We start from the raw sequence: 288358 nt of genomic DNA, 5'->3' as shown, positions 1-288358 counted from the left end.
TGCCTCCACCTCAACCTCAACCAAAGATCCCTCACCATACCCCACCTAAGAAACCTCAAATGAACCTCAACAATAAGAAGGCACAACGGGTTTATTGTGGGGAGACATGCTATCTTGCTTATGTGGTGGAAATCCAAGAGATCAACATTCAGTCTGGGAAGGTGCTCCCAGATAATCACCCACCTTCTCCACCTAGAAAACTTTAAGAAGAGAAGGAAGAGAGTGTCCCTCAAGCTAATTCATCTCCTTACTTGAAAGGTTGATCCACCCTAAACAACACACCCCATAAGAAGTTGAACTTCTGGGAGAAATGAAGAACTTTTGTGTCAAAATACCCCTCCTCCAGCCATCAAAGATTTCCCAATTTACAACAATATTATCAAGGAAGAGTGTTTCAAAAGTCCTGAGAGAAGAAGAAGAGATACCCCCACTATCAATGTCGTTGGACTACTGCCTAACCTAATGATTGGGAGGGTAATCTCCCCAAAATACTTGGATCCTGGTAGCCCAGTAGTGGATGTGCACATTGATGGCATTATGGTCCCTAATACCTTGATTGACCTTGGAGTTGCAATCAATGTGATGACTAAGGAAACCATGCTCAATCTCAACCTCCAAGGGGCCTTGAGGAAGACCACTACAGTACTACATCTTGCAGATAGATCCACAGTAGCTCCTGAGGGAGTTATTGAGGATGTAATGGTCTCCATTGACTCTTAGGAGTACCCCATTGATTTCCTTGTCCTCCAACCCAAAACCAAGTTTAATGGTTATCCTCTCATCCTAGGAAAACCTTGGTTGACCACTATTGGTGCCTACATTAGTTGTAAGGATGGGAAAATGACCATCAATAATGGGCATCTATGAAAACAACTTGTGTTGTATCCTCCTGCTCAACCTTTTGTTGAGAATGACTTGCCCTTGTGGTTAGAGGATGAGGAAGAGGAAGAATTTTGTCAAACATCCCTCTACCTAGTCTACACACTGGACATTGTTCTAAGTGGGGGAAAGCTTGATGAATATGACCTTATCAACCATATCTTACAGAATCAACCTCCCACTGTCGTACCAGTTAAGGACCCGATAAAGGAACCTGAGAATAGTCCTCTGACTTGTTTTTGCTCTGTTGAATATGGCCTAGGACATGCCAAGTTTGTGGAGTTTAGCCCATTCAAAACTCTAACGATCAACCCCTCTCTCTCAGTCGAGAAGGAAGAACGATTATGTAGTGTACTGAGGCAACACTTGAATGCTTTTTCTTGGGACTATAAGGAGATGAAGGGTGTGCATCCCTCGATCTATGCTCATCATATCTACATCAAAGAGGGATGAAATCCTATGCACCAACCCTAGAGAAGGATGAACCCAACTCTTAAGGACATTATAAAATAGGAATTAAAGAAGCTACTATATGTAGGGTTCATATACCCCATTTCAGATGGTGAGTGGGTGTCCTCTCTCGTTTTAGTCTCTAAGAAAAATGAGAAGTGGAGGATCTTTGTTGACTAGCGAGAGCTTAATAAGGCTACAAAGAAGGACCACTTCCCTTTGCCCCTCATTGACCAAGTCCTAAATAGCCTTGCAAGGAAGAGATTCTTCTCCTTCCTAGATGTATTTGGTGGGCACGACCAAATATATATCAACCCTAAAGAACAAGATAATACCACATTCACATGTCCTTGGGGTACATTTCCTATAGGGTCCTTCCATTCAGTCTGTGCAATGCCCCTGCTACCTTCCAGAGGGGTAGTTCTAAGTATCTTTGCTGACCTTGTTCATGACACTGTTGAGATATACATGGATGACTTCACTCCTTATGGATGTGACTTCTAGGAAGCTCTTTCTAATCTGTGCAAAGTCTTAAAGAAATGCATTGAAATGAATCTTTCATTGAGTCCTGATAAATGTGATTTTTTTATGAATGCAGGCACTGTCCTTGGCATCCAAGGAAGGGATACAAGTCGACCCAAAAAAATTTCCATCATTAAAAGGGTTCCTATCCCTCAAAAGCAAAGAGATGTCAGGAGCTTCCTTAAATTTGTTGGGTATTATAGAAGGTTCATTAAAGACTTTAGTAAATTGGCTTCACCCTTGTTTGGACTACTGGCTAAAGATTCAGAATTTTGTTGGACAAACAACTATCAAGAGTCCTTCAAAGTTCTAAAAGAAAATTTGACCACTAAACCCTTTCTTAGAGGTCCCAACTAGACATTACCTTTCCATATACACACATATGCATTAGATAAAGTTATAGGGGCATCCTTAGGACAAGTGGAAGAAAAATTGCCTTATGTTATCTATTTCATCAGTAAGAACCTTTCTAAAGTTGAGTTAAATTATACAGTCACTGAAAAGGAACTCCTAGTTGTGGTACACTCTTTGAATAAGTTTAGGAATTAGATCACTGGTTATCAAACTTTTGTCCACACTGATCATGTAGCCATTATGTATTTAATGAATAAACTTGATGTCAATGCTAGGATAATTAGATAGTTGTTGTTATTGTAACAATTTGATTTGACGATTAGTAACAGACCATGAAAATATAATGTGGTTGCAGATTTCTTGTCAAGACTAACCTTGCTTGCAAAGAAGGAGGAAATGGTAGATGATCAGCTCCCAGATGAACACCTCTTTTCCATCTAGGTACTCTCTCCTTGGTTTGTTGATATAGTCAACTACTCGGTTGTTGGGAGGTTCCCTCCTAATTTATCCTCCAAGGACAAAAGCGAGATTGTTAGAAAAAGCGCTCCATTCACTTGGATTGGGGCAAATCTTTTCAAGTTGGGGCCAAATCAGATATTGAGGAGGTGTGTGAGGGAAGAGGACCTCTTTGACATCCTCTTAGCATGTCATGATGGACCTTATGGAGGCCATTATGGTGCTACAAGAATAACCTTCAAGGTTCCACAAGCAGGTTACTACTGGCCCACTCTACATCAAGATGCAAGAAAGTACACCATCAGGTGTGATCAGTGCCAAAGGGTGGGTAAGCCCAAACCTAAGGATGAAATTCCCTTACAACCTCGAGTGACTCTATAGCCATTTGATAAATGAGGCATGGAATTTATTGGGCCCATTGATCCCCCATTAGGACAGAATAAGTATATCATTATGTGCATTGATTAGCTGACTAAATGGGCTGAAACAAAGATATTTAAGGTAAAAACTGAGCAAAAGGTGGCTGAGATTCTAAGGGATAACATCTTCTGCAAGTTTGGTTTTCCAAGAGAGTTGGTAACTGATCAAGGGACACAATTCACCTCAAATTTGATCTAAGACCTCATGAAGCAACACCACATCAAGCATATTACATCCACTGCCTATCACCCTAAGGAAAATGGGCAAGTGGAGGTCATAAACAAGGCACTAGAGAACATTTTGACCAAGGTTGTTAGCAGTAGTAGTAAGTATTGGGCAGACAGACTTGTAGAAGCCACTTGGGCCTACAACACCACTTGGAATAACACCACTGGATTTCCTCAATTTGAGTTAGTCTTTAGGAAGGCCCTGTTGTCCATTGAATTTGAATACGATACCTTAAAAATGGAAGCTCAGCTATTCTTGGACCTCACTACAACACAACAAGAGAGGTTGCTCCAACTTAACGGTTTAGATGAATTCAGTTTGCAGCTTCCCCACACACTGAGGTAATTCAATTATAGAGGAAGATTTGGCATGACAAATAGAGTAGGGAGAGGCCTTTTTAAGAAGGTGATTGGGCCATGCTATATGATTCCATATTCAAGAATTTTAAAGGAAAATTAATGACAAGATGGTTGGGCCCTTATTTGGTGGAAAGATGTCATGAGAATGGGTCTGTCCAAATCAGAACAATTGATAAGGAAGGTATTCCCTTGCTTGTTAATGGTTATAAGTTGAAGTTGTAAAAAATACCTCTTTCCAGAGAAGAGTTTATTAGTTCAATTAGTAAGGAGTTGAATGTGATTGGGAGGCTCACATCACTCAGTCCACCAAGCTTCTAAAAAAATGGGGGGGCTAGATGAAAACCTCCATGAGGCATGTGAGGCCAACTCTTGGGTTGAAAACTTCTACGAGGAGACCTGTTGGGAAAATTATATGTGTTATAATTCCAACATTAAATTATCAATCTGGGGCTCGTAAGATTCGAGGCACAAGCGCAGGTAACGCAAGATCAAAGCATCTAACCTAAATTGGAGTACGAAATCAATTTATTATTTTGCTGCTATAAAAGAACACCAATTACTGCTATAAAAGAAATTCTTAAAAGAACACACCATACACTTGCTCGAAAAGAACACGTATGATAGCAATTATAACTTGAAAGATCCTATTGAAAGAAACTCATTGCAACTTAATATATTAAAAACCTTCAATTCAAGACTCCTAATCTAAATGAAATAAATCATTCGAAAGAAAGATCACTCTTCATAATCAGGAAACTCATAATTGAAACTAAAAAGTAAATGAAAGCCAAATCAATCTGCATTAAACTGATATCTCTAATTGCGCAATTGAATTCACACTCGGACTTGATCTTACAACGAAATGATTATTCTATGAAAAACAAGAAGGCTTCTAATTGAATAAATTCTAGAATTTTTAATTTCAAATCTACAAGACAGAGTTTTAAGCACAGAATGATGCTAGATTTCACACAACAAATTTCTCGATGAAATTCACACTTTGAATGTAAATCCTATGATCTAAATAAGCTAAACTAACTCAATAAAAATGAAATTCAAAACACAGTCATAATACTTACAAAGAATTTAGAGATGAAGCAAAATTTGATTAAGATTCAATCATTATTACAAAAGAGCTTCAATCCATCCTTTATTCCTTCCCTGTTTCTCTTCCTTTCAAAACCATCCCAAATCTTACAATACAAACCATGGTAGAGCCATTTATAATATTTACAAGGCAAATTAGTCATTTTCCTCACTTATGGAAAATTGAACAATTTTAACAAACTGACCCCAAAGATAATGGCATATCTTCCTAACCATGGCTTGTTTGGAGGTAACCTAAATTGTTATATTTTCAACAAAAACCTCTCTTGTATTTGTCTCATTCAAATCCAGATCGTCGGAAATCGTGCTCAAAGTTGGTTGTCTTGCTCTTTTTGCAAGATTCTAATCTTTAGAAAAACAATCATTTTTAAAAGAAATCATCCCATACACACTTATATCTTTTTGAAAAATCTTGAATCTGGAGAAACAATTTTGGATATCGATAATTGGTTATATGGTTAACAAACCAATTTTCTCATATTTTTCAATATTCACCTCCAGCTGCACGGAAATCGAGGTTAAACTTGGCAGTTTGGAAACTGTGCACATTTTGAGCAGATTTGTTAATTAGCTCCTAGGGACCCACATGTACGACCTGGTTGCTATCCAACACATGGAAAGGTATTAAAACATTATTCTGGACAATAACCTCCCTCGTTTTCCCTGGAAGGGTGTCGAAATGTCAAAACCCCAAATTGGATATTCCCGTACTCTACTTGTACCAACTAGTTCAACTGACTTGTGAAGAATTTTAGCAATGGAACCATGTGAAAAATGAAATTAGAAAAATTGCCATTAGTAAAGTATGGAAAATCATCTTTAATCATAGAAAATATAGGAAAACTAATGATAATCAACTAGGAAGCGTAAGACGTGAATTGGTGACAAGTGATGAAATTATGGTGTGAAATGAGTGTAATAGTACATGAATATAGGTTATGAATGGTGGTATTGAATGATGAAAACATGGGAATATTTGAGGCCCAACATCCCCCCATGCCTGAGGATTTGCATGTCCTCATGCAAACAAGGACTTTTCTCATATATATATTTTATGGCATCGTGGCTTTGGGCAGGGTTGGTTTTTGTGGAGCAACACTGCGTGAATATTTGAGGGTGTTGGTTCTTGTGGAGCAACACCATTCTTATTTGACTGCCATATATTTTATTTTGAGAGCAATACAAATTGAGGATAAACAATAGATGTGGTAGGAGGAAATGATAAATGAGATGATAGGTGGCAATGGAAATGGTGGATGAGATGAGGTGGTGATGGAGATGGTAAAATAGGTGCTTGCATACTCGATTTTTGTGAGGCCAATGCTTATGGATGGTTCCTTTATGAAAGGCATCAATGACTTCATCCTCTATTGGATACATTTAACTAACAATATATGTGAATGTAGGAGGGGAAGGTACTATAGTTACTGCTTTGTTTACATGAACCAATATACTTTTCTTTTCATGATTATGATCTTATTAGAGTAGCATGCATTCTATTATGAATGAGGAGTTTGCAAATGGAGGGCATATGGAAAACAAAATATATGGAATATGTGGTGGTTAATCATCAAAGATTTCTTAAATCTCTAATGAATTAAAGAGTCTTAAGCCAAATTTACCTCAAGTTTTACCTTTACCATGATGATAGTTGCATGTCGAAGTAGAGGATGGAATGGTTGGAGCTGATGTGGTTGTTGATCTGACCTACTGAAGAAGGCAGAAGGTTGAACTAAAGAGCGGAAGGATGAACTGAAGGTCCCCTTCTCCCCCATGCCTAAGGAGTTGTATGTACCCAAACACTGAGGAAAGGTGATTGCTACTGCAAATGACAATGGAAATGTTGATACAAAGAACCAAATTGTTGCAAATCTGTGTTGAGATCACAAAACCGTATAGTCTTCAACCGCTACACACCCGTGTGCAATCTTGCATATGTGAATAAATGGTGTCGATGTTAAACATAAGAAAGAATCATTGGATTATCGACCATTGAGGAAGTTGTTAACCAATGCGAGATATCCCACCTTTGATGTCAATGGGAATCAAGGCACTAGGTACATTCTACTAGCCATGAATAGATTTGTTGAAGTTGAATGGATTGCAGAATTCATCCACTAAGAAACATTGATGTATTTCCTTAGTAGATGACAAGGATACCTACCATTAAGGCATGCAGGCTCCCAGGTACCTTATCTAACCCTAACCCTAATCCCAGATAATGTGTTGATGTCAATGGGATAAGGCTTGTCAGCAAGGAGGCCTTAAGGAATCCCACATCAACCAACTCGAGTACAAACATAATGACTTGAAAGATACATGATTTGAAGAACTCATACAAATTTACAAACTTTATTGGGAACTTTGCCCGCCAGTTACCTGGTTTTCAAGCAAAGTCCCTGTCCAGTTGCGCTAGACAAGCTGGTTTTCACAAAAGGACTTATTTTTCTCTTTACTATTTTCATTTATTTATTACAATACTAACTTTCCTACTATACTAAAGAAAAGATGTCCTCCTTCAAGTGAAAGAGAAATTCCAATGAAGCCATGTATGAATTAGGTACAAGGATATATTCATGCTTAGATTTAACATATAAAATTTAGAATATACATGAGCATGAAAAATCAGCAGCTTTGAAAGATGTGATACAAAGAGTACTTGAAGATAAGAGTGGTACTTTGATTGGATTGTGATCTAGAACCAATGCTCAATGTAATCCTGGTGGTATTGTCCCATTTCTTCATTTAGACCACTCTAAAATTCCTCCTCAGTCATGCCAGGCAAACTTGGATAATTGGTCTCTGGAATGCATACAAGGCTTGTTGTTGGGCATGGTGAAAGTTCTTCGATCTCAGGTTCAGCTGGATGCTCCCCATCAGATTTGGTACATGATTTCTCAATCTCCTTGGTAGATAGGCAAGAGGAATCAAGGGAGATTTCCAAATCCTCTTCTGGCTGTGGAGAGACAGATAATTTCTTGAATGTGGTGAAGATGAACTCTTCCTGAGAGGCAGATATCCCAGCTACTGCTAGGATTTGAGAAAGTACTTCGAGGGACATTCTTCAAGCTCTCGATCATTCTTTGAATTTCTCCTACTGTTTTATGATCCCTATCTCGCAACATGGATTAGTACAAAGGGGTTCTTACAACACCCCAAAAATGTTTTATCTTTAAAGATCTTTGAAATTTTAACCTAAATGAATTAAAAATGCTAATTGCAATAAAACTCGCCAAACTTGCTTATTTGGACAACCAAACTTTGGGGCAACCCCGCAATCATGGATGCGTGACTCTTACTCACGTCTTACCCTACACTCTCCGCCCTTTGATTTCCCTACAAAATCCTCACCACACAGAAAACTTGTGAAATAAACTACGCTCTAATCCCTTTAGCACCTCCTCGGCAACGACACCAAAAATGTTGGGTAAATTATATGTGTTATAATTCCAACATTAAATTATCAATCCGGGGATCATAAGCTTTGAGGCACAAGCGCAGGTAACGCAAGATCAGAGCATCTAACCTAAATTAGAGTACGAAATCAATTTATTATTTTACTGATATAAAAGAACACCAATTACTATTATAAAAGAAATTCTTAAAAGAACACACCATACACTTGCTCGAAAAGAACACATATGATAGCAATTATAACTTGAAAGATCCTATTGAAAGAAACTCATTGCAACTTAAGCAATGAAAAACCTTCAATTCAAGACTCCTAATCTAAATGAAATAAATCATTCGAAAGAAAGCTCACTCTTCATAATCAGGAAACTCATAATTGAAACTGAAAAGTAAATGAAAGCCAAATAAATATGCATTAAATTGATATTTCTACTTGCACAATTGAATTCACACTCGGACTTGTTCTTACAAAGAAATGATTATGCTATGAAAAAGCAAGAAGACTTCTAATTGAATGAATTCTAGAATTTTTAATTTCAAATCTACAAGACAAAGTTTTAGGCACAGAATGATGCTAGATTTCACACAACAAATTTCTCGATGAAATTCACATTATGAATGTAAATCCTATTATCTAAATAAGCTAAAGGACTTATTTCCAATTGTGGTGGGCCCTTGCCACTCCTGGAGCAAGCCTAAACTAAATCAATAAAAATGAAATTCAAAACACAGTGATAATACTTACAAAGAATTTAGAGATGAAGCAAAATTCGATTAAGATTCAATTATTATTACAAAAGAGCTTCAATCCATTATTTATTCCCTCCCTGCTTCTCTTCCTTTCAAAAACCTCCCAATTCTTACAATACAAACCATGGCTGAGCCATTTATAATATTTACAAGGCGAATTAGTCATTTTCCTCAATTATGGAAAATTGAAAATTTTTAACAAACTTACCCCAAAGAAATTGGCATATCTTCCTAACCATGGAAAATTTTGGAAAATTGTTTGGAGGTAACCTAGCTTGTTATATTTTCAACAAAAACCTCTCTTAGATTTGTCTCGTTCAAATCCATTTCCTCAAAAATCATTCCCAAAGTTGGTTGTTTGGCTCTTTTTGCAAGATTTCTAGATCTTTGGAAAAACAAACATTTTTTTATAAAAATTCCTCCAAGACACACTTATATCTTTTAGATAAATTCGAATATGGAGAAACAATTTTGGATATAGATAATTGGTTATATGTTTAACAAACCAATTTTCTCAGATTTTCCAGATTCACCTCTAGTTGCAAGGAAATCGAGATCAAACTTGGCAGTTTAGAAACTGTGCACATTTTGAGCAGATTTTTTAATTAGCTCCTATGGACCGACATATGCGACCTGGTTATAATCCAACACATGGAAAGGTATTAAAACATTATTTTGGACAATAACCTCCCTCATTTTTCCCCGGAAGCGTGCCGAAATGTCGAAACCCCAAATTGGATATTCCCGTACTCTACTTGTACCAACTAGTTCAACTGACTTGTGAAGAATTTCGGCGATGGAACCCTGTGAAAAATGAACTTAGAAAAACCGTCATTAGTAAATCATGGAAAATCATCTTTAATCATAGAAAATATAAGAAAACTAATGATAATCAACCATGAGGCATAAGACGTGAATTGGCAACAAGTGATGGAATTATGGTGTGAAATGAGTGTAATAGTACATGAATATAGGTTATGAATGGTGGTATTGAATGATGAAAACATGGGAATATTTGAGGCCCAACAAGACCCAAGAGCATAAAAAAAAAAAAGAGAAAAAATACATAAAATAAAAAGAACCTTGGGTAAAAATCTCCTCTGAGGCACCTAGGGCAGGCATGCAGGTTGAAAACCTCTCCAGAGGCAATTTGCATGTCTCAAAAAAAAGAGAAAAAGAAAAGATAAAATAAGACACGAGGAGGCCTTACATCCATTTTGCTAACATTTCTTTCTGCAAGACTCCAGACAGTCAAAGGGACAATGGTTACAAAACAAAGTACAGAACCCATTTCTCCATTTTTCCCAGCCATCCATTGCATTCTCGGCCTCATTCATCCACCTCCCTATATCTCTCCATCATCTAGCAAGTGACTAAACAATATTTTGCGTCATTCTTGCAGTGCTACAGGACTGCCCTGAATTGCTACAGTAATGACTTGAAATGCTACCAGAAGGAGATCAACTTGGAAAAGGGGCCAAAAGGTCATGTTTTTCCTTGGGAAATGTTGAGAGAGGTCCACCCACATTCCTTCACCCCTCACCCACTTCATTTATCCAAATTCATCCTCAAGAATCCACTTCTGCACATATATAAAAAACACATAAAAAGGGAATCTACCTTCACCTTTTTCTTTTTCACCATTTTCACCACCTTCTAAATATTTTGTTCTTGTCCCTAGACCCACTATGATTTGTCCTAATCCCTAAATGCAATATGAGGTCTTGAGGAGGAACTGAGTGACTACTACAAGAAGGAGATCAATCCTGTAGCAGCTTGCACAAAGACAACAAGACCATAGACCAAAAATTCTTGCAGCTCCAAAATGAATATTTGGCCACCCTGAGGCATCAAGAGGCCATTCCTGAGGTCTAGAGAAATCACACCATCCCTGAGGAGCAGTTGTAAGGTCATCGATCCACTAACAACAGATCGAACACTGGAAAGAGTATTGCATGGAAGACAAATTTCATCAGTTGACTACATCATTATATTGTGAAGACCTGTGCATAAGCAAATAAAGAAAGTCAACACCTTCAAGGGTTAGTTGATCGATCATCAACAATGACATCTTGCATGCACATCCAACAATTCAACATCACATGTAGGCTCATGTATGACACCCCTCGCATCTTCCCTATGCACATCTTGGTAAAAAAATGTGTTTAATGACAGAGAATGGAGTTTTTATGGGTTGGAGATGGCTAGTAAACTTAACTGCCTTTGATTAGTAAACTATAGTTCACTCAGCCACTCATGCAACGTGGAAAGGTCAAATTGAGAGGGGGTGATAATTACGAGGAGTGGGGATAGTGACTAAAAGATGAATTTCGTGCAAGAGAAAAGTCACCAAAGTGATCTGACCCATTACCACAAAAGGGAATAAAAGTACGAATCTTGATTCCTTTTGCACAACTGCTCATTCTAAGAAAACAATTGGAGAGACCCGCCAAGGTACTAAAGGTTGAGTTAGATGCTACCAGAGTTTTCCTAGGGTGCCACTGAATTGCTACAGGTTGAGTTTGCAGGTGCTACAGGATTGGATACCACTACTACAAGAGGACCTAAAGTGCTACAGGAGCACAAAAGAGAAGCTACAGGGACGAATTAAGAGGAGAAAAGGAGCCAAATCACCATAAAACTTTCCTCAAACCCTCATGCACATAAGAGAGTCATCCTAAAAATGGTAAGTGGCCTCCTCCCTCTCCAATTTTCATACAATTACATGAAAAAATATTCTTAATACGAGTATCCTGTAGCAAACCCTAGTGCAAGTGATTCCCCTTGAAGATTTATCACATAAGAAGGCAAGACATGAGCATTAATCAGATAAATATAGATGTATTACAATTGCTTGCCCGCACTCAGCACAACTTGCAAGTGAATAACCTATCTCTCTACTTAGTGAGAAGCTCTTACCTAGACTTAGTCAATTTATACCTCTGCTTGAGTCCCTATTTCCTTGCGCAATTCCTAGAGAATTAGCCCCTATTTTTAAGGAATTTCCCTCCAATTGATTGCGCAATTCCCAAGGTTTGATCATCTGACTGCATGCAACACCTATACACTTAAACTAATTTACAATTGCTTGATACATTTCCTTGGAATCTCCACCACAGTTGGGAACTCAAATTCTCTTCATGCACTAGCTATTTGAGGTTGATAGATCAATTAACTGGATGATCACTAAGTTAGACTATTGTCCCACTGCACAACTGACCTTCCACTAGTTCCTTCAAATATTAGAACTAGTTTAACTGAACACAACTAGATATAACTGAACTGGATTACTAAAATTTAACAATCACACATGCTTAATTAAACTCCAAGCCCTCTAACTCGAATTTACTGAGCTAACTGAGTGACAAGAGCCATGTCACACAAGTTAACTGCATCCAAGTTGTTTGTTGATGCGAAAATTTGAATTTTCTCAATTTGACCAAGGCAAAGTAAACTTGAGACTTTCTTGTTGCACTTATCAACACTCCCTCTAACAAGAAAGGGATTATCTACCACCCCTATCATGCACATGTAGAACTCAAACTTCCCTCTTGACAAGGCCTTTGTCAAGATGTTGTCATCTTGTTCCTCTGTTGGAATGTATTGTAGCAACTTTATTTGCCTTTGCACACAACCCCGTAAATGATGATACCAGGTATCTATATGCTTGGATCGATTGTGAAATACCATATTATTAGAGAGCTTAATGCAACTATGATTATCACAGTAGATCACAATTGGATCCATCATCTGACCAAACAGTCCCACAAGTATCTTTATCATCCAGGCCATCTCACATGTTGCTTGACTTGTGATCTGAAATGGAGCAGATTAGTAATGTTGTGCTAATTCCCCATTCAGAATATAAAAAATGTGCTTGAGGTTTGTACTCCAAAATAGCAAGTAAAAACATGAATTTTATGTTTGTTTACTTAAGTTAGTTTCATGAAGAAAACTTAAAATATGAAACCAAAACATTGAATGGAAGCAAGTATCAATCAATAATACACCAGCCATTGATAAAGGAGTTCACCCCTCCTGGGATACATCTCCTTGGATCAGCTCTAAAGGCATGACCCTTCTCATTATGCTCAAAATTCTTCAGTAATAAAGAGTACATAAGTGTGCTGACAAAAAGAGTGGCTAGTTTCCCCTTCAAGGAAACATTCTTCTACAAAGAACCCTCACTCTAAACACATGATAACCTACAATTAGTCATGAAACAATCAACAAGCTAAGGGCTTTCAAATCTAGACCCCATACTCCAACTTCCAAGAGCATAAATAGTACTACAATCCACTAGAAGTACTTAAACAAGTGTCTTTCTCCAAATACATATAGAGAAAAGAAGAAATAAAGCTACAACACTGATGTAATGGCCAGTGTAGAAAACACATGGAGGTTGGAAGACCCCTGCAAGGTCATCTCCATCTTAATACTCCTCCTTAACCTAAATCAACGCTCTGGTTTACCAGAACACCCATAGGCTTCACTTTACAAAACACATATCTAGAAGTTATCCTTTGATCCTGAAACCTATTCTAATCAGTTTCGAATGTCAAAAAATGGCTATCTAGCCTCTTTTTGCATCCCATTTGGTCGAAAATTGCCTTAGTTATGTCTTTTGTCAGTGTTTCCACAAATTTCTCCTCCAAATCTGGCTTACTGCCAGTTAAATTCATTATCTGCAGTTAAAACTGGCAGTTCCACCAAAATCGATGGTCCCGCCATCTTTCCTGCCTATCTCGTGGTTAAGGCCGAGTGTTCACATGCAAAGTGGTGATCCGGCAGAAGAGGCTATGATTCCGTAGCTCTGTCGGATATCGTAATCGCAATCAGTGTTACCGAGGGTGATTCTTATACACAGGACTTAACGCATTGCAACATGCGATCTGGCGATGCAACGGACCTGACGAGTTATAAACTACAAGTCTAAAAACATATTGCGTCCGGGACTTATCGCTCATCGCAATCAACGGGTTATCCTTCGTAATATATATATATATATATGAATAAGATTTTTTTAATTATTTTTTCCTCTTTAAATTCTGTATCTTAAAAAAAACCATAGAAAAAAATAAAAATAAAAAAGTAATGAAACTAATAAAATATTGGAAAAAGTTTTATTAATTATTTTAACATTGTAAAATATGGTAATTCATGATAATGGAAATAATAGAAAAGGGAAAAAAAAAAATCAAAAGGTTAAAAAAAAGGAAATAAAACTAAAAACAAAAAATTAGTGACTAATAAAAACGAAAGTTATTAAACAGTCCATAATAAGACCTCAACCAATCACCTTACAAATAAATCAATATATCTATATATATATATATATATATATATATATATATATATATATATTGATTTATTTGTAAGGTGATTGGTTGATCATATATATATATATATATATATCAGCGGGTTAACGGTGCTATATGCGATTGAAATTATTGCAAATCGCAACCCGACTATGCGATTACGATATGCGATATCGCATCGCAACCCTGATTGCTCCGGGGGTCGATTACCATAACATTAAGCGATGTGCGATTGCGATCACATTGCAATCATGTCTGCTCTGGGGGCCGATTCTGTAATACCTCTGATATGCGATATGTGATATCACAAATCGTAAATCGGCGCTGCTGGGGGCCAATTCTTTAACGCTGACATGCCTTTTGCTCTGATATACGATATACGAGGGCCGATGGCAACCTACTACTTGGAACTTCCCCATTTGTTGGGACCTTTGCCATGTCATCCAATCCTGCCACGTGTCCAAGTAAAACTTGAACTTTGACTTGCTCTAACTTCTGCATACGAGCTCAGATTTGAGTGTCATTCACACCATTGGATTTAGAATGACAAGCTATTCAATCTGAAGCTAAGCTTATCAAGATTCTGACATTGATTTTTTGGCAAAATTTGAGCTCTTGATCAACTTGCAACTATGTATTCTACTTCTGTTGAGCTAAGCGCCACAAATATTTGCTTCCTGTTGTACTAGGAAACACTTGTGGACCCAACACTGAAAATTCCATCGGATGTACTCTTTTGGTCGGATGAACTCCTTGCCCAATCTGCATCTATGAAGCCACACAACTTCACTCCCTCTGTCCATCTATAACATAATTTGTACTAGGTAGTGCCTCTGAGGTATCGTAAGACATGCTTAGTTGCCTTCCAATACAACTTGGTCAACATAATCATAACTTGGCTCAATTGGTTGATTGAATAGCACATATCCGGTCGTGTGTTCACAAGATACATCAATGAACCCACTAACTGCTAATAAATGGTAGCATCGACCTCTTCACTTAAAGGGGTAGTCTCCTTCCTCCAGTTGGTCGCTAGAGGTGTCTCTATGGGCTTACAAATTTCCATGCAGAATCTCTATAGTATCTCAGTGGCATACTTGCCTTGAGACACAAACAATTCCCCATCACCTTGCCATACTTCCAACCCGAGGAAGTAGTGCAAGAGATTCATGTCCTTCATCTCAAATTCCCTTGCAAGGTCGTCCTTGCAAGAGATGATAAGTTGTTCATAACCTGTTAATATTAAATCATCAACATATAAAACAATGATACACAATTTACCTTCTACCAAAATATGATAGAAGTTTGCATCTGCTTCACTTTTGGTGAAGCCTGGACTAGTGAGATAATTGTCGATCATGGTGTACCAAGCTTGGGGTTCCTGTTTGAGATTGTATAATGTTTGCCTGAGTCTGCACACATGAGAATCCTGATCAAATGTCTCAAAACCTTCTCGTTGCTCGATGTGCACCTCCTCCTCAAAAACACCATTGAGAAATGTTGTTCTTACATCCATCTGGTGGATCTTCCACCCCATTTGCGCAGCGAGTGCAAGAATTGATTTAATGGATGAATACCTTGCTACGGGAGAAAAGGTTTCCTCATAGTCAATTCCCTCAACTTGAGAGAATCCTTTGGCCACAAATCTGGCCTTATACTTCTCTATTCTTTCGTCTACTACATGCTTAACTTTGAAGATCCATCTCGAACCCACAACTGATTTATCTACCAGTCTTGGGACCACTTCCCAAACATTGTTCTTCATGATGGATTTGTATTCTTCCACCATTGCATCAACCCAAATAGGTTGCTCTATTGCTTCCTCAAAAGAGGATGGCTCAGTCTCTACAAGATTAGTCAAGTGCACCTCTTAGGTGACCTCCTTTTCCTGCACAATTTGAAGGAGCTCCCACATTCTCCCTCACATCCTGCACAAGTCTATCAACTTCCCTGGTTCATTTTTTGCCTTCTCTAGATGGTTCTACTTGAGTGGATGTCTCCACTCTCTGCTCCTCTATTTGTGGTTGCTCCACAAATTCATGAGGCTCCTCCTTTGGAGCTAAAAGCTCCTCTTCTGGTGGGATCTAAAGCTCCCTCTCAAGAGAGCACCGCATCACTTTCTCCTCAACAAACTTTACATCCCTTCACACAAATGTCATTATGAGGGAAGGTAAGTATACATGGTAATTGTGTGAAGTTTCGGTGTAACCCATAAAAATCCCAACTCTATTGTCGACTCAAGCTTCTTCCTTGAATCTTTCGAGACATGACAGTAAATAGAGGCTCAAAAATCTTGAAGTGAGACACATACAACTTTCTCCTCAAGAAATCCTCCTCCCATGTAATCATACCAAGAATCTGATGAGGACTCTGGTTCTGCAAGTAAATAGTTGTGTTACATGCCTCTTCCCACAAATATAGTGGCATGCCTTGGTCATGTATCATATCTCTCCCAACTCCAATAACGCTTTGGTTCTTTCTCTCAGCTACCCCATTTTGTTGTGGGTTGTGGGGTGTTGTCAACTCTCTTCGAATGCCTTCTTTCACACAAAACTCCTTGAAGTCCTTAGAAACATAGTCACCTTCATTGTCGCACCAAAGAGCCTTCACATTCTTGTTGGTCTCTTTCTCAACTAGTGCCTTGAATTCTACAAACTTTGATAATGTCTCATCCTTCTTCCGCATGAAGAAGATCCAACACTTTTTTGAGAAATCATCAATAAATATAACAAAATATTTTTGTCTGGTAGTGGAGGCTTTTGAGAAGGGTCCACAAACATTAGAGTGGACTCTTTCCAAGATTGCATGTGCTTTGTTGTCTTGTTCATGGAATGCGGATTTCATATACTTCCCCAAGGTACAACCTTTGCAGACATCCTGCTGCTCAAGTGCTCCTTTGGTGAGTTCAATGGTTATTTGCTGCATAATTTTCAGGGTGCCATGATACAAATGGCCCAATCTCTTGTGCCAAAGTTCACCGACATCATGGCTCTACACTTTCTCTACTTTACTACTTAATGCAATGCAATCTTCCACATCCAACTTGTACAGGTTCTTCACCCGAACCTCGATCTTCTTCACCTGTCCAATGGGTACGTGTCTTAGGAATGCTTTCCATTTGTTGAAGATCACATCATAACCACAGTCTTCGAAAATTGCTATAGAGATAAGATTCTTCTTTAGGCCTGGAAAAAACATGACATCTTTGAGGTGAAGAGGAAATCCCAAATTCCTCTTAAAGGTTACTGTACCAATCCCAGTAGCACTGTACCTTTTGTCATCCCCAAGATAAATATGCATCTAGAGATCTTTCTCCTCGAGGTCACTAAAAAACTCTCTACACCCTATCATGTGGAACGAGGCACCTAAATCCAAGTACCACACACTCCCCATCATCATGTTGGCCATGTATGAGATAAAGGTGAAGTTTAGCTCAAACATTGAAGCCAATGCCTCACATGTTGCTCCCCCGAAGTTATTCTTGCCATACTTTTTCAATGGACATTGTGTAGCATAGTGCTTGAATTCATGACAATTGAAGCATTTTATTTTGGATAAGTCTTTCTTCTTGCCCCCTTGGATGGATTCTGGTTTGGTTTGAGACTTCTTCCCTTTGCCCTTGTCACACGGAATGAGTCGATCTTGCGGACAAGATAGACCTTCCTAGAATCTAACGATATCTAGTGACAAGCAAGCCAATCAAAAACTATCTTTCTCTAAATATGCAATTCTAAACAAAGGCAAACAAGTTTTTAGGCCTACCTTGGGTCCAATGCAAGTTTGTCGAAGCCTCGCTCCTTTGATCCAAATGAGCTCCCTTGTAGCGAATCTGCAAACACAAACAAGCAAACAAATTAAATAGCACCTGAAAAGCCAATATCATAGAGCATACTTAACATGATGATCAAGGAATTCATGAAACAAATGACATAAGACAATTTGTTGAGAAAAATGAATCTGATTGTATTAATTCAAATCAAAGAAGAACTTTACAACCTGTGCCTTAATGCTATACAAGCTCCTCCCAGGGTCCAACAAGAAGTCTCCTCTACTTTGACAAGTTTCACTCTCTTCCCAATGAAGCCAAAAAAGGTATGTGATCTCTCCTCTCAAGCTTAACTAGGAAGTCTCAATTCCACCAGCATTTACCCTAAAAAATGTTCAGCTTCTAACCTCCCTAGCAACCAACCCAATGCCTTAATTTATAGTGCCTGGATGGAAGTTACTAGGTCCTCCTTCAAAGGGATAGCTCCTCTCATCAAGGGATTAGCTCCTTCTCTTTTGGGATGCATGAACCACCTAAGAGCGACCAATCCACGTCAAAATTCCTTCTAGAATCATCTATCATTAACCCAAAGTGAGTTTTTTAGAATAAACTTGCGCCTTTTTTACTTTCGCAGGGGTCCTCACCCACTCCTTTAGGGACAAAGCGAGCAAGTCCGCAGGTATTGTGAACAGGGGGTGCGGGACCGCAGGCAATAGTGAGAGAAAGTGCGGAACCAGAGCTTTATTGATTTTCAATGTCTTTCTCTCATTTTCAAAGCTTGACTTGAAGAGCTGAGGTCTGAGACTTGCTTAGGAGGACAGTACAAGTGATGATAGACCCATACTGACTGCGAATAGTCATGGTCACGATATTTTTGTGTAAAAGATTGCCCCCTAAAGTGCGAAGTCTGTAGTAGGTGAGGATTTCATTTATCATTTAGGAAGAGTGAAGTACTTTATCATTTCGAGGATCATCTTGTGGAGAGCCCGGTCGAAACCTGTAAAAAACATTCAATGAAAAATATATATATGAGATCATATCATCGCTGAGGTAGGCATTCCCATACTCAGATCAAAACTGACTAGAAAACTAACTACTAGTCTGATATAGGAATGATCTTGTAATACATCACAAGTATAGACACATGTAGACACAGTATGGACGCAGCCATCTGTTTATGAATAGTCCACAATATAATGAATACAAAATTCCTCGCAGCCTGGATTGCGGAAACTAGATCCAGGGTCTTCATTTCTACTTCCCGAAACAGTACGGTTCTATCCATGCGAAATGAATGTGTTGAAGTCGAACATGGTAGAAACCACTTGATTACCAGTCAATGATGTAAACTGTTAACAAGTGTGAGAGAAACCACCAGTAATGTCAATGGCTCTCAAAGTACTTAGTACAATCCATGAGATGTGAATAGATGTGTTGATGTTGAACATGTCATGGAATCCTTGATCAAAGGTCAATGATGCAACCTGTCGTCGAAGGCGAGAAACCTGCCATTGAGGCATGCAGATCCCAAGGTACTGACGATTTCTAGATAATGAGCTGAAGTCGATAGAAAGCGATCCGTCGTAGGGAAGCCCACAACACAAAATCATAGATCAAGTTGAAGAAATTTAGTTGCAAGGACTGACTCAAGGATGGTCAAGATGGATGACAGATATTTTGCAGATGAATGGCTTATTGGCACTGACCTCTTGAACACATAACGACACAGCAGATGGTTTGGTGACAATTGACCCAATGTTAATACCCAGAAACCGGCTGAAGAATTTCAATGTGTTTGATCAACTTTTAGGCAAAGGATTTCCCAACCCAGGTGAAAAAGTGTCGTGTTCAAGAGTGGTTACAAAGTATGACAAACAGGCTCATTTTTCTCTCTTTTCCCCCACCATTTCTAGCAAGTACCTCTTTATTTTTGACAAGCTTGAGGAGGATAACATTTGCTTGATTATAAGCTCATCCTTCGAATGAGTCCAACTTAGTTTAAATTCGAACCCTAAGAAGGAGTGGTCCGTTCCTGTTTGTAATTGAACAGGTCCTTTACTGTTAAATTTTAACGAGTCCAGTATAGGAGAAACTCGGCGTTTTTCAATTTTAGAGAGTCTGAAAAAACTTAAGAAGACTCCAGGGTTGACCTTTTTCGTAAATTTGTGTCTCCCAAGCCCGAAAAAGTATAAAATAATACTTGAGAGAATCGCTTGATCTTTACGACCAAGGAGTACTTTTCGTAATTAGTGCCTCTGATCCGAAAAAGTAAAAAAGCGATCAATGACACGTCGTTTTATAACCAATATCGAATTTGAAACAACAAAAATCCAGCAATCTTTTCATGTTTTTACGGTCAGAAAAAGAGTTGTAAGTGGACCGTCTTTTTAGTTCCATTTTAACAAGTTTAAAAAGAAAAACTCAGCGATCTTTTCATGTTTCAGGAGTCAGAAAAGAGCTTAAAGGTGACTCTAAATGTTTTTTTCGTCGAAAATGACCGATTTCGCTTGAAAAATCCGTTATCCTGAACAAAAATGCAAACATTACTCATACCTGTTTGAGATGGATAAAAATGCTGCAAAATTTACCTTTCTAAAGTGAAACATAAACAAATTAACAATTCATTTATTCAAAAAACTTATAAAAAGGGCTTTCGTCAATTCATTTTTACCGTTTGAGATTTGGGTGAGAAAATAGTGCTTTTGGTCAAAAACTTCCCGTGAATATTACGGAAAATCCATCCGTTGGAATCGAGCGTCGTCTCCTCCAGGTAATCCACATCATCCTACTCTTAAATTTCATCCGTTTCAATTTGTTTTTTAGGGTTTTATTTCATTTTTTAGACGGTTTTTAGGCTAAAACCCTGCGCGGGGGCCCGCAGGCATAACACTGGCAGCCCGCGGACCCCGACTTTTTCTCAATGGGGAAAAAGTCAGGGGTCCGCACCTTCCGTGAAGGCAAGGTGCAGACCCACGCACTGTCTCTAATAGAGAGGGTGCGGTCCCCACAGCAAGGGTTTTTAACCCTAAATTTCTCAAAATTGACCCAAATAATTCAATTTTTTGCATTCTAATTTGCCTTTTTGTTGGATGTAGAGTATACATCATGCTTGATTGGCGAGAACGGGAGCATGAGGACGTAGATCTTGTCGCGTTAAATCACCAACCTTCGATCGATGCATTGAAGGCATGCGGCTTGTACAAATTCTGGGCCATACCTGGCATGAGGGCCCAGGTGGACTTCTTGCAGTGGCTGGTAGACAGGTGGAGCATATAGGACCAGTGCTTCTTCATTGGTGGCCACCAGCTCAAAATTGAGCAGGCAGACATATACTTTTTGACTAGTTTGCCTAAGAGAGGCGAAGACTTGACTCTATTCGGGACTAGGCCAGGTGGCCAGTCTATCGATAACCTCCGACTAGAGTTCTGCAACAACCAGGCTAGAGACAAAGGGATAGACATTAAAACCATATCCCATCCTGAACTCATGGTGATCGCGTTTACTGTTACCAAGCTTTGTGGGAGTGTTGCACTACATATAGCCACCGGATCCCAGATGCGAATGGCAGTTGACTGCTTTCGAGGCACCATCTTCAACTGGTGCGATGTTGTGTTGGCTAATGTAAAAGGCCAACTGACCAAAGCCAAGAACGGACAACTGAAGACCTTTGGATATGGTGCTTTGGTTGTGAGCTTTGGTCTGGAGAGGGTCCCAATGTTGGTCCCGCAGCACCTCACTGTTGGAGTTGGACTTCCTCGAGAGCCCAAACTGATGCGATGGGTTGCAGTTATGGCCCGTCATCCTGACGAGGGGACAGAGGTCGTTCGATTCAAACCTGAGTATTTCCATTGGTTGGAAAACCAGGTTTTTGCTATTCAGGACTTCCCTTACGCTGGGGTAGATTTTCGCAGTGACCCAGACATGGCTCTTCCACCAGGAGAGCAATGGGATGACTCAGGTAAAATCATTTTCAACATTTTCCTATTTTAATTTTTTTTTTTTGTTTTTATCTCGTCCCAAAACTGATAGTAAAAGTTTCAAATGCAGATGTGGGTCCACAGCGACCAGCCACTCTCCAGCCTTACGAGAGGAAACAACCAGCTGTAGCGGCACTAGCCTCACAAGACGAATCAGCAGAGACCTTGGCCGAGTTGGAGAGTCATCTAGAGCGTTTGACAAGGGACATATCAGAGACCAACATAGATGACATTCCTCGTTGACTACAGTGCTATGTGATTGGGGTCCCAGGACCTTTTAGGAGGTTCCTTTGTAAGGTGGCCCGTACAGTGGTTTCTTATTGAGATCATCACCAATGATAGGATGATCGCCTATTGTAGACATATATGACATTTTTGCTTTTTGTACTTATCATTTTTGCCGATCATAAGGTGTTTTTCAACCTATGATCGAGGACGATGTATATTTTGACACACTCCTATATTATACTATATCACTATTACCGGCTTATCTTGTAAAACATGTTATGGAATGCTTTTAAATTTACATGTATGATTATTGCAAATGTCTACTTAACATTCGAGAAGCAATTGCATCTGCTAATGTATTTAAAGATCTTGGAATATGCTGATATTCAATATAATCAAATTCACATTCCAAGAGATGCACTCTCAAAAATAATCTCAATAAAACTGGATTTCTAATGGCATATACTCTGTTAAGTTGTAATACAACGAGTTCAGAATCTAACCTCACTATCAAACTCCGAATCCCAAATGAAATAGATTCATATAATAACTCAATCATTGCACTATACTCTGCAATGTTGTTCGTTGTTTGACTGAGGCTTACCCCATGCAGAGATACCAACTCGTCAGAGGGCGAATAGATAACCTAAGCTGCGGAAGAAATGTTTCGTGTATTACGACAAGCACCATTAGCAAAACCAATGTATGTTTGGAGAGGCATCGACATCTGCAATATCAAGAGTAAAACCAAGATAAGCAGGAATAATGACGAAAAACACTCTCTAAGCTAAGCAAACTTTTTAAACTAAAACACACCAGCTAGAAAGAAAACTATCCTAACAAAAAATCTCCACACCCTAGAAAGAAAACTATCCTAACAAAAAATCTCCACACCCATTCTTTAAGCATAATACCTCTTCAGGTAAAGACCATTTCTGGGTTTACCTAAAGAGTCCCCGTCAAAGTCTACCAATTCATAGGCCCCTTTTGCTAGCTTTCGCTTGACAACATAGGGACCATGCCACATAGGAACGAATTTTCCAGCGCCTAATTTATCATTAGCTTGATAATACAATAAGACTAGGTCTCCTTCCAAAAAATTTCGAGGGGTCACACTTCGATCATACTGAGCTTTAATACGTTTTGCATGAGATTCGATCGCCAATGCAGCATCACGTCGATTCTCATCTAATTGAGCCAAGTATAACAAACATTTTTCCTCTTCGGAAGTGGTTGGAAGTAACTCGACGGCCATTTTCAATGACGGGATTTCGCATTCAATGGGTAACACAGTTTCCAGACCATAAACTAGTTGGAAAGGAGTGAACCCTGTTGACGTTTTTACTGAGGTTCGATATGCCCAAAGTGCTGAAAATAGCATGTTATGCCAATTCGACCGATGAATCCCAATGATTCGTCGGATCATGATGACTAAAACTTTGTTGATGGATTCAACCAGACCATTAGCTTGTGTATAATAAGGAGTTGAACTATCATGATGCAAGCCAAGTTGGCCTGTAAGTTCAGTCATCATAACATTTCGAAAATGACGCCCATGATCAGTGATAATCGCTTGTGGAACACCAAACCTAGCAATTATATGATTGAACACGAAAATTGCAGATGTTTTGCTGTCTACCTCAAATGTAGGCATTGCCTCGGCCCACTTGGTAAAATAATCTACCGTAACGATGATATACGCATGCCCCCCGGCCGAGTGAGGGTTACATGTAATAAAATCGATACCCCATTTGACAAAAGGACCAACGGCAATTATAGGGTGGAGAGGAGCAGGTGGAGCACGCATCTTTCGATCAAAAATTTGGTAGTTGTGGCATTTTCGAACCGTGTTAATACAATCTTTAAACAAGGACGGCCAGAAGTAGCCAACGCGCAATATCTTTTGGGTTGTGGCATACCCAGACATATGACCGCCACACGCTCCAGAGTGACAGTCATTTAGAACCCTTTCAGCTTCCTCGTGAGTTAAACAACGTCGAAAAACAGAGTCCGCCCCACGGCGATAAAGAGTATCTCCAATAATTCTGAATTGTTGGGACTGGAATCGTATTTTTCGATGTTCTGACCTTGAAATTTCTGGCCGAAAGGATTGGGTCTAGAGATAAATGATGATATCCCCATACCACGGATCTAAAGTGTTGATTAGAAACAAGGATTCGTCCGCGATGGGCTCCTCCGCCATAGTTTCCGTGTCAGCACGCGGGAAGTCACACATTAACTCTGCAAAAACTAAAGATTTCTTAGACTTAGACTTTTCAAATTCCAAGTCGAACTCCTGCAGGATCACAATCCATTTGGAGTACTTGCCCCCTAGAAATTGCTTGGTCAAAATGTAGATCATAGGGTTGCAATCAGAAATTACTGTAGTTTTACGTAGTAAAATGTAGTGACGAAAACGTTAGACAGCTTGAACAGCTGCTAATGCCAATTTATCCACTTGTGAGTATTTTAGCTCAGTTGGATTTAAAGTTCGACTAAGGTAATATATCACATGTTCAGTACCGAATTCATCTTCCTGAACTAACACCATTCCAATGGTGGAATGGGAGGCGGCGAGATACAAGAAGTAATCCTGGTTGTAGTTGGGAGGATGAAATAACGGTGCATGGGTCAACGCGTGTTTTAGTGCATCAAAAGATTTCTGAGCTATCTCATCCCAATAGAATGGAGTATTCTGTTTCAACAACCGGGTAAAACCCTTTGTAACCTCGGCGTAGTTAGGAATGAATCGTCATAAAAAGTTTGCTTTCCCTTGCAAACTTTGGAGTTGGCGAAGACTCGAAGGAGGAGGCAATTTGACAATAGCTTCAACCTTCGAGGGATCGACGCGAATGCCGGCTTTCAAAACAACAAACCCCAGCAACCGACCCGTTTCTATACAAAAAACACACTTGTGTGGATTCAACCTAATCTGATAATGCCTACACCTCATAAAGATTGCTCGTAAATGGATGAGATGATCAGCTCGATGTAATGAATGAGCAGGCAAATCATCGAGATAGGGTTGCACAATGTGCTTGATGTCATGAAATGCATAAGACATGGCCCTTTGAAAAGTTGCCCCGGCATTCTTGAGCCCAAAAGGTAATTTGCAATAAGAAAATGTCCCCCATGGACAAATGAAAGTCGTTTTTTGTTGATCGGCAGGTAGAATATTGATTTGATTGTATCCTGAAAAACCATCCATGAAGGAGAATATTTTGTTGCCAGCACAATCATCAATGATTTGATCGATATAGCGAGTTGGGTAATTGTCCTTTGGACAAGCTCGATTAATGTCCCTATAATCGATACATATTCTTATTGTCCCTTGCTTTTTATTAACAGGAACAATATTCGATACCCAATCCGTTAACGGAATTGGATAAATGAAACCTGCTTTGAGTAATTTTTCAACTTCTGCTTTAATAGCAGCAGCTTTTCTCGGGTGAATCTAACGCAAATGTTGCCGGACGGGTTTAGCATCCGAGTAAGTCTTGATTTCATGAACAACAATTGCGGGGTCAATTCCTAGCATTTCCTCATACGACCAGGCAAACACGTCGAGAAATTCTTGAAATAGGGCCTTATATATTTGAATTTCATCTTCGTACACGAGGCACCTATATGAATGTTTTCAACAATTACAGGCTTAACCAAAATATCAATAGGAATAGTTCGAGAAATGTTTCCCAAATTTAACTCGGAATCAGGATTTTTCATTGGACTTTGAGGTTCCTTGACATATTCAGACGTAAAAATTGATGAGAAATCATTTTCAAAACGATCATTCTTGGGTAAAAACGAAGATCTGTGATGAAGATCTTCCCATGGTAAATCATCGACACATAGGATTTCACGAATTTGCTCATCAGTGTGAACAAGTTCAGAAAACGTTATTGAATCTGAGTTTGATGTGAAAATTGATTCCTCATGGACCACATTCATTAAGTCAGTTTTGGTTGAAGATGGGTCGGAAAACGATTGCACGGCCTGATACGCAATTTCATATGGACTCAAAGGCATAACATCACCAAATGAGTCTATCTCAGATTCAGAAGGTATGATCCAAGGATCATCATAAACAATGGTGTCTGACGAAATCATATGAATGGTTGCAAAAGAGGACGATGCGTTGATCAGAGGAAAAGGAGAAGTTCCCAGTAAACCGGCATCTTTAACTAGTCCTAATCCAACATCCTTATACGGGATAGTCGTTTTGCCGACATGCTGAATGCTTTCAGAAGAGGCTGGGTCGAATGAAAAGTAAGCTAGCTGGTCTATTGTTACAATCTTCCCATTATGAGGAAACTTTATAACCCGAAAGACCAATGAAACGACAACTGTCATAGCGTGAGACCAACTACGACCCAAGAGAAGGTTGTAATCTAGAGGGGCATCAACCACCTCCACATCTAGATTAACAGTTTTGCCTTCAACCCCTATAGGTAAATCATATAGAATGCCAAAAGGATGAAACCCACGGCCATCAAAGGCCTTTAGAATCATCGGGGATTGATTTAGCGAAGGAGAACCAAGCGATCTCCAACACTATATCGACATAATACACGTTGAGGCACCCTCATCAATCACAGTCCTATGAATAGGTCTGTTTTTTACTATCACCAGGATCTGGAAAGCCATTTGATGAAGTAAGCGTGGTGTACTATTTTCTAGATTGAAAATTATTAGGTTATAGTCCTGAACGTCAACAGCTCCTATAGCCGACAAAAGTAATTTACGTTGTGCTGGACATGATTGCAGCACTTCCAAAGCCGACATCGCTGAAGGTGAAACAGCGAAATCTTCAACAATGTTATAGTTCTGAGCCGCTCTCGCATGTGGATTGAAAGCTGACTTTTGAAGTATACCCTTGGCGGGCGGTTTGATTACTAAGTCTGGATTAGGTTTCTCGATCTGTAGCGGATCGGAACCGGGAGCTGAGGTTGATGGATTAGAATGAGAAGATTCTGCTTCTTTACCATCAACAGGACTTTTCCTACCATAATCATGCGATCGAGTCGCAATCCTCACATGGGACATCATCAGTATGGGTTCTTCATTGGCATTTGAGGAAGAACCTATCATCTTACTGTCTTGACTTGGAAAAGGATCCTTAAAAATAGCAGGCATTTGGGAACCTTTGACAATCTTTGCAACCTCTGCACGATGAGGACAGTCTCTTGTAAAATGTTCTTCGTCACAAATGAGACAAGGATAACGAGGTTTGCGTTTCTCATCAGTTGATTCTGCTTTTTCTGGTTTCTCTTTCGAATTTTTATCTGTTTTATTTTTCTTCTTCCCTTTCTTCTTACCACCCGATTTTGATTTGGCTGTAGATGACTCTACAACATGAATATCGACAGAAATCTTCGTGGAAAGAATCTCCTGTCGGGGAACCTGGAAAGGTTATGATAGGAGAAGAATTCTTGGAAGACTTCTTCTTACTTTTGGTATTAACCGTACCAATCATACCCTCAGCGGCATGAGACCCTGAAGGAGCTGCAGCGATTTTATTTTGCTTAGGAAGATCGGGGATTTTCTCATGTAACGTACCCGACTGAGTATAAACTAAGTCAAGGTATTGTGCTTGAGCAATTACTTGCTCCTCAGTAACGACTCCGGCCTTAGCTACATCCTCAGTGATCTTTGGCAATAAAGATTTTACAAACCGTTCAGCTAAGATCTGATCCGAAATAAAAACCTTCACTAAACGCTGTCGACGTCTCCATTCATGAATGTGATCCGAAATGTAAGTGGACGTCGACTGCTTTAATGAAGTTAGTAATTCCGTGCCATTGTCATATCTGACTGGCAACTAAAAATGAGTTAAAAACGAAGTAGCTAACTGACTAAAGTTATAAAAAGTGGCTCGCGGTAACTCAATGTACCACTTGGTTGCAAGACCAATTAGAGTGTGCTGGAAAAGCCTTAAACGGATTGAATCATCTGAAATGGAATTAGACGCACACCAGAGGTGATAAGTCATCACATGGTTCGACGGGTCCTCTCCTGATTTGCCTTCAAACTTAAAAATATCACTAGGCAACTTATTCGGCATTGGCGGCCAAAACGGAAGATAGTTAATGGGATCGTTCGTTAGGCGCGACAAGTCAGGCAAGTCCAAAGTTGCGATAAACGATAACTGATGATTAGGGTCCCTAAAACTCTGGGTCATGAGACCAGCCCAAGGAGGAGGATATCCAGGATAACTAGGAATTGCAATTGCATTTGGGATATTGTATCCTCCCGGAAAACCAGGATTAACCGGACCGTACTGGGGTTGTTGAGGTTGTTGATATGTATACCCAGGGTACGGTTGATACTGATAGACTGGCTGCTGCATAGCAGAACCGAATTGGTACTGTCCCTGGTACGGTTGATAAGTAAATTGTGGTTGACTTGTGACAACCGTACTTGAACCAGGTTGTCCTACAGGCATCTGAACCGAAGTTTGAATTGTGGATCCAGACTGAGGTAAAGATGTCCGAGGAGTTGATATAGGAACAGTAGAAACCGGAGCTGTCGATACTCCAGAAGTAGGTGGGGTTGATTGAACAGATTGTTGGAAATAATACTGAGAGGGGGGGTGAATCAGTATTATCAAGTTCTTTTTAATAAATCTTCCTTATACTTTGAATTATTCTTGTATGTCAGTACCATAAAACAATGAGCATGAACAAGAAAAACAGATAGTCACACCAAAGAACACCAGATATAAGGTGGAAACCCAATGTGGGTGAAAACCACCTGCTGCAATATGTCTCTATCTTCTTTCAATTAGAAACTCCTTTTACAATGATTTTGTACTGGTGCAGTCCTTTACCAGTACGCAGGCTGCAACCTGCAGAGAGCTACAACTCTCTCTCATTTTCCAGTCTCTCCTGGAAGGGAGCTACAACCCCCTACTTCTTTTCTTTCAAGGACCACTTTTCATAAATTTTCAAACTGGATCCAAGAAGATCAAATAATCATCAAGTACATGCAAATTACCCAAACTTCAAGAATTACCCAACTTCTCAGAATGCTGTAAACAGAAAGATAGTACCAGAAATATAAACCCAGAACTCTGCAGCAATAAATAGAAGATGATCAACAAATGTTTTAGGACAGATACGCAATTTTTCTTTATCTGGACTACGTGGCTTCGCACTTCACCTTCTGCGTCTCTGCGTATCCCCGCAGAGAGCCTTCCACTGCACCGCGTACCCACGCACTGTTTCTTCAATCACGCCGCGTACTACTACTGTGGCCACGCACCCTCAGATGCTATCGCGCCGCGTATCTACGCACCTGCGGCTTCTGTAGCACCACGTACTTTCACTGTGCCTCCACACCTGAACCTCTGCCACGCCGCGTACCTTTACTGTTCTTCCGCACCTGAACCTCTATCGCGCTGCGTACCCACGCACTGCGCCTTCTTCTGCTGTGCGTACCCACGCACTGCGCCTTCTTCTGCTGTGCGTACCCCCGCACTTGCACCGTTAATCACCTGCGAACCTCTGATTAGGGCCGAATTGGCAGTCCACTAGTGTGCCACAGATAGTCAGATGCCCAGATCTGATCATGCGCCCGAGAGATCACACTTCATAGATTCACTTTCAACTTTACTTTTATATAGATCAAGCTTTTAAACCGATAACCCAATATTTCAGATCTTAAGATATACAATTTGCAAAAGATACCTTAGCCAAGTGATCTCCTTCCCTATTTATAGTCAAGCCCTTATTCACACCATGGGACAAAACCATCAATAACCAATACAAGGGATCCAAACCGGGGCTAAATTAGATCCTATACCACGGGCCAAAACCATAGAATCAAGAACGGCGGGCTAAATACCACAGGCCAAACATAAGAAACCCCACGTGAGCGCGCTTCTCTGCCTTGAAGTGAGTGAACTGGGGGTTTGCACCTCATGAATGGGTAACCTGCGGGTATGAACGCACTTCGTGGCCGGTGTACCTGCAGGTCCGCACCTTTTGAACCATTCACCTGCGTACCTCTTAATTTCCAACATTTTGAGAGCCTGAACAGAGCATTGCCACTAGAGAGTGTTGCCATCAAGTACAACATCTGTAACATAGAGCCATACCAGAATCATAATGCCAACAATCTATCAAGTACAACATCTGTAACATAGAGCCATACCAGAATCATAATGCCAACAATCTCCCCCTTTGGACTTGATGGCAACCTCAAGATCCTCAACGTCATTCTCCCCCTTTGACATCAAGGGCAAAGGGTTATTCTCCCCCTAAGAACATGCTCCCCCTGACTATAAACCAGATCTGCAAAGAAGAACCATAATCCACCAAACACCATAAATGACCATGAAAGAGATAGAGACATATTGCAGCAATATTCAGACCAGCATCCATGATCTCCTTCTGTACATCCTCCATAATGCCAACAATGCATTATATGCTCCCCCTGAACCTGTGCCATCCGATCTTCGACCAATCCACAACTCAGCAAATGTACGCATATACCCCAGTTGAACCTTGCGTACAACCAACCATCAGAAGAGATTCAACAACAAGATGATGCATCAACAACCCCCAGCTTTTGCCTGAGGTATTCAAAGGTCTCCCTGGGCAATGGTTTGGTGAGTATATCAGCAACTTGTTCCTTAGAAGGAACATACTCCAACTTGACCTTTTGTTCAAGTACTTGTTCCCGAAGAAAATGATACTTGATCGGTATGTGCTTGGTCTTTGAATGCATGACTGGGTTCTTTGAAATGTTGATTGCACTTGTATTGTCACATAAGATGTAGATGGGTGGTATACAAGTGATTTGAAAATCCTGCAAGGTCTGCATCATCCAAAGGAGTTGAGTGCAGCAAGATGCAGCAGCAACATATTCCGCTTCAGCTGTAGACAAGGCAATCGAACTCTGTTTCTTGCTGAACCAAGATACTAATCTGGAACCCATAAAGAATGCACCACCACTTGTGCTCTTCCTGTCATCCACGCTTCCGGCCCAATCTGCATCTGTATAAGCATGAAGTGTGAGTTCTGTATCTCTAGGATACCATAAGCCATAATTTTGAGTCCCTTGAAGATATTTGAAAATTCTCTTCACTGCCTGAAGATGAGTTTCCTTTGGATTTGCCTGAAATCTTCCAACTATTCCTACTGCATGCATGATGTCTGGTCGGGTACCTGTCAAATAAAGTAGACTTCCAATCATAGATCTGTAGGTTGGTTGATGCACTGCTGCTGATTCATCATTTGCACTGAGGCTACATCCTGTGACTATGGGTGTACATACTGGTTTTGCATCTTCCATGCCATATTTCTTCAAAATCTGCTTGAGATACTTGGTTTGAGACAGAAAGATCCCTCCTTCTTTTTGTTGGATTTGCAAACCAAGAAAATATGTCAGTTCTCCCAGCAAGGACATTTCAAATTCTTTCTGCATTACCAAGGCAAAGCTTTGACTCATAGCTTCTTCATTGCTGCCAAAGATAATGTCATCTACATACACAACAAGTATTAGCAATTTGTCGTTTTCAACTTTTATATAAAGATTGCTATCTGCTGATCCTTTTGAAAAACCTTGTTGATGAAGATATTTGTCCAAACGATAGTACCAAGCCCTTGGAGCTTGTTTGAGACCATAGAGAGCCTTTTTCAATCTGCATACAAGATTTGGATCATTTCCAAGAATGAAACCATCTGCTTGCTCAATGTATACTTCTTCTTCCAAGTCTCCATTCAGAAAGGCTGATTTCACGTCCATTTGAAATACTTTGAAGTTTTGAAAACTTGAGAGAGCAAAGAACATTCGGATGGCCTCAAGTCTTGCAACAGGAGCAAAAGTTTCTTCAAAATCTATTCCTTCTTGCTGCGCATACCCTTTACAAACAAGTCTGGCCTTGTTTCTAATTACTTCTCCATTTTCATTCAATTTATTTTTGAAGACCCATTTTGTCCCTATAACATTCTTATTCTTTGGTCTAGGAACCAACTCCCAAGTGTTGTTCTTTTCGATCTACTCAAGTTCTTCATCCATTGCTTTGACCCAAAATTCATCTTTGCATGCCTCTTTCACATTTTGTGGTTCAGTGGAAGAGAGTAATGCCAAATAGCTTGAAGCTTCTGCAATTGTTCTTCTTTTTTGTACACCTGCTTCTTTCTGCCCCAAAATCTGAGATTCTGGATGATTCTTCTGAACATATCTGGATGGAGTCTTCTCTTCTATCCTTATCTGCTCCTCTGGTTCTTCTTGAGGTTCTTCTTCTTCATCATTCTGTCTTTGAGGGTAGTCTTCATCTTCTTCGATATCTTCATGATTTACTTGCCTAGGAATGTATCCCTTCTCATCAACCACTACATCAATGCTGTCAATAATTCTTCCAAGTCTTTTATTGTAGCACTTGTATGCTTTGCTATGTGGAGAATAACCAAGAAGAATGCCTTCATCTGCTCTAGGTTCAAGTTTGCCAAGTTGCTCATCAGTATTCTTAATATAGCATTTGCTTCCAAAGATTTTGAAGTGCTTTACCGAAGGAGTCTCACCATACCAGAGCTCATGAGGGGTTTGAGTGCTGTTCACCCGGACATTTGTTTTGTTGAGAATAAAAACCGCAGCATATCTAGCTTCACCCCAGAAAGTTGCGGGAGTTCCAGACTCATCAAGCATAGCACGAGCCATTTGTTGGACTATTCTGTTCATTCTTTCCACCACTCAATTTTGCTAAGGAGTTCTAGTTGTAGAGAATTCTCTTCTTATCCCATGTTCTTCACAGAAATCGAAAAATTCATTTGAGGTAAACTCCCCACCTCTGTCGGATCTGAGGCACTTAATTTTGTATCCTGATTCATTTTCAACCAAGGCTTTAAAGGATTTGAATTTTTCGAATGCTTCATCTTTGTGTTTCATAAGTCCTAACCAGACAAACCTGGAGAAATCGTCAATGAATAATATCAAGTATTCTTCTCCTCGAGGTGTCCTTTTCCTGAATGGACCACATACATCTGTATGTACTAGCTCAAGAGGCATGCTAGCTGATCCTTCCTTCTCCGGAAAGTTAGTTCTGGTTTGCTTTCCAAACTGACATGATTTGCATATGGTGTTGTCTGGAATTTTGATATCTGGAAGACCGCGAACTGCCTGATATTTGCATGCTTTCCTTATTTGTGAAAAGCTTAGATGCCCCAACCTCCGGTGCCATAACCAGTGTTCATCATCCTTGCTTAGATAGCATTGTTGTTGTTGTCCTTCTTCAAATATGTATAGATTATTTGGAGTTCTTTCACCTTTGATCACTGTTTTATCTGTATCAAGATCACGAACAAGACATCCATTTGATCTAAATATCACCTCGGTTCCTTGATCACACATCTGGCTGACACTCAGAAGATTATGCTTCAATCCATCAACATACAAAACATTTCCAGCTTTGACTTTTTCTTTTAACTGAGCAGTGCCTTTTCCTTTTATAGCTGCAGGAGTATCATTTCCAAAAGAAACTTTCTTTCCCTTTTCTAAAGCAGAATATGATTCAAGTTTTTCTTTATCACCTGTCATATGCTTCGAACATCCACTGTCAATGTACCATAGATTTTCCTGTCCCTCTGCATAAAATGCTATCCCACATCTTTCTGTTTGTGGTTCCTTTATTCTCCATGTTTTGGTGCTTGAGGCTTGTTCCTTTGTCTGCTGAAACCTGCTCCTGCATTCAGAATCTTCATGACCAAAGTTATTGCAAATAGAACATTCAACTTCATTTTCAAGAGCTAAAAAGTTGTTATAGGTCCTTTTTGTAATCCCGATCATATTTCTTTGTTTTTGAGCTTCTCTAGTCATGATTGTTTTATATGCAACACATTGAGCTGCTTTGTGACCAAAGTTATGGCAAGAGAAGCATTGTCCATTGAAGAAACTTCTGCGGTTATCAAATCTTCGGCCAAATGATTGTAATTTCTATTGTCATCCATTCTTGAAGCAAATTGAGAGGATTTTACCTGTGGCTGGTTGTAGCTTTTGTTCATCCTTAAGACGGATTGCCCCTGGTTTACCTGATAGTCTTTGTTTGTTCTTGATGTAATTCGTCCCTGCTTTACCTGGTGATCTCCATTGTGCTTTTGCTCATTCCTTCTTGCTGCATCAAGATAACTCTTTGAGGTGGATGCTTGAGAAGTTTCTCCATTATACCCCAGACCTGTCTTGTTTAGTGGAGAACGTTGTACATTAATGATCTCATCCAGAGTTTCAGATCCTTTGACAAACTTAAGATTAATAGCCTTTGTTTTCTCAATCTCTTTTCTAAGACCAACGATTTCACCTTCTAATTTTTCAAGATATTTTTCCTTTTCATCAATTTGAAATTGTAGAGTATCAATGATCATATTGTTTTCTTCTATACATCTCTTGAGTCTAGAAATTTCTTCATAAAGGCTATCCACATCTATAGCATCCATGTAATCATCATCTTCAAATGCCATTAAGAGTTTATAGTCATTACCTCGTTCATCTTCATCACTATTTGATAGACCATCACTATCTTCATGAGTGTAGTAGCTTTTTGCATTCTGTTTCTTGTTCCATCTAGCAGGTTCCTTTCCTTTGTCAATCTTATCCTTATGAGGACATTTCGCAGCATAATGACCTACTCTTCCACAAGCAAAACATTTAAAAGGTAACTTACCTCTGAACCTTCCAGTACCCCGTTGAAGATTTCTGACAAAATTTGATTCTTCTTCTTCTTCTGGCGCGTGACTTGCTTCATAGTAGTCTCCTTTGCCTGAAGCCTTGAAAGCAGCTTCTCTCCTATCTGATGGACCTCCTTTTCTCATTTCATAAGCAGTTAGAATTCCGTGTAGCTGAGACATAGTAAGAGTTCGTAGATTTTCCTTTTCTTCTATTGCAGACACTTTAGATTCAAACTTGGGGGACAATGATCTTAAAACCTTTTCAACCACAATAGCCTCTTTTATTTCTTCACCCAAGTTTTTCATGCAATTAACAATCTCATCTACCCGAAGGAAATAGTTAGCCACACTTTCATCATTATACATTCTGAGATTCTCATACTGAATCCTGAGGGTTTGAAGTTTAGCACGCTTTACCTATTCATCTCCTTCATAGCTCAAGACAATCTTGTCCCATATTTCCTTTGCGGATTTATATTGCATAACCTTCACGAATTATGTTTGAGATAAGCATCCCAGCAGAGTATTGACTGCTTTAGCATTTGTTTCATATTTCTTCTTCTCGGCCAGATCTGTAGGAGTAGCTGAAGGAAAAGTGTAGCCTGTATCTATGATATCCCAAACTTCTGTACCAAGAGATTGAAGATAGGCAGTAACTCTTACCTTCCAATAATTGAAGTTTGTCCCATCAAAAATTGGTGGCCTGATTGATGCTTCCCTCTCGTAGTTGCTCATGATGAATGATCTTCCTTCAAGTAATCAAGCTTCTCTGAAGGACCTGCTCTGATACCAATTGTTGGAAATAATACTGAGAGGGGGGGTGAATCAGTATTATCAAGTTCTTTTTAATAAATCTTCCTTATTTATACTTTGAATTATTCTTGTATGTCAGTACCATAAAACAATGAGCATGAACAAGAAAAACAGATAGTCACACCAAAGAACACCAGATATAAGGTGGAAACCCAATGTGGGTGAAAACCACCTGCTGCAATATGTCTCTATCTTCTTTCAATTAGAAACTCCTTTTACAATGATTTTGTACTAGTGCATTCCTTTACCAGTACGCAGGCTGCAACCTGCAGAGAGCTACAACTCTCTCTCGTTTTCCAGTCTCTCCTGGAAGGGAGCTACAACCCCCTACTTCTTTTCTTTCAAGGACCACTTTTCATAAATTTTCAAATTGGATCCAAGAAGATCAAATAATCATCAAGTACATGCAAATTACCCAAACTTCAAGAATTACCCAACTTCTCAGAATGCTGTAAACAGAAAGATAGTACCAGAAATATAAACCCAGAACTTTGCAGCAATAAATAGAAGATGATCAATAAATGTTTTAGGACAGATACGCAATTTTTCTTTATCTGGACTGCGTGGCTTCGCACTTCACCTTCTGCGTCTCTGCGTATCCCCGCAGAGAGCCTTCCACTGCACCGCGTACCCACGCACTGTTTCTTCAATCACGCCGCGTACTACTACTGTGCCCACGCACCCTCAGATGCTATCGCACTGCGTATCTACGCACCTACGGCTTCTGTAGCGCCGCGTACTTTCACTGTGCCTCCGCACTTGAACCTCTGCCACGCCGCGTACCTTTACTGTTCTTCCGCACCTGAACCTCTATCGCGCTGCGTACCCACGCACTGTGCCTTCTTCTGCTGTGCGTACCCACGCACTGCGCCTTCTTCTGCTGTGCGTACCCCCGCACTTGCACCGTTAATCACCTGCGAACCTCTGATTAGGGCCGAATTGGCAGTCCACCATTGTGCCACAGATAGTCAGATGCCCAGATCTGATCATGCGCCCGAGAGATCACACTTCATAGATTCACTTTCAACTTTACTTTTATATAGATCAAGCTTTTAAACCGATAACCCAATATTTCAGATCTTAAGATATACAATTTGCAAAAGATACCTTAGCCAAGTGATCTCCTTCCCTATTTATGGTCAAGCCCTTATTCACACCATGGGACAAAACCATCAATAACCAATACAAGGGATCCAAACCGGGGCTAAATTAGATCCTATACCACGGGCCAAAACCATAGAATCAAGAACGGCGGGCTAAATACCATGGGCCAAACATAAGAAACCCCACGTGAGCGCGCTTCTCTGCCTTGAAGTGAGTGAACTGGGGGTCCGCACCTCATGAACGGGTAACCTGCGGGTATGAACGCACTTCATGGCCGGCGTACCTGCGGGTCCGCACCTTTTGAACCATTCACCTGTGTACCTCTTAATTTCCAACATTTTGAGAGCCTGAACAGAGCATTGCCACTTGAGAGTGTTGCCATCAAGTACAACATCTGTAACATAGAGCCATACCAGAATCATAATGCCAACAATCTATCAAGTATAACATCTGTAACATAGAGCCATACCAGAATCATAATGCCAACACAGATGTTGCAGCAGTTGCAGCAGCCGTTTGAGGTGGAGTACGAGGTGTACTAGGCCCAGGCTGAGAAACTACCGAAGGTACAGAAGTTTGAATAGTAGATTGGACAGGTTGTTGGGGTGAACCAGAAACTAAGGGTTGTCCAGTTTGAGATGACAACTGTACATTCGATTGCAAGACCTGTTGAGTTTGCGATGGATCCCACACTAAGTTCATTCCGAGGTATGGACCCATAACAGGTTGAGAATATTGAGGACCATAACCGGGTTGAGGGTAGGGTTGATAATTTAGAGGTACATTTCCAGTTCCTTGAACATATGATTGACCGGAGGGTGGTTGGAAACCCTGGTTCAAGTACTGACCTTGGGGTTGATAACCCTGAGGCATGTACTGATACTGGGGTTGACCTTGAGGTACATATTGATACTGGGGTTGACCTTGAGGTACATATTGAGTCTGGGGTTGACCTTGAGGAACGTACTGTCCTGTAGGTATGTATTGTCCTTGAGGTTGCCCCCCAGGCGCAAATTGGGTACCTGGAGGTTGCCCCCCAGGCGATACTTGAGGATTTTGAGGTTTCCCCCCAGGCGGTAACTGGCCACCTTGAGGTTGAGGATTAGGAATAGTACCTGACATCATGAGAATATCTTCTACACTCAACGGCTTAGTACCATTATTTCCAATTAATAACCCTTGTTCAATGGGTTGAGGAGATGCTCCCGCAAAAGTACGAGAAAGTGATTGATACCCAGAGGGAACAGAAGGACCGTCGTACAAAAAGGATTCTGGCGATTGAGAAAACATGGACGACTGGCTTGACATATTTAACGGAGGATAGTAACCTCTAGGTGTTGGGTGATAAGGAATACGAGGTGGTGAAAAACTTAGTCCCGGGTTTTCCAAAAAATTTGTCAATGAGAGATACCAAGCACTGCTCCTAGGTGGACTATAAAAAATTGATTCATGCTCCCTAAGTTCAATAACAGGTTGATTTTCAGGGATAGGGATGCCTACTTCTTCTTCCGGAGTAGCAAGTTCTTCAATAGCTATAAGTCCAGAAGGAAGATTTTGGGTAATTATTCTTTCTACCCTGGGTGAACCAGGACCACTAGAAGTTGGAGATGTAAATCCCGATGTTGGAGTAGCAGCAAATTCACTTTCAGTTTCGGATATTTCAAGTTCCTCACCTATATCACTAGTAGATGAAAAGCTACTAGTAATTTTGGAAACAGACACCGATTGTGGATTATAATCTGCTACTAAAGCTTGAAAATCAGGATGTACCACTAAAGAAGACTCTCCTTCTTCAGGTGACCTAACTCTACTGTCTCTAGGAGTTACGAGGGCTCTTAACCGTTCAGGCTAGCTCGGTGAAAACTCAGGAGGTTGGCCCCGAAGTCTACGGGACTTCCTCGGTAATTCAGCCACGATTAAAAAATTTAACTACTTCACACGAAAACAAAGTAAAATCTCAATGAAAACCACCTAAAGCTTCTAAAGAACCAAACAAATTTGAATCACACGCATAAAGAATCTAGGAGATCAAACCACACACAAACAGTAACTTTATGTACTGAAAACACTAGTTGGTGATGAAACCCAACGTCGCAGAGTTCAATACAAAAATGGCGGTTGGAACAGTTACCCCGACAACCTGCTTAATGAATAGACTGGCACAAGTTCCTCCATTAAACCGTCTCGAGTGAAGAGAACCCCCCAGAAAATCCAAGTGAGTCTAGCCGACGTCTGCTCCAGGTACAGTGGGATCTTCCCACCACTGTCACCTTAGGAAGAATCCTATAGAATATGGTCACTAAGATTACCAACGAAAACAAATATACCTGGGGGAACAGTCTACGATCTGATACGCATGCAAGGGCAGAGTAACAAGCTCAATCCCCTTGAAGGCTCCTTGACATAATCCAAGGTTTACCAACAAGTGACCCCAGGCTCCTCGACAATGGTTAATCCGAGGTTCACCGTTTTTAATACGTCAATATCTAGTGTCGTTCCCAATGAGGAAGGATTGATTCCCACACAGGTTCGGACATGATCTCATGCTTCTCCTTTAAGAGGAGCTTTCCCAGAGTATAGATGCAACAATTGGATTTCTCTCTTACCGCAAGATACAGCTACTTGTTTGTTTTACTATCTTGGAGAGTTAATTACTCCCTACTCCAAGACACTAGCCTAAGCTATGTTGGTGTATCAAATCCCTAGAAACAAAAAGATTACTAGATAGATTTTAATTTAAGCATTATTTTTATTGGTTTTTGTTTAAGTCAAGAGGTGCGGAGATGAAACTCGTGGTGTGAAGACTCAACTCAAAATCACTACAAAATGCACTTAAGATGATTAAGCAATCTTTTCCCTTCAATGAACTTCTAGCTAGGAAAGAGTTTGAGAATGCAAATACTTGTAAACACAAATCTTTCTTAACCAACAAATTAAAAGAAGAGTTTTTTGTCTTTTCCAATGCACTCAAAATGAGACAACTAGTTATTTTCACAAAAATTTCCCTTTTCTTTCAAAACACTCAAATACTACAAAAACAAACTTTTTCCAAAAGAGATTTTTTATTTTTTATAAAACACTCAAAACTATGGAACTAACTAATCTTGAGATCTATAAACTATAAAAAACTATTTGAAGTCAAAGCTTACAAGATGTCTTTTTCAAGGATGTTTTACTTAGCTATAAGCAAACTAAGGACTAATTTGTCCAGAATCATAAATCAGTCAAAAAACAACCAATTTTTGTTTTCTTTTCTAAAAATGAAATCCAAACTTTTAACACAAGCCTTTTTGAAGTTTCGTAAAGAGAAAACACAAGGTGGATTCCTCAACAAAGGTAGATTTTGCAAATGGTCAGACTCATAAGAAGGCTAGTAAAAACCAAGGTGATCTTAGGCTTCTACAGCTTCTAAGCTCATAGCTACTACAAGGCCAAAATGAAAACCAACCCAACAATCAAAACTTCTAGGAATTTCACCTAAAACCCTAACACCAATGGAATTAACCTAAGAAAAGCTTCTGATAGGTTATATGCAGGTCTCGGCAGAGGATAATAACATCTAAACAAAAACTAAGTTGACTAACAGAGAAAATCTTAGGTTTTCCAAAATTTTGACAGGGTCCGCAGGCCCACAGTTCACACAGGTGCGATACCGCTTTGTGCTAAAAGAAAAAATGCGGATAGGTCCGCACTGTGTCTCAAGCCGAGGGTACGGTCCTCTCCCAAAGTTATGAAAAACAAAAAATAATCCTAGATCTACTAAATCTACCCAATTCCACACACAACAAGCCAAAAACAGAAACAAAAACACAGTTTCTCAGGTCAAAGTAAAAACAAGGAAAAAATCAAGTCCCCAGCGGAGTCGCCATTTTGTCACACGGAATGAGTCGATCTTGCAGACAAGATAGACCTTCCTAGAATCTAACGATATCTAGTGACAAGCAAGCCAATCAAAAACTATCTTTCTCTAAATATGCAATTATAAACAAAGGCAAACAAGTGTTTAGGCCTACCTTGGGTCCAATGCAAGTTTGTCGAAGTCTCGCTCCTTTGATCCAAATGAGCTCCCTTGTAGCGAATCTGCAAACACAAACAAGCAAACAAATTAAATAGCACCTGAAAAACCAATATCATAGAGCATACTTAACATGATGATCAAGGAATTCATGAAACAAATGACATAAGACAATTTGTTGAGAAAAATGAATCTGATTGTATTAATTCAAATCAAAGAAGAACTTTACAACCTGTGCCTTGATGTTGTACAAGCTCCTCCCAGGGTCCAACAAGAAGTCTCCTCTACTTTGACAAGTTTCACTCTCTTCCCAATGAAGCCAAAAAAGGTATGTGATCTCTCCTCTCAAGCTTAACTAGGAAGTCTCAATTCCACCAGCATTTACCCTAAAAAATGTTCAGCTTCTAACCTCCCTAGCAACCAGCCCAATGCCTTAATTTATAGTGCAATGGATGGAAGTTACTAGGTCCTCCTTCAAAGGGATAAAGCCCTCCTTCAAAGGGATAGCTCCTCTCATCAAGGGATTAGCTCCTTCTCTTTTGGGATGCATGAACCACCTAAGAGCGACCAATCCACGTCAAAATTCCTTCTAGAATCATCTATAATTAACCCAAAGTGAGTTTTTTAGAATAAACTTGCGCCTTTTTTACTTTCGCAGGGGTCCTCACCCACTCCTTTAGGGATAGAGCGAGCAAGTCCGCAGGTATTGTGAACAGGGGGTGCGGGACCACAGGCAATAGTGAGAGAAAGTGCGGAACCAGAGCTTTATTGATTTTCAATGTCTTTCTCTCATTTTCAAAGCTTGACTTGAAGAGATGAGGTCTGAGACTTGCTTAGGAGGACAGTACAAGTGATGATAGACCCATACTGATTGCGAATAGTCATGGTGACAATATTTTTGTGTAACAACCCTTATTTCCCTTTCCAACCAATGCAAAATTTTCTTCACCCTCTCCCTTGGACGAGGTTCCATCTCTAGAATTCCGCATGATCTCTTCTTGTACCAAATCAGACCACAAGCGTTCCCAATTTGGTAATTTCTCCCTCCCATTCACTGAGTCCTGGTATCTATGCCAACTTTTGGGAAGGCCTAGAAGAGTTAGGCTCACCAGGTCATCTTCTGCAACATTCACACCAACCCCTCCAATCTCATCACAGACTTGTGTAAATTTTTGTTTGAGACTATCTTTCGAATTAATCACATAGAATATTTTTTGGTCGATGTTTCAAACCTACTAATGAGGTTCATCTTCAGGACCAAGGTGAAAAAATGAGATCAATCAATGGGATTAAATAGCGACAAGATGCATCAATTTCCAGAATTAGCCGTTAAGACTATAATATTATTTAATAAAAACTTACCATAACGGCTAGTTTTAGTTAAGAAATTGTAACTAATAAAGTCAATGGTAAGAAGTTTTTTTCCACTGGAAAAATCGTAATCTTTCATTATGATTGAAAAATTACATGTTGTAGATGCTTTTCAGCATATGTTGTGTTGGCCCTTTTCCATCTCTGTGGTCATATTCAAAAATGTTGTTCAATTTATCAAAAATAAGATGTATGTATCATCCATCACCAAGCAGGGTGCTCAGTCACTGTCTGATATAAGAACTATAAATATGTCTGCTATCTACAATATTCCACACACACCACACAGGGTGATGTATTTTCTGAAGGTCTGTATATATAAACAAGAATTAAAAACTGTTTAAAAATATATACAACATATAAAGCCGTGCATATCCATCAGGTGAGATCCAAAAAGACCCAAAATTTTGGGGACTATCTTCCCTGTGGTATATCTGATTATTGTAAGGCCTGTGATAGTAGAGGTACTCGTTTGAGCCTCTGTGTTCCTAAATCATCCACTCTCCTCAGGGAAGTACCGTGACCTCCTTGGAAAGCTCGTCAGCATTGCAGTTATGTTCCCTGTAAATGTGTTGACATGAAATAGAATTAAATTGTGCTTTGAACAAGTTCACTTCATCCAGAATATTACTGAGAGTGTGTGAGTGACAAACAGTAATATTATTGAACCAATTTACTATGATTTTTGAGTCACCATATATGTTTAGATCCATGCAATTATGACTCAATGAAAAATGCAGCAAATGTCGAAGTGTAATAAGTTCTGCAAAGTTATTCGTTCCCTCGTCGAACCCAGTCTTGACCTTGTAGAAATGTTGTTCATTTAGATATAAAATGAATCCACTGCCACATCCATGGTGTTGTGCAACACCATCAAAAAAAGCCCAGGGAGAGTTTTTATTGATAGGAGCAGGGTCATGCGGTTTGTGAGGCCGAGGTTTGTGTGGCTCAAGCAGCTGGTGATAAACTGATATGATCTGGATTGATATATGTGGCCAACTAGCAACTCTATCCTCAAATATAATACGATTTCGGGCCAGCCATAGGTGCCAGCAAATAAGCAAGGGAAGACATAGTTGTTTTGTTCCTTGATGCAGATTGCAACAGTTTTCCCAAGCACGACATATATTATCACCCTCCCACTTCCCAGATAAATGAATCGAGGAAGAGATAGTCTGCCAGATATTGTTAAGAGTATCACATTGAAGGAATAGTTGCATTCTCGATTTAGTAGAATTTTTGCATAAGATGCACCAGTGAGGGCTATGGAAAGAGCGATGAGATAGTGATTCTCTCGTGGGAACTTTGTTTATGAGGATACACCAAAAGAACAGTCTTCTTCTCAGGGGCGAAACAAGCTTCCAGATGCTCTTCCACCATACTTATGTCTGCTCCGACTGTTTGTGTGAAATCAGGTTGAGGTATCCGGCCTTTGGGGTGTAAATGCCATTCTCAGCAAGGCTCCAAACAAGTTTATCTGGCCCTTCCTTAATTCTGATGTGGGATTCACTCAGTGCATTTATGTAGTCTCACCATTCCCGGTGCCACTGTGGGGGAATATCAAGTTGATGGGCAGATTTCCATCCCTGAGAGAAAATGTTAGTGTTCATTTGATCCGCTGTGTGAGCCAATACCTTTATCTCATGTGCATTGAGGTGTTGGATGAGCTCTCTTGATAGTTGGAATCTTCCTCCTCCCCCAGTCCAGGGATCCAGTCCAATACGTGCCTTTGATCCATCGTTTATTCTCCAAACAAGATTGTTCTTGATGTTAGGCAGGGAATGTAGAAGAGCCTTCCAAACAGAAGATATTCCCGATCTAGGCCAACTAGGCATACGAACCCAATCCATGATTTGGTGAGGCCAAATGTACTTGTAATAGGAGACTATAGTCCATAGGTTCTGCCTGGTCAATAAAATCTACCCTATTTTTGCAGCCAAGGCTTGTGCAAATAGCGTAGGTCTTTTAGTCCCCATCCTCCCCATTTTTTGGGCAAAGCGATCTTATTCTAGCTGACCCATGCAAATATCTTTTTGTCTTGTTGGCCATTGTAGAGATATCTACTACAAATCTATTGCAGACGGGCCAGAATGTTCCTGGGAATCCAGGCTAAAGCCATCTAGAAAACAGGGGTGGCATCGAGAACAAATTTGATGAGCACCAATCTGCCTGCTCTGGATAGGTATCGATGACTCCAATTAGAAAGTTTTTTTCCAACTTGGTGACAAGCCAGACCCAATCTGCTAATTTCTGACAGAGGGGCTTTATGCAAAATCCCAGATATTTGAAACCTCTGTTAAGGGGGATGATACAATAAGGGAAGTAGTGCTGAGCCCGTTGCAACTCTTGGATGGAAGTGAGGGCTAAAGTGATGGTAGATTTCCCTTGATTAGCCTGCATACCAGTAGCCTTCAAGAATAGGGAGAGGATTTTAGAGAAGGTAAGAGAGTCTCGAATGCTCCCATCAAGGAAGATGAGAACATCATCCACAAATAGGAGATGAGTGAGATAGCAGGAGTCATTGATCTTGACGCCACTAAGGCAGCCATCTCTTTTCGCTTTGGCTAGTAGCCTGCTAAGCCCATCCATGACCATCAGAAAGAGTAAGGAGGAGAGGAGGCATCCTTGTCTGAGGCCACACTCAGCATGAAAGAAGCGGGAGGCAGATCCATTGATAAGAACACTGAAGGTAGGAGTGGTATTGCAAGCCATAATCCAAGTAACGAAGTCATGAGGAAAGCCAAGGTGAATGAGGAGCATCTTGATGTAAATCCAACTGACTCGGTCAAAAGCTTTTGCTAGGTCAATCTTTAAGATGATTCCTTTTATGTGTTTAGTCTAGATCATGTGAATGGCCTCTTGGGCCGTGCCAATGGCTTCGTGGATTTGTCGATGCTCGAGGAAGGCGAACTGTTGAGGGGCGATATGGCGAGAGAAAATGGGCTGAATGTGATTCGCAATGATTTTGGAAATAATCTTATACAAACAGTTGCATAATGAGATGGCCCTAAAGTCATTGAATGAGGAGGGGGAATCAGATTTCAGAATAAGAGCAATGAAAGTTGTATTGACAACATTGTATATGGATCCAAATAATCTACATTCTTCCACTACTTTTAACAGATCATTTCCCAGGAGCTCATAGAAAACAAGATAAAATTCTATCGTCCACCCATCCGGTCTAGGAATTTTGTCCTTTTTAAACCATTTCAACGTTCCTTCTAGTTCGCCAGTAGTAACAGGAGAGTTTAGCTCTTCCGCCTCATCGGCATTTACAAAACGAGGGAAATGACCAGCCACATTGATGATATCAGCAAGGTTAGACCCAGGAGGGTATTTAAAGAGATGCTTGAAATGAGAGGTGCCAAGATGGGAGAGCTTGTTGAAGGTGTCTGCAACTCCCCCATCAGGTAGGGGTATGTTCCAAATTGTGTTAGAAACTTTTCTACCTTTTGCATAATTCTAGAAAAATCTTGTGTTGTCATCTCCCGCTTGTAACCATATAGCTCTACTCCTGAGTCGCCAAGATTCCTCTCTCTCCTTCAGAATCCTTACCTTTTGGTTTTCTAGCTTGATCAAGTGAGCCTTATCATCAGCTGAAGTAAACCCCCCCGGTTGCGATCATCGAGCAGAGTACACAATTCAACCTTGATTTGGGATAAAGATTGATCCTCCCTCTGATTTTTCTCGTTGGCCCAATTGATGGAAAGATGCTTGAGCTGGGACAGGTTGTGGCAGAAACCCTTAGTTAAGGATTCATGTCTACCAATAGGGTTGGATTTCCAAAAATTCGAGACCAGGTTAATGAAACCAGGGTCCTGTAGCCAAACATGATTAAATTTGAAAGGAGCTTTGGGTTTGGGATGGGGACCAAAGACTTCAAGATAAATAGGAGAGTGATCCGAGATACCCCCGAAACCCACCCATTGTTTGAAGTGGTGTAGTTGATTCATTAGGGGAACCTTTATCAAAAAACGATCTAACCTTCTAGCTAGAGCAGCATCTCCCACCCTTCTATTTCGCCATGTAGGGAGTGGCTTATTCATGGGAATATCCACAAAGTTATGTTGATCTAGTAGGTTTGTCATGAAGCCAGCAATAGAGTCCACTTGAGCTTGAGATACCCATGATTCCCCAAATCCCATGGAGAAATTGAGATCTCCCCCAAGAATGATGTGATCAGAAGAAAAGATCGAGAGATTTAGGAGATGTTGCTAGAAGATTTCTCTCTGATGACAAGGACCATATATATTAATGACCCTCAAGTTTAGGTCGAGCTTCGCCAAGAAAATATCTAAACCTATAAATGCAGGTCCTCCCGAAGCATCTATGGCGAAAAATTGCCATCCAGGAAGTAAGGAGGCTAATGTGCTGGAGATGATTTCGGCCTCGCCTAGGGTTTCTTGTAGCATGACGATATCAAAAGGCTCAACTTCGAATAGTCGACACAGGGCTAGTTTCTTGGAGGCACTAGCCATGCCTCTGCAATTAAATAAGAGACACTTCATGGGGGAACCCTGCCCGAGGTATTCAATGCTCTAAGAACCCCTTCCAAAGTGAATTGTCTTCCTGAGGCGACCTCTGCCACAACCCTTTGAATGGCTTTTGAGAGATTAGATTTTCTCCCTCGAGATGATAGAATGACCGATTCAGGTTAGGAAAGTCCCAAACCTGAGAGATGAGTCGGGTGACCATCAATGTGTGAACGAGAGTGAAGGTTGTAGTTGTGGGATGAAAACTGCCCGTCAGATGATGGGGAGGTGGAAGTGGATGAAAAAGAATGCAAGGATGGTGCGATGGTGGCGATGGTGGGTAAAGAAGGAGCCAATGAGCAATGAGCCACAGTTGTATTAATGGCAGATGATTCAAGTGATGAGCTGTAAGCAAAAGAGGAAGGGCAAGAGGTCAGCGAAATACCCGAAATTTTTGTGGCCTCGGCTACTGCACGAGCTCTTGTTAGAGGAGGCAATGGCGTTCAGTACGCTCCTGCAGCCATCTTCGTGGTGTTGATGCTAACCGGTAGTTGTGGACCCAAACAAGGAGAGCGATTCTACGCAGGTGCATCTGGCCCCAAGTGGTGGGCCCCAGTATTGCAGCAATAATGCTGCAACTCCTGGAACACCCTTCTTTAATTTTATCAACCCGGTAGTTCGTAACAAACTTGGAAGCGACGGTGTTGTATGCACAAGTACTAGCTCTTGTCGCAGCTGTCACTTGGTCAACTGGCACAAGTCCGCTAGGAGCTTAAGCCAACTTCTATGAGCTCTTAGAAGAAGCTTTTTAACTGATGAATGAAAGCTAACTCAAAGGAAGCTGATCTACTTGCGAAAAGAAACTGAAAGCCAAAAAGTAACACAAACCCTAGCAAACCCTAATTCTACCAGCTAGTCCTACTGATGCAAAGGAGAGAATGCAAACTATTAAGAGAGATGCCATTACTTCTATGAAGGTGAAATGCATGTGTCTAGACTACCTTTATCTGAAGAAAACATCTTTTTGTATTTTTGAGTAAGTTATTAGAATTATCTTGCATGTGCTTTTAACTGGCTTTTTACTGTGCAGGGGTGGATCAAGGAGGAGAAATGCTTGGAAAAGGTTGGGAATGTTCAGAGAGGGTCTAAGGAGTCCCTAACACTCTTCCAGAGAGTTTCACAAAGTTTGGCTATCAAGCAACCTCATTTGTGAGCTTCTACAGGAAGTCTGCAGGGGTTCTACAGGATGTTTCAGGGATTTCTACAGGATGTTCAGAAATTTCTACAGGATGTTTTAAAATTGGATTTTGGAGGATGGGTGAGTGAGGGAAGATGCATGAATGGATAGGGAGGTAGGGTAGGGGCCTGAAATGACCCAGGGACTGATGGATGGAGTGATGAGAGGGTGTGGAAAGCTGACTTGGCTTAAAGAAGGCTAAGACAATGGAGGAGCAAGAAGGTAGGGTTACGTGGGCAGAAGAACAGTTGTGAGACGAGGAACCTAACTAGGAGATGGAGCAGCTGGCCTGGACGAAGCTTAGGTGGATGAGAGAGTGGTGGAGATGCCCTGCACGGTGTACACTTAACCGAATCAACCAAGTCCTGCACACAATCGAAATCTTAGCTAATCTATCCTAACTGTCAATGAAACAAATGAACAACAGCTTTATTTATAAAGAGAACCATGTACAACACTTAAGCAAAGAAACATTTCAAAGGTCTGAATGCATGACTAACTTCTACAAATGAAAACATTACACCAAGGATTGCATGGTCAAGCAAACTAGTGTTTTTGTTGGGCAGCACTGTTTCTGCAATTCCAGCCCCTGATCCAATAAGGGAGAGGTGAAACTGAGAGTGTTGTCAACCCTTTTTCTTGGAGCTTTATCTGTTATTATCCTACCAATCTATTCTACACATCTGAAGCAATTCTATTTATCAACAGTGACCTATTTAACCAACACAACTAAATCTTGCTCAACAGAAACACGTTTCAAATGCATAAAAGGAAAATCACAATGCATAAAGAAAGGATAACAATACAAAGAAGGAGGCCCTAGGCTCTCAGGTTGGGCCCAACCCCGAGAGCTATGGCTCCTATAGAAAACTCAGAGCTGATATCAAATCGGACTGCTTCTCATTATCAAAAAATAATCATAAGTCAAGAGTTATGCCAAGAATGGCTACAAGAGAACGAAATGAAGCTAGCAGCACTGTAGTTCAAAGTATGCAAGAGTTTCCAAAAGTCCCTCACGAAGGCTGAGGCCTTAACATTTATAAACCACGAGGCCCTAGCTGGCCTCCTAAATCTATGGGACTTGGCTGCCCAAACTGTGAGTGAACAGCTCCTTCCAAAATCTGTTTGGTTGCCTTCTAGATCTGGTTTTGGTGGCCTTTGGAGCTCGGAGTTGGGGGTGAAGATCCCGAGGGAGGCTATTTAATGCCATAGACAACCCCCCTACGAATCCTCAACCCAAGCTTGGCTGTCTCCTAGCCCATGACTGCTCGGTTTTGCTCCAACATATGTCAAAAAACCTGAAATGAGCACGTGTTAGCCACCTAGGAAGAGTGACTACCCTTATTCGTACAAATGACATAAACATACTAAAAAATAATGCATAAGTTATGAAAAATGAAGGATTGAACAAGGATAATTAGGCCAAATGAGCCCAAAATGTTACCAAATTTGGGGCTCATCATCACCCCCCTGCTAAAATGATTGCTCATCCCTAAGCAACTAGTCCAGCTCCTCGTCTTTCATTGCTTTAATCGCCACTCTCACATCCTAGGCTTCTGAAGTAGTATCCTCCTCACTGTCATAGAACCCGGCCTTCCTTTCCACCTCTTCCCACTGCTTATGCTCTTCTTTTTCTGTGCTTCCTTCTACCAATCCCAAAAGCAAAGGTGGGCTTAGCTCGAGGCCAATACAGCTAGCCTGGAGGTTCTACATGGACTTCTTGTAGAGAGGCACCCATGCCAGGGCCTCCCTCATTCTCGTTGGAGTGTGATATTCCCTGATTTTGAGGCTGTGGGACAATGTGTTCCACCTACGGGTGCAAGCATGAACACAATTGTCCCCTAATAATCGCTCCATATCCTCTAAGTGTGCTATAGCCTGAGCTTGTTGATCCATGTATTTTAATAAAGCCTGAGAGTTGGTTGCTAGGTGCTGGTGGGATGATATCAATGCGGTGGGGTCCCCTGGCTCTGCTCTAATCAATAGTGGTTCATGTAACTCTTAGTTCATAACATCTTTGACCTCTGCCGCTCTCTTTTCTTCGTGGTTTAACCATGAGGTTAGTGCCATCAGCTGCATATCTCCCACGACTATGTTGGGGTCCCATGAAGTTACATTTGGAAGGGCCAAATTATGGAGGTAGAACTCTGATAGCTTGGCCTTGTCCTCGGTTGAGCTGTTGTTACATAAATCTGTGAACTACTGGGGGTTTTGGATTTGGGAGATACCCCTCTGTGCCAATGCATTAATTTCGAATTGTAGCCACTGGTCCCGTAGGTATAGGCCATAAGATTTGGCCGGCTGCCTACATTGCAGAGCGTCCATAGCCCAACTGGCCATGCAGGCCAGTTGTGCTGTCTTAGAGCTTGTATCTCTATGTTTGCCTGCAATTCTCTTTCCTGTAGTTGTTGGTTTAGTTCCTCAAGATCAGCTTGCATTCCTTCTTTGCCTTGAGGTTCTGCTGTGGTGTCCTCTGATGTTGTGCCCCTTTCTTTCCTCTGTCCTTGTAGCTGTAGTTTGAGCTTCTCATTCTCTTCTTGTAGAAATACTCGCTGGCAGTTTCCCACATGTTTTGCCATAGCCAATTCTCTTCTTGCCTCCTTGAGTTGTTCCTCCAAGGGGCCTATATCTGCTACTCCTTTAGACTTAGCTATTCTCATCCATGTGTGGGTCCTCACTCTTTCTTCCTCTAGTGCAAGGAAAAGCAGCACTGTGAATTTCTGTGGAATGATTTTCCCGGCCTCCAAAAAGTTATAATAAGAGCCCAAGCTGGGCTGGGGGCTAGGTTCCATAATGTGCTCTACCTCTTCTTCCCTTTGTGGTGATTTGGCTGCCTCCCCCTCCATTCTTTCGGTCTCCTTGAGCCTGGCCAATGTTTCTTGTAGAACGGCTTCAGCATCCTGTAGAGGGGTTTTTGAAGCTAATCTTTCCATTCTCTCCCTCCAGGTAGATGTCTTCGGGCTCCCCCGCTCATAAGTGACTGATACTTTGGAGGGGGACTTCTCCTTTGGCGAGGTAGGGGTGTCTTCAATGGTAATTGGGTCTTTGGATGGAGGTTGGGGCCTGCCGGTTTTAATTCTTACACTCCTTCTTGCTTTGAAATACAGAGGAGTCTCCCTCTTTCGTTTTTCCTTTGGCTTGGGAGAGGTACTTAGGGTGGCCAGCACAGCTGCTGCCTCCCTAGCAAGAATTTCGGTCGTTTTCTCCTTCTGTTTTCCTTTCTCAGGACTTCCTGTAGAAATCCCTGTAGTGGTTGATTTCTGGCTTCCTGTAGAAGCCGTTTTTAAACTTCCTGTAGAAACAGACGGCACCGTTTTAGCTTGCTTGGCTGAGGGTGCTTTTTCTTTTAACTTGGCTGAGGCTGCCTTAGAGGTACCCTCACTGACGTGGACTTTTTCAGTCCTTTCCACCCTGCTCTGTAGTCTTTTCTCCCTGGGTGTTGGTGTGGTTTTATCACCCCCTGTTTTGGCAGCTTGGTTTTTCTCTTGTGTTCCCTTCTATTCTTTCTTTGGTGTTTTGCCCGGGGTTTCTTGGCCTTTACCTTTCTTCTCTGCTTGAGTGTGTTCCTTCTCCTCGCTGCTGGAGGAGGTGAGCTCCTCGGCCAAAATTCGGATGTCATCATCCTTAGTTAGATTTCGAAAAGTTTCCCAGGAGAGAGGGACGGTGTACGTGTGGAGTGCATCTTCCACGAGGAGCTTGATGAGCCCATGATGGGCTATCTGGTCTGGCGTTCCCTCTCTCAATTTGGTGGCACACTCAGTCATGGAACACTCAGTCATGGATTGCAGGAGGAAGTAAGGAATGCTCAACTTTTGCTCTGAGGGTAGGTCCATTTGGTGCCTGAGTTCTGTGAGCAACCAGAAATGATAGCCATACACGATGCTAAATCACCCCTCACACGTAATATACTTCATAATCTGGAGGCTGACCTCACTCCAGAACGGCTGTAGGCTGGTTCTTCGAACTCCATTCTTGTCCTCTGAGAATTGTTCCTCTGGCAAGAAGAACTCCTTCTTAGCTTTCTGACCCAGTTTTCTCTCCTCCTTATCCCAGGGTACCCCCATCGGTAGATCAGTTACTCTGCTAATGAACTGTGGGGTGAGTCTGAGGGTCAATCCTCTGAAGTTGACAACAACCAATGTCTTTGACTTTGGCTTCAAGGACCATAGGAATTCTTCTGCAACCTCGTCATCGTGACCTTGAAGCTTGTCACAGAATGACATCCATTGTGCACGGGAAAACAAGTCCACCACCTCAGGGGTTTCCCGTAACTTCTTTGAGTCTGTAGGCTCTTTTCTAATGAACCCTCCCAGCATGGTAAAAACTTGCTTTGTTGTCCTGAGCTTGCCTGCTCGTATACAGAAGTAGATCTTCGAGACTTTCTTAGACAGAGCACAGAGCTATGTCTCTGTTATACACACAGTTTTATAAAATTCACAACTTTCCACGAGTGAGCCTTGACAGTGGCTCAATTATAAATCAAACCCTGGAGAAAATCCCGCATACATACTACGACGACAATTCTCATGCAGCGATAAGAAAACGGCTTGTAAATTCATGAACAGACTTTAATTCACGGTTTCCTACCCCTTCAACACGTCGACTTCACCACCTTTTGAATCAATTGCATGGGAGAACTATGTTCAGGCTTACCTTATTCCAGAATTGCCACCTTCGACGTGAACAGTCCAAATTCCTCTGTAATGCTGGGCTTCCTGTAGCGCAGCTTCCTGTAGGAGTCGTGCACGGATTCTGGGGAACGCTTCAGTGGTTCTGGACCTTCTGTGCAGCAACAGGACGTTGGAACAGGCCGAGAACTCGGGTTAACAGCCTTTAGAGAATTTAGGATGCATACTCGGCTGCAAAACGGTTGTGAATAAATGACTGCAGTGCGCCATAAGTGATTCAGCCGACTGATTTGAATTTCTGCGGAATTCGTGGCACGGGGGTGAGCTGTCCCCATCGGCCCGTTGGCCGACGTCACCGCTATCATTCCGCTGCATGTATTCCTAACTGTCGAATCCTTCCCTATGTATCTACCACCGCCATTCCTGTTAGATCGCCGCTTCTCTCCGACTGGACGCTTCCCACGTGTCCATTTCCTGTCTTTTCGACATAACCAAAGCCTTTCGGATCTGACGAGGCCGTCGGACTGGTTGTGGTGGCCAGTTGAATGGCTACCCGACTTGTTCAATCCATTCATTTCCATAGTTACGCACATTTTAGAGTATAGCTTATGTAATTTGACGAAACAGGGTGAGGCACTTACCTGTGCGGCCGTGGACGTGATTTTTCTCAGGCTTCAGGACGAGGGATGATGGATCCGCTTGTTGCTGCTTCGTGCACAGGCACGGGAGCTCCTCTTCATTGACTACTGCTGGTTACGAGACCGGTTTCCTGGCTGTGAATGTTGCATGCGCCGGCTTCATGAGCTGCGGGTGCCTCCATGGTATGTGCTCTAGCCGGATCAACTGCTACAGGATTCCTGTAGGACATCCTGTAGCCGTTTCTCCTCCTGGGGTGCATGCCGAAATAATTGAGTCATGTTCACAGGTGCAGGGTCCTTAGATTGCCTTGATAGGTAAAGCGTTGAGCCTCTGCATGCTTTATTTCCCACTTAAAAATATTTTTTCTGAGAAACCAACGTTCTGGTATGACTGTGCAGGTATTTCAATCATATGGCAGCAATGGTGGTGAAAGGAGGTGACAACAGTGGGGGATGGAGAAGAAAAAGTGGTTGCATGCCTCCTCATCGGACTTCAAGCTTCAAATTCTCCTTCATAGTCGGTCCTGGCCCGTCCAAAGGCTCTACAGGATGTTTCCTGTAGAAATACAGAACTTCCTGTAGAAAGTCCTGTAGCTTCCTGTAGAAGGCTAAACTATGACCAGATTGCGCCCAAACCTTGGAAGAGATGAGTGTTTATGGAGGGAGTGTTTGTGAGGTTGCCTAGTAGCATGGTAGGGACCCTTGTCCTTGAGTTGAGAGGCCTCCGTTTTGCATGGAATACCTGCAACCTGCAACAATTTCCAAAGATTAAGCCTGTTTTTCTGTTTCTGCCTCCTTCTCTTTTTCTTTTCCTTTTTTTCTCCTTCTTTTTTTTTTTGTTTTTGTTTTTTAAGAGACAGTAGGGGTGCCTCAATGAGGTTTTCACCCAAGGGTCTTTTTATTCCAATTCTTTTTCAGAGAGACAGCAGGGGCGCCTCAATGAGGTTTTCACCCTTACCATCTGCCTTGGGTGCCTCAGAAAGGTTTTCACCCAAGGATCTTTTTTTTTTTATGATGCTCAGGGTATGCCCAAAACAGAGGCAGAACCCTTCTCTATGACCAGCACTGATTTTTCCACAGTTTTGATGAACTCTTGCCTCGAAAGAGGTTTCCTGTAGATCTTTAGCCGATGCCCATTGACGAGCATGAGGATGGCTTCCTCATCAATGGTCCGAATAAGGACAGAACCATTGTCATTACAATTCTCCACTGCATATGGTCCTAGCCATCTTGTCCTCAGCTTCCCCTTGAAATCCTTATGTCTGGAATCGTACAGCAGCGACCAATCTCCCGGCTGGAATTGTTTATCATTGAGGTGCCGGTCATGCCATATCTTCCTCTAAAGTTGAACCACTTCTGAGTGGAGAAGGGCCTGCATTCGGTGTTCATCTAGCCCATTCAGCTGCAATAACCTTTCTTGTTGGGCATGGCTGAGATCTAGGTCCAACTGAGCTGCCATCCTCAATGTGTTGTACTCGAACTCAATTGACATCAAAGCTCTCTTCCCATAGACCAGCTCATAAGGTGTGAAGCTGGTTGTGGTCTTCCAAGTGGTGTTGTAAGCCCAAGTGGCCTCAACCAGGCGATCTGCCCAATCCTTTCTGTTGCTGCTCACCACCTTAGTCAAAATCCCTTGTAATTCTCTATTGGTGACTTCCACCTGCCTATTTGCTTGAGGATGATAGGGGGTGGAAGTCCTATGCTTGATCTTGTGATGAGCAAGCAAGTCTTCAATTAAGTTGGAGATGAACTGGCTTCCCCGACCGGTGACTAACTCCCTTGGGTAGCCAAATTTGTAGAAGATGTGTTCTCTTAAAAACTCAGCCACCTTTTCTTCTGTCGCTGCTTTGATTGCCTTGGTTTCCGCCCACTTTATCAGATAGTCTATGCACACAATGATGTAAGACCTTTGCCTTGAAGGAGGATTGATAGGACCCATGAAATCCATACCCCACTTCTCAAATGGTTCAAGAGTCAGCTGAGGTTGGAGAGGCATTTCGTCCCTTGGAGTCGGCTTCCCCATCCATTGGCATCGGTCACATTGGCTGATATATCTTTTGACATCTTGATGAAGCGTGGGCCAATAGTAGCTTGCCTGTAGAATTTTCAAGGCAGTCCTCTTGGCTGCAAAATGTCCTCCACAAGGCCCATCATGACAGGTTAGGAGGATGTCAAAGACTTCCTCCTCCCTTACACAACGCCTTAAGATCTGATCGGGGCCAAGTTTGAACAGGTTGCCCCCGATCCAAGTGAATGAGGCACTTTTCCTCACAATTCTGCTCTTCTCTTTTGAGGATAGATGCGGAGGGAACTGTGCTGAGACCAGGTAGTTTGCTATATCAGCAAACCATGGAGAGAGTACTGAGATAGCAAACAGATGTTCATCTGGCATCTAGTCATCCACTGTTCCATCTTCACCTGCAAGTAAATCCAATTTAGACAAGAAATCAGCAACAACAATTTCTTTACCTGGTTTGTCAACGATAGTCAAATCAAACTGCTGCAGCAAAAGTAACCATCTAATAATACAAGCATTCACATTCGGTTTATTCATTAAATATCTAATTGCAGCATGATCAATATGTACAAATGTTTGATAGCCAGTGATGTAGTGTTAGAACTTGTTCAGGGCATGGACCACAGCCAAGAACTCTTTCTCAGTTACAGTATAATTCATTTCTGCCTTGGATAAGTTTTTGTTGACAAAGTATATGGCATATGGGAGTTTTTGTTCAACCTGTCCTAAGGCTGCCCCTATGGCTTTGTTCGAGGCATCAGTGTGGATGTGGAAAGGTAGGGCCCAGTTTGGACCTCTCAAGATCGGGGCGGACACCAACTTATCCTTTAATTCATTCAGAGCCCTTTGACAGTCGTCCGTCCATTTGAACTCAACATCTTTTGCTAAGAGGCCAAACAGTGGCGAGGCTAGCTTACTGAAGTCTTTAATGAATCTTCTATAATATCCTGCTAAGCCTAAGAAACTCCGAACATCTCTTACCTTCTGAGGAGGTGGAACCTTTTTTATGAGGGCAATTTTATTAGGATCCACCTGCAATCCTTGGCGAGAAATGGTATGTCCTAGCATGGTCCCTTCAGTCATCAAGAATTCACATTTTTCAGGACTAAGGGACAAGTTCATCTCAATGCACTTGGTTAGAACTTTTCCCAAATTGGACAATGCTTCCTGGAAGTTGGACCCATAAGGAGTGAAGTCATCCATATAGATTTTCCACCGAATCATTGACCAGCTCAGAAAATATGCTCAATACTGCTCTTTGAAAAGTGGCAGGAGCATTGCATAGCCCAAAGGGAAGGACTCGGTAAGCAAAGGTACCCCAAGGACAAGTGAAGGTGGTCTTATCTTGGTCTTCCGGGCTGATTTGGATCTGATTATACCCACTAAACCCATCTAGGAAAGAGAAAAACTTCTTTCCCGCCAGTCCATCCAACACTTGATCTATGAAAGGCAGAGGGAAGTGGTCTTTCTTGGTGGCTTTGTTTAGTTCTCGGTAGTCACACAGATTCTCCACTTTCCACTTTTCTTGGGTACCAACACCAGAGGGGACACCCACTCGCTATCCAAGATGGGGTAGATGAATCCTGCATCCAACAATTTTTGCAATTCTTCTTTGACAATGTCCTTAAGCGCTGGATTCATTCTCCTCTGAGGTTGCCTGACCGGTTTACAATCTTCTTTAATGTAGATGTGATGGGTACAGACTGAAGGATGGACTCCTTTCATCTCCTTATAGCTCCAAGCAAAAGCATCTAGATGACTGGCCAGCAGACTATACAGCTCCTTTTCCTGGGAAGGAGATAGGGAGGAGCTGATCTTTAACGTTCTCTCGGGGCCAAACTCCACATTTTTAACTCTAGGAGAGGTTGGATCAGTCACACAAAGGTCCACTAAGGTGCTGGCTTGAGTATCCTCCACCAATTTCTCTAAGGACAATGCACTGGGAGGCGGATTCTGAATCAAGGTCTCAATCAAATCATCCTCGGTTTGAGGACCTCCCCTGGTGGTTTCTAAGGTGCACAAGGGTGCAGAGTACACCTCATCCTCTTCTCCTTCTTCCAACCAAAGTGGTAAGTCATGCTCTAATAGAGGTTGGGCAGGAGGGTATAGGACTAGCTGCTTGGACATAGGACCATTTTTTATGGTCATGTTTCCTGCTTGGCAGCTTATGTAAGCATCCACAGTGGCTAACCAAGGCCTTCCCAAAATAAGTGGGTATCCAGTAAGCTTTGCCTTTGGTTGAAGAACCAAGAAGTCCGCAGGATACTCCCAAGAGTCAACAAAGACCAAGACATCCTCCACAATCCCTTCGGGGGTCACGGTGGAGCAATCTGCCAACTGCAGGACTATCGAGGTCTTGCTTAAGGAACCCTGAAGGTTGAGTTTGAGCATGGTATCCCTGGTCATCACATTAATGGAAGCCCCTAAATCAATCAAGGTGTGGGGAATGATGGTGCCATTGATGTGGACATCAACTACAGGACTCCCAGGATCCAAATACTTTGGACAGATTACTTGCCCCAACATAAGATCAGATAGTTGTCCTATGACATTGATAGTTGAGGCATCTCTTTTTCGCCTGCCTGGGTGCCTGAAACACTTTTCCTTAACCAATTTGTTGTATATCGGTACATCTTTGATGGCTTGGAGAAGTGGTATTTTCACACACAACTGCTTGAGTTCTCCCAGAAGCTCATTCTCTTCTGGGTCGGGTTGTGTGGTTACTGTTAGTCTCTCAGGAAAGGGTGGAATGGCCTTGGGTTCACTTTCCTGTTTATCTTCCTCGTCCTCTGGGGGAGGAGGTTGGCGATCCGGAAGAGTCTTCCCAGATCGCAGGTTGATCTCCTGGATTTCCACAGCATAGGTAGGGCATGTTGTTTCCCCAGTATATACCTGTTGGGCCTGTCGGTTGTTGGGGTTCGGGTTCGGTTGAGCAGGCATTTGGGGTTGTCTTGGAGGAGCAGGAGGTAATGGTTGTGGTTGAGCCGGTGGTGGAGGCAAAATGGTGAGAGGAGTGTTGTACTGGGGCCTCCACCCCGGTTGAGGTGCATTCCACTGAGGCTGTGGCTGGACATGTGAGTGAAACGAATGAGTAGTGGGCTGAGTATGGTATTGAGGTGGGTAAGACCATGGAGGAGGCACAGACCAGGACAGATGAGCAGGGGGACCCCAAGAAGGCATAGGAGCAGATTGGTTGGGGCTATAATAAGCTTGGGAGGTCCCTTGCATCCCCTGCTGGTAAGGTCTAGGTCCATGCGGCCTCCTTTGGTTGAGGAAGTAGAGAGGTTCAGTGGGTGCCTCAGTTCCTTGGTATATGGCCTTAAATCTAGGTAAGGTTGGGCATTGGTTTGTGGGGTGATCCTCCTCACAAACGAAACATACCTCTACCGAGTGTAATGGACACTCGTTCTTAGGGTGCTTCCTTGTACACCTAGGACAGAAGATGGCCAAAGCCCTCTCAGCTTCCTCTTTCTTTTGCTAGATTCGGAATGTATCAAGTTGCATGGAAATGGTATGTCTCACCTCACTTTTGAGGTCCTCCAGCTGATTAACAAACTCATGCTTGGAGAAAGTAGTACTAGCTGAAAGTGGGTTTCCCCTGCCTCTTTTCCGGGCTGCCCTAGAGTGGTTTCTAAACACAGTCTTTATATCCTCATAAGGTAGTTGGTAAATATCTCCTCCAGCTAGCATGTGAAGCGTATCTAGAAGGTCTTCAGGGACTCCTCGGAGCAGGACCAACTTGAGAGATTCAGGGTCAAGTGTGCACCTGGCAACTAACTCATTAAGAATTGGCAACTAACTCATTGATTAGCATTAAAGCGCACAACCAGGTGTCGGTTTATGGAAAATACTTTTTAGAACCACAAGCCTGAAAGATCTGCGATGAAGAGATTTTGCAATTTGCTTCGCAATATCGCAGATTGCAACATCACCGAATCACAACATCGCAAAGTTGATAGCTCGCTATATCGCATTATCGCATTGCCGCTCTATTGCGAAATCGCAATATCGCAGAAACGTCATATATGACAATCTTCGTTAATACGTTTTCTACCGAAATACGATTTGCGATATGCGTCATCGCATATCGGCAATTTAAGGTGTTTCAACGTAAGTTGTCTTTGATGTATGCGATGCGATGCGATATTTGTTTATTATCGCGTATCGCGATCTCGCAATGTTTAGAATTTGGCTTGTAAGGAGGTATCCTATTATCCTTTTGCGATGCGATATTTCCTAAGGAAAGATTTTGTCTTACCTTATCATAGAACTTAGATTTTTAGATTTTTCAAGGGGGTCTTCCTAAGTTTATGATGGTAAGTTTTATTGAAAAAGGAAATATAAGCGCTAATTGATTTTTTAAAATTTTAACTAAGGGTCCCCACTTATTTAGTATTAGGAATAACACTAAATAAGAAGGGGGGTTGTTGCTGGCCACAACAATTGGCGATTCACTTGGAAGAACCAGTTATCTCTGCTGCTCTTTTGAATTTTCAAAACTTCCAAAACAGAAAATTTTCTAGAAAATTAAACTTTACTATAGAAAGACTAAGTACATTATGCTTTTACCTATCAATGATATTTCGTTTCTTCTTTTTTCAACTTTGATTATTTACTCCCTCAAGCTAGTCCTTGTATCTACATCAGTCATTACTTGGTTTATAAAGATAAAAACAAAGTCTTCTCTGTAAATCAGTTTTAAATATGCTCATTTGTCGTAGGTAGAGCCTCTGCTGCCAGCAAGCGTTTATAGCTTCGACAAGGTTACCTGTTATCCAGCGATGATCCTGTATCCTACTTAGAGAAATTTACAATTTTCAAAAGAAAAAAATCCATTTCCACACTTTTCGCTTTCATTTTCTTTTTATCCTTAAAGAACAATGTCTTGGTTTGGTAGCCAATTCATGACACAGTCATTCACTGATTTATTAACTTTGCTAAACAAGCTAGCTTGTGATGAGACCCCTTGTCTTATGATTGCAACAATCTTGAGTCATTGCCCTGTTGTGGTATGCAATATTGGCAAAGTCAGCAAGCTATAATATCTATGATCATGATAAGTCGGCTCATGATGAGACCTCTTACTCTTTAAGTTAAAGTGTATCTTTGGATCATTCTCTGAATATTGTAGTTTCTTAGGCGGGGAGGAAGTCATTGTTTCCTTAAGACAGCTCTGGGCGACAATGATAGAGTTTTTGGAAAGAGTTTTTCTACAGAGAATTTTTATTTTTGATATTGATACCTTTCATTGGACTGAAATAAAACCATTTCTAACTAAAGGTATTTTTTGTCAAAGTTTATACAGTTGAAACTAGTATCATTTCTAGGTCTAGAGTTTTTAACTGTATCTTTCAATAGTAATGATCAATTTTTTAGAAAGAATTCTATTTATACAAGTGAAAAAACAAAAACAAAAAAAACAAAATCTAAAAGAGAATTTGTGTCTTTTTCGTGAATCTCAAATGTAGCCATTTGCAACTGGTTTTATTATGGAAAGAAAAACAACTAATTTACAAAAATAGAAGAATGATCTTCTATGGAAAATATTTTTTGAGGATCTGACCATTAACAGGTAAAGAATCTTTTTCCCTGTTAAATCCTGTAACATAAAAGTAGACGGACCTATGACTTCTATGATTTGAAAAGGACCAAGCCACATTCTTTGAAATTTTGTATGTTTCCCTTTTTCCTCATGAGCCTTGTCCCATTTTAAAACTAGATCTCCCATTTGAAAATCTTTTCTGGATATCATATTTGAATCAAAAGAAGCCTTCACTAATGCTTGGTGATGAGCGTGAGTTATCTTAGCCCGTTCTCGTTGTTCTTCTAACTTAATTAATTCCAGTTGCCTTAGTTGTAAGGAAGAAGTTGGTGCTTCATCAATATATTGAACCAAGGCTAAAGAGGGAATTGCCAAATGAGTTGGAAGAACCACTTCTTTCCCATAAACTAAATTAAAGGGAGAAGTGCCGATAGAGGATTTCTGCGTTATTCGATCTGCCCATAAAGCATATATTAAAGACTTATGCCAATTTTTATGATTTTGGTCAATGGTTCGCTTAATGATTCTGATTAAATTCTTATTTGTAGATTCAGCTAACCCATTCCCTTGTGGGTAATAATTGGTAGAGTATTTAAGCTTGAAACCCTTTTTGAGTGCAAATTCAATCATTGCATTACCAGAAAAATATGATGCATTATCAAACATTAAAGCGGAAGGCAACCCAAACCTGGTGATTATGAACTGATCTATGAACTCGATGATATTTTCAGCATTAGCCGTCTTGAGTGGAACTGCTTCTACCCATTTAGTAAAGTAATTTATTGTCGTAAGGATATATCTATGATGTTTAGAAGAGTGAGGAACGATCTCACCTATTACATCCAATCCCCACTGATCAAAAGGATGTTCAATGTTAACTGGTTGCAGTGGCAAGGATGGTTTCTTTTGTCTCCTAGCAGCGATTTGACAGACTTGACATTTCCTTACGTAGTTATGCGCGTCTTTGAATAATGTGGGCCAGTAATAGCCTGCACGTAAGATTTTATGAGCAGTAGCGTCTCCAGCGTAGTGTCCGCCTGCTGGCCCATCGTGGAGTTCCTGCAAGACTTTTTCAACTTCAGATTTCTCAGGACATCTAAGGAGAACAAAATCATAATTTATTCTAAAAAGAACATCATTCACGAGCTGATATTGTTTGGATTTTAACCTTAGAGCTCTTTTCTTGGTATGATCGAGGTTTGAAGGAGCATATCCATTCTTTAGATACTAAATAATATCAGCGTATAATTACTCAACATCGTTTAGGCTTACCTCGTACACTTGTACCTCTGCAGATGGATTTTCGGACATTAGCGATGCTCCGACCAGCATTTTGCAAAAGCCTTGACCTTTTACAATACTTGCTGGTTTGATTTCTATGTCATATTCCCATAAGGCAGTAACCCAATTGGCCCTTTTCTCACCCACATCCTTTTGTACTTGAAGATTTCTTAAAACTGGAAATGGTACTATGATTTTGGTATGTGTTTTGAGTAAAAAAGGTCTGAAATATTTAATTGCTCTGAAAACAGCATAAGCTTGTTTCTCCACATCTGAATAATTCAAATCAGCTCCTTGTAAATTGGAACTGAAAAAAGAAATTGGGGCTTCCGCATTTTCTTGATTTGCTTGAGTGAGTATCGCAGCATATGATCTATCCGAGGCAAATGTATACAAAATAAAAGGATCGAAAAAAATTGGAGTTGCTAAAGATGGAGCATTATTAATTGCTTGTTTGATTAGATTGAATGCCTCATGTTCATCTTGGCCCCATTTAAAGTTTGCGTTCTTTTTAATCATTTCTTGTAAAGGAGATACGATTCTAGAAAAGTCTGGAACAAATCTCTTTACAAAGTTAATCTAGCCAAGGAAAGATTGCATGGATTTCTTGTTGTGAGGTAGGGGTACTGCGGAAATTTCCTTGATTCTGTCAGGATCAATGTGAATTCCAGATTTTGACACTATAAATCAGAGAAGTTTTCCTTCACTTAATGCGAAAAAGGATTTTTTCAGGTTAAGTGAAATCCCATACGTTAAACAACGTTGGAAGATTTGTTTTAAATCTCTGAGATGGTTGTTTCGTTTCTTGGAATACACGGTTATATCATCCAAATAGATTACCACTGATTTATTAACTAACCCCTTGAATGCGATGTCCATGGCTCTCTGAAATGTGGCACCCGCGTTAATCAATCCAAATGGCATCTTTTGATATGCGTATGTGCCCCATTTAGTTCTGAATGTAGTTTTTAATTGATCATCGGGATGTACCAACACTTGATTGTATCCTGAGAATCCATCCAAGAATGATATTAATTCTGAGCCCGCAACTGCCTGCAGTAGTTGTTCCATGGGGGGCATCTAGGTTTATGAATAGTGAGAGCCCTAAGCTCCAAAGATTTATTGCTTAGTAAATAATCCAAATCGCTGCCTATTGAATTTGAAGGCGAAGATGTTGGAGAGTTTGCGAGGGTGGCTGATATCATTATCTCTTTTCCTTTACCGAGGGGAGAACTGATCTTCTTTGGGGAAGACGAGGAGGAATGAATGATGTGGACTTCCTCATTGAAATTTTTGTAGGGATGCGGGATCGGAGGAGGATTTGGAACCTCATGATCCGAGGTTGGCTCCAAAAGGGGCATAGCAGGAGATATATCAGGATAAGGAGCCTCGTAGTCAGATGCCGGCTCCAAGGGTGGCATTGAAGGAGATATAGGCTCCGTGGGAGCTGGGGATTTACGCTGCAGAGAAGGTTGCTGGTGGGTATCAGAGTAAAACTTTGTCGAAACCCCTGACCCTGAAGGAGACTGATTCTCTGAGGACGGAGACTTCACCTGTTCTGGGAAAGAAGATTCTATTTTGAAAGACTTTGCCACAGACAGATGGGGACCATGAAGCTTTCGGAGATTAAGACGCCAAGAGCAATTTTTTATTAGATGCCCAGTACGATGGCAAGCTGAGCATCTAAAGGGTACCCCCCAGAAATCCAGTCTTTGCCTAATTTTTAGATCCCTCCAAAATATGTCGATATGATCCGGAAATCCTCCCCTGAAGGCTTTATCTATTAAAATCCACGCAACTCGTTTATCTTTCTCTCCTAAACACCAAGGATCAACATAGACACATCTTCCAATGGCATTGCCAATATCCTCTAAAGTTTCTTTTGACCATAATTCTAATGGCAGACCGGGAAGCTTGACCCAAATTAAGTTGTTAGATGGGATATTCTTTAAAGGGTTATAGCCCAGATACCATCTGTGCAAAGCCAGAAAGCTTCTTTTGTACACCCACTGATGCTTCAGAATGATTTCCAGGTCACTAGAATTTAGGAAATGAAAACAATACCATTCCTTTAGCAATCTGGCAATAATAGGAACATATCCTATTAATGGTTTCCATTGTTGCTCAAGCCAAGCCCTCATCTTCGAGTCTTCCAATTCTGGAAAATGCCACCAACCGACCAGGGCGTTACCCTAGAGACTTACAATGCACTCTGCTAGATGGGAACTATCAATTTTAATGGCAGCAGGAGGGGGGGCTATCTTTACAAGTTTCTGTGTTTTCAGAGAATATCCTTCCTCCCGGGCCTTTTCTATGATATCTTTATCATTTTGGTCGATAGGGCGAAAAGGTTTTTCCTTTGACCGGGCAAAACCATCCAAAACTTCTTGTGGGGCCACGGGATGAATCAACATTTCCTCCAAACTGGGCTGCCATTCACTTGACAGTTTGGCGCTTCCATGAGTCGATTCAGCTTGGATGGCCGCTTGTATCATAGCCTCCATGGCGGATGTGTTAAATTGAAGATCCATGCTTTAAGCTGCCACCTAACTTTTAGCTCCCAAGTACCATACAATCCACATAAAGATCTATGACGGACACTATGGTCAATGGTAGCAGAAGATTTCTGAACAAGATTCCTAGAGAGAAGGGATTTGAATTTTAAAATCTGACAGTAGTACTGACTGCTTCTTCCTGGCAAATTCTTCCAGACGCAATGCTTTCGAAGTAGAACAACCATCGATAATTCTCCAAAGAGTGTCATGAATGCCATTAGCCAAATCCAAATGAAGAGAGAATAACAACCGAGATAGGGACTCCAATTCGTACCTTACCCTGCAAATCTCAAATCGAATCAAACACAGACTAGTTTTAGAAAAAATACGTTTATTTTTAGATTTGTTAAGACTCTAATTTATATGAGCAAACGTTGGAACTATTGATGCATCCCTGCAGTGATTTGTAGAAATTTTGAATAATAAACACTTATCCAACAAAGATTATCCCGATTATACACTATTGTGGAAAACATGCATAATACATAACCTCCTCTACGTTGATCATCAATTTACAGGAGCAGAAACAATAACATGCGCACATAGAAGCATCAATCACACATATCAACACAATATTTTCCCGGGGAAAGCATCTCGCTAAAAACCCCAACTATCTGTATATTATATTGATTGAGAACATGTAACAAACATAGTACAATACTCCTCACAAGTATCTAGCACTATCTCCACTTGTTACACACAATACAACTCAGATCTAATCACCAAATCTCCTCCGCTGCTTGCCTGCCTCCACTGCACAATACCTACTGAGAATGAATGAATCCAAACTCGTTCCAAGTTCTATTTACCTTGGAAAATCACTAACACTGGAAATCACGTGAGCACAGGCTATATTACTAGGCATTCTCATGGGCATACTCAATACATTGCTTGTGCAAAGTCTCATGCACAACTATAGTCACAATTGATAGCAATCTCAACCTCTAACACCTGCCCCTGCTGAACTGTACATGCACTGAGTTAATTGATGTATTCTTCAGTTGCATTATGAGTTAATAATTAGTGAATTAATTAATAACTAATTCACACAACTCATCACTTAGTCTATTGATCAGTTAGACTAAATACAACTAGTTTAACCAAGTCAAACTGAACACAACTCCATTAAATACTCATCCAACTCCACAGAACTCAACCACATGAGTTCTAACTGATGTCCTGAATGCAACAACTCAACTGACCCACAAAGAAAGCGTATTTCCTTCTGACAGCTGCATGTGCCACATCTGTAGCTCAAACTGAAGTGCTCCAAGAGGATAAGATAAAGTTTATAGTCTATATATTATTATGAGACAATAAAATTTGACTTTTCTATTTTGACTAGCAGTCTAAGAATAGACTCTGATCACTCTTGCTGTGATAAAAAAATAGACTTTGCGCCATAATTTGCCTACGGGCCCACTTAGTGAAGTCGACTCCTTTCCACTAAGCTCCATCATCTTGTTGCATTCTCAACAAGCATTTCTTGTTGCACACTTTTCAACATGATTTAGAAATGTAAGATCTGATTTTTTCTTTGAGACATGCTAACAAGCTCATTCAAACCAATGAACTATATCAACCATATCTCTTTTGTGTAAGGTTATATTTTTTAACTCAGACTTTTGTTGAATGAACTTTATCAACCATATCTTTTTTGTGTAGGGTCATATTTTTTAACTTAGACTTTTGTGATCCATAATGATTTTTTGATACTCCGATACTATAAATCCGCTGAGATACTCCATAATAGTTTTATTCTTTTGCATTTTGATGTTTCGGAGTTTGCCTTTGAGGGCCAGTTTTCTACGATCGCTACTATTCTCGAACAACTATGTGAGTTCCTTCCACATTGCGAAAGTGGTTTCTTTCCCATGGAGATTTGAGACAATGTGTTCTCACACTCCCTCCAAAAATTATTCTCCTCGCCTTGGCTACATCTTTCTTCCATTGGGCTAGGTTTTGGGCATTAGATTCCGCTGGTTTTGCAACATCTCTTTTGATGTATTCTAGGAAGCCATTGTCATCAAACACCGCCCCCATGCGATCTTTCCATGTAATGAAATTCGAGCTGCCTTCTAAGGCATACTCTAATCTCAGTCCATTGAAGGCCATTCTTCCAACCTTGAAGATAACTTTCTACATTGAAGCTGCAAATTCGAACCTCCTGAGGAACAACTTCGAAATACCTGCTCTAATATGAATCCTACTCCGATACCATGTAGAAATATGGTGATAGAATTGCAACTGCTCAAGAAATTTGAATCTAAATCAAGAGACACAATTATACTCTGCTGATCTACGAAATTCAATTCACAATTTACAATTTAGAACAACTATCTCAGGGATGCAATAAGAAATAACACACATGCAAAATATTTTTTCTTGGGGAAACCAACTAGGAAAAACCCCTCAAGCCTCCATGCATTAATAACATGATGTATTTCAATTGCTTGCTCGCTCTAAGCACAACTTGCAAGTAAATAACCTATCTCTTTGCTCAATGAGAAACCCTGACCTAGATTTAGTCAATTTATACCTCTGCTTGAGCCCTTATTTCCTTGCGCAATTCCTAGAGAATTAGCCCCAATTTTTTAGCATTTTCCCTCCAATTGATTGTGCAATTCCAAAGGTTTATCTGACTGCATGTAACACCTGTACAATCAAACTAGTTTACAACGTCTTGTTACACTGCCATGGAATCTCCACCATAATTGGGAACTCAAATTCTCTGCATGCACTAGTTACTTTAGGTTAATTGATCAATTAATTGGATGATCACTGAGTTAGACTACTGTCCCATTGCACAACTGACCTTCCACTAGTTCCTCCAACTATTAGAACTAGTTTAACTGAACACAACTAGATATAACTGAAATGGATTACTAAAATTTAGTAATCACACATGCTTAACTAAACTCCAAGCCCTCTAACTCGAATTTAATGAGCTAACTAAGTGACAAGAGCCATGTCACACAAGTTAACCACATCCAAGTTGTTTGTCGATGTGGAAATTTAATTTTTCTCAATTTGAACAAGGTAAAGTCAAATTAAGACTTGCTGCACTTCTCAAAAAATCAAACCACCATAGCTCCAATGTCTGGCACAAATAGACACGCTTTAAGAAAAGGAAGAAAATCGTTCTTCATAGTTACATGTAATTCTCCATACACAAACCCCTCGATGCCAAAAAAACCCCAGAAGTAATCCCACTGTGGTGGGAGAGGAACGGTAACACACCATAAAAACCGCAAAAGTGAAGCTCTGCAAACAAAGCTAAAATAAGAGTGAAGACTTGCCATATTCATAAACTAGCAATTGTCCCAAAAGGTACAAAGAGAGGCCGATAGGATTATTAAATTGGAATTGTTGAATTTTTCTATAAGAGTTAATTAGTTTGTGGAAAACCTTGTTTTTTTTGCACTGGATCATTGTGCAATTACTTTTCTTTAGATGTTTTGTTTATATCTATATTACAAGGAACACATTGAATGTCTTATTTAAGCTTCTCGTCTTATATTATCCCTCCATGGCGAACTCTTCTCTTCCCCTGTTGCAAAATTAATAGGTAGGCAAAACCATTCAGCGAAAACTGCCAAATAAAATAAAAGCACTATCTCTATGGTTAAAGCCCTTGCGATTTTTCCACGGCTTCACCGTAATAAAGAAATAATGGATTGAAACTGTTGAAAAAATTGGGTTCCATGCATAGCCATTATCTACCACGCTGCTTTTCCCTGTACAAATTTATTAGTAAAACCCATAGATATTGAAAACCAAAAGCATACCTGCTTCTATCCATAAAAAATTTCGAGAATTTCATTCCAATGGATCAAGAATTTCATCTCTATCGATTCTTCTGCTCAACATAACAGCAACAAAATAGAATCGCCAGGATAAACCATGCAAACACTCTTTAAAAAAACATAAATTAAATTCAAAACAGAGAAAAACACAACGAAAATAAAACACTGTAAAATCTAAAATGCATGGCCATGCAACAAAGAAAATAAACTTGAACAAGAAACAAGGCAAGCCAATGCAATGGAGAAGAAAATGATGAGATGAAAGTGAGAACGCGCTCTGTGAGATGCTTAATACTAATTAGTGCTTGCCAAAATACTTGGGCATTCTCATCTACCTATTTACATGGGTCATCTCCATAAATATAGGTTCTGGACATTCAACTGATGGTATTGAGCAAAATAACAAGTAATTAAACAAGAAATGATCGAGTTGATAGAATTTGCAGAGAGCGAACCGAAAATGACCGAATGATTTCTCTCTTTGAGAAAAGAAGAATCGCTACTCACCTTACCTAATAAAATGAATGCTGCAAAGTGGTGTACGAACATCCTTTTGCATGCGTATTATTGTCTTGCATGTTGTTTCACCTGTCCAGATTCACGGCAGGCCATTCAAATACCGTGTTAGAAAGATTTGAGAGACAAAATCCGCATCTGCGGCAGATTTTGACGGATAAAGAAATAAGAAACAAGTGAGAGAAAAGAAAACAGATTCAGAAATCGAAGCTTCTCGTCTTATATTATCCCTCCATGGCGAACTCTTCTCTTCCCCTGTTGCAAAATTAATAGGCAGGGCAAAACCATTCAGCAAAAACTGCCAAATAAAATAAAAGCACTATCTCTACGGTTAAAGCCCTTGCGATTTTTCCACGGCTTCACCGTAATAAAGAAATAATGGATTGAAACTGTTGAAAAAATTGGGTTCCATGCATAGCCATTATCTACCACGCTGCTTTTCCCTGTACAAATTTATTAGTAAAACCCATAGATATTGAAAACCAAAAGCATACCTGCTTCTATCCATAAAAAATTTCGAGAATTTCATTCCAATGGATCAAGAATTTCATCTCTATCGATTCTTCTGCTCAACATAACAGCAACAAAATAGAATTGCCAGGATAAACCATGCAAATACTCTTTTAAAAAAAACATAAATTAAATTCAAAACAGAGAAAAACACAACGAAAATAAAACACTGTAAAATCCAAAATGCATGGCCATGCAACAAAGAAAATAAACTTGAACAAGAAACAAGGCAAGCCAATGCAATGCAGAGTATTGAAGAAAATGATGAGATGAAAGTGAGAACGCGCTCTGTGAGATGCTTAATACTAATCAGTGCTTGCCAAAAGCCAGGGAAGAAGAACAGTGCTTGCCAAAAGCCAAAGAAGAAGAAGAAGAACAACCACTGGCAGGGAAAAAGCAGTAAGGCAACTCAACCGATATTTGGAAAAAGCAGTCACACTTCAAATCAACGGTTGAAAGTGTCTCACTTGATCCAACGGAGCAGGGTAAAAGTGTTGACGATTGTTGATGCATAGGAAGACCTATCGACCTAATAATAATAAAAAAAGCTCGCATAATTAATGCATGGGTGAGATGATTATGCCACCCCTCTTAAATGTAGTGTGAGATTGTGGGGTGTCGGGCTTACCTAAAAACTCCTACGTTCTCTTGATAACCACTCCAATCGAGAAGTGAAAATTTATAAAATATGTTTAAAAAATGTATATTTATTAAAATTTATTCTATATTATTTAAGAATTTATAAACTACGTTACTATGATGACAACTCCCTATTAATTTTAAGAGATTAAGTTACCAAAATGTGAAGGCAAGGTTTTGTTACTTCTAAAACATTAAGTTGTATTTATTAAAATTTGAATAAAAGTTTGTGTGTTTGTGGAAAAAATATTACAATGATGAGTTTTTATAGAATTTCAGCCTCTGTGATCCATATCAAATTTATTGAGGAGAGTTTTCGGTGAAAATCACATCAAAATACATTTGTCAACACGTTTCAACCAACACATCGACAAATATATTTTGATGTGATTTTCGCCAAAAACTCTCCTTAATAAAAATAATAAGTCTTTTGTTTTTTAAGTCTATACATATCAGAGAGTTTCATTTTCTTGAAATGTATACCAAAGTATTTTTAATATTTTGGAATTATGTAATTTTCAAAATTTTCCAAGTTTATATTGCGACGTTAAAATCCATAATGAATAGATGTTCTGATATGATTTTGTAATAATTTTAAAGTAGTTAACACATATTTAATTAAAATAAAAAATATAAATGTTATTATTCATATAAAATTTTTAATTTTAAAATTAAAATATAATTAATTTATTAAAATTATATATAATTAACTTACAATTTCTTATGAAAAACGGTTTTTCATAATATCTCTTATTTATATTTATATATATTCTATAAATTATCTTTAACCTCGTGAGACAATAAAATAATTTAGTCTTTCCTCTCATTGTTTGTACATCTCAAATAGCGTCAAATAACCGCTTCACTCGGTCACATAATTAAGTTATTATTAATAAAATCTTAGCCCATACGCTAAGCGAGTTTGATATACGATATTAATCTAATTTCTAAAAATATTAATTGCAAAGACGATATGAAAACGGCAGCCAAGTTTGAAATACAATATTAATTTAATTTATAAATTTTTGACAGCAAAAACGATATAAAAAACGGCAATGACAGTCTGTAAACTGTCTACTTTCACGGCGGTGGCAAACGAAGTCAGTCGCAAGGTCCGTCACTGGGCAAGGATATGTTCAAGATCTCCGGACATTCGAACGATAACAAGGGTTTCAACGGGATACACTGTCCACTGATTATAAGATTCAGTCGTGCCAGCAGCTAAGGTAATCTCCGGCTTATTTATGCTTCAATTTTCGTTGGATTTCAACAAGTTTTAGGGTTTTATTATCACAATTCAATTCGGTTTCCTTTTGGTTTTTCAAGGACATACAAAATTCTCTCCGAAGTTGAAATTTGTCGAACGGAAGAGATCTGAATTTCGCGATCTTTCGGAGATGTTTTAAGGAGGATTCTTTTCAATTTCTGCCATACCACCCAATTTGTTATTCAAAACTTGATTACTATCTGCATTAAACCCGGAAGAGGTTTCTAATTTTGCCTAAAAAAGCGGAGTTTTTGCTAAATTCTCCCACCGAAAAAAAAATTGTGACATTAGATCGAAACCATTTTATACATTTGTGCCCAATGGCTCCAGCTAGGCTGGCACGTTTCTGCGGTAGAAATTAAACCATCATAGCATCACACGATACACAGAGGACACAGTATCTACCATAGTTACCAATTTCGATTTCAATTGAATACGAATATCAATATGACGAAGGAAAAAATTCTGATGGAAAACATCCAGTATGGAAAAAACTTGGGAGTATACATATTACCGATACAAAGCAATCCAAAATTTTCGGAGCTTCTCACTGAACATATTTACCTATGCAACAGCGGAAAATATGTATTTATTTCTAGTTCGGTAAATATGTAGTCATTTACCTGGTTCTTTCTCAGAATCGTTAATATAAATTTCCTCGACTCATGTATGTCTTGATTCAGTTCGGTCTTGAGAGCAGGGGATGGGTATCACTTACCTCTATGGTTATAGAGTATGTCTTGTGTCCGTGAGAGAATCAACGAAGAACTTTGTGCGAAAGCTAATTGCAGTCTTGACTCTTCACGCATGGGCTGGAGTCACCTCAGACTTAGTCACACCATATGGCGATTTTTAAAGAAAATTGAATTTCTTCGAATCATAGTGGCGAATTCAATTGCCCATGGATAATTTTGGTAAGTTTAAAAAATAAATGTTCTGAACTATTTTTGGTTAAAATTAGAAAATATAAGGGTGGAGGGATATTACTCAATCCCGATGGAATGTTGTGAACTATTTTTGGTTAAAATTAGAAAATATAAGGGTGGAGGGATATTACTCAATCCCAATGGAATAATAGAGATCAAATTTGTATGGGCTTAGGAAGAAAAACCAACATTCAAGCTGAAATGTATAGTCTTCTACAAGGTTTACATATTGCTAAAGACAAAGACATAAAAAATATTGTTATTCTCAGAAACTCACTGATTACAATCCATTATCTCATTAGTGATTACAATCCATTAACCCATTAACAAAAACAGTCCAAAGGAAATTATTTTTCGCTGGTACTTCAAAGAATCAGAGGATTGGTAACTTCCTTCCCTTCTAAAGAATTCTACCGTCTTCTCAGAATAATCAATCTGGATTTCAATCTGCAAGCAAATAAGGCTTGATCTTTGGAAGAGACTAAGTTACAAATCAATGACTTCAGTTATTTCTGCCCGGTTCCTGAAGGCTATATGACCCTTAGTTTTTGGTTCTCCTCCCTTATTTGAATATTCCCCTTGAATTTATCCTAGGTCCCCCTCACCTTCCTTATTCCCGAACTCCCTTCTCTGCGACAACCTCTATATCCTCAATAGAATCCTCGAAGGCTTAATGTTTTGGATACATGATCGAACATGGATCTCCTTTGACGTGGCAACACACGAGAACTGCCGCCATGCATATGTTGCTCCCTTCTCCTTGCATGCTTGCTATTACTGTATTCATTTGCCTTGACCATGGAATCGACCTCTGTTCAGAATCATGATGGCTTTCTTCGGAAGCTGTACTGGAAAATTTATTCATAGACTGATGAGGATCATGTGGATGGACATGAGAATTGGTGATAAATTAGACTCTTGTCATGACTGAGTCTATTTCTTGGAGTGATCCACCCTCCTTGTGGCCCGTTAATTTGGTTGTAGCTCTGTCTCCGAATTCCACTGTGGCGTCTAGGTGTTCCTCTTTCAGGCAACTCTGCGAAGAGCTCCGATTCAAGTTTCAGTTGTTATCCTCTGGATATCACAATTGTGGGCTCGACACTCCAGCTCGTGGGAAATTTGGCAAAACGGGCTCTCTGGTTCTCAAACCACTTTGGCAACGCCTGGGCTCCCTTCTTCGGTTGTTCTCAGACTGATGAAGGTAACCCTTTGTTTCTAGGTCTCAATTTGGCATACTGCAATAGACAGGGCCTAGATAGAAACTCCATCGAAGTAGAGGCTCCTATCTCGATGCTCTAGGTTCCAATTTTAGGATTTTCAAAGTTGTGTGAGGCTCTGCGGGTTATCACTCCAACAACTTTAAGGTCTTTCTTCTTAGGGGTTTTGAGGAAGCCTCCGGTTCAGAGACAGTTTGTCAATGCAGGGTCTTTTGGCTATTAGTCGATTTTCTTCTACTCTGGTGACTTGAAATGAAGCTTGTTTGACCAGCAAAATTCGATATATGATAGGGGTTTCGCCAATTGGAGACTCATTAGGTTCGAATCTGCAATGCGTTCTCCTATTCCACTTATGGTGGATTACCTCTTCTCTGTAGTCACCTCACCTTGGGAAGGTCTGGCTCATATTCTCATGAAGTTGCAGCTTTCATCGCCTTTGTCCGCATATCATCATGACTTCGGACTCCAATTCTGAGACTTCTTCGGTAGCAAGCCACTACTCTCACTGTTTGTCTGCTCTGAAGCCTTACAGAGGGCTGATTATGACTTGCAAGTTAACAAGCCTTACAGAGGGCTGATTATGACTTGCAAGTTAAATTTTGTTAACTGTCTGTATCACTCACAGGTGGAACATACTAATAAAATTATGGCTCTCCAACATCAGATCTAACATCAGATCTCGTCAGATCTCGGTAGATGAAGTGAATGCGCTCCAGGATATAATAATGGGCCTCAACCTCAGCAGAGATACTCCTACAGGTCAAGGCTGGTAATGGCAAGTGGGACATTGATCTCAACAGCTTGGACATTAATGTGGGACATTGATCTCAACAGGCCAGCAACGGAAAACGATTAATTTACTCACTATAAGATTGCTCACTATAGGTGTCTTTTGATTTTTTTGCGGTTTTATAAGCTTTTTGAACAAGTTTTTTGAATAGGGGTGTCTCTTCATGTAAATGGGTTTATGGTCAATCTGATTATGGGTTAGTATCGAAAACTGACAATGTAATCCCCTGTATTTGCTGCGACTGTGTGCAAACTTAGTACGAAAGTTACTCATTTTTGTTTAAAAAAAAAATCTTAGAAAATATAGAAGCCTTCTTAGAAAATATAGAAGCAAAGGCTGTGTCAATTGGGATTATCCCCAGGATAGTCAATTGGGATTATCCCTAATTATTTTGGGTGGTTGGTAAAATAGTTGTTATTTTCCTACCTAGGTTCAATTTCGTACTAGTGATATGATGATAAGAAATATTGATATAATAACTATGTGCTTATGAATATTGTTTTATTGATTCTTACTCTCACTTCTCGCTTCTCAGACCTTTGAGAGAGAAGATAATTTCTGTTGTATATGTGTATATGTATATATGTTTCCAATCATAACATATTGTTTTGACATATTGTTGGGAATATTTTGAGGCAAATTTGAAGTTAATAAATATCTGTGTTAGGTTTTTGGCTTCAGTGTGAATTATAATAGAATTCGATTGATTGTCTTTATTGAACTCAATGGTTAATTTTATCATATTTTGTGAATTATAATAGAATTCGATTGATTGTCTTTATTGAACTCAATGGTTAATTTTATCATATTTTTTTTCCACTAGCCAACTTTTCTCAAATTTTATTGCCTTTGAATTCAATCGGGAAGATGAGCCAGGTGACTTAGGCCACAACCTTGGGCAGGGACTAGAAGAGGTGAATTGGTTAGAAGAGCTGAATTGGTTATTTGACAGCTTGAAGCTTTGTCTGACTGAACCGAATGTGATTTGAACTAATTCTTTGACCACACCGAATTATGGTTGAATTTTCAAAATATTTGGCCTGCCGAAATTGATATCTGTATTTACTAGGATGAAAACCTTCCACAATCTTAGTTTTCTTGTATTTCATTTAACCACTTATTTATGGGTTTCAATAACAGTTGCAGAATCATCTTTGGACCTCAAATGGACAGTAGAATTAGAACTGACTCTCCATCCTTGAAGGCTGTAGTCCCTTGACCTTCATTCTTTGTTTGTTTAGCAACTTGTTTCCTGACATCCACAAGCTTGCTGATCTTTCGAGTTAAGGAACCAACACCTCGCAGAGCTTTATATTTCATATAAAAAATATACAAGTTTCGTTCCTCAAGGGACTGTTTAGACTCAACAACACAGTTAAAGCCATTACAAAAAAGCTCATCATATTACTTGCCGGAATTGAAAGATAATGATCATTCCTCCCAACCACACTAAATAAATGCAATTGATGTACAATTGATATATGATAAGGTTGTTCACCATTATAACCATGACTGAAAATAATACAGATATTATTTTCAATCATGGCTATAATGTTGCACAACCTTATCATATATATACATATAGAATATTGAGTCAGGACTCTTCCAAAGGGCCAACTTGTTACAATGGAATATGACGTAGGAGCATATTTCAAAAAAGGTTGTATTTTCCTAAGTTTTTGATAGGGTCAGAGGTTTCCAGATTGAATCAGGTGCAGAGGGCATCCTCCACCTTGTATCTTGAGTCAAAGATAGGGATTTTCTTTAAAATGGAATGTTAAGCATGTATTTGAGACTTTTAGGTGTTAATGTAGGAGTTTGTTTTGATAATAGAGGATACGAACCTATTTTAGAGGTTTGAGTCATCTCCTCTCAATCTGTATAAATTAAACCTCTAAATTAGTAAGGGGAAAGCGCAGAATAGAGAAGGGAGAGTGGCATAGCAGGAGGATTGGAGTCACGAATGTCTAATAGAATGCAAAACTTCGACACTGCTCCATTAATGTAATCCTTGTTATTAACGTTCATTGAATGAGAAATTTCAGGGTTTGTTTAATGAATGATTTGCTGTGTAACATGTCGTGCACTGAGAAATTATTACATTTGATTTGATGTATGTGTATTGTATCTCTGCCGGTAATCATATCCATAAACATTAACATTTCTTCGCAAGAAATCAAATACAGAGTCTGAAATTGCACGTTTGCAATTGATGCAACGAGAATCAAGACTGTAGTGAAATTTGTCCAATTGAAGAGGAGTAGATTGAATTGGACTTTAGTCTGCATATGGGAGAAAATCTGGATTCAACAATCTGGATCTAGACTTTCGTTAAAAGTCCTTTATTAGAAATCCCGGATTTTCATATAATACGGATTTGCAAGGTTCTAGCATCAGCGCAAGCTATCAATCATCCGGAATTCAGGTCTTCATTTAAATTGCACTTTGTGGAAAAGCTGGATCTTGCCATTCAGATATGGCAGAATTCATCATCAAAGTTCCAACATATCTGAAGACTGTTAAAGTTATGGATCATGCTAGGCTGGATATACGGGATTCAGAGTTTCTTGGATCCGCTAGACTGGATATTCGGATTTGCATAAAAAGGAACATCCGGCTCTCTAAATAATTCGGATTGATGGTTTCGAGAGTCAGGGTTCCAAGCTATAACCGGATCTGGACTTGTTAAAGAGCTTAAGTGAAAAGTAAGTTTGATAATCTTTATCCTCGAATTATCCTGATCATTCGAATCTGGTCACATCTCGTGGAAGGTTCTAAAGAATATCCAAATGAACGATTATATGAGTAAGGTTCCGACGATAATTATAAATTAAAAGTTGATTGGACGAGTAAAGTTCTCAAGGTGTGAGTCTTGTAAGCATCCGGGTTTTGTATTATCTGATTTTCTCATATCTGGATTTGGACCAAAAAGATGTTTATCCGAAGTTTTTCTCTAGCTTGACAACTCGGATTTGGGATTTCTACTTCAGAGTTCCACCATTATAACAAGAACAACATTGGTTTTTTTCAAATCATTGTTATTTTGCAATAGGGTTTCGGTTACACGAAATTTCTATTGGAGCTAGTGACATCGTGTCAAGTAACAGGGTCTTCATTATTGTGCAATCTATTTAGAATTTTGTTGATTGATAAGTGCTCAAGTTAGACAGAGATCAATTTATTAAACAATTGATAATAGTTCCAAAGGATATCCTTGCATCATTGATGGCAATCATGATTGTGATGTTGTGTGAAAAAACAGATGATGATGATTCGAGCAAGGCATTATGAGTTTTAAGTTTAAAAATGCAAGTTTTGTTAGCCCTGCATCATTTTTTGTATCAGAGCAAGTCTTGACTCTTAATACCTGCTTGAGTGTGGAAAACAATTACAACAAGAAAATAAATTACATAAGAATGTGATTTTATTACATGCTGTGTATGAGAAGTGGAATTACAGTTTGCCTGTTTGCATATGGTCCTTACCAGTTTGATATAAGAGCTTGGATAAAGCTCTTGGAAAAAGATGAATGTTTGCTTTCATACAAGTAGCAACAAGAAAGAGTCAGAATTTGACATACATGTAAGAAGAATTAGTCTCAAGAAGTCCTCAAGCTAGTGAAGCTTGAATAGTGAAGAGTGAGGAGCAGGAAAGATTGGAGAGAGAATGTTCTAAGTGAGCAGAGCCAGAAATATCAACAGACCAGGTTTAAAGGAAGAGATAACCCAGGTGAGGTATTTTGTGAAGGTGAAATAGACTTGCTATAGAACAAGAGGCACATTGTAGCCTACAGAGAAAGTGAGAGAAGAAGGTGAGCACAATGAAGCTCAGAGAAAGGGATATAGGCCTCAGAAGAAAGAAAAAGCCATACGAGTTTGAATAGAGAAGGGAATAGCCGAGTTAAAAGAGAAATTGAGTATTATGATGGAGCTGCTACAAAAGTATGAAGAAGAAAGGATAAACCGGAGTCATGGTTGGAAGCTGAAAAGAAAAGTTAAATGGCCTATAGAGCTATTGCTTGCAAATATATTAAGACGCAGATTTAATGTATGGATTAAAGCAGAAAAAAACTCAGATTTAACAGAGAAGTTGGATACAGGAAAAGGTATGAAAATCAATCCTTGGAGACAGAGCAAGTCATCTGTGAACTTGGGCCAAGCACCAATGCTTGATGAAGAAGTGGTAGATGAGAGTCTCCTGAAAAGTTTGGAAAGTTAAGTTCAGCATGGAGAGATGCCCAAGTCTAGAGGCATCAGAGAGACAGACGAGTCTCCTGCTTTTCAAGTTAATTGCTTCTTTGAGTGTGTATTTGCAGGTTCTAAAAAAAATGAAGATGGACAGGTGTAAAAATTTGCCATAAAGGAGAAAGAGGCAGATATTTCTTATGAAGGGAAAATTAAATCAAATGAAGATTATGGATTTCAAATAAGCATCAAGAGGACCAACCAAAAGAAAGATTCAGGATTCCAAAAGATGGAATAGAGGATAACCAGAAAAGTAGCCTTATAATAGGTCAAGCGGAGGATAGAAACAAATTGCAAGATTCAATCTTGTCTGTGGAAGGATCTTTAGCAAATAAAGCTCTGTTACACCGGAGCGGTTCCCGGGAGGTGGGAAACCCATTCTGATCGTTCCTGCGCTCCTGGGAGCTTAGGAACGGTATGGGATCGTTCCCTTTCAAGCGGGAGCTGCATCAGGAGCTGCGGATCATTCCAGAAACTTTGCCCTTAAATTTTTTTGCGTTCCCATGTAATTTGGCGCCAAAATAATTCCAATTCCCACCAAAATAACTCCAATTCCCGCCAAAAGATCTCTATTTCCCGCCAAAATATCTCACAATCTTCCATAAATGCTCTTCCTTGCCTCCTTTTCACTCCATCACTGTAGTTTGCTGTTGCTGTTGGAGAGCGTAGTTGTTCTGGTATAACCTCTGCCCTATCGCTGTTCTCAGTTCTGTTTTGACTATTGTAGTATTGTTTAATGGTTGTTCTGCATTTTTTATATGCATTTTTGATACCATTTACCTGTTCTGTAGTATTGTAGTATTGTTTAATTGCTGTTATGCAATTTTCCATGGATATATCACGGTTATGCAAATGATTTGCTCTGCAGAAATAACGACAAAATGACTGTCCAAAGCACATCCATCCTTCGCTATAACCAACCCTTCCTGCCTTGTTCACATCATGGCATCCATCCATCTGCTCTGCTCTTCTTATGCCCCTACGGATGAAACTGTAATTCAATCTGATAAACGAGCTGGGGTTCGGATGCTGGCCCTTCCTTTATAGAGACACGTTCATTTATCCGTGAAGTTTAATATTATAAGGACACGTTCATTCACGCAAGACAAAAGCTCATATATGCGTCTCAATATTATATCTCAACATGTCTGCTGTCAGGTGTTTCCCTTCTTTCTCATTGCGAGGAGTTGCTGTCAATAAAACCTATACCATTTTCGGAGTGGAACTTCGTTACCACAACCGTGCTTATTATTGTGTCTGTTCTCTGTTTCGTGTGCACTCTCACTGACTGGCAATTATGGTTGTCGTGTTATAGGTCCGCGTTTACCCACCTCAGAGGTGGGGAAAGTGCTTACTATTAGTGTGTATTTATTTTTGGTAGATTAATATAGTAGACTAGTATAGTATGTATAAAAAATTGAGTAAAGGCGATGCACCACTTACTTCTACATATGGATGGATGTGGGGAAGGGCTGAAGTTTACTCTTTTTATGTGAGTCGCAATCTATTTTTCTGGAATATTGAAAGGGCCAATCACATCGGTTTTGGTGTCTTTATAATATTTGTTAATATAAATAATTACTATTAGAATTTATAATCTCCAAACTCATATAATCTAACGAATGATATAAAAACTAATAAAATTTATCTTTTTTTCAAAGGAAAAAATTCAATAATGTAATGATTAAACTTTTGTTTTTCTATTCGAAAGATGAGAAAAATTATGTCTCAATATTATTATTTTTTTGAAAATTTTTAATGAACTATTAAAATATTTTTTATAATTTATCTTTTTATTATAAAAAATGCAAATTCGTAAAATAATTATAATTTTTTTGTTCGTTAAAAATTAGATGAAGCTAATAATTTTTTTCACTATAATACAATTAGATATTCCAACAATTAATATCTAATCACTTTGGAAATCTTTCAAATGGTTTGACTTATGTTTTAATTTTGACTTTAGTAATTTTATAAGCCTTTATATTCTTTAGAGTGACTATGGTTAATCTAACGAACCTCAATATTTTTATATGCTTTTTAACTTTTATCTAGTTTGTAATTTTATTTATATGTTTTTTAACTTTTATTTAGTTTGTAATTTTATTTATAAAATATAATTTGAGTGATAGATGTTAAAAAAGTAGTCGAGTTTATTTTTCATTGTACATTTTGCTTATAATTTCAGGGAAATCATGGAAAGTTGTAGTTCAATACCATGTGGATATTAAAATTCTTCTCTTTCTCCAATTCCAAATGGTTAAGTCCAACAAAGCACAAACCCCAAGAAACCATAGTTAAAGCTTGTGAATGAAATTACTAAAAACAAGAAAAAGAATAGTGGTGGTTGTGAAGAATGGATGTGCACATTATGTGACCATGTGTTTAAAGGAAGCTACACTAGGGTGTGGCATCATCTTCTATCCCTATCCGGTGATGGTGTAAAGGGTTGTACATGTACTATTTAGAAAATGATGGAGTTGACAAAGCTTCATATGGCTTCCCTAGGATCCAATGTATTGAACTTGGACAATGATTGTAATTTTAAAGTACCTAGATCTTCTTCCCATGATATGGAAGATTCAGTTATTTAAAATGCATCAAACCAATTTGAGTCTGTGGGGGGGGGACTACTTCTGGGAGGAGTAAGAGGCCCACTAGTTTTGCTTAGGAACAAATTTCTAAAATCTACAATGTAGTACATAGGTATGAGGCTGATGATTCTATTGGCGATTTTTTTTTTAATATATATATGGCAAATGGAATTCCATTAAATGCTACCCGTTCTCCACATTACAAAGAAATGTTGCGAAAAATCATAGTTGCTGGGCCAGGATGTACACCTCCAAATTACAACAAAATGAGGACATCATTGTTAGATAAGGGGTGACAAGAATGCATGGGCTTATGGCTCCCCTTAAACATTCTTGGACTTATTTAGGATGTTCAATAGTTATGGATGGTTGGACAAACATTCAACAAAGGCCATTGTTGAATATTATTGATACATCTCTAGTTGGGTCCTATTTTTTAAGAACAATAGATTGTAGTGGGAAACTAAAGGATGCTACCTTCATGTTTGAAGTATTGAAAGAAACAATTGATGAGCTTGGTCCTTCAAATGTAGTACATATAATCACAGATGCAACCCTTGTTTGCAAAGCAGTGGGTTTGATGGTTCAAAGTCAATATAGGCATATCTTTTGGACTCCTTGTTGTGTACATGCCTTGAATAATGTCCTCAAAGACATTGGCAAAATATGTTGTATTGCAAAACTCATTTTAGATGCAAGAGATGCACAAATGTACATTTGCAACCACCATGCCTCTTTAGCAATCTATATGATGTATTCAAGGAAGAGGTTTTTGAAACCCACAAAAACAAGATATGCTACATACTTCATTCTTCTTCAACATATGGTTGAGGTGCATGCATCCTTACAGGCCACTCTTGTTTCCCAAGAGTGGAATGCATGGTCTGAATCTATCAGTGTAGGCAAAGAGGATAAGGGAGCAGTTTCTCAATGATGATCGGTGATCTGATTGTAAATATGTTGTTTCTTTCACAACACCAATTGTGGAGTTGATTAGGTATGCAGATTCTGATTCCCCCACCCTTGGAGAAGTTTATGAATGTATTGATAGCATGGTAGGCAAGATAAGGCACATCATTCGGGATAGAAATCCCTCTTTGGAGTTCTTCAATGAAATTCATAAGATAATATGGAAGAGATGGATCAAACTCAATACCTCTCTTCACATGGCTGCTTATGCCCTTAATCCAAAGTGGTATATGGAGAGACCAAACAAAGTTCTACCCATTGATGATGAAGAAGTGAAACAAGGCTTTCTTGATGCCATATGCAAAATCTATACACCTAATGAAGCAACTGTAATGCGGGAATAATTTATTGATTTTGCTACCTTAAACCCTTCCAAATTCTCTTAGGATGTGAGGGTGGACATCAACATTTATGCACAAAGGAATCCCATTGGATGGTAGAGAATGTATGGGGGGAAAGCCCAAGATATTTGAAATCTTGCCTCACACTTGCTATTTCAAGTTTCTAGTTCATCGACAACTAAAAGGAATTGGTCTACTTATAGTTTCATTCACTTTGTTAAGAGGAATATACTTACCACTAAGAGAGCAGAGAAATTAGTTTACATGCATAGTAGTCTTCGACTTCTCTCAAGGAAGCTACCTGAGTATTTAGAGGGCCTTGCAGCAAGATGGGATGTTGATGCTGAGGAGGCTTCTCAGATTGATGATGATGAGGATAATCCTTCACCAGATGCAGGTTTAGTTGGCATACCTTTGGGTAGCATTGTAGGTGATCTTGATATTGATGATGGTGATGATGAAATTGGAGTGCTTAGCGAAGCTCAAGGTTATATGGATAGTCTTGATGCTGAAGATTGCACTTTATGATCATCTTCAACTTTAGTTTTTAATGTTATGTTTTGGCCTTTGAGCATCTTTGGACCATGTATTACTTTGCCACTTTGGGCATTTGTCATTTTTTTTACGATGATAGCAATATGAATATTAATATGGATGAGTTCTTTGATTTTCACTATGTTTCTTAAATTCAAAAGTGTCTCTTGAATCATTTGCATTTTCAAATTTTCTTTTTTGAATTTGATATTCATACAATGAATTAAAATTTTAAATTGATTTTGATTATTATAATAATCAAAATATTCAAATATTAAAATCAATTTAAAATTTTAATTCATTATATGAATATCAAATTCAAAAATGAAAATTTGAAAATGTAAATGATTCAAGAGACACTTTTGAATTTAAGAAACATAGTGAAAATCAAAGAACTCATCATATTAATATTCATATTGCTAGCATGCCCAATGTAGTACATCGTAAAAAAAATGACAAATGCCCAAAGTGGCAAAGTAATACATGGTCCAAAAATGCTCAAAGGCCAAAACATAACATTAAAAACTAAAGTTGAACATGATCATAAAGTGTAATCTTCAGCATCAAGAGTATCCATATAACCTTGAGCTTCGCTAAGCGCTCCAATTTCATCATCACCATCATCAATATCAAGATCACCTGCAATGCTACCCAAAGGTATGCCAACTAAACCTACATTTGGTGAAGGATTATCCTCATCATCATCAATCTGAGAAGCCTCCTCAGCATCAACATCCCATCTTGTTGCAGGGCCCTCTAAATACTCAGGTAGCTTCCTTGAGCGAAGTCGAAGACTACTATGCATATAAACCAATTTCTCTGCTCTCTTAGAGGTAAGCCTATTCCTCTTAACAGAGTGAATGAAACTATAAGTAGACCAATTCCTTTTAGTTGTCGATGAACTAGAAACCTAAGATAGCAAGCGTGAGGCAAGATTTCGAAGATCTTGGGCTTTCCCCCCATACATTCTCCACCATCCAATGGGATTCCTTTGTGCATAAATGTTGATGTCCACCCTTGCATCTTGAGAGAATTTGGAAGGGTTTAAGGCCGCAAAATCAATAAATTGTTCCTGCATTATAGTTGCTTCATTAGGTGTAAAGATTTTGCATATGGCATCCAGAAAGCCTTGTTTCACTTCTTCATCATCAATGGGTAGAACTTTGTTTGATCTCTCCATATACCACTTTGGATTAAGGGCATAAGCAACCATGTGAAAAGAGGTATTGCGTTTGATCCATCTCTTCCCTATTATCTTATGAATTTCATTGAAGAACTCCATAGAGGGGTTTCTATCCCAAATGATGTGCCTTATCTTGCTTACCATGCTATCAATACATTCATAAACTTCTCCAAGGGTGGGGGAATCAGAATCTGCATACCTAATCAACTCCACAATTGGTGATCCAGGTGGATGTTGGTGGCCACCCACCTATCCCATTTGGACCCCCACAACTGTCTCTTTCAGTTTTTCACTTTCCTTAATTATAGTGCAGTTTACTATTTTTAGCAGTTTTTCGGGTCCTAAACTTCCAGAGCCGTTTTGAGGCCCTAAACGACGTTTTTTGGGAAATCCACCGCAGCGATTTTTCTGATAAAAATCGTTTTTTCCGTCGTAGTCCTCGGAGAGATCTTTCCAACGGGCTATCATGCGCGTCAAACGGAGATAAGACGACCAATTCGCGACCCCGGGAAGTTGGCTGTCCAACTCACCCCAAAACGGGGCCCACAATTTGGCGTTTCATCTTCTAGGGTTAGGTTTTGGAATGTGAAGGGTTTTCCATTGTTTCTCAATAATAAATAGGCCTTCGAGCCTCATTGTAAAGACAGTTCAAAACAGTTCAGAGGCATGTAGCCGACACATCTCTTCTCAGAGATAAGCTACCATCGCCCTAGCTGGGTTATTTCTATTTGTAAGCATATTTCAGTATTCTCCATTAATGAAATGAAGTATTATTTCCACTGCATCTCTGTTTTTATGTTTATCGCATCTCTGTATTTATGGTTATCTCTGTAATCTATTGCGTTCCTGCTTAAATCCGGATCAATTGGAGTTGTGAAAGAAACAACATATTTACAATTAGACCACCAATCATCATTGAGAAGCTGCTCTCTTATCTTCTTTGCCTACACTGATTTAGATTCAAACCATGCATTCCACTCTTGGGAAACAACAGTGGCTTGTAAGGATGCATGCACCTCAACCATATGTTGAAGAAGAATGAAGTATGTAGCATATCTTGTTTCTGCAGGTTTCAAAAACCTCTTCCTTGAATACATCCTATAGATTGCTAAAGAGGCATGGTGGTTGCAAATGTACATTTGTGCATCTCTTGCATCTAAAATGAGTTTTGCAATCCAAGATATTTTGCCAATGTCTTTGAGGACATTATTCAAGGCATGTACACAACAAGGAGTCCAAAAGATATGCCTATATCGACTTTGAACCATCAAACCTGTTGCTTTGCAAAAAAGGGCTACATTTGTGATTACATGTACTACATTTGAAGGACCAAGCTCATCAATTGTTTCTTTCAATACTTCAAACATGAAGGTAGCATCCTTTAATTTCCCACTACAATTAACTGCTCTTAAAAAATAGGGCCCAACTGGAGATGTAACAATAATATTCAACAATGGCCTTTGTTGAATGTTTGTCCAACCATCCATACTATTGAACATCTGAAATAAATCCAAGATTGTTTAAGGGGGCCCATAAGCCCCTGCATTCTTGTCACCCCCTTATCTAACAATGATGTCTTCATTTTGTTGTAATTTGGAGGTGTATATCCTAGCCCAACAACTATGATTTTTCGCACCATTTCTTTGTAATGTGGAGAACGGGTAACATTAAAGGAAATTCCATTTGCCATAAAAAAATCAGCAATAGAATCATCAGCCTCATCCCTATGTACTACATTGTAGATTTTAGAAATTTGATCCTGAGCAAAACTAGTGGGCCTCTTACTCCTCCCAGAAGTAGACCCCCCACAAACTCAAATTGGTTTGATGCATGTTGAATAACTAAATCTTGCATATCATGGGAAGAAGATCTAGGTACTTTAAAATTACAATCATTGTCCAAGTTCAATACATTGGATCCTATGGAAGCCATATGAAGCTTTGTCAACTCCATCCTTTTCTCAATAGTACATGTACAACCCTTTACACCATCATCGGATAGGGATAGAAGATGATGCCACACCCTAGTGTAGCTCCCTTTAAACACATGGTTACATAATGTGCACATCCATTCTTCACAACCACCACTATTCTTTTTCTTGTTTTTAGTAATTTTATTAACAAGCTTTAACAAAGGTTTTTTGGAGTTTGTGCTTTGTTGGACTTGACCACTTGGAATTGGAGGAATAGAAGAAATTTCATATCCACATGGTATTGAACTACCATTTTCCATGATTTCCCTGATTTAATACAAGAGACAAAAAACAAATTATAAGCAAAATGTTTGATGAGAAATAAACTCGAATACTTTCTTAATGTCTATCACTCAAAATTATATTTTATAAATAAAATTACAAACTAAATAAAAGTTAAAAAACATATAAAAAATTATATTTTATAAATAATTACAAACTAAATAAAATTTAAAAAACATATAAAAATATTGAGCTTCCTTAGATTAACCATAGTCACTCTAAAGAATATAAAGGTTTATAAAATTACTAAAAGACAAAATTAAAACATAAGTGAAACCATTTGAAAGATTTCCAAAGTGATTAGATATTAATCGGAGTATCTAATTGTATTATAGTGAAAAAAAATTATTAGATTCATCTAATTTTTAACAAAAAAAAGTATAATTATTTTATGAATTTGCATTTTTTTAATAAAAAGATAAATTATAAAAAATATTTAAAAAGTTCATTAATTTTTTTCAAAAAAATAATACTATTGGGACACAATTTTTCTCATCTTTGGAAATAGAAAGACAAATGTTTAATCATTACATCATTGAATTTTTGCCCTTGAAAAAGATAAATTTTATTAGTTTTTATATATTTCGTTAGAATATATGAGTTTGGAGATTATAAATTCTAATAGTAATTATTTATATTAACAAATATCATAGAGACACCAAGACTGATGTGATTGGCCCTTTCAATATTTCAGAAAAATCGTTAGATTAACCATAGTCACCCTAAAGAATATAAAGGCTTACAAAATTACTAAAGTCAAAATTAAAACATAAGTCAAACCATTTGAAAGATTTCCAAAGTGATTAGATATTAATTGTTGGAATATCTAATTGTATTATAGTGAAAAAAAATTATTAGCTTCATCTAATTTTTAACAAAAAAAATTATAATTATTTTACGAATTTACATTTTTTTATAATAAAATGATAAAAAAAATTTAAGAAGTTTATTAAATTTTTTCAAAAAAATAATAATATTGAGACAAATTTTTTCATCTTTCGAATAGAAAGACAAATGTTTAATCATTACATTATTGAATTTTTTTCCTTTGAAAAAAGATAAATTTTATTATTTTTTATATCTTTCGTTAGATTATGAGTTTGGAGATTATACATTCTAATAGTAATTATTTATATTAACAAATATTATAGAGGCACCAAGACCAATGTGATTGGCCCTTTCAATAATTCAAAAAAATAGATTGTGATGCACATAAAAAGAGTAAACTTCGGCCCTTCCCCACATCCATCCATACATAGAAGCAAGTGGTGAGTCGCCTTTACTCAATTTTTTATACATACTATACTAATTTACTATATTAATCTACCAAAAATAAATACATACTGATAGTAAGCACTTTCCCCACCTCTGAGGCAGGTAAACATAGACCTATAACACGACAGCCAGAATTGTCAGTCAGTGAGAGCGCGCACGAAACAAAGAACAGACACAATAATAAGCACGACTGTGGTAATGGAGTTCTCTTCCAAAAATGGTATAGGTTTTATTGATAGCAACTCCTCACAATGAGAAAGAAGGGAAACCCCTAACAACAGACACATTGAGATATAATATTGAGACGCATATATGAGCTTCTGTCTTGGGTGAATGAACGTGTCTCTATAAAGGAGGGGCCAACATCCAACCCTAACTCGTTTATCAGATTGAATTATAGTTTCATCTGCAGGGGCATAAGAAGAGCAGAGCAAATGGACAGATGCCATGATGTGAACAAGGTAGGGAGGGTTGGTTATAGCGAAGGATGGATGTGCTTTGGAAGCACTGTTTGTTCTCAGGACAATCACTGTGCCGTTATTTCTACAGAGCAAATCATTTGCATAATCGTGATATATCCATGGAAAATTGCAGAACAACGATCAAACAATACTACAATACTACAGAACAGGTAAATGGTATAAAAAATGCAGAACAACCATTAAACAATACTACAATAGTTAGAATAGAACTGAGAACATCGATAGGGAAGAGGTTATACCAGAACAACTACGCTGTCCAACAGCAACAACAAACTACAATGGATGGCAGTGAACAACAAACTACAGTGGAGTGAAAAGGAGGCGAGGAAGAGCATTTATGGAAGACTGTGAGATATTTTGGCGGGAAATGGAGATCTTTTGGCGGGAATTGGAGTTATTTTGGCGAGAATTGGAATTATTTTGGTACCAAATTACATGGGAACGTGGGAATGCAAAAAATTTGAAGGCAAAGATTTTGGAACGATCCGCTGCTCCTGCCTGAAAGGGAATGATCCCATACCGTTCCTAAGCTCCCGGGAGTGTAGGAACGATCGGAACGGGTTTCCACCTCCTGGGAACTGTTCCGCTGTAACATAGGTCATTATTGTAAATTTTCTATTTGGAATATTACATTGGTATCATAGCATGTTCCTGGCCAGGATGGGGAATAGGAGCAGGTGATGCCACCTAGATATCAAGGAGTAGTCTTCTAGAGAGGTCGTGGTAGAGGCAGAGGCAGGGGTCGAGGTAGAGAAGAAGGCCCAGATCCGTTTTCAGACACCGAGGTGGAGAACCTTAGAGGTGGGATGGACAATCAGGAGGACAATGAGAAGCCTAGGCAAATGGGCCAGAACCAAGTTTTGGAGGAGTTGCTGAGGACTAAACAACAGATGTTGAGGTAAGGGCAACTCATGATGGACATGATGCAGCAGGTGATGGGGCTGCAGATGGGTGGAAGGCCAGAGGGAGAGCCTCAAGGTGATGGGGGTTCCAGATCAGGAGGGGGTAGTCGTACTTATTAGCCCCCACATACACACACTCCCCAGTGTGGGCAGGTTGACTGTCCTACTTTGCCTCATTTTGTGGATGAGCCCGAGTCGGAGAGGGAGCCAAACCCAGTTGCAAATTTGGTCCACTCAGTTGCGTCTGGTATTGATGAGTATGAGGGGTTGGATGCCCAGATTAAGCGGGTGATGTCTTTTGGGGAGTACATTCACCTCAAGGAGAGGCATACTACAGGGGCTGGGGCCCACTATAGAGGGGGAACATCCAACCAGGATGTGCAGAAGATAGTAGGGAAGGTTACACTCCCAAACTTTGATGGGTCGACAAAGAGTTCAACCAGGGCATGGATCCAGAAGTTAGATGCCCACTACAGAGGGGGAACATCCAACTAGGATGTGCAGAAGATAGTAGGGAAGGTTACACTCCCAAACTTTGATGGGTCGGCAAAGAGTTTAGCCAGGGCATGGATCTAGAAGTTAGACACATATTTCCACCTAAACCCCATGAGGGAAGTTGATGCTATATAATTTGCTACTCTTCATTTGGAAGGGGATGCCCAGGAGTGGTGGTATCATGGGCTAATCACCTTGGGACACATCCATATCACCACTTACACAGAGTTCACCCGGAGGCTGCTGGAGAGATTTGAGAGGAAAGACCCGGAGTTGCATTTCAGGGAGTTAGCCCATCTGAGGTAGACTGGTAGCGTAAAGGCTTACATTACGGAGTTCTAGAGACTGGCAGTGATGGTGACAGACATCTCAGAGGCTCGATTGATCATGCTATTTGTGGAGGGGCTTGCTGAGCCTTTGCGTGGTTGGGTGAGGGCTTACAAATCCACATAAATTCCAGATGCTATCTCCAGGACCTGAAATATGATTGATGCAATGCCCAAGAGCTTTCGCTCCCACTAAACCCACGACCCATAGGGGAGTCGAGACACTAGGCCACCTCAGAGGGATGGAGGACGTGGCCAGATGGATGATGAGACTTGGAGAGACCTGAGGAGGAGGAGGTTGTGCTTTACGTGCCAGGAGCCTTGGGCACTTGGGCATAAGTGCACCAAGGGCAAGGCCCATTTCATTGAGGTGTATTCGGACAGTGAGCTAGATGAGGAGTCCGAGATGGGAGCCGAGCAGGTAGATGAGGGAGGATAGTCATCTGGAGGGCCACCACCACCATCACCACCACCACCACCTAGAGGAGGACCATTTTCCCATTTAGGGGGAGTCCTTGCTTCACTTTGGGGAGTGCCGAAGTATTTGACACTTAGAATCTGGGGGACTGTACAAGGGCAGTGAGTGTCAGTCCTAGTGGACAGTGGGGCCACCCACAACTTTATTGATGCCTAGATGATGGAGCGTAGGGGCGTTCAAACAGAGACATTCGAGCAGTTCTCCGTGCTGGTGCCTAGAGACCGGACCATGCAGTGCACGAAGTATGTCCTCGGGTTGACTGTGAAGATGGGGAACTACTCGCTCATTGATCACTTCTTTGTAGTTGATGTCCCAGACACCAACGTGGTGTTGGGTGTCCAGTGGTTGTATTCATTAGGGAGTGTCATCACTGACTAGTAGAAGTTAGAGATGGAGTTTATGGGGCCAGATGGGAAGCTAGTACTATTGAGGGGAATGCACTCTTATCCACCCCAGACAGTTTCAAGGATGGAGGCAGATCTACGACATGGGGACATAGAGTGGGCAGTCGAGTTGAGGATCTTGGTGACGACGACTCCGAAACAACTTGTGCAACCAGACATATTGGCCTTGTTGGAGAGGCACTAGGGGGTTTTTGGGGAGATCCCACAAGGCAAACCACTAGATTGTGGGTTTGAGCACACTATTGAGTTGGAGGATGGGGTGAACGCAGTCATCACCACCCTGTATAGGCACCCAAAGGCCTACCGGGATGAGATAGAGAGGGCCATCCAGGAGTTGCTGAGGTTGGGTCACATTAGGCCTAGTTTGAGTCCCTTCGCTTCTTTCGTGGTGCTGGTGAAGAAGAAGGATGGGACGCTGCGCATGTGCATTGACTACAGGGCCCTCAATAAGAAGACATTAAAGAACCGATATCCCATCCCGCGCATTAACGAGTTGATGGATGAGCTTAGAGGGGCGAAATACTTCTCTAAGATAGATCTGCGCTTGGGGTATCATCAGATCCGAGTGAGGGAGTATGACATCCCTAAGATTGCCTTTCGTTGCCACTATGGACATTTCAAGTTCTTGGTGATGCCCTTTGGGCTAACCAACGCTCCAGGTACTTTTCAGTCATGTATGAACCATGTGTTTCGTGCGCAGTTGAGGCATTTCGTCGTCGTTTTCTTTGATGACATACTCATTTATAACCGGACTTGGGAGGAGCACCTTCAACATTTGGAGGTAGTGCTATGCATACTTGAGGAGCAACAACTATATGCAAAGATGTCCAAGTGTGAATTTGGACTAACAAAGATGTTGTATCTGGGGCATGTGATTGGGGAGGACGGAGTGAAAGTACACCAGGAGAAGATCAGGGCCATTTTGGATTGGCCTACACCCAGGAACGTGATAGAGCTTAGAGGGTTCCTAGGCATTTTCACATACTACAGGAGATTCGTGAGGGGTTTTTCACAGCTTGCAACACCTCTCACCGATTTGGCAAAGAGGGCGGCTTCTGAGTGGACACAGGTGGCGTAGGAGGCCTTTGAGTGCCTCAAGAAGGTGATGAGCAACTTAAAGTAGTATCTGGTGTGCAACCGTTTCAAAGTGAAGACTAACCACAATAGCCTTAGATTCTTCCTGGAGTAGTGGTCATTGGAGGAGCGGTAGCAAAAATGGGTTAGCAAGATCCAGGCCTATGATTTCAAGATTGAGTACGTCAAGGGGAAGCACAACGTGGTAGCAGATGCACTTTCCCAGAGACCCGCAACATTATCTTTGATGGACGTTACTCATGATTGGAAGGCTCAACTCTTGGTTGAGTACTCCAAAGACAGGCAGGCTTGCGAGATTTTGGACGGCACACACAGGGATGACAGATTCCAGGTGATGGATGACGTGATCTACTACAAAGATATCATTGGTGCCAGGATCTCAGCTTAAGGAGAGGATTATGCAAGCAGCCCATGATTCCCCCCCTATCAGGACACTCGGGCTTCCTCAAGACATATCGTGCTATTAGAGAGAGATTCTCATGGCGGGGGCTCAAGGGAGACGTGTTGAGGCACGTGCGGGAGTGCGTAGACTGTTAGAGGAACAAGGTGGAGCTGTCACATCCCGCAGACTTATTACAACTGCTTCCCATTCCGGAGAGGAAGTGGGAGAGTGTGTCCATGGACTTTATCACGAGGCTCCCAGCTGCACAAGGGTGAGATTGCATTTATGTGGTGGTCGATAGATTGACCAAGTTTGCCCATTTCTTCGCCATCTCATCGAGATCTTCAGCTTCCCAAGTGGCTGAGTTATTCTTTCGGGAGGTCTTCCGATTACATGGTCTTCCCAAGACCATTGTTAGTGACAGGGATAATAGGTTTATGGGGGTTTTCTGGTAGGAGTTGTTCTGGTTGGTGGGGACAAAGCTTACACCCAGCACTAGCTATCACCCCCAGATAGATGGGCAAACCGAGATCGTGAACAAGTGGTTGGAGGGGTACCTACGCAACTATGTGACAGGCCAACAAAGAGCGTGGGTCAAGTGGCTTCATCTAGGAGAATTCTGCTACAACACTTATCACATGTCGATCGGTATGTCTCCTTTCTGAGCATTTTATGGATATGATGCACTCTTTTTTTTCGACATGATGTTTGGAGATAGCAGGGCCCTAAGGGCAAAGGATTGGGTTCAAGAGAGCCAGGAGATTCTCCGAGCTCTCAAGAACAACTTGCAGGTGGCTCAAAATCAGCAAAAGATGTATGCTGATAAGCACAGGGTGGAGAGACAGTTTGAGGTAGGGGACATGGTCTACCTACGCTTGCAGCCATATAGACAGTCTTCACTTAAGCAGAAGGGGGCAGAAAAACTTCGACCCCGGTTTTATGGGCCGTATAAGGTGGTCAGGAGGGTTGGAGAGGTGGCTTATGAGTTGGAGCTACCTTCAGAGAGTCAGATCCACAACGTGTTCCATGTCTCATGCCTGAAAAGGGTGTTGGGGCAACAGGTTACAACAACGACTGAGTTGCCTCCCTTGGATGATGAGGGGCATTTGGTTTTGACACTAGAGTTCATATTGGAGACCTGGGAGAGGAGGTTGAGGAATAGGGTGATCAGGGAACATTTGGTCAAATGGAAGGATTTGCCGGAGGAGGATGCTACGTGGGAGAGTGAACAAGTTTTGTAGCATCTGACTTTGCAGTTTCTTAGGGACAAGCAAAATCGGGAGGGGGGGACTGTAATGTGGGTCGATGACAATCTTAGTGGATTTTGGGGGCCACTTACCCACAAATAATACACACCCTATGGTAAGCAATTCGATTTTTCGTAAGTGAGGTCGAAATTAGAGATGGGACCCACATGAGACTCAAGGCCAGCAAGCATAAATAGGAGAAGAGAAGCATCATTTGGGGCCTTTTGACAATTTGAAAACTCATTGTTGCTTTGGTTGTTCACCTGAGCCACAACGGTGCTGCTTAGCACAAGAGCTTCCTTCCATCTTCTATTGTACTCCAACATTTATAATTATTAAAAATTGGCCACTTTGGTGTTTCGAGCAGAATTTCTGTTTACATGTGTGTTTACTGAGTAAATTTCTGTGTTGAAATTATTGCATGTCTTTGTTATCACTGTAAATTTTCTATTTGCAATATTACAAGAAGATCCAGGGGAGATCATGAGTTTTAAGAAATATTATGATCCTCATGAAGATGATAGCTAAGAGAAGTCAAGAAGTCAATCTTCTGCAAGGGAGAAAGTAGACAAGAAAATGAAGAAGGATTTGTATAACACATCAATGGAGATGGTGAAGGGTCCATTGAAATAAATTAGATGGAAAAGTGAAGGAGGAGGTCATAAACAAGTCATAAGCTATATACGGAAGGAAAGTTAAATAAAGGGACAAAGAAAAGTTGAAGTTTTCAGAATTAGAACAACATACGATAACTTCCGAACAAGATAAAGGTGTGGAGGTTAAAGCCAGGAATAACATATGGGAGTAAGGTTTTGAAGTAGTGAAGATACATGACAACAAAGCTGAAACAATGATGGCCAAGAGGCAAATTGATTGTTTCTTCTTTATCATAAACTTGAAGAAGAATCAACAAGCATGTGGACTAAGCAATCAAATTGAAGGTATGAGTTGTTTGTTGTATGATTTCTTATTAGATGAGGAACTAGTAGCCTATGAGGCTTCTTGTCGCAAAATCTAGTTAGAGAAACCTCACTAGGGTCTCTTAGTTAAGGGAAACAATGAGATCAACCATCACTATCACCATAGTAGTTGTTCCCTTGCTATTCTACGGGTGGATATTATACCCACAAGTGACACTTCCTCACTAGGTCTCGAGGATTCCAAGGATTCCAAGGCTACATAGCCTCTAAAGACTACGAATCAAACACCACAAAATAATATTCAATAAGATAGGGCTTTGGGTGAAATGAGGTCGCGAGTTCAAAGAACCTATGGCTAAGCGTAGAGGGCTAAAATAGGTCTCGAAGATGCACAAATATATTTCACACATGTGCTTAAATTTAATGATTGCTATTATAAATTAGTGTTTGAAATAAAGACAATTTACGACATGTAAAATTTATGACGACAATAGCAAAAACAACCCACAATTAATGATAAACAATTAATAATCAAAGGATATTTGATGAACAAACAAGGGAAAATATTACAACGTTTCAATCGCTGAAAATGCACAAAACAGCTACTAAGCCCTAGACGTCAACCTAGACATATGGCTTAAAAATGCATAAAAATGATATTTTTCCTTTTTCAATTTAGGATATGCAAAGCCTAACCCTAGGACTATGATGTTTAAGGTGTTTTATGCTATTTAAGGCAGATTTTTTTCGTAACCGAACCCTTGCTTACCATAAAAAGAAGAAAAATATTAATTTTTTTTAAGAGATTGACACACAAAGACTAGTGCCTTTATCAATCTTGGGTTTATGGAGTAAAAAAGGGTGAGGTTAAAGGTGGAATATCTTGATTGGAGTGAGGAAGAGAGAAAAACTTCTCAATCAAACCCAAACAAATTTCAATCAATTGGAGATTAAGGTCAAGGAATGCTATTCGAAGTTTCTTTGATGGATACTAGGTGACAAATCTTGCAAAGGATATTTTAGAGTTGTAAAATATTCAACATATCATGAGAACTTTAGAAACCATCATCATTCTACAACATTGCAAATTGGAAAAAGATACTCACAATAAAATAACACAATTCACCATAATGTCACTTCATCAATCCAAGAGAAAAACCCTCCAAGCAATTTTATCCTTTCCAAGACAGTTCACTGTCTTTAGTGGTCCATTGTGTCCAAGAGATAAGAACTAGTGCACACTCTCTCATGAGAGAAATAATGAGTGTGTGTGGCAGTGATCCTCCCAAATCAACTTCCCAAGTCCATGTAGGGCAAAATTAGATTAAAATCCCTAAAAATAATATTTTAAGTGTTTACGTGTATAGTAGGTCATAAGCTGACCTAAAAGATAGCTATATTAATTAATAAACATAACAAAAACATCTCCTTTTAGCCCACACATGTGAGCAAAAGGTCCTCCAAGAGTGATGCCATCCTCTGTTGGTTAAGATCTCCATAAAAATGGTGCTAAGGGGTCAAAAGAGTGCTCCTCACTCTAACCCATCTTCTCATCATCAAATGTGCATCGTCAAGCAGAACCCTCCTCATCATCATGTCGTCATCAATCAAGCCCATGTCATGACTCTATGCCTCATAAGGGCGATGTCACAAGGCCAGGGTATTACTTCATCATCCAAAAAGATGTATCATCCCTTTTAGAGGGATCTCAAGTCATCATCATGATCATCAAATTGGTCTAGGAACATGGTAACATTCATCAAGAAGGTGTAATGCTAGCCTAGGGGTGACTTGTGGTCTTTGTGGTTACATCTTTCTAGCCAATGTCTTGGCCTTAGTGAGCAACATTTTAGGATTTGGAGGGAGAGGAGAGTGTCATCATTAATTTTGGCTAGATCCCAAGGTCAACATCTTGGCTATAGTGCCTTGAAGTGTCAACTTCTTGGCTATAGTGCCTTGAAGCGTCATCAAGCGGGGCAAGACATCCTCTTTGAAGTGTTGGAGAAGTCAATTAATCCCTTAAGGGATCATAGCTATACCAAGGAGAAGACATCTGAAACATATGCTCAAAATCAAGTGAGAAGATCATCATAGATAAAGCAACCAAAAGAGTATCACAGTGGACCATATCTAATGCAAAAGGCACAAGAGCGTTTCACATGAACATCATCTTCAAATGTCTTTCTAGCTTAGGGTTTGTAAACAAGTTACCGTGTTAAGATATGGGAGGGTTATCTAGAGGTCGTATTAGGTGCTTCTAACCCTAAGGGGAGTTATTGTTCCTAGGCTGACCTATCAATCAACTGGTGCAAGTGGATTGTGGTATGGTCGGGGTTTACTTCATGGAAGATGCCATCATCTTTGTACTAGCTATAAAATACCATCATTCTTAAATGTTATAATGTGAAGAGGGAGCAATCGAACCGAGTTACCCCTTTCCTTGGCCTATTTTTACCACCCCTCTTATGTGCCTTTTTCTCAAATGATTTTTGTTTTCTTAGATAGCTTGGGCTACAAGCTTTCATTCATGCATCATTTACCCTGTTGTCACCTTTTGAAAACAGAGTTCCAGTTGTACAATGAGGACCAAAGAATATAGAAGTTTGAAGCCATTTCCCGAGTCATAGAAGCTCTCAAGGCTAAATCAGACCCTCTCCTTTGGATAGTGCTCGGAATAAGATTTCCAACAGTATGTGGAAGTCCAAAAATGGACTTCTGGATCAGAAGTTAGAGCAGAGTGAAGATACCCCATGAAAGCCAAAAAACATAGAAAAAAGACCAAGGGGAGGCTCATCGCAATCGCATCTCGGGGTTTTTCTCAAGCAGCAGCGGGGAAGGCAGCGAAATCGGCGATTGGCGAAGTTAAAAGGTTGCAACTCCAATTAAAAGTTTCCGATTGTGATTTGCGGTAAAAGGAGCTCCGCTAAAGGGGCTGGCCCGCGTTGTACATGGAGGACCGAAGGACCAGGGGCTAAGCACTAAAGGGGCAATCCCGCAGATCGGAGAATCCCGTAGATCGACAATCCTGCAGATTGGAGAATCCCGCAGATCGGCAATCCCATAGATTGGAGGTCCTAGTGGTCTGGAAAAGTTCCGATGTAGTGTTAAAGCGCCGGGACTGGCCGATTTCATTTAACAAAGAAATTCAAAGAAAAACCAAGGGCGGATGGGCCCTTTTCTCTCTCCTCTAGGGGGCCATGTGGCAGAGTACCATTGGATCCGATAATGACATGGGGCAGCTGACGTCAGCATGACGTGGCAGTACGAAGATGGCGTGGCGATACAGAGGACACATGGCTCGCAGATCCGACATTTTCAGGGGTCCTATGGGGTTATATCTAGGCAACACATGTCACCACTCAAGAAGCGACACGTGGCATTGATGACGTCATCAATCCCGCAAATCGGCGATCTCACAAGTCAAAGTCCCTCCTCCGCTGAAGTCCCTTCCGACTTGCGATTGCGATATGTGAGACCCCTCCTGGATGTGATTTTCTATGTGATGCGTTCTATAAACCATCACGTCTGGGAAATCAGAAAACACTGTGAAAGATGGTAAAAAGGCTCTCTCTCCTATATTGCAATTGCGATATCCCGTGTGGGCCCAATCCCACATATCGACGATCGCAAGTGTCAAGGGGAGATACTGAAGGCAAGCATCAGAAATCGCCAAAGTGCGGGATTCTATGTATAAAAGGAAAAAGGCCCTCGGACAGGAGTCTAAAGGCTCTAGCGCCTTAGGGCTAAGCACCTGGTTCTAGACCCCGGTCATATGAAGAGAATTACAGAAAGGGGCTGAAGCAAAGGGGCCTAAAGGGGATCAGAACTCGCTTGTTTCGTAATGTTTTTAGTGATAAGTGCCAGCACTAGAAAGTCCTCCATATTACACCATAATTGCATCACCAGGCATATCAGGGCGTCGATAGTGTTTTACAGGGATTCTGGGAGGGCAGATGAGTTGGCAGCCGCGTTCCGAGTATGTTATCGCCATGATGGGTAACCGCTCCTGCTTCGTGAAAGAGAAGGAACAAGACTGTTAAAGACTGAAAGTGACAAGGAACTGGATGAGAGAGGATTAGCCGTGATTTAGCAGAAACACGTTTGGATCAAAGTCCAGCAAAGAAGAGTGGTGTGGAGATATTTTCAAGACCATCATTTCAGTTTCGCTGGATTAGTTCTGTTTTGTTTTCAAGAAAGCTATCTTATTGTTGTAGTAATTAAACGCTGCACGCTGAGACAGCTAGTCATATAAATAGCTGTAAACTCCAGCCAAGAGATATTTTTGTAACTGATTTCCTTACTCCCCCTTTCCTTATAAAAGGGAGGAAGAAACACTTAGAAAAGGTTTTGAATTCTGAAGAAAAAACCACATGTTATTTCTGTGATTGTATTACTTCAAGATTTGCATCTTCCAGAATATTAATGAAATGGTGGTGATTCCTACATTCGGGTACTACAGTATGTTTTCCCTCTGTTAAATTCCATTATGTTCATGTTTCCTCTTTGATTTCATGTAATTGTAGCTGCCAGAAATGTTTCATATGCTTTTACAGATTCATTTGTGTTGACTTGTTAATGCACATGCCTGTATGTGGCTTTGAGATTATATCTTTAAATTGCGCTCCATGAATCATAGCATCCATTTCTCCTTTATCCATTATGTCTACCTATAATTCAGACAAGTGTAGAACTCTTGAAGCTCCAAGCTCTATGTGATAAATATAGAATTCTCGAGGTTTCAAGATCTATATGATGAGTTATGCTATCTCCCTTTCTTCTCCCATTTCTCTGTTAAAATTGATTAAGCTGTAGGTCCTCGAACTACTCGGCCTCCACTAATTCATACATATATTCCTGTGAGTTGTATATGTGAAAGAGCACCAGAAATATATGGCTTATGTCCTTGGATGAAGGAACCAACCCATGTTGTTTATTGTATGTATTTACCTGTGTATAATGGGTATATGATGTCTCCGGTTTCTTGAAGATCATTTGCGACACATAAATCTAGATATTACTAGGCACTGGTCTTGTAAGCAATCCAACGCTGTCTCTGGAAGCGACAACATCTTTTGGCGCTGTTGCTGGGGAACATATTGAAGGATTTTTCCCCTGGGATACGACAAGTTAAGCACTCTTTGTGTAGGTGAGCAAAGACGTTTTGATTGCATCCTCATCACCTTGGCGACTCCACAAATCTCATTGTCATTTATCATCTTGGCTTTTAGAAAGCCCCACACCCGCTCACATACCTCTTAGCAGAAAACCCCTTCTGTATCTGACCCAGAGAAATTAATTTTCAAGAGAGTCTGGAAGGAGAAAACTCCTACTACCTGTGCTATTGTCTCATCATTCTTTGAAGCTTCCTCCTCCAGCTCCCAACACGCTGCCATCCACTGCTCATATTTTACTCCTAAGGTCCTTACATACCCTGCAGAAGATGAGCTAGAGCATCGTGCCCCCAAATCAAAGATCGAAGAGAAAGAAATCTTAGTTACGACTCCTTTCGTTTCATTTCCTCCTCTTGCGATTGAAAAAGGTAAAGCTATCCTCAATAATAGCAATATCCACTATACACTCAGTCACACTACTCTCAGCCTAGTTACTCCAACCACTGTGGTTTTGGCCCAAGTTCCTCCTGTAAATCTTAATCCTCCCCCATTAATCCAGATGGCTGTTCCGGGCTTCTTACTGAATAAATATGCCCCTTGATTTACCTCAACCCCTAAGTGCTATGCCTCAGGACTACCTAAAGCTTTTGCTTAGGTTCAATGGGGAAGACAAAAACACTGCACAAAGACACATCGAAACCCTCTGTTCTTTTGCAAAGAATCTAAATGTTGAACAACTGGATGTTGTCCTGTTGAAGCCCCTAAAATCATTGCTTCAACTTGGGGGAAAACCACCCGGTCCGGACCTTGGTTGGCATCTCTTTTTCCGTTTGGAGTAGTGGCTCCAACTAGAGATAATGGGATCAGTTTCCCAATCTATTTAATGCTTGTGCTAATGGGGTGATATGTGAAGTTTTAAAGTAATGTCTAAGCTAAAAGTAATCTAATCTTAACTAACAATCACATGCATTTTATCTTAATTTAAGCATTATCTAACTATAAATATACTCGGGATTTAAATGGATGTATGCGATCTACAATGATATTTGAAAGCAATTGGTAATAAAGATCATTCAATTGCGATGAGAAGTAAATCCGTTTTAACAATAATCGTTTCGTATAAAAAGCTAGCTGAAATGATTTTGAAAATATATCGCATAAGGAATTATTCATATATTCAACATAAAATATAGATCATCATCATACAGAAGTGCAATAATGGTAACAAGATTCATACTTCCATACATGAACAATTCGAGAAGAAATCATTGCTTAATACAGAAGTAAAAAGGATTACGAGATAAAAGTACCATTTATAATACATCCTACTCATGTGTTTCAACAATATTGATCTATCTTCAGTCCATTCAACACCATCTAAGAGTACAAAAGTGCAATTTCAGTAGAAGATGCTAAATCAGATAGAAAATAAATCTTGTTCCATTAATTTCACCAGAACTTCCTCAAAGGGACAAAAGTGCATGTTTTGAAGACTGTTTTTGATAAAATTCTGGACCCCTCTTTAAATGCATGAGAGGGGTTTAAATACTAAAACTATAAAACTAAAAATAGATTATTACAAAAATAGTTGAGGAGGTTTAAACGACCTGCCTCAATTTGTGCAAAAATAAAATCAAAATGGAAATAAACAAGGTGACTAACTATCCTGCATTTGATCCTTCAGATCACAAATATCCATCATGGGCTTGAGTTGTGTTGGTTGGCCAACTTCAATTTTCAACTGTCCAATGAATATGGCATCGGTTAGTGCTGACGCCATTTTCTCCGTAGAAGTGGTTAGGCATCGCAGGGTCATCCATTGGCTGTGAGGCTTTACCAAATGTTGCCAATATGCCTTCCAGTTTAACTTGGTCATTTGCCTTATCACTTCTACTTTTTTTGCCGCTGCTAGTTTCCATTGCTGTTCAAGCTGTTTCGCATTAGGAAGGAAACTCGGAATGGACTCTGCCACAAGGTTGGCACTATGTAAATTCTCATTGATGTTTTCTATGACATTGTTTGCTGCTGCCGCCACATTTGCTGTTGCCTTTTCTGCTTCTTTAAGCCGAGAATCCCAACTTGCAAATAGGATTTCCTTATGTGATTCTTCTAGCTTGGGTAGGTCGGCCTTTCTCCCATCTTCTGTATTTTTCCAGGCGATAAAATCAGAGACCTTTTTAAAGATCTCATCGTATTCAAGTCTCATTTCCATGACTTGACTTTTCAGTTTATCGCTTTTCCACTGTGAAATCTTCTGGCAAAATAATTCTTTCTGGTGCATCAGCTAGGAGTTAAGACCAAGTGCTTCGGTAACAAACTGATCAATTTTTGGATCGTCTTTGTGTAGATCAGTTATTGCTTGCATCTGTGCTTCCTTCTCGGCTAAGCTGGTTCAATGTTCTATTTGCATATGTTCAAATACCTGTTGAAGCTTGGCCAAATGTATCTCTGCCTGCTGGTTGGATTTTACTTGCTGTAATTGTTGCTCAAGCGACGTTATTTTATCTTCCTTTTCTCTAAGCAACATTTGTATTTCTGTTGCTTTGTCCATGGTCGCTGTAGCGTAAGCACCTGCAAACTGCGAGAGTCTAGTAAGGTTGGCGGATGGGTCAACGGGTGAGTCTTTCCATAGAACATCCATTAGTTCATTTTCAGGGGTAGTAGCAGCGGTAGAGTCCAATTTCCTTTTCTTTCTTTGTCTTTTCACCACGGCCTTATGCTGTGGGCTATAGAACACATCTAGAGGGGGAATTTCTTCAATTCTCAAAATTATTTTGGAAGTGGGGGTAGCAGGGATGTGCTCTATCTCTTGTGTATTTGCAGTCTCTTCCACTGTAATTTCCAGAGTTGTTTTCTGTTGTGGAGTTTGCAACTCTGGCGCTTGTTCCTCTGTGTTGAGACTTTTATTAAAATTATCCCACTCTTCCTCTAAATCGATTACCAAGGGTTTTATGGTTGTGCGGAGGTAGTAGGGATTTCAGCCTACTTGCTAGCTGAAGTTTCTTCAACTATCTTCTGTGTAGATTGGGTTGTATCCTTTACTGACTCCATGCTTCTGCTTTTCCCATTTTGCGATGACTGTTGTGATTCCCTGGTAGATTTCTCTTGAGATTTTGCTCCAGAATCGGTCTTGGAATTTTCTTTGGAGTCACCTTCTATAGTCACACTGGGAGTAGGCTCCCTTATTGGTTCAATCAATAATTGGTCCAATGGGACCTTTGCTAACCTCCTTTCTCTGTAACTATAAAAATTTTCCAGATCTTCATGGTCAAAAAATAGTTGTGCCATATGCTTCACTTCTGTGAAGGTGTTTTTCTGCAAAAAGATATCATCAAAGGCATCTGCCTCATTGTTGAATACTTTTATTTTCACCAGAGTGGTGAAATTTTCGACAATGCCGAACAGGTCATATTGCCTTCCAGGGAATTTAGGTAATCGCAAAGATAGCATGTTCTCTGCTTCTTTGAATGCATGCCCTAGGTCATGTAATGCAAATGCTCCACACTGTACAGGGAATGTAGGCCAGATGGCTTTCTTTGAATCCTTCAATGTCTTGCTCATTCCTCCCTCACTAGCTGTTTGATAGGCTATCTCTTTAGCCATCAATTTATCTGGAACATAGTATGGGAGGACATGGGGGAAGGTGATGCTGCCAAAAACCCTGATATATGTAAATGTTTCATTCCCAAACCATCTGGCCACCGGGAGGATCTACTTCAGCTTCTTGGGAAAACTTGGGGGCATCTCGATTATAAAGCCGCTTATGAATAGGGAGCATAACTCCATGACAAATCTTGAAAAAATGTGGTTGAAAATTGGATTCCCACATGTCCTTGTGGTATATGTGAATGGGAAGTGGATTTCGAACAGTCCATTTCCATCCCATGATAGGGAATTTCGAACTAAAACAAATTGCGTCCATGACATAGGTGCTCATAAAAATGGAGGGTAAACCCTCGAAGCAACACTTCTTTTCCTTCTATACTCGATAATTGTTTTTGCTAAATTGTTAGACAAAATTTGTGCCCAATTCATTATAGTTGCATTAACAACTGCATCTATTAACGACAACCATTCTGGGGAGAACTTAGTACTATCGGGTTTGCCAAATAGTCTACATAACATAGCCGCTGCAAAACTATGAGGGGGACAAACAGACGAAGTAGTGTACATACTGTTTTTGTCTTTCTTGATTTTTTTCCTCATTATTCGACCAGGTCCGGGTGCAGTTTGCTGGGTCGTCGTTCTCTTTGGCAAACTTCTCCACGAACTACCTGTTGTAGATGACTTGTGGCTCTGGAAGGTGGTACATAAGCCGTAGGTTGTCTGGGGTAAAAGATCCCATAACCCCTTGGCTTCTTGTCTTGAATTCTCTATCTGAGATGTCGGCTTCATCAATAACCCATTTAACCATGTCGGTATAAGGGATTATCTTCGGTCGCACGACTATGCGGTGCAAAAATGAGCATGTCGTCTCTAGCATGGAAGCGTCTGAAGAATAACGTTCGTCAACTATAATTTTGTTTCCATAATCGTCGGTTGCTCCTCCTCTAGTATATTATACATAGCCTCCCATGTACAGGTTCCTCCCTCTCTGTTGCATGTAGTATCTGTAAACAGAGGAGTCATTTTTGATTTCTTAGAGGCGACTTTCTGCGGACATTTCCTGAAAGTGAAGAACAACAACTATCGGATACACAAAGATGAACATAAAACGAAATAATGCAAATAGCTTGTAAATGTGATAAAAGGAGTTTTATTTGAACGCACGTAAGAAGATATCATATCACGCTAAATGGCTTTTCACACATAAACGCAGTTATCTCTTACTAAATGCCCACTAATGATTCGTTATCCCTTAGCTTTAATGCTCATAAATGTTTGCATTGTAAAACAGAAAGAAAGCTTCTAAGATGACGAGCCTTTGAACTGCGATGATAGCGATTGTGCGGTTTGTGAAGCAATATCGCAATATGCCTTTCCGCCTTTCTTACCTTCCACTGTGTTTCTGCGAGATGCGAGCTGCTCGTTAGTTGTTCCAAAACGTAGCTAATTTCCAGGTCTATCCTATTCATTGTTGCTTCAACTCTTCATCTTTTGTTTCTTAAAGGACAATGTCTTGGTTTGGTGACCAATATTGACAATGCCATTCACTTGATTTGTAACTTAACTGAACAAGCTGGCTCGTGATGAGACCCCTTGTCTTTTGATTAATATAATCTTAAGCCATTACCCTGTTTTGATATGCAGTGTTGGTAATGTCAGTTAGTTATAATCTTGTGATCATGGTAAGCAGGCTCCTGATGAGACCTCTTATCCTTTAAGTTTAAGTATATTTTAGAATTACACTCTAAAAATGAAAGCTGATTAAGTGGGGAGAATCATTGGTTATTTAAGAATTTTTGGACGACAATTGTAGAGTTTTAAAGATGCCTTTTTGGAGAGGGACTTTGTTTTGTTATAGATACTTTTTAGGATTGATGTAAAGGAGAAGTTTCTTTCTTAAAGCCAGTGATAAAAATCGTGGAAACAATCATCCATAGATGCAACTTCCTAAGCATTGATGGTATTTGATATATGCCTAATAATCGTTATTAATTTAATCTGATATCGTTAGCATAGCTTTGAATCATGACAGATAATTACCTTACTTCACAAAACAATAGTTCATGACAGGCTAGCTTGTATGACGTTGATTCTTAGCACCATTATTTTAAAATGTAGACCGAGTTGACTTGGACTTATTCAACTTAACTAACTTGACCATCTACTGTATCGACTGGGGCAACAACTTGGCTTAGAGGGCTGATTTGATACTGAACCAGTTGAGTCAAAGCATGACTCCCTGGTTTGGTACCAAATTGATCCTGCTCAAATGAGTCCATACTGGCTCAGTCAAGCAGATATTGGACCCCAATATTCTGGACTTGACACGAAAAATTCAATTTCTTTTATTAAAAAACAAAAAATGCAATGCCTACTAAAAAGCTATAAAGAGGTGCTCCCACACCCCCCCCCCCAAATTTTCCTCACACCTTTGTCATTGAGCATTTGTGAATTTAGAGTTTTGGAATAGCATTGCATAGTAGTGGTTTGTCCCAAGTATGTCATATGTTAAATGATAAATTTGTCCCTATTTTTTCTCTCATTAAATTACAGATTTGAATTTTGAAATCCATCTTTAAAGTTTTGTACTTCTAGCCTCTACTATTTTGAAGGTTGAAGTATGAACCTTTGCATATTAAGATTTTAAGATAGGGTTTGAAATGTTGCATATTTGTATTTGCAGATTGGAATTTTACCATGGCAGTAAGAGTTGTTGATGAAGAGATTTATTACAAATATTGCAAGAAATTCATTTTTGTTGGGTGGGGGGTGTAATTTGTAGGTTGAAAGAACACTTGTCTGGTATAAGTGACTAAGTATGCACAGCCCCATTAGAGGAGATTGGACAGATTAGATTGGAATTGCAAAATCAACTTGTGAAATTTGAAGAAGGCAAGGCTAGGGAGAAAGTGATGCTTGTAGCATGTTTTTAGAGTCTAGAGGCCATGTAAAGCCCCGTTGATTATGTGTTTTGTTGTTTAATCCTGATATGTGTTGCAATTTGCAGTTGGTGCCATTTTGAAAATTTCACACTTACATGGTATATGCATCAGCAGACTTTGCATATTTTGTTTCTTATGGTTTGGAGTATTTAGAATATATTTGTTTCATTAAAATTTAAATATTATATGTATTTCTTAGTAAACTGAGTCATTGAAATCAGGTTGGTCCTAGTCAATCTGAGTCTGCAGCCAAGTACGAGTTGACCTTTTACCTAGTCTGCGGCTGAGTTGAACTTCGACTGAATCTGAGTCCAAGTACGAGTTGACCCGCAACCGAGTTTGAGGCTGATTTAAAATATTCGTTGGCACTAATAGTTTTATCAACATATATCTACTTGTCTTACTTTGTTCCATGATTCTTTCTTTCCATCCAATAAAGAATTTGTTCGGTAGTTTTCAAATCTATGCTGGAAGCTTTATGTCATCTTCTGATTTTACCCTCACAACTTGTTTGTTCAGAAGATAATATGTGCATTCTTAGCCATGGGAAGACACTATCACATTTGCCTCTGTTATTTGCTTTCATCTTTATCATGTTTGTAATAAATGTGCTTGGAAAATGTAGCATATGTGAGCACTAAGCAGGCGACTTCAAGATATGAATCAAATTTATTATTATTTCCACAAGTCTGATTAAGCAGAGTGTTTTAGTACACTTGTATGATGCCTTTATTTGGGAATTGTGGCCAATTCCAAATGCTTAGCTGCTTGCTATTGTTTTTCTGGAAAGTAGATTTACTCTCTGCTTTTGAATACAAGTTCTGACCTCTATGCTTGTAGTTTGATTTTGCACCAAGTATGAAAGTATTTGTGTTGTCATTTATCAGGTTTGCTAGCTAAATCTTGATTAATTTGGTGCCATCCTGAAGCTTTTGACAATGGGTAATAAGGAGTCAAAGGGTTTTCAATATGGGCCTGAATACAGTCAACCATCAGCATCAAGAGTAGAGGCTCCTACTAATAAGCGCATGGAGAAATTTTTGAATATAACAGATCAATACAAAACACTTGATCAGGTTTTGTGACCTTACAGACTCTACATTATATTATTTGAGACAGATTTGCTTATGTCATTTATTCTATTTTGAAAGATGAAGTTTCAGACTGATGACACAACCCTGCATGCTGTCCCCATAAAATAGCTGGACTTCTGATTTTATATGGTATATTGACTATTTGTAGAGATGCAGGTTCACCCTTAGATATACATTTTTGCCAAACTTGATTTCATTATTAGCTAAATTTTAATTACACCGAGGCAAGTGAGGTGCACTATGGTTTTTGTTGAAGAGATGTTGTCACATCCGGCTATTTCTAACCCCTTTTAATACCCCTTTTTATTTCTACTATTGGGGTGTTGAGATTGAGATCACCACAACTTACACCTACTTAGCGGTGGGGCCTCATTTTGGCATGTGACAGGCCCTCCAGCGTCAACTCAGTAAAGGATATGGTTCCCTGAGTTAATATTAGGACATATCATCCAAAATTCACATTGTGGAGGTGATTATGTTAAAATTTTGATGTTCTATGCTGTAACAATTACTTATTCCAATACTTCTTTTTGCTGCAATATTGGTTAAGCAATTGTAGATAGAACATAAACCAGATGCACTAATGAAGACAATCAAGAACAAGATAAGACAGAGAATTTGGGTCCAATGACCAGGGAAAAACCCATGAGGGGAAAACCTAACCAGATTCTTCTTTTATTAGATATCAATTGTTCAACAAAGATACAAAGTGCAATGAGAGATCAAGACAATGAGTAAGTCCACCCAAATCTGAACAAGCTATAGCATGACGATCATTGGTAGCAGTAGGTGATGCAAACACTTAATCAACCTTCAAGGTTTGCTCTTGCTCTCCAAGCCTCTCTCTCTTATAGTCTTCTTCAAGTCTCTCCAACTCTTTCTCTCAAGTTCGAATCCTTCTTTCACAATGCACAAGTAGTGAGAATGAGATGATATGATGTACATATATGTAGGAGGAGCAACAAATTCTGGTCATAAAGGAGCAATATGCATGCCTTGAGGAGGAGTTACATATGCCATTTAGGGAGCTACACATGCCTTTTTAACTCATGCCGTTAAGGAGATACACGTGCCTTTGTGACTCATGCCATTAAAGAGGTGTAAGAGCAATCTTTTATGATATGCTTTTATTGTGAGTAAGAGGAATATGCCATGTCTTAATGAGTGCGTAAGAGGGAGAGAATAACGATTGCATTAATGAAAGTGTAAGAGAATCTTTTATGACAAGACTTTAATGAGAGAGAAATCTATCGATTGAGTGGGAGAGAGAGACAAAGAGAGTTACGATGTGCTATGTGAGACATAGAGGTACAAAGTGATTAAGTGATGGAGGTAAGGTGACTTGAAGTTCCTTTTAATAATAATAGTCATAGTATCATAAGGATAATGTGAAATTTCCTTGAAATTGTAGCAACTATAAATTTATTCCTCTAACTGATTAATTATGCAGTTTATTTGTTATGACAAATAACAAATAAATCACACTGCAATTCTTTACAATAAAATTACGTTGCGGAAAATAAACTAGAACTGAGAAAATAAATGCACACACAATGAAAATGACACCAATATTTTTGGACGAAAGTCCTTTGGAAAAACCCCGAAGGGAAAACTGATGCAATAGATGAGGGTTTTATTATTAATATGCAGCAAAAGTTTGAGTACAATATTTGGATGCCCAAACTGTGAAAATTCCGCAAACCGAAATCCCTACTGCAACAATTGATTAAACTTCTCCTATTTGTTAATTACTGAAACAAATTATTTACTGCTTCCTACAACAAATATCGAAGGTAATACACTGCAGCCTGCACTAATTAAATAATATGCCAAAAACAAGAACAGAACAATGGAGAAAGATATACACAAATGACACAGTTGTTTTTGGACAAATGTCCCCAGAAAATCCCATTGTGGGAAAACTAGTGCAACATATTTGAGGGTTTTATTATTATGCAGTAGTTTTCTGAATACAACTTTGGATGTCCTCCCGGCAATCCAGTTACAGAGAAATAAACTAGTAGAAGAAATTTGTGAGATTACCTCACTCTACCCGGCAAGTTCTGGTTGATCCAGCAGCTAAACCAACATGTCCCCGACTATTTCTGCGCTGCCTTTGTGTGGGCCCTGTGTCAACCTCTAAGGATTTGTGTCAACTCAACTGGGAATCGATTTGATTTATGGAGTAGTTTCTAGCCCTCCCGTCTCAGAAATGTCAGCTCCCTCAACAAATTTAGACTTTTGCTTGGACAACTGCGCTGCTTGTGCGTGAGCCCTTCTAGCTCAGCGTCAACCTTTGCGTGAGCCCCTTCTGGCTCAGCGTCAACCCCTCCTGGGTCCTGCGCTGCCTCCTTCTGGTGTCTCTCTGCCTCTCTGCTGCGTATCCTGGGCTTTGGAGAAGATACTCCAACCCAACTATCCCTGCCCCTCACTGCACAAGCTCACTATCGATATTCTCTTGGTAGTTGCTCTGCTTCAAAAAATCAAACTTCTAAACTCACTCTGTGTGTCTTCCAAATGACCCTCAAGCCTCCTTAAATAATCTTCTCGTTGACATTCAACGACCTAGATTAGAAGCTAATCAATGGCTAAGATCATTTCTGCTTGATCCTTGTCTTCTTCTAGAAGTTACACCCACAATTAGATTAATATCCATTATTTAATTTATTTTCCTAAGTTTAGACTTAGGGTCCCATTAAAAATAAATAATTATTTTAATAAAACTGTTTTTGGGTGGAATTTCCCAAAACGCTTTCTGGGTTCTTTGGAATACATGTGCCCAAGCCTCCCTGCAAAATTTGAGACTTAGAGCACATCCGATGCTACCAGAAATCAACACAAACTGGCAATCCAACAACAAATATTTGGCCAAGATATCTATGAGGCAATTGACTCAACTCCACAACTGGTCCCGATTCCAAAATATGGCAAAACTCGCTACTTAGACTGCCCCTGCGTGAGCCTATGTGCAGTGCTTGCGTAGGCCTTACTTGCTCTTCCTCCTAGACTCGCTGAATCCTGCAGCTTTGCTTCTCTCTGGCTGTGGAATTGACTTGCTTAGCCTCTGGGAAAATTATCTTGGCCTCTAGCACCTCAAACGATCCTCTCCTCAGCTGAATCGAACTGCCTCCTTGAGGCTTCTGCGTAGCCTCTAGTGGAATAACTTGGCCTCTCTGCTGCTGCCTCTTCGAAACTGGAAAGATCCTCCAGAATCTCTCTACTATTGCTCCTCAGCCTTTGTTACTGGATCTCCGGCTTGAATTCTTCCCTGCATTGAATCTCCGCTCTCTGAGAATTTCAATCTGCCTTGATCTCCCTCTTCTTCAATGTATCTATCAACATCCCCATCGTCCTGCTCTTATAATCTCTCGTTGGTGAACCAACAACCATGATTAGATCTCCATCAACGGCTAAGATCATCTCAAACTCAATCCGTGTGAGTTTCTAGAGCATTCTCACCTTTCCTTAATTAATTGCTATTAATTAACCAGTTTTCCTAAGTTAGACTTAGGAAAAATTTAAATGATGGTTAATTAATTTAATTAAGGCGTTCGCAAGCTTATCTCATCAAACCTTTTCTGGGTTTTGAAGATCTCGTATTCTTAACGTTTCTGACACAAATCGAGAAGAAAACACGTCTGATGCTAAAAACACTAACACTCCCTCTTAGCGAGGAAGGTGTTCTCTCCCATAACATTCTCCCTCACGTTGCTGATGTTTGACATTTGTAACATCCTGTCACTATCCACCAAGCCGCTGCGCATACTCTGATTCAAGTGCTAACCCTATCGCTGAATCATCCTGCATTTGCGTTGTTGTTGACACTGCATTGTGATACCTTGCACGACTGCCATCTCTGCTCTGCACTGCAACTGATCTCATGTTGCTACTGCTACTGCAACTATTGCAACTGATCTCATGCTGCTACTGCTACTGCAACTACTACAACTGAGAACTAATCTATGGATCCATTCTGTCTCTGTACTGGCTCTGCAACTGTCTCGTGAGTCTTTGACTACAACTAGTGTTTGAACCTGTCTACTGTGTAACTGTCTTTGTGCCCCTAAAGTATATAACTGCAACTAGTCTTTGCAATTGCCTTTCAAGATTTGATTGCGCCCTCTGACATTGATCCTCCTGCTACTGATAATTGTGGGCCCTCGTAGCTAAGGTAATGATCCATGAGGAAACACCTGTTTGATGTTGTCCTCCTTGGACCCTGCCCAAACCTGCAACTCTGAAGCCCTATGCTCCTCCATCTGGAGGTATAACTGCTATCAATGCAAACTCCTCCATTCTGGAGGTTAACTCATCTATGTCTGCTGATGCTGCTCTCTTCTACCCCCCCTTCTTGTCCTTCCTTTTCTTGGGATTTCTAGTGATGTAGTGACCCAAGTCACCAACCTTGAAGCATTTGATCTTCGACAAATCCTTCTTCTTCTTTTCTCCTCCCTTTGAGCTCTGTCCTTCACTGGGACCCTTCTTCACCTTTCCTTTACTGGCAAGGGCTACATTTTCCTCCTCCTTCTCAACCTTTGGCCCTTTGCTACTGCTACTGGAAGTACCCTGGACAAGACTGAGCCTTAGCTCCTCTTGTGTGAAATCACTCCATAGGCATTCCCAATCAGGGAATTTGTCTCGTCCAGTAATTCCCTAGATAAAGTTGCCCACTCTTTGGTAAACCCATTTAGTGCTATTCGCACAAGTTCACTTTCCTCTGGTTTCTCACCTACAACTGCTAGCTCATCTCTGACATCTCGAATTCTGGTGAGATACAAAGTTATGCCTTCACCCTTTATCATCTTTATGGTCCTCAGCTTCTCCTTGATAACCATCTTCCGATTCTTCGATGGATCCTAGTATAACTTCACGACAACATCCCACATGTCTTTTGTTGTTGCCTTCTCTGCAATGTGTGGAACAATATGGTCTTGAAATTATCGAGGACCATCCTCTTTCCTTTGGCCATATCCTTCCTGTACTTGTGGAACTGGATAGGGTCTTACGGTACAACTATAGCCGCTGTCACGAACTCCTTCAAGCCATGCTCGTGGAAGAGGAATATCATGCTGATACCAAAGTTCGAGGCTCCGTCAAGTCTATCCTGACCTCTGAGACCTGCTGCGGCCATATCTGTGAAAACTGAAAAATTGGGAAATAAACAAGAATCTCCTCCCTTTCCTACTCGACTTCTCTCTACTACTCGCACTCTCTTTGGAAATGTGTAGATCTGCTACTGCTTGCCTGCGGATGTCCCTTCTCCAACACTCACACAACTTGCTATCTCAACTGGGCAACTCGCTCAACCTTCCAGAAGTACATCTCCAGAATCTGGCACATGATATGCTACTCTTGAAGCTCGCATTGGCTGATTGGAAAAATTGCTACGACCTTCTGCAACTGGAAATCTCGGATCTACTCCTTAAAATTGGATCTGGAAATCCTCTGAGAAACTCTGGAAATTTCTCTTTAGTGTTTTTCTCTTCTAATCAACGCTGATCTGTTGCTGCAAAACATGCTGCAAACCAATTGCTCCCAAATCTGCTCAACGAATTGACTGATTTTCTCACCGGAACCCTCTATCCGGCAAATCCATAACCTGCAAATTTTTGCTCTAAAGGCTGATCGAATTTTACTCTTGCCTGGAACTAGAAATCAAATCCTCTGCATCTGCAAATTAGCACTTCTTTGTGGCCTGTGCAAATATGAGAAATTTTGCTTAGAACTCCCTATGAACTGCAAAATTTCTCCCTCTCGCTATTGAGCCTCCTATCTAATCTTCAATGCTCTGATATCATGTGAAATTTCCTTGAAATTGTAGCAACTAGAAATTTATTCTTCTAACTGATTAATTATGTAGTTTATTTCTTACGAAAAATAACAAATAAATCACACTGTAATTTGTCAAAATAAAGTTATGCTGTGGAAAATAAACTGGAAATGTGAAAATAAATGCACACACAATAAAAATGACACTAATATTTTTTGACAAAATTCCCTAGAAAAACCCCTAAGGGAAAACCGATGCAGCAGATGAGCGTTTTATTATTATTATGCAACAAAATTTTGAGTACAATATCTAGATGCCCAAACTGGCAATCCAACAACAAATATTTGGCTAAAATATCTGTGAGGCAAATGCCTCAACTCCAAAACTGATCTCGAGTCCGAAATTTGGCAAAACTGGCTACTTGAACTGCCCTTGTGTGAGCCTCTGGGTAGTGCTTGCGTAGGCCCTATTTGCTCCGCCTTCGGAGCTCGCTGAATCTTGCAACTTTTCCTCTCTCTACCTCTGGAAGTGACTTGCTTGGCCTCCTAGAAAATTATCCTGGCCTCTAGCACCTGAATTGAGCCTCTCCTCAATTGAATCGAACTGCATCCTTGAGGATTTTGCGTAGCCTCGAGTGGAATGACTTGGCTTCGCTGCCACTGCCTCTCTGGAACTAGAAAGATCCTTCAAAATCTCTCTGATGTTGCTCCTCAACCTCTGCTACTCTATCTCTGGCTCAAATTCTTCCTTGTGCCGAATCTTTGCTCTTTGGGAAATTCGATCTGCCTTGATCTCCCTCTTCTTTGATGTGTTGAAAAGTGTAACTAGGTTTGGTCTTCATAATGACATGTAATTATGATCTTTGTAAATGATGAAATGAAAGAAATATAATTATTTTTGTATGCCTTGCTTCATGGATTTCATGAACATGAGGTTTTATTTGTTAGTAACTCGCATTGAGAGCTTTAGGATTTATCATTAAGTCAAAGAGTCAATGTCATGTATGAAGAGCTCTTCTTGAGCATGAGTCAATGTATATGAGTCTATGTATATGTCTAGATAGCCCTCCAACGACAAGCACTTGCCATCCTCTTCAAAGTCGGCCTCCAAACTATGTGGAAGATCTCATGTCGGCTCACATCAATAGACACAACCATTCGCACTGTCATGTCGGCTTAAATATATGGGACAAACCACTATATATACAAGGCTATGGTGTTTGCAAAAAGAAAGTTCAGAAATCTTGGATACCTCTGCAACTTCGGTGGGTAATAACAGTGAATAAACTTCGCAGATCTGGATCTTTCGGTGGAGAAGACAGTTTAGAATTCTTATGTAGTTTCGGTGGGGAATCACAGTGACAAGATCAATGGCAAATCACAGTCAAATTCTCGCATACCTCTGTGATCTCGGATAGGTGAGAGCATAAAGAAGTATTAATGCACATCTCTTTGATCTCGGATGGGTGTCAATGAGGTAGTTTAAATTACAGTTCATAACTCTTTGATTAGAGTGACAAAGTGCAGACAGTTCGGAGAAGAAATGAAGGTACAACGAAGAAGATTAAGGACCATACACAGGGACAATAATTTGAAAGGAGAATTTCGATATCTCAATAAGAAGATTACAGGTTGGTCAAGGACATAGATACCACAATGATGATCTCGGTATAATCTCTATCCTACAACAAAGAGGATTCGATGTTGACCCAGGAAGGTGATCACTAGCATATGACAAGGTCTCGATATTATCACATGGGGAAGCATAAACACGAAGAAGATCGAAGTGGAAGAGAATCAAAGAAGAAGGCTGACTGTCAAAGAGGACTTGTGTCTTGGTCTTGGAGTAGCTAATAGGTCAGGGGTCTTGGTCTTGGTATTTGTCAATTGGAATCTCTATAAGAAGAATTTGTGTAGGTTTTCCTCTTAAAGAGTGAGAGATTTTGGCCCTAGCTCATGCTTACATAATGTGTCTCTTATGTATTTATGTTCATACATTGGTTACTATTTGATGAAGAAGAACACTAATAATCTAACGTGAAGAAGATCCTAATCTAAAGAAGTAAAAAGATTTCATAAGTAGTCACTAATGAAAGAGAAATCAACGAACACTAATGCCCTAGATTTCTTAACATGGTATCGGAGCTTAAGGTGCTGAAGTCAAAGGAAGGGCATCAAAGAGACATTCAAGTATTAAGTCTTAAGAAGGGCATCAAAGAAAGTTGAAGGTTATCAAAGAAAAGGATCAAGATCTACATTGAAGAATCAAACCCTAGATCAAAGAAGCAGTCTACAACAACAAAAGCTTTTGTTTCTATAGTCATCATCAAAAGGCCACAAAGACCCTCATCAAGTTGTCTACAAGGCAAGATAAACTCGAAAGACTTTAAAGATAAAGATCACATTATCTTGGAGAAAGTCGAAACCCTAGAAACATTTTTGATCTACACTACAAGAGAAATCAAAGTATATTGAAGTTGAGAAGGCATTATCATCATCTTCAAAGATATAAGGCAAGTTCCCTCTCATTCAAGCAAGGTTCCTCTCCTTGCCCTTGAAGAAGATCATCCAAGGAAGCAACAAATACATCTTCAATCGTCATCAAAGTGATCAAGTAGAAGATTTCATCTTCACATGTCAAGTAAGTATCTTTCATTCTTTAATCAATTTGGTAAAATGACTTCATGTTTGTAAGGAGATCTGTAAGTTGGATGGGTCATCAAAATTCCTTGCATGGAAAAGGAGGATAGATATAGTCCTCGAAGAAGTTGAAGTCATTGAACATATCAAGAGGTCTCCTTTGAATTCATGAAAAGGGACTCTTATGAAAGATCCCCTCATATAGCGATATTGGAGACATCAAAGAGATGTATATGATAAACTCATAAGAATATTCTCTAAAGGTGCGGTAAAGAAAGTCACATGACTTAGATTTGATCTACACAAAAATTGAAGGTATCAAAGAATGAAGGGATATCTTCATAAGATCTCAACTACGAGATTTGGGAGAAATGATAAGAAGATAATCATCATTGATCTATAATGCACTAGTTGATGAACAAGGTAATAGATATCCATGAGGATAAGAAAGTTACCTCATTCGACAACTTGTGATTTCTATGCAAGATAGAAGAAGACAAGTTGAGGGAAAAAGTGTTGAAGGTTAAGGACTCAAACATTTGCTGGAAGGAAAGTTTGGAAAATTCTGGTCCTCAGAAAAGAAAGAAGAGCATAACTGAGATTCAATGCTATGGATGTAAAGGCTATGGACATTACAGAAAAGATTGTCTTAAAGAGACAATATCAAAAGAAAGAAAAGAAGACCATATCACCGAAAAGGTGGAGGAAGCTGAAGAAAAGAAGTCTAAGATAAGAGGAAGTAAGAGATCTCAATTGACATAGTCTCCCTCACAAAAGTTCTTGTCATAGCTCCTAAACCTTATAGGATATGGCTATAATAAATAATAAGATGCATCGTGGCATCATGAAAGCATTAGAAACAAGAGCTCGTGACATCACCATAGGAAACATGAAGGATGTCTGATAGTCAACTTTGAAGGATATAACTCTTGGTGACCTCATTGAAAGATCAAAGAAAGAAGTCATACAGGACAAGTCTCATCATACATCTGTTTAAAAGGAAAACACTTGCTGAATAAGGATATGCGAGATGGAATCCTCATTGGAGGATTCACCGATCTAGAGAGAAAGCTAGTGTTTCATCAAGAACTCCAACTTGTGGAGTTCATGGGATGATGGTATGATGACATGAGAGATGAAGCAGATCAAGGGGTTGAAGATCTTTTCAATCAAGGAAGCTGTTGAAAGAAGCCTAGATGACCTAAAGATAAATAAGGTATGTATTCTTGTATTTAATTTTATAAAGTCATGTCGTATGGTGTCAGGTAACAAGGATCACTACTTCTATTTTGAGAAGCATGATCAAAGGAAAGGAATCTCCTCCTATGAAAGAATGTTGGAAGACATGAGTCGCACTAGATGAAATCAACATAATATGTCCTCATATGAATTATGAGGTGGTTAACTATGATTGAGGAACTTTGATTGGAAGCTCTTGGGAATGAAGTGTGTGAAAAGATAGGAAGAGATCGTGATAATATGCAACGAAGGTAGAAGGCATTCAACATCCGAAGTCCAAGAAGATTTGACTAGAATATCTCCCAGAAAGATGTGAAGACTCTGATGGAAGTCAGAAAAAGATAGAGACCCTTGACAATGGATATCTGTGGGAGATGTGTCAATCTGCATACAGGATGCTGACACTTACAGGAAGATGTCATGGTGAAAGATCATCACAAAGGTAATTTTTAGTTGAAGTGTTCATTGCTTATTTTTGAACTAGCATTTTGTTGGGCTTTTGTAGGACTGTCGAAGGGAAGATCTGTAAATGACTTCCAAGCATATCATATTGAAGGATTTAATGTCCTTATGAAATATGGCATGAAAGCAGAATGACATGAAGCAAAGGCGGATGGAAAATCTGATGGATCACTTTTTGATGAGTTGAGGACATGAATGACTCATGGATAAAAGTGATGGATGATGTGTGCCCTATGTAGAAGTTCCACAGAAATGAATACTCCTTGACAAAGAAGAAATTCATGACATCGAAGGAAGGATCTCTTCGAGCAGCTGGTAGTTACAAGATCTCCACATGAAGGAGCTGCGATAGGTCCATGGTTAAAAGGGAGCCTGAGAAAATATTTCTTACTTGGAAGAAACTTGGACATTCCTAAGCAGAAAGCTTAGTTACATTCCTCTGTGATCGGAATGAGTACATTCTTTCAATGGAATAAAACCTCCTAGTTTGAAAAGGGAGAGATAGACACATCGTTATGTTCTTCACCTGGGAAGACAGAATGGAGGATTGTGTAATCATTTGGCATCTAATGCTCTTTGATGATGAGATAGAGCATCCAATTGTAAGAGTAGTCGTGGAGGACCGATATTCTTTGTGGGACTGGAGAGTCCAAGAAAAGAATAGTCCTTTTGGAGCATATCTTGAGTGAACCCGTGTGGGGTATGTTCCTAAAGAGATAATGATGAGTATGTCTATAAATCACTGGTCTCGCTAGCATTGTGCTCTGATCTTGTGGAGAGTTAGTGCTGTTAGTTAAGGCCTTGCTATATAACAATGTTGGTTGGGATGATGCTATACAAATGAGTTACAAAACCGAATTCTTCTTATGAGAAATTCTTTAGATTGAGAATGACCAAGTACCATTATGAATACCTCCCTAGTTAAGAGGGAGTGTTGAAAAGTGTAACTAGGTTCGGTCTTCATAATGACATGTAATTATGATCTTTGTAAATGATGAAATGAAAGAAATAAAATTATTTTTGTATGCCTTGCTTCATGGGTTTCATGAACAAGAGATTTTATTTGTTAGTAGCTCCCATTGAGAGCTTTAGGATTTATCATTAAGTCAAAGAGTCAATATCATGTATGAAGAGCTCTTCTTGAGCATGAGTCAATGTATATGTCTAGATAGCCCTCCAATGACAAGCACTTGCCATCCTCTTCAAAGTTGGCCTCCAAACTGTGTGGAAGATCTCATGTCGGCTCACATCAATAGACAACCATTCACACTGTCATGTTGGCTTAAATATATGGGACAAACCACTATATATACGTGGCTATGGTCTTCGCAAAAAGACAGTTCATAAATCTTGGATACCTCTGCAATTTCGTGGCTAATAACAATGAATAAACTTCGTAGATCTGGATCTTTCGGTGGAGAGGATAGTTCGGACTTCTTTTGTAGTTTCGGTGGGGAATCACAGTGTCAAGATCAATGGAAAATCACAGTCAAATTCTCGCATACCTCTGTGATCTCAGATAGGTGAGAGTAAAAAGAAGTTTTGATGCGCATCTCTGTGATCTCGGATTGGTGACAATGAGATGTAGTTTAGATTACAGTTCATAACTCTTTGATTACAATGACAAAGTGCAGAGAGTTCATAGAAGAAATGAAGGTACAACGAAGAAGGTTAAGGACGAAACACAGGGACGGTAATTCGAAAGGACAATTTCGATATCTTAGTAAGAAGATTATAGGTTGGTTAAGGACATAGATACTGTTATCACCTGCTGCCTACACCTACTTACAAGTCAGTGAGAAAAGCCTTCAACCCCACAAGGTGTGGTTGGTGGCATGGAACTCAGAGAAGGGGTTGTCACACTAATCCCAAAACTCTTTCCTTTTGAGCTAACTCTTAGATTGGCTAAGGGGGGTGGTCCCTAATGAAAAGTTAAGTTAGACGATGTGAGTTAATAGGAGAGTGTTATAGTGAAAATGGATTACTTTTAAGGATTTATGAACAAATATGATGTGGGCAATTTGAAATAACAATGCTAATCATTAACATGAGAAAAACCATAAAATCAGTGCCTTATAAGGAATTTGCTCAAAGTAAAATGCAATGCTCTCAAAAGAGAAAGCAAAGTAACCCTCACATGTAAACAAAATTGTTAGCACAAGATATGTAAGATACAAAATGCTTTTGAGATAATCAAATTTATGAATCAAGACATGTGAAACATATGTTGCCAAAACCCAAAAATCAGTAACTAACTTGGAAATGTAAAAAGAAAGGGAGTGCTAAACTAAGACATCAATATGCAATTAGACTTGAAACATGAAAATAAAGCACTTATTTGAAAGGATTACAATACTTGCTTTTGGAATAGACTTTGCATAAAAAACTCAAACCATCAAGAGACAAGTAAAGTAAATGTAATGGAAAGTGCTCGGCTTGTGTACAAGCTATGTGCCAAAACCCCTGCAAAACCACTTTGTAAGATAACATTATGAAAGCTCAAATTTAAGAATGTATCAAGAGTGGGTTGGTCTCTCCAAAGACTTCCTTTCACACTTGATTCTGTGATTCCAACAAGATGTTCCTTCTACACAACTTCAATCAAGAATTAGTTCCATATAGATTTAGCAATAAACAATGATAAGAAACTTTAGAGATTTATTTAAAACCAACTAGAGCATTCTATACCTATAGCATACTTCTAAATCAAATGTTAATGCAAGATAGCCCGACATTAACAAATCCACAGGAGCATATGAAAAAAATTAGATCAAAGCATGAGTAAAATGAATTATACCAATGATAAACAATTCATCACACTCCCAAAGGAGGAACACCTCATGAATGAAGCCCTAAAGTCTTTATTGATATTTTTGGTACAAGGCACCAGCATTTCCGCAAGCACAATAGCTAGTAACAATATGATACAAATGAGAACTCAAGGCTCTATTATATAGAACTATGAGAGCTAATCCCAATGTAGAAGTGATTAAACAAGTGGCATGAGGTGACAATCCCAAAGAGAAATTCGAATTTGTTGAATGAAGCTCCAATGCCATGTGTAAAAATCGAATTCTAGCAAGTGGACATTATTTTCTAATTCCCTTATGTGCCAAATTCGAATTTAATGATGGAATGACAAGTGTATATAGATGGTAACCCATGTGGGGACAATTTCCCACAAAATCTCCACCAAATATTCTCCCAAATCCTCCCAAATGTGCATTAACTTCACAAATTAGAATTTCCAAGTAAGCAATTTTCTCATTTAATGCCAAAAATTCGATTTTATTTGAGCACATGTCATTTCCTTGATTTTAGGAGTCCACATTACCTTGGGACTTCACTTTAATTTCCTCATAATTTTCCATTTCATTTCCACGACATTTAGCATGTGTGGATATTTATTTTTCTCCATCTATTTAATTTCTAGCTTAATTAATTGCTAGATTTCCCACTAAACTTAGAAAAAGTGGGTTTTGAGGGTTCAAAACACATTTTTAACCCCTCAAAGTGTGTCATAATAGAAAGTTGAGGATGAGAGATGAAAATTTCATTACTCATACCCCATACAACTTCTCTAGACATCACTTATTATATTACAAATACAATTTTATTAGCAATTTCCCGATTGCGGAAAATCAAAAAGTTTAAAAAATGACTACTTAGACCTAACCAAATTCCACGAAATTTTTTGTGTGATCTAGTATGGTAATATACATCGACTTTAGACACTAAGATGTGTTAGGGGCTCAACCTTCAACCGTCACCCTGACTTTGGGGTAAAAAGTGAGTGAAAAAACCTAGGAAATTATCCGCCTCTTAAAAAGAAGGGATAATTAACGAGAAAAAAAAAACACTCCAAGGTGTAATCGTTTGCTGATCGAGTTCTAACATCCTAGGCTTATTACAAATTTAAAACTCATCATTACTAGTATCACTTATTACAATTCCCCGTAGGGTGTGGAATCTGGGTACAAGAAAGATGATGAGAAAATAGAAGTAGAGTTTAAAAACTCTGTTCACTGATGATATCTGATGGTACAAGTGTCCATTGGTACATCCTTGGGCATGGAGTCTTCATATAATCATCAAGTGCCCATTCCAGCGGTCAAAATTTGGGTCCATATGGGGATGCATGCTAGATATGAAGTGATAGTGTGCAAGAACCTGGAATCTGCATCCATCGACAAAATACATATATCAACATTATCCATTCTAAATATCCTCAAATGAAATCATATACAGAAATGAAAATTTATTTTAAGAGCATAAATGACAATTTATTCACAAAATAAAACTAATTAAACAAAAATGACAAGGGATAAGGTTAGAAATATGATACAAAAAGATGCCCCATAACATCAGATGTCCTCAATGAAGTTCATGCTGAGAACCTGCCTAATTTCAGGCAGATCCATGGGCTTCTTTTCTGATGTGCCCTGTCCAATTTTGAATATTTGAGGACTTTGATCAATCCCAACACTGTGTTGTACATGGCCATTAGGTTTACCAAACCCTTTCCGTTTTTTTCTTAATAGATTGTGATGTTGATGTTGAGGTGATCAAAGTAGACCTTTCTGCCCGATCTTGAAGATGCTCTGATGGAAAATTCGAAGTATCCAAGACTTCTTTGACTTGCCTTTGTCCATTCTTCTTCTGCTCTGACATGGGTGATGGATCAATTTCATAAGTATAAACTTGATTCCCCTCAGTTTCCTTGCTATCCAAGTTTCCATCAACTAGGCATTTTTTAATGGATTAAATGACCTCCTCATAATGAGATGAATATTGCTTTAGTGGATCGAGAGGTTTATGATTTGTTTCTTTGTTCTTTTCCCATTCTTCATTTGACCTAAGTTGGAATTTTTGTACATGTAATCTTTCCATTTCATCCAACCGATTATGAAAAGTGACCTGATTAGCCTTCGTAACACTTATTTCCTTGACGTGATTTGTTTCCATGGTGTTGATTAATTGCACTTGTTTTTCTTCCATGGCGAGCAACCTGATTTGAATAGAGGTCATCTGATTAGAATTATTGACTTCCATGGCCTTTATTTCTTGTGCAGGATTTTCCTTGATGGTCTTAATGAGTTGAGCTTGGTTGAGTTGCATATTCTTAATCATTCAAGTCAACCCCTTGACGAGATCCTTATCATTCTCATTTGTTTGAGTTTTGATCTTTCTTTCATCTCCATAATTTTCTTCAAAGGCATCAATGATTGATTCTAGAGAATCAAAACTGTTAGCAGGTAATTCTATCAACCAATCCATTGCATTTCCATCTAATGAAAAGATGAAAAGCCTCATTTTAACATCCTCATGGTTAATATTGTGGCACCATTTGCTCACACAAAGGTGGAAATTCTTAAGGTGAGTTTCAATATTGATGACATTGTTGCCTAGAAAACTAGGAAACTCTTCAATAGCCTCAATGGCTTCATTCGGAATGAAATTCGAATAGCCTGAAATGTTAGTAAAATCACGAGGGGCGAACAAATCATTCATGATGTTATGCTCACTTGACCTTCTCACTTGACCCTGAAAGAGAAAATGGATACCAAAGAGAGGCTCATGTCCAAGATTAGCAAGAAATCTACAAGAAGCAAGCTTCAAGCAGAAATCCTTGCAGAAAATGAAATAACTGGAGTCACCACTTGAACAAGAATCTAACTTTAAAATCCAACATGCAAAAACCAAAAGTTAGTCGTATTTCCCAGGTACAAGAAGACTTGTCCCCGACAATGGCGCCAAAAATGTTATCACTTGCTGCCTACACCTACTTACAAGTCAATGAGAAAAACCTTCAAGCCCACAAGGTGTGGTTGGTGGCAGGGAACTCAGAGAAGGGTCTGTCACACTAATGCCAACTTTCTTCATTTGAGCTATCTCCTAGGTTAGCTAAGGGGGGTGGTCCCTAATGAAAAGTTAAGTTAAAAAATGTGAGTTTCTAGGGTAGTGTTATAGTGAAAATGGATTACTTTTAAATATTTATGAGCAAATATGACATGAACAACTTAAAATAACAATGTCAATCATTAACATGGGAAAAACCATAAAACCGGTGCCTTATAAGGAAATTTGCTCAAAAGATATATTTGCTCAAAGTAAAATGCAATTCTCTCAAAAGAGAAAGCAAATTAACCCTCACATGTAAACAAAATTGTTAGCGCAAGATATGTAAGATACAAAATGTTTTTGAGATAATCAACTTTATGAATCAAAACATGTGAAACATATCTTCCAAAACCCAAAAATTAGTAACTAACTTGGAAATGTGAAAAAAAAAAGGAAGTGCTAAACCAAGACATCAATATGTAATTAGACTTGAAGCATGAAAAGAAAACACTTGTTTGAAAGGATTACAATACTTGCTTTTGGGATAGACTTTGCATATGAAAACTCAAACCATCAAGAGGCAAATAAAGTAAATGTAATGGAAATTTCTCGGCTTGTGTACAAGTTATGTGCCAAAACCCTTGCAAAACCACTTTGTAAGATAAGACTATGAAGGCTCACAGAACAAATGAGAGCTCCTTTAAGAATGTATGAAGAGTGGGTTGGTCTTTTCAAAGAATTCCCTTCACGCTTGATTCTGTGATCCCAACAAGATGTTCCCTCTACACAACTTCAATCAAGAATTAGTTCCATATAGATTTAGCAATAAACAATGATAAGAAACTCTAGAGATTTATTTAAAACCAACTAGATCATTCTATACCTAGAGCATACTTCTAAATCAAATGTCAATGCAAGATAGCTCTACATTAACAAATCTACAAAAGCATATGGAAACAAATTAGATCAAAGCATGGGTAAAAGGAATTATACTAATGATTAACAATTCATCACAACCCCAAGGAGGAACACCTCATGAGTGAAACCCCAAAGTCTTTATTGATATTTTTGAAAGTGTACAAAGAACCGGAGCTTCCATAAGCACAATAGCTAGTAACAATATCATACAAATGAGAGGTCAAAGCTCTATTATATAGAACTATGGGAGCTAATCCCAATGTAGAAGTGATTAAACAAGTGGCATGAGGTGACAATTCCAAAGGGAAATTCGAATTTGTTGAATGAAGCTCCAATGCCAAGTGTAAAAATCGAATTTCGGCAAGTGGACATTATTTTCTTCTTCCCTTATGTGTCAAATTCAAATTTAATGATGGAATGACAAGTGTATATAGATGGTAACCCACGTGGGGACAATTTCCCACAAAAATCTCCACCAAATATTCTTTCAAATCCTCCCAAATGTGTTAACTTCACAAATTCGAATTTCCAAGTAAACAACTTTCTCATTTAATGCCAAAAATTCGATTTTATTTGAGCACGTTTTTTCTTGATTTTAGGAGTCCACATCACCTTGGGACTTCACTTAAATTCCCCCATAGTTTTCCACCTCATTTCCACAACATCTAGCATGTGTGGATATTTATTTTTCTCCATTTATTTAATTTATGGCTTAATTAATTGCCAAATTTCCCACTAAACTTAGGAAAAGTGGGTTTTGAGGGTTCAAAGCACCTTTTTAACCCCTCAATGTGTGTCATAGTAGAAAGTTGTGGGTGAAAGGTGCAAATACTCATGCCTCATACAACTTCTCTAGAAATCACTTTTTTTTTTGTTTGTGGAAAAAGTACGTAATTTTATTCATAATGAAAAAATTACATGTTGTAGATGCTTATAGCATATGCAGATGGCTGTCCATGAAGAGGACAAATTACAAATGAAAAATAAAATAAACTCAGCAAGCCTATACTTTTTTGCCCTTCTTTTTCTCCACCATCCGCCAACCCTCAGAGTTGGGAGCGGGTGCAATGATGGCCTGCTGGTAATCCTGAGTGTTCAATGGAAGTTCCTTGTCGGACTCTGATCCTTCAGATCCATGAGTTCTTTTTATGCCACTAACTTCCAGTTGTGGTTCTTGATGTTGATGTATATTGTTTGGCCCCAGATGAGGGTCTAGGGTATTTACATCCTGTTTACAACTCTGTTCCATATTTATATCAGGTTCTGCTTGGTTCCCTGTAGGTTCTGTCTGTATGTCCTCTTCTTCCATCAGAGTTGTATGCTGCCACCCTTTGGGCTTTTTTTGTTGTTTCTTGTTTCCTTTAGGGTCCTTTCTGGCCAGTGGGCGGGTATATTGGAGGTGTCCTGTTTGCATGCAGCTGCGACATCTGAATGCAGTGTTCTCATAGTTAAGGGGTTGAGTCCTCAGTGTGTTGTTATAATTCAATGTAATGTGATCAAGCAGTCCCTGACTTAGGTCCACTTCTACGCAAATTCTAGCGAATGAGAAGATACCTCTGCTAACTCTGTCTTCATCGACTTTTAGGAATTTCCCCAAGGAATTTCCAATGGCAGATAAGACTGTGAGATGCCAGAAGTGAAGAGGGAGGTTATGAAGCCTCACCCAAACAGGCATAGTTGAAATTTTCATAGAGTTTGCATCAAATTCAGCGAACCAGGGAGTAATAAAAAGGCCAGCGTTGCCCCAAAACCAAGGCCCTTGATTGATAATACTGTCACGTTCTTCTTCTGTGTGGAAACTAACAATGAAAAAACCTTTTGAACATAGGTGTATATCACAGTCAGGTGTCCATGACAAGTAAATCCATTGATGTAGAGCATCGGATTTTGGCTAGAATCCATTAAATCTACAAATGACAACATTTTTGGAGAGTTCAGTGTGTAGATTAGTTACCTCTGGCAGAGTCACTTGGAGCATTAGGGATTCCAGTTTTTGTTCCACTATATAGGGACTTGGTAGCTCTGGTGCTGATGTTGATTTGTGCTGCATTTTTTCTTTCCCCTTGACAGTGTCTCGAAAGGAGCCTGGAGTCTTTGAGCTGGTTCCATTGCAACCTCCACGCAGTCTCAGATTAAGAAAAATGGTTGAATCATTGCTGATCCCATATTCCTGTAGTGTGTGGAAATCTTGTAGACAACGACTTGTGCATATCAGGTTTTGGTATTTTGTAGGTATTCCAAGCTGGTTCTGTATTTCCTTCTTTAAATCTTGGATGTTCAGCCCCAATTTGAGCCTCATGCAATGGTGGCTGCCCCCTATCAATTTGATAAAGATTTGTATCAGATCTTCACCCAGTCGGTATGATTCAGTCATTTTGTAGTGAAGCTCTGTTGGTTTGGTCATTTTCTGTGGAAAACCCATTGCTCCACTGATATTTGTAATTTTTCCGCCCCATGGAGCCTCCAGATGTGGTTTATAAGGGTCTTCTTTTGAGTACTCTGTCACTGCGTCAAGGGTTATTGGGCCTTCTGTAGTCGACCCCCTTTCATATGAACAGGGCATCTTCTGTTCAATTGTTAACCAGGACACAACAGGTCCCGCATCTCGTTTCCACTCACACATCAGCCTATGGGAGGCAGTTCTGTTGCCAGGGAGAGTCGCAGGCCATACAGGCCGTAGTATGCTGTCTTTGTTGTTAGGCGAGCCGTGAACCCAAACAACAGCCTCACCGATCAGCAGTTGCGTGAATGAGCATGTATCTTGCCCGATATGAAGGTTCTGGTGGCTATTGACCCGACCGAGCAATCCATGGTCTTCCAGGTAAGGTTGTGGCAAATGAAATTCTTTTTGCGAAAAAGAAGACAACAGTATTACCTCTTCTGGGTGTGCTTCTTTGTTCAGCTGATGGGAGATACCGCACAACCATACTGTAATGAACCAAGGGGAAAGTCCCAGCAAGCAGAAGAGTGGAGGTCGCCATTGCTGGTTGCAGAGTTCCATTCCCGCCTTCCAAATTATCCCCTAGACAAAGTTAATCATACCAATGAAGGATTGAATTTCCTGTCTAGACATCACTTATTACATTACAAATACAATTTTATTAGCAATTTCCGCAATGCGGAAAATCTAAATATTTAAAAAATGACTACCTAGACCTAATCAAATTCCACAATTTTTTTTGTGTTATCTAGTATGGTAGTATACAACGACTCTAGATGCTAAGATGCGTTAGGAGCTCAACCTTCAAACCGTCACCCCGAATTTGGGGTAAAAAGTGAGTGAAAAACCTAGAAAATTATCTGCCTCTAAAAAAGAAGAGATAATTAACCAGATAAAAAAAAACTCTAAGGTATACTCATTTGCTGATCGTGTCCCAACATCCTAGGTATATTACAGACTTAAAACTCATCGTTACTAGTATCACTTATTACAATTCCCCATAGGGTGTGGAATTTGGGTACAAGAAAGATGATGAGAAAATAGAAGTAGAGTTTAAAAACTCTGTTGGCTGATGATATCTGATGGTACAAGTGTCTATTGGTACATTGTTGGGCATAGAGTCTTCATATAATTTTCAGGTGCCACTCCAGTGGTCAACAGATACCACAATGATGATCTCGGTATAATCTGTGTCCTACAGGAAAGAGGATTCGATGTTGACCCAAGAAGGTGATCACTAGCATATGACAAGGTCTCGGTATTATCACATGGGGAAGCATAGACACAAAGAAGATCGAAGTGCAAGACAATCAAAGAAGAAGGCTGACGTTCAAAGAAGACTTGTGTCTTGGTCTTGGTGTGGCTAATAGGTCAAGGGTTTGGCCTTGGTATTTGTCAATTGGAATCTCTATAAGAAGAATTTGTGCGGGTTTTCCTCTCAAAGAGTGAGAGGTTTTGGCCTTGGCTCATGCCTACATAATCTGTCTCTTGTGTATTTATGTTTATGCATTGGTTACTGTTTGATGAAGAAGAACACTAATAATCTAACGTGAAGAAGATCCTAATCTAAAGAAATAAAAAGCTTTCACAAGCAATCACTAATGAAAGAGAAATCAACTAACACTAATGCCCTAGATTTCTCAACATGATGTATCAAACTCCATCCACATTATCTTGCGCTTATAATCTCTTGTTGGTGAACCAACGACCATGATTAGGTCGCCATCAATGGCTAAGATCATTTCAAACTCAATCCGTATGAGTTTCTAGAGCATTGTCACCTATTCTTAATTAATTGCTATTAATTAACCATTTTTCCTAAGTTAGACTTGGGAAAATTTTAAATGATGGTTAATTAATTAAATTAAGGCATTTCGCAAATTATCTTGCGAAACCTTTTCTGGGTTTTGAAGATTATGTGTTCTTAGCCTCTTTGACACAAATTGAGACTAGAACACCTGTTCGATGCTACAAAAACTAACATATAATAATAAAGGAAATGATAACATTGATGATTAAGTAAAAAATTGAACAATTAAGATTGATTAATGATAAGTTAAGTGATTTTCCAACATCTATACTTGATTACCAGTTGATGCAAGGTGATTTACTATTTTTGGAAAGTCATGCTTGAGATGCTAGACATGACTTTTTAATTTCAGAAAGTCACTCCAAAATTGTCAGAAATGAAATTTTATTTAAGGAAATTTATCCCTGAGCTGCCAATTTTCAACAAATTATTAGACCCACCATTCTTTATGGTTTTGAAGTCTGTGGGTTGAGCTTGTTGTATATGGATTGGGACAACTTGGAGAGGGTACAAACCTAGCTGCTCAAATGCATCATCCACTGTAAGTGGATAGTTCCACATCCCATTTGTTAGGCATGGTTCAGTGTCTACCCATTTCACTTCAAGGTTGTTTTCTGTTTGGTTTCTTACTTGTTACCCGCCACCTGTGGGTGACACCCATAGGAGAAATTTTTCCTCCTAGATGGTCATCATTCGGTAACCAACAACCCCTTACGGCCACCAGATAGCTCGATGTGCCATCATCTTTGCCACTTGAGCCAACCATTATGACTCCTGAGTCCTCGCCCATCTATTATGATCATATGTTTGAAGATGGGCCTACCAACCCCGAAGGTATGGCTTCCATTATGTAGTTGGCTATTCTTGCTTAATTATCATGCACACTTTTGGACATGGATTATGTTGAAGGCCTTAAAGGCATGTTACACTATGTATTAAGGTCAACAGAATACCTTCGAGCAAAGTCAAGTCCCCTCCTATGCAAAGGCACCATCAAAGAAGCTCCTTCATGCATGTTACACCGCCAAAGAAGCCATCCGAAGCAAGCACAACAGGTCAGCGTACAAACTTTACTCAAGTTAGCCTTCTAGTCGGCCTAAAAGGAGGGACATTCCTCTATATATAGAGGCTGTCCACTCCACCAAAACGCACTCACCTACCTTTGAATTCAGCAAATAAAATGAGCAAGTAAAGGGCAAAAAAGAGACGAGAAAGGGAGCCTCTAGTGCACCATCGAAGGAAGGAAGAACACTAAATCTTAAAGGACTATTTCTAGGGCAATCTACAGTCACATGTGCGAGGACAAGGAAGGATGCTTGCGGTCATAACAACAGAAACCCACAGTTGGCATATCTCTCTAATTGGGCTAGGAAACTAGACCTATAAGGTCTCCCAATCAAGCGAAGGAGAAGGACGCTCAAGCGAGGAAGAAAATGGCTTACCATATCAAGGAAATCACCACACGTGTAGAAATCTAGGGCAGTAGGACAATGATATCAAGTCTACACCTACACCTTGAAGAAAGAGCTCATTTGGTGAAGTAGAAGAAAGGGGTCATCACAAGAAAATGGACTTATCAAAAGGTGTCTCTTCTAGAGCAAGTGCAACAAAGTCTATCAACAATTGATAGAAGAACGAAGTGTCAGAAGGAGGAAGTGTCGAAGAAACAAAGTGCCAAAAGGACTTGACTTGTGCTTGGAGGATATTCAAGTCAGGGTTCTAGGATTTGGCATTGATCAATAAGAAGCTTCAATAAGAGAAACTTACTAGAGGGCTTTCCTCTCAAGAGAAGAAAGGTTTTGGCCTTGACAGAGAGCCAACATCTTGTGTTCTTGTTCTTATGTTTTGATAGCAGTTTGATGAAGTACACACACATGCATTAATAATAAGAAGAAGAAGATTAAGCTAACAAGAAAAAGTAAAAAGACTCCACAAATTGTTATCAAGTAACGAAGAATCACACTACACTTATTTGCCCTAGATTCTTCAACCTGGTATCAGAGCTAAGGTGAGACATCAAGGAAAGGGCAACTCAAGGACACCCATCAAGGAAAGTCATCTACAAGGTTGAAGCATCAAGCTTAGAAGTCTCAACCACTTCAAGGACAAGAAGCTCTCCTATCCATCATTCATCAAGGAAGTCTACATAGCAAGAAGAAGAGCCCTACATAAAGGCACCTACAAAGAAGATCAGATCGAAGCAGGACCTACATCAAGCTATAAGTCATCAAGCAAATTTCATCATCAAGCAAGTCCACTTGGAGAAGGCAACTTGAAGAAATCAAGATCGAAGGAAGGCAAGCCATCAAGTCTTCAAGGAGGAAACAAATCCATTACATCTCAAAAATCTATCAATTAAGTATATTTCCCCTTCTGAATATACATCAATGTCTTTTTGCAAGGAAAGCAACAAATTTGTAGGTACCAATAACTTTCTTGCATGGAAGAAGAGGATTGATTTACTTCTCAAGGAGAATGAACTCCTAGAACATGTCAAAGGAAATATCGCTATCCCTGTTAAGGAACAAACTCAAGCCTTAGCTAAGTACAATAGGGATGAGACAAGAGCTCAAAGGATTTTAATAAAATCAATCAATGACTCTCTCATTCCTTATGTCTCCAAATTTGAAACATCATAAGAAATTTATGATAAGCTAGTAGAGCTATTCTCAGTATCCATGTTGAAGAATATAGGGCAAAGTAGTGTAGTGTGATTCTTCGTTACTTGATAACAATTTGCGGAGTATTTTTACTTTTCTTGTTAGGTTCTTCTTCTTCTTCTTATTCTTATTAGTGCATATGTGTGTACTTCATCAAACTGCTATCAAAACAAATTAACAAGAACACAAAGTTTGGCTCTCTACCAGGGACAAAACCTCTCCACTCTTGAGAGGAAAACCCTTGGTAAGTTTTTTCTTATTGAAGCTTCTTATTTGAACAACTGCCAAACTCTAGACTGTTGACTAGGATATCCTCCAAGCATCAGTCAAATCCTTCTTCTTTCTGCATTATAACTTCCGACACTTTGCTCCTCAACACTTCATTCTTTTTAGTGGCTTGTCTAAGTTTAGATTCTTTTCTTCTTAGCTGAAACCCTAGAACATTAGGGCTTCTTTACTTCGCTATAGGGAGAACCTTCTTCGCTTTCTTTTGGATACTTTGTAGACCTAGATACACATTTGAATGAGGTTGTTTATACTGCAACCTTCAACTATTGTCAAATCTGCAAAGGTTTTCTTGCTGCATGTGTGGACAGGAACCCTAAAACAATCCTCTTATCCTCACTGACTTTTCCTTCCTTCTTCGCTGGAGAGAGAGGCCTTGTAGGCCTACTTTGCACCCAAAACAGTGAGATGTGATGACTTGTACTTTTTTGCAGCTATAGCCGCAGGAAGACCCTTTCCCTTTTGCACGTGTGACTGTAGGTTTACCCCATAGGCAGTCCTTAATCTTTTACTTCTTTTCGCCTTTCCTTCGTTGCCCTAGAGGGCTTCTTTTCATCCTTCGTTGAACTCTTTTTCCTGCCTTATACCCTCGCTGATTTCAGGCAGAATGCGTTATCCTTTTGAGGAGTGGACAACCTCTATAAATAAAGGTCTGTCCCTCCTCTTCAAGCTGACTTGACTGTCTATTAGGCCAACTTGATAGTTTCTCTATAAATTCATCTTTTTTTCATTATTTTGTTGCTTGGAGACTTCGTTGATGCTAGGAGAAGATTTGAATATGCTTGGAGGTGTTCCCATGACCTTGTATGTTGACATATATGATGTAACATGCCCTCAAAGGGTCTCATCATAATTACATTTTGACTTTGACTTTCTAGAAGCACTTTAAAATGTGCTTGACCTATTTTCAATGAGCAAGAAACTCATTAATAAATAATTTCTCTTTTCTTAAATAAATACAAATATCAAAATTAAATCTATGACGACCGAACCTAGTTACATTTCCTTCAACACTCCCTCTTAACTAGGGAGTTAAGTCACATGACACGAGGACACGTAAATACGAGTATTCGACACGAAACGTAGCGACCCCGGAAATGTGACAGGAGGGACACGTTTTATATATATATATATTAAAAAATACTGAAATATAGTGCTTGATCCATATAGATATGAATCATGATGATATCTATTTAGTACTTAGTATAAACTATTTAGTATTTCGTATTTAGTAATTTACTAGTTAGTTTATTAATTTACTACATCAATGATGTTCACAGTTCAATGTTCATTGTTCATGTTATAATTTTTGTTATTAACTTCAAACAAGTTTGATCATGTTCAAACTTCACATAAGGTAGTTTATGAACTATAAATTTATATGTGTTCAAACTTCATTGTTGACCAGAGCGTTAATCGAGCTTTCCCTCGCTTTAGACCTCGAAGGTATAGTGAGCAATGAGCACATGACGAGGCGCTGGAATTTTTATTTCAACACACGTTCTATAAGTGGTCACTCATGTATAATTAAGTTAAGTGCCATAGGCTAATACAACTTACAAGAAATTTAAGTGCTCCAAACTCTCAGCGAAGCATGCGAACGCTTGTCTCCTACATCTCCATGTCCAGGTCGATGTGAAGTTGTGAGCATTACACTTGAATCTGATGGAATTCCTCACACTGAACAACAAATTGGATTCTAGCGATGAGCAAACTCAACTTCGGTGGCGAACAATGACAAAAAAAACACAAAAATAAACCATGTTGCAGGTTTTAAATGTCACTTTTCATGGGACACGTGTCCTAAGAACAAAAAACATTAGGGCATGTTTTCGACACGTCCAAAACATGTGTCTCGATTGGAGGACACAAAGAAAAACATTTTCGACACATTTTACGGCGATTTTCGTGTCCGACACGTGAAATGACACGAGGCCCTGAGGGACGTGTCTTGTGACTTAGCTAGGGAGGTATTCATACAACATTACAAGGTGTTTGACAATTTTCAATCTTGAAGAATTCACATAAGAGAAACCGGATTAGCAATCCATTTGTTATAGCATCATATTCATCAGCATTGCCATAGTGCAAGGCCTTGACTAAGAGTTCCATCTCTTTACTAGACCATGAGCTACAATGCTAGTGAGACCAATGATTTATAAACACCTTCATCATTCTCTCTCAAGGTACATACCGACCTGGGTGTTCTCCAAGTATGACCTTCTAGGACTATTCTTATCTTGGGTTCCGAGCCCTCAAAGAATATCGGTCCTCTTGCCTATTCTTGTTTTGGATACCCCACACATTCTCAAAGAGTACTAGATGCCAGATGATTACCTAATCCTCCCATTCTTTCTTCCCAAATGAAGACAAGAATGTTGTGTCTATCTTGTGTCTACATTTCCATTCATGGCCTTCATCTAGACTTACGACTGTTAGTCCTGGTCTAATGCATGACCCATGAAATGGAAAACACAATTGTCACTCCTTTGTAATCAGGGGTGGTTCAAAACTCCCTCTTGATTAGGGACTCGTCAGAGCTCCCTCTTAACTGGGGACTCTTTCCTTCATCAACATCTTCTTCTTCGTGGGTGCTCTAGTTGCTTGGTCTCCTTCCTTTCTTAATGTCATGAAGTTTTCGTTTGAACTTCTTCTTGGTAGGGCACCATCCATCGATCACTTTCCTTCTTGGTTTGTCATGTCATTGCTTCGTGGAAAGTGACTATCAAGTTTTTCTTGTCGTCTTCGCTACTCCTTCGTTATCTTGTCCATGCTTCAGAATACTCTCCTCATGGATGCTTCATAGTACTTGCTAGGTTACATGCTTTGACCTAGTAGCCCATCATGACTTCATCTTGATATTGCTTCAACATTGCTTTTTCTTTTGTTGGATGGCTTCTTCATCACGACATCTCTGTAGAGTAGAATCAATTATATGTACCTTTTGTATCTCCAAGGCTTTTATAGGTGTCAATGGTCCTTTCTTCCTTTATCAGAGTTGTCCTGCCTTCTTTTGGGAGATATCTTTCAAGGCATTTTGTCAGATAGTGATTCTTGGTGATCATGGTGTTCTTCACATGCTTGATCTCTTTCTTCATTTGCTTCTTCTCAGATAGATAGGTCAACCATCTAATGCTTCTTGTGAGAGCATTCCTTCATTGCTTGCTTTCTGGACTTCTCAGCATTTCTTCTTGCTTCTTAGTCAGTAATCTTATGCTTATTATGTAAGCATATTCTTTTGTTGACCTTCATCGCATTGTAGTGCATGCCTTCGAGCATGTCCTTGTTGAAAGAGATTCTTTCATGCTTGATCATGTTACAGAACTATACCCATGACTCAATAATATACAAATGAAAACATGACTTAAACTTTATTGCATACATACCTCATCTTGATTCTCCTTTGATCATCCTTTGGTGTGGCTCTTCTTGCTTCATCTTAGCTTGCCCGCATATCATCCTTTTCTTGAATCCCATGAATGAGATTCCCAATGAGACATCTGCTTTAGTTTATGAACCTTCTTTTGAAGATTCCATCATAGGATCTTAAAGATCATGGCCTTGCAAATGTTTCCTTTCTTTTGATGATGTAGGTCTTCTAAGATTCTTTTTATGATCAATTTTTTCTTTCATCATGTATGAGGTCCTATACTAGGTATGCTTCTTCTACACGGATATCTTGAGCTATATCTGCCATGCTCCTATATTCTAGAAGATATTTCTACTTTTGCATTTTTGTTCTTATCATAAATACTACATCTACATGAGTATCTAGAGCTCTATGTACATCATGTTGCTAGATTCTAGAGGATGTTTCTAGCCATGCAATTTTAATTTATTCCTACATGCTCCTATTCTACTCAAAACTTTGAAAGAAGTCTAGAAGTAAAGAGTTTGACCTAGTCATAGTAGAGATCCAGAGGATCTTCCTTCTTTTGCTTCTTTCCTTCTTCTTTCACCTCTTGAGTCAAGTGAGCTTCTTCCTTTTCTTGTTGTTGTCCTTCTTAAGCTTAGGGCAATTCCTTTTGTAATATCCATATTCTTGGCATCCAAAACATTAGATCTTAGGGCAATTGCTTTTGTAATATCCATATTCTTGGCATCCAAAACATTGGATCTTAGACATGTCTTTGTTGTTTGTTCTTTCTGGACCAAACTTGCCAACTTTACCCTTTCTTTTGGCCATGGTAGCAAATGCTTGCTCCTTTGATCCCACGTCTTCTTTTGCCTTAAGTCTGGTTTCGTTTGTTCTGCATAGAGACCACATTTTACTAAGAGTGGTTGCTTCCTTCTTGGCGTATATGCTTGATGTGAAGTTTCCCACCCTTCATGTAGAGCATTGAGTCCTACAGTTGTCATCTCTCTATCAGACATGACTTCTTCAAGCTCTTCAAGTTGATCTCTCATTTAAGAGATTTTCATGAAGTAGGGAGCTATTCCTTCCTTTGTTATCTTCATCTTGTATAATTCATTTCTCAGAGATATTATTTCTCCGGTTTGTGGATACTGAGAATAGCTCTTCTAGCTTATCATAAATTTCTTTTGATGTCTCAAACTTGGAGACATAAGGAATGAGAGAGTCTTTGATTGGTTCTATTAGAATCCTTTGAGCTCTTGTCTCATCTTTATTGTACTTGGCTAAGGCTTGAGTCTGTTCCTTAGCAGGGATAGTGATATTCCCTTTGACATGCTCTATGAGTTCATTCTCCTTGAGTAGTAGATCAGTCCTCTTCTTCGATGCAAGAAAGTTTTTGGTACCTACCATTTTATTGCTTTCCTTGCAAAAAGACATTGATGTATATTCAGAAGGGGACATGTACTTACTTGATAGATTTTGAGATGCAATGGGTTTGCTTCCTCCTTGAAGGCTCGATGGCTTGTCTTCCCTGGATCTTGATGTTCTTCAAGTTGCCTTCTCCAAGTGGACTTGCTTGATGATGATGTTTGCTTGAAGACTTGTAGCTTGATGTAGGTCCTGCTTCAATCTACTCTTCTTTGTAGGTGCCTTAGTGTAAGGCTCTTCTTCTAGCTTTGTAGACCTCCTTGATGGATGATGGATTGTAGACCCTTCTTGTCCTTGAAGTGGTTGAGACTTCTAGGCTTGATGCTTCAACTTTGTATATGCTTCTTCTTGATGAGTGTTCTTGAGTTGCCCTTTCTTTGATGTATCACATTAGCTCTGAAACCATGTTGAAGAATCTAGGTCAAAGTAGTGTGGTGTGATTCTGAGTTATTTGATAACAATTTGTGGAGTCTTTTTACTTTTCTTGTTAGGTTATTCTTCTTCTTCTTCTTATTAGTGCATATGTGTGTACTTCATCAAACTGCTATCAAAACAAAATAACATGAACACAAAGTTTGGCTCTCTGCCAGGGACAAAACCTCTCCACTCTTGAGAGGAAAACCCTTGGTAAGTTTTCTCTTATTGAAGCTTCTTATTTGAACAATTGCCAAACCCTAGACCCTTGACTAGGATATCCTCCAAGCATTAGTCAGATATTTCTTCTTTTTGAATTATAACTTCTGGCACATTGACCTCTGCCTTCCGGCACTTTGCTCCTCAGTACTTGATCCTTTTCAGCGGCTTGTCTAAGTTTAGATTCTTCTCTTCTTAGGTGAAACCCTAGAACATTAGGGCTTCTTTACTTCGCTATAGGGAGAACATTCTTCGCTTTCTTTTGGATACCTTGTAGACCTAGATACACATCTGAATGAGGCTGTTCATACTGTTGCCTTCAAATGATGTCAAATCTGCAAAGGTTTTCTCGCTGCACATGTGGACAGGAACCCTAAAACAATCCTCTTATCCTCACTGATTTTTCCTTCCTTCTTCGTTGGAGAGAGAGGCCTTGTAGGTCTACTTTGCACCCAAAACAGTGAGATGTGATGACCTGTACTTTTCTGCTGCTATAGCCACAGGCAAACCCTTCCCCTTTCACACGCGCAGCTGTAGGTTTACCCCATAGACAATCGTTATTCTTCGAATTCTTTTCTCCTTTCCTTCGCTGCCCTAGAGGGCTTCTTTTCATCCTTTGTTGACCTCTTTTTGCTGCCGTATACCCTTGCTGATTTCAGAGAGAATGCGTTATCCTTTTGAGGAGTGGACAACCTCTATAAATAAAGGTCTGTCCCTCCTCTTCAAGTCGACTTGACTGTCTGTTAGGCCAACTTGACAGTTTCTCTATAATTCATCTTTTCTTCATTATGTTGCTGCTTGGAGACTTCGTTGATGCTAGGAGAGGATTTGACTATGCTTGGAGGTGTTCCCATGACCTTGTATGTTGACATATATGATGTAACATGCCCTAAATGGGTCTCATCATAATTATATTTTGACTTTGACTTTCTAGAAGCACTTTAAAATGTGCTTGACCTATTTTCAATGAGCAAGAAACTCATTGATAAATAATTTCTCTTTTCTTGAATAAATACAGATATCAAAATTACATTTATGAAGACCAAAACCAGTTACATTTCCTTCAACAATCCACAATCGAAGAAGTAATATCTCTAAGGAACGAATTGTACAAGATGAAGATAACAAATGAAGGAATAGCTCCCTACTTCATGAAAATCTCTGAAATTAGAGATCAACTTCAAGAGCTTGGGGAAGTCATGTCTGATATAGAGACGACAACTGTAGTACTCAATGCTCTACCTGAGGATTGGGGCAACTTCACATCAAGAATATATGCCAAGAAAGAAACAACCACACTCAGTGAAATGTGGTCTCTATGCAGAACAAAGGAAACCAGACTTAAAGCAAAGGAAGATGTGGGATCAAACAAGCAAGCATTTGCTACTATGGCCAAGAGAAAGGGAAAATTTGGCAAATTTGGTCCACGAAGAACAAACAACAAAGACATGTCCAAAATCCAATGTTATGGATGCCTAGAATATGGACACTACAAAAGGAATTGTCCTAGGATTAAGAAGGACAACAACAACAAAATAAAGAGGGAAGAAGCTCACATGACTAGAGAGGTGAAAGAAGAAGAAAAGAAGCAAAAGAAGGAAGATCCTTCAGATCTCTACTATGAATAAGTGAAACTCTTTACTTCAAGTCTTCTTTCAAGGTTTTGAGTAGGATAGGAGCACGTAGGAATAAAATAAAATTGCATGGCTAGAAACATCTTCTGGAATCTAGAAGCGTGAAGTACACGGAGTTCTAGATACTCATGAAGATGTAGCATTTATAATGAGAATAAAAATGCATGGGTAGAAATGTCTTCTATAATATAGGAGCATGGTGGATATAGCTCAAGATATTCATGTAGAAAGAGCATACCTAGCATAGGACCTCATCCACGATGAAAGGAAAATTGATCGTGATTAAGAATCTTAGAAGACCTCCATCATCAAAAAGAAAAGAAACTTGTGCAAGGAAAGGGTCTTTAAGATCCTATGATGGAATCTTCAAAAGAAGGTTCATGAACCAAAGTAGATATTTGATTGGGAATCCCATTCATGGGATTCAAGAAAAAGATGATATGCAGGCAAGCTAAGATGAAGCAAGAAGGGCCACATAAAGGACAACCAAGTGAAACTAAGATGATCAAAGGAGAATCAAGATGAGGTATGTATGCATCAAAGTTTAGTCATGTTATCATTTGTATATTATTGAGTCATGGGAATAGTTCTATAACATGATCAAGTATGAAAGAATATTTTCACCAAGGACATGCTCGAAGGCATGTACTACAATGCAATGAAGGTCAACAAAAGAATATGCTCGCATAAGGGGTATAAGATTGCTGACTACGAAGCAAGAAGAAATGTTGACTGGTCCAGGAAGCAAGCAATAAAGAAATGCTCTCACAAGAAGCATAAGATGGTTGGCCTATCTATCTAAGAAGAAGAAAATGAAGAAAGAGATCAAGGATGTGAAGAACACCATGATCACCAAGAATCACTATCTAACAAGATACTTTGAAGTTATCTCCCGAAAGAAGGCAAGACAAATTTGACAAAGGAAGGAAGGACCCTTGACACCTATGAAGGCCTTGGAGATATAAAAGATTTAGATAACTAATTCCACTCTAGAAAGATGTTGTGATGAAGAAGCCATCTAGCAAAAGAAAAAGCAATGTTGAAAGCAATATCAGGATGAAGTCATGATGGGCTACTAGGTTGAAGCATGTAAACAAGCAAGTACAACGAAGCATCCATGAGAAGAGTATTCCGAAGCATGGACAAATGACAAAGGAGTAGCCAGATGACAAGAAAACCTAATGTATGGCAAGAAAGACACTTTCCATGAAGGAAGTAATGACATGACAAACCAGGAAGGAAAGTGATCAATGGATGGTGCCCTACCTAGAAGAAGTTCGAACAAAGACTTCATGACATCAAAGAAAAAAAGGAGATCAAGCAGCTGAAGGAGCCACGAAGAAGTTGCTGATGAATGAAAGAGTCCCTAGTTAAGAGGGAGCTCTGACAAGTTGCTGATCAAAAGGGAGTTTTGGATCACCTTTGATTACAAAGGAGTGACATTTGTGTTTTTCCATCTCATGGGTCATGCACTAGACCAGGACTAACATCCGTAAGTCTAGATGAAGGCCATGAATGGAAATGTAGACACAAGATAAACACAACATTCTTATCTTCACATGGGAAGAAAGAATGGGAGGATTAGGTAATCATCTGCATCCGATACTCTTTAAGGATGTGTAGGGCATCCAAGACAAGAGTAGGCAAGAGGACCGATATTCTTTGAGGGCTGGGAACCCAAGATAAGAATAGTCTTAGAAGGCCATACGCAGAGAACACCTGGGTCGGCCTATAAACTGTCCTCAAGTTGGCCTAAAAGGAGGGACAACCCTCTATATATAGAGGTTGTCCACTCCACCAAAACACACTCACTTACATCTGAAATCAACGTAGAAAATGAGCAAGTAAAGGGTGAAAAAGAGACGAGAAAGGGATCCTCTAGTGCAGCATCGAAGGAAGGAAGAACACTGAATATTAAGGGACTGTTTCTAGGGAAATCTACAGTCACGCGTGCGAGGACATGAAAGGTTGCTTGCGGTCATAACAACAGAAACCCACAGTTGGCATGTCTCTGTAATTGGGCTAGGAAACTAGACCTATAAGGTCTCCCAATCAAGCGAAGGAGAAGGACACTCAAGTGAAGGAAGAAAAGGGCTTACCATATCAAGGAAATCACCACGTGTGAAAATCTAGGGCAATAGGACAATGATATCAAGTCTACACCTACACCTTCAAGAAAGAGCTCATTCAGTCAAGTAGAAGAAAGGGATCATCACAAGAAAAGTGACTTATCAAAAGGTGTACCTTTTAGAGCAAGTGCAACAAAGTCTATCAACAATTGGGAGAAGAACGAAGTGCCGAAAGGAGGAAGTGCCGAAGAAACAAGTGGCAAAAGGACTTGACTTGTGCTTGGAGGATATTCAAGTCAGGGGTCTAGCGTTTGGCATTGATCAATAAGAAGCTTCAATAAGAGAAACTTATTAAAGGGTTTTCCTCTCAAGAAAAGAAAGGTTTTGGCCCTTGCAGAGAGCCAACATCTTGTGTTCTTGTTCTTATGTTTTGATAGCAGTTTGATGAAGTACACACAAATGCATTAATAATAATAAGAAGAAGAAGATTAATTTAATAAGAAAAAGTAAAAAGACTACACAAATTGTTATCAAGTAATGAAGAATCACACTACAATTATTTGCCCTAGATTCTTCAACAGATTGGTGGGGGATTTCAACAGAAAGAGTGGGCTCTTGTCCCCGTGTTCAATTTGGTGGTTAACGTTGAATCTTAGTCCCGTGGGATCTCCTTTATTGGCTACTAGCTTTAGGAGTGCCACTACATGGGAAATCCCGATTTTGGTTGCGTAGTCCCACTTCTCGACACCACATACGTCACTCCCCTCTGCTCGTTATAACCCCTTTTCACATATTGCCCATCCGAGTCCACATTTGTCCATTGGGTCCACAAGGAGTTAGCCTCCCCCTCCCCTTGCCCATACTTTGGGTCAGGGCTGGAATGATTCCCTGAAGGTTGATGCAGCTAAAAATAAAGTAAAAAGCATAATTTGGCTACTCTCAACAAGGAAATGTACCATAAAATGCAAAAGATGGCTGGGACACAAATTTAGCACATGGGCAAAAGTCATCATGAGCTCTACCCTTATCATCATGGCCATTACCCTGGTTGCTAGGGCCGCTCATATTACCCCCTTGCATCATTAAGGAACACATGATTGTCCCAATCCCTAGTGGGCAATGAACCGCCCAACCCAATGTTGCACGAAGCGCCCCCCCGGCGGTTCCAAGCCCCGAAGCGCGTCCCGTACGGAAGCGCCTAGGAAGCTTGGCCCGAAGCGGCGCTTCCGAATTCGGAAGCGCCGCTTCCTGGAAATTTGGAAGCGCGGTACGGAAGCGCCGCTTCCAGGCCTCCGAAGCGCACTTCGTACGGCGCTTTGGGCCTCAGAAGCGTGGCGCTTCGGAGGAGGAAGCGTACGCTTCCGTACACTTCGGAAAGGAGGCCGCGCGCAAGGCAAAAAAACAATTTTTTTTTTAATTTATGTTAACTTAACATAAAGGGGGTGGGTTAGGGTGAGGTTAGAGTGAGATTAAGGTGAGGAATGAAAAGAATAAAGCCCCCATTCATTCCTCATTTTCTCACTTTGAGTTTATGAGAGTTGGAGAAGAGAAGAGAGGAGAGGAGAAGAGAAGAGAGGAAAGGAGAGGAGAAGAGAGGAGAGCTTGGAGGAGTGAAGGAGGAGGAGCTAGGAGGAGGAGGAGGAGCTTGGAGCAAGAGCTTGGAGGACTTCATCTACAAGAGCTAAAGAGGTAAGTTCAAACCCCAAACTCCCTTATTTTTTTGACAATTTTTTTGTATTTTTCTCCTCCCTCTCCTACTCTTTCCCATTGTTTCTACTTGCTCCTTTACTTACAGGTTGTCCACCACCTATATCCATATTCCAAGATGGTGTTCTTTTGGCTTCTATGTATCATTCCACTCTTTGTTTTAATGATGGAAAGGGGAATAGGAATAGAAGGGAAGAAACACAAGAGGACAATGGTCCCAATATGAGTGACCCAATGTATGATGAGGAGGAAGGGTTTGAAGAGGAAGGGGATGAACCTGAAGAGGACATTGAAACACAAGATGGGAAAGCTACATCAACACCCTTGTGGAACTATGTGACCAAACTTGATGGGGGAAAGGGTGGTGGATCTTACAAATTTGTGTGCCCTCATGGTTGTCATGAAGGAAAACCATATTGTGGTTCATATACCCGTTTGAGGAGGCGTCTTTGTGGGGTGCTGGACAGTGATGAAAAAAAGGGTCCTGTGGGGGTACAAATTTGCACAAACATTTCAACTGAAGAAAGAAGAAAATACATCCAAATAGAGATGGCTGCACAACAAAAAAACAAGAAACAAAGAACTCATTCTGAATCAAGTGCAACCTGTAAATTTGGTAGCTGCTCATCTCCTCATGGTGCTTCTGCAAGCTTTGGAGGTAGAAGAACAATAGGGGATTTCCTTAATGTTGCTGGGAGGGATGATGTGGATGGAAAGATAGTCCGTTTTCTTTGTGCTTGCGGTGTACCATTCAATGTGCTTCGCTCTCCCTATTGGCATGAAATGGTAAAGGACATCAATGAAGCCCCAAAAGGATACAAGGCCCCCAACTATGAGAAAGCTAGAATAGTGTTATTAGAAAGAGAAAAAGCTAAGGTTCAAAGAGCTTTGACACGTTTTACAAATGAGTGGGTAGATTTTGGGGTATCCATTGTATCAGATGGGTGGACAAATATTAGAAACCAACATTTGATAAATGTTCTTGGTGTTTCTTCTAGTGGTGCAGTGTTTATTACATGTCATGACTCCTCCTCCATCACTGCATCTGCACAAAACATTGCAGATTTCGTATTGAAATCAATCAAAGATGTTGGTTCGAATAATGTGGTTCAAGTGATCACAGATAATGCAGCAAATTGTAAGGTAGCAGGAAAAATTATTGAGCATACTCATCCACACATCTTTTGGTCTGGGTGCCTAGTTCACACATTGAACCTTTTGATGCATGATATTGTGAAGCACAAAGAATGTGGGTGGATTACTGAGCTTTACAAGAGAGGGAAGCAGCTCATTAAATTCATCACAGGACATACAAGGGTAAACTACTTCCATGGCACTTACTCCAAGTTGCAGTTGCTTAAAATTGCAAAGACAAGATTTGCTAGTTACTACCTCACCTTTAGGTGGCTAGTGAAGGTGAGACAAGCTTTAACTAATCTGGTGTGTGCTGAAACATGGGATGAAATTAACACTGACATAGATGGTGCTAATGCAGTCAAGGACACTGTTCTTGACAGTTACTTTTGGTCACAGTTTAAATATGTTTTGCAATTCACCAAACCAATTTATTACATGATCAAGTTTGCAGATTTAGATCGACCAGTAATTGGGGAGGTGTATGAGCAAATGGATAGCATGTTGGGGTAGATTAAAGACATTGTTGAGCCTAGAGATACCACCTTGTACAATTATATTCGTGTAGAGGTGCAAAACCGATGGGAAATGCTAAATGTTCCATTGCATGCATTAGCATATGTTTTGACACCTAAATACTATCATCCATCATGGCTTTCAACACCAGCACCTGGGGGGGAAGCAGGAGAAAACCACACCAAGATCAAGAGGTTCACAGAAAATATATGGCTGCATTGAGTAAATTAATCCCTGATGAGGAGGAGGCTGCATTGGTACGGAGACAAGTGAGCAACTATACGCTTAACACTGGTCCATTTGGGAGCATGCATGCAATTAAAGATCGAGAGACTTTTTCTTCTCTTGAGTGGTGGAACATGCATGGAGGGGGTACTCCACTTCTACAGGCTTTGGCATTGCGGGTGCTATCACAGGTGGTAAACACTTCTTCTGCAGAGAGGTGTTGGAGCTCTTATTCTTTCATCCACAGTGTTAAAAGGAATAGGTTGAGTTTAGACCGGGCAGAGAGCTTGGTTTATGTTCATTACAACGTGCGATTGTTGTCCCATTACTGTGAAGATGCAAAGTCTAATAAAGACTTGTTGATTTGGGACAAGAATCTAGAGGAGCCCAATTTGGAGGATGGAGTGTTGCGATTAGAGCAATTAGAGGATGCTTTTATCCAGGTATGTCCATTGTGGTATGAATTTTCCAATTTATCCTTATAAAGCATTTCTCTAATTCATGTTTTTAATTTTTTGTTAACTAGTGTTTTTTTTTTGCATGAATTTTTTGAGCTATTCCAGGATGATGATGATCATGTTGATATGCCACCCCCACCAACATCTGGTCCCTTGGTTCCTAGGTTCCATGGTTCAACACCAACAGCAGGGGGTTCTTCTTCATCAGTTTCAGTGCCACTTCCACAACTTCCACCAGCACCATCTTCTTCATTGCCACCATGTGGAGGCCCCCGCTCGCCGACACATTCTGTTCGCGGTGGAAGGAGGAGAGATTAGTAGATATATTCACAATCTACTACTTTTTGTCATAGATTACTCATTAGACTTGTAGGCTTGTGAATTTGAATTTTGAACCTCTTTTGTCTTGGCGGTGACCAAGTGACATATTTTGTAAACATTATTATTTGAATTTTGGACACGACAAATGTTGACAGTTGCTCACTTGCTAGATAAATCATAATATGCTCTATGTTTTATGTTTTATAATATGCTTAAATGTTTTATGTTTTATAATATGCTTAAAAATTTGATGTATGTTTGTAATAGCTAGAATATAGATGATTGTTGTACATACTAGTAACTACAATGGAATCATGGATGCCATATCTATCTTGATTTATGCAAAAATATGCATGTTTTCATGTCTTCTACAATTAATTTGCTATTGAGGATGTTTGTTTTGAGTATAAATGCAAATATATATATATATATATATATATATATATATATATATATATAGCAGACGCTTCCGCGGATGCTTCGCTTCCTAGATTTTTGGAAAATGACGCTTCCGCGTCCCCGCTTCCAAAAAACGCTTCCGCTTCTCTCCCGCTTCGTGCAACATTGGCCCAACCTTAGGGGGGTATTCACTGCTATATCATTCACATCATGTTCTCATGTCTGGAGTCGCAGGCAATTATAAAAGAAAAGTAAATAAAAGGCAAAAAGGCATATGAAGAAGGGTGGAAAAACAAATGTCGAGGTAATTCATGTACCACGATTGCTCCCTCCTACATTCATACACCCAAGTGTGGGCTCCCCTTATCTTAACTACCCTTGTACTGTGGCATGTGGCTTGGAGCCTTCCCCTGATGCCCCACTTTGTTCCATCATCATATCACATGACACCTGCCACTTGATGGATATACCATGGACCTGTCACTCCCTTAGAGGTTGAAACCACCTAATAGGGTCCTTGGTTAACCTCCTTGAACTTGGAGACACCTGTACACTCTAAATCCCATTATGGAAGGGCATGCCACTATGAAGTGTCCACTTGGTTCCATGGTTTGTAAGCTCATTTACTCAATTACACTGATGATTTGTTGTATTGGAAGGTGAGGAGACACATTGGATCTTATATAGGATTGCAGGTGGGTCTTCATCTTGGGGTTTGGTCTTCCTATATGGGGTCCAAGCCCTTCAGAGGGTCATATTGGCATTTGTAGGGTGTGCTTTGAGAGCTATGGGCCTCCACTGTAACAAAGAGTAGATAACGATGCCATGGGATTCTTCAGTACCATCCATTGTTTGCTCGTATTCCACCTATTTGATGATGCACCTGGACCACCTTGCCTAGTCGACTACACACTTGCACCACACACTAGGTAGTTGATCCAGGGCACAGATGACGTTGTGTCTCACCATGGGAGACACGGGGAGGGTTTGCATCATTGTTCTAGCCCTTATTGATGGGATACAGGGTTCTTCAATCCATTTGGAGACCCATGAGGATGTGTTTGTGCCCCCATAGCCACTTTGGAGCACCACAAGTCATTTTCTTGGAGATTAAAGGGCCACCCCCTTTCTCACGATATTTGGAGCCCTTCCACTCATTTTGGCAAATGTTGGATTCCATTTGGCCTTTCAATGGCCCTTCAGCTTATTGTGTCTATCATTTTGACCCTCTTGAGACGCTTATTTTCATGTCATGGAACTATCTTGGTGGGCTTGTCACCAAGTAATTTTATTTTGTACATTATTTTATTAGTTGGGGTATCATTAGGCCTAATTCGGCAAATTGAACCCTTAGAGGATGATATATATTGATGAGGGGATCATTTGATTCTGATCATCATCTCTTTTCTCTCTTGAGAATTTCGCTATACCTATTTGAAAATGAATTTGAGAATCTTTGATGGATTTTGATGCTTGGATATCTTTCTTGGTCTTGAAACTTTGATTTTGTCTCAATTTGATGATTAGATATACTCGCTATACTTGTAAGTCCTTTTCATGATATTTTTCTCTCTTTATTATGTACATGTATAACATATGGGATTGTTGCTCATGAAATCTGAAAATTTTCCCTAATTTAATGCGAATTAGTCAAATTGTTGATCTTGTGAGGAATTGCATATGTTACATGTTTGGGTATAGTGAATGAATGTTCCTAGGGGTACATTATCTTCATAATTGCCTTGATAAGTCATCAAATTGTTGCAACAAGAAGTATAAATTCCTTGGTAACCTAGTAGCTGCCTTTAGGGCTATACAAAGTTGTTGGAGGACTCCTTGATTGAGTAAGAACATTCCAAAGGTTGAAAGCACATTGACTCCATTCTCCCAATAGGCTAGGCATTGATCCTATCCTTGGTGATCACCTCAATGAATACCTTTTTCACCTCTTTCCTCTTTTCTAAGCCCTAACCCTAGGGGTCTCCTAGGGAATCACATGAAATCCATTGCAACCATCCATTTCAAGAGAAAGTTTGGCTATAACTATGATCAGGTGTCCTCTAGGCCCTCACAAATTTTGAAGAACTTCCCATGGCTAGATTTGGAATTATCCCAAGCCCTAGCTCCAACTCTGTTCTTAGCCTTAGGTTTCCTTGGTTAGTGGCTTCATCAAGGATCACTGTATTGAAAACTCAAGTCAAATCTAATTTCTTTGATCCTTTTCTCCTCCCTTACTTGGTCAAGACCTTTTGTTTGAAGTTTCACCCGAAACCCTTGACCTTGTTTGGGTCCACTTGGGTTTCTTTGTGGTTCTACACCCTTTATCACTCTTATTCCATAAGGATCATCCTAGAAACCCTCTTCCCTTAGGAATCTTAGGTATAGGGTATTCCTGATCAAGAAACATTTCTAATCCCTAAGTGTTAAAATTGGCAACTAGGGCCAAATTCCACCTTAGGACAACTCATATGATGGAGATGATTATTGCATTGGATTCCTCTTTTCGAGAGGTCCAATTTTGATATAAAGATCATCTCATTCTGACAAGAAGAAATGGAATTTTGAATTTATTCTTTCTCATGGACAAATTGTCAAGGTTGGCCTCAGTGAAATGTAGGCTCAAGAAGCCCAATGGATGTGTCTCTGTTGAATTTTCTAAGTCTATCCGTTAGAAAATTAATCTGTATTCCGCTGGTTTATTTCTTCTACTTGTAGATTTTGAACAAGTTATTTAATACATTTAAATACCGAAGTAAACACAATACAGTAACAACATCTACATATCATCAACTGAAAGAAAACAAGCACACACGTGACACCGTTGTTTTTGGAGAAATGTCCCCGGAAAAACCAAATGTGGGAAAACTAGTGCAGCTGTTTTGAGGGTCTATTATTATGCAGTATTTCCCTGAGTACAACAGGGTGCCAAACCGGCTCACCCGATAAAGAAAAATACGCTGCAACAATACCTCTATATTCGGAAATAGGTATTCAGAAAACTTGTCCCACGAAACCCTCTCCGGCACAACTGAAGCTCAGCGCTGGCCCTTCTGGTCTCTGTGTCAGCCCTCTGAGGCATTGCGTAGCCTTTGGGACCCTCTACGTCACTCCATTAGCCTCTGCGTCGATGACGCAGTGCCTCTGGGCTCTGCGCTATCTCTGTTGGGCGCTACATGGCCTGAACTGGCTGCTGCTCTCACTCTCCCTGCTTCTGCGCTGATCTCTCAGTACTGTCTCTGCTTCTCTGTCCAGTATTCATTGCCCCTCGCTGCGGATCACTGATTCACTTTTGCTTAGCAACCCCGCTCTAGCAAAATGAATGATTGATCACTCTAGTGTGTTCTCCAACTGACCCTCAAGCCTCTTCTTATACTTTTCTCGTTGGTCCATCAACGATCGAGATTAAATCTCTAATCAACGGCTAAGATTAGAATTGGCTTGATCCATGACTTTTGGAACCTTCTAACTCAGTTTTCCATTAATACCCATTATTATTTTATTTTTCCAAAGTTCAGACTTAGGAACTCCATTAAAAATATTAATTCTTTTAATATCTTCCAAACTTGGTACAATTTGTCCAAGCCATTTATGGGTCTTGGAGATCTCATGTGCTTTAGCATCTCCACCAATTTTCATGGCTAGAGCACATCCGATGCTACCCCAAATCAACGCTCCCTCTTAGCGAGGACTGTGCTCTAGTAATACTCCTCACTGAGTATCACACTGATTATCCGGCACCAGTACCTATGTTGATGCTAGGCCTCCCTGCCCAACATCCTCTGCATTGCTACATCCTGTACTGCTGTCGATGGCCTTGCCACTATCACTGCTGCATTTGTACGACAACTCCCTCTGCATCCGTGCTGCTGCTGGTCCATCCTCCCAGCACTGTATCTGCACTACAACCCCCTCTCATCATGTTGCATTGTGCTACTGCTAACTGCTACTGCACTGTAACTCGGTTACTGAGAAGTAAGTAACTGATCCATGCAACTTCTGACATCACTGTCAGGCTAGAAACACTCCCGATGCTGACGCTCCCTCTACCGCTAACCTATGTCACAAGGTTTGTCGAATGTTAACCTTGAGGTTTGAATTTTGGCAAACCTTAAAAAAAATTTGAGGTTTGACGAACCTCATAGCCATTGACCAAGTCCATAGATCAAAAATCATAACTTCCTGTCGCAACTCAAGCTTGTAATTTATCCTTGCAGTTTCCATGTCTATGATAACATTTTTGATGTTTACTGATGTTGATTTCTTACTATTTTATAGTATAATTCATTTTATATATATATATATATATACATATACGAACCTAATGACAAACCTCATCAAAACATTCGAGCTCAAACCAAACCTAATCATTGTCGAACCCGAACTCAAACTCGAGCCATGTGGCATTGCCACTAACAAGTGCTCCCTCTACTGACCTTTGCGTTGCTGCAACAACTCCCTGCATCTTGCACCATTGCACACTTCTCTGTGCCATCCTGCACCATTGCAACACTCCTGTGCCTCTCACACTGTTGCAACTTGCTAGCCTCGCACTACCCGTGGACTCTCTGCAATGTAGCACTCTCTGCCGCTCCATCCGCATTCGTCTCTACCCACATCCGCCAGTCCTGCTACTCCTCTTTGGGGCTCCCGTAGCAAACTATAATTCAAGAGGTTGGGTACCTCAAGGATCCTGCCCCTTATCGCTTGTAGCCCTCCTGACTACAACTCGATGTCTCCCCAAGTCTTCTCCAGAGGTACATGAGCACTCATGGAAAAATCGCCATCCTCCTCGACTTCTTTCTCCGCCTTTGTTGGCGCTACCTTCGAGTCAGAAGCCTCTCCCTTACTCTTCTTCCTCGGACATTGGTTCGCATAGTGACCTAGTTCCCCACAATGGAAGCACTTGACCTTGGAGAGGTCCTTCTTCTTCCTCTTCTCCTGCTTTCCTGCAGATGCCAGAGCCGCATCCTCTTCCTCTTCCTTCTTGATCCTGACCCCTTTGCTGCTACTCCCCATCTTGGTCAATTGTCTAATCTCTTCTTGACGAAGAGCTGCACACAGTTCTGCCCAATTCGGAAGACTTGCCCTGCCCAGTATGCTCTGGACAAATGTCTCCTAATCCTTGGAGACTGCGTTAAGTGCGGTCCTTACCATCAACTCTTGATTCGGCGTGGCCCCTATGGAAGTCAGTTGGTCACGGATCTCCTTCAACCGACCGAGGAAGACATCTATCTGCTCTCCCTTCTGCATCTGGTATGACCTTAGCTGATTCTCTAGGAACATCTTCCTCTGCACGAAATTATGTTGGTACAATGTCTTCAAAGTGTCCCACATCTCCTTTTTCGTTTCCTTTTTGGCAATATGTGGGACCACATGATCCTTGAGCCCATCAAGGATGATGCACTTTGCCTTAGCCGTTGCCTCCTCATACCTTTCATTAGCCACTGGGTCCACTGGGATAGCCATTACTCTCAAGGCGAAGCCCTTGATACGATGTCTATCTAGAATGGACAGGATCTTGGCCTTCCAAACCACAAAGTTGGACGCTTCGTCCAACCTATCCTAATCCCTCAGCCCATTCACTGCGATCTCTCTGCTCTTCTCTGTCGACTCCTCTAAGTCTCTCTACTTCCCACCTGGAAGTTATCGGTTCAACTCCTACTGAGTCTCTCTACTTTTCGTCTGGAAGTTCTCTTCTTGACTCCCTCTGAGTCCCGATTTCCCTCCTGGAAATCCTTCTGCCAGTCGTCAAGTTGCCCCTCTCCAATCGTCTGTGCAACTGCAGCACTGATCTGGATTTCTTGGCTAGAAATCGGCCTCGACAACAACTCCCTCTACCTTGGTCTTTCCCTGTTAGATACTATTATGACCACAGTACCCCACTAGCTTCGCTCCTGCAAATTGCCCACGGCTTCCTTCGCCACAACAACTGAAGGATTGAGCCTCCAGGGTTTGCGCAATCTCGGCTACAACAAAATTAGCTCCTTTAGCCACTGCATCAACCCTCCTGGTCTCTGTGTGGCTCTGCGTGAGCCTCTCTTTGCCCTCCTCAGCCTCTGCATTGGCCTCTCTCTGGCCCAGACTGATGACGCAGTCCCTCTGCGTCAACCCTTCCTCTGTTGCTTCTGCAAGGATCAACTATTGTCACTCGGGACAACTGATTCTACTGTAAATGCTCTGGTTAGCTGATGCCTTCAACTCTCCTGTGATCTGCAATGATGCTTTGATACCATGTTGAATTTTCTAAGTCTATCCGTTAGAAAATTAATCTGTATTCTGCTGGTTTATTTTTCTACTTGTAAATTTTGAACAAGTTATTTAGTACATTTAAATTCCGAAGTAAACACAATACAGTCACAACATCTACAGATCATCAACTGAAAGAAAACAAGCACACATGTGACACCGTTGTTTTTGGACAAATGTTCCCGGAAAAACCTAATGCGGGAAAACCAGTGCAGCTATTCTGATGGTATATTATTATGCAGTATTTCCTTGAGTACAACAGGGTGCCTAATCGACTCACTTGACAAAGAAAAATACATGGCAACAATATCTCTATATTTGGAAACCCTGTCCCAAGAAACCCTCTGCGGCACAACTGAAGCTCAGCACTGGCCCTTCTGGCCTCTGCGTCAGCTTCCTGCTGACCTGCGTCAGCCCCAGGACTCTCTGCGCCACTGTGCAGCCTTTGGGACTCTCCGCTTCACTCCAGCAACCTCTGCGTCTATGATGCAGTCCCTCTGGCCTCTGCACTGTCTCTGTTGGGCTCTGCGTGGTCTGAACTGGCTGCTGCTCTCGCCCTCCCTGCTTCTGCGCTTGTCTCTCAGTTCTATCTCTGCTTCTCTGTCTAGTGCTCATTGCCCCTCGCTGCTGATCACTGATTCACTTTTGCTTAGCAACCTCGCTCTAGCAAAATGAATGACTGATCACTTTGGTGTGTTCTCCAACTGACCCTTAAGCCTCTTCTTATGCTTTTCTCGTTGGTCCATCTACGACTGAGATTAAATCTCTAATCAACGACTGAGATTAGAATTGGCTTGATCCATGACTTTTGGAATCTTCTAATCCATGATTGGGTTGACTATGCTGGTTTGGGTTGAATTTGACTCCCTTGGCAGGCCACATTCTTCTGCTGTTGATCGAGCTGCTTAGAAGACGTTTTGGGGCAGCTTTTACCATCGTTGACTTTCTGGTTAGGGCTGCATTGACTGCTGATTTGATTGTTGATTTGGCAGAACTGTTTTGGGCATGCATTTATGATATTTGTACTCTTTGTTGAACTATTGAAGAACAATATGAAGATTTGATCAAAGGGTTCCCCACATTGAGATTTGTTCCTGACATTTGCCACATCTTGTGTCCTCTTGTCTTGGCTTGTCTTCTGCATATATTTTTATGTTCTATCCGCGTTTACTGACAATGTGATTGCTACTGAAGATAATTGGGAATTGTCATTGGGCTGATAAGGAAAGGAACATTGAAGTAAATTGTGCTAAAGCATAAAACATACCATTGTTATCTAAAATTAACATTAGGTCTAGGTCTCCTTTGAGCCTTTCTTGGAGAATCCCCACACCTTGCTTCTGAAGCAAGCATCTCCATAATTTGAGTCTCTCCTCTGAATGGGCCCTTGAAATCACTGTCTATCCTGTCATTAACTTACCATTCATAGTGATTTCCCTCATACTAGGACTCCTCCCATCGGTGAAAGTCTGTAAAGAGCAAGGAGCTTTAACTAAGGTTACAGTGGGCTATTGCTCCATTTTTGCCACTTGAACTAGTAGTCGCTCTATAGGAACCCCTTTCTAGGAATCTGCTAGATTGAGCGGTAACATTACCTTCATAGAGTTACATCTTCTAGAGACTACCATCAAAAGAGAGAGGTACCCTTATCTTGCTCTTTGCTCCTTGGAGGATCTTACTCAATTCCCCCATCCTTAAGACGTGTTCGAGGTTGGTTCTCAGAGACATCTTGTCTTCCTTGGTCACTGACTATCTTTCGCCTACCACCATTCAGATCCTCCCTTGATGCACCGAGCCATCTCTTTCCGACTTGACAAGTATAGAATCAAACCATCAGAGAGTATATTTATAGATTGTACATTCAAGCTACTTGGACGTCATGTCCGACAAGCCTGGGCTTGAAGATGTTTTTCCATCTAGAGCACTTTTTGGAGCTACAGGATGGCATCATAGTCTGTCACCCTTACACACATAGACATTGGATGTACTCACTCAGGATCCCAGTGGGATAGTTCCTAGTTGGTTCTCATAAATTCCTGATTGAGGGAAACCACCATATACCACGGTCGGATAGAATCTACCAAATGTGCCGCTTACAAGAGCTAGAGAAATAGACACACCTCATTTTTAAGTGCCTCCTATACGATGAGATTAGAGGACGCTGTCACTGCATATATTGGGTTCGAGAGGCTCCCTCTCTACCTTTTTCAATGTTAGCTTTTGTAGCATTAGATATGTTCTAGCCTTGAAATTTGGTGGAGAGGTTAGAATACATGCGATCTCCAAAATCCAAAAAATCATTTCTAGAAATTCTGCCTAGAAGTGTCTCAATTAGATTATTAGCTGTTTTTAAAATATTTCCTAAGTCTAAACTTAGGGAATATGGTTAATTAATCAATATTAATTGAGACAAGGCAAAAATCATCTAGAAACTCACACAGATTGATCCAGAAATGATCCTAGCCATTGATTAAGTTTTAATCTTGGTCGTTGGTGCTCCAACAGTGGATTATAAGAGGAGATCGACGTGGTAATGGAGAATGCACCAGTGCAGATACTCAGTTGCCCAGGCAGTTCGATTTTCTCTTTGGCAGTAATTCAAAAGAGAAGATAGAGCCAGAGGGTGAGTAGCAGCTGGAAGAGGAGGGTAGCAACATTCTGGGAGAAAGTTTTCAGTTTCGGGAAGAGGTAAAGGAAGGAAGGTTGAGATCCCCATAGGGCCTACGTAAGCACTGCATAGAGGGTGACGCCGGAGGCTTAGCACAGAAGTTAGGTAGGTAATTTCAGAGGCAGAAACTTGCTGTGGGGTGAGAGAAAATTCTCACAATAATTTTGCCAATATTTTCCTCAGATTAGATTGCCAGTTGGGCATCTAAATTATTGTACTCAGAATTGCTATTGAAGAATAATAATAAAACCCTCATCTGTTGCACCGGTTTTCCCACATTGGGTTTTTCTGGGGATAGTTGTCCAAAAATAATTGTGTCAAAATTTTGTATGTGTGCTATAATTTCTCAGTTTTCAGTATTGTATTTTCCGCAGTATTTTTATGGTGAAATTTGCAGTTGTCATTTTATTCGTTGTTTGTCATAGCAAATAAATTGCATAATTAAATTAGAAGAATAATTTCCAGTTGTTGCAATAGATGAAAATTTGACATTGTATCAGAGCACAGTTAATCAGCTGGAGAGCACAGAGGCGAAGGAAAGGAATTTCTCTACTTAGCAAGGGCAGCAGGCTGAAATTCCCATAGGTAGCGCAGTGTTTTTGCCAGAAGGCCGAGTTGCTTGAGGAAGCTCGATTTTTATTTTTATTTTTATTTATCTGAGGGGCAGAAAAATTTGATCCTTCCTGATCAAGTGATTCCAGAGGCAGAGGGAGTAACTTAGTTATTTCGTTGGGCAGATCTCTAGCTGGACGCAGAGGGTTTTGTCGCTGTTACTAGAGCAAAGCCAGCGTTGGGTGAAAGAGGAGTAGCACTGTAAATTCTTCAGCATAACCATGGAAAAAATTAACATTTAGGAGGCTTCAGATTTGTGTTCCAGGCTAGAGGATGAATTTGCTTGCTTGACAGGATCCACTTCACAGGGTGTCAGGTATATAGACAATTGAGCATTAACTCATATGACAGGGGTTAGAGAATATTTCTTTGACTACAAGGAGGAGCAGGCAGATTTCCAGATTACTATGGGAAACAAAACGAAATGTACTCTAGTAGGGAGAGGCACAATAGAGTTTCAAATGGTGTAAAGAGCAAGCACCAACGCTACAAATGTTGCATGTGCCAGGATTGGGTATGAACCTAATTTCAGTATCCCAGTTACAAGATAAGGGGTATGATATTCACTTTGTAGGGAAGAAAGTGTATGTCAAACACCCAAGCTGGAAGAAGGTAATATAGATTGGAGTTCGAAGTAAGAGATTGTACCGGTTACAACTTGACTCTCCAATGGCACTAATAGGCAGTGACAGTAGCAGTGGAAAGGAGCTGAATGAGTTATGGCATAGAAGAATGGGACATTTACAACATGGAGCACTCAGGATGCTGAGAGAAACAATAACAGGGGTTCCAAAACTTGGCACAAAACATGATGATGTATGTAGAGGATGCATACTTGGGAAGTGTGCTAAGGCGACATTTCCAAGAAGTGAAAACAGAGCAGATGGTGTGTTAAAACTCATATATTTAGATATTTGTCGCCCAGTGTCCACTAGAGCTCTCAGCGGTGCCAAATACTTTGTCGCCTTTATTGATGACCATTCCAGGAAAACCTGGATCTACTTTTTGAAGACCAAAGATGAGGTCTGCGATCGTTTGAGAGAGTTTAAGGCTCTCGTAGAGAATGCAACATGGAAGAAGATCAAGGTGCTTCGATCAGATAATGATGGAGAATATATTGATAAAGACTTCACAGATTTCTGTGTGAAGGAAGGCATCAGGAGAAAATGGACAACTCCATATAATCCGCAATAGAATGGGGTAGCGGAGCGGAAAAACGGAACCATAGTTGGGGTTGCAAAAGCTATGTTGTATGATTAGGATTTGCCCATATTTTTATAGGCAGAGGCATGTAACACAACAATATATATTCAGAATATAACTCCTCATAGAGCAGTGGGGAAGAAAACGCTAGGAGTCTTCACAAAGATGAAGCCAAAAGTTGGTCACTTCAAGACCTTTGGTGGCGTTGCTTATTTCCACGTGACAGATGAAAAGCGTACCAAATTGGATCACACTGCAAAGGAGGGGTTTTTTGTTGGGTACAACAAAACCTTAAAGGCATACATGATCTACATTCCTAGCAGCAGAAAGATTGTAGTAAGACGAGACATGAAGTTCATGGAGGACCGAGCTTTTAGGAGATCTCGGGAGATGCCTGCAGGTGATTAGAATCAGTCAAGAAAAGATCTCTTGGTCCAACAGCAGGGGCAACCAGTGGGACTAGCCGGAGGATAGTCACAGGGATCGAGTACAGTGACTAGTACCAGTATTTCTTCAAGGGCAGGAAATCCAGGGAGTTCTCAGTAGACGGAGCAGCAGGGACAGTATGAGGAGGAGCTGGTTGAACCTCCCACCACTAGTGGTCGAGCCAACAGAGAGGTTTGTTAGACATTGAGAGATGCAGAGGAGTTTATTGGAAGTCCTAGGATGAACAAAAGACAACGCAAACATCGTGACATGTACCAAGCATTGATGGCTCAGATTGCAAAACCTTCCAGCTTTCAGGAGGCTGCACAACATCAAGTGTGGGTAGACGCCATGGTAGAAGAGTATAGCTCTATCATGACGAATGATGTTTGAGGCATGGTGCCAAGGCTAAAAGACAAGTCAATTGTAGGTTCTAGATGGATCTACAAGGTCAAATATGTTGCAGATGGCAGTGTGGAAAAGTACAAGGCTAGGTTCGTGGCAAAGGGGTTTGCATAGAAAGAAGGGATAGATTATGAGGAGACCTTTGCCCCAGTTGCTAGATACACTTCTATCCAGTCAGTTATATCCTTAGCAGCTCAGATGGGATGGCAGATTCACCAGATGGACATCAAGACAACCTTCTTGAATGGGGTGATAGAGGAAGAAGTGTACATACAATAGCCAGAGGGCTTTGAGACTCATGAGAGGCGCACTCATGTGTGCAGAGTGAAGAAAGCTCTATACGGACTCGAGCTAGCTCCCAGGGCATGCTATGGTAGGATTGACATCTACTTGCAGCAGATGGGATTTGTGAAGAATGGTGTAGATCCCAACCTTTACTATTTGATGGTAGAGGGTGAGCCAATCATCCTAGTTTTGTATGTCCATGATCTCTTTTTGAAAAGATCATCAGGGCTGATAGAGGACTGCATAAGGAACCTAGCAACAAAGTTTGACATGAAGGATTTGGGGTTGATGCACTATTTCCTAGAATTGGAAGTGTGGCAGAAGGATGGGGAGATCTTCCTTGGGCAAGGAAGATACATTACAAATATTTTGAAGAGGTTCAAAATGCAAGATTGTAGACCCATGTCTACACCCATGATCACCAACTGGAAGAAGATATATGCATCAGATGACAAGGATGTTGACTCCACCTTGTATAGACGGTTTATAGGGTCTCTCATACATCTGATCAACACTAGGCCAAATATTTGCTTCGCAATCAATACCCTAAGTCAGTTCATGGTAGAGCCAAAGAGGGTACATTGGGCAACAACAAGGCATATTTTGAGGTATGTGCGTGGCATATTCAAGTATGGGTTGAGATAAACTCGAGGGGATGATGTCGGACTTTGTGGGTTCACAGATACAGATTGGGTAGGCAGTTCAGTGGACAGGAGAAGTACCTCTCGATACTGCTTTAGTGTTGGATTAGGGATGGTTTCTTAGTGTACTAGGAAGTAGAAGTCAGTAGCACTGAGCTCTGCAGAAGCAGAGTATATGGCAGCTAGCACAACTACATGCGAAGCTATATGGCCTCGGAAGATGCTAGTAAGCTTGTTCAGGTAGAGGATGCAGGCGACCAATGTCTACTGTGATAATCAGAGTTGCATAAAACTCTCTAAGAATCTAGTGTTTCGTGACAGGTCGAAGCACATAGATATTCGATGTCATTTCATCAGAGATTGTATACGTGGAGAAATCCATCTACAGTGTGTTCCCACAGAAGAGCAGGTTGCAAATATACTCACGAAAGCTCTAGGGGGAGCTAAGTTCGTTTATTTTAGAGAACATATGTGTATGGTGGAGAACCCGTTTTAGTAGCCGAGACAAATTACTTTGATTGATTCTCAGTTGCAACATGGTCAATAGCAACACAGATGCAACATGGTCAATAGAAACACAGATGCAATGTATATTAGAGTTGCGCAGTGGTTGGTGGGCAGCAATAGCCAGACATTAGTAGTGTGACAGGAAATGATGTAGAGACTGGGTGTTGTGGCAGGATATGCAACACTAGAGCACATTCCTTGCTAAGAGAGACTGTTAGTTTTGGTAGCATTGGATATGTTCTAACCTTGAAATTTGGTGGAGAGGCTAGAATACATGAGATCTCAAAAATCCAGAAATCATTTATGGAAATTCCTCCTAGAAGTGTCTCAACTAGATTATTAGCCGTTTTTAAATATTTCCTAAGTCTAAACTTAGGGAATATGGTTAGTTAATCAGTATTAATTGAGATAAGGCGAGAATCATCTAGAAACTCACATGGATCGATCCATCAATGATCCTAGCCATTGATTAAGTTTTAATCTTGGTTGTTGGTGCTCCAACAGTGGATTATAAGAGGAGATCGATGTGGTGATGGAGAATACATTAAGTTTTAATCTTGGTTGTTGGTGCTCCAACAGTGGATTATAAGAAGAGATCGATGTGGTGATGGAGAATACACTAGTGCAAATACTCAGTTGCGCAGGCAGTTCGATTTTCTCAGTGGCAGTAATTCAAAAGAGAAAATAGATCCAGAGGGTGAGTAGCAGGTGGAATGTTGATTTGGTGTAGCATCGGATGTGCTCTAGCCACAAAGTTTGGTGGAGAGGTTGGGGCACATGAATGATGAGATCTCCAATACCTAAAAAGGGTTTGGGCGATTCTAAACAGTTTAGGAGATATTAAAATAATTAATATTTTTAATGGAGTCCCTAAGTCTAAACTTAGGGAAACTAAAATATTAATGTGAATTAATATGAAACTGTGTTCGAATGGTCCAAAAGACATGGATCAAGCTAGATCTAATCTTAGCCGTCGATTAGGGACTTAATCTCGGCCGTTGATATGTCAATGAGAAAAGTATAAGAGGAGGCTTGAGGGTCACTTGGAGAATACACCAGAGTGATCAGTCATTTTATTCTCTAGAGTGAGGTTTGCTAAGAGAGATAGAATCAGTGATCGGAGTTGCAGCTGAGGGGCATTGAGTACAGAGAGACAGAGAGGCAGAGATAGTGCTGGGAGAGCAGCGCAGTAGCCAGAGAGAGTGATGCAGTAGCAGCTAGGGCTCACATAGGGCCACGCAGAGGCAGTGAGAGCTACACAGAGCCTCAGAGACGCCAGCGTTGCTGACGCAGAGGGCCAGAAGGTTGACGCAGGGCCTCCTCAGGCTGACGCAGAGGGCCAAAAGGTTGACGTAAGGCCTGCTAAGGCTGACGCAGACCCATTCAGGGTGATGCAGGGCTAGTGCTAGGCAGAGAGGGGCTCACGCAGTCCAGAAAGGGCAGACACTGGGGTTTCTGGGATAGATTAGAGTTGAGGAGCTGCGGAAGGGTTTATCCGGGGTTTCAACCGAGAATTTGTTTCAAATTGAGAGGTATTACTGCCAAGGAAATTCTCTGTTGGGTAGGCCGGATTTGGCACCCAGATTGTACTCTGATATTGCTTAATAAGAAAACCCTTAGATAGCTGCATCGATTTTCCCACATTGGGTTTTTCCAGGGACATTGGTCCAAAAATAACGGTGTCATTTGGTGTGATTGTTTATGTTTCCTCCAATTATTGATCTGTAATATGTTGAGCATGCACTAGTGTTTATTTTCAGTATTTACATTGTAAATAACTTGTTAAGTAACAGAACAAGTAGGTAGGAATAAATCAGATAAAGTGCATGGAGGGTTTCTAACTGGTAGACTTAGAAACTTCAACATGGTATCGGAGCATGATTGCAGATCATAGGAGGACTGAGGACATCAGTCAAGTAGAGCAATAGCAGTAGAAAACAATTGTCCCAAGGTGACAGAAGTTGTTTCTAGCAGAGCAGCAACAAGGGAAGGGTGACATAGCGCCTGCGTCATCAAGGGTGAGCCAGGAAGAGGCAACACAGAGGCTAAGGAAGGCAAAGGGAGCCTCACGCAGAGTCACGCAGAAGCTAGGAGGGCTGACGTAGTTGGCTGAGGAGGCCGGGTTACTGGTGCCGGGATTGCGCAGAGCCTAGGAGCTCTCACCTTCAGGTTGCTGGGGTTTAGAATGCTGTGGGAACATTGCAGAGTGGAGCTAGTGAGGTACTGTAGTCAGAACAGTACCTGACAAGGCAAGGCCAAGAGGAGGGAGTTGCTACTGAGGGTTTCTAGCCGAGAAACCCGGACCAGTGGTTCAGTTGCACAGACGATCAGAGTAGGGGCATCTCGACATCGGCAGAAGGATTTCCAGGAGGGAAATCGAGACTCAGAGGGAGTTAGATCGAGAACTTCCAAGAGGGAAGTAGAAGAGCATCATGGCACTACACGGAGTAAGAGACTAGGACAGGTTGGATGGAGCGTCGAACTTCGTAGTCTGGAAGGCCAAAATCTTATCCATACTTGACATAAATCGTGTCAAGAACTTCGCCTTGAAGATTATAGCTATCCCAGTCGACCCAAATGATAACGACAAGTACGAGGAGGCAATGGCGAGGGCCAAGAGCATCATCCTTGACGGGGTCAAGGACCATGTAGTACCACACATTGTCGAGAAGGAAATGACATATGAGATGTGGGAGGCCCTCAAGAAATTGTACCAACATACTTCTGTACAGAGAAGAATGTTACTAGAGAATCAGTTGAGGTCGTATCAGATGAAGAAGGGAGAACTGATTGACACCTTCCTCGGAGGACTGAATGAGATCTGAGATCAGTTGATTGCTATAGAAGCCACACCGGATCAATAATTGATGGTGAGGATAGCCCTGAATGCTGTCTTAGAAGATTGGGAGGTATTTGTCCAGAGTATACTGGGTAGAGGGACACTTCCACCTTGGGATGAGATGTGGGCTGCTCTTCACCAAGAAGAGATCAGAGGGCAGTCGAAGACGGGTAGCAGCAACAAGGGGATCAAAGTCAAGCAGGAGGAGGAAGATGTTGCCCTAGCATCTGAGGGAAAGCAGGAAAAGCGGAAGAAGAAAGATCTCTCCAAGATCAAGTGCTTCCACTATGGGGGGCTGGGTCATTATGTGACCAGTGTCCAAGGAAGAAGAGTAAGGGAGAGTCTTCCGAGACTAAGGCAGTGCCAGCAAGGGTAGAGAAGGAAGTGTGGATGGACGATGACTGTGCCATGAGTGCACACGCACCACTTGAGTGGAAGTGGGGAGACATCGTGTTGTAGTCAAGCGGACTACAGGCGATGAGGAGCAGGATCCTCGAGGTACCCAGCCTCTTGGATTAGACTTTGCTACGGGGCCTCGAAGAGGAGTAGGATTGACTGATGTGGGTAGAGTCAAATGCGAATGGAGCGACAGAGAGAGGTACAGTGTAGGAGTCCCGAGACAGCGTGAGGCTAGCAGGCTGCAGCAGTGCGAGAGGTACGGGAGTGTTGCACCAGTGCAGGATGGCACAGAGAGGTGTGCAATGGTGCAAGATGCAGGGAGTTGTTGCAGCAGCACAGAGGTCAGAGAGGGAGCACTTGTCAGCGATAGTGGGAGCTTTAGCGTCAGGAGGGTCTCTAGCCCAACAGAGAGGTCAGAGTTGGAGATCAGTTACTTACTTCTCAGTAACTGAGTTGCAGTGTAGCAGTGGGCAGCATGATGCAACATGGTGAGAGGAGGTGCAGTGTGGATGCAGTGTTGGGAAAAAGGACTAGCAACAACACGGATGTAGAGGGAGTTGCCGTACAGATGCAGCAATGGCAGTGGCAGAACCATAGACAGCAGTACATGATACAACAGTGCAGAGGATGGTGGGTAGCAGGCCTAGCATCAGCACAGGGATCGATGCCGGATGATCAGAGTAATACTCAGTGAAGAGTATTGCTAGAGCACACTCCTCGCTAAGAGGGAGTGCTGATTTGGGGTAGCATCAAATGTGCTCTAGCCACAAAATTTGGTGGAGAGGTTGGGGCACATGAGATCTCCAATACCTAGAAAGGGTTTGGGCAGATTCTAAACAGTTCAGGAGATATTAAAATAATTAATATTTTTACTAGAGTCCCTAAGTCTAAACTTGGGGAAATTAAAATATTAATGTGAATTAATATGAAACTATGTTGGAATGGTCCAAAAGACATGGATCAAGCCAGATCTAATCTTAGCCATCGATTAGGGACTTAATCTCGGCCGTTGATATGTCAACGAGAAAAGTATAAGAGGAGGCTTGAGGGTCACTTGGAGAATACACCAGATTGATCAGCCATTCTATTCTCTAGAGCGAGGTTTGCTAAGAGAGATAGAATCAGTGATCAGAGTTGCAGCTGAGGGGCATTGAGTATAGAGAGAGACAGAGAGGCAGAGATAGTGCCGGGAGAGTAGCGCAGTAGCCAGAGAGAGTGACGCAGTAGCAGGCATGGCTCACACAGGGCCACGCAGAGGTAGCCGGGAGTTGCGCAGAGCCTTAGAGAGGCCAGCGTTGCTGATGCAGAGGGCCAGAAGGCTAACGCAGAGCCTCTGAAGGCTGACGCAGACCCATTCAGGGTGACACAGGGCCAACGCTGGGCAGAGAGGGGTTGATACAGTCCAGAAAGGGTAGACGCTGGGGTTTCTGGGGAAGATTGGAGTTGAGGAGCTACCAGAGGGTTTTTCCGGGGTTTCAGCCGGGAAATTTGTCTCAAATTGAGAGGTATTACTGCCAAGGAAATTCTCTGTTGGGTAGGCCAGATTTGGCACCTAGATTATACTATGATATTGCTTAATAATAAAACCCTCAGATATTTGCAACGGTTTTCCCACATTGGGTTTTTCTGGGGACGTTGGTCCAAAAATAACAGTGTCATTTGGTGTGATTGTTTATGTTTCCTTCAGTTGTTGATCTGTAATATGCTGAGCACGCACTAGTGTTTATTTTCAGTATTTACATTGTAAATAACTTGTTAAGTAACAGAACAAGTAGGTAGGAATAAATCAGATAAAGTGTATGGAGGGTTTCTAACTGGTACAGTTAGAAACTTCAACATGGAAGAGGAGGGTAGCAACATTCCAGGAGGAGGTTTTCAGTTTCGGGAAGAGTCAAAGGAAGGAGGGCTGAAATCCCCACAGGGCCTGCATCAGAGTTGTGCAGAGTGTGACGGAGGATGCTCAACGCAGAAGCTTGGGAGGTAATTTTGAAGGAAAAAATTAGTTGTGGGGTGAGAGAAAATTCTCACAATAATTTTGCCAGTATTTTCCTCAGATTAGATTTCCAGTTGGGCATCTAAATTATTGTACTCATAATTGTTGCTGAAGAATAATAATAAAACCCTCATCTGTTGCATCGATTTTCCTGCATTAGGTTTTTCCGGGGACAGTTGTCCAAAATAACTGTGTCAAAATTTTGTGTGTGTTGTGGAATTTCTCAGTTTTCAGTATTTTATTTTCCGCAGTATTTTAATGGTGAAAGTTGTAGTTGTGATTTTATTCGTTGTTTGTCTTAGCAAGTAAACTGCATGATTATGTTTACTGTTAGAAGAATAATTTCCAGTTGTTGCAATAGATAAAAATTTCACATTCAAGTAGTAGGACCAACAATGCTTAACCCTCTTCATCAAAGGGATCTTCAACTACAGAGCTCAGTGCTTGCAAACCATGCCCCGCCTTGGGATGACCGGGATTTTCAACTCATACTTTCCCATATATCCATTAGATAAGAACCACAAGTGATGGGAACAAGTTTAGGGTACACTGGTGACTAGACATTAGAAGGGTGAGATCTTTGATCTCAGCCTCCCCCTTTCGGGAATCGACAGATAACCAGTTTGGTGTTGCAAGACCGTACAACAGTTCATAGGCCCTTAGAGCACCAGAGGTGTCGGTTTCAGATAGTTCAAGAGTATGGCGCCTTCGACGCACCTAATTACCTCCTAGTTCCATAGGAGCAACCATAGACCTATTCAAAGTTTCTTTCTTTCGACCTTGAATTATAGGAGTATTCCTTGCTCCTACATCTTCCCTAGGATCATACAGTTGGACCCATCATTGGTTCCAAGAGGATTCGACAGCAAGGCAGTGCCTAGTTCACCTCCCTCGCCATTGACCATCAAACTCAAGAGCCCTTGACATCTTTAACTCCATCACCAGATCTTCCTGTCCCACTCATTCTTTCTCGGTAAGCTTTTGATTATTTTGTATCATGTCATGGTCCTTTATATGCTTGTTGTGACATCATTACAATTTATTTGTTTGTTTGTTTTTTATGTTATTTTCAAAATTTTCTAGGAGCTGCACTTGCACCCTCACATTGAATGCATAGTTATTGTACTCTTCTTTAGTTCCATTGACCTACTTTTGTGGTCTTTTGTTGGACATTAATAAAATTATCTTATCTTAATGAGCGTGCACTAGTGTTTCTTCTTGTTCTCTTGGACACAATGGTTAAGTAGAGTGCGAATTGTCTTGGGGAGGATATTTATTGTATGGAGAGGCTTTCTTATGGATTGATGAAATGATTCTTGTTTGAATATTGTAAGTTTAATGCTATTTTTTTTTCAACTTTGCTTGTAATTTCTGAAATTAAGGTTTATCTTGTGCCAATTAAAAGGTGCAATATTTTTCATGAGCTCTTGTTTCTATATGTTTATGCCAAATTTATCATTCAAGAACCATCAAAGGAACTTGTTTCATGCATTCTTTGACCTTCAATCTGCTTTTGAAAAAAAGTCACTAGGGTCCACCCTTCTTCATCCAAGGTCCTTCTATCTTGACCTTACCCTAATTGACTACATTTCCTAATTGAATGATCACATTAGTCTTGTTGTGTTGATCACTCTAAATTTTCTTTTGTTTCTGTTTCATGGTAGCTAGGGTTAGGGCTTGGTCTAAATTTGCATTTAATAGCAATTTTGCACATATATGTTATTGGCCTTTAGGTAGGAATTGCATTCTAATATTTGAAGAGAAAGTCTATCATGTATTCCATATTTTGCCACCTAAAATAGGCTGGCATCTAGGTATTTGCTGCTGTTATGTGCATTTTAAGCCATTAAAAACTGCTTGTTAACCTATCCCTTGCTTGCCTCTTCAAAAATTCTCGAGCTTTTGTTGAGATTATCTTTTGTAGGCTTTTCTTGATTGTTGCTTGATTTTGCATGTTGTAAATTTGCCCATCATTGAAATACTAACTTTTAACAGCCTTTTCTTAGTTTATTGGTGTTGGTTGAAAGTGTACTGGAGCGTTTTAACTTATCATGGCCTCCAAGGCTTTGCCAGTACCTTCTTCCATAACAGTTAAGCTCTTATCACCTTTGAGTCTTCTTTTATTGAAAATCTTTCTAGGTGATATCATTAGACAGATCCTTAGAGAATCATTTTGTCTTAGTAACCCTAGATCATCTGTTGTCTAATCCCTGCTAGAGAAGCCTCGCTTGTCTGACCACAAAACAACAGGAGAAAGGCCACTGAGGGGACAATGATGGTTGAGCTCTTTGTTGCCATAAGACGTAGGTTGCCTACTGACGCTTTGCATTGGGCTACTAGATTTTGCAGTAACAGGCCTCTTAGGTGTTTGAATAAAATTCTGTTCTTTCTTACTCCCTAAGGTGCATTCCTAACTCTGGAAAAAATCAAAGGCCATGGCCCATAACAAGTGTAATTTACAACACTACTTTTTATCTTGGGTCACAGAAAAATTAGATGTCTATGCCAAACGGTTAAAAAGTCCATGAAAATATATGGAAATGCAAAATCATATTTTGAACTATCTGAAAGAATCTTTCGAACTTTGGTGTAATAATGTCCATCAAATGATTATCTCAACACTGTTAGTTTTCATGGCTAATGGTTAGGATGCCTAGGTGGAACTAGTGTGACATTTGTGTTATCTTGGTAACAATTTTACACATGAAATGTTGTGTATATGGGGAAATGATTGTGTCATGAAAATATGGTAATAAACAAAGAACTTGACATCGAGAAGAAAAAAATGAAACTATGAGTTTTTTGATTTATTTATCAGAGTTTAAAGATCAAAGAGCCTTAGAGAAGGTCTGTTGAATATTCTTTTAAAAAATGCTATTTTGTGTCTTCAAAGTATTTGTACTTTCCTGTAAGCTGAAAATTGCCCCTTCTTACACATGCAAATGCTCTCCCAATGTTTTTCTTAATCTTGCTATTCTTTTTTATGGTTCGAGTGCTTTGAAGATTGTACATTAATGAGAAACTACGTTAGCCCTTACAGTTGCAATAACAAAAGGACATTGCTTTATTGAAGCCTTCCATCGTTTTGCAAATTTCATTTCTTTTGTTTTGCTGCTTGTCTATGTAGAGGCTGGCCACTGAAGTTTGGGTGTGAGTATTGCAAGTCACTCTAGTCCAGCCAGTAGTTGGGTAGCTACAGTGGCTACAATGTTAGTATTTCATCTTTTGCTCTTTCAGTGGCACAAAAATGATGCACAGGTGCACATACCCTCACCTCTGGTATACACTTCCGTTAGGGATGATCTTTTGGGGATGCAGGGTATGTCCCTGGTACTTCTCATCCGTACCTGAAATGGGCAGGTAAGAAGGCAGGTACATATCCACCCCTTAATCTCATGTCTTAGACACCCACATGTACCCCTCGAGGGAAGGGACTCCCATGCGCATCTGCACATGGGACCAACACGCTAAATACATAAAAAAAAATCAATGTAATCCCTCCCATTCTTTCCTAATGGGCCCCACCAACCCTCCTACCATCTATTAAACCTTTACGAACACTCAACCGATTCATATTCACCATTTGATTTAGTTTTATTGGTGTAGGGCTTGGCTTTGGATCTGAATTAGGAATTGTGAATCATGGTGTTATCATGTTATTGCTTTCATGGTTTTCATTGTTCAGACTTCAATGTTCAATCACAATGTTTGGTTTAAAACTTGAAATTTTAATGATTACTATATTTTTAATTATTTGGGACAGGATTCCCTATGTTGGAAACCCTCGCTGTACCCTGAATTTTAGGGTGGGTTTCTCCACACATATTAGGTACGCGTCCTGACATACCAGAAGCCTGGTGTAACATAGTGACACACAATAGATGTATAAAATATGTAGCTTTCATTGAATATGGTGTTCCGTCTGTTTTCCATAGTAACTAAATGCTTTTGATAGCATAATTAAAAATGGTTCTGTTTCAATGCATTTCATAGGTAATAGCTGCCTTGAGAGAATTTGGGCTTGAGTCATCCAATTTGATTTTGGGAATTGATTTCACCAAGAGCAATGAGTGGAGTGGTAATAAATCTCTGCTCCTCTGTTTTGTAAATTTGTCTTTGGGTGTCAATGGTTTAGCTCACTTAAAGTAGGCAATATGAAAGAATTTTGAATTTGTTATGGGTGTATATAATTTAGCTCTCTTAAGGTAGGTGATAAAAGGCACTATTGGATTTTGTTTTTGACCACTGTAGGGAAATACTCTTTTAATAGGCGGAGTTTGCATGAAATTGGCAACATACCAAACCCATATGAGCAAGCAATTTCTGTCATTGGACGAACTCTGTCTCCATTTGATGAAGATAATATGATCCCCTGCTTCGGCTTTGGTGATGGTCAGTGACTAGAAAAGTTTTTGTTTACTTTCTATGCGAACTCTGGAAAAGTGCATCATACATTGATGTAAATTAGATAATTAATTTGATATAGGGACTTGCAGTTTTTTTTTCTTCATATGTTTTGGTGCTCAAGTTTTTATATTCCCTTTTTTTCTAAATTTTGCATATTGCAGCATCTACACATGATCATTATGTATTCAGCTTCTATCCAGACCATCGACCCTGCTATGGATTTGAAGAGGTACTTGCTCGTTACAGAGACATTGTGCCATATTTGAGACTAGCTGGTTTGTATCTAAAACATCTCTCCGTTTCTATGTTTTCCTGCTTATTCTTCATTTTTAGCTTTTTATCCAACTCACTGTTCATTGCTTTTACTAAAACTGGTGTCCAGCTCAAATTCATTGGGGGAAGACTTGGTTAAAGATAAATAGTTTTTTAATATTCTGGAAGAAATTACGACCATTAATGAAAAATAAAATGCCTTTTTATTTGTGATTTCTAAGAGGGAAAATAGCCAACGGGACTAAAGTTTGGTTGCAGGAAACTTACACGAAAGAAATGGAAATTGCATGCATATATTAAGAAAACAACAGAGAACTATATAAACTATGAAATAGCAGCAATATTATGCAAAAGTTTGAAATGATGTTCTGATCTGTATGGTTTTGTCTTGTTTCCTGTATATATATCCTTCCAAGTGTTTTCTCTTTTAGTAGAAATTTCCCTTTCTTTCATGAAGTCCTCTTTTTTATCTCCAGTTACCTCCCAAATTGTCTTTGCTGATAGTAGCCCTAATCTAGAAGGCACAACCATCAGGGAACTACCATTGTTATGTAAGTAACCTATGCTCTTCACTTTAAGGCCAATTCTCCTCCAACTCAAGGGGGGTATCCCTGGTAGGATTACTAAAACTAAGCAATGAAGCACAAGGTAAAGTCAGAATAGCTTTAGTGAAATACTAATTTTAGTAATTTTAGGATATAAAATAAGTGGTGTAAGTAAGTAGAGATTAGTGCCGAATCCAACAAGGTTAATGGAGTCAAGGTGAATCAAAGGGTGCTTAAAGGTCAAGAAGAAGACCCCTCTCCAAAATTGTTTTGTTTTATCAAAGGATTAGGATGAGGAGGCTAAAGCCAAAGGACAACATAGTCTCCCATCTAATCAAAATAGACAATTAAGATCAAAGAAATACAGGAAGAGGTCCTCAAGGGGGCACCTTCACCAACAAAATCAACTAGAGCTTGTTAACGCACTCAATACATTTGCTAGGGTTCCTAGATGGATAGATATAACAAGGAAGAAGGAAAGGAGTTACTCCTGTTGAAATGTAACTAGTGTCGGTCTTCATAATTTGTACTTGAGCCATGACTTGATATAATTATTGATGAACTTGTCAAAAGAAAAAGAAAAGAAAAATTATTTGTAAAAGAAAATTATTATTATTGAAATGGGTTTCTTTCCCATCATATTGTGGTCCTAGGTCAAAGCACCAATTGAGTGCTCTTGGGGTCTTTTTGAGAAGTCAAAAGGTCAAGGTCATGATGTACTATCCCTTGGAATGCTCATGTATCAAGAAAAGAAAATAATAAATGTAAATTGTATTGTCTAGAAGCCTCCAAGTGATGAGTCGGCCAACCTTCTTCAAGTCGTCCCAAGGTGGCCCAATTCATCCTGAAGCAAAGCCTATATAAAGGAACTCACTCTCCTCATTTGGAGACATCATCCAACAAGGAATATATCTTTGATCCAGCGAAAGAATGAGAGGAGATCTGATCCAACGAGGAAGGGAAGGAATGAATTTCTGTGGAAGCAAGCAAAAGAAGAACGAAAGCAATTTTAGGATCTGTCTGCTCACACGTGCGAGGTTTTGAAAGAGGAACTAGGGTTTTCTCAATTTTGTTTTGTAGAGATATTCGTTGAGGTTTTGGCTGGCTCATCACTTGGGGTTTGTTCAAGGTTAAGGTCTAGGTCTTGGAAGTCTTCATTGAAATTCTATAAGAAGAGATTTTCGTGGGTTTTCCTCTGTAGGAGAGGGTTTTGGCCCTGGCTAGCAGCATACATCTGGTGTTCCTATATTTGCATTGTGATCTTGTTATTGGCATTTGTCTTGATGATGAACATAACTAAATAATAATACAATGGTCTAATATAGCTTGTTACCGCTCAAACTAGCAGGGGTCCTAAGAGGGGATCCTATAGAGCAACAACTGTTGATTTGGGGTAGCATTGCAAGTGCTCTAGCCATGAAAATTGGTGGAGAGGCTAAAGCACATGAGGTCTCCAAGACCCAGAAATGGTTTGGGGAAATTCTACTCGGTGAAGGAGATATTAAAATAATTAATATTTTTAATGGGTTCCTACGTCTAAACTTAGGAAAATAAAAATATTAATGGGTATTAATATAAAACTAGGTTAGAAGGTTCTAAATGATATGGATCAAGCCAAACATAATCTTAGCCATTGACTAGAGATATAATCTCGGCTGTTGAAGACTCAACAAAAAAAGTATAAGACAAGGCTTGAGGGTCAGTTGGAGATACACCAAAGTGATCAATCAGTTCGATTTTCTAGAGCAGGGTTTGCTAAGAGAAATCAAACCAGTAATCAGTATTGCAGCGAGGGGCAGTGAGTGCAAGGTAGAGAGGCAAAGATAGTGCCAGAAGATCAGTGCAGAGGCAGAGAGGCAGATGCAGAGCTAGAGGAAGCCACACAAAGGCCAACAGTGATTGCACAAAGGCCAAAAGGGCATGCGTGAGTGACGCAGAGGGCCAGAGAGGCTGAACAGAGCCTGAGAGGGCTGACACAGAGGGTTTCAGGCTGATGTAGAGGCCAGGAGGGCTGACACAGTGCTTCAAAGTGGGTTGGAGAGGGTTTAGTGGAGCAAACTTTCAGAGTATCTGCTTCCGAAGAAAGGTATTACTGCCATATTATTTTCTCTGTTGGGTGAGCCAGTTTGGCACCCAGTGTACTCAAGAAAAGATGCTTAATAATAAAACCCTCAGAATTGCTGCACCGGTTTTCCCAAGTTGGGTTTTTCCGGGGACGATTGTCCAAAAATAACGGTGTCCCTTGTGTGTTTGTCTATTTCTTTTAGCTGTTGATCTGTAGATGGTTGAGACTATATTGTGTTTATTTCAGTATTTATATGGTTAAATAACTTGTTAGCAATTAAAACAAGTAGGCAAAATAAACCAAAGAATACAAAAAAAATTCTAATGGGTAATACTTAGAAATTTCAACATGGTATCATAGCGAGGTTGCAGATCATAGGAGAGCTGAAGACACCAGCTGAGTCAGAAAATTTGCAGCAGAAACAACTGTCCCGATTGACAAAAGCTGTTCCTAAGCAGAAAGAAGCAGAGAAGGGTTGACGCAGAGGGACTACGTCATCAATTCGAGCCAGAGAAGGAGCCAGCGCAGAAGCAGTGAGAGGCTCACGAAGAGCCACGTCATCCTGCCTAGCCAAGTAGGAGTGGCGCAGTTGGCTAGTGGAGCGATTCAGCCATTATCGGGATTGTGTAGAGCCTAGAGGCTCAGTTCTTTAGTTGTTGGGGCATAGGAAGCTGTGGGCAGATTGCAAAGAGTGAAGCTGGTGGGGTGTTGTTGCTGTCGAGGAAGAACAGTACCTAACGGGACAAAACCAAGGTAGAGGGAGCCGCTACCTAGGCAAATTTCTAGCCAAGAAATCCAGATCAATGTTGCAGGAGCATAGGAGATCAGAGAGGTGCGATTTGACTGTTGGCAGGAGGATTTTCAGGAGGGAAATCGAGACTCAGAGGGAGTTTAGCAGAGAACTTCCAGGAGGGAAGTAGAGACTCGAAGGAGTCGAAAAGAAGAGTAGAGATTGCCATGAATAGATTAAGGGATTAGGACAAGTTGGATGGGGCGTCCAACTTTGTCATCTGGAAGGCCATGATCTTGTCTATTCTAGATAGACATTGCATGTAAGGACTGCTGTTAAGATTCAACTAGATGGACAAATTTCTTGATTTGTATTCTATCAAATTAAATGCAATTGCGTACCTGATTCTCCCATCTGGTGTCGGTCCACGTTGCTTCGAGTTTTCTGGTTCCGTTACCAAACCAACCGATTCCTCCCTGCCTATCTGGGATCAACCTCTGCGGTTCCCAGATCTAGAGGACTTCGAAATGGAAGTCCACTGGCCCCCGTGCCCAAAACTCCAAGAACAGCTCAAAGTTTCCCAATTTTCAGTTCAGAATCGAGCCCCTGGTTCATCCCTCAAACAGATTTATTTCCTATCACCATTCTCTGTATTTCCTCCTCCCTGCGCTATATTTCAAAGGTGAAGGCCATCCTCTGTTTTCCCAAAACTAATTTTTCTCCCTCCCTTTTTTATGTTCCCTTTCCGTCTATGTATATCATTTCTTGGCGGTCACCCCTCCCTACAAGGTGACACCTTCCTTCCTTTGAAACGTGTGACACTATTCGTCCAAAGCTACAAGAATATTGACATGTCTATTAGGTTTACCTTTAGGATTTTTTATCAGTTTTATATAAATGCCCTTAGTTTATAATATGTATTTTATTTTAATTTAATTTCACATTTTGATAATTTATTAGTATAATTTATTAATATTATGGAATATATAAATATATAACCATATTTATAATTAACTTAAATTTTACATTTATTTCTTTATAACCATATTTACTTTATACTTGTAAATTTATATTATTAAAATTATTTAGGGTATTTTCTCCTTAATTATGATGCATTAAGCAATATGTTTGGTAATGGGTGAGGGTGTAACTTCTGTCTAAAGCAGTGTCGTGATATTCAACATTTATAGTTAATTTAGAATATATATAATAGTGCAGTACATGCAATACATGCATATGTAGCTATCATATGCATGCATTGTATGCATGCTAATATTCTTATGCTCTCTATATTAAAGATGGGTCATTACATACACCCCTCCTTCAGAAAACTTCGTCCCGAAGTTAGAGTTATTTTATCGTATATCAATACTCATTTAACGATTAGTATATTCTTGTTAGGGTTGCGTACCGAAGTTAAATTCTTATTTAATGTGAGGACACTATAAAATTGGTGTTTTGAATGCTTCTAGGTTTATAACTTTAATGGTCATGCCTTGCCCCAACCAGGTTCCCAAGATATTCTAAAATCATCCTATCCTTCCTAATCTCTTTCGCTCCCTTCCTATTCGTCCTCTACTGGAGTATGCCATGGCATCAGTTATACTGACCTAACCATTCATAACTCTAAGGATGAGAACGTCGACTATATCGACCTGATTTCCTAGTAGGCATCCGATAGTCATCATCACACGTCTAAGGGAGCGTGACTCACATAGTCCCCCCATGACTCCAGGTTTTGGAGGATAAACGGTGGGCAACACCTCCACCCCTCCTAGTAGAATTAGGGTCAATACCCTATCATGGAATCTCATTGAGCCTCAATTGTTCTTGGAGTTTTGTTATCACGTAATCGGTTTGGTAATGATACTATCTGCAATGTAAACAGTTGCCCACAAATTATAACATATGCATCAATATATTCAAAATCAATTATATTTAGATAACGATTTTCTATGCATTCTTATTAAACTGTCATCTATGATATTGATCTTTTGAGTTCATATAACATACTTAGCTATGTCTAACCAATATATTTGTAAGTTCATTTTCACATCAAGTAGTCAAGTGTATTCATTATTTTATTTCCATCTCATCATTCATGTTGATATGTAAAAAAATAAAATTATAGATATCACGTCCATAACATAAGTCATGATTTATATAGATATCCATGTACCAACAATGTTAAGCATAATAATTTAAAATCATTCTTTCGTGTATTGATTGTGCATGAAACTTATGGCTTTGGATTGCTAACTAACACTTGATATTTGATCTTACCAGCACATATCGTTATGTTCCAAACATTCATTGATCTGTATGTTTTTGCTCCAATAACAACTAGCTGGGTTATTATCTTACTTGGTAACAAAATGCATCATATGGATAGTCATTAGCAAAGACAGATCTCAATTCATTCCTTTTAACAATAATGTTTTTTGTTGTGCTCTTTTATATATATATTGTTTGAAATACCTAGATCAAAGCATGGTATGCAACCACATTTGGGGACATATCTTGTACTCAACATTTCCTCTAATAATGATACAACATATATTGCTCTATGTTTAAATGGTAGTACTCTTTTAATACCTCAGCCTTATAGGTTGTATTTATGCTCATGAAACCTGTGCTCAAGTTGTATTCATCAATTATAAGGATTGCTAAATTAGGTCTGAATGTTGTCCCAACAATCATTCCTTGAAAAGTTAGTGCAAAATGTCATGCCAAAGTGATAAGCATTGCTCATAAATTTCCTTTCTCTGTCCTGAAGCCCATGTCTTGTATTGAGTTCCAATGCTTTTGTTTACAACAGAAAATATGTAGCTTTATGACCTTTTCTTGCTTCTTATTTTTCCACAATATCACTTATGACTACTTGTACTAGTTTTAATATTTGTTCTACAAATTCACTAGTCCATAGGTATTATTGTGGTATTTGGACCTTGCCATGACCTCTAAAGAGTCCAATTCGCTAGATCCCTCGTACCTTTCCATTGTATCTCTAGTGTCTTTTTTTTTGTTCTATTATTACTAATATAACTTTCAACATGTATTTCCATGGTTGTTTTAGATTTATGCCTCACTTTGCTATAGAAGCACCTTTGCCTCCCCTGTCCTTATACTTCCGTTTGCTCATGATTTTCATCAAGTCAATGCTCTCAGACTTTACCACAACAGAAGATAAGGCACATAACCTACTAATTGGAACCAATTGCATTGCTATGTCGACATCATTTTATATTTCAAACAAATTATCCATTAAGTCCCAATCTTTATCCTTTATTCAAGATATGGGAATCTTTTGAAGAATTTGAATTCAACTTTTTACCCGTGAATTCAATTATTCTCTCGCAAATGTTAATTTCTACATATTCATGAATTAATTGGCCACTTAGTTTAATTGGAAGTGTTCTTTTAAGGAAGCTGAGATTCATGGTAAAAAGCTTCAACATATCAGTTCTACAAATCCAAGTGTGTTTCTTCATCTGCCAAAGTGTTGCCTTCAAACACTGAGGAATCATTAATGTCTTCTCTAACTATTTCTATAGAAGGGCTGAGAGATTCTCCAGCATCAGAATGTACATTTTGAAATTCTTTCCCCAAAATACTATTTTGTAAAATCTCAATTCTATGAGTGTTAACAGGAGACAATAACCTGCTCTCCCCAGAAATGTCAGGAGCACTATCTTCATCTCTCCAACTACCACGCATTGAATCAAAATCACTAGAATTATCCAACTCAGAGTACCACTCTTGCTTTAATTTATGTGCTGCCCATGTAGATAACTGTGTCTTGCACACCAGCTCGGCCATTTCTTGTTCATGAAATTTAAGATTCCTTGAATGCTTGATCAAAGAGTTTAGAGGTACAATATCATCCTTTGTTCTTTCCTTCCTCTCCATGAAATATAATATAATAAGAAACACCTCCCTTCATGCAAATTTTAAATTCTACATAGTTCTATTAACTTTCACATTAGAAGAGTCCAAATCAACCATTTTTGTCTTTTCCTGATTTCAATGCTAGGCTCATCCTGAACAACTTGTTTGATGTATCATTTCTATAGTACCTTAACCCTATTTTTCAAACCTTAAGTAACCTTTTCAGTGCCCTAATGTTGTTGGAACACAATCTTAGATATGGTAGTACATTGCCTAAACTCTTGAGTGATGAGGAATCTCAATTAGCAATTCCTTCCATCCAGCTGTTCCCTTGCTAATATCTCAAGTGAATGATACGTTTCAACATTCTTTATAGCTGTGGATGGTTTCCCAATGAAGCTTTTGATATCCATATCATTTGTCAATTTCTAAGTATCTAAAGAAAATGCTGACAACAGATTTTTGAATTGTCGTTGTAATTACTTACATGACATTAGTAGATTTTCAGGTTCAATAGTAATTTTATTAACGAGGTATATAACTACATCATCCTAGCCTTCTAGAATCAACCATTCCATTTTATAATAGCTCCAATACCATAGCGTCACTAGAAAGTGCTCTGCATTATTGAACATTTCGACTTATATTCTGTGTTTTATGCAGCGTTTATTGTGAAGGATTTATAAATTCACTCAACTATCTCTGCGGCTGTTTATAATAATACAATCACATTACTTTCCTTCAAGTTAGATCAGCAAAATATCAAAAGCAGCTGAAAAATGATACAAAATTCTATTAGTCATAAACGATATTTCTCATGTGACAGGGATAGCACCATTCTGCAAGATATACTCTGATCAATAATGTGTATAGTAGTAATGGTGTTGCTATTGCAAATCATCCAACAGAACTTTGCAGATTGAAATTTGCACAATCTGGTCTAAGCAACATTAACTCTGCACTCCAACTAAATACACTACCAATGCCCTTTAATTAAGCTATTTTTTGAGAAAATCAAGAAACAAGTTTGATTTCACTTACAGAGCCATGTAGACAGTAATAAGATATACATTGACACTCTTTCAAGATATCCTTTCGAATTTAAATCCTTTAGTATCAGCTTTAACAACCCATAACATAGTTTTGAAACTGATCTTATATCTATGGTATATGCTTTCATTCCTACATGTTTAACGCTAAACAAAGGTATAGCTGTTAGTTGTGGAAGTCCAAGGATGTTGTTTGGCAAGCCTTGTAACAATTGGAATCCAAGTTTGGAATATTCTACAAGACCTAGATTTAGAGATAGTGAACGAATAATAACATTGAAAGAAGACAAGAACCACAATATCTGAGGTGTCAAATTAGAGGCCATTAGTTTCTTTCATGATGAATGGATGGAATTCTACAATGAGAAAGTAACATGTAAATATGATAACTAGTAAAAAGTTATGGGAAGACATGCTCATTGTGAATGTAAATGTGAGAATAAAGGAACTGAATGGATAGCAAGTTCACTTAAACAAGATTAAGTCTGTTTTACTACTTGCGATTTCACACAAAAATAGTTCTGTGATGAAACAAAGTAGAAAGTTGTGCTAATAATTAATTGATTAAAACAGGAATTAGGAACAGCATAAACAACATAAAATCTCGAGAAATGACTTAAACTCACGCTGAAAATATTGTACTAGATGCTGGTATTTGGAAGGAGATTACAAATAATAATTTTTCTTCTGGTCTGTTTTCTTATTTTAGTACTTTTCCAATCTTACTTATCTGTTTTACCTTTGCGACACTGAATTCTAGAGTTCTGATTCATCTATGTGGCATTGGTTTCATAATTTGGCTAACTTGATCTCCAATGTTACTATGAAAGCCCTATCGATGAGGGTCAATGTAGAGGCATTGATGATTCAGTGAAATTCCGAGTATTTAGCTCTTGATGTCGTATCTATCCACTCCTGAGTTTTATTACTCCCTACTATATTTCTCACAATTCAGCGAAATTTCTCACGCCCTACTTCATTTCTTACGTGAAGTTTCATAATATTTCTCGAATCGAGACTGTGTTTTCGATTTCTGAAATGTCTGCATACTCCGTCCTTTGAATGAGCAATTACGGAGATTATCAGGTAGAACGAGTTCAAACCATTTCAGTTTTATATAAAATATATATATTGTTTACGATGGGTTATTATTATATTGCTTGCATTGTTTATAATATTGTGACTAATACATATCATTAGATACTAATATATGTCGACCATACTAATATATGCTCCTGTTAATCTACATGAAATCTTGGCATCATCGACTTAGTAAACAAAAGCTATCTTATAACACAAACTAATATAATTCCTTCATAAAGATAAATAAAAAAAATTCATAAAGATAATAAAATGCATGAAAATTAAAACCAAAGTCAAATGAAGAACCAAAATTAATGGTGAACAACATATTAAAAATAAAAAATTTAATCTTTATAACCGGTGTATTAATATCCGTCATTCGTGATCAATGGAAACTTTATTAAGGAGTGTTGAATATTGTGACAGCTAGATAATTAATCGGGAAAGAAAACTTTGTCGAGGATATTCGTATAATTATCATAAACGTTATTATACATCCGTATTAATTAATATGGTGATTCATTTAACCTACCACCTTTCAACATAAATTATATATCATATTAAAATAAATACAAGTAGTTTCAGATTTCAAATGCGTTTGGATGCGCTGTACTAGGTTACAAGTGATGTGTCCGTAACTTAATATGCATGAAGGGTGCGTTGAGAAGATCATGTAACCTATCGACTTCTCCTTTGGAGCACCTGCTGAATCATTGTGTGCTTTATCCTCCGTCGATTGCGTTTCTTTACTGCCGTCGTTCCCTTCTTCCTAATCGACATCGCCCAGTTGTTTCGAGTGAATATAGAAACGGATTGACTATGGACTCTGCATGGTTTGGAAACAGGGACTACAATTCCCAGTGTTCTGTGCCCGCTGCGGTAGAGTTTGTTAAACAATTTGAGGGTGGTGTTGAAGGCGTCAGGAAAAAGAATCTCAATTCTGTTGTTCGCATGGGAGAGATGCTTGTGAAGGCCTGGGGTACCCATTTGGGTGCTCCTCCAGAATTGGGCTTGGCAATGGCAATGGTCGGTTTACCAGATTCTTCAAAAATTAGCTCTAAAAAGATGCTATCGACTTGAGGAACCGCTTGAGGAATGTTTTGGGAGTGGAGGTTCCGATATATCACAGGCCTCAAAAAGAAAAAACTGACTTTGACGTAACTTATTTGAAATCGCGGAAAATTTCGGCATCATCCCCGCATAAAATGTCCTGCTCTCTGCGATGTCATCAATAGCAGAGACTTTCTAAATATGGTCGGAGACATCACTAACGCGAATGTCCCTCATTCATTTTCCCGCATCAGTTGAGAATATCCAGATGGGTTACTACAACAAAGGAACCGTAAACTCCAGGAAATGTTTTCTTCCTAAACCTCGGCTTGTAATTTCAGACATGGCATTGTGCTTGTAGTGCGTCCTCTCAAGGTCGCGAGTTTGAATTCCAAATAGAATTGAAGCTGACGCTTAGATATGTGGTCTTGTACTTCGAGATTCCCAAAATGAAAAATTTCAAGCTTGAGGAGAAACCAAAACTGGGACTATAAGTCTACAGCTTGAATCCTTCAACTGCAAATAGGCCACCACTTCGAAGACTCCGAATTCGAAAATGCGACCTGTTCTGTTATTTTTTTTACTCAGCAAACCCCTATTATTGGCAGTATGCTGGATGAAACTGAATGTTAAAAGTCGAGGGTCAAACCTGCTTGGCTATCTGTAACCCTTTCTGTGGCTTATCGTGACGATTATCGAAAGTTTCGTGATGCTATAAATCAGCTTGTATTGGAGGCTTCTCCAAACCCTCTCATTGTTTTATATGGTTTATTCTTTTGGGATTGATTTGAAAATTTATAAATTGTGCAAATGGAGATAGGTTTAATCATGCCCTAGTTTCTATATTCTATACAGAAATGAATTCCAGGAACCAAAGGGAAGCGAAACAACTATTTATTCTACCCCTGTCAATCATACATAAGGGATTATATTTAGAATTCTTACAAGGTCCGAGGGGTTGAACCTGCTCTGATACCAAATGTAAGGACTGCTGTTAAGATTCAACTAGATGGACAAATTTCTTGATTTGTATTCTATCAAATTAAATGCAATTGCGTACCTGATTCTCCCATCTGGTGTCGGTCCACGTTGCTCTGAGTTTTCTGGTTCTGTTACCAAACCAACCGATTCGTCCCTGCCTATTTGGGATCAACCTTTGCGGTTCCCAGATCCAGAGGACTTCGAAATGGAAGTCCACTGGCCCCCATGCCCAAAACTCCAAGAATAGTTCAAAGTTTCCCAATTTTCAGTTAAGAATCGAGCCCCTGGCTCATCCCTCAAACAGATTTATTGACCCTAATTCTACTAGGAGGGGTGGAGGTGTTGCCCACCATTTATCCTCCAAAACCTGGAGTCATGGGAGGACTGTGTGAGTCACGCTCCCCTAGACGTGTGATGATCACTGTCGGATGCCTACTAGGAAATTAGGTCGATATAGTCGATGCTGCCATCCTTAGAGTTATGAATGGTTAGGTCAGATAACTGACGCCATGGCATACTCCAGTAAAGGACGAATAGGAAGGGAGTGGAAGAGATTAGGAATGATAGGATGATTTTAGAATAGCTTGGGAACTTGGTTGGAGCAAGGCATGACCATTAAAGTTATAAACCTATAAGTATTCAAAACACCAATATTATAGTGTCCTCACATTAAATAAGAATTTAACCTCGATACACAACCCTAACAAGAATATACTAATCGCTAAATAAGTATTGATATACGATAAAAAACTCTCTTTGGGACGAAGTTTTCTGAAGGAGGGGTGTATGTATTGACCCATTTTTAATATATAGAACACGAATATTAGCATGCATACAATGCATGCATATGATAGCTACATATGCATGTATTGCATGTACTGCACTATTATATATATATTCTAAATTAACTATAAATGTTGAATATTACAAAACTGCTTCAGATAAAAGTTACACCCTCACCCATCACCAAACATATTGCTTAATGCGTCATAATTAAGGAGAAAATACCCTAAATAATTTCAATAATATAAATTTAAAAGTATAAAGTAAATATGGTTACAAAGAAAGAAATGTAAAATTTAAGTTAAATTATAAATATGGTTATATATTTATATATTCCATAATATTAATAAATTATAATAATAAATTATCAAAATGTGAAATTAAATTAAAATAAAATACATATTATAAACTAAGGGCATTTATATAAAACTAATAAAAATTCCTAAAGGTAAATCTAATACACATGTCAATATTCCTGTAACTTTGGACGAATAGAGTCACACGTTTCAAAGGAAGGAAGGTGTCACCTTGTAGGGAGGGGTGACCGCCAAGAAATGATATACATAGAGGGAAGGGGAGCATGAAAAAAGGAGGGAGAAAAATCAGTTTTGGGAAAACAGAGGATGGCCTTCACCTTTGAAATATAGTGCAGGGAGGAGGAAATACAGAGAATGGTGATAGGAAATAAATCTGTTTGAGGGATGAGCTAGGGGCTCGATTCTGAACTGAAAATTGGGAAACTTTGAGCTGTTCTTGGAGTTTTGGGCACGGGGGCCAGTGGACTTCCATTTTGAAGTCCTTTGGATCTGGGAACCGCAGAGGTTGATTCCAGATAGGCAGGGAGGAATCAGTTGGTTTGGTAACGGAACCAGAAAACTCGGAGCAACGTGGACCGACATCAGATGGGAGAATCAGGTATGCAATTGCATTTAATTTGATAGAATACAAATCAAGAAATTTGTCCATCTAGTTGAATCTTAACAACAGTCCTTACATTGCATCAAGGCCTTCACCTTGAGAACTGTGCCTATCCCAGTCAACCCAGCTGATAACGAAATGTATGAGGATGCGATGACCAAGGCGATATGCATAATTATTGATGGGGTCAAGGATCATGTAGTCCAGCATATTGCCGAGAAGGACACGACAAAGGAAATGTGGGATACCTTGAAGACATTGTATCAAGGCACTTCCATGCAGAGGAAGATGCTACTCGAGAATCAGCTGCGGTCGTATCAGATGTAGAAGGGGGAGCAGATAGATCACTTCCTCAGTAGGTTGCAGAAGATCCGGGACCAACTAACTTGCATAGGGGCCACGCCAAATCAAGAATTAATTGTGAGGACCACCCTGAACGCAGTCTCCGAGGAGTGGGAGATGTTCGTCCAAAGCATTTTGGGTAGAGCGAATATTCTAGGATGGAAAGAATTGTGGGCAACTCTTCGCCAAGAAGAGATCAGAGCACTGACCAAGATAGGAAGTAGTGGCAAAGGAGCCCGGGTCAAGAAAGAGGGGGAAGAGGATGCGGCTCTAACATCTATGGGGGAGCAAGGGAAGAGGAAGAAAAAGGACCTCTCCAAGATTAAGTGCTTCAACTGTGGGGAGCTGGGCCATTATGCAAGCTAGTGTCCCAGGAAGAAGAATAAGGGAGAGGCGTCTGGCTCCAAGGCAACGCCAACTAAGGCGAAATTGGAGGTAGAGGATGATAGCGATTGTGCCATGAGTGTTCATGTACCTCTAGAGAAGAGGTGGGGAGGAATCAGTTGGTTTGGTAACGGAACCAGAAAACTCGGAGCAACGTGGACCGACATCAGATGGGAGAATCAGGTACGCAATTGCATTTAATTTGATAGAATACAAATCAAGAAATTTGTCCATCTAGTTGAATCTTAATAGCAGTCCTTACATTGCATCAAGGCCTTCACCTTGAGAACTGTGCCTATCCCAGTGGACCCAGCTGATAACGAAATGTATGAGGATGCGATGACCAAGGCGATATGCATAATTATTGATGGGGTCAAGGATCATGTAGTCCAGCATATTGCCAAGAAGGACACGACAAAGGAAATGTGGGATACCTTGAAGACATTGTATCAAGGCACTTCCATGCAGAGGAAGATGCTACTCGAGAACCAGCTGCGGTCGTATCAGATATACAAGGGGGAGCAGATAGATCACTTCCTCAGTAGGTTGCAGAAGATCCGGGACCAACTAACTTGTATAGGGGCCACGCCAGATCAAGAATTAATTGTGAGGACCACCTTGAACGCAGTCTCCGAGGAGTGGGAGACGTTCGTCCAAAGCATTTTGGGTAGAGTGAATCTTCTAGGATGGAAAGAATTGTGGGCAGCTCTTCGCCAAGAAGAGATCAGAGCGCTGACCAAGATAGGAAGTAGTGGCAAAGGAGCCCGGGTCAAGAAAGAGGGGGAAGAGGATACGGCTCTAACATCTATGGGGGAGCAAGGGAAGAGGAAGAAAAAGGACCTCTCCAAGATTAAGTGCTTCAACTGTGGGGAGCTGGGCCATTATGCAAGCTAGTGTCCCAGGAAGAAGAATAAGGGAGAGGCGTTTGGCTCCAAGGCAACGCCAGCTAAGGCGAAATTGGAGGTAGAGGATGATGGCGATTGTGCCATGAGTGTTCATGTACCTCTAGAGAAGAGGTGGGGAGACATTGAGTTGTAGTCAGGAGGGCTACAGGAGATGTGGGGCAGGATCCTTGAGGTACCCAAACTCTTGGATCATATTCGGCTATGGGAGCCCCGAAGTGACACTAGTAGGATGGTGGATGTCGGTAGAAGCGGATGCGGATGAAGCGACAGAGAGTGCTAGAGTGTAGCAGTGCGAGAGGCGCAATGGGAGTTGCAGCAGTGCGAGAGGCACAAAGGAGGTTACAACAGTGCAGGAAGGCACAGAGGTGCTTGCAGCAGTGCGAGAGGCAGTTGTTGTGACAACACATAGGCAGCAGAGGGAGCACAGGATAGCTACAAAGGGAGCTTCAGCATCTGGAGGGTTTCTAGCCTGACAAGGATGTCAGTAGTTGGGTAGATCAGTTAACATCGTCTCAGTAACTGAGTTGCAGTGTAGTAGTAGCAGCGGTAGTGCTATGGGCAACACGATGCAGCATGAGGAGAGAGGGCTGCAGTGCAGATGCAGTGTTGGGAGGAAGGACCAACAATAGCACGAATGTAGAGGAGCTGCCATATAGATGTAGCAGTGGAAGTGGTAGGGCCATGGGCAGTAGTACAAGATGTAGCAGTGCAGAGGATGTTGGGCAGGAAGGCCAAGCATCAGCACAGGTACCGGTGTCGGATGATCAGGGTGATGCTCAGTGATGGAGCATCACTAGAGCACATTCCTTGCTAAGAGGGAGTGTTGATTTGGGGTAGCATCGGATGTGCTCTAGCCATGAAAATTGGTGGAGAGGCTAAAGCACGTGAGATCTCCAAGACCCATAAATGGTTTGGGGAAATTCTACCCAGTGAAGGAGATATTAAAATAATTAATATTTTTAATGGGTTCCTAAGTCTAAACGTAGGGGACTTAGGAAAATAAAAATATTAATGGGTATTAATATAAAACTACGTTAGAAGGTTCCAAATGACATGGATCAAGCCAAATCTAATCTTAGCGGTTGATTAGAGATGTAATCTCAGCCATTGAAGATTCAACAGAAAAAGTATAAGAGGAGGCTTGAGGGTCAATTGGAGATGCGAGTGATCATTCAGTTCGATTTTCTAGAGCATGGTTTGCTAAGAGAAATTGAACCAGTGATCAGTATTGCAGCGAGGGGCAGTGAGTGCAACGCAGAGAGGCAAAGATAGTGCTAGAAGACCAACACAAAGGCAGAGAGGCAGACACAGAGCCAGAGGAAGCCATGTAGAGGTCAGCAGTGACTGCGCAGAGGTCAGAAGGGCCTGCGTGAGTGATGCAGAGGCTACAAAAGTGACACAGAGGGCCAGAGAGGCTGCAAAGAGCCTTAGAGGGCTGACGCAGAGGCCAAGAGGGTTGATGTAGTGCTTCAGAGTGGGCTGGAGAAGGTTTTGTGGAGCAGACTTTCATAATATATGCTTCCAAAGAAAGGTATTATTGCCAGATTATTTTCTTTGTTGGGTGAGGCAGTTTGGCACCCAGTGTACTCAAGAAAAGATGCTTAATAATAAAACCCTTAGAACTGTTGCACCGGTTTTCCCAAGTTGGGTTTTTTCGGGGACGATTGTCCAAAAATAACGGCGTCCCTTGTGTGGTTGTCTATTTCTTTTAGCTTTTGATCTGTAGATGGTTGAGACTGTATTGTGTTTATTTCAGTATTTATATGGTTAAATAACTTGTTAGTAATTAAAACAAGTAGGCGAAATAAAGCAGAGAATACAAAAAAATTTCTAACTGGTAATACTTAGAAATTTCAACAACTACGAGGTCAGGTGGCAACAATGGAGCAATAGCCCACTGTCACCTCAGCTAAAGCTCCCTCCTATTTACAGACTTTCACCAATTGGAGGAGTCCTGGTATGGGAGGAATCACTAGAATGATGATTCAATGATAGGATATGAGGTGATTCCTAAAGCATATTCATAAGAGAGGCTCAGATAATGGGCTTACTTACTATAGACGCAGGATGAAAGGCTCTCTTAGAAGGGCTAGGGGATCACCAAGACCTAGGGTTTAAGGAATGTTACTTTTTAAAAGGGGGACCCAAGATCAAGGAATCCTAAAAGAAAAGGGTTTCTAGTGTCCTTTGTGAAATTGAAGTTTCAAGTTTGTGGGACCACAAAGAAGCCCAAGTGGCGCTGAACAAGCCCAAGGGTTTGGTTTGTAGCAACAAATTGATGATCTTGACCAAGTTAGGGAGAAGAATCGAATCAAGATGAGTCCCACACAACAATCACTATTTTGGACTAAATGTCCAAGTTGTCTAGACGAAATTGGATATACATATATTCAAAAAAAGTGCAATTTACGTTGTCCAAGGTGTGGAAGATTATTTAGTACAGAAGAACATCAAGACAATGAGCAGATGCAAATAAAACGATTAAAGGAAGAAATCACAAAACTTCAACAAAAGAATGAAGCATTAGAGAAGAAATATAAAGATCTCGAAGATCGGTTTCAAGAAAAATCAACAAAAAGCAACGAAGAAATTTGGTGTCTAAGGGACCACAATGAGAAATTACTTTCACAGATAAAAAAGTCCAAAGTTAAGAAACAAAGACTAAAACAAGAAAAGGGAAGTTCTAATAAGGAACTAAAGGAGAATCTATTAGAAAAAGAAAAGAAAATTTGTGCCTAAAAACCCTTAATAAAAAATTATTAGAGGAAATAAAAAGTTTAAAAGATAAAGAGAAAGATACTAAGGACAAGGTCAACGAGTTAGAAAATGGCGAACTTTCACGTCTAAGGAATCATAACCAAGCCTTACTTGTCCAAATAAAAAAAAGCTTAAAAATGACAAGAAGTCACTAAATGACAAGTTAGAACAACTTCAAAATGAAGTATTGAAGTTTTTAGTGGGTTCAATCCAAGTTGAAGATTAATGAATAAACACTGCTCCAGTCGATATCACAAGTAAAGAAGAAGAGAAGTCTAGAGAAGTTAAAACATAGACGTTCCAAATGATAGACGTTCCAAATGAAGATTCATTAGCCAACTCAACAACAACACCTGAAGGAAATCAGGAAGCTGCCAAAATGATAAAGGAAAGTCCAACCAGAAGAACTATTTATTGACATCTGAATCACAAGAGCAGAGTTTCCAATCAATCTACGTACTAGTATCACTTAGAACAACAACAAATTTATATTCCCAAGAATACTGAAGTTTGCAGAATCCAGTCCTACAATAACTATTCATCACAAATTTTCAGAGATCAGAAGATTCCACAAAAGATTAATCAAGGATGGTCCGATCTGTTCTCAGTGTTGAAGAATCTAGGGCAATGCAGGTTAATAAGATTATTCTTGCCATGAGAACTATTTGTGAGGTACTTTTAATTTTTCTTATTAGCACATTCTTCACTTTAATATTAGTGTGTGTCTTCTTAGTTCATCAAATAGTTACCAAAACAAAAGAGACAAGAACACAAGATGTTGGCTTTCTGCCAGAGCTAAACCTCTCACTCTTTGAGAGGAAAGCCTGCACAAATTCTTCTTATAGATATTCCAGTTACCGAATACCAAGACCATGACCCTTGACCTATTTAGCCACTCCAAGACCAAGACACCAATCCTCTTCTTCGTCATTGTTGAGATCATCATCACTGCTACTGAAGTCATCGCTGTTGCAATACCGAGGCCATCATTACTACACCTCTGGGATCACTACTGTTGCTCCATCATCAAGATCATAACAACGAGATCTTTATTGCTACCTTGACACTTCTTCACTACAGAGATACTACATATTGTAGTTGCAACAAATTGTTATGTTATCTTACTGCACTCAGACAGAGGTATATTTCTTTGTTTCATTATCGAGACTGTAATAGAGGTGGCACCACAAAATCTTTGTATCTATTGGTTTTATGAGATCTCAAAAAGGCTTTTGAGTTACTTACTGCAATGATATCACAGCTAGGGATCCGAATGACTGTGTTAAAGGTTTAATCCCATCACTATTCTCCATCCGAATCCGAGCTCTCTTACTGTGTTACTGATCCGATGTATATCTCCTTTATACCCATAAAAAAACACAGAGATGTCACTGAACTGTTCTTTGTATCTTATCATCGACATTTCAAAAGAAAAATCCGAACTGTGCTTGTCTTTTTGGAGGGATTTTCTAAGCACTAGGTTGACTCATATATATTTTATATATGCTCAAGAAGAGCTCTTCATACATGACATTGACTCTTTGGCTCAATAATAAATCCTAAGGCTCTTAATGGGAGCCACTAACAAATAAACCTCTTGCTCATGAAACGCATGTAGCAAGGCATATAAAAATAATTTTATTTCTTTTTTTTCATCATCTACAAAGATCATGTCTTTATGAAGACTGAACCTAGTTACGCTTTCTTCAACACTCTTTTAACTAGGGAGGTATTCATAATGGTACTTGGTCATTCTCAATCTGAAGAATTTCTCATAAGAAGAATCAGATTGGTAACCCATTTGTATAGCATCATAGTAACCAACATTATTTGCACAACAAGGCCTTGACTGACAACTCTATCATTAGATCAGAGCACAATGTTAGCGAGACCAATGATTATAGACACCTTCATCATTGTCTCTCAAGGTACATACCCACTTGGGTGTTCACTGAGTATGACCTTCTAGGACTATTCTTATCTTGGGTTCCCAACCCTCAAAGAATATCGGTCCTCTTGCCTACTCTTATCTTGGATGCCCTACACATCCTCAAAGAGCATCAGATGCCAGATGATTACCCAATCCTTCCATTCTTTCTTCCTAGGTGAAGACAAGAATGTTGTGTCTATCTCTTCCTCTTAACTGGGGAAGATATGCCCATTCTTGTAAAGGAATGTACCCAAGTTCCCTCTAACTAGGAACTTGCCCAAGTTTCCTTTTAACTAGGGACTCTATTTTTCATCAACAACTTCTTCTTCATGGGTCCTTTAGCTGTTTGATCAATTTCTTTCCTTGATGTCATGAAATCCATTCGAGCTTCTTCCTTGTAGGGCATTAGCCATCCACCACTTTCCTTCTTGATTTGTCATGTCATTCCTTTCTTCATGGAAAGTGGCCTTCTTGATACATATCTGGAATCTTCGTCATATGGCTACTTCTTCATCATGTTTCTTTTAGGAATTTCCATCCACCACATGAATGCTAGTTTTACTTGTACTTATAACTCTTGTTCCAGTAGCCTTGCACGAACTCATCCAGATATTGTTCAAGAAATCAAAACATAACATTAAATCAAATCGTACCTTTCGAGATGTCTCTTCATCATGACATCTTCCTGTGGGTATCATCATCCTCCATACATGTTGACAGATCTCCCAAAGATATCATTGTCAAGGGTCTCTATCTTTTTCAGACTTCCATTAGAGTCTTCATATCTTTCCGGGAGATTTCCTAGTCAAATATTCTTGGTCTTTTGGATGTTGATTGCCTTTATCATGGTTGCAGATCTCACGATCTCTTCCTTCCTCACACATTCCATCCTTGGAGCTTTCAATCAGAGTTTCTTAATTGTAGTCAACCACTTCATACTTCATATGAGGACATATTATGTTGATTTCATCTAGTGTGACTTATGCCTTCCTACATCCTTTCAGAGGAGGAGATCCTTTTTCTCTTGATCATGCTTCTCAAGATAGAAGTAATGATCCATGTTACCTGCAACCATACAACATGACATTATAATATTAGATAGAAGCATACATACCTCATTTTAACTTTAGGTCATCTAGGCTTCTTCTAGCTACTTCCTTGATTGAAAAGATCTTTAATCCCTTGATCTGCTTCATTTCTCATGTCATCATACCATCCTCCCATAAGTTGGAGTCCCTGATGAAACACTTGCTTCCTCTCTAGATTAGTGAATCCTCCGATGAGGATTCCATTAGAGAATCTTGAGGATCATGCATATCCCCATCTGGCAGATGTTTCCTTTGAGCCTTGTCCTAGATGACTTCTTCCTTTCCTTCAATGTCCAATGAGGTTCCCAAGAGCTATATCCTTCATCTTTGACTGCCATGGATTTTGTCCTTCATGATTCGCATGGTGATGTCATGAGCTCTTGTTTCTTATGCTTTCATGATGCCACGATGCACCTTATTATCATGGTCATATCAAAAGATTGAGGAGCTTATGATACGACCCATTTGTGAGGGATACCATCTCAATCATAGCTTCCTCCATTTTCCGGCGATATGACCTTTCTTTTCATAATATTTTCATAGCATTGTTCTGTCTTGTTTGAGAACCAAACTTCCCTTTCCTTCTTGCAAATGTTTGAGTCTTTTAACCTTCAACACTTTTCCCCTCAACTTGTCGAATGAAGTAACCTTCTTGTTCATGGACATTTGTTACCTTGCTTATCAGTTAGAACAATGATGATTATCTTCTTATCATCTCTCCTAGATCTCCCAATTGAGATCTCATGAAGATATTTCTTCATTATGTTGATTTGGGGTAGCATCGGATGTGCTATAGCCATGAAAATTGGTGGAGAGGGTAAAGCACATAAGAACTCCAAGACCCAAAAATGGTTTGGGCAGATTCTACCTGGTTAAGGAGATATTAAAATAATTAATATTTTTAATGGAGTTCCTAAGTCTAAACTTAGGAAAAATAAAATATGAATGGGTATTAATATAAAACTGGGTTAGAAGGTTCTAAATGACATGGATCAAGCCAAATCTAATCTTAGCCATTGATTAGATATGTAATCTCGGTCGTTGAAGGACCAACAGGAAAAGTATAAGAGGAGGCTTGAGGGTCAGTTGGAGAATACACCAGAGTGATCAATGATTTGATTTTCTAGAGCAGGGTTTGCTAAGAAAAGTCTAATCAATGATCATTTTGCAGCGAGGGGCAGTGAGTACAAGACAAAGAGGCAAAGATAGTGCCGGAAGACCAGCACAGAGGCAGACGCAGAAGTTAGAGGGAGCCATGCAGAGACTAGCAGAGACAGCGCAGAGGCCAGGAGGGCCTGTGTCATCCATGTAGAGGCTGCTGGAGTGACGCAGAGAGCTAGAGAGGTTGCGCAGAGCCTCAGAGAGCTGATGCAGGGGGTTTTCAGGTTGACGCAGAGGCCAGGAGGGCTGACACAGTGCTTCAGTTGTGCTGGAGAGGGTTTCGTGGGGCAGATTTTCTGAATATCTGCTTCCGAATAGAGAGGTATTACTATCAAATTATTTTCTCTGTTGGGTGAGCCAGTTTGGCACCCAGTTGTACTTAGATAGACTGCATAATAAAATAACCCTCAGAATTGCTGCACCGGTTTTCCCAAGTTGGGTTTTTCCGGGGACGAGTTGTCCAAAAATAATGGTGTCACTTGTGTGTTTGCTATTTCTTTTAGCTGTTGATCTGTAGATGGTTGAGACTGTATTGTGTTTATTTCGATATTTATATGTTTAAATAACTTGTTTGTAATTAACAAATAGGAGAAATAAACCAGAGAATACAGATAAAATTTCTAACAGGTAATACTTGGAAATTTCAACACATTCTTTGATATCTTCAATTTTTGTGTAGATCAGGTCTAAGTAAAATGACCTTCTTTTCTGCATTTTTCATAGATTATATCTTCTAGCATTTCATATATCTCTTTTATGTCTCCTTTCATGCTACATGAGAGTACCTTTGACTGATTTCATAAGAATCCTATGAGTCCCTTGATCATTTTCCATGCATTCAAACAATGCTTGACCTTTAGAGACTTTTCCATAGATACCAATGACTTCTCTTCCGGGGACTATATCTATCCTCCTTTCTTATGCAAGGAATTTTTATGACCCAACTGATTTATAGATTTCCTTGCAAACACAAAGTCATTTAACCAAGCTTGATTATAGAATAAAAGATACTTACTTGACAAGTGAAGATGAACTCTTCTACTTGATCACTTTGATGATTGTTGAAGAAGATGTATTGGAGTTTCCTCTTGGATGGTCTTCTTTCAAATGAAGAAACCTTTCTTCAATAGACAAGGTTGTTCCTTTTGATGAGGATGATTCGCTACTTCCTCGGATGATTGTCTTCTAGGGCAAGGAGATGATCCTTTCTTAAGGATGACAATGTCTTCAATATGCTTTGCCTTCTTTTGTAGTGTAGATTAGGACTGCTTCTAGGGTTTCAACTTTTTCCAAGATAATGTGATATTTGTTTTTGAAAGTCGTTCCAGCTACCTTGCTTTGTAGACAACTTGATGAGGGTCTTGGTGGCCTTTTGATGATGACTACGAAGACAAAAGCTCTTGTTGTTGGAGACTGCTTCTTTGATCTAGGGTTTGATCCTTCAATGTAGATCTTGATCCTTTTTCTTTGATATCCTTCAACCTGCTTTGATGTCCTTCTTGAAGCTTGATCCTTGAATGTCTCTTTACTGCCATTCCTTTGACTTCAACACCTTAGCTCCGATACCATGTTGAAGAATTTAGGGCAATGCAGGTTAATAAGATTCTTCTTGCCATGATAACTATTTGTGAGGTACTTTTAATTTTTCTTATTAGCACATTCTTCGCTTTAATATTAGAGTGTGTCTTCTTAGTTCATCAAATAGTTAGCAAAACAAAAGAGACAAGAACACAAGATGTTGGCTTTTTGCTAGGGCCAAAACCTCTCTCTCTTTGAGAGGACGCATAAATTCTTCTTATAGATATTCCAGTTGACGAATACCAAGACCATGACCCTTGACCTATTTAGCCACTCCAAGACTAAGACACCAATCCTCTTCTTCATCATTGTTGAGATCATCATCACTGCTACTGAAGTCATCACTATTGCAATACCGAGGCCATCACTACTGCACCTCTGGGATCATTATTGCTGCTCCATCATCAAGATCATAACAATGAGATCTTTATTGTTGCCTTGACACTTCTTCACCACAGAGATACTATAGATTGTAGTTGCAACAAATTGTTATGTTATCTTACTGCACTTAGACAGAGGTATATTTCATTGTTTCATTACCGAGACTGTAATAGAGGTGGCACCATAGAATCTTCGTATCTATTTGTTTTACGAGATCTCAGAAAGGCTTCCAAGTTGTTTATTGCAGTGATATCACAACTAGGGATCTGAATGACTGTGCTAAAGGTTTAATCGCATCACTTTTCTCCATCCAAATCCGAGCTCTCTTACTGTGTTACTGATCCGATGTTTATCTCCTTTATACCCATACAAAAAGGCAGAGATGTCACTGAACTGTTCTTTGTATCTTATCATTGACATTTCAAAGGAAAAATATGAACTGTAATGTTCACTAGGCCATCCGAGATCTAAACTTGCTTCTGTATTGTCACCTGAAAATCTCGGAGAATTGTCCGAAAATATCAGAGGAAAATCGAACTTGTGTACTGTACTTCTGCGAAGATCATAGCCACATATTTATAGTAGTTTGTCCTGTATATAAGCCGACAGGTATTCATGAGGAGATGTGTCATTTCAAGTGAGCCGACATGAGTGTATTTAATTCATTTTGCAGGCTGACATCAAGAGGATTGTGCTTGTCTTTTTGGAGGGATTTTCTAGACACTAGGTTGACTCATATATATTTTATATATGCTCAAGAAGAGCTCTTCATACATGACATTGACTCTTTGACTCAATAATAAATCCTAAGGCTCTCAATGGGAGCCACTTACACATAAACTTCTTGCTCATGAAACCCATGTAGCAAGGCATATAAAAATAATTTTATTTCTTTTATTTTATCATTTTCAAAGATCGTGTCATTATGAACACTGAACCTGGTTACATTTTCTTCAACACTCGGTATGACAATTTTGTCTATAACTCAGAGCATCATATCGTCTTGTAACAACGAAGATGACAGTTCCGCGTCAAGTAGAAAAAAAAATCTGACCTTTCATCAGTAAGCTTTGAGGATAAAGCTTCTTGAAGAGAGAGGCAATGCTATGAATATCATGCATATAAAAATAATAAATATAAATATAAATAGATATATAATAATAATAATTAATTAACTAATGGTTAGTTAGTTAGTAATGAAGAGGCATGTCTTAGAGACATTTCATGAAAATGCACCTGCTTAGGGTATATAAGCAGGCCCTCATTCTCATTTGTAATCATCTCATATCTTACATCAATTCAATATACAATATTCATTATACACTTACATGTCTTACAATGGACATTTATGTCTTTGAAGTATTTTAAAGACTTTCGCTGCATATACGACTTTTGGTCATTACAATGAACAATCACTATAGAAACAACCACTGGTTAGGGCATCTAACCACCAAGTTTTCCCCTCCTCTTTGGCTACTATAGGCTGCAAACAAATCCCATCCAATCTGGTCAATACTTGACCCAACACAAGACAAAACAAGCTGCAAACATACCCCAGGTCTGGTGTTCAAATTGTTGTAGCACTGTGATCTGGTTAGGGCATAACCATGGTCCACGTCAGCCCTTCTAAACTGCCTCACAAGCCTCTCTACAGCAGTGGCCTCCTCATTCCTTGCTCCTTCCTTTGCTGCCTGTTAGGGCTAGTATCCACCCACATTAAGGCCTACCAACCCTCTCAACTCACCCGTCTAGCTTGAGGAAGGTTTGCGACACCCTAAACAGATGACTGTTCCTTGTTTCTGGGCATTTCGACCCTCTCTACAAGAAGCTTCAGGTCTCGGCCTAGGCCTGCAATAAGGCAGGAACTGCGGCTAGAGAAAGACCATCCCAAACATACTCAAAACAGTCTAGAATCTTGCCCAATAACTCGGCTTGCAATCTGATCCAACTCGGCCCTTAGACAATCACAAGAAAACATAAAGATGCTCCTTCAATCTTCGCTGAGGTCTGCTCCTAGGATATGCGGCCCAAACAAAAGTTCTATTCCTCTTCTACGAGCTTCTTTCTTCACTCCTTTGTTGCCCTTGTGTTGCACTTTGGATGTGTTCTAATACATAACACTTGATCTTTATTTATAGGCATCAAGTGGCTCCAACGAATTCTTCTAAGGTGGCCTGCCAATTGTCATAAGGTGACCAAAAACACTTGGCCGACCTAAACTTTGTGACACAAGCCCACTCGTTAACTTCAAAATTAATATCTCTTCAACGACAACATGGAATCGGATGATTTTTGATGTGTTAGATTCATCTCGACGTGCACTATCATCCTCATCCATCACATGTCGAAATTTTTCCATGGTTTGTCACCAACATTGATGGGTGCAAAACCCCAAGCTTGGGTTTCAAGCCCACAAGGTCACTTGTGGAGCTCCTTCCTCCAAACCCTTGATCCTCCAGGCTTGGAGTACCTCCCAAGCTACAAAAATCAACACTCCCTCTTAGCGAGGGAGGTACTTCCAAGACGAGGAAGTGACCGTCATCATTCACGACACTAGCCCATCTGGCATCCATCACTGCAACATACTCTGTAGAATGAACCCGTCAAACTCGGTAGTGCCTCTACCTCATCCCTGTTAATCTAGGTTGTCATTGATGTCAATATGGCAGTGTTTGTGATGGCAAATTCTTTGATACATGATTGCCCATTGATGCCCATTGATCATAATGCTCATAGTGTTAGGATATTCCGACACATAGGAAATAGTTAAGTATAACTTGGTCTAGTATAGAGTTAGGTAAAGTGTGTTTCTTTACTATGTACATTTTGTAACTTACAATCCGACGGTGACGATATGTAGTGATCAGACGGTTCATTCTCTCCTCGGTATTACCGACACTTGATCCGTGGCTTAACACCTGCTTGGTCCATGATCTCTATTTAAAGAGCATGGAGGGTCATTTGTAGGTTAACCATCCATGAGAGAAGCTTATGTAAATTTTCATTCTTTTATTAATAAATTGCCTAAAGTGGCCGCGTTGGCTCAGGCCGTGGACTGTTTCCCTCCTTGAGGGTTTTAACCACGTCAAAAGTACTGGTGTATTGATCTGTGATTTGTTTGTGAGCAGTGTCCTTTGGTGTTCTGTCTGAGGAACTTACCCTGTAAATTCCTACATGGTATCAGAGCTATTTGAGGGCCGCGTCTGTTGGTGATCCAAATCTGAAGCTGGTAGAACTGCATCAGACTACCGTTTCCTAGATCTACTGTTTCTGACTGCTTTCGGGCCGAGAGGACTGCTCTGTTGTGTTAGGAGCATCTGTTCCAGTGAGGAACCCCTTTCATTTCACGCGAAGAGGTTTCTGGGAGCCCTAGCTACGTCATTTTTAAGATCTGGAGGTATACAGTGTTTATTTGCACTTTATAGTTATTTTCTCTCTGTTTATTTCGGTTTCGGTTTATTTAGCTTTTTGTTTTTTTTTATTACTGGATCTATACCTTTCATTTCTGTGTATGCTCTTTGCCCCGCGACTCTGTGCGATCTGGGCGAATCAGAAACGAAAATGAAGGATTTTTCTCATGCGTATGCTCTTTTCCGCTGCGCCTTAGTGTGATCTCGGAAAATCAGAAACATTGAGGAAAATATTTAGTTTCCGGCTAAAGCTAACTTTGAGCCGCAAGGTTCGTTTTTTTTGTATGTCCGTGTTGGGTTTTGTGTTTTTTGTTTTGTAGGGAAAAAGAGCTTTCTCAAAGCAAGCACGCAACCCAAAGCTTCAACCCCCCTCTCTCTCTCAAACTTTTTGTTTAGCTCACTTGGTCCAAAGCTAATTTATGAGAGTAGAGGTCTTGAGTTCAAGTCTCCTTTTTGTGGGGGCGGATTTTTCATTTCCGCACATTCCCGCACTTCGTTGGCATCTTCATCAACTTTTCTTCAAAAAGCCATAACTTCTTCATCCGGAAGCCGTTTTCAGAGCCGTTTTTTTTGAACCAGCCTAATTTTTCGAGATCTTTCCATTGGAACACTTAGTTTCAACATTTATAGCTTCAGTTTCTGTTAAAATGGAAAGTCCATGCCAAGTTATTCTTGACAACACCAACCACTTCCAATGGTGCTCCTACATTGTGGATTTACTTAGAAGTAAAGGTCTCTACAGAATAACCTCAGGCCAAGAAACCAAACCGAAAGATGAAGATAAGGCAGCTAAATGGGAAAATAGACAAGATCAAGCCCGTGGGTTGATAGGGATGTCTATTTCTCCAGATCTTAGATTCCATATTGCAGAACTTGATACTTCTGAAGAAGCAATGAAATAGATCACTAAAGTTTTTGGAATTAAAAATGAACTTAAATCCCATCAACTTGAAAATGAGTTGCATACATTGGACCCCAATAATTTTTCTTGCATTGAAGACTTTTTGTCCAAGTTCAAGACCTTTAGACTTCTCTTGGAAGGTGTTAAGGTTAAGAAAGAAGATAGTAGCCTTATCTACTCCATTCTTACTAAGTTGGGACCAGCCTATTCTGTGTTTGTTTCCACCTTCCATTCTACAAGAGAAGCCTTCATTTCTCAAGGACAAGCTTACAAGTCCCCTTCCTTTGATTCCTTTTGTGATTCTTTAATAAGAGAACAAGAAAAACTTTTACACCTTGGTCTTCTTCATCTTGGAAACTCTTCTAAGAAAGCGTTAGCTGCCCAGCAGCAACCAAATTCAAAGCATCCTAAGAAGTTGTATCCTAAAAGGAATGGTCCTAAACCAAACAAGGGTCCTAAGCAATTTCAGCCTCAAAATGAAAAATCATTTCAACAAAATGATAAGACAAATAAAAACAAAAGGAAGAAGACTGATAGACATTGCAACTTTTGTAATCGAGATGGCCACTTAGAATCCAAATGCTTTAAGAAGATGGAAGCCTTGGAAGCAGCAATGAAGAAGCATAATATCCATTTGGAGCACTCTTCAACTTCAACTTCATCTTCAGGAATGACACTTTCTGCATGTGGTTGTCAAGCATCTCGGTCTGGCTATGCACTAAATGTATCTTCTTCTTCTCATTCTCATGAGTGGCTCATTGATTATGGAGCTTCTTATCACATGGCCAAAAATAAAGCCATGTTTTCTTCTTTAAATGATTGTAACACCAAAAATATATATGTTGGTGATGATAGATCTCTTAGTGTTGTAGGCACTGGAACTGTTCATATAGACAATGGTCAATTTAATGATGTATTATGTGTTCCAACCTTATCCTGCAACCCTCTATCTGTATATCAGATAACTCATTCAGGTGAAGGTAAAATCGTTGAATTTTCACCTCACGATGTTGTAATTAAGGACCTAAGAGATCCTAGACAGATTTTAGCTACTGGCATTGCTGATGATTCTACAAGGTTGTATAAGTTTCACAACTTTGGGTCATCAAATCTTCCTTCGGTATTTGTTGCTCATAATGATGAAGTGAGCAAACTTTGGCATGAGTGATTTGGTCACTTAAACTATCACTCTCTTCAGAATCTATGTAAAGAAAATATGGTGACAGGTCTTCCAATGGTATCTTGCAGAGATGGTGTTTGTTCTGGATGTGTACTCGGAAAACATCATCGGGACAGTTTTGAAAAACATGCCTCTTGGCACGTCTCAGCCCCTTTACAGCTCGTGCATAGTGATTTATGTGGTCCACTTCCAGTGGTTTCATTCTCTGGCTACAAGTATTTCTTAACTTTCATTGATGATTTCTCCAGACGCACTTGGGTATACTTCTTAAAACTCAAGAGTGAAGTATTTAACATGTTCATGGCCTTTAAGGCCTTTGTTGAAAAACAATCTGGACATCAAATTTTTAAGCTAAGATCTGATAATGGCGGAGAATATGTTAACAACAAATTCATCAACTTTTGCATTGAGAATGGAATTCAAATGCAACATACTGTTCCATATACTCCACAACAAAATGGTGTAGCTAAAAGGAAGAATCGCACCTGAAAGGAAATGGCTAATTGTATGCTTCAATCTAAAGGACTTAGTCTTAATTATTGGGCAGAAGCAATTAACTGTGCAAATTACATAATAAATCGCACTCCTACTAAGGTTTTAAAGAATATCACTCTAGAAGAAGCATGGAGCTCAATTAAACCAGATGTAAGTCACTTTCGTGGTTTTGGAAGTGAAGCATGGGCCCATATTCCAGATGAGAAACATAAAGCTTTAGAACCTAAGAGTGAAAAATGTATTTTTGTTGGATATTCTGAAGATGTCAAAGGATATAGACTTATTCCACTTAAGTCCAAAAATGTTATCATTAGAAGAGATGTAAAGTTTGCTGAAAATATATCGGCCTACGAGCCTAGTTCGGCGGATGTGCCACCTCTCCCTATCTCTTCTACTTTTGAAAATATTTCTTCTTCAGATGATGAAAGCAAGGATGAAAATACTCCCCCACCTTCTCAGGATCCTCCTTCAGCTCCTCAGCTTCCAAAATGGGTTTGTGCTACTCGGGATGCAGCAGGTGATCTTGCCGGTGATCCTACAGATCAGCGACGTACACGTTCTCAGTTTGATAGAGCCTCTTCTTTACTGGCTCAAGCTTCAGTGAATTATGATCCTGACACCTTTGCAGAAGCTTAAGGCCATCCAGATTGGGAAGCAGCTATGAATGAAGAATATCATTCATTATTGGCAAATGATACATGGGATCTTGTTCCTCTACCAAAGGGATGAAAACTTGTTAGATGCAAATGGGTTTACAGAACCAAGTATGGACCAAATGGGAAAGTTGATAAATATAAAGCTCGTCTTGTTGCTAAGGGTTTTTCACAAGTTGAAGGCATTGACTATACTGAAACCTTCTCCCCTGTTGCCAAAATAAACTCTATCCGCCTAGTTCTTTCCCTTGCTGCCTCTTTCAAATGGGAAGTCCATCAGATGGATGTTAAATCTGCCTTCTTGCATGGGGACTTGCATGAAGAAATCTATATGGAACAACCTATTGGCTTTATACAAACAGACTCTAGCCTTGTATGCCGGCTTAAGAAATCCCTTTATGGTCTCAAGCAAGCTCCTCGAGCTTGGTATGCCAAAATGGATAACTTTCTTTTAGAAAATGGCTTTTCTAGGTGTCATTCTGACAATACTGTCTACACCAAGAAAGTGGGCAAGTCTCTTGTCATTCTTGTTCTTTATGTTGATGATCTTATCCTGACTGGTAGTGATCCCAACCTTATAAACCATGTAAAGTCTAGCCTTAAAAGGAAGTTTGAAATGACAGACTTAGGACACTTACATTATTTTCTTGGTCTTCAAGTCTTGCAATCCAAAGAAGGTATTTCCCTTTCCCAGTCCAAGTATGCCTATGATATTCTACACCATTTTCACATGGAAGACTGTAAGCCAGCCCCTTCTCCCTTTCAGTCTGGAGTCAAACTTTCAGTCACTTGTACTTCTCCTGAAGTTGATGCTACCTTATACCGTCAACTTGTAGGAAAACTTTTGTATCTAACCCATACTCGTCCTGACCTTTCCTTTGCTGTTGGCCTTGTTGCTCGGTTTATGCAAAACCCACGTGAAAGTCATTGGAAAGCAGCTAAAAGAATACTTCGTTATGTTCGAGGTACAGTTCAGTTTGGGATTCATTACAGTGCCGAAGCATCTCCTCTATTGGTTGGTTTCACTGATTCTGATTGGGCTGGTGACCCTGATGATCGGAAGTCTACTGCGGGTTATGTGTTCACTCTTGGTTCAGGACCTATTACATGGGCTTGCAAGAAACAAGGTGCCATTTCTCTTTCTTCAGCAGAAGTAGAGTATCGTGGTGCCGTAGAAGCTAGTAAGGAAGCCTTGTGGCTTCATCAGATCCTGTCAGAGTTTGGCTTTTAGCAGCAACATCCGACTACACTTTGGTCTGATAATCAAAGTGCCATTCAACTATGCAAAGATCCAGTCCAACATCAGTGCAACAAACACATTGAATTGCACATGCACTTCATCAGAAAGCTCATTCACGACCATGTTCTTGAAGTGCAATATTGTTCAACAGATGATCAAGTTGCAGACATCTTTACAAAGGCTCTCACAGAGGCGAAGTTCACTAAACTTCGATTTATGGTTGGAGTTCAGGAAGTTGTCACTAAGGGGGGATAGGCTCTAGTGCCTCCTTCCTTCTCCTATTGTGTCATATTTGTAAATCCTTCAATCCTATCCCAAGTTGTTCTTAAGGGGGGATGTTAGGATATTCCGACACATAGGAAATAGTTGAGTATAACTTGGTCTAGTATAGAGTTAGGTAAAGTGTGTTTCTTTACTATGTACATTTTGTAACTTACAATCCGATAGTCATGATATGTAGTGATCCGACGGTTCATTCTCTCCTCGGTATTACCGAACTTGATCCGTGGCTTAACACCCGATTGGTCCATGAACTCTATTTAAAGAGCATGGAGGGTCATTTGTAGGTTAACCGTCCATGAGAGAAGCTTATGTAAATTTTCATTCTTTTATTAATAAATTGCCTGAAGTGGCCGTGTTGGCTCAGGGCGTGGACTGTTTCCCTCTTTGAGAGTTTTAACCACGTCAAAAGTACTAGTGTATTGATCTGTGATCTGTTTGTGAGCGGTGGTGTCCTTTGGTGTTCTGTCTGAAGAACTTACCCTGTAAATTCCTACACATAGTGATGAAAGTTTGATATATCATGATATGATGAGATGGAGGAGCCAAGTGGATTGAATATATATATATATATATATATATATATATATATATATAGAGTAGAAGTAGTAGACCCAAGAAGGAAAGCCATTGAAAGTCAAGAACAATAGCAGTGAAAGAAAAGCTATCGGAAGGGTGAAGAGAAGTCACAGGAGCAAGAACCCAAGAATAAAACCATGTAATAACACGCATCAGAGAATTTATATTGGAGGAACTGTATCGACGGTTCCATTATATTAAGTTATGTAACACTACTCAAAACCCCCGATTGCGATATGTATTGCGGACCCGATCACTCAAATACAACACACCTCAATACAATATCACATCCGCTACATCGCAAGTATTGAAGCCTTGTTACACTGAAATCCTCGATTGCGATATAAGTTGCGGACCCGATGGTCCTATTACAACACGCCCTAAAGAAATATTGCATCTGCCATACCGCAAGTTTTTAAAGCCTTGTCACGTTGAAATCTCCGATTACGATTTGAGTTGCGGACCCGATTGCTCCATTATAACACGCCCTATTGTAATATTGCATCTGCTGTATTAGAACCTTCGCATTGCAAGTCTTAAAGGAATGTCACACTAAAACTGCAATTGCGATAATAATATGTGGACCCGACAACTCCATTAGAATACATCTTTATGTAGTATCGCGTCCGAGTATCAAAAGTTACGCAAATCATAAAGGGTTGTCATCGTCGGTCCGCCGATTACGATAAGACTTGTGGACTTGACGGACCGTCGATTGCGATGGAGCTGTGGACCCGACAGATCTATTGACAACTGTTTAATATTATATTGCGTCCGCTTCATCGACAGTATGAATATTGGCTATGTTACATCGGTAATGTTAAAGGTTGCGATTGTGGGACCTCCGAAAGTTGTGATTGCGATTGATGACGTGGATGTGGGACCTCATTGGGTACGGTCTCTCCTATGAAATTTTCCATAAATAAAACAAGTTTATGAGTAATTGGATGAATATCCATAAGTTGGCCTCTCCTTCCAATTGAACGTGTCTTTTGGGTATTAGGGAAACCCGTATAAATACAAATTATAATACCTCACCTTAAGCATCGATCTGGGCATCAGGCACATAGATGAATCGATAGTTCACAACTCGTGAACTTGAAGAAACAGAGAGAGCCGAAGGTCGAAGATGGAAACTGAAGGTCCAACGGAAGAAGAAGAAAGCTGAAGGTCCAACTTCTGTTGACTGGGTTATTCATTAAAAGGATCGGACCTATGATGAATCTGTTAAATCACAACCCGCACTCTGTTATAAGGATTGCATAGAAAGGATTGTTTCTAATTGAATGCACAACGTGAAGCTGTGACGTTCACACCTCTGAAGTACTCCTGAAGCAGTTACCATGACAGTTAGAACAGAGGGTTGAAACAGAGAATTGTTTGTGTACAGAACTTAGTACAGTTCATTGTAGACACATTGAAGTTGTGTGAAGACTATTGTAGATCACGATGGCTATTTGAAATCATCATGAGGTAACTCTGTAGACTCTGTTTAGGCAATATGAAGAATTGTGAAGACTCCTTCATATGAAGACAGGTTGTCATTGATGTAGCAGTGAAGTTGTAGATTGACAGAACACAGTGAAGAAGATTTTGAGAGCAGTGTAATACAATCAAAACATTTCTTGACAAAGCAAAACTATAGGGTCAGAGCCCTTGGGGTTGGTGCCTTAGAATTGGAAGGATTAGTGTCCTTGGAGTTGGTGCTACTAAATCCAAGGTTGGAGCCTTGACAAGATAGCGTCGGAGCCCTTGGGGTTGGTGCCTCAGAATTGGAAGGCTTGGTGTCCTTGGAGTTGGTGCTCCTAAATCCAAGGTTGGTGCCTTGACAAAGATAGGGTCGGAGCCCTAGAGGTTGGAGCCTCACAAAAGACTAAGTTGGTGCTTGGCAACAGGTTGGAGGCTGGGAATTGAAGATCGGTGTCTTCATCAAGGGTTTGAGCCCTATATATATTGTACCTGATTTATTGTAAAGATTATATTAATAAAATCATTTATTCCTATTGTTCATTTTGTGTTCTAAATATAACTGATTTAACTGGTAAAAGTAACAATTGAAAGGAATATTGATTCATCCCCCCTCTTAGTATTGTTGGACATTGGATAAACCAGCGCTTCCTGTGTGTTTTGTGACATGGACTAACCGCCTCCGTGGATCCTTATCTCTGGCGATGCGATTGTTGACTAATACCTACGGGTTTTGTCTAACGACAATCGTGATTCCCAACAAGTGGTATCAGAGCGTAGGTCACGAGTTCGATACACACCCGACTCGCGTTGGGGGGGAGATTGTTGGACATTGGATAAACCAATGCTTCCCGTGTGTTTTGTGACATGGACTAACCGCCTCTCGTGGATCCTTATCTCTGGCGATGCGATCGTTGACTATTACTTGCAGGTTTTGGTCTAACGACAATCGTGATTCCCAACAATCCCAAACCTCCATAGGGCTACTCCCTCTGAGGCTAGACTCCCTTTGAGCCTACACGATCTCCACTGGCTCAGTCCTGCAATCACTCATCCTCCTGGATCAAATACCACTCGTGCAAATTCCTCCAATATTGGATATCCAGCATCACGATCCGATGAGGAATCTAGCTTGCCAATTTGTGTCCATCACATGAAGCCATCTCGATCATGTTGATCTCGTCCATGCTAAAGTAATCCTTGAGCTGTCCCAACCATCCATGGCAAATCAACGGAAGTCCATGATCAAAAATCTGCCCTACAACAAACTGTTGCTCTCCAAGCTCTCCACCAATCCACCAGAACTCCCATCCAATCTCATCGCCAAGCCAGTGAAGACCACACCTCCATGTCTTCAGTTGAACCCTTTGCTCCATGATATAGACACCCACTACTCCCTCTGAGTTGCTTCACTATGCACACTTTGATTCACTATCTAAGTGTCCGCGATCTTGGTGTCCGGGATAGAATCTTAAATCATGGACACTACCAAACGAAAGATCACAACGAAACTACTTTGCGCAGCGGAATATAAACAACAGTAAATCTACTAGTGCACAAAATATAGAAACTTCTTACAGTTTTCAACCCAACTTCGTTATATTAATCAAACTGAATAATACAACAGTGTAAGGGTCTTGTACCAAGGATAATGGCCCTCATACATCCACTAGTACAAGAATACAAACTGGGGCTTGGTGTCAATCCATTGACAACCAATCTGCCCTCAACAAGATACTCTGACCATCTGGTTGTCATATGCTCTCTCAGCTCCTCTTGGTTGTACCCTGTACTTGCCTAGTCCTTCGGCTCCTGATCTGCAACTCCTGCCTTTATCAATGCTCCGATTCCATTTGGAAACTGAACCTTGACTATCTAATCTGCTCACTAGTTATGCCTTAGTCCATCAAGGACACAACACGGTGAGACTCTTGTCGAGTTGTTTACAACTTCGTTTGTGAACAACTCTAAATCTGCCCACTGCTGCTCCTTAGCTACTCAAGGACTTCAACCCACTATAGTCTTCCTGTGCTGCTCCAATGAAGACTAACATAGGGCATGAAGGGATGCCACCTATCACTACAATATGTCCATCTCCCACAATGAACATGGGCTAGGAGGATTGCCCATCATCTGCTGTAGATGTCCTCCACACGGCAAGTCTAGGGCTATCAAAATGCTCTTGGTTGATCAGACCCTTAAGCTCAACAAGTGCCACTCTAGCAGCCATCTAAATCCATGAAGATGGTGCACACCGGGCTCCAACTTGGGCATTATCACGCTGTCCTCCACCAGACCATAAATGCCCAATCCACATTCACACTTGGTCCACTCTCACGCTGCCCTTCAACAGACCACGAGTGACCAATGTTGTTGTAGCATCTACTCCTAGTTAGGGCATCCAACCATCTAGGAAACCCCTCCTCTTGGTTGCCAAGTGACTCCTACAAGTGTCCAATACATCAACGAACAATCACTGTAGAAACAACCACTGGTTAGTGCATCTTGGTTATCTAACCACCAAGTCTTCCCATCCTCTTTGGCAACTACAGGCTACAAACAAATCCCATCCAATCTGGTCAATGCTTGACCCAACGCAAGACAAAACAAGCTGCAAACATACCCCAGGTTTGGTGTTCAAACTGCTGTAGCACTTGTTGAAAAATGTAACTAGGTGTAGTCTTCATAATGACATGTAATTGTGATTTTATGTAAGAGACGTAAAAAAGTAAATTAAATTATTAAAATTTTTGGATCATGGGTTTCATGAGCAAGAGATTTATTTTTAGTTAAGGCTCCCATTGAGAGCCTTTAGGAATTTTGTCATCTAGTCATAAAGTATAAAGAGTCATTGTCATGTAATGAAGACATGTTACACATTGTAAAGAGTCACACTTGTCTATCCTCTAAGACCTTGTCAATAGCCCTCTTCAAGTCGGCCTACAACGAATGGAGAAACCTAGAAGATGATGTCAGCCCTCCTTCAAGTAATCATGTCGGCCTAAAGGACATGAGCAAACATGTATATATAGCAGTACTCGGCCTCATTTGAAGGCAAGCAATTTGGTGAAGAGAAGCCTACAATCATAAGTGCAAAGAACCAAAAAAGGATAGCGAAGGAAGGAACACTTCTGGAAAGTCTGATTTGGGCTAGTATACTCTCCCACGTGCGAAGGCAACAGATCTGAAGGCATCTAGCGAAGGTCGAAGAACTTGCAACTACATTGAGGTGATCTTGTTTGGGTAAAGGATCTCACTAGAAGAAGCTGAGTAGAAGTGCTATAGGTCTCTCTCTCTTGAAGAGACTAATCAAGGAGCGAAATTGTTCTAGGGTTTCTGAAATAGGGTTGACCTAAGAAGCCGAGATTCTCAAGGAAGCCGAAAGGAGCAGTGTGGAAAGGAAGAGTCCGAGATTCTAGAAGGAAGCTGAGAAAAGGAAGAGGAAGAGCATTAAGGAGGCTAGTGACTTGGTCTTGGGAGGACTCTAGTGTCAAGGGTCTTTGTCATGGTCTTGGTGTTCGTCAATTGAAGATCTATAAGAAGAATTTCGTTTGGGTTTTCCTCTCAAAGAGTGAGAGGTTTTGGCCCTGGATGACAAGCCTACATACTGTGTCTCTTGTCTTTTGTTGTTTATGATTTGGTAATTGTCTTGATGAAAAGAACACAATAATAACCTTAAGAAAGAAAAGATCATAATCAAGAAGTAAAAGTCTATCACAAGCAATTATCAAGAAGAGAAATCTCCTAACTACTAATGCCCTAGATTTCTCAACAACACTGTGATCTGGTTAGGGCATAACCATGGTCCAGGTCAGCCCTTCGAAACTGCCTCATAGGCCTCTCTATCGATGTGGCTTCCTCATTCCCTGTTTCTCCTTCCTTCGTTGGTTGTTAGGGCTAGTATCCACCCACACTAAGGCCTACTAACCCTCTCAACACACTCGTCTAGCTTGAGGAAGGTTCGTGGCACCCTAAACAGATGATTGTCCCTTGTTTTGGGGCATTTTGGCCCTCTCCACTGGAAGCTACAGGTCTCGGCCTAGGTCTGCAACAAGACAGGGACTGCGGCTAGAGAAAGAACACCCCAAACATACCCAAAACATTATAGAATCTTTTCCAATAACTCGGCCTGCAATATGATCCAACTTGGCCCTCAGATAGTCACAAGAAAACATAAAGACGCTCCTTCAATCTTCGTTGAGGTCTGCTCCTAGGATCTGTAGCCCAAACAAAAGTTCTCTTCCTCTTTTACGAGCTTCTTTCTTCACTCCTTTGCTGCCCTTGTGTAGCACTTTGGATGTGTTCTAATACATCACATTTGATCTTTATTATAGGCATCAAGTGGCTCCAACGAATTCTTCTAAGGTGGCTTGCCAACTGTCATAAGGTGACCAAAAAAACTAGGCTGACCTAAAATTTGTAACACAAGCCCACTCATTAACTTCAAAAATTAATATCTCTTCAATGACAACTCAAAATCGGATGATTTTCAATTTGTCGGATTCATCTCGATGTGCACTATCATCCTCATTGTTTTGTCCCCAACATCGATGGGTGCAAAACCCCAAGCTTGGGTTTCAAGCCCACAAGGCCACTTGTGGAGCTCCTTCCTCCAAACCCTTGATCCTCCAAGCCAGGAGTACCTCTTAAACTACAAAAATCAACACTTCGTTGACCAAGTTTGATCGAGTTATTGTTGGACACAGATTGTCATTGATGTCAATATGGAAATATTCGAAGAGCAACCAGAGGAGCTAACAGAGCACGAAGCAAACAGAGCCATGGAGGATGCAAACAGAGCCATCGGAGAAATGGAGGAAGTAGATAGAGGTTTTGGGAGCAGACAGGGCATATTACACTATCAAGAGCTTTCAGTGCATGCAATGCCAAAGGAATACACTATCAGGAGCATAATACACTATCGGGAGCACATATATATGCCACAAACTCATGTATCGGCGACAAACACATATATATACGTGCACTCATACTATCAAAGGTAGAAAGACTTGTATATATATGTATTTACCCATCGGCGGCAAAAACCATACATATATGTGTTTAACACTATCGAAGGCGCAAACGGAGGCTAAAGCATATATAGAGGCAAATACACTATCGGAGGCAGAAAGCAGACTTGAGACTTTATACACGGGAGCGGTGAGTCATATCGGGTCCAACACCTAATATCGCATCGCTATAATGGAGTGGTCTGCATTAACGTTGAGCCCTGAACCCTTGCGACTTGCGATTGCCGATGTATATCGCATCGACACTTCAGGCGCAGAGTTACTATGTGTCAAGCGGTCCATTGCAATCGTCGATAGCGATTTGCGATGTCACATTGGACCTCCGTCAAGGGCAACTCCCGACTACGATACATATCCACACGGATCCGCCGGACATTGCAACATGAGTTAATCTGTCATCGCATCCATCACATATCACATATATTATGAAGCCTCGCCACACTAAAGCGCCGATTGCGATAAAATTGTGGAGGAGCGGATCCGATATAGTTTAGATGCGGGTGTAATATTTCCTAAAGTCTGCCCTTTAGTCTTTTTGACTGTTTTTCTCATATTCTCTGTGTAATTAAATATTTGGCTTGCGCGGGGTGTTTTAGGCCAAAAGGCTTATGATAACTGTTCCGATGGTTCAGGAGGCTGAACGTCAGTTAAATGGGGTGAATCATGGCGATAGTGATTGCGATTGGGACACAACATCTCCGTTAAACTGGAAAAAACCTTGTGTATGTCCATAATGATTGGAAAAATGAACGCTGTTACGGTGTAACATGTAACAATGATTTCTATGTGTTTTCCTTTGGACCTCTCTTATGAATTTACGTGTCCATGGAGTATCAGTGAACTCGAACAGCTCAAAGGAAGCCACAATGACTGTGTAGGGAAGCCAAAGGATCAAGCAAGGCAGAGGAATCTACAACGACCAAGGAGGAAGCCAAAAAGGCGGTGGAAAGTGGAAACGATTAGTGAAAGGTGCCTGAAACACATAAAAACAGAAACACAAGGTGAAGTGTTGCTAATGTATGCATAATCTGTAAGAGAGGAAGCCGAAGAACAAGCAAGAGGCAGGAGAGACCAGAGAATCAGGAGAACTGGAGAAACGCAGAAGCTCAGCAGGGTTGGGTGCAGAAAACTGCAGCAAAACAGTTGATACCAGGTTTGGGTTGGAGCCTCCGCACTAAATAGGATTGAAATCCTTGGGAGTTGGTGCTCCTAAGTGCAGAACTATTGCAAGACAGAGTTGGTGCTCTGGAGGTTGGAGCCTCACTGAAGTCCAAGTTGGAGCTTGGCAAGTAATTGCAAACAGTTATATATATATTGTATTTATTTCATTGCACTTTTTTTGTGTTAATAAAAGCATTAATTCCAGCTATCTATTTCTGTGTTTCATATATATATATGTGCTTTTGGTAACAAGAAGAACAAAAAAAAAAAAGAAACACTGATTCAGCCTCCCCCAGTATTTCCAACAGTTATTTGGGACTGTTTTGACCTCATTTTGACCAGCTTTCCCAGCCTCATTTTTGGGCAGTTGACCGAGCCCTTTTGGAGGTGTTTGATCATTGACTCTTGGACTGGTTAGGGCATCTTTGACGGCTGCTGACTTTGACCACAATTGCAGATTGGATAGTTTGAACAGATTTGACTTTTGGTTCATCTCTTGGATTTTGGATATTGGTTTGTTGGAAAGTCAAAGTTGTTGATATTTGACTCTTGATTGGTGAATTGGATAATTGTACTCTCTTTGTTGAACATTTTATGACATTCTAATAAGAAGAATTTGAAAGGGTTTTCTCCATTGTGGGGTTTTTCCCTGGTCTTTAACCAAATTTGGTGTCTCTTGTTATTGCTCTTGATTGTCTATTATTGTTCATTGTGTTTACTATTCTATATACAATTGCTATTGATCATTGGAAGATTAAATTGTTTTGAAAAGGTTGCTAATTGAAGAAAAGATTGGGCTAAAGTGATTATAACAAACATAGAACAGTGGAAAATCAACAAAAATGGGGACATTACATGGAAGTGCTAAAAGAATATCTACATCATTAGAATTATTTATTGGTTTTTTCATAAATTAGTGCTTGTATCTATTGCACTTGGAAGATCAACAATTCTAACCTTACTGGATTTCATACAGAGAGTAGAATTTTAGATCCCACTCAAAATTCCACAGAGTTAATAGTTATCAATAGTTTAGGATTGGGGAGATTGCAATGTTGCCATTGGATTCTATCATGTATGAGGGTATGGAACTAGCATTTAATTAGGAGGCCCAAATCCTCTGTGTACCTCGATGTTGGTGGTATTGATTATTGAATTCCTCTATCATGACCCTAATAAAATTGTACCTATTGTTCAAACAAAATCTCTCTCGACTTGACATGTTAAGCTTTTTCCATCTTATTTTAATACCTAGAGGGTAATATTGATGACGAGGATCCCAATATATGCAATGATTTTGATGATATGTAGGTATTTGTTGTAGCATGATTTTTTTTTTTTGACAATAAAGGCCATCTAGAGCCTCTTTGTTAATGTATTTTTGGTTCAAATATGGATTGCACTTGGTGCTATTTTTGTTATATGCACCCTTGCTATATATATGTGAAACTTTGCATATTTGTGTCTAATGTTTGTATTCATATGGATGCACATGAATATTTACATTTTTTTTTAAATTTGAATATTTATTTACTTTTTGGCTGACCGGTTATGTGTTCATGTTTTTTTTCCTAGTTCCCAATTTTGGGGTTGACCAATTCGATCATTGCTCAAGTTATGATGACATGGGTTCATTGTCCATTGTTCTTTTTTTAGTTTTAACTTTTCAGTCGTGACTCTAGATGCTAATGACTTAGACCAATTATTTCACTCATCACTTTTTACTATTTTTGAGTTTGAGTAATTCCAATTTACTATTCCAATCTTCAGACTTTAATATCTACTATATTTTTTTGGTATTAATCAAATTTTAGAATAATGAATATAAATCAATGTATAAATCAATGAATCATTTAGTATGTATGAATCAATATATTTTGTTATTGAATTTGAGTTTGAATCCTCTTGATTTGGGGTAGCATCGGATGTGCTCTAGTGATGAAAATTGGTGGAGAGGCTAAAACACATGAGATTTCCAAGACCCATAAATAGTTTGGGCAGATTGTAACCGGTTAAGGAGATATTAAAATAATTAATATTTTTTTGGAGTTCTTAAGTCTAAACTTAGGAAAGATAAAATATTAATGGATATTAATATAAAACTGGGTTAGAAGGTTCTAAATGACATGGATCAAGCCAAATCTAATCTTAGCCGTTGATTAGAGATGTAATCTCGGCCGTTGAAGGACCAACAAGAAAAGTATAAGAGGAGGCTTGAGGGTTAACCAGAGTGATCAGTCATTTGATTTTCTAGAGCAGGGTTTGCTAAGAGAAATCGAATCAGTGATCAGTTGCAGCGAGGGGCAGTGAGTACGAGGCAGAGAGGCAGAGATAGTGCCAAGAGACTAGCGCAGAAGTAGAGAGAGGCAGACGTTGAGCCAGAGGGAGCCACGCAGAGGCAAAAGGGACTATGTAGAGGCTAGAAGGGCCTGCATCATCCACGCAGAGGCTGCAGGAGTGACGCAGAGGGCCGTAGAGGTTGCGCAGAGCCTCAGAGGGCTGACGCAGTGAGTTTCGGGCTGACGCAGAGGCCAAGAGGGCTGATGCTGAGCTTCAGATTGTGCTGGAGAGGGTTTTGTGGGGCAGACTTTCCGAATATATGCTTCTGAATAGAGAGGTATTACTGGCAGATTATTTTCTTTTTCGGGTGAGTCAATTTGGCACCCAATTGTACTCAGAAAGACTGCATAATAAAATAACCCTCAGAATTGCTGCACTAGTTTTCCCAAGTTGGGTTTTTCTGGTGACAAGTTGTCCAAAAATAACTGTCACTTGTGTGTTTGCTATTTTTTTCAGTTGTTGATATGTAGATGGTTGAGATTGTATTGTGTTTATTTCAGTATTTATATGGTTAAATAACTTGTTCGTAATTAACAAGTAGGAGAAATAAACCAGAGAATACAGATAAAATTTCTAACGGGTAATAGTTAGAAATTTAAACATGGTATCAGAGCGTGGTTGCAGATCATAGGAGAGATGAAGCAGAGCATTTGCAGCAGAAACAACTGTCCCTAGTGACAAAAACTGTTCCTTGCAGAAAGCGGCAGAGAAGGGTTGATGTAGAGGGACTGCGTTATCATTTCGGGCTAGAGAGAGGCCAACGCAGAGGTTGAGGATGGCAGAAAAGGCTGATGAAGGTCCACACAGAGACCAGGAGGGTTGACACAGTTGGCTGGGGGAGCATTTTAGCCAGTGCCAGGATTGCGCAGAGCCTAGAGGCTCAGTCCTTCAATTGCTGGGGCATAGGAAGCTATGGGCAGATTGCGGGGAGTGAAGTTGGTGGGGTGTTGTTGCTGCTGAGACAGAACAATACCTAATAGGGCAAAACCAAGGTAGAGGGAGTTTCTACCTAGGTGGATTTTTAGCCAAGAAATCCAGATCAGTGTTGCAGGTGCATAGGAGATCGAACAGGTGTGACTCGATGGTTGGTAGGCAGATTTCCAGGAGGGAAATCGAGATTTAGAGGGAGTCGAAGAGAGAACTTCGAGAGGGAAGTTGAGACTCGAAGGAGTTGAAAGGAAGAGCAGAGAGATGACCATGAATGGATTGAGGGATCAGGACAGGCTGGATAGGGCGTCTAACTTTGTCGTCTGGAAGGCCAGGATCCTGTCCATTCTAGATAAACATCGCATCAAGGCCTTCGCCTTGAGAACAGTGGCTATCCCAGTTGACTCAGCTGACAATGAAAAGTATGAGGAAGCAATGGCCAAGGCGAAATGCATAATCCTTGATGGGGTCAAGGATCATGTGGTCCAGCATATTTCTGAGAAGGAAACGACAAAGGAAATGTGGGACACCTTGAAGACATTGTATCAACACACTTTCGTGCAGAGGAAGATGTTACTTGAGAGTCAGTTGCGGTCATACCAGATGCAGAAGGGGGAGCAGATAGATCACTTCCTCGATAGATTGAAGGAGATACAAACCAACTAACTTCCATAGGGGCCATGTCGGATCAAGAGTTGATGGTGAGGACCGCTCTAAATGCAGTCTCTGAGGAGTGGGAGACATTCATCCAGAGTATTCTGGGCAGAGAGAATCTTCCAGATTGGGAACAATTGTAGGCGACTCTTCACCAAGAAGAGATTAGACGGCTGTCCAAGACGAGAAGTAGTAGCAAAGGATTTTGGATCAAGAAAGAGGAGGAAGAGGATGCAGCTCTGGCATCTGCGGGCAAGCAAGAGAAGATGAAGAAAAATGACCTCTCTAAGATAAAGTGCTTCAACTATGGGGAATTGGGGCATTATGCGAACCAGTGTCCGAGGAAGAAGAATAAGAGAGAGGCGTCTGACTCCAAGGCAGCCCCAGTGAAGGTGGAAAAGGAGGTAGAGGAGGATGACGATTGTGCCATGAGTGCTCATGTACCTCTAGAGAAGAGGTGGGAAGACATCGAGTTGTAGTCAGGAGGACTATAGGCGATGAGGGGCAGGATCCTTGAGGTACCCAAACTCTTGGATCATACCTTGCTACGGGAGCCCTGAAGTGAGAAGTAGCAGGATAGCAGATGTCGGTAGAAACGGATGCGGATGAGGCGACAAAGAGTGCTATAGTGCTGTAGTCCTAGGCAACGCAGAGAGGGTTGTAGTGGTGCGAGAGGTACAAAGGAGGTTGTAGCAGTGCAGTATGGCACAAAGAGGTTTGCAACGGTGTGAGAGGCAGGGAATTGTTGCAGCAACATAGAGGCAAGAGAGGGAGCACGAGATAGCAGTAGAGAGAGCTTCAGCATTGGGAGTGTTTCTAGCTTGACAGGGATGTCAGTAGTTGGGTGGATTAGTTACTTACTTCTCAGTAATTGAGTTGCAGTGCAATAGCAGTTGGCAGTAGCATGATGCAACATGATGAGAGGGGGTTGCAGTGTAGATGCAGTGTTGGGAGAAAGGACCAACAACAACACGGATGCAGAGGGAGCTGCCGTACGGATGCAGCAGTGGCAGTGGCAGGGCCATGGGCAGCAGTACAGGATGCAATAGTGCAGAGGATGTTGGGCGGGGAGGCCTAGCATCAACACAGGTACCGGTGTCGTATAATCAGAGTGATGCTCAGTGTGGAGTATTACTAGAGCACAATCCTCGCTAAGAGGGAGTGTTGATTTGGGGTAGCATCAGATGTGCTCTAGCTATGAAAATTGGTGGAGAGGCTAAAGCACATGAGATCTCCAAGACCCAGAAATGGTTTCGGTAGATTCTACCCGGTTAAGGAGATATTAAAATAATTAATATTTTTTTGGAGTTCCTAAGTCTAAACTTAGGAAAAATAAAATATTAATGGGTGTTAATATAAAACTAGGTTAGAAAGTTATAAATGACATGGATCAAGCCAAATCTAATCTTAGCTGTTGATTAGAGATGTAATCTCGGTCGTTGAAGGACCAACAGGAAAAGTATAAGAGGAGGCTTGAGGGTCAGTTGGAAAACACACCAGAGTGATTAGTGATTCGATTTTCTAGAACGAGGTTTGCTAAGAGAAATTGAATCAGTGATCAGTTGCAGCGAGGGGAAGTGAGTATGAGGCAGAGAGGCAGAGATAGTGCCAAGAGGCCAACACAGAAGTAGAGAGAGGCATACGCTGAGCCAGAGGGAGCCACGTAGAGGCAGAAGGGACTGCACAGAGGCCAGAAGGCCCTGTGTCATCCACGCAGAGGTTGCAAGAGTGATGCAAAGGGCCGTAGAGGCTGCGTAGAGCCTTAGAGGGCTGACGCAGTGAGTTTTGAGTTGACGCAAAGGCCAGAAGGGTTGACACTGAGCTTCAGATTGTGCTAGAGAGGGTTTCATGGGGCACACTTTCCGAATATCTGCTTCCGAATAGAGAGGTATTACTGCCAGATTATTTTCTCTGTCGGGTGAGCCGGTTTGGCACCCAGTTGTACTCAGAAAGACTGCATAATAAAATAACCCTCAGAATTGCTGCACCGGTTTTCCCAAGTTGGGTTTTTCCGGGGACAAGTTGTCCAAAAATAACAGTGTCACTTGTGTGTTTGCTATTTCTTTCAGCTGTTGATCTGTAGATGGTTGAGACTGTATTGTGTTTATTTCAGTGTTTATATGGTTAAATAACTTGTTCATAATTAACAAGTAGGAGAAATAAACTAGAGAATACAAATAAAATTTCTAACATGTAATACTTAGACATTTTAACAAATCAGTATATATATATATATATATATATATATACCATGATGTCTCCCCGTCCCTCCTGAATTTTCTTAAAATTTGGGGGTGCTCCCACACATCCCCCCAATCCAGGAAACTTGGTTGAACATTGATACTAACCCTGATGTCCCCTGTCCCTCCTGAATTTTCTTAAAATTTGGAGTGCTCCCACAGATCCCCCTAATACGGGAAACTTGGTTGAACAAAGTTGAATTTGCTTTTCTGTTATGGACTGTAGGCTGTTGCGTGTGTGCATCATGTACTTGTAAAGATACTGAATATGGATATGTAAGATTTAAGATATTCTAGGCTTGATTATTGTACTATTTTTATATTATTCCTTCTGTTGCAGGACCAACATCTTTTGCTCCAATTATTGAAGTGGCCATGAGTATTGTGGAAAAGAGTGGTGGACAATATCACGTTCTTGTGATCATCGCTGATGGACAGGTTGTAACCACCATTTTGAAATTTTCATTTTTACTTGCACAGTATAAAATGAATTCTATTTTGTTCAGAGTATTATGTGCACAGTCTTGTCTTAATTATTTTCTGACAGTATCTAGTCATTTTTTTTAAATGCTTAGCTTTATATACCTTTATACTGCTTATCTTATATTCATTCTAAAAGTGCAATTTATGACAATGCATTTCCAATGGCTTGACATTTTGTATCTTTGCAGGTGACGAGGAGTAGTGATACAGAGGTTGGACGTTTAAGTCAACAAGAACAAAAAACAGTAGATGCTATAGTTGCCGCAAGGTATGACAAGAACTTATGCACAACCTAAACAACATTCCAGTAATGGTAGTGTTTCAAAATGATGGAATTCTGTTTCCCTTTTTTGCAGTCAGTTTCCTTTATCTATTGTATTAGTTGGAGTCGGAGATGGACCGTGGGATGCAATGCAGCAATTTGATGATAATATCCCCAAACGAGCATTTGATAATTTTCAGGTGATGCTTGCATAAATATTTGGCTTCTGTGATTTTGATGTTGTCAAAGTGCTTATGTTTTGATTGTGAGCTGAATACTGCAATGGAGAGCTCAGAGCAACCACCGTAGATCAGTAGTTGATAATCATTTTATTTTACTGCTACACCATGTTTTAATTTACACAGCATTCATTTTGCAGTTTGTGAACTTTACAAATATCATGGCCAAAAATATCGCTCTTTCTGAGAAAGAGGCAGCATTTGCATTAGCAGCACTGATGGAGATTCCATTTCAATACAAAGCCACGCAAGAGCTTCATCTTTTGGGGTATGAACTGGATTGAGATTTCTTTATTCTAACTTTTTTCAAGAATATGAAGTTTTGTAATGAGTTGAGTGCACTGCATAAAACAATCATTTGATGCTTTCTTTGTTATAGTCGCTGTGCAGGAAAGGCTCCAGAAGTACTTCCATTGCCGCCTCCACTCCCAGTGATTCAACATGACACAACCATGCCAGCATTTCCTCACTCGACAAATTTCCAGTTTCCTCCTTCTCAAGGCACTACACATGCACCGTCTGTTCAACAAGAAAGGAGTGTTGAAAGCCAGGAGCAGGTAGGAATTGTATTCCTCTTGCATCAGTTTGTGATCAAGGCTTGATAACTCATCTTTTCTGTTCTCACTGTAATTTTCCTTGTGCTGAGTTTAAATATCTAATGATTGTATATTTCAGTTTTGCCCAGTTTGCTTAACAAATCCCAGGGACATGGCTTTTAATTGTGGACATACGGTAAGTATTGATTACATTTAAATCCAGAAGATGGAACACAGTATTGTGGAATTAGGGATTTGCCAGAATTTTATTCGTGTTGTATTATGTCCTGATGTTATCTGCATTTTTTGACAGACTTGTAGGGATTGTGGCCCAAATTTATCCCAGTGTCCATTGTGTCGTACAACTATAAGCACACGCCTGAGGCTTTATTGATATAATGCTTGAACAAGCATCCTGGTTCACTTTGGCATGTACAAACTCGAAGAATGTGCTGTGCCGTGTTGCCTTTCAGGGAATTGGGTGCTAAGATTGACAAGGAAGCATGCTATTACGACAGGTTTCCTGAATCTGGAAATCAACTTTGATTTCCACATCATTGGGCAATTGCAGCTGGAAGCCACCTTTGTAATATTAATCTATATTTCTTTTCAAACTAACATGTTAAGTGTGTTCTTGTCCTAATGCCAAACATCGTGAAACAAGGTATAACTGTTATATTTTGTGAATATATTTGACATAAGATGTAGAATTTCTTTCTCCTATGTGGAGGATCTGAATAATTATGTACTGTACAGGCGAATATATTATTTTGATTCATTCAGTTTTATATCGTTATGTTACTCTTCACTAGCAGCTTCTTTGAGATCAGCTTAAATAGCTGGTTGTTTCATGGTTAATCAAGTTGTTTAAACATTTTATATTTATAGGTGTCATTCTCTTTTCTTTCCTCATTTCACCTCATGAGAAGAACCGACTCTCACGTGTTGTCCTAGTGGAAGCTGTTATGTGATTCTGGAGAAAAGTTACGTGGTTTGCAGATGCAAGTTACACAGTGTTGTCATTCATTTGTGAGGAAAAGTTGGAACTTGGGTGTGTGAAATGGGCTGATTTGCTTGGGGATAGATAATTGAAGATGTACGCTTCTAGGATTTCTTTCCAGTTGGTGTTTCCTCTAGTCTCCTCTAGTCCTCAGCTGATGTGGCTCTCTTGCCCATTCCTGTTCTGTCTGGAAAGCTTTTTCTTTTCTTCCTTGTCTTTTACTTGTTTTCCTGTTTTTTTCAGGTTGCAGTGTTGTTGGTGAGTCCTCTCCTTCCCATATAAAAATGTGGCCAGGCTTCTGTAATAGAAAATCGGTTGGAAGCTTTCTCTGATGCCCAAAAGGAATGTGATTTCAAAGTCTCAAAAAGCCAAGTTCTCATTCTGAATCTAGTCTTTGACAGCTCATCTTGAGATCAATGTTGCATGAATTGGACTTGCCAATGGCTTAAGAAACCCAGCCAAGAGAGTCAACAATATGGCTGGGCAAAATTCTGCGCAAAACTCAAAAATTACACAAGAAAATTGAAACATTTTCTATTTTCCATTTTGTATTGTACGTTGACAGGCTCATGTTGTTACTAAATAGCTTATGGTCGACATATACACCAGACAATGAACAATGAAATTTCAAATACTAGAGATGATTCATTGTTTAAAATTCTAATTTTCAATGTCCAAAATGGCACCGATGATGGATCATGGCATAAAATAGTAAATGATGAAAAAACACAACCTTTTCATCCTACCAAAAGTACGGCCCTCATTTCAGAAAGTTGGTTCCTTTGTATCCATAATCCAATCTAATGTTGGTTCATTTCATCTTGCACATGGCATCATCACCTCCTTTGACTTTGCACGTGTGGCTGTAATAGAAGAGAGAATATGTGATTATCCGAAATTGGTCAAACAAAGATGTCACATTGTGTATTTATACTTGTCAAATTGGTGAATTTTGACCAAGGGTCACACCCTTTCATGGTGGTCGGACTGTCTTGACAATTTGGAGCCTACATGAAGCTCAAAAATAAAATTGTTATTTAAATCCATAATTTTTCTAGGTTGACTATGGAGGCCTCTTGGCATGCAGAAATACCTCTCACTGCTACACAAAAAATCAACACTCCCTCTTAGCGAGGGAGGTATTCTCCTTGGCTGCCACAGATTTCCCCTTAGTTGAAATTTCTCTTTTATAGGAAAAGTTCATGAGCTTGCCATGTTGATGCATGCCTATAGACAACTTCATCATGGAGTGGGCAATGTAACTGTTCACATGCACATCTATAAACCACTCCATCTTGGAGTAGGCAATGTGAGTATCCAGGGCCTTTTACCTCTGGCCAATGTCCTTTATGGCTCCTTAGGTAAATATATCAATCTCCTCTGGTCAAAGTCTTGTTATGACTCAAGCAAGTCTTTTTCACTTCTCAGGAAAGAATCTGCGCTTGGAACATTCACTCTTGGCCAACTTGCCCAACCAAAGTCCTTTGTGGTTTCTCAGGTGAATTGCATCTATCTTCTCTGGTCAAAGTCCTTTATGGCCCAACCAAGTCCTTATGGCTTTTCAGGAGAAGATCTGTCGAATTTTGTAATTGCCATGGGCCATCCACCTTTAGTCAAAGTCTGTTATGACCAATTCTTTTTATGGCTTTAAGAGATGGTCTACCCTGATCCTGCAAAGGCATCGACCCTCCCTCTCAATAAGGGAGACATTTTACATCACGCCAAGCTTGTCTATGAAGTACAAGTATTATTATTAAACTCCATTTAGTTCAACCTCTTGCATTTCTTGGACTCAATGTGCTAAGATATATCTAATTCAACTAACATTTAAATGAACTAAAGGCTTATCTTTAACAATTGGATTGCTAACTTTATACTTTAGCAATTTGGCCACCATGCAATTTAAAAGTTCTTATTTTTAGTGCACGTAGTCGCTCAACTTTCTTGTATCATTGCATTTGGCATTGGATGGACTTATGAGTTTTATCACCAATAAAATATCCACTCTATATAATATAAAAGATGATACCTCACCAAGTAGTCACTAAACTTTTTTTCACATTTGCATTTGGCATTGGATGGACCTACGAGTTTTATCATTAACAAACATCACTCTATAATAGAAAAGACCTCATGTACCTCACCGATACAATAGAGGTTTTGATCATAAATGAAAGTCATGTTGAGATACACCATGCATGGTTAATGATGTTCCCCCTAGAATCAATAATTTCCAATTAGATGCATCACTTTTCCTTGACTCAACATGTGAAACGAGTTATTTGGCTCTATACATGACCTCATATATGTATCCAAGGTTTTTACCATGTTAAATCCTATATAAGCCCAATATTAACTCAAAAACCCCTTATTAAGCCCTAGATATTGAGTGATTACATTTTTATTGTTATATTGTTATGTAGGCTAAAACTCTTCATGGTCCCATTTTATTATAATTGTATTATTTGTCCCCTATATATATGCTAAGGAGACGTAGCCTTAGGATCGCCAAATATTATCTTGTTCATTGTATTTATTGTAAATGGGGGTTTACCCATCGAAATGGATTATCATGATTGGTTTCTTATAATTTTAAGGCGCAATTACCACAACGTTTGGTATCAAAGTTCTTGATCCTATGGTTTTGCTACTTCAAACAGGTCATTGTGGCATTTTCGCTATTTTATTTATTATTATTATTATTTTTTTTCTATTTGGGAGGTTTCAGATAGTGAAACTTGGAAAAGTTTGAGAAAACATCTCGATTAATATCTGATTCAAGTTACATATCTTGGTTTGTAATATTTTTGGAGATATGATCCAAAAAAGTTAGGGCTTTTGTATGCTCCAAAATTTAGTCTCAAACAATTGATTCCCTTTTTAGAATTTGGTACGCTATCATTTTGGGAGTTATATCCTATGGAATTTAGGGTTTGTGAATAGTTATGAAATAAATTTAAAAAAAACGAGCTTGGTATTTTTGCTATATATTTTTGTTTGGAACTGTTCAAACTATGAAATCTTCAGAAATTTCGTGAAACATATAGAAGTACCTTAGGTATAGGTTCTAGGATTATGTTTCAAGAATTTGACACATGGCACATTATACAAGCTTGCTCATGGGAAGAGGCAAAAAAAACCAAGAAGCTTTGGGAAAGTTAATATAACTTTCAGTTGACATATCAGATTAAGTTCACACATGTGGAATTGCAGAAAATAAACATCAGAGTATTGTAGAAGAAATTCTCATATCGAGGTGGTCTCTAATGCCAGAGATATATCATTGAAACTTCAACCATTTTGAATTCTCCAAATTATGGTATGTAACTTACTAGTGGCTTAATTGTTCATTAGAAGATCCCCTTTTTCGTTGTAATAAGGAGGAGGGCTATTAATATTTTCCTACATGCCTCCAAAGTACCATACCAATTAAATCTGTTGAAGGCCCATTCTCGATTCATGAAGAAAATGAAGCCTTAAAACTCAAGTTATCTCAATTAGAGAAGAAAGTTAATGAAATGGTTGGTAGTATGTTGAAAAAAATGGATTTCTTAGGTTTTCAAGAAAAAAAATTAAAAAATAAATGGAAAAGAAGATGAAAGAAAATAAAAAAAGGAAGATAATGAAAATAGGAAAGAAATACAAAAATCTATGATTGCTATTGAAAATCCTCTTTAGAGAGATTTCCTAAAAGGGATGTGGAGATTCAAGGAAATCATGAACATAAGGAGAAACACGTTGTTGAGAATCAATCTCATATAAGGAGTATGTTATCACAATTGGAAAGCACAAATTTTGAATCGCAAAACCATAATTATTAATTTTCAATCCAAGATCCACATTATTAGGGCTTCAACTCAGCACGAAGGTACTACTACATTCCAAAGATTGATACGAGGAAAATTGCTGGAAATGATCCTGTAACATAGATATTTTAGAAGGAAAAAGTAATTTAATCTACACCAAGTGGCATGCTTACAAAAGATAAATATTGCATCAAGGTTTTTAGAACAAGGCCAACGTGTATGGTATCAATGGCTTTGTGAAAGAAAAAAATGATTATGTTATATCTTGGTCCATTTTTACAAAGGAATTGATAGCACATTATGGGGATATTAAGAGTTACACATTCTTTATTCAATTTGTAATTTCTTGACAAACAACTCCAGTTACAGAGCACATTAAATGATTCCAAAAGTTGAGTTTCAGAGTAAAGAATATTTCAAAAGATAACTTGTTAGACTTATTTATGGGTACTTTGAAGGTAAACATCCAACATGAGGTGTCTCTCTTTGAACCTAAATCTTTAGAGGAAGCTTTCAGTTTGGGAAGGAAAGTTGAAAGTAAAAATATGACCACTAGACAATTGGTCACTAATGGAGGCACCATAAATATTTTAGGGAAGTGCAATACGATTAAGGGGAATATGGGGGAGTATTTATTGCTTAGTCCCATGATTGCAATCCAAATGAGTGGTGTTGATGTTATATTAGGAGTCCAATGTTACAATCATTGAGAATAGTGGTGCCTAATTTCCAAGATCTTTTCATAAGTTTTTTCTCAAAAGGAAAGGAAATTGAGCTTAGAGGTATCCAAGGGAAACCTAGTAAAGTGATAAGATCTAATAGCGTGACAAAATTGTTAAAAAATGGACACCAAGGTGTAGTACAATTATGTTTATTATATGTTCAAACATCTATATCCTTTGATCCCTTGGATTTTCAAAATGTTATCAACAATCATGATAGCGTATTTGGAAAAAACGCTTAAGGGTCTTCCACTTGTACGATATCAAGACCATGATATTCATTTGCAACCTGGAAGTGTACCACCTAACATTAGGCCTTATAGATATCCACATGCACAAAATAATGAGATTGAGCATATGGTTCAAGAAATCTTAGAGGTGGGCATCATTTAATCTGGCTAGAGTGCTTTCTCTTCACCAGTAGTGATGGTTAGAAAAAATGATGGTTCATGGAATATGTTTCCAAACTCCAAACAACACAACAAAAAGACAATCAAAGTGTAATATTTCAAATAGATAAATTTCTAATGATTTTGAGATATTATAAAGTGTTCCATCTATTTTAATTCCTTTAATTATGAAAATTTAGGATAACAATTTTCACAAAATTGCATAAATAGTCAAAATATGAAACACTACAAATTTAGAGAAAAACACAACAATACTAAAAACTCAACTTTATTTATATGATATAGGTTATTACAACATAAATAATTGAGATAGAATAAGAAGAAATGAAGCACCATTTGAGGATCTGGATGACCCTCACTCCAATATCGCTGAAGCTCTATGGAACTTTTAGATGAAATGTCCTCAAGGAGTGTTGGGGTTTCGTTCAACACACAATGAAAACCCAAGGTTTGTTGAAGCTGGGAACTTCGTTCTCCAAACTTCACTATATCAAATGAACAACCAAACCAAGATGTCCCAAATGATCTCATCCTCATCCTTTTAAAGGCTCTATAGATAGATCTCTGATCTACTAGAAGTATTTTATTTTGATTATTTTAGTATTATTCTAGAAGGTTCTTCTTGTTTTCATCTAAGTGACTTTTAATTTCATTTTATTTTAGTTAGATCACTTTTTCCCCTTTTCCTTCAATTAATAATTTTCCCCTTCTTTTATTTAATTAAGTGACTAATTAAAATCACTTTTCAATCCAGGGAAATGTTAAATCACCCACCATACTTTCTCTCGTTGCTAGAAGTCGCTTTCCCATCATCCCATCCTATAGATTTTTTCATTCTATTTCCAACGAGCTATTACACTAAGGTGTTCCATCAAATATTCCTTTTGGAATTCCACTTAAGCGTAATTAATTAAATTAGGCTCAACAATAACCACGTTTTATGGGAATTATCGAATGCAACAGAACCAAAAGCAAGCTATGTGGAACTAACCTTAATGATGGCCAAGTGAATGTCGTGAGATCCCATAAAACTCCTCAAAACCCCTTAAGGGCCTCTGATGACGTAATCTTGCTCCTGTGACCTGGCCATCACGTACCCTGGAAATCCATCCTAGCTATACCATAGGGGAAACTGAAAATGGCGACATAAAAGTCCTCCCACCCCAAGATTTATTTCCCTCAAGCAATCTGTATTTTTCCATAACAGAGGCATCTACACAATGACACTAGGATCCCATATGAACCATTGTACTATAGCATGCCTTTCTGCGACCAAATTATAAATAGATCCCACAATACCTAGATCCTAAACAAACCTTCGTCCAATCCTACCATCAATAGATCCACCTGGATCCCAATGGTACCTAAGCCCCAAGACCTGTGGGTTATGATACCACCTTGGCCCTCCATCACTGCCAATCCCTAAGGGTTCATGTTGTGCCTTGCCCTTGGCTAAGAATATTGTTATCATTGGCAACTAGGGCCAAATTCCACCTTAGGATAGCTCATTTGATGGAGATGATGATTGCATTAAGTTTCTCTTTTCAAGAGGACCAAAATCGATATAAAGATCATCTAATTTGGACAAGCAGAAGTGTGTTTTTGAATTTATGCCCACACATGTGCAAATTGTTTAGGTCGGCCACATCATCATGTAGGCTCATGAAGCCCAATGGACGTGTCACTTCACCCTCAACAACTTGTATAAATACAAGTGACCTCTCACCTCATTTGGCATCATCATCACTCACACATTCTTCTCTCTCCTTCTCTCATTGGTTTGTACAACTATTGGGCATTCTCTTTCTCTCACACGTGTGGCACAAGGAGGTCGAATTTTTGGACAGAATTGCAAGGCTGAAAATTTCAGGAGTTGACCAAGTTTGACCAACGTTGACTAGGGACTCTTTGACCAGTTTTGACTGCGATTTTTGGAGGATTATTTTTGTTTCTCTAGGCCGCATTGTTGGGCATAGAAATTGAGAAAATTTGGGCACTTTGACTAGCGTTGGCTTTAGGGTTGACTGCAATTTTGACCACAGAAAATTATAACAAGCTCTCTCTCTCTCCTTTGACTAAATTTGACTAGACTTTGAAGGACTATTCTGGGTTGAATTTGGCCAAGAAGGAAGATTGAATCTGACTGAGTTTGACCGAGCTCCAAGTGGACTGTTTGATTGTTGCGTTGACCATCTTTGACTTTTTGGTTAGGGCTGAGTTTGATTGCAGTTGGCTGCTGATTTGACAGGGTTGTTTTGAATTTGATTTGGCGAGTCAATTTTGACTCTTGTACTCTCTCTCCCTCTCCGTTGAACATTTGATATAATAATAAGAAGAATTGATCAAAGGGTTTTCCCCACATTGGGGTTTTTACCCCTGACATCCGCCAAATCTAATGTCCTCTAGTTTTGGTTTGTCTTCTGCATTTTTATTTTATGTTCTATCTACAATTACTGTTAATGTGATTTATGGTTAATGTGATTGTTATTGGAAATTGTCAATGGGCTGCTTAAAGCTACACTGAAGTAATTGTTCTAAGCATAAAACATACCACTGTTATCTAAATTTAACATGGTGTCAGAGCCCAAGGGAAGACAAAGCCCAAGAAAGAGAGAAAAACAATCACCAAGAAAGGTTTATTGGACAAGTTTCAATGGCTTCTTCATCTTACTTCAAGACTAAGGACAAGCTCAATGACAAATGTGACTATCATACCTGGAAGATGACTTTGGACTTGACTTTCGGGGAGTATAAGTATCGGACTATGTGCATGGAAAAGTGGTGGAGCCTCCTTCAAATGCACCAACTGTTGCTAAGTCAACATATAGAAAACATGAGGTCAACGCCAAGAAAATTTTGGTTGAATCTATTCAAATGCATTTGGTTGCCTATGTTTTTGATTTGAGAACTTCTAAGGAGATATATGGTAAGTTGGTTGGGATGTTCAAAGTGAACAATGCAAATCAAATCCTCTTTCTCAAAAATAAGTTGAAGGACATCAAGATGGATAAAGTGGATTCTATCCAATCCTACTTCATGAGGATCAAACAAATCAAGATTGACCTTCTATCTATTGGAGAAGTTATCGCTGATAGGGAGCTCACTCTTATTGCACTCAGGGGTCTTTCAAGAATGACACCACCATTCTCAACAATGACATGATTCCTAGTTTCAATGAATTATTGGCTAGATGCATTCAAGAGGAGACAAGGATGATGGAGAGAGAGAAGCCCTCAAATGGAAATGAACCTACTACTTTCTCCACTCATGCAAAGAAGAAAAAGAATGTTGGTCCAAGGAGAGAGGGTCAAGGATTCAAGCAGAGATTCAAAGAAAGAAGAAAAGGAAGGTGCTTCAATTGTAACAAGTTTGACCACTATGCTAGAGAGTGTCCTCACAAGAAGAATTCTCCAAGGAATGATGACAATAACAACAACTTCAAAAGCAATGGAAATCAAAGGAACAACAAGTTCAACAATAAAGGAAAAAGGAATGCTCCCGCTGCTCGATATGGAAATGGTCGACCTCCCAAAATTTCAAGAAATTCTAGATATGAGGAAAGTGATGTTTTAGAAAAACAAAAGGAGTTTTATCTTATTTCCGCTCTATCTACTGCCTCTCCTCCGGATACTTTGGATCATTGGTTGATTGATAGTGGAGCCTCAAGGCACTTCACTGAGTACAAAGAGGTCCTCTCAAATTTGATTGAAAAGAGTACCAATTTGGAAATCATACTTGGAGACAATGCCACTTACCCCATGAAAAGGATAGATATTCTCACTCTTCACTTGAATCAAGGTCAAACCATTCATCTAGAAGAAGTATTGTATGTTCCTGATTTAAAGAAGAACCTGGTGCCTATTTCTACAATGGAAGATAAAAACTTCAAGGTAGCATTCATTGATAGAAAAGCACGTATTTGGCAAAGAAACCCTAAAGATGCATTCACCCTTGGCTTTAGGGTTAATGGTATCTATCAAGTTGAAGTCCTTTGGGAACCTTGAATTGTGATGCTTCACTTCAATCTGAGGTATGGCATCGAAGGTTCACCCACTTACATTACAAAGCCTTACTTGGGGTAGGGAAGATGGTCACAAGTATGCCCGATTTCAACATGAATCATGAAGGATTTTGTCAGGGTTGTGTAGTTGGGAAACTTACAAGGGGACCATTCCCTGCAAGTGAAAGACAAACTACTGATATTCTTCAACTGGTCCATTCTAATATATCTGGTATGTTCCTCGTAACATCATTGGGAGGATACTTATACTATGCAATTTTTGTGGATGACTTCTCTTGCAAAACATAGATCTATTTCTTGAAGAAGAGGGAAGAAGTGTTCAAATGGTTTTGTTCTTTCGAGGCCTTAGTGGAGAATGAAACAAGGAAGAAGATCAAAATATTGAGGATAGATAATGGAACCGAATATGAATCAAATGAATTCAATGACTTTTGCCAATATGTTGGCATAAAGAGGGAGACACATGTTCCATAGACTCTTGAAAAAATAGAATTGTTGAAAGGAAGAATCAAACAATTATGGAAGTCACCCATGCCATGCTCCATGATCAAGGTCTACCGAAGTTCTTATGGGAAGAATATGCCAACACTATTGTGTATGTTCAGAATAGGAGCCCACATCAAGCACTAGATTTCAAGACACTCGAAGAAGTTTTCACTGGTAAGAAACCTGATGTTTCTCATTTTAGAATTTTTGGTTGTCTCGTGTATTTTCATGTGCCTATAGAGAAAATAAACAAGTTGGAAGCATCTGGGAAGAAAAGTACATTTGTGGGCTACCATGAAAATTCAAAGGCATACAAAATCTATGTGCTTGGTCAAAGAGACGTGGAAATAAGCCATGATGTCACCTTCGATGAAGACTTTGCCCTTGGAAAAGCCAGAGATCTCCCCATTCCATGGAAGGATAATGATGATGTTGCAAAAAAGTAGGATGAACCTCTGTCAGATGAACCTATGCCCGATGGATCCCGGTGATACCTCTACCTCAAGGAAAAGACCTTTGTGGCTCAAAGATACCCTCAAATATGTTGAAAGACATATTTTTCCAAGAGGGGCATTCCATGAAAGTAAGAAGCCAAAGAAGTATCAAGGGTACTTAGCTGCTATGAGTACTATTTTTCACACTGAGCCATGTATGTTCGAAGAAGCCGTAAAGCACCAAGTTTGGAAGGATGCGATGAATGAAGAGTATGAATCTATCATAAAAAATGATGTCTGGGATGTGGTGCCTAGACCGAAGGACAAGTCCGTAGTCACCTCAAAATGGATATACAAAATCAAACATGGAGCAGATGGGAATGTTGCAAAATACAAGGCCAGGTTCGTTGCTTGAGGCTTCTCTAAAAAGGAAGGAGTGGACTATGATGAGATATTTTCACCATTTGCCCGATATATGACTATCCGATCTATTATTGCTCTTGCTGCCACTCAAGGATGGAACCTACATCAAATGGACATTAAGACAACTTTCTTGCATGGCTCGCTTAAGGAGGAAGTCTACTTGGAACAACCTTAGGGGTTTGAAGTACAAGATCAAAGGACACATGTATGCAGGTTGGAGAAATCCCTCTATGTATTGAAGCAAGCCCCTAGGCCTTGGTATTACAGGATTGATAGATATCTTATTGATCTACATGTAGTTCTGAGAAACTGATTCAGAGAATCACATAACAAAGAAAAGAGGATAACGAAACAACGCTAGAAATAATATCATCCTTTATTATGAGGCAGAGATGAGCATTCTATAAGCAATGCAAACATTCTCCTTATTTCTAATTTTGTAATTACAAATATATTGCATAAAAATCAAATAGATAAAGCAAATACATTGAGATGTTTCCTTCTTTCCTAGTTTTTTAGATGTTTTCGTCTTTTCTACTCTTAGATGTTTCCAAGGAAAGGAGTGTGCTTTTTCTTGGTTGCCCAATCAATTAGAAGTTTCTAATTTGTGTGCCTGTCTTGGTTGCCCAATTCCTCCCTGTTTAGAGAAGGAAGTGTCCATGCTTCCTCCACCAAATGAGGGAAAGTGTGTTGCAATGTTTCAATAGTCATCCATTTTTCCTGTGTTGGTGTGTGTCCCTTATGACCAACCATATATGATAAGTAAGGCTGTTGGTGTGTATTCCTTTTCCTGGAGTCAAGAATTGTATCATTGAGCAGAGGAGGCTGAAAATCTGGAATATTATCTACTGGATGACGAACTGTAACAGATTCCTCAAGGAGAGGTGGTTCAAAGAGCTTGAGATTATTAACATTAAGCACATTGTGTATTCCAAGTTGGGAAGGCAAGTCCAAGCAATATGCATTGTTGCCAATGCGTTCCGGAACAGTATATGGGCCATATCACAAAGGGTGCAACTTATGGTGGTGGCCCTTGAAGTGTTTCTTGACCAACAAGAGCCAGACACGATATCCAAGTTGAAAATAAAAAGGTGTTCACTGCTTGTCATGCCTTTGTTTGGTGTGATCTTGGGTTGCTTGCAAAGCACCCGTTACTTAAGTTTGGAGTTGAGATATGGAGTGTATGAAATGTTGAGTTGATTTTTGTTCCTATTGTTGATGTGCAGACCTAGAAGGGGTGATAGTCAGTGGCATCTCAGAGGGTGCACTTGGATGAAACCCAAAACAAACCTCAAAAGGCGAGAAACCAGTTGAGGAGTGCGTGGCCTTATTGTAACTATGTTGAATGATGTGCAAATATGTATCCCATTGTTTGTTTCTAGAAAAATAATTGTGAAGGGAGTGAACCAAAGTACGATTGACAACTTCGGTTTGTCCATCTGTTTGTGGGTGAAAGGCAATGGAGAAACGAAGTTGGCAACCCAACAAATACCAAAGAGTACGCCAAAATGTACTGAGAAAATGAGAGTCACGATAAAAAATAATGCTACTTGGCAAACCAAAGTGTGGCCAAACATGTTGGAAGAAGAGATCCGCGATTTGAGAAGCAGAGGTAGTCTTATGACAAGGAAGAAAGATATCCATCTTGGAGAAACGACATACCACTACCGAAATAGCATCATGTTTGCGGAAAGTAGTAGGAAGACCACTTAAAAATTCCATGGAAATGGATTCCCAAGGACGAGAGGGAATTGGTAATGGCTGATACAAACCATGCTTACGGTTTGAGGGCTTGCTTTGTGAACAAAGAGAACATGCACGAATGAATTTTTCCACTTGATTGGGTAAGGAAGGCCAATATAAGTGGCGGTGAAGATTGAGAATGGTCTTGGCTGTGCCAAAATGCCCTCCGCATGAAGAGGAATGTGCTTCATGGATGAGAAGGAGATGATCATCAGATTGTGGCACACAGAGTTGGTTAAGTTTATACAACCAACCATCACGAATGGTATAATCAAGAAAGGGAGTTTGGTTGATGACTGTAGGTTGCTGTAGAGCTTCCCATATCTCCCCAAAGACCGGATTTGTTGCATACATATCTTTCTAGGCATCATATGCAACACAACACACCTATAGAATGTGTAGGACCTGAGTAGGTGGTCGACTTAAAAAATCAACCATTTTATTAGCTGTCCCCTTCTTAAATTTAATCACTAGATGGAATTGTTGAATGTAAGAAACCCACTTTAGATGGCGTTTCTCTTGAATCTTGCATTGTGAGTTGATGAAGATCAATGGATGATGATCTGTATATAAGATGGTCTCTTTGCCAAGAATGTAATGGTGCCACTGCTTCAAATCTTGCACTAAACTGTAGAATTCCTTGTCATATGTGTTGTACATGAGCTTAGCATCCACAAGCACCTTAGAATGGTATGCCATAGGGTGGCCTCCCTATTTAAGAACAACCCCAATGGCGAATTGAGAGGCATCAATTTCCAGCTCAAATGGTTGATTCATATCTGGCAAGCGAAGAACAAGGGCTGATCATAATGCATTCTTGAGTTGAGAAAACTGGCGCTCAGATTTGACATCCCAAATAAACTTTGCATGATTTGACAATTGGTGCAAAGGGTGAGAAAACTGTGAGAAATGAGAGACATATTTTTTGTAGAAATTAATACCTCCCATGAAGCTCTTGAGGTCATGTGCATTGGAAGGTGCTGGCCATTGTGCCAAATCTTGTACCCAAGAGGGATCTGGGCGAACCCCTATGCTATCAATAATAAATCCCAAATATTGAATTGATGTTTGTCCAAATAGGATTTATTCTCTTTGACTTGAAGTTGATGTGTTCACAATAACTCAAGTATGTTGTGAACGTGCTGAAGATGGTCTTCCCAAGATTTACTGAATCCCAAAATATCATCAAGGTAAATGACTAAAAACTTACCCAAGTGTGCCTTGAAAACATCATTAATGAATCTCATAAAGGTGGTAGGTGCATTGGTCAGTTCAAATGGCATGACCAACCATTCAAATAGCCCAAACTTTGTTTTGAAAGCAGTTTTCCATGTGTTGGATGCATGCATGCGAACTTGATGGTAGCCTGAAGTCAAATCCATCTTTGTGAAGAAACAAGCCCCATGTAAGTGGTCCAACAAATCCTCAATGTGGGGTAGGGGGTAGCGGTTTTTACCATTGGCTTTATTATTGGCCCGGTAGTATGTCACGAGGCGTCATTTAGAAGTATCATTTTTGGGAATAATAAAAGCTAGAGATGCACATGGTGAGGATGAAGGTTGAATATGACCAGATGTCAACAATTGTTCAATTTGGCGTTCGATCTTAGTGGCATCTCGAGGAGCGAGGCGATAAGAGGGGATATTGGGTAAGGAAGCACAAAGAATAAGATCAATTTTGTGTTCAACATAGCATGTTGGAGGCAACCATGTGGGTTGAGTGAAGACATCTACAGATTCTTGGAGTAGAGGAGCCATTGCAGGAGGGACTGGTTTGGAGGGGTTGTCTGGCTTGACAGGGCGAATCAAGCACAAAGAAACACATTGGTTTAAATTAACTCTCGTAATGGGAGCTTTGCTAGTAGAAGGTTGGGTTGATGTGCTAGTTGAGGATGTGAGCACATAGGTGTGGCCATCGTGCTGCAAGTGTTATTGGTGATCTTTAGCATGATAAACAACATGTCAGGTTTCTTGGTATGGAATTCCCAGTAACAAATCGACACAATCGAGAGGAGAAACATCACATGCCACAATATCGCAGAAAGGGCCAATAGAAAATATTACAACACATCGTTGGGAGATGGTAAGATGACGAGTGTCATTTTGGACCCAACCGAGCTGATAAGGATGTGAGTGTGGAGTGGTGGGAAGGAAAAGGCGTTGAACCAAGCCCTGTGCCACAAGATTATTTTAACTGCCATTGTCGAGAATAAGAGTGGCCAACTCATGTTTGATTTGACAATTATGGGCAAACAAAGGTGCACCAGAGGTGTTTGTTGCATTAACAATTAAGAGGATGAGAGAGGGGTCCACTTCAGTAGGGTTGTCGAGAGAAACAATTGCAAGAGGGGTAGTGGCATATGGTTGCTCGAACTCTATAATAAGTCTTGTTAGGGTGTAGGATTTTCAATACTTTACAATCTGCAGAAGCATGTGTGTTGGTCTTATGAATTGTACACCAGGGGGTATTGTGAGGTGTGGGGGATGAGGTAGAGGCTATGTTAGAAGAACTAGAGGGAGATGGACCATTTCTAGCTTGAGGAGATCAGATTCGAGGGCCCACTTTGCGTTACACCTCAGCTAGGGCCCGAATAAATGCCTTGTCCAATGAAGTATTGTCAAATAAAACAACTTCTCGATGAAAAAGCATTTGCAAACCAGAATTGAAGTTGCATTAGGGGACTTTTGAGGTTTAAAATGGGCCTCCTAAGAAAAATGTACAACCAAAATAAAATTTATAAGAACCAATAGGATTCAAGATGATGATGTCAACCATGGGGGATGATTCACCATTTTTGGAGTAAAAAAGTAAAAATATTAAAAAATAATAATATAATAAAACTACTTTTTTCAACTCGTATTTTTAACTTATCTCCCTAAGGTTTTACCTAAATTTCGAGCGGGAGTACTCATTGGATGCAAAATTTAATTCCTCATCCAAGGAGTAGACATGTTGCATACTATTTATGGACCTTGGGTACATGAAAAATGAGAAATATATGAAAAACGTGATTTCAATCACATTTTTCATGTATTTCTCATTTTTCATGCAACAGGGTCCATTGAAAGTATGCAACATGGTTACTCCTTGTATGAGGAATCAAATTTTACATCCAACAAGTGTTTCCGCTCTAAACTTGAGTAAACCCATAGGGAGATAAATTGAAAATACGAGTTGAAAAAATAGTTTTTTTTCCCCTTTAAAATTTGATGATGTATTCTAATCTTATTTTATTATTTCCACTATTATTTTATAATTTCCTTAGGAGGCCCATTTTAGACCTCAAAATTCCCCTAGTGGATAATTAGTAGCTCTTCTGGATCAAAGATATGGAGTTGAATGCGCAACTTGCAGAAGCCATCAATGTAAGCTTGCATTGATTGATTTGGTAGTTGTCGAAGCTATAACCATTTGGCAAGGAGATTTTGGATATATCTTGGGGGATAGAAGCGTTCTCTTAAGGCCTGGAAAAAGTTATCCCAAGATGTGATAGGTGTCGATTTGGTCTCTGTTGGTTCTCCAAGTTCGACAACCAAGGACATATTCTCCAAATGAGTATCCCACCATGTTTGTGTCAGGCCTTCCAATTGTAGACTGGCGATTTGAAGTTTCATTTCCTCTTCCATCATTGGACATGTTCTGAAATAGTTGGAGAGACTGCAGAGCCAAGAATCAACAACCTCACCATTCATTTGGCCTGAGAATTTGGGAACTTGAAAGCATGTATTGAGTTGCACTTGCCCTGGAGGGCACCATTACTGCTGCAACGTAATTAGGTCTTGAATATCCATGGCTAATTCATGGACTGGTGAGTCCACAGTTGACGTCTCTTAATGGGGAGGCATGATTTTCATCCATCAAATGGATTGAAATCCGTGAGCCTAAAAAAAAAAATATTCGAAGAGGTGGATGGCTTCCAAGATCTTATGCTCTGATACCAATTGATCTACCTGCAGTTCTGAGAAACTGATTCAGATAACCACATAACAAAGAAAATAGGATAACATAACAACTCTGCAAACAATATCATCCTTTATTACAAGAGAGAGATGAGCATTGTATAAACAATGCAAACATTCTCCTTATTTTTAATTTTGTAATTACAAAGATATTGCATAAAAATCAAATGCATTATTAGATAAAGAAAATACATTTATATGTTTCCTTCTTTCCTAGTTTTAGATGTTTCTCTCTTTTCTACTCTTAGATGTTTCCAAGGAAAGGAGTGCTATTTTTCTTGGTTTCCCACCCAGTTAGAAGTTTTTGATTTGTGTGCCTGTCTTGGTTGCGCACTTATGAACCTGAGATTTACGAGGAGCGATGTTGATCCTAACCTATACTTCAAGGTTCAAAAGGACATGCCTCTCATTTTGGTCCTTTATGTAGATGATCTATTTCTGACAGGTGCAGACCCTCTCATTTATTAATGCAAGGGGGAGTTGGCTTCTGAGTTCGAGATGAAGGACCTAGGACTGATGCACTACTTCCTAGGCTTGGAGGTCTAGCAAAATCTAGGTGAGATTTTCCTCTCTCAAGGAAAATACATTGTGAAGCTGCTCGAGAGATGTGGGATGGTGGATTTCAAGTCCGCGGCTACTCCGATGGAACTCAACTTCAAGAAGTTATCTAGTAGTGATTTTGGGCCCACATTGGAAAAACTTTTTGAATATAGACAGCTTGTGGGGGCCCTAATGTTCTTTGTAAACTCTCATCCGGACATATGCTTCCCTGTGAATATGTTGAGTCAATTTATGGTCGAGCTTCATCACATACATTGGATTGATGCTAATAATCTCTTGAGATATCTCTGTGGAATAATCAACTATGGATTGAGATAAATTGCTAGGAATTTGAGACTACATGGATATACTGATGTTGACTAGGCTGATAGTGTGGTGGATCAAAACAACATGTCTAGATGTTGCTTCTCATTGTGGTTTGCATCAATTTCTTGGATGAGCAGGAAGCAACAATTAGTTACTCCAAGAATCGCCGAGGCCAAATACATTGCCGCTAGTATGGCCTATTGTTAAGCCGTTTAGTTGAGGAAGCTCTTTAGTGAGTTATCTGAGCACGTGATGGATACCACCATGATCTTCTCCGATAACTAGAGTGGGATTTTCCTTTCAGAGAATTTCGTGTCTACAACCTCTCTAAGCACCTTGATATCGGGTACCACTTTATCTAGGATATGGTACAATGGGTAGAAATAAGGCTCCAACACATCAGGACTGATGAGTAGGTCGTAGATATATTCATGAATCCCTTAGGGAAGGTAAAATTCTTAGCCTTTCGATAGAGACTTGGGGTCGTGGAAAGACCCTCCCATGAGGATCCCACTTTATTTGAACATTGAGCTCTAGGAGATCCTGGGGGCTTGGGTACTTCTTGGAGCTATAAGCAACCATAGGGTGAGTGGTTCACCTTCCCCTATTGGTGTGTTGTGTACAGGGTGAGTGGTTCACCTTCCCCTGTGATACTCCATGATGGTTGACATGTGTGTAGGGTGAGTGGTTCACCTTCCCCTATGATTGATGACACATGTGTGTAGGGTGAGTGGTTCACCTCCCCCTATGATTGATGACACATGTGTGTAGGGTGAGTGGTTCACCTTCCCATACGATTAACATATGCATAGGATGAGTGGTTCACCTTCTCCTATGGCATATGAGAAAGATGAGTGGTTCACCTTCTCCTCCTGATGCCCCAGCATACATCCTACCCATGTAGTCTAGGACTCATGGGAAGTACCTCTCATTCAGCCAATGAGTTGGGAAAAGTGGATAGGGACCATAACACCACAAATGGACGCATCGTGTGTTGGCATTATGATTCAGGTGTTGTCCTTGATGGCAAACCCATTCAGGTGATAAATCAAGAAGGACACAGGAAATATGTTCAGAAAGTGCGTCCCCGCAGGTATACCATACAGAACCCGCGTCCAGGGACGCAGGCCAGCCGTTCAGGAGGTGCGTCCGCCCAGTGCACACATTTCAAGGCAGAGAAAAGCACGTGGGGGTTTCTTGTGTGGTATCTAGCCGACGGTTTTGTGTTTCTATGGTGTCGGCTCGTGGTTTTGTTCCATGTTTTGGGGAGAAGCTTGCCTATATAAAGCAAAGGAGTTCATTTGGATTAGGCATCATCTTGGTTGAACATCTTTTGGTGAGATCTAGTCCAGATCTATGAAGGCAAATCTTCTAATGGACTGTGATCTCTATGGCGCATGATCAGATCTGTGGATCTGAGTGTTTGGGTTGGTTCTGAAGTCCTCATATCTTTTATATCTGAAGGGACGCAGGTTCAGTGAAGGGAAAGTGCGCCGGGACGCAGTACAGTAAAGGCTCAGGTGCGTCTCTGAGGCAGAGGACGCGGCGCGACTGTGTTATTGGGTGCGTCTCTGAAGCAAAAGACGCGGCGCGATAGTGTTTTTGAGTGCGCCGGTCGCAGCAAAGCATAGAGGAACAGTGCGTCGGCATGCAGAACAGTGGAAGGTAGACTGCGTCCAGTCGCAGGTCACAGAAAGAAAATATGCGTCCCTGTCTTAAGATGATCTGTTGACTGTATATTTTTGTTCATAAGGTGTTATGGGTTATTTCTGTAATTACTGATCTGATATCTGTAGTGGACTGTATCTGTTGTATACTTGTTGATCATTTGATTCTTCATGAAAAGTAGTAGGGGGTTGTAGCTCCCTTCCAGGAGAGACTGGAAAACGAGAGAGAGTTGTAGCTCTCTGCAGGTTGCAGCCTGCGTGCTGGTAAAGGACTGCACCAGTACAAAATCATTGTAAAAAGAATTTCTTGAAAGAAGATAGAGACATATTGCAGCAGGTGGTTTTCTCCCGCATTGGGTTTCCACCTTACATCTTGTGTTCTTTGGTGTGACTGTCTATTTTCTTTATTCATGCTCATTATTTTATGGTACTGATATGCAAGAATAATTCAAAAGATCAAATAAGGAAGATTTGGTAAATTGCTTGATAATACTGATTCACCCCCCCTCTCAGTATTATTTCCAACAATTGGTATCAGAGCAGGTCCTTCAGAAAAGCTTGATCGCTTGAAGGTAGATCGTTCATCATGAGCAACTACGAGAGAGAAGCATCAATCAGGCCACCAGTTTTTGATGGGACAAACTTCAATTATTGGAAGGTAAGAGTTACTGCATATCTTCAATCTCTTGGTACTGAAGTTTGGGACATTGTAGAAACAGGCTATGCTTTTCCTTCAGCTACTCCTACAGATCCAGCTGAGAAAAAGAAGTATGAAACAAATGCAAAAGCAGTCAGTACTCTATTAGGAAGTATATCCCAAACAGAATTCATGAAGGTAATGCACTTCAAATCAGCAAAAGAAATATGGGACAAAATGATCACAAGCTATGAAGGAGATGAACAGGTAAAACAAGCCAAACTTCAAACTCTCAGAATTCAATATGAAACTCTCAAGATGTATAATGATGAAAGTGTGGCTAATTATTTTCTTCGGGTAGATGAGATTGTAAATTGTATGAAAAATTTGGGTGAAGAAGTAAAGGAGTCTCTAGTAGTTCAAAAGATTCTAAGATCATTATCCCCCAAGTTTGAATCCAAAGTATCTGCAATAGAAGAAAAAGAAAATCTCCGTGTTCTTACTATGTCTCAGCTACATGGAATTCTAACTGCTTATGAAATGAGAAAGGGAGGACCATCAGACAGAAGGGAGGCTGCTTTTAAAGCATCAGGCAAAGAAGATTACTATGAAGCAAGCCATGATCCAGAAGAAGAGGAAGAAGAATCAAATTTTGTCAGAAATCTTCAAAGAGGTTCTGGAAGGTTCAGAGGTAAGCTACCTTTCAAATGCTTTGCTTGTGGAAGAGTAGGTCATTATGCTGCAAAATGCTCTTATAAGGATAAAGGAAAGGAACCAGTTAGATGGAACAAGAAACAAAGCGCAAATAAGAAAAGCTACTACACCCATGAAGATAGTGATGGCTTATCAAACAGTGATGAAGATGAACAAGGTAATAAATATAGGTTGTTAATGGCATTTGAAGATGATGATTATGAGGATGCTGTAGATGTGGATAACCTTTATGATGAAATTACTAGACTCAAGAGATGCATAGAAGAAAAGAACATGATTATTGATACTCTACAATTCCAAATTGATGAAAAGGAAAAACATCTTGAAAAATTAGAAGGTGAAATTGTTGGTCTTAGAAAAGAAATTGAGAAAACAAAAACTATTAATCTCAAGTTTGTCAAAGGATCTGAAACTTTGGATGAGATTATCAGTGTGCAGCGGTCTCCACTAAATAAGACAGGTTTGGGCTATAATGGAGAAACTTCTCAAGCATCCACTTCAAAAAGTTATCTTGATGCAGCAAGAAGAAATGAGCAAGAGCACAAGGAAGATCATCAGGTAAAGCAGGGACAAATGTCAAGCAGAAACTATCAGGGGCAATCCAGCTTAAGGGTGAACAAAAGCCACAACCAGCCACAGATAAAATCTTCTCAATTTGGTTCAAGAATAGATGAAAATAGAAATTACAATCAGTTGGCTGGTAGATCCAATAATCGCAGAAGCTTCTTCAATGGACAATGCTTTTCTTGCCATAACTTTGGTCACAAAGCAGCTCAATGTGTTGCGTATAAAACAATCATGACTAGGGAAGCTCAAAAACAAAGAAGTATGACAGGGATTACAAAAAGGACCTATAACAACTTTTCAGCTCTTGAAAATGAAGTTGAATGTTCTATTTGCAATAATTTTGGACATAAAGACTTTGAATGCAGAAGCAGGTTTCCGGAAAGAAAGGTACAAGAGCAGAAAAAGGAACAAGCCTCAGGCGCCAAAACATGGAGAATAAAGGAACCTCAAACAGAAAGATGTGGGATAGCATTTTATGCAGAAGGACAAGAAAATCTATGGTACATTGACAGTGGATGTTCGAAGCATATGACAGGTGATAAAGAAAAACTTGAGTCTTATTCTAATTTAGAAAAGGGAAAGAAAGTCTCTTTTGGAAATGATACTCCTGCAACTATAAAAGGAAAAGGTATCGCTCCTTTAAAAGAAGATGTTAAGGCTGGAAATGTTTTGTTTGTTGATGGATTGAAGCATAATCTACTAAGTGTCAGCCAGATGTGTGATCAAAGAACCGAGGTTATATTCAGATCAAATGGATGCCTTGTTCGTGATCTTGATACAGGTAAAACAGTTCTCAAAGGAAAGAGAACTCCAAATAATCTATACATATTTGATGAAGGACAACAACAATGCTATCTAAGCAAGAATGAAGAGCACTGGTTATGGCATCGAAGGTTGGGACATCTAAGCTTCTCACAAATAAGGAAAGCTTGCAAATATCAGGCAGTTCGCGATCTTCCAGATATCAGAATTCCTGACAACACCATATGCAGATCATGTCAGTTTGGAAAACAAACCAGAACTAACTTTCCAGAGAAAGAAGGATCAGCCAGCATGCCTCTTGAGCTAGTACATACAGATGTATGTGGACCATTCAGAAAAAGAACACCTAGAGGAGAGGAATACTTGATATTATTTATTGACGATTTCTCCAGGTTTGTTTGGTTAGGTCTTATGAAGCACAAAGATGAAGCATTCGAAAAATTCAAAACCTTCAAAGCCTTGGCTGAAAATGAATCAGGTCACAAAATTAAGTGCCTCAGATCTGACAGAGGTGGGGAATTTACTTCAAATGAATTTTTCGATTTCTGTGATGAACATGGGATAAGGAGAGAATTCTCTACAGCTAGAACGCCTCAGCAAAATGGAGTTGTTGAAAGAATGAACAGAACAATCCAACAAATGGCTCGTGCTATGCTTGATGAATCAGGAACCCCCGCAACCTTCTGGGGTGAGGCTGCACATACTGCCGTTATTATTCTCAACAAGACAAATGTCCGGGTGAACAGCACTCAAACCCCTCATGAGCTCTGGAGTGGTAAAACTCCTTCGGTAAAGCACTTCAAAATATTTGGGAGCAAATGCTATATCAAGAATACTGAGGAGCAGCTTGGCAAACTTGATCCTAGAGCAGATGAAGGCATTCTTCTTGGCTATTCTCCACATAGCAAAGCATACAAATGCTACAATAAAAGACTTGGCAGAATTGTTGACAGCATTGATGTAGTGGTTGATGAAAAGGGATATATTCCTAGGCAAATACATCGTGAAGACATCGAAGAAGATGAGAGCTACCCTCAAAGACAGAATGATGAAGAAGAAGAACCTCAAGAAGAATCTCAAGAAGAACCTCACGAAGAAGCAGAAGAACGGACAAGAATAGAAGAAAAGACTCCATCCAGATATGTTCAGAAGAACCATCCAGAATCTCAGATCATGGGACAAAAAGAAGCAGGTATACAAACTAGAAGAACAGTTGCAGAAGCTTCAAGCTATTTGGCATTACTTTCCTCCACCGAACCACAAAATGTGAAAGAGGCATGCAAAGATGAATGTTGGGTGAAAGCAATGGATGAAGAACTTGAGCAAATCGAAAAGAACAACACTTGGGAGCTGGTTCCTAGACCAAAAGATAAGAATGTTATTGGAACAAAATGGATCTTCAAAAATAAATTGAATGAAAATGGAGAAGTAATTAGAAACAAAGCCAGACTCGTCTGTAAAGGGTATGCGCAGCAAGAAGGAATAGACTTTGAAGAAACTTTTGCTCCTGTTGCAAGACTTGAGGCCATCCGAATGTTCCTTGCTCTCTCAAGTTTTCAGAACTTCAAAGTATTTCAAATGGATGTGAAATCAGCCTTTTTGAATGGAGACTTGGAAGAAGAAGTGTACATTGAACAGCCAGATGGGTTCATTCTTGGAAATGATCCAAATCTTGTATGCCGATTGAAAAAGGCTCTCTATGGTCTCAAACAAGCTCCAAGGGCTTGGTACTACCGGTTGGACAAATATCTTCATCAACAAGGTTTCTTAAAAGGTTCAGCAGATAGTAATCTGTATATAAAAGTTGAAAATGACAAATTGCTAATACTTGTTGTGTATGTAGATGACATTATTTTTGGCAGCAATGAAGAAGCTATGAGTCAAAGCTTTGCCTCAGTCATGCAGAAAGAATTTGAAATGTCCTTGCTAGGAGAACTGACATATTTCCTTGGTTTGCAAATCCAACAGAAGGAAGGAGGAATCTTTTTATCTCAAACCAAGTATCTCAAGCAGATTTTGAAGAAATATGGCATGGAAGATGCAAAACCAGTATGTACACCCATGGTCACAGGATGTAGTCTCAGTGCAAATGATGAATCTGCAGCAGTACATCAACCAACCTACAGATCTATGATTGGAAGTTTACTATATTTGACAGGTACCCGACCAGACATCATGCATGCAGTTGGAATAGTTGGAAGATTTCAGGCAAATCCGAAGGAGACTCATCTTCAAGCAGTGAAGAGAATTTTCAAATATCTTCAAGGGACTCAAAATTATGGCTTATGGTATCCTAGAGATACAGATCTTACTCTTCATGCCTATACAGATGCAGATTGGGCCGGAAGCGTGGATGACAGGAAAAGCACAAGTGGTGGTGCGTTCTTTATGGGTCCCAGACTAGTCTCTTGGTTCAGCAAGAAACAGAGTTCAATTGCCTTGTCTACAGCTGAAGCAGAATATGTTGCTGCTGCATCTTGTTGCACCCAACTCCTTTGGATGATGCAGAATTTGCAGGATTATCAAATCACTTGTACTCCTCCAATCCCTATCTTATGTGACAACACAAGTGCAATCAGCATCTCAAAGAATCCGGTTATGCATTCAAAAACCAAGCACATACCAATCAAGTACCATTTTCTCCGGGAACAAGTACTTGAACAAAAGGTCAAGTTGGAGTATGTTCCTTCTAAGGAACAAGTTGCTGATATTTTCACCAAACCGTTGCCCAGGGACACTTTTGAATACCTCAGGCAAAAGCTGGGGGTTGTTGATGCATCATCTTACTGTTGATCATCTTCCTATTGGTGGTATAGGCTCAGGGGGAGCACATAATGCATTGTTGGCATTATGGAGAAGGAGATCTTGGAAATAGCTGCAATATGTCTCTATCTCCTTCATGATGGATTTCTGGTTACAGATCTGGAGATGCATGAGCATAGGGGGAGCATACCCTTTGCCCTTGATGTCAAAGGGGGAGAATGAAGCTGAAGATTATGTGGTTGCCATCAAGTCCAAAGGGGGAGATTGTTGGCATTATGATTCAGGTGTTGTCCTTGATGGCAAACCCATTCAGGTGATAAATCAAGAAGGACGCAGGAAATATGTTCAGAAAGTGCGTCCCCGCAGGTATACCATACAGAACCCGCGTCCAGGGACGCAGGCCAGCCGTTCAGGAGGTGCGTCCGCCCAGTGCACACATTTCAAGGCAGAGAAAAGCACGTGGGGGTTTCTTGTGTGGTATCTAGCCGACGGTTTTGTGTTTCTATGGTGTCGGCTCGTGGTTTTGTTCCATGTTTTGGGGAGAAGCTTGCCTATATAAAGCAAAGGAGTTCATTTGGATTAGGCATCATCTTGGTTGAACATCTTTTGGTGAGATCTAGTCCAGATCTATGAAGGCGAATCTTCTAATGGACTGTGATCTCTATGGCGCATGATCAGATCTGTGGATCTGAGTGTTTGGGTTGGTTCTGAAGTCCTCATATCTTTTATATCTGAAGGGACGCAGGTTCAGTGAAGGGAAAGTGCGCCGGGACGCAGTACAGTAAAGGCTCAGGTGCGTCTCTGAGGCAGAGGACGCGGCGCGACTGTGTTATTGGGTGCGTCTCTGAAGCAAAAGACGCGGCGCGATAGTGTTTTTGAGTGCGCCGGTCGCAGCAAAGCATAGAGGAACAGTGCGTCGGCACGCAGAACAGTGGAAGGTAGACTGCGTCCAGTCGCAGGTCACAGAAAGAAAATATGCGTCCCTGTCTTAAGATGATCTGTTGACTGTATATTTCTGTTCATAAGGTGTTCTGGGTTATTTCTGTAATTACTGATCTGATATCTGTAGTGGACTGTATCTGTTGTATACTTGTTGATCATTTGATTCTTCATGAAAAGTAGTAGGGGGTTGTAGCTCCCTTCCAGGAGAGACTGGAAAACGAGAGAGAGTTGTAGCTCTCTGCAGGTTGCAGCCTGCGTGCTGGTAAAGGACTGCACCAGTACAAAATCATTGTAAAAATAATTTCTTGAAAGAAGATAGAGACATATTGCAGCAGGTGGTTTTCTCCCGCATTGGGTTTCCACCTTACATCTTGTGTTCTTTGGTGTGACTGTCTATTTTCTTTATTCATGCTCATTATTTTATGGTACTGATATGCAAGAATAATTCAAAAGATCAAATAAGGAAGATTTGGTAAATTGCTTGATAATACTGATTCAACCCCCCTCTCAGTATTATTTCCAACATCGTGTACTACCGTACTTCTTATGTCTAAGATGCATGGTTTTCAACAACTTGATCTGGGATCAAGTCTGATCGAGGTTCTACCTCTGGACTGACTTTTGTCAGTGGAGAGTGGTTAAGTTCTTGTGACTCACTCTTGGCCGATTCTTCTTCATTATTCATATCAGTGTTTAGAAGAGCAGAGATGAGATGAGATACATAGATGGTTCATGATGAAAAGATGGCATGATGATCGATGATGATGGATGAATTGGCTGGTGGATTTATCCCTAGTTGAGAAGAAGTGTTAAAATTGGAAACTAGGGCTAAATTCCACCTTGGGGCAACTCATTTGATGGAGATGATGATTGCATTAAATTCCTCTTTTCGAGAGGACCAAAATTGACATATATATCATCTAATTTGGACAAGCAGAAGTGTTTTTTTGAATTTATGCCCACACATGTGCAAATTATTCAGGTCGGCCACATAATCATGTAAGGTCATGAAGCCCAATGGATGTGTCACTTCACCCTCAATGACTTGTATAAATACAAGTGTTATCTCACCACATTTGGCATCATCATCATTCACACATTCTTCTCTCTCCTCTCATTGGTCTGTACAACTATTGGGCATTCTCTCTCCCTTACATGTGCGGCACAAGGAGGTCGAATTTTTGGACATAATTGTAGGGCCGAAAAATTTCAGGAGTTGACCAAGTTTGACGAGGGTTGACCAAGGACTCTTTGACCAGTTTTTACTGTGATTTTTGGAGGATTATTTCTCTCTCTAGGCCACATTGTTGGGCATAGGAATCGATAAAATCTGGGCACTTTGACCAATGTTGAATTTAGGGTTGACTATAACTTTGACCACAGAAAATTATAGTAGACTTTCTCTCTCCTTTGACCGAATTTGACTAGACTTTGAAGGTTTGTTTTTAGATGACTTTTACCAACAAGGACCGCTGAATTTTATTGGGTTTGACTGAGCTCCAAGTGGACTGTTTAATTGCTACGTCGGTCATCTTTGACTTTCTTGTTAGGGATGAGTTTGACTGTAGTTAACTGTAAATTTGATAGGGTTGTTTTGAATTTGATTTGGAAAGACAATCTTGACTTTTGTAATCTCTCTCTCTCTTTTGAACATTTGATATAATAATAAGAAGAATTGATCAAAGGGTTTTCCCCACATTGGGGTTTTTTTCCCTAGCATCCACCAAATTTGGTGTCCTCTTGTCTTGGCTTGTCTTTTGCATTTTTATTTTATGTTCTATCTATAGTTACTATCAATGTGATTTCTATTGGAAACTAATTTGAAAATTGTCATTGGGTTGATTAAAAGTACATTGAAGTAGTTGTGCTAAGCATAAAACATACCATTGTTATCTAAATTTAACAAATATGCTCCTAAGTTACACCCCATTAGTAGAGTACCAACTCATAATCTCCTGCCAATCCATCCTTTGGGAAGGATTGAATGCATGAATACTTGCATATGGAACAAGTCTACTATGTTGATGTTGCTCGATGCCCAACTCATGCTAATCCTCTCAACCGACTAACACGATCCTCTTAGAAAATTTTTCCCCTCTCTCTCCATTGTATATAGGTGGGTTGATGGTGTTGCAAGCCCTTTCGATGTACTCTTGAAGAGGTTTCCTATGAAACTCCCAAGTGTACTCCTATTTCTGCCTTGCTAGGAACCTCAATATTCCCTTAATGTTAGACAACTTGTCTACTAACTCAACACACTTCATTTTAAGCTCCTCAACGTTACTATTCTGCCACAAGATGATGCCTCAAACTGCCTATGTCTTCTGCTTCAATGCCATAAGGTCTGCCTTGAAATGTTCAATTTCCTCCTTGAGGTTATTATTTGGAAGCATTGCAGACCCGCTAGTTTCCTCTGCAACTATTTTTACCCCATTGATAGGTGGACCCAAAGATGGATGCTCAACCAGCTCCACCAAGACTCCAATTTGAGCCTTTTCCAAGGATGGATCATCATGCATATCATCCTCCTCACTCATGCACCTCTACGTGGTTTTAATGCTAGTTCTTCAATGGTGTCTTGTCCCACAAGTCTCCTTGAATGTATTCTTCAATCTAATACTCACCATCATCAATCATCAAACATGGAAGTATAACTGGGATCCTATCAAGATATTCACATGAAGGCTCATACTCAACACCAACAGTAGAACCTATCTCATCCTCACAAGGAGTCTCCTCTTGTTCTATCTCCATCATCTCCTTTGTGTCACTAAAGCATGAGTGGTTTGGCCCCCAAGGTTCCTTGCAAATGAAACAAATACCTTTCCTTCTTAGATAATTCTTACTGCATGGTCGGACCCTTTCTTCCTTGTCATCACCAAAATTCCTCAACAAATCCTCCTTAGTCAACTGTCTTATGAACAATTTTTTGTTCTACTCAACCAACCTTTCAACTAGTTCATACACATCAGGGGAGACCAGCTGCTCCTTCTTCCAAATGGCCAACAACTTACTCTACAATTTCTTGCATATGGCATCACTATTTCCCAAAATTGAAGACAAAATGTATTGCATGTTTGTCTTGACTGTGACAATATGATGTTCCTTAATACTAAATAATCTTTGAAACATTTGAATAATTAAATCATCACACTATAGATTAAGCATGATGTCATATGATCCGACCTTGGCCATGATTTCTAAAATCTTGATCTTTTTCCCAAAGGTAGGACCCATGGATTTATCCAAGTTTTGAAAGATCTCTACTATTCGTCGGAAGACTTCCCTCATGGTATCGTTGTTGTAAGGGTTTATAGGTGAGGCTAGCCTTATGATATTACTGAGATAAGAGGAAATTGGAAGTTTCACCCCTTCACAAGGGTGCTACAAGAACTTGTGTTGTATTAGGGAACACATGGCTAGTTTTAGGGCCTAATTTAAGTCTTTCCAATCTGACTGGTATACTTCGGAAAGAAGTGAGTCTAGATCATTCAATTCAAAAAGAGATTTCAATGTAAACATCATGAATTTCATATATGTCCCAAGCACAAAGAGGCTTTTCCTGATTTCTTACTCTTTCTGCAGATCCCTTGGCTGTTTTGCTGAAGAATGGCATTGACCCCCTTTGATAAGGGTCTGTTTTTCTTCCTTGTTCTCTGGTCTGTACTGTAGTCCAATGAGGTACTATTGTGCTGATTCATGAGGCATTTTAAAAATTCCATTGTTCAACAACATATACAAGGCTATGGAAATAATACATTAGTAGTGGAAGTTATAGATTCTTTACCATATAAGCCTTGACAAGTCAAGACTTTGACCTCTACTCAACTTTACATGGCATTAATAACAATTTGATACATACATACACTATACAATGTTGCTACAACAACATACCACAACATTTAGACCCAATACCACAACAAATTTAGTCAAAATCTTACTACAACAATAATTCATGAGATAACTGACAATGCAAAGCTAGAAGTGTCAAAACCCCTGACAATGTACAACTCAACAAAATTGTCCTTATCAAAATCCTAGCAGCAATTTCTCACACTCAACACATAAGTCATTAGGTTGCAGAAACCTAATGGCATCTTAAGCAACAAATTCTCTATCAGCAATACAACCTTGTGCCAAGCTTACCTAGACTCATTCAATCATACATCTAAACCATATAACCATCAATACACATGACAAGAAGATACATGGCTATATATATCACAAAATTTATCTCTACATGTCTATCATCATAATAACATCACATACATTTGATTATGCCACTCAACCATATATTCACACTTAGCCATCACTGTAAAAACACAATATTTATCCAACATATTATCAATTCAATCCTATTGTAGGGACAATACAAACCAAACACCAGCAACTCATCACCATGACCTATTAATACCTTGCCTCTAATCCCCACACTATTTGTTTTTGTAGCATCGAAAGTGTTCTAGCCACGAAATTTTGTGGAGAGGCTAGAATACACGAGATCTCCAAAACCAGAAATCATTTCTAGTAATTCTGCCTAGAAATGACATAATTATATTATTAACCATTTTTTAAATATTTCCTAAGTCTAAACTTAGGGAATACGGTTAATTAATCAATATTAATGAAGTCAAGGTGGAAATCATCTAGAAACTCACATAGATCGATCTAGAGATGATCCTAGCCATTAATTAAGTTTTAATCTTGGCCGTTGGTGCTCCAACAGAGGATTATAAGAGGAGGTCAATGTGGTGATGGAGAGTACACTTGAGTAGTTCAATTCCCTTGGCAGATTGATTTCTTGAGTAGCAATATTCACTTTCCAGAAAGAGAGCCAGAGATCGAAGTAGTGAGAGAGGAAGAGACAGTGAGGCTGAAGGAAGTATTCCAGATCCATTGAGTGCATTTGCAAAGAAGTAGAAGAGCCACAGAGAATATAATGAAGGGGCAGCGCAACAAATTCAAAAGGCAAGTTTGATATGCTGAGAGGGAGAGATTTAGTTAGTTTCAGAGGCCAAGAAGGAGTCCTAGATTTTCGGAGAAGCATCTTTCCAGCCAGCAGAAGGAAGAACAACTTCATCAGAGACCAGTCAGAGGCTTGACGTCTAGCAAGATGCGGATGAGTTTATGAGGGCAAGTTGTGCTGAGAGTTTGCCTATGGGGTGAGGAAAATTCCTCATTAGATTTTTGCCAGTATTTTTCTCTATAGGATTGCCAAATTACAACATCCAGTTGTACTCAGAATTTTTCACTGTTGCTTAATAATAAAACTCTCAGCTACTTCACTGGTTTTCCCAAGTTGGGTTTTTCTTGGGACTTTTGTCCAAAAATAATTATGTTAATTTTATGTGTGTGTGCTAGAATTTCTCTGCTTCCAGCATTTTATTTTTCTGCAGAATTTTATTTGTAAAGGTTGCAATTTATTTATTTAGATATTTGTCATAGTAGATAAATTGTCAATTAATTAACAATTAGGAGAAACAATATCAGTTGTTGCAATAGGGTCCCAGTTTAGAATTTTCACATGGTATTAGAGCACAGTTGATTAGCCGGAGAGCTCGGAAAAATGAAGGAAAGGAATTTCGTTGCTCAGCAAGGGCAGTAGGCTGAAAATCCCAAGGGAAATGCAATATTTTTCTAGGAGGTCGAGTTGCTTGAGGAAGTTCGATTTTTCTGAGAGTGGGGAAGAAAAAATTCAATTCTTCTAAATCGAGTGATTCTAGAGGCAGAGGGAGCAACTCAGTACTTTCGTTGGAAAGATCTCTAGCTAGATGCAAAGGTTTTGCAACGGTACGCTGAAGCAGAACCAACGTTGGGGTGGAAGAGAGAAGAGCACACACAAAGGGAAAAGTTTCCTAAGGGAACTTCTAGTCTCAAAGAAGCTCGATTTTCATTGCATATTGGCAGAATTTGTGAGAAAATATTCTCGCTCCAGAAGGGAGTGCAAGTAGTAGAGAAGAAACCAAACAGAAGGAAAGAGGGGGTCTTCAACAGTTCGTTGAGGTGGCCATTGCAGGGTTTCGTGACTAGGATAGGTTGGATGGAGTTTCCAACTACGTCATCTGGAAGGCAAGGATGTCCTTCCTTCTAGATGAATATGACCTAAAAGCCTACATTGATAATGTAGTGGAAATTACCCAGGATGCATATCAACACAAAGAGTACAAGGAGGAGATGGCATGGGCGAAATGATTGATCCTATATGGAGTCTGGGATCATGTTGTTTCACATATAGCTGGCAAAGATACTGCCAAGTAGATGTGGGATGCTCTCTCCACATTGTACCAGGGTACTTCCGAGCAGTAGAAGATGTACCTAAAGGAGAAGTTGGGACTCATTCGGATGCAGAAAGGTGAAGGCAGAGATCCCTTCCTTACCAGGAGTCAGGAGGCCTCAGACCAGTTGTAAGATGTTGGGGCGGCATGTCAACCCACAGAGCTAGTGCGATTGGCACTCAACAGTATCTTATAGGAAGGGTATGTCTTTGTCCAAAGCATATTGGGCAAAGATAGGTTACCAGACTAGGATAGAATGTTGGAATATTTGTGGCAGGAGGAGTTGAGACGAGCTTTGCTAAAGAGCTCCATTAGTGGCAGTAGTAGTGGATCAAAGACAGTGAAGGAGGAGGAGAATGTGGCCCTCACATCAAAGGGTCCTAGTCAGGAACAGGGAGAGCAGAGAAAGAAGAAGAAACACCTGCCAAAGGTCAAGTACTTTAGATGTGGTGAGGTTGGTCACTATAGTACCCATTGTCCTCTCAGGAAGAAGGACAATGAGGAGAAGCAAGACCAACATGCATCTTCAACAGAGATAGATAGGATTTACTCCAGGCTAGAGGAAGAATTTGCTATGTTTGTCAATATACCTCCAAGAGTGAGGTGGGGTGGCCTGGTGTTGTAGCCCCATAGCACTACAGATGGGAAGGATCCTTTAGGATTCCACCTCATGGATCATTACCTGGCTATGGGGACCCACAATATTTAGTAGCAGGATGGATCGTGACACAGATGCAGTCAATACCACAGTGAGAGTTGCAGACTAGTAGAAGTCAAAGGTTGGGGAGTGCAGTGCAATGTTGATAGCAGAGCAGGTGGCTTAGTGTAGAGTTAGATGCAATGCAGATTCCTCAATGGCATTGTAGATGCTAGTAGCAGTCAGAGAATCAAGAGACAAATGCATCATACCGATCATATTTGATTCAGTATTTTGGATGCTTTTCAGTTGCAGATGTTGTAGTTGTAACAACAAAAAATGAGAGGGAGTTGCAGTGCAGATGCAATGTTGGAAGTAGTATAGTAGGTTTAGCAGTAGCACAGATGCAACGTATATCAAAGTTGTGCAGTGGTTGATGGGCAGAAACAACCAGACATCATCAACGTGACAAGAGATGATGAAGAGATAGGGTGTTTTGGCAGGATGTGCAACACTAGAACACATTCCTCACTAAGAGGGAGTGATAGTTTTTGTATCATTAGATGTGATCTAGCCACGAAATTTGGTGGAAAGACTAGAATACATGAGATATTCAAAACCCAAAAATCGTTTCTAGAAATTCCACCTAGAAATGACTTAATTAGATTATTAATCAATTTTTAAATATTTCCTAAGTCTAAACATAGGGAATATGGTTAATTAATCAGTATTAATTAAATACGGGCGAGAATCATCTAGAAACTCACACATATCGATCCAAAGATGATCCTAGCCATTTATTAAGTTATAATCTTGGTCGTTGGTGCTCCAACAAAGGATTATAAGAGGAGGTCGATGTGGTGATGGAGAGTACATTTGAGTAGTTCGATTCCCTTGGCAGATTGGTTTCCTGAGTAGCAGCAGTAAAATGTTGGAAACAGAGCCAAAGATTGAAGCAATGAGAGAGGGGCAAAGACTGTGAGGTTGGAGAAAGTATTCCAGATCTAGTGAGTTCATTTATAGAGAGGAAGAAGAGCCACAAAGACGCTGACATACGGGAAACACAACAACTTCAAAAGGAAATTTCAATTCGCTGAGAGAGAAAGACATCTTCAATTCTAGAGGTTGGGAAGGAGTCCCAGAGTTTTAGAGAAGCATCTTTCCAACCAACAGAAGGAAAAATGACTTTGGTAGAGACCAGTCAGAGGCTTGACATCCAGTAGGCTGCACAGAGGCTCGCATAGCGGGTCAGAGGGCTGAGTTTCTGAAAGCAAGTTGTGCAAGAGTTTTTCTGTCGGGTGAGGAAAATTCCTCACTAGACTTCTTCCAATATTTTTCTCTATAGGATTACCAGATTTTGACACCCAATTGTACTCATAATTTCTCACTACTGCTTAATAATTAAACCCTCAGCTGTTGCTCCAATTTTCCCAATTTGGGTTTTTCTTGGGACTTTTGTCCAAAAATAGTTGTATTAATTTTCTGTGTGTGCTAGAATTTCTCAGCTTCTAGAATTTTATTTTTCCGCATAATTGTATTTGTGAATGTTGTAGTACATTTATTTCGATATTTGCTGTAGTAGATAAATTGTTAATTAATTAACAATTAGGAGAAATAATATCAATTGCTGCAATAGGCTTCCAGTTTGGAATTTTCACACACTCTGCTCAAGCTCAATGCACATATGTACATGTTCAATACGCTAATCTAACATCGATAGACGCACATAGCTCGAACAAGCCATGCAAGCATACATGCCGAAATGATAAAAAGACAAGGATATCACAAAAAATTATAATGATGAGATTCAATTGACATAATAAGAAAGAGCTTACATGCCTAGAATAGACCTCGATATGAGATTACGAATGAAACTGTCATCTTGATTTGGAGTTTTAACATTGGTCTAGTTCTAACAACAGATCTAGTATTAGATTGGTTCTTTCTTTGTTGAATTGGTCAACCGAAATACTATATCAAGCATTCAACAACATCATGTCCCACTACTATTTAGCCACTTCAATGCATAGGTTTCTTTGTCTACACAATGAACATATCACAAACATGCATGAAATTACTCTTCCTTTCGTACTTAGCATACAACCGCTCAACAAAAAAACTTCAGCCTTTAACTAAATACAAGTTTCCTTCAATCAACAGTAAAAGGGAAAACCGTTTCTCTTTTTTTTTTTTTTTGTATTGTATACTCATCCCATGAACAAAGATACATAGCCCTCTTAGAAAACTTGACTCCCTTCATAGTTCAGACTTGGTCCTTTTACAATAGAAAAACTCGACCTTCTAATGAGGAATTGTTGTTGGAAACTAGGACAATATTGAGAGGGGGATGAATAAGTATTGTAGGAATTATAAAAAATAAACAACTTTCTTTTACTTCTGCAATGATATTAGAACACCATAAACAATTCATTCACATGAGCATGATAGAAAATAATTTAGTAACACAAGGAATAAACAAATTCTTCGAACTACTCTTCAATTCCTTCACAAGGCAAGCTACAACTTGTTGTTACAAATTTCTCTGGCTACAAACAACAAGAAGCTATAACTCCTTGATTTATAAGCTACAACTGAATGGAGCTACAACCCCAAATATTTGCTAGCACCTATTGGAAAGAGCACCAACCCCTGATCCTCAAGCTACAACTTGTTTGACGTCAATGATTCATTTTTCATTCTTTCAAACTAGAACCATGAATGGAACCTTTGCTTAAAAAATAAAACAATTTTTCCAACAACACCTTCAATAATCTTTGGTTACTAATAAATACACCATGACACCAGCAACCTCAACCCAACTCACACACTATTATGACACTCTCGCAGAATTTGTCAATTGATTATGCTTATAAAGAATTTTTCTTTTCTATTTTTGGCCTCTTTGCTTTTCTTGCATTCTTGCATGAGTTTCGTATTTTGTGTTTCTTATGTTCAAAATATATCTTTTGAATGTGTCATTCAATTTAACAGACCCTGATCACTTGTTTCTACAAGTTAAACTGATCAAAGTTGCTTATTCTAGTGATCTGGAACTTTTATAGGGTTTAGATACAATTTTGACTCGAGTTCCAACTTTAGTTTTCCACTATATTTGGAAAAAATGCCAAATATACCGCTTAACTCGTCCATGCCACCAAAAATATCCTTTAGCCCCTTTTCCGTTGGATCCTTATCTCTTTTCCACCATAAGACCTCGTGTTGTGACCTCCACTTTGGTCTTTTAGGTGCTTTCCAACGGCTAACTATGGGCCGTGATGCATCCATACTATTTATTCTTCAGGATCGATTGATTTTTTCATCTTTGTCATGAGGATGAACCACATTAGCTGGTTTGAAACGTCGACCAAATCCTAATGATGTGATTAATCCGAAAGACATTGCTATTTACTATTTTAAGCCTCTGAGGGCTTATTTTCTTTATAAATCTTCCTTTGTGCCCTCCGTCACTATTGCATAAAACCTTGTTCTCGCGCTTGGCACCTGATGCCTTTATCTCGATGCAAATAATCTGTGCCCCTTTTAAAACTTTCGGGCTCCACTGAGTGGGATGAGCTATTAGTGGGGTTCTCCTGGTGTCTTTTTCATTGGTTGTCATTGCCAACTGTACCACCACCATCATCCCAACAATTTTCTTTGTGCACCTTAAAATTCCTCCGGGCTTTATCTTGTAGGCTTAGTTCTCCTATGGGGTTCGATTGCTACACTTGTAAGCCAATCACTATAGTTCCTGGTTGAGTTGGATTTGACAACAACTACATCAACCCGATGCCCAGTCAACTCGCTTGTTCTCTAGTGCGCCTTGTTCAAACCTTTTGGGGCCATGCCATCAGGACGACATCATGCTGACACCACTTATGCCATGTGTTACTTCTGGAGTGGTCCATGTGTCACCCAGAAATGGCCCACTTGGGTACCCTGAAAGGAAAAAACCACTTTCCACGTGTCTACCTCTCATTAGGCCACATCACTATTGATGTCATCATCCACCTATGCACCTCCGTCATCCCTGCGAGCTAATCAAATTGCGCCACTTGTCTGTTGTCAGAGGAGAGAGAAATGGTACATGAAACCTTGGGTTTTTACAAATTTTCCTTTATAAAAATTTATATGGGTCCCAACCATTTTAACTCTGCGCATCCTTTTACCGTCTGCCATTTCGCCCAACCAGTTGAAAAATTTCCTATGGTTTGTGCGACCCCCCTTAGGCTGTTTGTGATTTTAGAGGGGGTGGTGCGCACTCAACTGCCTCCATTGATCTGTTGATCCATGGTCTGGGAAAAATTACCCATTGCATGACCATCCTACACATTAATGCTCAAACGTGCTGACACCCACACACTTTTTCCGATGCCTTGATGGGCACACATGGGGCTCGATCAGCCTTAAAACATGCACATTGTTTAACTTGCAGCTTATGTCATCCCGCTTATCCGTATAAGCGCTCCTGAAATTTTCTTCGAAGTACACCCACCGGGGTACCTTTTCCACACTGAGATGTGAGGTGGGCTTCACCTTTGTCTAATGAACATGATTTGCGCTACTCCGTTGTTGCTCCAAGTCATCCTAGTTCTTTGAATAGTGGCTTTCCTAAAAGCACCGTTGTGTTTTGCTATGTGCCAAAACTAAACATGCTCTAGAAGAGCCTCCAAACACTTTAGCTTTGCAAGGTTTGACTTTTGGGGTCCTTAGCTTTGATTGAGCATAGCTTTTGATCTAGAAGGCCTTTCTATACTTTCACATACCACTATAAAGATCTTTCAGAGCTTTATCCATCTAATTGGGTTCCACTAGTGTTTGAGGTGATTTTCTATACAAGAAATAACTCCAAATACTTTGCAACATTACTGCTTGCCTCATGATTCTCCTTGCAACACCTTTCCCATCATCTTCTTTTTCTTGGCCACCAATACTTTTTTTTGTCATCAATAACAACACATTTATAACATTCTCCCCCTTTGGCATTGATGGAAACACCATGATAAAACAAAACATCCTCATGAAATGATTGTCTCAAATCTTTCCTTTGGATGCATATCACTCCTTTCACTACTTCTCCCCCGGAGATACACTTATCTTGTGCTGTACTACTATTTTTTGTGTTGTTGCTGTCCTTTTGCTTCATGACTTCTCCTCATTGTTGTTTGATCACTAAGACATGTCCCCCTTTGACATCAATGGAAAATACACCAACCTTCTCCCCCTGCAACCTTTTTCCCCTTGTCAACAATCATCCTCTATCTTGTTGATCCTATGGACCTGGAAGCTCCATATGATATGCTAAAGGTATACCGGTTTCCTTTATTCCTCTTGAAGGAAGAGCTAGTGAAGGGAGGCAAGAGGAAAAACCCCCAATATTTGCCTCAAGTACTCAAACTGTTCTCTAGGGAGTGGTTTGGTGAAGATATCAACAACCTGTTCTTTTGTAGATACATACTCTAGCTTCATAATTTGATTGTCAACTTCCTCTCTTAAGAAATGATACTTGATTAGAATATGCTTTGTCTTTCAGTGAAAAACATGATTTTTTGACATATTGATGGCACTTGTGTTTTCACAAATAATAGGTGTAAGATGCTCATAAAACTCTTATACATCTTGCAAGGTCTATTTCATCCACAATAGTTGAGTGCAACAAGACGCTGTTGTAATATACTCTACTTCAGCTATAGATAAAGAGATATAAGCTTGCTTCTTTCTCAACCATGAAACTAGACATTCTCTAAGAAAGAAAACACCACCACTAGTGCTCTTTCAATCATATACATCACCTACGTAATTAGCATTAGTATAAACAGTTAGTGAAAAATATTTACCTCTGGGGTACCACAGTCCATAATCTATTGTTGCTTTAAGATATCTGAGAATTCTCTTGGCTACTAGTAGATGGCTCTATCTGGGGGCTGCTTGAAATCTTCCAACAATCCTAATGGCCTGCATAATGTCTGGTCTTGAACCTATCAAATATAGTAGACTTCCAATGATAGATTTGTATAGAGTCTAATCCACCTTTGGTGATTCATCTATCTTTCTAAAGCTTGCAACCTGTAACTATTAATGTGCTCACTAAAGAGCATTCCTCCATGTCAAACTCCTTCAATACTTCCTTGAGATATTTGCATTGTGAAATGAAAATTCCTTTAGGGGTTTGTGCAATTTGCAATCCAAATAAATAAGAAATATATCCAAGCATAGACATCTCAAACTTGACTTTCATATCAGTTGAAAATTGACATTCTAGAGAATCTGTCACTGGAAAAAATAATATCATCAGCATATACAACCACCACTATGAGTTTGGCATCTGTGCTTTGAGATACAAATTGTTGTCAGTTGCACCTCTTTTAAAACCACACTTGAGCAGGTAGTTGTCCAATTTGGAATACCAAGCCCTAGGGGCTTACTTGAGACCATATAAGGCATTCTTAAGCTTGCAAACATAATTTGGTTTCTCCGTCAATTGAAAATGATCTAGTTTCACTATATAAACTTCTTCCCATATTTATCCATTTAGAAAGATATATTTGACATCCCTTTGATATATTTTGAATTTCTTAAAAAAAGAAAATGCCAAAAACATTATGATTTCCTCTAATCTTGCAATAAGAGAAAAAGTTTCATCAAAATCCAGATCTTCACATTAGGGTAATTTTGAGGTCTAAAATGGGCCTCCTCAGGAAATTATAAAATAATAGTAGAACTAATAAAAGAAGATTGGATTACATCATCAAATTTTAGAGGGAAAAAAGAAAAAAACTAATTTTTCAACTCGTAGTTTCGACTTGTCTTCCAATGGGTTTACTCAAATTTCAAGCGAGAACTCTTATTGGATGCAGAATTTGATTCCTCATCCAAGGAGTACCCATGTTGCATACTTTCGATGGACCATACTACACAAAAAATGAGAAATACATGGAAAACATGATTGTAATCACATTTTTTCATGTATTTCTCATTTTTCGTGTAGGAGTGTCCATTGAAAGTATGCAACATGGGTACTCTTTGGATGAGGGTCCATGAAGCTCTTGAGGTCATGTGCATTGGAAGGTGCTGGCCATTGTGCCAAATCTTGTACCCGAGAGGGATCTGGGCGAACCCATGTGTTGTCAATAATAAATCCTAAATATTGAATTGATGTTTGTCCAAAATAGGATTTATTCTCTTTGACTTGAAGTTGATGTGTTCGCAATAACTCAAGTATGATGTGAACGTGCTGAAGAAGATATTCAGAGGATTTACTGAATACAAAAATATCATCAAGGTAAAAGACTACAAACTTACCCAAGTGTGCCTTGAAAACATCATTAATGAATCTCATAAAGGTGGCCGGTTGGTCAGTTCAAATGTCATGACAAACCATTTAAATAGCCCAAAATTTGTTTTGAAAGCAGTTTTCCATTTGTCGGATGCATGCATGCAAACTTGATGGTAGCTTGCACTCAAATCCATCTTTGTGAAGAAACAAGCCCCATGTAAGTGGTCCAACAAATCCTTAATGTGGGGTAGGGGGTAGCGGTTTTTAACATTGGCTTTATTAATGGACCGGTAGTATGTCATGAGGCATCATTCAGAAGTATCCTTTTTGGGACTAATAAAAGCTGGAGATGCACATGGTGAGGATGAAGGTTGAATATGAACGGATGTCAACAATTGTTCAATTTGGCGTTTGATCTTAGTGGCATCTCAAGGAGTGAGGCGATAAGATGGGGTATTGGGTAAGGAAGCACCAGGAATAAGATCAATTTTGTGTTCAACAGAGCATGTTGGAGGCAACCCCGTGGGTTGGGTGAAGACATCTGCAAATTCTTGGAGTAGAGGAGCCATTGCAGGAGGGACCGGTTTGGAGAGGTTGTCTGGCTTAATAAGACGAATAAAGCACAAAGAAACATATTGGTTTAAATTAACTCTCGTAATGGGAGCTTTGCTAGTAGAAGGTTGGGTTGATGTGCTAGTTGAGGATGTGAGCACATAGGTGTGGCCATCGTGCTGCAAGTGTTATAGGTGATCTTTAGCATGATAAACAACATGTCAGGCTTCTTGGTATGGAATTCCTAGTAACAAATCGACACAATCAAGAGGAGAAACATCACATACCACAGTATTGCGGAAAGGGCCAATAGAAAATGTTACAACACATCGTTGGGAGATGGTAAGACGATGAGCGTCATTTTGGACCCAATCGAGTTGATAAGGGTGCAAGTGTGGAGTGGTGGGAAGGAAAAGGCGTTGAACCAAGTCCTGTGCCGCAAGATTATTTTAACTGCCATTGTCGAGAATAAGTGTGGCCAACTCATTTTTGATTTGACAATTATGGGTAAACAAAGGTGCACCAGAGGTGTTTGTTGCATTAACAATCAAGAGGATGAGAGAGGGGTCCACTTTGGTAGGGTTGTCGAGAGAAACAATTGCAAGGGGGGTAGTGGCATTTGGTTGCTCAAACTCTATAATAAGTCTTGCTAGGGTGTAGACTTTTCAGTACTTTACAATCTGTAGAAGCATGTGAGTTGGTCTTATGAAATGTACACTAAGGGGTATTGTGAGGTGCAGGGGATGAGGTAGAGGCTATGTTAGAAGAACTAGGGGGAGATGGACCATTTCTAGCTTGAGGAGATCGGATTCGAGGACCCACTTTGCGTTCCATAGCTAGGGCCCGAATAAATGCCTTGTCCAATGAAGTACTATCAAATAAATAAGCTTCTTGATGAAAAAGCATTAGCAAACTAGAATTAAAGTTGCATTAGGGGACTTTTGAGGTCTAAAATGGGCCTCTTAAGAAAAGCGTACAACCAAAATAAAATTTATAAGAACCAATAGGATTCAAGATGATGATGTCAACCATGGGGGATGATTCACCATTTTTGGAGTAAAAAAGTAAAAATAATAAAAAATAATAAAATAATAAAACTACTTTTTTCAACTCGTATTTTTAACTTATCTCCCTAAGGTTTTATCTAAATTTCGAGCGGGAGTACTCATTGGATGCAAAATTTAATTCCTCATCCAAGGAGTACACATGTTGCATACTTTTGATGGACCCTGGTACAGGAAAAATGATAAATATATGAAAATAGTGATTGCAATCACGTTTTTCATGTATTTCTCATTTTTCGTGTAGCAGGGTCCATCAAAAGTATGCAACATGGTTACTCCTTGGATGAGGAATTGAATTTTACATCCAACAAGTGTTTCCACTCAAAATTTGAGTAAACCCATAGGGAGATAAGTTGAAAATACAAGTTGAAAAATAGTTTTTTTCTTTTTTTCCCTCTAAAATTTGATGATGTAATTTAATCTAATCTAATTTTATTATTTCCACTATTATTTTTTAATTTCATTAGGAGGCCCATTTTAGACCTAAAAATTCCCCTAATGGATAATTAGTACCTCTTCTGGATCAGAGATATGGAGTTGAATGCACAACTTGCAGAAGCCATCAATGTAAGCTTGCACTGACTGATTTGGTAGTTTTCGAAGCTATAACTATTTGGCAAGGAGATTTTGGATATTTCTTGGGGGATAGAAGTGTTCTCTTAAGGCCTAGAAAAATTTATCCCAAGATGTGATAGGTGTCGATTTGGTCTCTATTGGTTCTCCAAAACCAACAACCATAGATATATTCTCCAAATGAGTATCCCACCATGTTTGTGTCAGGCCTTCCAATTATAGACTGGTGATTTGAAGTTTCATTTCCTCTTCCATCGTTGGACATGTTTTGAAATCGCTGGAGAGACTGCAAAGCCAAGAATCGAAAACCCCACCATTCATTTGGCCTGAGAATTTGGGTAGCTGAAAGCGTGTATTGAGATGCACTTGTGCTGGAGGGCACCGTTGTTGCTGCAACGTAATTAGGTCTTGAATATCCATGGCTAAGTCATGGACTGGTGAGTCCGCAGTTGAGGGCTCTTAATGGGGAGGCATGATTTTCATCCATCGAATGGATTGAAATCTATGAGCCTAAAAAAAAATCTTCGAAGAGGTGGATGGCTTCCAAGATCTTATGCTCTGATACTAATTGATCTATCTGTAGTTCTGAGAAACTGATTCTATTGTAGATCTGATCCAAAAATATATGAGAATAAAAATATACCCAATAAATAACAAGATCAAAATAGATAGAAATGATTCTTTATTATCAAACCCTTTGTTGGAAATAATACTGAGAGGGGGGGGGGGGGGGGTGAATCAGTATTATTAAGTTCTTTTTAATAAATCTTCCTTATTTATACTTTGAATTATTCTTGTATGTCAGTATCATAAAACAATGAGCATGAACAAGAAAAACAGATAGTCACACCAAAGAACACCAGATATAAGGTGGAAACCCAATGTGGGTGAAAACCACCTGCTGCAATATGTCTCTATCTTCTTTCGATTAGAAACTCCTTTTACAATGATTTTGTACTGGTGCAGTCCTTTACCAGTACGCACGCTGCAACTTGCAGAGAGCTACAACTCTCTCTCGTTTTCCAGTCTCTCCTGGAAGGGAGCTACAACCCCCTACTTCTTTTCTTTCAAGGACCACTTTTCATAAATTTTCAAACTGGATCCATAAACATCAAGAGATCATCAAGTACAAGTAAATCACCCAGTCAACTGCAGTAACCAGATCAATAGTAACAGTAAACTAAACCCAGAACACCTTATCAACAAAGAAAAGTTAGTCAAATAAATGCTTTAATACAGATCCGCAGTTTTCCTTTATCTGGCCTGCGTGGCTACGCACTTCACCTTATGCTCCTCTGCGTACACCCGCAGAGAGCCTTCTGCTGCACTGTGTATCTACGCACCTGCACCTTCTGTCGCGCCGCGTACATATACTGTAGCTACGCACCTGCACCTTCTGTCGCGCCGCGTACCTCTACTATAGCTACGCACCTGCAGCTTCTGCCGCGCCGCGTACTTTCACTGTGCCTCCGCACCTGAACCTCTGTCGCGCTGCGTACCCACGCACTGTGCCTTCTTCTTCTCGGCGTACCCACGCACTGCGCCTTCTTCTGCTCTGCGTACCCACGCACTGCGCCTTCTTCTGCTATGCGTACCCACGCACCTGCACTGTTAATCACCTGCGTACCTCTGATTAGGGCCGAATTGGCAGTCCCCGAGTGTGTCACAGATAGTCAGATGCCCAAATCTGATCATGCGCCCGAGGGATCACACTCCATAGATTCACTTTCAACTTCACTTTTACATAGATCAAGCTTTTAAACCGATAACCCAATATTTCAGATATTAAGATATTCGATTTGCAAGATGATACATTGGCCAAGTGATCTCCTTTGCTTTATATAGGCAAGCTCTTCCTAAAATCATGGATCAATACCATAGATAACCAAAACATGGGGCTCAATAATAATAATAATAATAATATAAAACAATACCACGGGCCAAAACCATAGAATCAAGAACGGCGGGCTAAATACCACAGGCCAAACATAAGAAACCCCACGTGAGCGCGCTTCTCTGCCTTGAAGTGAGTGAAACTGGGGTCCGCACCTTTTACATGGTGTACCTGCGTGTATGTACGCACTTTATCTATGATATTCCTGCGGGTCCGTGCCTTTTGAACTATGTACCTGCGTACTTCTTAATTTCCAACATTTTGAGAGCTTGAACAGAGCATTGCCACTTAAGAGAGTTGCCATCAAGTACAACACCTGTAACATAGAGCCATACCAAAAACATAATGCCAACAATCTCCCCCTTTGGACTTGATGGCAACCTTAAGATCTTCAATGTCATTCTCCCCCTTTGACATCAAGGGCAAAGGGTTATGCTCCCCCTAAGAACATGTCCCCCTGATTATAAACTAGATCTGCAAAGAAGAACCATAATCCACCAAACACCATAAATGACCATGAAAGAGATAGAGACATATTGCAGCAATATTCAGGTCAGCATCCATGATCTCCTTCTGTACTTCCTCCATAATGCCAACAATGCATTATATGCTCCCCCTGAACCTGTGCCATTCGGTCTTCGATCAATCCACAACCCAGCACATGTACACATATACCCCAGATGAGCCTTGCGTACAACCAACCATCAGAAGAGATTCAACAACAAGATGATGCATCAACAACCCCCAACTTTTGCCTGAGGTATTCAAAGGTCTCCCTGGGCAATGTGTTGTGGGGAAAAATGCCTATGTAGGACGATCCTATCCACCTAAGGTGTGACAGTGCCTTAGCAACAAACAGAGACAACTATTCTAGTATTCTTCCTTTATGAATTAAGAATGAAGAGAGATAGATGGACTAACCGATGTCTTCCGTTTGTCCCTCGATCCAGTTCCTCTCCTCTTTGGGTGTTCACAGCTACTTGCCTTCTCGCTCGCCCAGCTTCAACGGGTTCCTACAAGATCACAAGAGAACAGCTACTTGCGACAAGAGAACTGCTACTTGCGACAAGAGAAGAACACTACACAAAGACAGATATTCACATTCATAACTGATTCAGGATTAGAAATAAACCAAATACACTAATGCAATCATACATCAAAGATACATCAACATATAGGAAAAACCAAGATAGCTTTATTGATGAATAACAAGGTTCAGGAAGAGATACAACCTAGAGGGCTCCAATCCAGCATCTCCTTCCCAGCAAAATGGAATTCCTATCTTCACCTCCCTTCAAAGCATTAAGCACCCAATGATTCCAGTCTCAAACCAACAACAATTCTTTGCAATAACAAAATTCCAGCCTCTAAATCTCATGGAGGAGAGATCCATATATAGATGTTTGGAGAGAGGATGAGTCAGCTTGAGATCTGACTAGTGTCCTCTCCCTCTGTCAGTTCTTGATTCCACTTGGAGGTTCTTGCTTCCACTTGGAGATTTGGAACCTCTTACTCATCACCAGTCGAATTCCCTGAGGCAAGTGTCATTTTGGAAGCTTCCTGGGTTTTGACACCTTGAGGAATGAACTTGCCACATGTCCAATCTCGCTCAGCGCAGGTAGCCAGTGTTGGCTTTGACATTCAGCGCAGGTAGCCAGTGGAGCCATTGACATTCAGCACAGACAGCCAGTGGAGCCATTGACATGATCCTGAATTGACTTGTTTTGAGCAGTTTCTGGTGGAGAACTTCTGTGAATTGCTGTGGTTTGTTAGCCTTGTTCCTCTAGGGGTAGGAACAACATGTTTAGGGACTTTGGATCCCTTAGATTATGGACATTTCATGCTCAATGCTGTAAGGCACAAAAATGTCTATAACAGTTGCCCCCTAAAGTATGAGGCCGTTTATCGGGTGAAATGCTTTATCCAGGAGGGTCCGAAGTTCATCCAATGCTGGGAGGAGACCTGTAATAAGATACAACACAATACATTATTTTTCATACTGCTTTCATGATCTAGCTGAGGCGGGCATTCCCATGCTCAGCCTTATAAATTCATTTTCTGTACATAGAACAGACAATCGTCTGATGGTAGACTGATAATTTTGATGAAATTATCATCCTTTGAGTAGGATGATCGTCTGCTGCAATGATGTACGTGTCAAATGTCTTTATCTTTCCTGAATATATATCGCAGCCCGAATGGATGAAACTAGATCCGGGGTCTTCAAACTCATTCGATCTTCACTCTAAGTACAAGTCGATCCATGTGAGAATTGTTCTGAAGTCGAACATGGAAAGACATTGCTTGATTACCGGTCAATGAGGTAAACCGTTAACAAGCACGAGAGGAATCACCGATAATGATAATGACCCTCAAGGTACTGCAGTTGAATTCACGTGGTGTGAATAACGGACTTGGCGTCGAACACCACGCAAAATCTTCTGGTCGAAGGTCATTGATGTATACCTATCGCCGGAAGTGAGAAACTTGCCATTGAGGCATGCAAGCTTCAAAGTACTGAAAGGGTTGTTCCTAGATCAACTTCTTGGATAATGAGCTGATGTCGACAAGAAGTGATCCGTCAAAGGAGGGCCTTAATGAATCCCACATCAGTGACATGGAATGGAGCTAATGATTTTGATGGAGGTGAAAACGATCTGTGACATGTGATTCAGGGTGGCGGTCATGAAAGGATGAAGGATAATGTATGGCAGTGGATGGGACCCGGTTGACTCTTTCTGAACGACTTCTCTTGAACATATGGCGACACTGATGCGATGGATCGGTAGCATTACCCCAAATATGGATGGTATGGCGAGACCATGGTGATGTGACCGGTGAATGAAACAACCCAACGCGATTGTGGTACGGAGGAAAAGTGTCATGTTCAAGAGCGACTTGCTACCATCAAAGTTTTCTTTAGTTTCTCCCAATTTTTCCCCAGTCATTGCTGACCAGTACCTCTTTATATTTGTCAAGCTTGAGGAGGATAACATATGCTTGTTCTATAACCTGCCCTTCGGGCAAGCCCATCGCTATGTTTTAACGAGCCTAGCGATAGTGAAACTCGTTCTCGTCTAAAGACAAGTTTGTCGCTATTTAGTGATTTTAACGAGTCTAACGACAAGGATAACTCGGTCCTTTTCATTTTTAGAGAGTCTGAAAAGGTACATAAAGTTAACTCCAAAAGTCCTTTTTCGTCATCTAATCCCTTAAGTTCGAAAAAGTATAAAACAATACAGAAGGGATGAGTTTTCGATAGTTTTAACGAGCCGAACAAAACAAGCGCTCGATCTTTTTGTGCAATAATCCCTCAGGTCCAAAAAGATTAAAATCTAGAGGAGGGATAGCACTTCCGGTCACTTTAACGAGCTGGAAGGCCAAAACTCGGCAATCTTTTCATATTTTACGAGTCAGTTGAAAAGAGCTTAAAGAAGACTCGTCTTTTGAGGAACGAGTGATAAATAGGGTTAGCAGCTGATTCCAGGTACAGGTTGGAATTTTCCAATCACGGCAGTGTCACAAGGATGGCTAGGTGAAATCACTCTTCGCAGCTGTTCCTCAAAATGGGTAAACAATCATATGGAGGTGAACGATCGGCCAAATGAAAAGTGGAGGTGACGGTGCAAACACGACCAAGGCTTTAATGGCTGATAAGGTTACATTCACAGTGGTTATTTACCGGGATAGGTTCATTTTTTAACGAGCTTGAACGCGGAAAAACACTGCTCAAACTTATGTTTATTTTTTAACGAGCATGAACTATGCGCTAAAACTGCTCGGATCTTGCGTTTATTTTTTAACGAGCATGAACTGTGTGCTAAAACTACTCTTTTAATCCAGTCATATGATAAGAATGTCTCATCAAGATTCTATTTTTTATGGAGCTTCATCTCACTAAGCTTTGCTCCGCATCCCTTCTTTATGCAAGTTAGGAAACGGCTAACCCAAAAAACAGATAAATAACCGCTCTTTGCTTGCACTCCAAAAGGTTTGCATGCCCCCAGGCATAAAGTACGATTTCAAGGTTACCTCTACTTCTTTTCCTTCAAAACAATTGTTTTAAAGAGAGAGGCTTACCTCTTTCAGGTTACCCAAAGATTGTCTCGTTAATCTTTCAAACAAAACACTTCTTCAGCAATGTCTACCGAAATAGACAAAGGTGAGTGACGATGCCCGCCAACTCACATAACTTTGACAAAAGAATCTTATCCTAGAACAACCCCTCTTCCGTGCCGGACAGGGTACGAACTAGTCATATTCTCCCGCAGAAACCTACCCTATACCCAAAGTTTTCCTGCCGAAGCAGACCAGGACGCATGCCCCCTGGGTTCCAGTCATATCCTCCCGGATTACTCGCGCTCATCAGGAGGACGGACCGTGGGTTGAGACACTTCTTGCGTGAATAGACCATTTAGGGATGGTTCATGACTATTTGCGATGCGTGATCCGGGAAATGAAAGTTGGTCCACGAGCTTGACCACTTTTCCCCCATGCGGAAAACACATTACTCTAAAGAGTGAGGAGACGATGGCTCCCATGCAATATATATAGTCTCGTCCAAGGAGTAGGTTATAATCCAAGGGTCCTTGAACGACCATCACGTTCATTTGAATGGTCTTCCCTTTCAATGTTATGGGCACATTGGGGAGGATCCCTAAAGGTCGACTGGTTCCTTTATCAAAGCCTGATAGATTTCTCATTTCAGGCAGAAGCGCTGGCGAACCAAGCGCTTTCCAAGCAATAGAGGAAAGGATACTCACAGATGCCCCTTTATCAATGATAGTGCCAGCCATTACCATTCTGTATATTTGAACGATAATTCTGAATGGTATGCTAGCTGGCAAGCGGGGTTTGCCTAGTTGGTTCCAGTCGAACGAGACAACTAGGTTGCTTGGTGGTGGGACCGAATAGACGGCCGGATATCGCTCTGACGAACTTCCCTCCTGCGATAAAGGAATGGGAGCATTGCCCCCTTATTCATCAGAGTCAGTGTTGATGAAGAGAATTTGGACGGTGTTGTCTTTATTCTCCTCTGTGATGGTATCATTCGAAGATAGAGCCTCTGAAGGCAAAACCAGGTCAACTGCCGTTTCAACTTTTAGACTTTCGTCAGGTATGGATTCAGACGGTTCATCTTCAATGACAGGCGCTTCGGCTGACCACTTGAGCGGGCCAGCCGGGTTCTCAACTAGCGAAGGACTTGGCAGAAGTCTTTGATATCCAGGAGGAAGTTGCGCTCGTAAAATCGGGCGATCTTCCAGAACTCCTTTTGCCTCGTCTAATAAGGGACAAGGGTGGATGGCGTGATCACCTTCACACAGTTTGCAGGGAAATCCAGCTTTCCCTCTTTGTCCTGTGGCTTCACTTCCACTAGTTGACGGTAAGCAGTCAACATGGCTATCAGAGGTCGACGCTACCGAATCGTGCAAACGGGGAGACCAGTCCCTTAGTATCTGAGGGATACAGGGACAATCTCTGTGGAAGTGGTCTCCCTTGCATATGACGCATGGCGATTTAGGCCTTGCCAGTGCTGTGTGTGGATTTTTGTCAGACGACACCTGTTTGCCCCCAGTCACCTTTGGCTCCTTCTTCTTCTTCTCTTTCTTCTTCTTTTCCTTCTTCTCCTTAGGAACTCGGTTTTTTGTTTTACCAGTTCCGTCAAGCGAAGAGGAAGGAGGAGAGGAAGATGAAGTAGAAGGCTGGTGGGAAACTCTGGTTTGGTCTAACTGTTGACTCGACTGTTCAGGAATGGTGGTGTTTTGAACGAAATTGGTTGAAAAAAGCCAAACTGGTAGGCCAATTGTCAGCCCTGGAATCGACAATGTGGCCATGTGGGGCGCACCAACATCTCCCCAAGAGGAGAAGGGACTAAGATTTCCACCAAGGGGAATTCCTTGGTTGGTGGGCTCCATCTTTTCAACCTAAAGATCAACGGGGGAATAAAGGGTGATTGTTCCATTTAAAATAAATTGTTAACGACGCTTTAGACACAACTTTCTTTTTCACTTTTAAAGAGTCGAGAAAAAGCTAAAGATGACTCTAGTCTCCTTCGATGTTTTAACGAGCCCGAAGTGACAAATGCTCGGATGGACTTTTTCTGTTATAGAGTCTGAAAAAGGCCAAAAGAAACTGCTCTGGAGTTCTAGGCAGAGGGTGTGCCAAACTTTTCGCAAAACCGCAGAATACTTTTTAGGGTACGGGCGGTCAATCTTCCTGAATGCTGTGTTCAGTGCATTGTGATCAGTAGGGCGGCCGACACGGCTTCCTAAGGATAAAGGTTGTATTCCTATAGGGGTCTCCCAATATATACGCGACGGTACGTGGGAGCACAATCCGTACTGGCGCTATCGTCCCTCAGGAGGAATCACCCACCTTCCACGAGATCGACAGTCACCAGGCTTAACGACGCCGGAACACGTCTCTAGCCTAGACCTCTATGTTGTGCGTTATGTTGCAAAGCATTGTTAAGTTCATTCAGTTTATTTTAAGTTGATCTTTTTAGAAGTTTGCCTTTCTGGATCACCACGAGATGTATGATACAATTCCTAAATGCAGTCTAAAGATGATAAGCAAGCTTTATATCTTTTCAACTTTGAAAATCCTAGCTACTAAGGGAAAAGAAAGACACCATCTTTTCTCAAAGAGCAATCAACACACTCTAATGCACTGTTCCTAAATCAAGCATGCAAACTTATCAAAATGTAAATGCACAATGCAGGTGTTTGTTTTCCGCTTTCTTAGTATTGATGCCTACAAAGAAAGCTTCTTGTACAACTTTGAATTTGCTTTTAAATGACAAGTACAAACAAGTTTATTTTTTCGAAATCAACAAGGGTAGAAGAGATTACAACACTTTGCGACTTTCGAAATGAACACTTGTTTCGACACTTAAAAGAGACAAACTCAAACCAATAAGCAAAAGCAAATGTATAATCAACTGTAAACAACCAATGAACTCTCTTCTAAGATCACAATCAACAGATCTGAATCAAGGGCTACAGGATGATTATTTCACTCATGCAAAGGAAAACTGCAAATGACGCCACAAACACATAAAAAAACTCACAGTATTTTTGTACAAAAGGAGGTGGAATTTAATCAGAGAAAAGGAGTTATCAGACTGGTACCTATGCTGGTTACAGGCTGTAGAAAACAGAGATCAAAACAGGGCAACAGAGAGCAGAGAACCCCAGCTGCACAAGGCCAAACTGGTTCAGCGCAACCTCAACACTGTGGTTTTGACATTCAGCGCAGGTAGCCTTCACGGGACCTGCGTTGAAATGCAGAATGCCTTCACAGTGGTCGCGCTGAAGGAGAAACTCTCGTTTCTCACTGGGTTCTGGGTCACAGATTGCTAATTAATCAACGGTTTCAGGCCAAATCAAAAACACAAGCAAGGTACAATCAAAGGGATGCTTTGAGGGGGTACTAAGATCTATCACAAAGGATCATCAAATCATTTGTGAGTCCATTGTTCAGATCATAGACAAATCCAGTGATTGGATCAAGGCAGCAACTGTCTACTTTGCAACTGAGAATAGCAGAAGCAGTTCGATTGTTGCTGTTGAGTCTATGAAACAAACAATGATAGAAACCCAAATAAAATGACTAAAACAAGGCTCCCCAGCGGAGTCGCCCATTTGTTGTGGGGAAAAATGCCAATGCAGGACGATCCTATCCACCTAAGGTGTGACAGTGCCTTAGCAACAAACAGAGACAGCTATTCTAGTATTCTTCCTTTATGAATTAAGAATGAAGAGAGATAGTTGGACTAACCGATGTCTTCCGTTTGTCCCTCGATCCAGTTCCTCTCCTCTTTGGGTGTTCACAGCTACTTGCCTTCTCGCTCGCCCAGCTTCAACGGGTTCCTACAAGATCACAAGAGAACAGCTACTTGCGACAAGAGAACAGCTACTTGCGACAAGAGAAGAACACTACACAAAGACAGATATTCACATTCATAACTGATTCAGGATTAGAAATAAACCAAATACACTAATGCAATCATACATCAAAGATACATCAGCATATAGGAAAAACCAAGATAGCTTTATTGATGAATAACAAGGTTCAGGAAGAGATACAACCTAGAGGGCTCCAATCCAGCATCTCCTTCCCAGCAAAATGGAATTCCTATCTTCACCTCCCTTCAAAGCATTAAGCACCCAATGATTCCAGTCTCAAACCAACAGCAATTCTTTGCAATAACAAAATTCCAGCCTCTAGATCTCATGGAGGAGAGATCCATATATAGATGTTTGGAGAGAGGATGAGTCAGCTTGAGATCTGACTAGTGTCCTCTCCCTCTGTCAGTTTTTGATTCCACTTGGAGATTTGGAACCTCTTGCTCATCACCAGTCGAATTCCCTGAGGCAAGTGTTATTTTGGAAGCTTCCTGGGTTTTGACACCTTGAGGAATGAACTTGCCACATGTCCAATCTCGCTCAGCGCAGGTAGCCAGTGTTGGCTTTGACATTCAACGCAGGTAGCCAGTGGAGCCATTGACATTCAGCACAGACAGCCAGTGGAGCCATTGACATGATCCTGAATTGACTTGTTTTGAGCAGTTTCTGGTGGAGAACTTCTGTGAATTGCTGTGGTTTGTTAGCCTTGTTCCTCTAGGGGTAGGAACAACATGTTTAGGGACTTTGGATCCCTTAGATTATGGACATTTCATGCTCAATGCTGTAAAGCACAAAAATGTCTATAACACAATGGTTTGGTGAGTATATCAACAACTTGTTCCTTAGAAGGAACATACTCCAACTTGACCTTTTGTTCAAGTACTTGTTCCCGGAGAAAATGATATTTGATCGGTATGTGCTTGGTCTTTGAATGCATGACTGGGTTCTTTGAAATGCTGATTGCACTTGTATTATCACATAAGATGGAGATGGGTGGTATACAAGTGATTTGAAAATTGTGCAAGGTCTGCATCATCCAAAGGAGTTGAGTGTAGCAAGATGCAGCAGCAACATATTCCGCTTCAGCTGTAGACAAGGCAATCGAACTCTGTTTCTTGCTGAACCAAGATACTAATCTGGAACCCATAAAGAATGCACCACCACTCGTGCTTTTCCTGTCATCCACGCTTCCGGCCCAATCTGCATCTGTATAAGCATGAAGTGTGAGATCTGTATCTCTAGGATACCATAAGCCATAGTTTTGAGTTCCTTGAAGATATTTGAAGATTCTCTTTACTGCTTGAAGATGAGTTTCCTTTGGATTTGCCTGAAATCTTCCAACTATTCCTACTGCATGCATTATGTCTGGTCGGGTACCTGTCAAATAAAGTAGACTTCCAATCATAGATCTGTAGGTTGGTTGATGCATTGCTGCTGATTCATCATTTGCACTGAGGCTACATCCTGTGACCATGGGTGTACATACTGGTTTTGCATCTTCCATGCCATATTTCTTCAAAATCTGCTTGAGATACTTGGTTTGAGACAAAAAGATCCCTCCTTTCTTTTGTTGGATTTGCATACCAAGAAAATATGTTAGTTCTCCCAGCAAGGACATTTCGAATTCTTTCTGCATTACCAAGGCAAAGCTTTGACTCATAGCTTCTTCATTGCTGCAAAAAATAATGTCATCTACATACACAACAAGTATTAGCAATTTGTCGTTTTCAATTTTTATATAAAGATTGCTATCTGCTGATCCTTTTGAAAAACCTTGTTGATGAAGATATTTGTCCAAACGATAGTACCAAGCCCTTGGAGCTTGTTTGAGACCATAGAGATCCTTTTTCAATCTGCATACAAGGTTTGAATCATTTCCAAGAGTGAAACCATTTGGCTGCTCAATGTATACTTCTTCTTCCAAGTCTCCATTCAGAAAGGCTGATTTCACGTCCATTTGAAATACTTTGAAGTTTTGAAAGCTTGAGAGAGCAAGGAACATTCGGATGGCCTCAAGTCTTGCAACAGGAGCAAAAGTTTCTTCAAAATCTATTCCTTCTTGCTGCGCATACCCTTTACAAACAAGTCTGGCCTTGTTTCTAATTACTTCTCCATTTTCATTCAATTTATTTTTGAAGACCCATTTTGTCCCTATAACATTCTTATCCTTTGGTCTAGGAACCAGCTCCCAAGTGTTGTTCTTTTCGATCTGCTCAAGTTCTTCATCCATTGCTTTGACCCAACATTCATCTTTGCATGCTTCTTTCACATTTTGTGGTTCAGTGGAAGAGAGTAATGCCAAATAGCTTGAAGCTTCTGCAATTGTTCTTCTTGTTTGTACACCTGCTTCTTTCTGCCACAAAATCTGAGATTCTGGATGATTCTTCTGAACATATCTGGATAGAGTCTTCTCTTCTATCCTTATCTGCTCTTCTGGTTCTTCTTGAGGTTCTTCTTCTTCATCATTCTGTCTTTGAGGGTAGTCTTCATCTTCTTCGATATCTTCATGATTTACTTGCCTAGGAATGTATCCCTTCTCATCAACCACTACATCAATGTTGTCAACAATTCTTCCAAGTCTTTTATTGTAGCACTTGTATGCTTTGCTGTGTGGAGAATAACCAAGAAGAATGCCTTCATCTGCTCTAGGTTCAAGTTTGCCAAGTTTCTCATCAGTATTCTTAAAATAGCATTTGCTCCCAAAGATTTTGAAGTGCTTTACCGAGGGAGTCTCACCATACCAGAGCTCATGAGGGGTTTGAGTGCTGTTCACCCGGACATTTGTTTTGTTGAGAATAACAACCACAACATATGCAGCTTCACCCTAGAAAGTTGCGGGAGTTCCAGACTCATCAAGCATAGCACGGGCCATTTGTTGGACAGTTCTGTTCATTCTTTCCACCACTCCATTTTGCTGAGGAGTTCTAGATGTAGAGAATTCTCTTCTTATCCCATGTTCTTCACAGAAATCGAAAAATTCATTTGAGGTAAACTCCCCACCTCTGTCGGATCCGAGGCACTTGATTTTGTATCCTGATTCATTTTCAACCAAGGCTTTAAAGGATTTGAATTTTTCGAATGCTTCATCTTTGTGCTTCATAAGTCCTAACCAGGCAAACCTGGAGAAATCGTCAATGAATAATATCAAGTATTCTTCTCCTCGAGGTGTCCTTTTCCTGAATGGACCACATACATCTGTATGTACTAGCTCAAGAGGCATGCTAGCTGATCCTTCCTTCTCCAGAAAGTTAGTTTTGGTTTGCTTTCCAAACTGACATGATTTGCATATGGTGTTGTCTGGAATTTTGATATCTGGAAGACCGCGAACTACCTGATATTTGCATGCTTTCCTTATTTGTGAAAAGCTTAGATACCCCAACCTCCGATGCCATAACCAGTGTTCATCATTCTTACTTAGATAGCATTGTTGTTGTCCTTCTTCAAATATGTATAGATTATTTGGAGTTCTTTCACCTTTGATCACTGTTTTACCTGTATCAAGATCACGAACAAGACATCCATTTGATCTAAATATCACCTCGGTTCTTTGATCACACATCTGGTTGACACTCAGAAGATTATGTTTCAATCCATCAACATACAAAACATTTCCAGCTTTGACCTTTTCTTTTAACTGAGCAGTGCCTTTTCCTTTTATAGCTGCAGGAGTATCATTTCCAAAAGAAACTTTCTTTCCCTTTTCTAAAGCAGAATATGATTCAAGTTTTTCTTTATCACCTGTCATATGCTTCGAACATCCACTGTCAATGTACCATGGATTTTCCTGTCCCTCTGCATAAAATGCTATCCCACATCTTTCTATTTGTGGTTCCTTTATTCTCCATGTTTTGGTGCTTGAGGCTTGTTCCTTTGTCTGCTGAAACCTGCTCCTGCATTCAGAATCTTTATGACCAAAGTTATTGCAAATAGAACATTCAACTTCATTTTCAAGAGCCGAAAAGTTGTTATAGGTCCTTTTTGTAATCCTGGTCATACGTCTTTGTTTTTGAGCTTCTCTAGTCATGATTGTTTTATATGCAACACATTGAGCTGCTTTGTGACCAAAGTTATGGCAAGAGAAGCATTTTCCCTTGAAGAAACTTCTGCGGTTATTAAATCTTCTGGCCAAATGATTGTAATTTCTATTGTCATCCATTCTTGAAGCAAATTGAGAGGATTTTACCTGTGGCTGGTTGTAGCTTTTGTTCATCCTTAGGACGGATTGCCCCTGATTTACCTGATAGTTTTTGTTTGATGTAATTCGTCCCTGCTTTACCTGGTGATCTTCATTGTGCTTTTGCTCATTCCTTCTTGCTGCATCAAGATAACTCTTTGAGGTGGATGGTTGAGAAGTTTCTCCATTATATCCCAGACCTGTCTTGTTTAGAGGAGAACGCTGTACATTGATGATCTCATCCAGAGTTTCAGATCCTTTGACAAACTTAATATTAATAGCCTTTGTTTTCTCAATCTCTTTTCTAAGACCAACAATTTCACCTTCTAACTTTTCAAGATATTTTTCTTTTTCATCAATTTGAGATTGTAGGGTATTAATGATCATATTATTTTCTTCTATACATGTCTTGAGTCTAGAAATTTCTTCATAAAAGCTATCCACATCTATAGCATCCATGTAATCATCATCTTCAAATGCCATTAAAAGTTTATAATCATTACCTCGTTCATCTTCATCACTATTTGATATACCATCACTATCTTCATGAGTGTAGTAGCTTTTCTTATTTGCATTCTGTTTCTTGTTCCATCTAGCAGGTTCCTTTCCTTTCTTAATCTTATCCTTATGCGGACATTTCACAGCATAATGACCTACTCTTCCACAAGCAAAACATTTAAAAGGTAACTTACCTCTGAACCTTCCAGTACCCCGTTGAAGATTTCTGACAAAATTTGATTCTTCTTCTTCTTCTGACACGTGACTTGCTTCATAGTAGTCTCCTTTGCCTGAAGCCTTGAAAGCAGCTTCTCTCCTATCTGATGGACCTCCCTTTCTCATTTCATAAGCAGTTAGAATTCCGTGTAGTTGAGACATAGTAATAATTCGTAGATTTTCCTTTTCTTCTATTGCAGACACTTTAGATTCAAACTTGGGGGACAAGGATCTTAAAACTTTTTCAACCACAATAGCCTCTTTTATTTCTTCGCCCAAGTTTTTCATGAAATTAACAATCTCGTCTACCCGAAGAAAATAGTTAGCCACACTTTCATCATTATACATTCTGAGATTCTCATACTGAATCCTGAGAGTTTGAAGTTTAGCACGCTTTTCCTGTTCATCTCCTTCGTAGCTCAATACAATCTTGTCCCATATTTCCTTTGCGGATTTATATTGCATAACCTTTACGAATTCTGTTTGAGATAAGCATCCCAGCAGAGTATTGACTGCTTTAGCATTTGTTTCATATTTCTTCTTCTCGGCCGAATCTGTAGGAGTAGCTGAAGGAAAAGTGTAGCCTGTTTCTATGATATCCCAAACTTTTGTACCAAGAGATTGAAGATAGGCAGTAACTCTTACCTTCCAATAATTGAAGTTTGTCCCATCAAAAATTGGTGGCCTGATTGATGCTTCCCTCTCGTAATTTCTCATGATGAATGATCTTCCTTTAAGCGATCAAGCTTCTCTGAAGGACCTGCTCTGATACCAATTGTTGGAAATAATACTGAGAGGGGGGGGGGGTGAATCAGTATTATTAAGTTCTTTTTAATAAATCTTCCTTATTTATACTTTGAATTATTCTTGTATGTCAGTATCATAAAACAATGAACATGAACAAGAAAAACAGATAGTCACACCAAAGAACACCAGATATAAGGTGGAAACCCAATGTGGGTGAAAACCACCTGCTGCAATATGTCTCTATATTCTTTCGATTAGAAACTCCTTTTACAATGATTTTGTATTGGTGCAGTCCTTTACCAGTACGCAGGCTGCAACCTGCAGAGAGCTACAACTCTCTCTCGTTTTCCAGTCTCTCCTGGAAGGGAGCTACAACCCCCTACTTCTTTTCTTTCAAGGACCACTTTTCATAAATTTTCAAACTGGATCCATAAACATCAAGAGATCATCAAGTACAAGTAAATCACCCAGTCAACTGCAGTAACCAGATCAATAGTAATAGTAAACTAAACCCAGAACACCTTATCAACAGAGAAAAGTTAGTCAAATAAATGCTTTAATACAGATCCACAGTTTTCCTTTATCTGGCCTGCGTGGCTACGCACTTCACCTTCTGCTCCTCTGCGTACACCCGCAGAGAGCCTTTTGCTGCACTGCGTATGTACGCACCTGCACCTTCTGTCGCGCCACGTACATATACTGTAGTTACGCACCTGCACCTTCTGTCGCGCCGCGTACCTCTACTGTAGCTACGCACCTACGGCTTCTGCCGCGCCGCGTACTTTCACTGTGCCTCCGCACCTGAACCTCTGTCGCGCTGCGTACCCACGCACTGCGCCTTCTTCTTCTCAGCGTACCCACGCACTGCGCCTTCTTCTGCTCTGCGTACCCACGCACTGTGCCTTCTTCTGCTGTGCGTACCCACGCACCTGCACTGTTAATCACCTGCGTACCTCTGATTAGGGCCGAATTGGCAGTCCCCGAGTGTGTCACAGATAGTCAGATGCCCAAATCTGATCATGCGCCCGAGGGATCACACTCCATAGATTCACTTTCAACTTCACTTTTACATAGATCAAGCTTTTAAACCGATAACCCAATATTTCAGATCTTAAGATATTCGATTTGCAAAAAGATACATTGGCCAAGTGATCTCCTTTGCTTTATATAGGCAAGCTCTTCCTAAAATCATGGATCAATACCATAGATAACCAAAACATGGGGCTCAATAATAATAATAATAATATAAAACAATACCACGGGCCAAAACCATAGAATCAAGAACGGCGGGCTAAATACCACAGGCCAAACATAAGAAACCCCACGTGAGTGCGCTTCTCTGCCTTGAAGTGAGTGAAACTAGGGTCCGCACCTTTTACATGGTGTACCTGCGTGTATGTATGCACTTTATCTACGATATTCTTGCGGGTCCGCGCCTTTTGAACTGTGTACCTGCATACTTCTTAATTTCCAACATTTTGAGAGCCTGAACAGAGCATTGCCACTTAAGAGAGTTGCCATCAAGTACAACACCTGTAACATAGAGCCATACCAAAAACATAATGCCAACACCCTTAAGGTAGGGCAACACCATAAATTCACTCCTTAAGGAAGGAGAAAACTTCACAAGCCATATGCCTGTTCATACAATAATTCTTCACTATATCTCCATGTGGAGTCTCTAGCCTTTATATAGGCCTCATACATACAATACCATGGGTCATTACCATGGTTCCCTCATACCATCAACTAATACCATGGGCCCATTACATTATTATTAACTAATTGTGGTCCCTTACATGACATGGGTTAACCACCTTATTTATTACTATGGCCCATCCCATTATTACATTATTACCTTGGGTACCTCCCTTGGTACCCCATATTATCCCCCCTAGGTATATAACATTCCACCCCCCTAAGCATGTTTCGTCTCCGAAACATGGGAAGAACACAAATAATAAGATCTACTCAAAAGAGTAGTCCACTGATACCATGCACGTGCATCTAGCCATCCAAGAGAAAGGTGAACCCTCGATCTTGCTGGTGCCTCGCTCGCTTGAGATGGAAGTTGACCGTGGCAACTCTTCTGTGTTGATGTGTAGTAGGTGGATCTTCTCTCCTCGCTATCCGTCATGTGACTACTTGGTTTCCATCTTGATGGTTGTCTTGCGGGGTGATGTGAGTGATGATATGTTGAATTTTTAACCCACAATGGCTTTTTCTTTACTTCACCATGCTGTGGTGCCTGTTGTGGTGTCTTCTTTTTCAATATGACTTCAACCACTGAGCCCTCCTCTGATGTATCATCACCTGTAACCTTTTCTTCTTCAGCCTCTGTTTGTGTTTGATTGTTGATCATCAAAGGCTCATCATCTGATATGTTAGTCCCTGGAACATCTTCCACTTCAGCCTCCATGTGCTCTACCTGCTTATTGATGGAAATATGCTGTAATGTAATTTTCTTCTTTTTATACCAGAGCTTCAGGAATTTCTTCTGCACATTAATATTGATAGTACCCACGGATTCCATCCAAGGATATCCCAAAACAACATCCATATTATCCATATTTGAAGCATAAAAATCACCATGAAGCACATACTTATTCATAGAAAGCTTCAAATCCTTATAAATTTGAACATCCTCATCATCAACCTGTGTATTTTCAATTTGTTTTGCTAGAACTTGCAATTTTTTTGCCAAATTAACATTGATGAAATTATGCTTGCAACTCGGATTTATAGAAACAATGATTTTCTCTTTCTGAATCAATCCATGAACCTGCAATAAAGATATACCAGTAGGAAATAACCCCACATGTTTCCCCTTATCTTGTTTTCTAGTCTGAGACCATTTGTCCATAAGGAGTTTTTTCATTTCTTCATTCGAGAATTTGGACAAGGCTATATGGCCCAGTGAGTTCCACCATATGGTGGCCTCTTCTTGCAAAAAATTGGTACCATAAACTTCCATCTCTCCTCAAATATTTTCTTTAGGTTTTGTATGAATTCTTCAATAGTAGGGCTATCATCTTTTCCAGTAAAAGTTTCCATGAAGAGGGTTTGAAAAAATTTCACTTACTTTGGCGAAAATTTGAAATTGTCACAGTTTTGTCAATATTGCTCAGAATCTCTATTATAACTTGTTTTTAGAAATGAAACAATCATTCTGCATCTGCCCATGTGGTAGAAATCTTGATCCAGGCACTTGAAATTTCAGATCTGTGCTGCTACTCTCCCGCTGTCACCAAAATTTCTGCAAAAAGAGCTGATTTTAAATCAGCGATATCTCCCTCATCCGGACTCCGATTCGACTGATTTTTTTTTTGAAATTGGGTATTTTTTCCCAAAGAATCCAGATCTGCAATTAGATTTTGCAGATCTTGTACCAAGACATCTATATCTTCGCCGCAATATCGCTGCCCTGAAAATCGTCTGCAACCCCACTGATTTTTAGATCAGTGATATCTCCTTCATCTGGACTCCGATTCAACTGATTTTTTTTTTGAATTCAACTATTTTTGCACAAAGAATCCAGATCTGTAATTATATTTTATAGATATTGCACCAAAATGTACAGATCTTACCTGCAAAGTCGCCGCCCCCGAAACCCTGCAAAAAATAAAAAAAATCTCCACTTTTGTGTCCAAGAAAGTGCTCTGATACCAATTGTTGTAGATCTGATCTAAAAATATAAGAGAACACAATATACCCAGAAATAAGATAGAAATAGATAGAAATGCTTATTTATTATCAAAACCCTTAAGGTAGGGCAACACCATACATTCACTCCTTAAGGAAGGAGAACACTCCACAAGCCATATGCCTGTTCATACAATAATCTTTTACTCTCTCACAAGTGGAGTCTCTAGCCTCTATATAGGCCTCATACATACAATACCATGGGTCATTACCATGGTTCCCTCATACCATCAACTAATACCATGGGCCCATTACATTATTATTAACTACTTGTGGTCCCTTACATGACATGGGTTAACCACCTTATTTATTACTATGGCCCATCCCATTATTACATTATTACCTTGGTACCCCATATTATCCCCCCTAGGTATATAACAGATTCAGATAATCACATAACAAAGAAAATAGGATAACATAACAACTCTGCAAACAATATCATCCTTTATTATGAGAGAGAGATGAGCATTTTATAAAAAATGCAAACATTATCCTTATTTTTAATTTTGTAATTACAAATATATTGCATAAAAATCAAATACATTATTAGATAAAGCAAATACATTGAGATGTTTCCTTCTTTCCTAGTTTTTTAGATGTTTCCGTCTTTTCTACTCTTAGATGTTTCCAAGGAAAGGAGTGTTCTTTTTCTTGGTTTGCCAACTAGTTAGAAGCTTTTGATTTACGTGCCTGTCTTGGTTGCCCACTTATGAACCTGAGATTTACGAGGAGCGATGTTGATCCTAACCTATACTTCAAGGTTCAAAAGGACATGCCTCTCAATTTGGTCCTTTATATAGATGATCTCTTTCTGACAGGTGCAAACCCTCTCATTTATCAATGCAAGGGGGAGTTGGCTTCTGAGTTCGAGATGAAGGACCTGGGACTAATGCACTACTTCTTAGGCCTGGAGGTTTGGCAAAATCCAAGTGAGATTTTCCTCTCTCAAGGAAAATACATTGTGAAGCTGCTCGAGAGATGTGGGATGGTGGATTGCAAGTCTGTGTCTACTTCGATGGAACTCAACTTCAAGAAGTTATCTAGTAGTGATTTTGGGCCCACATTGGAAAACCTTTTTGAATATAGATAGCTTGTGGGGGCCCTAATGTTTTTTGTAAACTCTCGTCCGGATATATGCTTCCCTGTGAATATGTTGAGTCAATTTATGATCGAGCTTCATCACATACATTGGATTGATGCTAATAATCTCTTGAGATATCTCTGTGGAATAATCAATTATAGACTGAGATAAACTGCCAGGAATTTTAGGCTACATGGATATACTGATGTTGACTATGCTGGCAGTGTGGCAGATCAAAACAAAATGTCTAGATGATGCTTCTCATTGGGGTCTGTTTCAATTTATTGGATGAGCAGGAAGCAACAATCAGTTACTCCAAGAATCGCCGAGGCTGAATACATTGTCGCTAGTATGGCCTATTGTTAAGATGTTTGGTTGAGGAAGCTCTTTAGTGATCCGGATTTAAATAGGAACGCAACAAACTACAGAGATAACCATATACACAAAGATACAGCGGAAATAATACTTCATTTCATTAATGGAAAATACTGAAATATGCTTACAACCGGAAATGGAAATAAACTAGCTAGGGCGATGGTAGCTTATCTCTGAGAAGAGATGTGGTGGCTACATGCCTCTGAACTGTGTTACAATGAGGCTCGAAGGCCTATTTATTGTTGAGAAACAATGGAAAACCCTTAACATTCCAAAACCTAACCCTAGGAGATGAAACGCCAAACTGTGGGCCCCGTTTGGGTAAATTGGTACATCAACTTCCCGGGGTTGTAACTTTGGCATACGATCTCCGTTTGACGCGTACAATAGCTCGTTAGAAAGATCTATCCGAGCACTACCACTTTGGGAAGGGAAACATCAATCTATGGACCCATGTTGCCCCCAAATTTCCCAAAAAACGTCGTTTAGGGCCTCAAAACGGCTCCAGAAGTTCAGGACTCGAAAAACTGCTAAAAATAGTAAGTTGTGCTACAATTAAGGAAACTGAAAATGCTGAGAGAAACAATGGTGGGGGTCCAGGTGGACTTGGCAGGTGGCCACCAATATCCACCTGGATCATTCCTCCCCCCTTAGGAAGCAATGGTCCCCATTGTGGTGAGCTCCTCCATGAGATGAGGAAACTTTTGCTGAACTTGTTCCCTGGTGAGCCACTTGCCCTGCTGAAGGAGTTGGCCTGCTTTAACAACTCGATACAGTTGGATATTCTGTTGGCGAGTGTTCTTGATCTGTATGTCCATGATCCAATCAGTTGCAGCTTGTTCCATGCAATCTGGATTTAATTCTGTGGGTTTGAGCTATTCTGCAATGTCGGATGTGTCTAGCAATGGTGGAAAGTATGGCCGAAGGCAGTCCACATTGAACACTGGGTGCAGGCCAAGGAATGGGGGAATGCTGAGCTCAAATGCATTGTCTCCCATAGCCTTATTAATGGTGTAAGGACCATATCGGAGTGGTCTCAATTTCCGATAGGCTCCAGTAAGGCGTTCCTTTTGCAAATGCAACCAGACTTTGTCGCCCACCTGAAGCTTGTGTGGCACCCGATGTTGATCATGTCGCTGCTTGTACTTGGAATTTGATTTCTCAAGAATGTCATGGACCTGCTGGCGAATATGTTGGATGCGCTCAATGAAGCTGGTGGCCTTATCTGTTTCGGACTGGACATGAGTTGAATTTATGTGAGTAGCTGCAAGTGGCATGGCCACATCAATGGGGCATAGTGGCTGGAATCCCAAACCCACCTAAAAAGGGCTATGGCCAGTGGAGCTATGAAGAGCTCGATTGTAGCTGTGCTGAACATAGGGGAGGCTCTCGTCCCATGTGCGTGGATGCTTTGAGTTATACATGCGCAGAGTGTGCACAATCATCCTATTGACAACCTCTGTCTGGCCATCAGTTTGAGGATGGAAGGCTGTGGACTTCGTGAGTTTGGTGTCCAACATTGACTAGAGACTGGACCAAAATGTGCTGAGAAACCATCTGTCCCGACCTGAGATGATAGACTGTGGGATCCCAAAGTGCACCCACACTCGTTCAAAGAAGAGTTTAGCAGTGGCTTCTGCTGTGATATTCTTCTTGCAGGCCACCATAATGGCCATCTTCGAGAACCTGTTGACGACCACAAAAACACAGTCATTTCCATACTTAGTGGAAGGAAGGCCTGACATGTAATCCATGGAGATGTATTCCCAAGGTCGACTAGGGGTAGGCAACGGGGTATAGAGGCCGTGCTTCTTAATGGTTGGTTTGGCAATGGCACAGGCAGTACATGATCTGATGTACTTCCCAACATCCTGTCGAAGATTCGGCCAATAGAAATAATTTTGCAGTACTGCCACTGTTTTCTCGACCCCGAAATGCCCAGCAGCCCGACTGTAGTGTGCTTCCCAAATCATCTTGGCACGCTCGCTTGAAGGAACACAAAGGTGACCTAGGTGGCATAACAGGGCATCCTGGAGGTGAAAATCTGGAACATGCCGACCCTCCAAGAGTGTCTGGTATGTGTGGCCGAATTCTGGGTGTTTTTTGTAGAGAAGTGGCCAATCAGAAGTCTCGTGCCCACAAGAGTTGAGCACGGTGGTTAACGCCATGATCGGTGGTCGACTGAGGTAATCTGCAACATTATTGGTGTTGCCCTTCTTATACTTGATATTCAAGTGGAACTGTTGCAGGTATGTTGACCACTTCTGATGGCGATCATTCTGCAATTTCCCTTGGGTCTGTATGAACTGCAGGGGTCGGTGCTCTGTGTGGATGACCGTTTCCTTCCCCAAAATGTAATGCTTCCATTGTCGGCAGGCCTGTATAATGGAATACATCTCTTTATCATAAGTGGGGTACTTCCGGACTGTGTCTGAAAGTGTTTCACTGTGATATGCCACTGGATGTCCATGTTGAGTAAGGACTGCCCCAATAACATAGTGAGAGGCATCTTTCTCGACCTCAAATGGTTGTTGTAAATTAGGTAACGCGAGCACCGGTGCCGTGCAGAGGCGATCCTTCAACTCCATGAATGCCTTCTGTTGAGATTCAGACCAAAAGAATTTTGCTTTCGCCCCTGCCTTGGTGACTTGACTCAAGGGCCAAGTAATATGAGAAAACCCCAACACGAACCTGCGGTAGAAGTTGGCAAGACCTAGAAAGTTGCGGAGCTCTGTTAGAGTGGTTGGAGAGGGCCAATCCCGAATGACTTGGATCTTGGCTGGATCGACATGCACCCCCTGTTCATCAATGATGTACCCCAGATACTGAACCTGGGTCATGCCAAATTCTCCAAATTGGCACATAGCTTGTGTTGCCGCAGTGTTTGGAGAACTTGTCGGATGTGGTGGAGGTGCTCTTCCCAACTCTGGCTGAAGATCAGAATGTCATCCAAGTATACTACTACAAAGGAGTTGGTGAATGGCCGCAAGATGTCATCCATTAGCCTCATGAAGGTTGCAGGAGCATTCGTCAATCCGAAAGGCATAACCAACCATTCGAAAAGGCCCTCCTTGGATTTGAAGGCAGTCTTCCACACATCAGAGGGTTCGATTGGTACCTGGTGATATCCTGACTTCAGGTCGATCTTGCTGAAATATTTCGCCCCCTTTAGTTGGTCCAGGAGGTCATCGATCCGCGGGATCGGGTACCTATTACAGACAGTGATCTTGTTCAGCGCCCGAGAGTCAATACAGAGTCTCCACGTCCCATCCTTCTTCTGTACCAACATGATCGGGCTCCCACAAGGTGATGAACTCGGACGGATGTGACCTTTCTGCAGGAGCTCCTGAATCTGCCTCTTGATTTCATTGTTCTCCAGAATGGAGCGCCGATAAATTGGTCCATTGGGTAGCGGCGCACCTGGGGTCAGATCGATGGAGTGCTTGACCTGACAGTGCAGAGGAACCCCTACAGGGGAGGTGAAGATGTCCTCGTACTCCTCCACAACCTTGTCCATCTGTAGTTGTCGTGCAGAGGGACCCCTTCTAGAGGCCGCGACCACCGTCTTCTTCTTTCCTTGAGGGCGTATCATCAGGAAAACAAATTTCCTGGTTTTGGAAATGATCTTACTGCATTGTTTTGCAGTAATCAAAGAGATGGCGGTAGGTGGCGCTACCTCTGGTATCCTGTACAACTTATTTCCCAATTTAATAATAACAGCACGGGGCCTTGATTCATACACAACATGTCGCTTCCACAAGTATGGCTGTCCTAATAATACATCACAAACTTCAAGGGGGGAAATGTCACAAAATACCTCATCCGTGAAGGGCTTGATGTTGTATGGAAGGCGACACTGCTGGCTCACGCGAAGATCTCGTCCTTGGTGAAGCCACCCAATGGTGTATGGTTGTGGATGTGCTGTGGTCGGTAAGCCCAACCGCTTCACGACCTCTGCCGAAATGAGGTTCTTTTGACTCCCGCTATCAACAATGAACTGTATCGGGGAGCCCTTTACCCACATTTGGGAGTGGAAGAGACGCTCCTCCTCCTCTGGATCTTCGGGTTCATTTTTCTGGATCTTGGCGGTAGCAACAGTGGCGTTGGGATCCGCATCAATGATCTGCTTTCCTTTTTCATTCGCCTTATCGGGTTCTGACTCAGAGTCGGAACATGCATCTGATTCTGAAACCTTTAGCTCAGCCACCAGTGACTGCTTGGCCCGACACTCACTTGTGTTGTGAGTGGAGCTCTTATGGAACTCACACCATTTTCCAATGTCCTTTTTCAGCTTCGCGGTGCTGTTCTTTGCTTGCAACTTCGGCGGGTTGTCTTGGGCTGTCCCGCCTTGGCTTTGTCCTTTGTTCTGTGGTTTAGGGGCACCTTTCCCCTGCTTTGGATTCGCAGATCCAAAATCTCGCTTCTTTTGTTTAAACTTCTGCTCGACCTTGACGGCATATCGGTATGCTGCGCCGAGCGAGTAGATGTTCAAGAATTGTATTTCTTCCTGGATGTACTTGTGCAGGCAGCCACGGTATTTGAGTATCAAATGTTGCTCCAAATCCTTGATACCCAACTTTGTGCGAAGGGTATGAAAAAGATTGGTGAACTCCGGCACGTCTTGGTCCCTTCCCTGCTGCAGCGTGGTCCACTTTATGTATTCATCCTCATAGCTTTCGACAGGGTAGTACTGCTCCTTGATGGCATTCCGGAATGAATTCCAGGTGGGTGCGGCTGAAAATAGTGAGCCAATACTTTCATCCTTCTGCTCGCAGTAGGTTTCCCACCAGTCCTTGACGTTGGGGGCTGCTTTGAGAAGAGTGAAAACAATCTTTTCCCGACTCGAAAATTCATGAACAGAAAAATAACCCTCTAGCAGATTTAACCATTTATCTACGGTATCTGCGTCTATCTGACCCTCGAATATGGGGATTTCAAAATTGACTTGTACCTTAAAGGGTGTGGCGTTTCCAGAGTAGCTGCTGGAAGCCGATGCGTCGCTTCTGGGTAGCCGCTGAAGGATCTGGGCAAAGCTGTCCAGCATCGCGTTCCGTTGTCGCTCGAGAGCTTCTTCGAGCAAGATTTTGATGGGATCTCCTGCCCTCTCGTCTTTCTTCTCATCCGCCATGGGAGGCCGTCGGGATTTACGAGGCTAGTCTTGCAAAGGTTCAACCAGTTCAAGCCCTAACTCCTTATATCTCGACCTTGTTGGGGACATGCAAAGAAAAACAGAGAAATAGCAGACCGCTCTGATACCACTGATCCGGATTTAAACAGGAACGCAACAAACTACAGAGATAACCATATACACAAAGATGCAGCGGAAATAATACTTCATTTCATTAATGGAAAATACTGAAATATGCTTACAACCGGAAATGGAAATAAACTAGCTAGGGCGATGGTAGCTTATCTCTGAGAAGAGATGTGGTGGCTACATGCCCCTGAACTGTGTTACAATGAGGCTCGAAGGCCTATTTATTGTTGAGAAACAATGGAAAACCCTTAACATTCCAAAACCTAACCCTAGGAGATGAAACGCCAAACTGTGGGCCCCGTTTGGGTAAATTGGTACATCAACTTCCCGGGGTCGTAACTTTGGCATACGATCTACATTGACGCGTACAATAGCTCGTTAGAAAGATCTATCCGAGCACTACCACTTTGGGAAGGGCAACATAGGTCCATGGACCCCTGTTGCCCCCAGATTTCCCAAAAAACGTCGTTTAGGGCCTCAAACGGCTCCAGAAGTTCAGGACCCGAAAAACTGCTAAAAATAGTAAGTTGTGCTACAATTAAGGAAACTGAAAATGCTGAGGGAAACAATGGTGGGGGTCTAGGTGGACTTGGCAGGTGGCCACCAATATCCACCTGGATCATTTAGTGAGCTATTTGAGCACGTGATGGACACCACTGTGATCTTCTCCGATAACCAGAGTGGGATTTTCCTTTCAGAGAATTTCATGTCTACAACCTCTCCAAGCACCTTGATATCAGGTACCACTTTATTTGGGATATGGTACAATGGGGAGCAATAAGGCTCCAACACATTAGGAATGACGAGTAGGTCACAGACATCCTCATGAATCCCTTAGGGAAGGTGAAATTCTTAGCCTTTCGATAGAGACTTGGAGTCGTGGAAAGACCCTCTCATGAGGATCCCACTTTATTTGAACATTGAGCTCTAGGAGCTCTTGGGGGCTTGGGGTACTTCTTGGAGCTATAAGCAACCATAGGGTGAGTGGTTCAGCTTCCCCTATTAGTCCATTGTGTACAGGGTGAGTGGTTCACCTTTCCCTGTGATACCCCATGATGGTTGACATGTGTGTAGAGTGAGTGGTTCACCTTCCCCTATGATTGATGACACATGTGTGTAGGGTGAGTCGTTCACCTTCCCATATGACTAAGATATACATAGGATGAGTGGTTCACCTTCTCCTATGGCATATAAGAAAGATGAGTGGTTCACCTTCTCTTCCTAATGCCCCAACATACATCCTACCCATGTAGTCTAGGACTCATGGGAAGTACCTCTCATTCTGCCAATGAGTTAGGAAAAGTGGATAGGGACCATAGCACTACAAACGGATGCATCGTGTACTACCGTACTTCTCATGTCTAAGATGCATGGTGTTCAACAACTTGATCTAGGATCAAGTCTGATCGAGATTCTACCTCTGGACTAACTTTTGTCAGTGGAGAGTGGTAAGTTCTTGTGACTAACTCTCAATCGATTCTTATTCATTGTTCATATCAGTGTTCAGTAGAGCATAGATGAGATGAGATATATAGATGGTTCATGACGAAAAGATGGCATGATGATTGATGATGATGGATGAATTGGTAGGTGGATTTATCCCTAGTTGAGAAGAAGTGTTAAAATTGGAAACTAGGTTTAAATTCCACCTTGGGACACCTCATTTGATGGAGATGATGATTGCATTAACTTCTTCTTTTCGAGAGGACCAAAATTGTTATAAATATCATCTAATTTGGAGAAGTAGAAGTGTGTTTTTGAATTTATGCCCACACATGTGCAAATTGTCCAGGTCGGCCACATCATCATGTAGGGTCATGAAGCCCAATGGACGTGTCACTTCACCCTAAATGACTTGTATAAATACAAGTGACCTCTCACCTCATTTGGCATCATCATCATTCACACATTCTTCTCTCTCCTCTCATTGGTTTGTACAACTATTGGGCATTCTCTCCCCCTCACATGTGTGGCGTAAGGAGGTCGAATTTTTGGACATAATTATAGGGTCGAAAATTTTTAGGAGTTGACCAAGTTTCATGAGGGTTGACCAAGGGCTCTTTGACCAGTTTTTACTGTGATTTTTGGAGGATTATTTCTATCTCTCTAGGCCACATTGATGGGCACAGGAATCGATAAAATATGGGCACTTTGACCAATGTTCACTTTAGGGTTGACTGTAACTTTGACCACATAAAATTATAGTAGACTTTCTCTCTCCTTTGACCGAATTTGACTAGACTTTGAAGGTTTGTTTTTGGATGATTTTGACCAACAAGGAACGTTGAATTTGATTGGGTTTGACTAAGCTCCAAGTGGACTGTTTGATTGCTACGTTGGCCATCTTTGACTTTTTGGTTAGGGTTGAGTTTGACTACAGTTAACTGTAAATTTGACAGGGTTGTTTTGAATTTGATTTGGCAAGTCAATCTTGACTTTTGTACTCTCTCTCTCTCTCTTAAACATTTGATATAATAATAAGAAGAATTGATCAAAGGGTTTTCCCCATATTGGGGTTTTTTTTGTTGGCATTATGATGCATGTGTTGTACTTGATGGCAAACAACTCATAGAAGATCAACTCACTTATATATATCTAGATGAATCTACGAAAGAGATATCAGATGACAATTCTCAGTATGACAAGGGGGAGATTGTTGGCATTATGAGACAAGTGTTGTCCTTGATGGCAAATCACACAAATGATAAATTATAGTGCAGCAAATTTATTTGATAAATTATAGTGCAACAAAGTTTCCTTCATGTAGAGAAAAGTTCACGCACTTTTATGCAGAGAAAAGTTTATTCCATGTAGAGAAAAGTTCACGCACTTTTATGCAGAGAAAAGTTTATTCCATGTAGAGAAAAGTTCACGCACTTTTATGCAGAGAAAAGTTTATTTCATGTAGAGAAAAAGTTCACGCACTTTCATGTAAGGAAAAGCGCGTATATGTTGGAGAACTTACCTTTGGTCCATGGTAGTTAAAAATTTTATTTCATGTAGAGAAAAGTTCACGCACTTTTATGCAGAGAAAAGTTTATTTCATGTAGAGAAAAAGTTCACGCACTTTCATGCAAGGAAAAGCGTGTATATGTTGGAGAACTTACCTTTGGTCCATGGTAGTTAGTCCTTGGTATTTGAACCTATGGTTTTGGACCATGGTACCTCGTCAGAAGTGTTGATCCCAAGTATTGGGTTCGTGGTATTGGTTTATTATATGTAGAGAAAAAGTTCACACACCTTCATGCAAGGAAAAGCGCGTATATGTTGGAGAACTTACCTTTGGTCCATGGTAGTTAGTCCTTGGTATTTGAACCTATGGTTTTGGACCATGGTACCTCGTCAGAAGTGTTGATCCCAAGTATTGGTTCATGGTATTAGTTCGACAGTTTTTGATCCTATGGTTTTGGCCCGTGGTATTGCATCCAAAAGTGTTGATCTCACGCACTTTCATGGTTGGTTCATGGTATTAGTTCGACAGTTTTTGATCCTATGGTTTTGGCCCGTGGTATTGCATCCAAAAGTGTTGATCTCACGCACTTTCATGGTTGGTTCATGGTATTAGTCCAACAGTTTTTTGATCCTATGGTTTTGGACTGTGGTATTGAGAAAGGACTAAGGCTATAAAAGAGGAAGGAGATCATTTGACAAAGCATCATCTGAATTATCTGATTATCTGATAAAGTGCTAGATCTGGAATACTGTGATTGGGTTATGGTGCAGATCTGGATCTGAGCTAAAGAGGGATCTCACCTGTTGATGGAGAATAAGATCTAAGGATAGATTGGGATCAAATGGTTTGAAATGAACTATCTCTATGTATTTGATTATGCTTATTCTAGATCTGTATATTGAAAAATGATCTGAACTGGGTATAACTTAAGTTTGAAATCGCTGCAAGTCATGTTTGAATATTTATAGATCTGTACGTAGGTTGGCTTTGGTGTAAGCGCGTATATATGCAGGTTTGGTTCATTGTAGTAGTGTATACAATTTGAGCTATGATATTTGAAGTCACAGATGGTTCTGGTTGTTGATGGGTTCTGATGACAGTTTAAAGGTGTCAGTATTCTGCATATCCTGTTTGGTTGATTGTGTTTAGCTTCAGTATTGATGGATGAGAACTAATATTGGATCAAGATCATAATGACTCATATTTATGTGATCTGATGGACTAGATCTGGGTGCTAACACATATATTATCCTTGTATATGTATTGATCTGGTGTTTGGGTGATTCAGAAGATAGATTGATTATGTGCTTCAATGATATTAATGGGTCCAGTATGAAAATTGGATGAAACGTGGCCTTTCAAATTATGTGTTGTGCTTCAGGAGTATCCAGTCTGAAAATGCATGAAACGTGGTACCTGGAGGAGAGAAGATTGTAGGCCGGCACCTACGTACTAGTATCTTAGCTAGTACAAGAGCTAAGGGGGTGGTAGCTCCCTTCCAGGAGAGACTGGAGAATGAGAGAGGGTTGTAGCTCTCTGCAGGTAGAAGCCTGCGTACTGGTATAAGACTACACTAGTACATAAATATTGTAAAAGGATTTTCTTAT

General features: G+C 40.1%; 2 protein-coding genes across 3 annotated transcripts; both read left to right on the top strand.

Moving 5' to 3' along the window:
* The first annotated feature begins 71096 nt into the window (after positions 1-71096).
* LOC149186823 (E3 ubiquitin-protein ligase RGLG3-like) lies at positions 71097-216458 on the top strand. 2 transcript variants are annotated; one of them, XM_089411153.1, is made up of 13 exons: positions 71097-71257; positions 106237-106330; positions 106903-107091; positions 167270-167354; positions 167528-167668; positions 167845-167958; positions 214471-214568; positions 214802-214881; positions 214970-215075; positions 215255-215382; positions 215494-215671; positions 215790-215846; positions 215964-216458. In XM_089411153.1, the coding sequence occupies exons 3-13, from the start codon at positions 106954-106956 to the stop codon at positions 216042-216044; spliced, it is 1206 nt and encodes a 401-aa protein (XP_089267279.1). In that variant the 5' UTR covers positions 71097-71257; positions 106237-106330; positions 106903-106953; the 3' UTR covers positions 216045-216458. The 2 variants fall into 2 exon arrangements, with proteins under 2 accessions (XP_089267279.1, XP_089267278.1); XM_089411152.1 differs by lacking the exon at positions 106237-106330.
* LOC149186824 (uncharacterized) lies at positions 92891-93430 on the top strand. Its single transcript, XM_089409463.1, has one exon. It carries the CDS (start codon positions 92891-92893, stop codon positions 93428-93430), a length of 540 nt encoding a protein of 179 aa, XP_089265589.1.
* Positions 216459-288358: the final 71900 nt, after the last annotated feature.

Source organism: Pinus tabuliformis, chromosome 3_1 (assembly GCF_031772625.1).
Source record: "Pinus tabuliformis cultivar Carrire ecotype Pingquan chromosome 3_1, CPIR1, whole genome shotgun sequence".
NCBI lineage: Eukaryota > Viridiplantae > Streptophyta > Pinopsida > Pinales > Pinaceae > Pinus > Pinus tabuliformis.
This window is presented reverse-complemented; position numbering and strand designations above follow the sequence as displayed.

What these genes read in the sequence shown, in the direction of transcription:
- LOC149186824 (XM_089409463.1), top strand. Translation starts at nt 92,891, where the DNA reads ATGATGTTTGGAGATAGCAGGGCCCTAAGGGCAAAGGATTGGGTTCAA.
- LOC149186823 (XM_089411152.1), top strand. Translation starts at nt 106,954, where the DNA reads ATGGGTAATAAGGAGTCAAAGGGTTTTCAATATGGGCCTGAATACAGT. An exon ending in AATACAAAACACTTGATCAG is followed by an intron (nt 107,092 to 167,269) that starts GTTTTGTGACCT and finishes TGCATTTCATAG; the next exon opens with GTAATAGCTGCCTTGAGAGA. An exon ending in GAGCATTTGATAATTTTCAG is followed by an intron (nt 215,076 to 215,254) that starts GTGATGCTTGCA and finishes TTCATTTTGCAG; the next exon opens with TTTGTGAACTTTACAAATAT.